Genomic DNA, 211,795 nt, shown 5'->3' with positions numbered 1-211,795 from the left:
ACCGGGGTCCTCCGCCTCGCCCCCGCCCTGCAGGGAAAGGCACTGCTGCCTCCAGATGTGTAGGCAGCCGCTGCCCAAGCACGCGGACCTAGGCACGCGACAATGCTTTGGGGGCGCGTTCGTCTCCTCCGCCTTTTAGATTTGAAGAGCCGTTCGTCCTTAGACGTCCTTCTCGCTCCATCGACAAGCTTATCACAACGCCGACCTTGGAAGAGCGCCACCCGCCCGGACCCGCCAGCCGAGGGAGCCACTGTTGGCCATTTCTGCTCGCCCCGGCGGCCGAGCATAGCTCGGGTACCTCCTAGCGGTTGCCTATTCTGTCTGCTTAAGCATCCCGTCAGACATGAAGTGTGCAAGGACAAAGAGGAAACCCGGCCGCCTGCCAGCCCCGTCAGCTCAGTGATCACGAAACCAAAATCTAAGACCATGGATCCGTTTGCTCAGCCCAGGCTGCGGGATCCGGGACAGCCTACAGTGACTGCACGGGACCTGATATCTTTTTCCAGCATCTTTGTCCCCTGAGAGGTGGAACTTGTGAAGCTGATGTAAAGTTATTTACCAAAAACAAAGTAGAATATCAAACAACCAACGTAGTATATCTGATTCTTCGAATACTACTCTGCTGTCTCAGGCGAATGAGCCACCACCCTTCACCTGCAGGAAATATGCCCTGAAAATCTCTCTCCTACTTAGGTAAATCAGGGAAGACAGGGGAAACAGAAAAATTTCAAAATTACATCTTACCACAGTGGAGTAATAAAGATTCTGTAAAATGAAAATCACCTGAAGTCCTGCAAAGTAACCAGCCAACCTTCTTCTGTTCTGGAAAAGGGGACATGGCGGGGGGCAATTTTCCTATAGTTGCCAGGGCTGTGGATAAATCATCTGCTACCTTTATTCTTATAATTTAAATAAAACGAAAACTATCCCAATTTCTCTTTTCTTCCTCAAGTCCGAGGAATATTTAGGGAGTAAATAACAAATAAATACACCAACAAACACAAATAAGGTATAATACAGTTGTATTAGTTTCTGTGTTGCTTATAACAAAATACCTGAAACTGTGTAATTTATAAAGAAAAGAGGCTTATTTGGCTTACGTTCTGGGGCAGGCCTCAGGCTGCTTCTACTCATAGCAGAAAGCAACAGGCAGCCAGTGGGTATAAGCAGATCACATGGCAAGAGGAAAAGAGAGAGGGGGAAGAGGGAGACAGAGAGAGAGAGAAGGTTCCAGGGTCCTTTAAACAACCAGCTCTTGCAGGAACTAATAAAGGGAGAACTCACTCACTACCCCCACCCCCCAGGGAGAGCATTAATCCATTCATTAGGGATCTGCCCTCATGACTCAAAGGGCTCCCAACACTGCCACATTGTGGATCAGATTTGCACATGAGCTTTGTGGGGGACAACACATCCAAACTCTATCATGCAATTATGAAGGGGCTATGTAAATGTTTCCCTATGTAATATCATAAAGATGCCTCAAAATCATGCCTTATGTCAAAAGACTTCTGTGATGGAATGTGCTGTTTTTCTTTCTTCTGGGAACTAAGAATTCTCTCACTTTTGTGGACTCTTGCCCTTTCCTACAATCCAACCTTATTCTCTGTTTTTCCTTAACACGAACACCAAATCTAATCAGGCCATTCCACTCACCCTTCCAAGTCACACAAAGATCAGTTCTGTGACTGTGTTGTGGTCCACATTCTCCATGCATGGTATGTATATTTTTCTCCCACTGTAGAAATCCAACGCATTATTCAAGGCCAAACCAAGTAAATAGGAATTTCTCATTCAATAATGTGTTCCCATACCACCTAAAACATAGGCTTCACGGTGTAGGAACTCAATAAATATTTGTGGTTTCTGCTCCTCTCCCCTTTGACTTCCTGTTCTGAATTCTCATAGTATTTGCTGGTTCTGACAGATGATTAAACACTTAAATGTGTTGCGTCGTATTGCTAGCATTTTTCATGTTTGACTTTGTCTCGCCAACTAGTCAGGAAGAGTATTTGGACTCATATATCAAATGGAAAGCCTGTGCTTTTGTTCCAAATTCGGACTCCACATGACACGCCTATGTGTCAGGGGAAAAACAGAAACAATATTTTATATTTTCTTCATAGTCTTCCAGCTCAGGCTTGACCACATACATACTCAACAAATAATTGTCGCTTGATTATGTAATGAGGGCCTCAAATTTACTCAGGCTGTTACTGAGGCAGCACTGTTTAAGGAAAAGTATAAATCTGCAAGTTTTAACATTTTAAATGAAATAGTTTCCCTAATATTTAGCCATTTTGTTTATATGAATTTTAGTAGTTGGCTTAGGTATTATTTTATACTTCTGCATCTGTGTATGCTTAGAGGACACAAACAGGGTTTGCTCAGAGACTAAACTACCCTTAAAACTCTACAGATGTTTATTAGAAAAATATAGAGGCAGAAGTCCAGGCAGAATGCACCCTAGCTTTAGTGTCAGACTAACCTGCCTTAAATTCTATCTCTTTCACTTATTTGCTATGTGTTTTGGTCTGTTACATAAACTCTGAGCTCTGGTTTTCCCATATCTAAAATAATAATAATATTCATTTTGTTATTATGGAACACACAACTAAATGATAATCAGCAGCACTGCATGACTCTGATATTTTACCGGGGTCCCCAATCTTCTTTTAGAAGAACAATGTGAGAGAAGAGGGAAAACTATTCTGACATATTTAGTCCTAACTACCAAAGACAATAATGATGGTACAAATTCCTCCTCCATAGATATTGTATTGTCACTAACTCATCTACCATAACCATTCACCAGCTCATAAAAGGTCTCATATGCACTGAAGACTTTTCTCTGGGTGAAAAGCTGTTACCTGTCTTGGCGAGTAAACCCTTGAGCCACTAAACATGATGTGCAAAACTTCCTACAGTAGGTAAACTTGATGCAAGCTTTTGTGACATCAGTTATAGTGGAAGCCAGTATGAGAGAAGGAGCCACTACAGCAGTGAAGTAATGGAGAAGAGGAAAACGAGCACCTCTTCTTGATAAGTAGAGAGAGACTGAGATAAAGATGATCAAAGCGAATGGAACACAAGCAATTTACAAGCTACCTTGGGCGCTAATGTGCGTGAAGACAAACTGTAGTAGTCACATGGAAGTCTCTCATGAAAAGATTAAATAGAATTGTCAATGATTTGAGATTTTTTTTAAAAGTTCAAAAAGTCCATCCTTCAGTCTCTGCTTGGAATGGCAAGACGAAAGCATAAAATCAGGCCTTTTTTACAGCTATTTACAACACCAAAGTAAATAAGTTTGTAGATAGAGAAAGGTTGTGAATATAGTTTATCTGAATAAATACATTTGCTTATCTCCACTCCCTATTGCAACCCCACTGAAAGGGCAGTAAAGGAGTAAAAGAGGAATAAACTCACAAGAATAAGAGGGGATAAAAAGGGATACAAAAGCAGACAAATGATGCAAAAAACGTTCACAAGCAGGAAAGCAATTGAACAAGTGTAACTGATTTATCAGAGTGGAGAAAGCTCTGGACCTTCCAGTGATTGTGTGTGTGTGTGTGTGTGTGTGTGTGTGTGTGTGTGTGTGTGTGTAATTTGTACTACAGAGCTCTCTAAAGGCTCAGAAATTACAAGATCTGGGACCTCTGGAGAGGGACATAATAAATGAAGCAAAAGAAAAGGTTTGTTTGAAAGTCTTTAAAAGGAGCAGTGAAGCCTCTGCATCTTATCCCTGAGCCTGGCTTCGAACAGGAGGTTAACGCTCCAGAGAGACTGACCAGCACAAAGGGAAAGACCTACAGATTCTGATACTGCAGGAGATTTCTAATCCAACAGCCATACCACTGCCTAACATCCTGTAGTGAAGTACACCACTGGAGAAATTCTACTCACACAAGCAGAGCTCCTTGGCCTCTTTTTAAGCCCTCATTATTTTTGGTGTTGTTGTTGTTGTTGTTGTTGTTGTTGTTGTCTTTTTCGTGACCGGCACTCAGCCAGTGAGTGCACCGGCCATTCCTAGATAGGATCCGAACCCGCGGCGGGAACCGCGCTCCCAGCGCTGCACTCTCCCGAGTGCACCACAGGCTCAGCCCCCTCATTCTTAATATGAGTAGAGAGCCAAGGATCCCCAGACATTTGAAGAGAGTCTCCAACATGAAAGCAGAGACAAAACACACACACACACACACACACACACACACACACACACACACACACACACACACACACACACACACTTAAATCAACCTTAGGGGAAAATGATACTGTAGGAAACCTAAGACATCTTTAATAAAAAGTATAATTAATATTCTTAGATGGGTTGACAGACAATCCATAAATCAAGACAAGAGAAATGTTTAGGTGACCAAAAAATAAAATTCTTTAAAATCAAAAATATGCTAACAAAAATATAATACAACTCATAGAACGGTTGAAATACAAGAGTGAAGAAATATCGCAGAAAGTAGGTCAAATAGATTTTTTTAAAGGGTAAAAAAAGATTATAAATTATAGACTCAAAAATAAACATCAAGATCTTAGGGGAAAAGAATAGAAGAAAAATTTCAGGGACTTACTAAAAAAATTTCTAAAATTAGAGAGTTCATTAAGGCCTCAATATATTGAATAAAAAAGACCCAAACTAAGGTATATAACAGTGAAATTTTAGAAAACAGAAAAGGAAATATCATGAAAGATTAAAAAAGAAAAATACACACATGAAGGATTGGAAATTATAATGGGATTAGACTTATTAAAAGCAACATTGGAAACTAGAAGAAAATGGAGTTAGGACATCAAAATTCTTAGGGACAATTTTTTCCAACTTGGAATTCTATGCTTAAATGTGTCAAATGTGAATATAGAATACATTTCCAAATGCAAAGGCTGATAAGCTTTACCCTTATGAACTCTGTCCCTGGAAGATATTGAAGATACTCTATTATAATAAGAATGAGAAAGCTAAGGATCTAGAAATCCAGAGCTCTCACGCAAAAGAAATAAAGCAAATTCATAGGGAAACAACTGTGCTTCAGATCAAAAGAGCAACCAATAACTTCCAGGTTCAGCTCATACAAGTAAAGAGTTTGAAAACTGTAACTCCTGTCTTTGCAAGGAAGCTGAATAAACCGAAAATCAACAACTTTTCTTTGACCTATCAAAGAACTGAAGTCACAAGTCAAACTACCTCCCGCAATAAGGAGAAAAAGACAAATCCAGAGTCAGACCTGAGATCTGGTTATTTGGAGCAGAAGATGCTGGAACCATAAACTGTTAGCAACACTTAAATGGTCATTTAGAAATGGTAAAACAGAATTGCTGAAGACTGAGTGTGGACTACCATGAGTGTGAGAAACTCCTGAGGGTCACAGTCAGGTGGACCTTCTCACTTTCATGAGTTTTACCTCCAAGAATCCCAACAGGTTCTCAGGGTAGAAAAACAAAAATGATCATCTTGGGGCTCTGGTAGGGGTAACGGAAGAATAACCATTGTAACATAAATGCAGAAGATTCTTTATAACAAAGTCCTACTCTCTGGGGAAAAAGACCTTACCATATCCAGGAGAAGGGCATTTCTCCCCCTCCAACACTGTCTAAGCTTCCTGTCTCATCTAAGCTTGGAAAATAAAGCTAAAAAACACTTGTAAACTACCTCGTCCAGGGACACAGGGCCACTAAAATGTAATCATAAGATTATATAACACTTTCCCTTTCCCACACCTTACCACTACACCAATAGGGTTCCAGTATAATATCAGGATTATAACTGAAAGAGCTATAAGACATAGATTCTCTCTGAGGTGAAGTGTTCAGGGAAGCTCAAAGTCAAAAGGAGAGACAAAAATAAAAACCTTAGAGAAATTTGAAGCCTTTGACACTTACAGGTATAGCAAACATTAAACACAGCCTAATTCCTAATAAAATTAATATAACTTCATACTACAGACCTATTTACCTTTGTTCTTACTACCAATACATTATGTCTGGCTTTCAACAAAAAATTACAAGACATATTACAAGGGGAAAAAAATCCTGAAGAGAAAAAGCAAACACCAGAACCAGACACAGCATAGAACATGTGATACAGGTGTTGAAATTATCAGATAGAAAATTTAAAATCACTACGACTAAGATGTTAAAGGCTTTGATGGAAAAAGTAGACAACATAAAAGAAAACAAGGCTGTGTAAGGAGGGAGGTAGAAACTCTAAGAAAGAATCAAATAGAATGTTAGATATCAAAAACACTGTAACAGAAATGAAGAACGCTTTGATGGGCTCATTAGTGACTAAATATGGCTGGGGAGATGCCTTAGTTTGAACTTTCTCCCAAAATTTGATCCCCACTAACTGCTGAGGGTGGGAAATCCTATTACGGTAATTGAAAGGTGGGGCCTTAAAGAGGTGATTAGGACCACACCATAGTGAATGGATTAATAAGGGTGGTAGGGCATGATTCTGAGGGTTTTAAAAGGAGAGTGCATGAGGAACTATCTCTTTCTCTGCTACACTATTTCTGCCATATGAGACCCCTGGGTCACTGTTGCCACCACCAAGACCCTCACCAGATGTGCTCCCTGGACTTTGGACTTCCCAGCCTCAGAAACTGTAAGCAATAAACTTCATTTTTTACAAATCACCCAATTCCATGTATTTTGTTATAAGCAACAGAAATGGACAAAGACGGGAAAGAATCAGTAAACCTGACAGGTCAATAGAAATTTGTCAAGCTAAACTGTGAGACTATTTTAAAAGATGTAATATAAATGTACTTGTAATACCATAAAAAAAAAGAGAGGAAGAGAAAGAAATAGAAGAAATGTCTAAAGTGATAGTAACTGAGAATTTTCCAAAAATAATGACAGACACCAGACTACAGATCCAGAAGCTCAGAGAACACCAAGCAAGATAAATAGCAAAAAAAAACTACGCATGAGTATACTGTATTCAAACTGCAGAAAACCAAAGATGAGAGAAAAATCTTGAAAGAAGCTGGGGGAGGAGGTGGGGAACACATTGTACATAGAGAAAAAATGTTAAAAATTACAAATGAAAAACATTTCTCATCAGAAACTATACAAGCAAGCAGGTAATGGAGTGAAATATTTAAAATGTTGAGAGAAAAAAATCACCAACCTAGGATTCCATATTGAGTAAAATCATCCTTCCAAATTGAAGGCTAAAGACTTTCTCAGGAAAAAAAAAAAAAACTGAGGTAATTCATCACCAGCAGTTTGGCCCTGAAAAAAATGTTAAAAGAAGTTCTTCAGAGAGAAGGAAATGGTATAGGTTAGAAATTCAGAGCTATATAAAGAAAGTAAAAGCATCAGAGGACTAAATGAAGGTAAAAAATATATATTTTATTTTTCTTATACTTAATTAATCTAATAGATAATTGTTTAAAGTAATAATAACAAATATAGGGTGATCATAGCATACAGATAATTGAAATGAATGTAGCAATATGATAAGGATCAAGAGAGAGAAATTGGAAGTACTCTGTTATAATATACTGCTTGCACTACACGTGAAGCAGTATATTGTCTGTTGAAGACAGACTTAGGCTAGTTAAAAATGTATTTTGCAATCTTTACAATCTCATATCATATGACTGATATGCTAAGAGAGAAGATAAAATGGAGCCATACAGCATGCTCAGTTAAAACCAAGGGGGGCTGAAAAAACAGGGAGAGGAAAAAGAGCAACCACTCTATTTTGGAGCAGAGGGCCTGAGAAGGAATCCTACCAGACAAAAACAGAACTGAAAGACCACCTGGTATGTTATAGTGTGTTAAGAATGCACACTTGTGTTAGGTGCTGAAATACTATGTAAAAAACTAAGCCCACATAAAAACAAGGCAATCATTAACTCCACATAAAACAAAAAGTTATGCAAATTTAATACATTCAATTCATAATCTTACTAACACAAATAATAAATACTAATTTAACAAAAAATGTGATACAATAATATTGGGTAAGGATGGGATAATATGGGGGTATAAGACAACAAAATCCTTATCTTCCTTAGAAAGAATACAATAGATAACATTTTTTAAATATCAGGAAAAGGCAACATAAGAATATTATTTAGAATTATGAAGTAAACTGCCTAAAGAGATAACTAAATGAGCTGAAAGTTATTGCCTTCGTGGAATAGGGAATTGAGGATGGAGCAGTTAGTACTATTTGTTTGTTTGTGTATTTGTCTATTTATTTACTATTCTAAGCCTAGTAGCCTGGTACCTGACTTTTAAAAATATGTGTTTTTATTCATTTTGTAAAACAAAAAATAAATCTTGGGAAAAAAAAGAAAGCAAGTGGGAGACGAGCCATGGGATATTCAGGGAGATCATTAAGAGTCTGGGATGCTTGCTATAAAGTAAAAAAAAAAGAAAAGAAAAAGAGGGCCAATTAGAAAAACATTTAGGAGGGCTGGCCAGTCAGCTCACCTCGGTTAGAGTGCAATGCTGTAACACCAAGGTCAAGGATTGGGATTCCCATATTCTCCAGTCATGTCCCCACCCTGCCACGTCACTGCCCTGCCAAAAAAAGAAAAAGAAAAAAAGGAAGGAAGGAATTAATTTAGGAGACAAAGTGGATGAGAGTTGAAGACGAATTTGAAAACAGACATGAGGGAGATGTGGGTGTTGAGGGCAACTTATAAGTTTCCGGCTAAATAATGAGATGCTATTTTTAAAGACAGCAAACACTAGAAGAGGAGCAAGCTGAAGTCTGAGGACTTGAGTTTGGTCTTGGATTTGAGGTACCTCTAAGATATCTAAGTAGAAATATCATCTAGGCAGGGAGATAGGACAGAAGCTCTAGGCATGATATATATTTCAAAATCATGAACCTATAGCTAGTGACACAGATTAAATTGTTTAATGGAGGAAAACATAAAGAAGAGTGCCTAAGACTGAGCTACGAATACCCAACATACAGGTGGCCAGATAGAAGATAATAAGTGTGTAAAGTGTTAGGAAAAGCTTGGCCCAAAAGGTGGAATGAAAACCAAGAGAGTATGGTGTCCCAGAAGGCAAAGGAGTAAAATATTGAATGGAGAAAAATATGAGCAATGGTATATATTAAAAAAGAATATATTTCTTTTCATGTGATTTGTATTTTTTAGGTGATCCAAGGGCACAGCCTGGTTGTAATATCAAAGGAATTTTGTATGTTGATATTTAACGGGAAAGAAAATGGCCATTTTGGGGTACACCAATAGTTCTGGGACTTCAAAAATGCTATTTCAGATGCATTTAAAATAAGGAGGAGGAAGAGGTGGAGAAGAGGGGCTAACACTGAGACACTAAGTTTGACATTTAACATGTATTAACTTGTTTAATCATCACAACAGCCTTATAGGGCACTACATATTATTATTCTCATTTTTCAAGGGGGAAATCTTTGGCATGAAGAAATTAAACAACTCACATGATTTAATTGTTTTTCAAGGTCTGCCTAAAAATACACTGGGGAAAAAAATTGAGTGGATGGTTTCTCATGGAGTGTCCCTACACAACAGGACTGAAGGGGTATGGACTATTATTCTTCTTGCATATATTCAGAAATTATTTAATAAAAGTGCATTAATCTTTTTACACTGAAAAGAATATATTATTGATTAACTTTATGTATGGTAAGAATCGGCCTGGACTTTGAGAAAATCCTAGGTCCCTAGGTTATGGGTAGAAAGAATGAAGCTCTGTTGAATTTTTACTATCTAATCAGAACTAAGTTCTGCCAATTCTTTCTCTGTTGTGTCTTCAGAATACAATCTTTCATCTTTAGTCCACTTGCTATACCCCAATTCTGCTCCTGGTTTTCTTTTATCCCTTAGCATTCTCTTTGCCTGGAGCTCTTCCACTCATCCCTCCTGTGTACCACTGACATATCTGTCTTTCTGAGACACTTTTAATTGCACCCTCCTGCACTTAAACAAGGACACCCAGTTGCCTACATATATGTCTAAAATCCATGGGCTAGTGGGCAGATGCATCACAACCTCAGCAGCCCTCATCCTCAGCCTTATATCCCCATATACACAATTGCCTCCATCCATATCACTGTGTACAGTGTGTCCCCAAGATTACTTATGCTTGCTTCATTCACATGAGCCCCTTCATTTGAATTCTGTCCTACTTTTTCTGCCTATCCAGATCTCACTCGTCTTCAAAATTCCACCTTTTTCATGAATGTTTATTTTTCCCCACAACACTCAAGGTCCTGGTCATCCCTGCCTTGTGATTTTATGTAAATGTCTATAAACCTTTTTCAGCAGTGCATCAAAAACTACTACACCATGGTTTGAATTTTCATTTTGTTTTCTTGCCAGCATATTGGATTTAAACAATTTGACTTCCCATATTTTAAACTACTTGAGAGCAGACACCAATCAAATACAAATAAAAGGCCACCTTTTAAGTCAGGCCACTATGGAAAGTATAAAGATGCAGCTATGAACAAGACAGACACAGTCTCTGTTCACACTGTGCTCACAGGAGTAGTGTTCATCCTTTTTAGCACTAACCACTCTTCAGTGTGTTAATGGAGATAAAGCTGCATTCAGTGATTACACTTACCCATAATTCCCACTAGTATATCATAAAACAGACTTTATATGTTACACAAAGTGCCCATGAAACATGAAAAAAAAATTTATCAACTCAAGTCTATATTCCCAAGTTCAAGGTCTAAAGCAAAGAAATTGCCTCCTTCTCCATAACCAAATATCTTTTCTCCAGTCAGTAAAAATACCCAGAAGCAAACTTGTATTGAATCCTGTTTCAGTGGCCTACAGTAGTTTTATCAAGGGGCCATACTCAAATAATTTCTTTGTGTACTTTGTAAGATAATTTATTTTATTCTACACAATGGAGACTAAATGCCCACTCCCTCTGGCATAATATATTCATTTTTTTCTAAATGTCAATATATACACTATGCCAGATTCCTTTCATAATGGATCACAAAGTCATCTAATCTTTCTGGGTCACATATTTACTGTCTTCTAAAATCAAAGTGTTGTGCTTGATAATCTTTAAGTTCTCTCCAGTTATAGAATGCTATGATTATACTTATATACACACCATCTAAAGGTAGAATCAGAGTGGTAAATTAATAAGGATGAGAAACATTTTTCCACCCAACATTTCATAACTTGAAATGCTGCTCAGTTTATGTACCTATGTAGCTATTTCAGGAAGCTGGACAAGAACCGCCTCTACATCCCAGTCCCCTTCTGAGCCACCAACTGATTGGCATCTTCATAGTCCATTTTAATTCATCCTTGGAATTTCTACAGGGATTTCTATAATTGCACTACCAACAAAAAAAGAAAAGAAAAGAAAAGTGTTGCCTGACTGTACATCAAGGCCTTGGCAAGGCTGAGCTCTTGCTGTTCTGTGCATACACTGCTTTCATTCTGCAAATTTAACCTTGCTTCTTCAGCCAAGGTTTTATGACCCACTAATAGGATGGGGGCAAACTTCTAGGCTGCATCGCATCCTCAGTTTGGGGAATGTATTAGTCTATTTCTGTTGCTTATAACAAAATACCTGGAACTGGGTAATTTGAAAGAAAATGAAATTTACTGCTTACAGTTTCAGAGGATGGAAAGTCCAAAGACCAGGCTGGCAACACATCTGGTGAAAGCCTTGGTGGTGACAGTACCACAGGGGTCTCACATTGAAAAATGGTGGAAGTAGAAAGAGACTAATCTCTCATGTGCTCTTCTTTAAAGCCCTCAGAACCATGCCCATGACCTCCATTTTTAATCCATTCACTACAACCTGGTCCTACAGTCTAATTACCTCTTCAAGACCCACCTTTCAATTACCGTAATAGGATTTCCCACCCTCAACAGTTACAGTGGGGATTTAAGCTTCATTGAGGTTGGGGAGGGCATCCAATCTACAGCAGGGACTTCGACAGTAAACCAGGAAGCTCACTTTGCTTTAACAAGGAGAAAAACCTATTATTCAAACCATTAAACACTAAGAGCTGGCAGTTTTCGGGGCTCGTGTTGGTCCTAAGGGCAAGGAAGCAATGGATATAACACAGCCCAGAGCCACAGCAAGTGAGGTGTTCCTATGTATACCATTTCCACATACCACTGAGCTCTACTGAGCTTTTCCTTACTTATTGGAATGAATCTGATATTACCCATGATGTTAAGGTATTTTGTATCTCAGAACTATTCAAAATCCCTGGTAGGAGCAATCACCAGTAAAGCCCAGTGAAAGAGCATTAAGGGCCATAACTTGTCTTGGCATCAGTTATCTTCAAATTCAATACTCTTCCAGCAGTCACTGCTTGAGGTAGAGAGAATAGCATTAAAGACTTCTGCAAGAGTCTTTATATTTTGATAAACAAATGTATTTTGAATGGAACAGCTGAGGAAATACACTGCAGAGCATCAAAAGAGTGATGAGGTCCTTGCGAAACACGGAAGATGGGAATAGCAACAAAAAGAGCAAGCAGGGCATCCAGCCACTACCCCCCTGCAGGGACTGGCTCAGAGTCAGGTGGAGAGAAGGTAAGCCAGAAAAGCTGTTTCCACTGCCACCACAAATGCCAGCGATCTCTGCCACAAGAGAGCCCTCCAGTCTTTTTGGGATCCAGGACAAGCTGGATAGTATCTGGGAGTTAGTGCAGCTGCACAGTCTCATTATGGAAGCCCAGGGAGAGGAAAACTCCTCCTGCACTGAGAAGCTGCAGCACAGTACCATCTTGGAGCTGAACCCACACTGAGTGCCCCTGCCCCTGACCCAGTGAGAATGACTTCATTTTCTGCATTCTACCATGTTCACATGGGTGCCAATGGGACCACAACACTGGCTGCCTGGAGCCCAGCACAGACAGAAAGACTGAGATCCCAGTATCTGAACCCATATAGCAACCTCCCACCCCAGGCTAGCAGTCAGATGCTGGGTGGAAAAGCCACCAATTAACAGAGGTTCACCACATTCATGTGCACTCACCCTACAGAGCCCATGGACCCACTGATCTCACAGGTACCTGCATTGGCTCACAAGAAAAGTGGGAGCTCCACTCCCCCTGCAACTCTGTACACATGCATACATGGCAGGACTATGACCCCAGTTGCCTGAATTCTAAGCCACACATAGGGGCTGAGACCCTAGTGTCTGAGCCCATGTGACATCCCCTCCTACCCTGAGGGATGAGGCAGACTGGTGAGGCAGGGAATCCCCCAATAGGCAGTGATTTTTGACATCTGTGTGCACCTGCCCTGTACAACCTGTGGACCCACTGAGCCCACAAGTGCCTACATTGGACAACAGCCAGCCAGGCAATGCCCCCTCCTTTCCTGTGGCCCTCCACAGAGACTTTGGGGCCTGTTGCTTCCTTGCAGATTTGCTACAGGTTCAACAGCTGATCCAGTGGCCACCTGCAGAACTACCAGCAATGCAGCACCAGTGTAGACCTACTTCCTGACCAACAGCAAGACTGAGTAGCAGCTTTTCCTCCCCACAGCATGCCTATAGAGAGCCATTGGATTCTACGGCATTTGTGCAGGGTTGCTCCAGGCTCAACAGCTGATATGTGGCAATCTACAGAGCTTCCAGAACTGGTTGCACCTGTGTACACCTGTTCACTGACCAACAGAGGATGGAGCAGGGCTTTGACCCTCCAAAGTAGGCTTCTACAGAGCTGCCAGGCATACAGCCACAATAACTTTGCCCAGTGTTACCCACCATAAAAAACTACCAAGGGCCCCACCACCTAGGCCATAAAAGCACCCAAAGACAACTCCAAGATTGAATACATTTGGAGGAGTCACATAAAGACTGAAGTACCACACTCATCAGAAGCCAAAACTAAAATGCCCAACATGACTGTCAATATAGAACATTTCTGCAGAAAAGAGTTGCCTCCTTTAGAAACTACTCCTAAAATTAAAAGAAGCAACTACACCACCAGATGCCCAGACATCAAGGAAGAGACACAATAAGCATGAAAAAACAGGAAATGTGACACCCTCTCAAAAATAAAATAATGCTCCAATACCAGACCCCAAACAACAGGAAACCAGTAATTTCCTGAAGAGGAATTCCAAATGGTAATGTAAAAAAAAACTCTATGCAAGAAAATGATGATGCAAGAAAAAGTAGATAAAAATCATAATAAGTCAGAAAAACAATCCAGGAAATGAATGAGAAACTCAACAAAGACACAAAAATCATTTAAAAGAACCAAGCAGACATCCTGGAATTGAAGAATTCACTCAATGAAATAAAAAATATAAACGAGAGCTTAAGGAACAAGCTAGAATAAACAGAAGAAAGAATTTCTCAAATTGAAGACAGGCTTTTGGAATTAATACAGTTGTACCAAACAAAAGAAAAGAAAAAAAGAATTTTAAAGAAGGACAAAAGCCTATGAGACATATTGGACAACCTTAAGCTTACAAACATCTGTATTATGGGTGTACCAGAAGGGGAAGAGAAAGAAAAAGGTATCAAAAATCTATTTGATGAAATAATAGCTGAAAAGTTCCCAAGTATTGGCAGAGATATGGTCTCCCAAATCCAAGAGGCTCAAATATCCCCAAACAGATTCACCCCTCAAACATATTCTATTCAAAAAAAAAGCTCAAAGATTCCCCAACAGATTCTTTCCTGAGACACATTATAGTCAAATTGTCAAAAGTCAAAGACAAAGAAAGAATTCTAAAAACAGCAAGAGAAAAGCATCATATCATCTATAAGGGAAGCCCCAATGGACTAACAGCAAACTTCTGAACAGAATTTTACTGGCCAGGAGAAAGTGGGATGATATATTCAAAGTGCTAAAATAAAAAATCTGCCAGCCAATAAATACTTTACCCAGCATAGCTATACTTCAGAAATGAAGAAGAAATATTGTACTTCCCAGAGAAACAAAAACTGTGAGAGTTCACCACTACATGACCAGCCCAACAAGAAATCCTTAAGAGAGTTCTACATCTGGAATCAAAAGAGAGATAACTATTTTTCTTGTGTGTGTTTGTGGTGGCTGGCCAGTGCAGGGATCCAAACACATGATCTTGATGTTATAAGGCTGCACTCCAACCAACTGAGCTAAGTGGCCAGCCCCAAAAGAGTGACCACTATCATCATCAATATACAAGAAAGGATAAAACTCACCGAAAGCAAATATGCAAATAAAAGGGGAAGGAAACTGTATCTTTTCATCACACACACACACACAAAAAAAAAACCCCAGCAAAGACAAACCAAAAAAAGGGATAAAAAGAACAAAAGAAATAAAAAAGAATCATAAAAAATTAGCAAAATGGCAAGAGTAAAGCAATGCCTTTCAATAACAACCCTGAATGACAACAATTAAGTTTCCCACTTAAAATGAGTAGGCTGGCTGAATGGATTAAAGAAGTAGACCCAACTATATGCTGCCTCAAGAAATTCACTTCACAAGTAAAGACACACATAGACTAATAATGAAGGGATGGAAAAATATATTCCATGCAAATGGAAACAAAAAATGAGAAGGAGTTGCTATATTTATATTAGATAAAGTTGACTTTAAACTGAGAACTATAAAAAGAGGCAAGTAAGATATTATAACATGATCAATGCAGCAAGAAGATATAACCACCATAAATATATATGCACTCAACATAGGAGTACCCAGATATCTAAAGCAAGTGTTTTTGGATCTAAAGGAAGAGATAGACCCCCAGCACAATAATAGTTGGGGACTTCAACACCCCTCTCAGTATGGCACAGATCATCTAGACAAAAAATTAGCAAAGAAATATTGGATTTAAACTGCACTTAATATCAAATGGACTTGACAGACATTTACAGAATATTTCATGCAACAACTGCAGAATATACATTCTTCTCATTAGCACATGGATTATTTCAAGATAACCATATATTAGGATACAAATCAAGTCTCAAAAAATTTAAAAAGATCAAAATCATATCAAGTATGTTTTCAGACCACCATGGAATAAAACTAGAAATCAATAACAAGCAAAACTTTGGAAACTATACAAATACATGGAAATTAAACAACATGCTCCCGAATTACCAATGGGTGAAAGAAGAAATAAAGCAGGAAATCAAAAAATTCTTCAAAACAAATGAAAATACAAGTACAACATACCAAAACCTATGGAATATGGAATACTGCAAAAGCAGTACTAAGAGGGAAGATTATTCCGATAAGTGCTTACATCAAAAAAGTTGAGTGGTGGCTGGTTAGCTCAGTTAATTAGAGCATGGCATTATAACACCAATGTCAAAAGTTTGGATCTCCATACTGGCCAGTTGCCAAAAAAAAACTAAAAAACTACAAAAACTAAAAAAAGTTGAAAGATCCCAAATAAACAGCCTAACACTATACATCAAAGAACTAGAAGAGCAAGAACAATACAAACTCAAAATTAGTAAATGGAAAGAAATAACAAAGATCAGAGCAGAATTAAATGAAATAGAGGCCAAAAAAATACAGAAGATCAACGAAACAAAAAGTTGGTTTTTAAAAAGATAATAAAAACTAACAAATCATTATCTAGACTAACCACGAAAAGAGAGAAAACTCAAATATCAAAAATCAGAAATGAAAAAGTAGACATTACAACCAATATCACAGAAATAAAAAGAATCATTAGAGACAATTATGAACAACTATATGCCAACAAATTTGAAAATCTGGAGGAAATGGATACACTTCTGAACACATACAACCTACCAAGACTGAACCAAGAAGAAATTGAAAACCTGAGCAGACCTATAACGAGCAGTGAGATTGAAGCAGTAATCAGCATTTTCCCACAAAGAAAACCCCAGGACCAAATGGCTTCACTCACTGCTGAATTCTACCAAACTTTCAAAGAAGATTTAATACCAATTCTTTTCATACTCTTCAAAAACCTTGAAGTACAGGGTACTCTCCTGAGCTCATTCTATGAGGCCAGCATCACCCTGTTACCAAAACCAGACAAAGGTAGATCAACAAAGAAAATTACAGGAGAATATCCTTGATGAATTTAGACACAAAAATTCTCAACAAAGTACTAGTAAACAGAATCCAACAATACATCAAAAAGATTATAAACCATGATCAAGTGGGATTCATCCCAGAGACACAGGGACACAAGGATGGTTCAACATACACAAGTCAATAAATGTGATATATCACATCAACAAAATCAAGGACAACAACCATATGATTATCTCAATAGATGTAGAAAAAGCATTTAACAAAGTTCAACATCCCTTCATGATAAAGACTCTCAGCAAGTTAGGTATAGATGGAAAATATGTCAAAATAGTAAAAGCTATATATGACAAACCCACCAACAATATCACCCTGAACAGGGAAAGCTTTCAGCTTTTCCCTTAAGAACAGAAACAAGACAAAGATGCCCACTTTCACCACTCCTATTTAATATAGTACTTGGAGATCTAGCCAGAGCAACTAGACAAGAGAAAGTAATAAAGGGCATCCAAATTAGAAAAGAAGTCAAATACCTATATGAGTCTGTTTGCAGACATCATGATTTTACATATAGAAAAAACTAAAGACTCCACCAAAAAGCACTTAGAGCTGATAAACAAGTTCAGTAAAGTTGCAGGGTATGAAATCAATATACAAAAGTCAGTAGCATTTCTATACACTGACAATGAACTAGCAGAAGAAGAAATCAAGAAAGCAATACCATTTATAATAGCTACCAAAAAATAAAATACCTAGGAATAAATTTAACCAAGGGGGTGAAAGATCTCTACAATGAAAATTACAAAACACTAATGAAAAAAATTAAAGAGAACACCTAATGATAGACATCTCATGCTCATGGATTGGCACAAGTAACATTATGAAAATGTCCATCCTACCTGTTTTAGTCCATTTTTGTGTTGCTATAACAGAATACCTGAAACTGTGTAATTTATAAAGATCAGAAGTTTATTTGGCTTACAATTCTAGGACAGCTGCATTGGGCATGGACCTCAGGTTCTTTCTACTCATGGTGGAAAATGGCAGGCCAGCTTGTGGGTACAAGCAGATCACATGGTGAGAGGAAGCAACACAGGGAGGGGAGGTGCTGGGGTCCTTTAAACAACCAGCTTTCATGGGAACTAATAGAGTGAGAACTCACTCACTATCCCCCACCCCCAGCAAGGTGTTCATCTATTCATGAGGGATCTGCCCCCATAATCCAAAAGGCTCTCAACACTGCCTCATTAAGGATCAGATTTCCACCTGAGCTTTGGGGGGACAACACATCTGCCTTGGGTTGAATGTCCCCTCAAAGCTTAATCCACACTGTGACTGTTAAGAGGATAGAAAATCTTATTATGATAATGGAAAGGTAGAGCCTTGAATAGTTGATTAGATTCTGAGGACCATGCCTAGTGAATGGATTAAAAATGGTGGTCATGGGCACGATTCTGATGGCTTTAAAAGGAGAGTGCAGGAGGAGCTATCTCTCTCTGGGCTTCCACCATCTTGCAATATGAGACTAATGGATCACTGTCGCCACCACCAAGGCTTTCATCAGATGTGTTCCTGGACTTTAGACTTCCCAGCTTCAGAAACTGTAAGCAATAAATTTTATTTGCTTTATAAAATACCCAGCTCCATGTATTTTGTCATAAGCAACAGAAATTAATACAACATCCAGACTATAACTACCCAAAGCTATCTACATATTTGATGCAATCCCCATCAAAATACCAATGACATTCTTTACAGAAATAGAAAAAACAATCCTAGCATTCATATGAAATAACAAAAGACCATTAATATCCAAAGCAATCCTGAGCAAAAAAGAGTAAAGTGGGAGGCATTACAGTACCTGATTTCAAATTATACTACAAAGCTCTAGTAACCAAAACAGCATGGTACTGACATAAAAACAGACACTTGGGCCAATGGAACAAAATAGAAAATCCAGAATTAAACACACATATTTACTGATATTTGACAAAGGCACTAAAATTATACACTGGGGAAGAACATCCTCTTCAATAAGTAGTGCTTGGAAAACTGGATATCCATGTGTAGAAGAATAAAACTATACTCCTATCTCTCACCATATATCAAAATCAACTGAATATGGATTAAAGACTAAAATGTAAAACCTGAAACTATAAAATTTTTAGAAGAAAACACAGGGAAAGTGCTGCAGGATATAGGACTAGGCAAAGATTTTATGAGTAAGACCTCAAAACTCAGGCAGCAAAAGCAAAAATAAACAAATGGGATTATATTACACTAAAAAGCTTCTGCACAGCAAAGGAAATAATCAACAGAGCAGGAAGACAACCTACTGAATGGGAGAAAAGAATTATAAACTACGCATTCAACAAAGGGCTAATATACAGAATATACAAGGAACTCAACTCAATAATTTTTTTTTAAAAAACCCAAATAACACAATTTAAAAAATGGGCAAGGAAACTGCATAGACATTTCTCAAATGAAGACATACAAATGGTCAACAGGTATATGAAAAAATGCTCAGCATCACTAATCATCAGGGAAATGCAGATGAGAAACAGCAGGGCAGCTGGTGGGTACAAGCAAATCACACGGCAAGAAGAAGCAAGAGAAAGAGGGAGGAGAGGTGCTGGTCTCCTTTTAACAACCAGCTCTCACAGGAACTAATAAAGTGAGAACTCACTCACTACGACTCCAAGAGATGGCATTAAGCTCTTCATGAGGGATTGGCCCCCACAACTAAAACACCTAATACTGCCACATTGGGGATCATATTTCAAAATGGACTTTGGAAGACATATCCAAACTTTATCACCTACCTCTCCCCACTTCTTGGTAACCATCAGTTCATTCTCTATTTCTATATATTTGAACTTTTTTTAAAAAAAGATTCCTCATGTAAGTGAGACCATGCAATGTCTTTCTTTCTGTGTCTGGCTTATTTAACTTAGCATAATATTCTCCAGGTCCATCCATGATTTGGCAAATGGTAGTATCTTCTTTTTAAAGGCTGAATAGTATTCCATTGTGTGTGTGTGTGTGTGTGTGTGTGTGTGTGTGTGTGTGTATCATATTTTCTTTATCCATTTGCACATCAATGAATACTTAGGTTGTTTCCATATCTTGGTTATTGTGAATAACGCTGCAATGAACATGAGAGTGAAGATATCTTTTTGAGATAGTGATTTCATCTCCTTTGGGTATATGCCCAAAAGAGGAATTGCTGGTTCATATGGTAGCTCTATTTTTAATTTCTTTAGGAAGCTCCATACTGTTTTTCATAATGGCAGTACCAATCTACATTTCCACTGACTCTACTATATTTTTAAACCAAGTATACAGTCATGTATGGGTGATGCCAGAGCAAGTTTTTGCAATTGGGGTTCTCGTTTTTGTTTTACTTTTCACTTTTCAAACACTGTTCTTAACCTCTTAATCCTAACCCTAATACTTAACATCACAACATCACTATACCCTTAAAACTCGCTTTGGGTCTGATATTTTCCTTTCACTCTATAGTAGGTATTACACTACACTGGTCACCAGTAACCACTAATTCATCACCCCAAGGCTATTCAAATTAGACATAGCATATAGTCTTGGATCTCCCAGTAGAATTTAAGTCAATCATATTTTTTTCCCACCTTAACAGGGGGAGTAAATTCAGATAGTGCTCTAACATATTCTTCTTCTACTTCCCATCAGCAGCATTGGATTTAAATTTATCCAAGCTGGGATAAATAGAGTGAATTTGACAAGACCCTTTAGGCAGTGATCACCTATGCTAAAATAATTTTACTTCCTCCCAGTTAGTAATAATGTGAAACCTAGCAATGTGCAAACTTGACACATTTTTCTTTTTTCTCCAAATACTTACTTCAGCTTTATAGGGTCTGACTTTCTTTCTCCCCTTAACCGCATCAGTGATTTAATTTTCACTAAAGCAATTTGTCATAACCAGGGGATTTTATTTCTGGTAATTTCTTTCATTTTTTTCTCTCCTTCTTGATACATTTTGTCAATTCCTCAACATCAAAGCTCTATCATCCAAATTACATCAGTAATATTTGTCCCTAAAAATCTGACACACATCTTTTACTACTTCAAACCTAGGGTGAATAGGCAACTACCCTGGCTTCAAAATCTTGTCATATTTTCATATTGGCCAAGATGGAATAAGTCTTCTATAGCCTGATTACAACTCAGAGCAAGATACAAATAGCAACCCCCTGAGAGCTCTAAAACCTAAACATTAGAAGGCAGATTGGAAAGAGAAATCAAAATTTAAGAATGACTGATATGGCAGTGAAATTTCTAATTTTTTTTTCTCCTTTATTTCCTACTTTGACCCAATGGTGACCACTGCATAGCAGGCATAAATAACAAAAACACCCAAAGAAACCCTCTTTTCCTTGCCAGAGGACCAGAAAAAAGGCCCTTACTTATATCTTCTGTTTCTTTGCTGAGACTTCTACTTTTTTCACTTGTTTCAAGCATTTTCGTAATTGCTTATTGAAGCTCTTTTATGATGGCTGCTTTAAATTTCTTGTCTGGTAATTCCAACATCTCAATCATCTCAGTAGTGGCACTGGTTAATTGTCTTCTCATTCAAGTTAAGATATACCTGATTCTAACTTCTCCAAAAAATTGAAACAAAAGCCACTCTCCCAATCTCATTCTATGAGGCCAGCATCTCCCTAATACCAAAACCAGATGAAGATACAATTAAAAAAGAAAATTACAGGCCAACATCCTTGATGATCATTGATGCAAAAATCCTCAACAAAATATTAGCAACCAGAATACAGCAACACATCAAAAAAATTGTATACCATTACCAAGTGAGATTCATCCCAGGGATGCAAGGATGGTTCAACATATGCAAGTCAATAAATGTGATAAACACATCAACAAAATCAAGGACAAAAACCATACAATTATCTCAATAGATGCAGAAAAAGCATTTGAAAAAATTCAACATCCCTTCATGATTGATAAAGACTCTCTGCAAATTAGGTATAAAAGAAAATGATATCAATAAAATAAAAGCCATTTATGACAAGTAAGTCACCAATATCATCCTGAAGCTTTCATCTTTTCCCATAAGAACAGGAAAAACACTCTCACCACAAGGATGTCCACTCTCACAACTCCTATTTAACACCATATTGGAAGTACTAGCCAGAGCAATCAGGCAGAGAAAGAAATAAATGGCATCCATATTGGAAAGGATGAAGCCAAACTGTCCTTGTCTGTCGGGTCCGCTGCCGGCCGACACGAACAGCCCTAGCCTTGTCGCTTTCGGTGGGTGAGCGAATGGCACGGGATTCCCCTTTCCCTCCTGTCCCCTTTGGAAGGAGATGGGGGAAGAGAGCCATGAAGAGAGGTGAGCACAGCCACCAGCCCCCAAAACAGCCCAGTTAAAGGACACTCAGACACGGCGGGCGTTCTGTCGAGCAGTTCTGTTTACTACCACACAAGCACTTGCTTTTAAAGGCAAATGGGGAAGGGAGGTTTTTTACATAATCTTATCAGCCTAAAGGTCAAGAGAGCATGCATCCTGTCTCAATGCCTAGCTATTGCAACCTCGAGCACGGAAGCGCGTATTTGGCCAATAAGGGCTAAGGCAAGGTTCCCGCAGACACCCCCACCCTACTTCCTCCCGGTGCTGTCTTAGGCTGCCACATTAATACGCCCTTGTGGGCCCATAATGGCGCCGCTTGTAATGTCACTTAAGGTGGCGTTAGTTTTTAAGGCCCGACATCTCCCCCTTTTTGTTTTAATAAGACAGCTGGGGGTGGCTAACCTTCCCAGCCTCGCCTCCATTCCCTCTGGTGGCTGTGCCTGTCTTAGGTTGTTTCCCTCTGGAAATCTTACCCGTCATTGACTATCCAGCCAAGCAGGGGTGGGGCGGAGCCTTAGAGATTGGCGTTGATTTTTTAAAGGACCCAAGGGCTGTCAGGGCTTTCATTATGGGCCACCTTCTCTACCACCTGGGTGAGCATTACGAGATAAGTGGTGTTGCGCCTTATAAGGGATACAACCTGGTGAATGGCATAAGGCCCCAAGATGAGGGGGCCCTCCAGGGAGGACAGCAGAGCCACGGGGAACTTGAAAGCCAGCTTTGGAACCAATTACTATTGGCTTTTCGCTCTTTTTTTTTTTTTTTTTTTTTTGCTGTTCTAATCCTTCTCTAAGCTTATATAGGGAATCCTTGACCACTCCAGAGTGGTGGGCATAGAAGCAGCACTCTTCTTTGAGGGCAGCGCATAATCCTCCTTGCTGTAAGAACAACAGGTCTAGTCCACGTCGATTCTGTAAAACAGCTTCAAAAAGTGATGTTAGTGATTTTTTTTTTAAATGTGATACAGACACCTCCAAGCGGCTTGTATGACCTCCCAGGTTTGGTTGGATGGCTCCTGGGGACCTTCCCTGGTGGCAGAGGCCCTTGTCCTTGTTGACCTGAGGATGGCGGCCACTTGGAGCATCCACAAAGGTTCATAATGCAGTCTGAAACATACAAACAACAAACTCCTCATGGTCCTCAGTACCCTGGGTGTCTGGCAAGAACTTAAGATTTTTGGCTGGGACCCATATAGGGGTTGACTCACTGAGGGGGAAGACACAACCAAACCCTCGACCCATAGTTAGCAACGGGTCAGGGTCCCTCCACTGGCCTGTTAAGGGGTCTTTCCACCACACTTGGACTTCCAGGCATGGTGGTTGAGCTGACCAGTGTTTCTGGAAGGCAGACAGGGGTTCATTTTTGGAAAACTTTAGGATGTTTAAAGTTAGGAGTGCCTGTCCCAACTGCTGATGAGGGCTGGTGACTCCCCCTTTTTGTTTTAATAATTGATTTTTTAGGCATTGGTGATGCCATTCAACAATGGCTTGTCCTTGGGGGTTATAGGGAATTCCTGTAGTATGTTTAATGTTCCATTGTATTAAGAATTCTTGTAAGGCTTTGCTAGAAAAACAAGGCCCATTATCTGTTTTAATTTGTGCTGGCAGCCCTAAGGTGGCAAAACACTGCAGCAGGTGAGTTTTTGCATGCTTGGCAGCTTCACCTGCGTGTGCTGTGGCCCAAAACGTGTGTGAATAGGTGTCAACAGACACAAAAACATATTTGAGTTTCCCAAAAGGCGGGAAGTGAGTTACATCAGTTTGTCACAGCACATTAGGCTTGAGTCCCCTAGGATTGACCCCTGGTGGTTGTATGGGGGGTACTTGCAGATAAGGAAGGCATGACTTGCAGGTGTGTACAATCCTTTTTAGCTGTGAAATAGGTATATTTGGAAAGCTGGCATGTAGACCTCGCCAGTTTACATGAGTTAAAGTGTGCAGTTGGCTGGCACTATCTATTGTATATATTTTAGGGCCCTGAGAGGCAAGAGTGTCTGCTTGGGCATTTCCAGTGGCTAGAAATCCTGGCATCCCTTGATGACCCCGAAGGTGTTGAACAAAAATAGGGTTATTGTGGCCTTGTAAGGTGCTCCTTACTTGTATCATAAGGGAGGAGATGGGATTACAATCTAAGCGAATGTGGGCTCCCGGAAGCCCAGGGAGAAGATTAGCCGCATATAAGCTGTCTGTAAAAAGGTTAATGGGGTCTGGCACCTTTTGCAGGGGTTTCCGCTTGAGCTTGTAGAGTGGAAGTTAAGGCCCTGGTTTGTCGTTGGTAGCTTCCAATGTCTCTACTGGCAATGACCCACTTTTCCATAGAACGATCTTTGAGCCCGGCACAGGCAAGCTTGTGGTCGGCAGTCATGCCATCCCACACTAGCATTTTTACAAACTGGTCCTGGAGAGGACCTGGGGGAAACTTTCTCTGTATGCTCTGTTGCATCCAAACTATGAAAGAGGGCAGGTCCTCGGAGGGTTGCTGGGTGACCCCGGCCATTGTGAGCTCACTGGGCCCTTCAGCCAACTTTTTCCATGCAGCTAACACTGTTGCCCTAACCTGGTCCTGGTAGGGGGCTGGGATAGCAGCCTGTTGGATTCCAGTACTAAATTGATCTGCTGTTCCAGACAGCATGCCGAAGCTAATGGGGATGGGTGGGTTGGCTGCTTGATTTATCTCTGCCTGCACATGGCACTCTTCCTTAAAGAAGGCACAGAACTTGATAAACAAGTTTGCGGGGAGGACAGCCTTACAGAGCATTTTCCAATCTTGGGTCATGCAGGGTTGGTGCGTTAAGCCCTGGAGGACGGTTTCTGCCCGTGGGGAATTGGGCCCATCCTCTGCCACAATCTTTTTCAGGTCATGAGCTTCCCAAGGGTACCAAGCAGCCAGCCTATTTCCACTGGGGGCAACGTTGACTGGATAGGCCTGAGGGGCCACTTCCCCCCACGGGCTGCGGACGGCTGGGGGTTCCCAGCGAGCCATGAAAGGAAAAGCCTGCGGCTCTGCCGGGGATGTTTTTAAAGGTGGGCTAGCCTCCTCCACTTCTTCAGGTGCCGCTTTCCCTCCTTTGGCTAAACTTTGCTCAGGGCCTTGCATTGGCAGCTTTGTTTCCTTTTTTCTCTCCTCATCGAACTGCGCCCAATCCCTTTTTGCCCCTTCCTGATGGTCGGGACAGAAGCAAAGCTTTAGGGCAGAGATGGTTGGGTAGAACCCTAAGGGGGTGTCTAGCCCATGACTAATCTCGTTCTTTCTGGCCAGGGTCTGAACCCGGTCCCAAGTCTCATACGAGAACAAGTTGGACGAAGGTGCCCAAAGGGCTACCTGCACCACATGACGCCAGGCATTGGTGGCCGTGGAGTCAGATATTTCAAGGCCTCTGCTTTTTAACATGTACTTTAGAGCCTTGCAGGCTGTCTCATCACTCTTTCTACACACACACCTCCCATGTTGCCCCATGGGGAAGGGACAAAGGGAGCAACAGGGCAGAGAAGTGCAGAGACTTCCCCCTGTTATGGTACTCACCCTGACACGCAGGCGGATTACTTCAGGCAACTACCGCAGTTGCAGGGGGCCACTCCACTGGTTGATCACCCTTCCTCGACCTTCTTTCAGGACCAAGCAGCTGGGGGCCTTATTCGCTCACCTTTCACCCACGAGTTTTAAAAACTCCTCACACAGGGCACCACTCTGTCGGGTCCGCCGCCGGCCGACCCAAACAGCCCTAGCCTCATTGCTTTTGGGTGGGCGAGCAAATGGCCCGAGATTCCCCTTTCCCTCCTGTCCCCCTTTGGAAGGAGATTGGGAAGAGTCCTGTGAAGAGAGGTGAGCACAACTGCCGGCCCCAAACCAGCCCGGGTAAAGGACACTCAGACTCGGCAGGGGTTCTGTCAAGCAGTTCCGTTTATTATCACACAAGCACTTGCTTTTAAAGGCAAATGGGGAAGGCAGGTTTTTTACATAATCTTATCAGCCTAAAGGTCAAGAGAGCATGCATCCTGTCTCAATGCCTAGCTATTGTAACCTCAAGTGCAGAAGCTCTTATTTGGCCAATAAGGGCTAGGGCAAGGTTCCTACAGACACCCCCACCCTACTTCCTCCCAGTGCTGTCTTAGGCTCCCACATTAATACGCCCTTGTGGGCCCATAATGGCGCCACTTGTAATGCCACTTAAGGTGGCATTAGTTTTTAAGCCCAACACTTGTCTGCAGATGATATGATCTTATATATAGAAAAACCTATGGACTCTACCAAAAAACTCGTAGAGCTGATTGACAATTTCAGTAATGTTGCAGGATACAAAACCAACACCCCCAGATCAGTAGCATTTAAATACTCCAGTAACAAGCTAACAGAAAAAGAAATCAAGAAAGAAAGCCCATTTACAATAGTCATCAAAAAAATAAAATACCTGGGAATCAATTTAATCAAGGAGATGAAAGATCTCTACAATGAGAACTACAAAACACTACTGAAAGAAATTAAAGAGGACACAAAAAGGTGGAAAGACATACCGTGCTCTTGGATGGGAAGAATTAACATTGTACAAATGTCCAGTCTATCCAAAGCAAGCTACAGATTTGATGCAATCCCCACCAAAATACCAATGACATTCTTCACAGAAATGGAAGAGGCAATCCTAACATTCATATGGAACAACAAAAGACCCCAAATAGCCAAAGCAATCCTGAGTAAAAAATAAAATAAAATAAATCCAGAGGCATAGCACTACCTGACATTAAATTATATTACAAAGCTATTGTAACCAAAACAGCATGGTAATGACATAAAAACAGACACTTGGACCAATAGAACAGAAGAGAAAACCTGGAATCAACCCACATACTTACAGCCAACTTATCTTTGACAAAGGTAACAAGAGTACACATTGGAGAAAAAACTGCCTCTTTGATAAATAGTGCTGGGAAAATTGGATATCCATATGCAGAAGAATGAAACTGGACCTGTCCCTCTCACCTTATACCAAAATCAACTTAAAATGGATTAAAGACTAAAATATAAGACTCAAAGCCATAAAACTACTAAAGGAAAAGATAGGGGAAACACTCCAGCAAGTAGGACTGAGCAAAGACTTTATGAATAAGACCTCAAAAGCACAAGCAAAAAAAGAAAAAATAAACAAATGGGATTATATCAAACTAAAAATCATCTGCACAGCAAAGGAAACAATCAACAGAGGGAAAGACAGCCTACAGAATGGGAGAAAATATTTGCAAACTATACATCCAACAAGGGATTAATATCCAGAATATACAAAAAAACTCAAACAACTATAAGGTAAAAAAACAAAACAAAAAAAAAAAAACACAAATAATCCAACTAAAAAATGGGCAAAGGAGAGGAATAGACATTTTTCAAGGGAAGGCATAAAATGGGCAACAAGTTATGAAAAAATGCTCAGCATCACTAGTCATCAGAGAAATGCAAATCAAACCACGCTGAGATATCATCTCACCCCAGTTAGACTGGACATTATTAAAAAGACAGAGAATAACAAACTCTGGCAAGAATGCAGGGAAAAGGGAACTCTTCTACGCTGTTGGTGGGACTGTAAATTAGCACAGCTATTATGGAAAACAGTATGAAAGTTCCTCATACAACTACAGGTAGAACTGCCATATGATCCAGCAATCCCACTACTGGGTACATATCCAGAGCAATAGAAATATCATGTCGAAGTAAAACCCGCACTCCCATGTTCATTGCAGCTCTATTTACAATAGCCAAAATATGGAACCAACCTAAGTGTTTATCAATGGATAACTGAATAAGGAAAATGTCGTATGTATACACAATGGAATACTACTCAGCCATAAAAAAGAATGAAATTCTGCCATTTGCAGCAACATAGATGAGTCTGGAGAAAATTATGTTAAGTGAAATAAGCCAGATGAGGAAAGAGAATTACCACACATTCTCACTCATAACTGGGTGCTAAGAAAGAAGGAAGGGAGAGAGGGAGGGAGGGATGGAGGGAGGAAAGAGAAAAGACCACAACAGTACATTGAACTCTCAGAAGGAGAGAACAAACCTAAAGATACTAAAGATAGGGGAGAGGAAGTGAAGGGGTCTGTGGAGAGAGAGGTCACGTAAAGGGCATAAAGAAAAATCATGATTTTTAATAATGAATATGCTAATAATAAATAACAAAAAGAAAATAAACAAGAAAAAAAGCTTCCTGCTTCTTATGACCAATGATTTTGATTGCCTTCTGGACATTTTTAATGTAGCTATGAGATTCTAGATCTTTTTAAACCTTATGCTTTAGCAGGCCTTTTCTAACACCATGCCAGGATGGGAGAGGGGAGACATTCTCATGACTTCCAGGTGGGCCTGGAAGTTCAAGTTCCCGAGTGGTCTGTACTGACACCATGGGGGTGGGTAGGGGCTCATCACAGCCAGAGAGGGTGGATGTCTAGCTTCCTTACTTAGTCTTTGCTGAAAGGGATGTGGCCACGGCTTATTCTAGGTTGCAATAACAGGGTTAGGGTGGTCAGTGTCTAAAATATTTTATTCTCTCAAGACTATCACTTTCCTGATTCTTTAGCTAGAAGCTAGAGAGAGTAAATTTTTCCTGGGTTTTTTGCTTGCTTTTTTGTTTGTTTTTGGCATATGCCCATTGTTGTTTCTAGATTGCCTCCTTCTTCTGCACTCAGTCCAGGGTACATAAATAAAAAGCAACAAGAGAAAAAAATAAAAACTAAACTAAAACAGTAAAATCTACCAGGTTTTCTTCAAGTTCCAGATCCATAGCCTGTCTGTCTTCTTTTTACCTTCCAAAGTCTTCTATGTTTCTTTCATATATAATGTTCAAGATTTTTAGCTCTGTTTAGTGGGAGAGCTAGGGAGAAGTTTGTCTACTCCATCTTGTCTTACAACCAGAGGAACTCTCTTTTTAAAGACAGAATAATCAATTTTCTCCAGAGAATTTTAATGGGACTCAGTGTTCAATAACAATATTCAAAATGTTCAGCATCCAATCTAAAATTACTCAAAATACCAAAATCTAGGAAAATGTGCCCAATTATTGAGGGGAAAGACAACGAAGAGATGAGAACCCAGAGACGCCTCAGATATCAGAATTACAGAAGAACGCATTAAAGCAGCCTTTATAACTCTGCTCTGTGAGATAAAGGTGAAAACTCTTGAAATAAATGAAAAGACAGAGGTTCTCAGCTGAGAATAGAAACAATAAAAACAAGTCAAATAAAAACTTTAGAACTGAAAATTTTAATAATGGGAATAAAAATATCAGCGGACGGGCTCAATAGCAGAATGAGATGAAAGAGAGAAGAATGAATTAAAAGACAGGTTAAGGAACTATCCAATCTGAAGAAAAGAGAGAAAAACAGATTGAAAATAAATTAACAGAGACTTACAACCATATTAACTATTAAATGACAATGTTATGTGGTCTAATATTCATATCATTGGTATCACAGAGTAAAAGAAGAAGTAATTAGTAAAGAAAAAAATACATGAAGAAATAATACTAAAAACTCCCCAAATTTGAAGAAAAGCAGAAATCTATGAATTTAAGTATCTCAGCAGACCACACACAGATAAAGTCAAAGAAAACTAAATCTCTATATCCTACATCATACTTAATGATGAAAAAAATGAATGCTTTGTCCCCGATAATGAGCAGCTATAAAAAAATCCTATGTGCTACATTATATTTACTGATAAAAGATTGAGAAGACATGCCATGGAGATGGCAGAATAGATGTTCCCCAGCATCATTCTCCTCCACAACCAATTAATTTACAACTAACAAAAAGCTAAGACTGCCAACCTGGAACTGATGGAACTCAGGAGAAGAAAGGGAGAGAGCCATGGAGTTCATGAAGGTGGGAGAAGCCACAGCAAGAAAGAGAAGGAACCGCTCTCATTGTTTCAAGGCCTGGCTACTTCAGAGCCAGCCCAAGGAGCACACAAAGCAGGAGCCAGCAAAAGCTGCAGCTGAGCCCTTTGGGTGAAGTTATTTGAAGTCTTCAGGGGCTTAGAGAGACTTAGAGTGCACCAGATCAGCTCCCAGGCCAGTGAGACCACAGACAGGGTTCCTGCAGACTCACATAGGAGCAAGGAGCCACAGCCGATTGAAGAAAGGAGCCACCCAGAGGCTGGTGAATCATTGCATTGCAAGGGACCCACACACAGCCTGCCCCACCAGAAGCATTTGGAGTGCAAGGGGTGAGGGAGACTGGCCTACTGGGGGAACTTTGGGGTGCAGCATGGACAGCCAATCTGCCTTCCAATCAGCACAGGCCCACTCAGTGGAGATTGCTCAGGGTGATAGACTTGCAGGGAGTACAGTTTGTTGGAAAGATTCAGTCCCAGGCCAGACTTTCCATACAGCCCAGCTGTATCTAACTTCACACTGGAAGTGAGTAAAAGGCCAACAATTAAAATTTGATCTGTACAAAAAGACTCCCCCAGAGCATCAGCAGCAAAGAAACAATTTAACTCAACCACAGGGCTCAAGTGCTGGTTCCCACAGGAAATTCCCCCAATTTTGGAATTAACCAAAAGACCAATTAGTTCCAGTGCAGAGTTTAAGAGGGGGTGGTAGCTAATAATCCAGCACAGAGCTGGAAACACACAAACATACACACACCAGAGACAAAGCTCTGGTATTAACCACTAAAAGTCTACCACCACCAAAGAACATCTATAAAACCTAGAAGAGATAGCAATCTCTTCAAATATCCAGGCATCAGCAAAAAGGCACAGAGACAGAGAAAGAACAGAGAAATATGACACCATCAAATGAAACAAATCACCAGCAATGGATTCAGAGGAACAGTAAATTTAAAAATATCTGACAGTGAATTCAGAATAACTCTCTTGAGGGTATTCAGGGAGTCACAAGAAAATACAGATAGAAAATTAAATGGTATCTGGAAAACAATCTAGGAGCAGAATGAGAAACCTGACAAAAGGTTGAATCTATTTTTAAAAAAACCCTGAATGGAAATTCTAGAAATAAAGAATACATTATTTGAACTGAGAAACTTGATAGAAAGCTCCAACAGCAGACTAAATCAAACTGAGTTAAGAATCAGTGAGCTTGAAGATAAAATATATGAAATGATCAAACCAGAGGAGCAAAAAGAAAAAAGAATAAGAAAAATGAAACAGAAATACGGCAAATATGGGACTCCCTCAAGCAAAATAACCTCCATATAATTGGCATACCTGAAGGAGAGGAAAAAGGAAGAGCTGTAGAAAGCATACTCAAGGAAATAATGGCAGAAAATTTCCCAAGTATGGAGAAAGATGACAGCATCCAGGTATAGGAAGCTCAGAAATTGTCAATCAAATTCAATCCAAGGAGGAATACCCCAAGGCACATCATAATCAAATTATCAAAAACTAAAGACAAAGAAAGAATACTGAAAGCAGAAAGAGAAAATAAACACATAACATTCAACAGAGCCCCAATACTTCTCTCAGCAGATTTCTCAGTAGAAACCCTACAGGCCTGAAGAGAATGGGTTGATATATTCAGGGTACTGAAGGAAAAGGACTGTCAGCCAAGAATTCTCTATCCAGCAAAACTAAACTTCAAATATGAAGGAGAAGTAAAGTCTTTCCCAGACAAAGAAAAGCTAAGGGAATTCATCAACACTAGACTCGTCTTATAAGAAATGCTAAAGAGAGTTCTTCAGTCTGAAAGAAGGTGATGCTAAGGAACAGCAAGAAAACATTTTAAGGTACATAACTCATTAGTAAAGTAAGTTCATGGACAACCTCAGAATACTCCAATATTTAAGGGTGGTGATAAACTACTTTCATACTTAAGATGAAGACTAAAAGACAAACTTCACAAAACAACAACAAATACAAAAACCATACAGGAGATAGGCAATATTAAAAGATATAACTTGAAACAACAAAATGTCAAAAAGGTGGGGGGGGATGACCCCAAAGAGTAGAGGAGGCTTTGGTTCTTTCCTTTTTCTTAGCTATCAAAGTTAAGTTGTTATTAGTCTAAAATAATCTATTAAAACTATAACATGTTTTCATAAACCTCAGGGTAACCTAACACAAAAACTTATAAAAGACATACTAAAAATAAAGAGTGAAAAAGCAAAATACACTGCTAGAAAACACAGAAATAGAAAAAATGATCTTAAAATTTGTATGGAACCACAAAAGACCTGTATAGTAAAGCAATCTTGAACAAAAAGAACAAAGTTGGAGGCATCATACATACTGACTTCAAGATACACTCTAAAGGAATAGTAAGCAAAACAGCATTGAACTGGGATAAAAATAGACAGATAGACCAATGCAACAGAATAGAGAGCCCAGAAATAAACCCATATACTTATAACCAACTGATTTTTGACAAAGGTGCCAAGAATATACAGTGGAGAAATGACAGCCTCTTCCATAAATAGTTCTGGGAAAACTGGATATCCACATGCAGAAGATTGAAACTAGACCCCTATCTCTCACCATACTCAAAAATCAACTCAAAATGGATTAAAGACCTATATTTGAGACCCAAAACTATGAAACTACTAGAAGAAGACATAGGGGAAATGCTACACTAAATGAGGGCGGGAAGAGTTTTTTTGAATGAGACTACAAAAGCATAGGCAACTAAAGCAAAAATACACAAATGGGAGCACATCAAACTGAAAAGCTTCTGCACAGCAAGGGACACTATCAACAAAGTGGAGAGACAGCCTACAGAATGGGAGAAAGTGTTTGCAAACTACACATCAGACAAAGGGTTAGTATCCAGATTATACAAGGCACTCAAACAACTCAACAGCAGAAAAACCAAATAGCCCAATTAAAAATGTGCAAAGGGCATGAACAGATATTTCTCAAAAGAAGACATGCAAATGGCCAACAAGCACATGAAAAAAATGCTCAAAATCACTAATCCTCAGGGAAAAGCAAATTAAAACCACAAGGAGATATCCTTTCACCCCAGTTAGAGTGTCTATTGTCAACAAGACATAAAATAACAAATGCTGGCAAGGATGCAGAGAAAAGGGAACCCTCTTATGTTGGTGGGAATGTAAATTGGTACAGCCATTGTGAAAAACAGTATGGAGTTTCCTCAGAGAACTGAAACTAGATCTACCTTATGACCCAGCTATTCCACTATTGGGTATATACACAAAGGAAATGAAATCAATATATCAAAAAGACACCTGTGTGCCCATTTTCACAGCAACGCTACTCACAATAGCTGAGAGAATCAATCTAAATGTCCATCAACAGATGAATGGAAAAACAAAACTGTGGTATACATACACAATGGAATACTATTCAGCTATAAAACGAAATAATATTCTATCATTTGCAGCAACATGGATGGAACTGAAAACCAATTAAGTGAAGTAAGTCAGGCACAGAAAGACAAACACCATATTGTCTCACTCATATATATATGAGTGTGTGTGTGTGTGTGTGTGTGTGTGTGTGTGTGTGTGTGTGTGTGTGTGTATATACTTTTATATATATATATAAAGTAGTTCTCATAGAAGTAGAGAGTAGAATAATAGTTACTAGAGGCCAGTAGGGGAGAGGGGTAGAGAGAAGAAGTTCTGGACTAATGGGTACAAAACTGTGCTATCTACTCTAAGTGAATCAGTGTGCACCATATGTATGTATTGAAACAACAAACTGCACCCCACCAAAATAAATATAAATAAAATTGAAAAAAATAAAAAAAGATTGAAGGCTTTCCCCTAAGATCGATAATGAGGCAAGGATGCTTGCTTGCACCTCTCCTATTCAATATCATATTGAAAGTCATAGCCAGTGCAATAAAGCAACAAAAAATAAATGGCCTATGGATTGAAAAGGAACAAATAAAATTATCTCTATTTATAGGTGACATGACTATCTACATAGAAAATCTCAAGGAATCTATTAAGAAGCTCCTAGAACTAATAAACAAGTTTAGCCAGGTTGAAAGATACAGGTTAATATACAAAAATTAATTGAATTTTTATATACTAGCAATAAACAACTAGAAATCAAAATTTGGGGTGGGGGGCAGGAAATACCATTTAAAGATAACACCAAATAACACTACATATGAATGAAGTACATATTAATTTAACAAGATATGTGCAGGCTAAGTATGCTAAAAAGTATTAAACACTGATGAAAGAAGTCAAAAAGACCTAAACAAATGGAGATATATGCTATGTCCATAGATTGTATTAACTAATATTGTTGAGCAGCTAACTCTCCCAAAATTGATCTATAGATTTAAGGCAATTTCAAACAGAATCCCAGCAAGATTTTGTACAGATATTGGCAAACTCATTCTAAAAATTATATGGAAAGTCAAAGGAAAGAGACTAGCCAAAGCAATTTTGAAAAAGAACAAAGTTAGAGATTTCACATTCCATAATTTCAGAAAATATAAAGCTACAGCAGTAAAAAACTGTCAGGTATTTATGAAAGGGTAGAAACATAATAATGAAGCAAAATAGGGAGCCCATAAATAGACTTACAAAAATATAGGCAATAATTTTTTTACAAATAGACAATGGAAATTTAATGAAGAAAAAATAGTCTTTTCAACCAGTGGTGCTGAAACATTCAGCATTCAAGTGGGAAAAAAAAAAAAGAACCTCAACCCAAACCTCACACATGATACAAAAATTAACTCAAATGGATTGTAGACCTAGACGTAAAACACAAAGTGTAAAACTTTGAGAAGAAAACATAGGAGAAAATTTTTGTGACTTTGAGTTATGCAAAGATTTTTCAAATATGACACCAAAAGCACAAGCCATTAAAAAAATAAAGTTGATGAAATGGATTTTATCAAACTTAAAATACTTTGGTTGGTCTTTGCAAGACACTGTTAAGAGAATGAAATAAAAAGCCACAGACTGGGGGAAAAGCATTTGCCAATCACATTACTGATAAAAGACTTGTATAAGAATAAAGAAGTCTCAAAACTCAGCAATGAAAAAATTAAACACTCAGTAAAATAAAATGAAATAAAGGCAAGAGAGTCAACAGCCACTTTAGCAAAATAGATATGCTCATGGGAAATAAGCACATAAATAGATGCACTTCATTATCAATAATCATGAATAATTATTTAAAACTACAGTGAGAGATCACTAAATGCTTATTAGAATAGCTACATAAATTGCCTAATTTAATTTAAGTAAAAAGCCATTAACAATACCAAATGCTGGTGAGGATGCAAAGCAACTAAGATTCTCATACATGACGGATGGGAATACAAAATGATACAGCCACTTGGGACAACCGTTTGGCAGTTTCTTATATAGCTAAACGTTACTTACTGTGTGACTCAGCAATCCCATTCCCAGTTATTTATCCAAGATAAATTAAAATTTTCTTTTCACACAAAATCCTTACATGGATGTTTATAGCAACTTAACTTATGATTAAAAACTGGAAACAACCCAAATGTACATTAACTGGTGAATGATCAACAAACTCTGGTACATCCGTAAAGGAATATGATTCAGCAATTGAAAAACAAAAAACAATGAACAATTGATACAGAGCAAGAATGAATCTCAAATGCATCATGAAAAGTGAAAGAAGCCATATATTCAGTAGGCTCTGTACTGTATGATTCCAGATATGTGACATTGTGAGAAAGGCAGAACTACAGGGACAAAGAACAGATCAGTGGTTGCCAGGAGTTGTGACTGGGGAGGGATTGATGACAAAGGAATATCATAAGAAACCTTTCTTGGGTTACAAAACTGTTATGTACCTTGACTTGGTGGTGGAGATTATATGACTCTATGCTGTACATCTAAAAGTGTAAATTTTACTATATGTAAAATTCAGATATGATAATTGACATAAATTTTAAAGTAAGTTAAAATCTAGTCTTAGATCCTCTCTCCATGTAGTTTTTTATCACCCCCACATGCTTTTGCCTTATATTTAGCCAGAATTCTATTACTATATTATAAGTGGAGAAAAGACTTTTGTGGACAATCAGTAGTCTCCACCATAGAAACTTTAATTCTGCGTGGGATTATTCACTAGTGCAAACCTTTTCTATATAGGTCTGTAAAGAGAAATGATGAGAAGATTAAAAATTTGTTAGTGGAAGAATAAAAATGTTGTAGCAATTCTCTCCTCCTTATAGAAGCTTAGCAAACCATTGCAGATTGACTGAGAAACTATTAAGAGGTGAGAAAACCAACCCAAGGGAATAGATGGAGAGGAAAGTACAAGCCAGGATAAAAGAGAATACAGTATAAAAAGGGAGGAGAGATAGAGTTAGATAAGGAGACAAGATAAAGGGGGAATAGAATACAGTAGAAGAAATAGGGAGTGTATAAGATTTTCACATCTTTCTTATGCAGAATGTTTCCCATGGCTGTAGCTATAAACTAAAAATGAAGTCGACTGAATACTAAGTGTTACTTCTTTTTGATAAGTTGAATTAACTTTCTCATGTGATGAAACAAATTACTAACAGTCTGAAAATAATTGCAAAACAAATGTCAATTATCCCTTAGTGCTGGCATATAAAATATCACTATCTCAGAAAATTAAATTGTCTAAATGTTCTTTCCTGAGTCTCTTCTGCCAGTTTTCATATACTTTAAATGAAGGAAAACTGCTTTCTCTATAGATGGTAAGTTGAAAACAACACTGAAATCAACTCATAAGCCAGATGAAAATTACCATAATGTTATCAATAAACTATGTGGTGCCTTAACATTTAAAACATTTATTTTCATACCGTAAGAAATAACCTCTTTCATTAAAATAAAACACCAAACCCTTCAAATCAAATTGTATTTATTAAAATACCAATGAAAATACATAGACCAGCAAGAGCACTATAAACTAAAGCTATGAGAAGAAAATATGCCAAATTCTGAGGATTTGCACTAAATGCATCATCTATTGGTGTGAATTGAGAATAGTCTTGAACTATGCACTATGTTTTCCAAGCTGTAAACCAAAACATGGGAGAATTTTCTGTCTGGCATTCCTGTTGAACACACTTAGAACAAACATCTTGGTTTTTGCCTTCCCATCCTCTAATGCCCCTTCTGATCCTAGCACAGTGTTTCTGTTGCTTATGAAATACTACGGAACTGAGTGATTTATAAAGAAAATGAAATTTATTGCTTATAGCTTGTGAGGCTGGGAAGTCCAAAGCCTAGGGAACATGGCTGGTGAAGTCCTTGGTGGTGGCAACAATGACAGCAGGGTATCACATTGCAAGAATGGTGGAGCAAAGAGAGCAGAGAGAGCCAGAGAATGACTCGACTCCGTCATTCATTGTCCTTTTAAAGCCCTCCAAAACATGCCCCTGACCACCATTTTTAATCCATTCACTACTGCATGGTCCTACACTCTAATCACCTCTTCAAGGCACCACCTTTCAATTACCATAATAGGATTTCCCACCCTCTTTACAGTCACAGTGGGGGCTAAGTTTCTAATACATAAAAGCTGGGGGACACAATTCAAGCTTCAGTGAGTTTCGGGGGGACATAATTCAATCCACTACACACAGTGAGAACCAGCTCTCCTTTAGTACCTGTCCATCTGTCCGTGTAGCTCATGTGAAGCTGACTCCACCCAGTTCGGGATTAGGCGTGTGAACTAAGTACAGATAATCACAGTCCTTTGGCTCCCTTACTATACTGATGGACTCAGGAATTAGCACCTGTGCCAACCCAGGCCAATCAGAGCAAATAAAATTCTATTTTAGAATTTTTCTTGAAATTGTTAGGAAAGTGAAGATCTTTTTCTACTGAACTTGAACTAGAAATATATATATCTAAAGATATTGGCATCTGTCTTACTACCACCTGGAGAGAGTTGAAATCAGAACGAGATAGAGAGAGACTGAGTCCTCATGGAATCGTGTAAATCTCTGGGTCTATTTCTATAAATCTATCTTTAGATTTTGCAGTTATTTGTGTGAATAAGTTTACTGTTTTTTATTAGAGCATTTGAGTTAGGCTTCTGCCATATCTAATAGAAAGCATCCAGCTAATAAAACCCATAAACTACCCTTTCTCTATATTTATGATTAAAGTTCCTACCAACAAACAAAAACAGAGCAGTAAAAAATGACGGGCCAGTAGACGTGATAGTTAACTGCAGAAATTATTAGGGAAAGAGACAAGAAAAACATGAGAACAGTGCATGCAAGGTGTGTAGTCTATTGCTCATAACTGAAAGCTACACATGTCTTCCTATCTTAGCCAGATCTGATAGTCTAAGCAAGGAATATCTCATTTAGTACAGCAAAACTATTAAATAATTAAGACCCATTAATTACTATAATACAGCTAGTGGCCATGCACATTAGCCTGAGCTTTAGGAATAAATCTAAGAGAACAGGACAATAGTAACCTAAAAGTAGATAGTGAGAGGGTACAAATAAATTCTACCCACCTATGTATTGACTAGCACATAGGCTTGGACCTAATTTTCCCTATTTAGTTAGGAATATACAGAAAAATATACATATGTGCTTGTGTATATATACTATATATATATATATATACATACATGTGTGTATACATACATAAGTGTGTGCATATGTGTGTAGTCATGCACCGCATAACAACATTCTGTTGAACAAGAGACCACATATATGATGGTGGTCAGAGCATTAGCCTATACCATATAGGTGTATATAGATGTACACAGGCTATTCCACCTAGGTTTGGATAAGTACACTCTGTGCTTGCACAATTAATGACACATTTCTCAGAACATAGCCCCTTCATTAAGCAATACATGACTGTATAAAATACATATTATAATTCCTATGAAAAGATACGTCAGCCTTAAAACAAGAAAACATTATCCTGAAAAAAAAAAAACATAACTGTGAAAATATTTTCTATAAGAAAAATGTAAAAATTTAGTAGACATCTACTAAACACCCTGATAAACTTGAAAGCATGCAGCCTCTCTGACACAGGAGCTGGGATCCTGCACCTTTCTCTTGGTCCTGGGGTCTCAGGAGGCAGGACTACACGTAGCCTCTGCCAGGAGTCCCTCAGGGAGCAGGGCCGCGCACACAACCCTGCCAATAGAGTGCAGCAAGGTGAGTTGCTCAAGGCTGCCGCCTGGGGAGGTAGTCAACCAGAGACCAGACACAAAGTTCTGGGGCTTAGCACATGCACTAAGCAACTGTAAGCTGCTCCCAAACCTCCCCGTCTCCTAGGTAACTCAATAGGAAGTCTGTGGTTTGCGGTTAAGCTTTGCGAATTTTTGCTGACCCAGTCTTTTTGCATTTCTGCTGACAGTCTAAATTCTGGAGAGCAAGAGTGCCTCCATCTTTAACAGGTGTTCTTCATTTTCCTCCAGGATCCATAAGAAAAAGTGAAGAAAGAAAAGTAACATTAGCTAGATGAAATAGCACAAAGATATAAGAAAACTGAAAAACCAGTAACAGAGTTAATGTCCACAGTGTACAGAAATAAACCATCTCATCTCAGTAGATGGTAGACCGGTGTCCACACATTACCTCACCCATTCTAATAAAAGCTTAAGCAGGCACACCTTGTTTTATTGCACTTTGCTTTATTGCACTTTGCAGGTATTGCATTTTTTACAAATTGAAGGTTTGTTGCAAAAAGATTACTACTCACTGAAGGCTGAGATGATCGTTAACATTTTTCAGCAATAAAGTATTTTTAATTAAGGCATGTACTTTTTTTTAAGACATAATGCTGTTGCATACTTAATAGACTTCAGTATAGTGTGAACACAACTTTTATATGCACTGAGAAACCAAAAACTTCATGTGACTCATTTTATTGCCGGATTTGCTTTTTGGCGGTGGTCTGACACTGAACCTCTAATATCTCTGAGGTATGGCTCTAGTAAACTAGATGGAGAAATAGGAAACAAGTCACTCACCAGGGATGAGGAAGGTTTGGGGTGCTGGATGTTTGAGAAGGCGAGGGCAACGTGTACCAGTCACCTAGAGGGGTAGGGAGTGAATGAGCTGGGGAAGCATGACATCACTGGGAAGGGCATCAGCACTCACTTGAAAAGAACAGGTAAGGAATTTAAAAGTTGTGAAATTTTCCCACCATTTGTGTTATATTTACATGCAAATAAGACCTTGAATGAAATTTGTGTACAGCTCAGTTCAGTAATGACTTTAAGACTGTCTGTCCTAAAATGCAGTCTTTCTCTACTTAAAACTCAAGCCATACCTTTAGGCTCTAATATTATGGAATATTTATTTGAATCTTTGATCCCTAAAAGTACACTCTCTTCGCCTTACTGATGTGACCATTTAACGTAAAAAAGTTTATATGTGCAATTCTTTGGGATCTCTCCTAAAAATCAGAGGCCCTATCTATCCCAAACAGCCAGAGAACAACATATCTGGGAGTCTGCGTACGGTCTGTTTTCCACTATGCCTGGTGCCATTCTGGCCTCCCCAGTGGCCTTCAGGTTTGTGTTGAGAAACAGGACCTCTGAAGCCCCCACTGCGACATCAAGGCAAGAGAAGCTTTTTTTTTTAAAGTTTCTACTTGAGTCTGATTCTCCATACAGCAGCATACATTTGGATTATGACATATGTATATCAGTGCTTTTCAACCAAGGAGATTTTGTTCTCCAGATCTGGCAATGCTCAGAGACATGTTGGGCTGTGGTAACTGGGGGAAGGGTGCTACTGGCATCTAGTGGGTAGAGGCCAGGAATGCTGCGAAGAATGTACAGGACAGTCTCCCACAACAAAGAATTACCCTATCCAAAATATCAGTCATGCCAAGATTGGGAAACCCTGATCTATATCTATTTCAATATCTCTATCCTTTTCTGTACCTATTTTTTATTTTGTGTGTGTGTAAACAAATATTCATACTTTATTTGTGATAGACAATAGCTGAAAATAACTCAGATGTCCTTCGGTGAGTGAATGAATAAATCATACTAAACCCATAGAGTTCAATAATATTCAGCAGTAAAAAGGAATGAGTCATCGATATGCACATAAACTTGGATCAATCTCAAAGATATGCTGAGTGAGAGATGCCAGTCTCAAAAGTTAAATACTATATGATTCCATTTATCTGGCATTCTCAGAAAAGGCATAGCAATAATAACAGAAAATTAGATCAGGGGTTGCCAGGGGTTATGGGTGGGTTGAGGGTTTGACTACAAAGGGATAGCATCAGGGAGTTCTTTTAGAGTGATGAAACTGTGGTATGTCTTGTTTGTGGCGGTCGTTACTTAAATCTAGACATGTGTTAAAATTTATAAAACTCCTGTACCTATTTTTTAAATCAAGTACTTGTTTGGGGTTTCTGGTAGTTTTGTAGTTTAGGATATTTGGGGTTTTCTGATAAGCATGGTTGGTTCTGGATAAGAGACCACCAGATTGATTAGCAGACTTGTTGGAAGTCTTGAATGATGCCTTCAGGAATATTGACTATTTAGAGTCAGTTTCTGTCTCAAGCCACAGAGCCCTGGTTTATGCAGCCACGTAAAGCCTGACGAGGAACAGACTGTCTAGCTGGGAATAGAAACTTCCACAGTTCTGAGGGTTGCACTATTGGCCTCCACAATGGGAATAATATTATTCCAGTGGCAAATAGTAGTAAAACTGGGAGATAAAAAGGAAACTAGCTTTAAGCACGGAGTACCAGCACAGGGCTGGCTGGTTAGCTCAGTTGGTTAGAGTACAGCCTTATAATCCCAAGGTCATAGGAGATGACCAGCCAGCTGAGAGAGAAAGAGAGAAAGAGAGGAAGAGAGGAAGGAAGGAAAGAAAAGAAAAGAAAGAAAAAAAGAAGGAAAGAAAACCCAGCATAATTATACTTTCAAGTAGTTGGATAATTGGTAATTCTTTACCAGGCATAATAATAGTATGTTGGTAAATGGAATTTACGCTTAAATGTATCTTTAGACTCAGGTAATGTTATTCATCTCTGAGAAGCCCTGAAAGTACAAAACTTAGGTTCACCCCGATAAATAGACAGATAATGTATAATATAAAATAAATGAGAAAATTATTTCTTTTAAAATGAGAAAGTATTAATGATAAAAACTCTTCTCCGACAAAAGAGTTCAAACAGGGATCGAGCGTGAAGCTGAAAAATTCTCTAATTTGCAGGTGCCCAATGCTTTCTATAAGAGCAAAAAAATAAGCTAAATTTTGAGCCACCATAGTAATACTTTAAAAAATGGTTTTGGTATGAGTATAATTTTAAAACTTGTAATTGTGTTGTTTTATGTGCATTTTTAAAAGACTTTATAACACTTAAGAAAATTGGCCATGTTAGACATAAAAACATGAAGATTGCAATTTATGGTTCCATATTTGGAAGTTTTAATTGGTTATATTCATATGTTTTGATTTATAGTTGTATAAAGGATTTGTGAATGCTTGGAAAAATCTGGATTAAGGATTAAACAGACATTAATTGACATACAAATAAAAGTGAGGATTCCTCTACACACATTAAAAAGACTGTCATAAAGCTACATTTTACAAAATATCACTTGGTGTCTGCCCCTGCTTTGGGTCTCTCTGATTATAATGTCATAAGAAAAGAGAAAACCCACAGGGAGAAAGTACTGGTCAGAGAACACTAAATGACCCCATTATAAAACCCTTTTTTCTCCTCATCGTAGCATAGAGTCCATGCTTGAGAACCAGACTTCCTGGGTTCAATTTCTTGGCTTCACCACTTAATGATGGTATGACCTTGGGCAAATTATTTACTTTATTTCCATTCTTTGACTCAGTTTATTCATTTATAAATGGGAATAACAGTAGAACCTGCCCTGTAATGTTGCTACGAGGATTGAATGAAACAACATTTTTAAAAACTTAGCATAATGCATGTAAGATATGTGGCACCATGACATTACTCTGAACACTGAAACCATTCCCCCTATTTTCTAGGATAGGCATAGTTTCTTTTTTAGCATGTTAGAAACCTAATTTTGGAAATCAGAGGGGAACCTAGCCAAAAAGTTTCAAAATTTATCTTTAACTTTAGCAAACTGTGAAAGAAACATCAAGTTACTTTTAGTAATATGTTCTTTTAACTCATTTTACCAATACCAAAAATTTATAGGGTTTGAAATAAAATATAAAATATATCTTTGAGTTCTATTTAATACTCAAACAGATCAGAGTGAGATAAAATTTAGGTGAAAGAGACATGTGGACTTTCATAATAGTTGCATGATATAGTTCCATGATATAATAGTTTCATGATAGTTACAAAAATACAAAGATGTAAAGATGGTTGACATTTGCTGAGATACTTACTGTACACCACTCACTCTTCTGGGTATTTGGCATATGTCACTCAATTGGTCCTCAGAGCATCTTTGCAAGTGGACATTGCTGTGATGTCCATTTTTGTGAAAGAAGAAACTAACACATTGAGAAATTGAGTAGCTTACCAAGGTCTGAACGGGTGATAAGTGACTCATGAAAATAAATGGTGGTGACTCATTAAGGCAAAAAGCTTGATACCTGTGACTCTGGGAATACAACTTATTTTTTTAAAAGTACTTTTATTACAGTAATAATAACCTGCTTGTTAAAACAATGAATCTAATAATATGCTCTTTATGTTAATAATCACAGGTAACTCTTAGCACTTACAATGCACCATGAGCTGCTGTGAATGTTAAGAGAGCCAATATATGTAAAGCAACTCTATGAAATGAATTGTAGTTATTAAACCTAATTTGTAGCTGAGGAAACCAAGGCACAAGAAAGAAGTCACGTCACACCAGGCAATCTGCCTCTTACCATGAAAATATAGTTTATCCATTTAAAAATATTAAATTATAGATATATAGTATATTTGAAAGTAATGAAAAAGGCTAATTATGAGAAAAATAGTTTAGTACCAATGCTGGCTTATAAATTCTTATTTTTAACTAACTCTTCTTAAATGTATACTAAAATCTTTCTCCTTAGTGACCATCTTGGCTTGAGTCACTGAGATTTATACAAACAAATTAGATTCAAGGAACAATCTATGTTTAAAGACATAGCATTAGATATGTTTCTCTATTTGAACTAGATATTAAATAGATTAATGGAACATTAATTGCCAGAGTGTAGAAAACATCATTTCTTTTTAAAACATCTGCTTTCACATTATTTAGGTCAAATAAAATCAAATATTATTTGGATTGAATGTCTTTGAGATACTTATAAGCTTCACTATTTGCAGGGAGATCTATTTTACTAAATTAAAAAATGACACCAAGACAAAACAACTAAATTGTTAAATAACTTACTTTTCCATTAGAGACATACATCTGTTTAGGTATGAATGTTCTTTATAAACAATGTAGAAGTAATCTCGCATCACACCCAGATTTCACCAACTTTTCAAGCAATGGGGAAGAAATAATATGATTTAGGTTAGTTTGAGACTGTAGCTGGAGGCCACAGCTTCTATGGCTTCTGAATCATTCAGGAAAGAAGTTGATGTTTGTTTGCTCCTTTTCTACATTCATTTATAAAAGGAGAGAGGAATGTTAGATGGGTGATATTAATACAAGAAAATAATGTATGATCAGTGTTGGTCAATGTGCATCACAAGCTCAGATGACAGGAGCCTGGAAGAGTAACAGAAGAAACAACTACTCTACCAGATGACCAGACATCAACATAGAGATACTAGAAATATGAAAACCCAAGAAAATATGATGCCAGCAAAAAAATACAATAATTCTCAAATACAAGACCCTACAGTGAAAGAAGCACTTATGAAATGACTGAAGAATTCTCAGCAACAATCTTAAGGAAAATCACTGAGATATGAGAAGACTCAGTTAAGACAACACAATGAATGAAAAAAAAAATCCAGAATGTGAAGAAGGAAATTTACAAAGAGATTAATGCATTAAAAAAGAATGTAGCAGGAGTCATGGATTCACTTAACAAAATAAAAAACACAACCAATAGATTAAGCAGAAGGCTGGAACAAGCAGAAAGAATATCTGATCTTGAAAACAGTCTTCAAAATAACCCAGGTGGACAAAAAAGGAAAAAAGAGTTTTAAAAATGAAGAAAACCTTAAGAGAGCTTGCAGAAAACCATAAGCACACAAACATTCATATCATGGGTATTCTAGAAGGGGAGGAGAAAGGAAAAGGCATGGAAAACCTATTCAATGAAATAATAATGACAAAGTTCCCAGGTATAGGGAGAGACATGGACTTTCAGATCCAGGATGCTCAAAGATCCCCAAACAGATTCAACCCAAAAAGATCCTCTACAAGACATATTATGGTCAAACTGGCAAAACTGAAAGACAAAGAGAGAATCTTAAAAGAAGAGAGAAAAGAGACTAACAGCAGACTTCTCAACAGAAATTCTACAGGCCAGCAGAAAATGGAATGTTTTATTCAAAATACTAAAAGAAAAAACCTGCCAGCCAAGAATACTATATGCAGCAAGGCTATCTTCAGAAATGAGGGAAAAGTAGTGTATTTTCCAGACAAACAAAAACTCTGTGAGTTCACTATCATACAACTAGCCCTACAAGAAATTCTCAAGAAGTTCTGCATCCGGAATCTGAAAAACGACAGTCACTACCATGAATACACAAGAAAGAATGCAACCCACTGGTAAAACAAAAATGCAAATGCGAAAGAGAAAGAAACTAAATCTTACCATCACAAAAAGCCATAGTGACAATGTAGTAATGCTCCTACTTTATTTCTGACTTTAGTAGTTTTGGTCTCCTCTCTTTTTTCTTGGTCAGTCTAGATAAAGGTTTGCAAATTTTGTTGATCTTTTTAAAAAATCAACTTTTGATTTTGTTGATTTGAGAATAGAGACATTGTATTTTAATTCCCTATTTCACATATTTCTGTTGTAATCTTCATTATTTACTACTTGTATTTGTTTTTGATTTAGTTTGCTATAACTTTTCTATTTTCTTAAGGTGGAATTTTACATACTGATTTGAGATTTTTCTAATTTTTAATATAGGTGTTTACAAATATAAATTTTCCTCTAAGTACTGCATGAGAACTGCATCCTATACATTTTGATATGTCTCACTTTGATGTTTATCTTAAAGTGCCCTCTAATTTCCCTGTGATTTTTCTTTTTACCCATTGTTCACTTAGAAGAGTGTTTTTTAATTTCCACATATTTGTGAGTTTTCTAAATTTCCTTCTGTTATTGTGGTCGGAGAACATATTTTCTATGATCATAGTCTTTCCAAAAAAAAAAAAAAAAGGAAGAAAAATTTAAACGAACTCCCAAAAAAAATTCATGGAAAGATTTCCATTGTCTTTGAATTCTATTTCTTCCACTAATTTTTGTAGTGCCCTTGTGTTTATATTCTATTTTATTGATTTTTTAAAATTAATTTATATTGCTAATTAATATATATTAAATAGATATTTAATTTGTGTTCTGTATTTCTTTTTATTAAGTGGACTTATTGATTTGCTTAGAAGTTAATTTGCCTTTGAAAAGTTTATTCATCTTCCTCTGTTGAAATTAATTTGATATTTGCATGCTTTGGGAAAGCTATTTCAAATAATTGTAAAGATTATAAAATGAAATATGTAAACTTTAATAAGTTCTACATCTCCAGTTTTTGTGAAAATTTAAAGCCCTACTTTCTATGGAGCATTTTGTTATTCATCTGTTATTCAGTTTATGTATTTATTTGAACAAAGAAGTGTGTGTATCCTTAAAAAAATACTAAATAAATATGTGTAGTTCTTTGTGTGTATTATACCTCAATAAAGCTGTTTTTAAAAGATTGTATAACATAACCAAGTGGTATTTACCTGAGAAATGCAAGGTGGCTTAACATATGAAAATCAGTCAATGTATAACACCCTATTAATGGAATAAAAGACAAAAGCATGTGATCATCTCAATTATTGACAAAATTCAATACCCTTTTAAAATAAAAGTACTCAATAAGTGAGGAATAAAAGGGAACATTCTCAACCTGATAAAGTCCATCTAAAAAAAAATCATGCAGCTAATATCATAATTAATGGTGAAAGACTGAATGTCTTCCCCATAAGATCATGAACAAGAAAAGAATGTTCACTTTCACCACTTCTATTCAATGTTCTACTGAAGGTTCTAGAGAAAAATTTTATTTATTAAAATAAAAGTTTTAATATATTAGAAAATACAACAATTTAAAATGCATATGCTTCTATTTGCATAACTACAAAATACGAAAAACAAAATTTTACATAGATATAAGGGAAAGTTAATACATCCACAATAAAAATGTAAATATTTTTAGTACATCTTCCACAGTACCTAATAGAATGAAAATTTTTTGAAAGGCTATAAAATATTTGAATGGCACACCCTATAAATTACAAATTGCATTTTTTCACAATACACATGATTTACAAAAATTGATCATGACTTGGCCCCAAAACGACACTCAGAAAATGTCAAAGGTTTAAGTCATGCAGATGATATAATTAACGGGGAAGCCAGTAACAAAAATATAAATAGAAAAAAATGCCATATTTGGAAATAAAGAAATATGCCTCTAACTGAACTATGGTCCAATCAACAAATCATAATGGAAATAGATCATAAGAAAACAAAACTTTCTACTGAAAATAAAGATGAAGGACTACATATTAATATATTAAAAGGTGAAGAAAGGGAGTGAAAAATCACTTGAAAATATTTTTTAAAAGGCATGAAAAGAAGATATTAGGTAGAGGAAATTGTGAATATTTTCAGAAAAAATAGAAGTAAACATAAAATAACAAGAACAGAATTTTTAGAGAGCAAAGCAGAGTGGATAAAATTTCCTACCTAATCTCAATTTTTAAAATTCAATAAAGTAGAAATACATGAACATTCTCTTAACACAAATACCAAACACCGATTTCAAACCAGTAGTCTGACTGACATTCTATCAGAACAGAAACAGCAGAAAAAATGAAAACAAAATAAAAGAGAATAGGTTTGGATTGAAGGAAGAGAGATCCATTTTCTTAGGAAGACAGATAGAGGGCAAACTAGAGAGACATGAAAGAGAATACAAGATTTTAAAGACCAGAATAGACATACATGGAATGGAAAAAGAGATCATCCAGGTATTGGCAAAGAGAGAGATGTGTAAGTTGTAGAGCAGAAAGGATGATTGGAACCCAAATCAGTCTGACAAATGAAGAGAGGTGAGTCTCAGACAGCCATGCCATGTCCCAGGCCTTGTTTTCTACAGGAGCCAAGATTAAGCAGCCTTCCTCAAAGGTGCAGAGAGCCACCATGAGATCAACTGGGGAATCTCCCTTGGAGATTAGGAAAGGTATGCAAAGTTGCTAAAGAAAACCCGGACAGATCTGAGAAGGGGAAAACCAAGAAGAATGGAAAAAATACTCAGAGAATTATTGGATGAGTTTCAACGTAACACAAAGTTTATTGTAAGTGGACAATGTAAGCATTAGCCCTGCCTAGTGGGGACATGCCAAAAAATGTATGGAATTGGGACTCTAATGGAAGACAGTCAAGATGGGGCATGATAAGAGGGAGCCAGGCAGGACAGCAGTGGGTCAAGTGTAGGCTTGCGTTAGATGTTTGTTGCATGGAAACTACCTCCTGTGTCAGATTAGCCAATTAAAAAGGTGAAGATGAATGAGGTTTGCTTCAACAATTGATGCCCTTAGTAAATTCATAACTTAATGACTCAACTCTCCTACAATGGAAGACCCCCCCAAAACAAATTCTAGAAGAGTACATGAGAAAACCAACATATGGGCCAAGAAAAAAGAGGGATTAAAAACAAAAATGCCCTCAATTCTGGATTTTTCTACAGTAGAGACGTCAAGGGTGGGGATTTTAAAAGCAGTTTAAATGTGAGAGATCTACCTGAGCCTTTCTGAAAAGAGTAGTAGAGGAAACGCAGAAGGAAAAGAAGCACTCAAGACATATCCCACAACAGGGAAAATAAAGATGTAGGAGTAGGAAATGCTACTCAAGGCTTGAAACAGTCAAAGGCTGAGGGCAGTGTGTCTTGAGGTGCACACGGCAGAAGCGTCCATCCACCTTGTGCCCCAGAGGCACAGGCTTGAGATTCAACAAGGAGACCTTCGGTTCAGGAAACTGCCAAGGCCCATTCTCCAGTCAGAACAAAAGTGAAGACTAAGTGAACATCCTCCAGAGGAAGCAGGTTTCACAGGCACTTCCTCAGCAAGAGAAAGTCACAGCGGCCTCTGCATGGCATGAACTGAACTTGTTGGCTCAATAGAGGATGGGAGCTGCTGCCATGATGACCACATGCAAAAGGTAAATCGAAATGAAGAGGTTTTCAATATTCTTGTTGAGGCAAACAGAGAGACCCACAAAAGACCAGGTGACTGGGACTACCACCTGTGAAAAGTCTGAATTCTTCAGGGAGATGATAGTGGACACAGGGAGATTTTTTTCCCCCTCATATGGAAATACCAAGTACCATAATCCTCTAGTGGACTGACATTCACAGCTCATGAAATCCAACAGCTAGCTCGGACAGACCAGCTTTCTGGTGAGTCTGAAATCATGGTTTTCCCTTCCCTCTCTACTTCCCTCACTCTGTTACCACGAAGTTCCCATCTTTGCAGTCTACCAAGTACTAAGTTCTGGGAACATAATTTTGCTTGGTATAGATCTTCTCCAGGAGTTCAGGATTTTTTTTTTTTTTTTAATTTTGTGGTGGGGTGGGGGTGAGTGATAAAATTGTGATTATCTTGTGTGTTCTATCATGTAAAGGTGAAGCATGTTAAATTCACTTTTGGAAAGCCCTAAAGAACCACACTCATATCTGTTAAAGGCAGTACTTGCTGAAGCTTTTAAAGCAGTGGTTCTCAGCCTTAGCTAGCATTAAAATCAACTCAGAGCTTTTTAAAAATGCCAGTTCCATAACCCAGTGATTATTAAAGTCTGGTCCCCAAACCATGACCTGCAACATCACCTGGGAACTTGTTAGAAATGCAAATTAGATGGTGGGGCCCAGAACTCTATTTTAATAAACCTTCCAGGGAATCCTAATTCACACTAAGTTTAAGTGCCACTGCCCTTGTTTATGTCAACAAATGAAATCAGAATCTCTGGAGGTGAAGTCTAGACATCAGATTAAGAACCACTGTGCTAAAGAAACTCAGATTTTACCCAGGCGTTTGAGTGAGATTCCTGGCTGAGACTGAGCAGAAAAGAGATTGAGAAATTCAAATTTGGGAAGTTTAACTTAAAAGATTTGGACTATAATTTCTTTGGACTTTCAAAAATCAAGAAAATTTTATTACAACTTTAATTTATTTGGATTTATAACTCACAAAAGGAAAACAATTTGTCTTCAGATTTTAAATCCTTTGGACTTTAGCTAATTTGCAATAATTCTTTTAAAAAATTTGTTAAGATGAAAATTGCCCAACATACACAAAAGTAGAGAGAATAGTATAACTGACCTGCATATCCCCCAGATTAAACAATGATCAACATTTTTCCAAATTGGTTTCAACCACTTTTTTTCCTTTTTCCTTTTTTTGGGGGGGGGTAGGGGGGAATGGCCATAGTATTTTTGAGAAAATCCAGGTATCATTTCATTTAAAACCATAGATTCTTTTACTACCATATGTTTCACTAAAAAATTGGCACATTTTCTTACATAACTGCATAACCACAATCCTATTTTCATTCCTAACAAAACTGATAATAATTCTTTGGTGACATCCAATACCCTGTTTGTAATAACATTTCCTCAATTGTCTTAAAAATATCTTTTGCAGATTCATTTACAGGAACCAAACAAGGTTCACACATGGGACTTATTGTTACATTACTTTTCTTAAGTCTTCCTTAATTTAAAACAACCACCCCTCCCTTCTATGTTATTGGCTTGAGGATGAAATAAGCTGGTCCTTTTGTAGAATGCCCTACATTCTGGATTTGTCTGATAGCTTCCCCTTGTGCTGTTTAACTGTTCCCTCCTTCGCCCATTAAATTTCAAGTTACATCTGCAACCTTACTTCACTTCTGGTTGAAGCCTTCTTGCAAGAATGCTTCACATGTTCTTCTGTGTACTTCATGATGTCTGGTTGTTTAACTGTTGTTGATACTAAGACTAACAAGTTAGATGGTGACTGTCTGATCCTTCTGTTATAATCATCAAATTTTCTCTTATTTTGAATTCCATTAATAATTGCTGTCTGACTCAATTATTATTCTAAAAGTTGCAAAATGGTACTTTTATAATGCTATCACCCTGCCTATATTTTTATATGGAATTCTTCTGTAAAACCAATTGCTTTCATTAACTAAGACTCTTTGGTTATCTTGAAATACAGTATGTATAGAAAAAGATGAATGAATGCTTACCTTTTTCCATCTTGCGTAATATCTATCAAAATTTTTAAGGACATAATCTTCTACTAAGCAATTATGCCACTACGAATTTTTCCTACACATATACAAAGGTGAAACATATATGTATAAACATCTTTACTGCAGCATTTTTTCTTGTGATAGCAAAAAACACAATTCTGAAAGTAACCAAAATGTTTCATAATAGGAGACTATTTAAATAAGTTATAGAGTACTTGTGCAAAAGAATATTAGTTGTCATTAGAAAAGATAAGAGAAAACTAAGAGAAAGGAACTTTCTTGACCTAATAGAAGCTATTTACTGAAAGGCCACAGCAAAAATCTGATTTGATAAATAAACTTTAGATACATTCTTTTTAAAATTGGGACTAAGACACTATCTACTATCCTATCTATTCTTTAAATTATTAGAAGTCCTAGCCAATATAATGAGACAAGAAAAAGAAATAGTAGGTATAAGAATTAAAAGGAAAGAGACAACATAACCAATATTGGTACAAGAGAATCTTATTAGAATAAGAGAGACCAGCAAGTTTTCTCAGTATAAGATCAACATATAAAAATCAATAATCCTTTACAGCAGAAACAACGAACTAGAAAATGTAGTAAGAAATACAATACCCTTAACAATAACAATAACACTGTAAACTGTCTAGGGATTAACCTAACAAAGAATATAAAGAATTTTATAGACAACACTTTTAAAACTCTATTAAGTACTTAAAATAAAACTTAATATATAAAGAGATAACCATGTTCATGATTGTAAAACATAAGATTGTAAAGATATTTTTCCCCATACACATACACACACAAAGAAAATAATCTGTAAATTCTCTATGGACAATGACAAAGACATTCTCAAATTTAGATGAAGGAATAAATATGCAAAGATAACTGACAATTTTGAAGATGAAAAGTGAATAGAATATAATTGATACAGTAGCCTACACAGCAACCATTTTCCCATTCTTTCTCATTAGCAGAGCTCTCATTTTGCTCACCTTCTTCCATGTGACTGAAGGAATCATTCCAGGTCTTTCCCAGGGTACATCTTAATTGGTCTTGGGCAATCATTGTAGCCTCACTGTCTGTGCCAGTAATTGGATTATACGTGGACATTGGGTGTGATCTGGCCAGTGACATGTGAGCGGATGCCTACTGGAGGCCGTCTGGGAAAGACTTCTTCACTCTTAAAGAGACACACACACACAAAAAAAGACAGACCCTCCTCTAAATATTGTGCCTCAGCCTGTCTGAATATAATCCCTGCTACTTCTGCACCCACCTTGTGACAGGAGGAGAAAGCCACATGCCAATGACAGCTGAGCAGAAAGTTGGAAAGAATGGGGTATTTGAAGATATTGTTCCACCTTTAAATTAAACTGCTCTGGGCTTGCTTATGTCAGAAATTCTTGTTCATAACATAATAAATGTCCCTCCTTATATTAAAAATGGGGTGATATTATATGTCCTGATATGGAAAGATGTTGAAACATATTTTAAGCAGGAAAAAACCAAAATAGTATATATAATGATTCCATTTGTGTAAAAAAACCCATATGTATTATTTATACTTGTAATATGGATAGAAATTGTATCCAAGAAAACAAAAGAACCTATTAACAATGTTTACTTCTGTGGTATGATATCAAACTGTTGCTTTGTAATACTTTTCTAATGTCTGAATGTTTTTATCTTGAGCATGTATTACTTCTTAAAAAGAGAAGGAAAAGGAGAAAATGGTGATTTGTCCACCCAGGGAAGAGAGAAAAGAGAGAACAGAGTACTGAGTAAAGGAAAGAGCTGTGAACAAAGAACCAGGAAACAAAGGTACTAGCAAATAACAGTGAAGTCTGAAGTCAGCATGAGATGATGACATATGTCTGTGCTAGGCTGATACTGTTGCTGACTAAAGCTTCGGTTTCAGTTACAGCTAAATTCTGGCTGTTGCCTTGTGTTCTGGGACAATGAGTGGGGAAGGAGAACAAAGTCCAGGGGGCAGGGACTCTACACATATCTGCTCCCAGCTGGCCGAGGAAGCCTTTGTGTTCAAAATCTTGGCTCATTTTATGAAATGCCCATCTGCATTGTTTGCCATGAGATGGTTTGGATCTCATGATCCAAAACAAGAAGCAAGTTTTACAGTCATTAATTATACCAGATGGTGGTGGAGGAATCAATAGACAATATAAATCTGCCTGGAAAACAAACATCAACAAATCAGTTCAGTCACACATTGTATACACGTATTGAAATATCACTCTGTACTCCATAAATATGTACAATTATTATGTATCAATTTAAAAATTTTTTTAAAATCAGTTCAGGAAATAGTATCTGTCCATATCATTATAGACACTTACTAGTTTTGCTACAGCAGGTATTAGTTGTCAAAGTTGTTTGGGTAGTTATAAATGAAATCACCCAGAAATCCAAATAGGAAAATCCTATTTTTATAAAATATAAAATCCCAGAATGATAGGTTCTGGGAGGTAAAGAATAAATTAAGCCTCTTTACTTGAATGGAGATATAACTCAGTGTGATGTAGTCAGAGTGCACCCCTCACAGAACCCCATGAAAGTACAACATTGATTAAAAACACACTTGTTATGATGACAGAGACTTAGAATCTGTGACAGGGCTGCTCTTGAGTACAAAATGGTGCTAATGTACCAGTAATGAGGTCATAGTTGTGAGACACCCTGAATATTTTTGGCCAATTTCTCAGAACTGCTACCTAATCACACTTTTCAGGTATAGATGTTTAAATTTAAAAATAAACACTGGATCTTATGAAATTGAAGGTTTGATACTTGAATTCTAATCATAATTTTTGAGAGAAAAAAGTTACCTTAGAAAAAATGAATACTTACTTTAGTCGAAAACTTCAGCTCTTGAATGCTCACCAGCTGTAAATAGAGAAGGTAGAATTGCAGTTAGATTTCTGGGATGAGCAAGGAAGGTTCTTCTCAGGTGAGTCCATGTGTCATGTAGGACAGGCTAACTACTATAGAAACCCAAGATCTCAGTGGCATGATCGAATAGAGGTTTATCTCTGCCCAATCCCTCATGGGTCCTGAAAATCACTTCAAGTTTTAGCTAGCTATGTCAGTGCATTGACCATTCTTAACCAGGGCCATTCTCAGGGTTATGCTTGCTGTGAGCAACCTTGAAAGAGGAGGTAATGTCTTCCTCTGAGACAAAGTGCAGGCTTGCTTCTGCTTACTATAAAAGCAACGATTTACCCAAGCTCAGTGTTTTTCTCCTCTAATGCAACCTACTGCACATGTAGACATCCCTCATGAGCCCAGTCTTACCCTAATGGGACTTGAAGTACAAGAAGAACAGACACAAAAATAATGTGAAGCTCAGGCTACTGCTCTTGTCGTAAATAATAAAGTTCTTTGTCTCTAACCCAAGAGTCTTGTTTCTTCTGCCAGTATCTACGAAAAAGTAACAGCCTAACTTTTTAGCTGTGAGTAAGGTAAAATCCAAGACACAATTCTTAACTGGGGAAGGTTGGGACTCTGCTCCACACAATCATTCAGGGACCCAGGCATATTTCATCTAGTGGCTTTTCCTGACAAAGAGTCCTCTGCTGGATCTTCAGCATCTGGCTGGCAGGTGAGGGAAGGACCAACATAATCTGTTTAGGAGGTTCTGGGGCCAGGCCTAGAAGTAGCATTCATCACTGCCATTTACATTCCACCAGCTAGAGTGTAGTCCTAGGAGCACACCTAACTGCTGGGGAGGCTGAGAAACATAATTTAACTGTGTGCCCAAAAGAAAAAGGAAACAGGACTTGCAGAAGATACAGAAGTGTCCTTGCCATAGTTCATGATGCTAAAATGATCATGGAAAATATAAAGTTATTTTTGAAACTAGAATTTATTCAGCAGGAATTAATGATTGGAATTTTGTTTTTTGTGGAGAAATGAACATTTCCAAAATACTCTCAGATGGGGAAAAGTGTAAGAAGAAAGGTGTAGCAATCCTTATTTTTCTAGAAAATAAAAAAGGCCTTCTCATCTTCGTCTGAGGCCCTTATCCCCGTAATGGCTAGAAGCAGAAGGGGAATTAAATTTGCCAATTAAAGGTAACTTAGGATCTTTTACTGTTTTTAACAGTCTATCTGGGTATAGCTTCATTTATTTCAGGCAATTGCTTAGTCACTCAGAGTGTCTCCTTTCTCAGAGGGAGATGGTGTCTGGGTGTTCTACTGAGGAGAAAGGGAACCTGGGGTCTGGGGTTCTGGAGGTGGGTCCTGTGCTATGCTCCTGGCCCTCCCTGACCTCTGTGAGGCTTTTTCTTGTCCTTCCTGGGCAGTAGGCATCTTTCTGGCATCTGCCACAGAAGCTTACAGGAGGTGGAACTAGTAGCCTTTCCTCTTGCCTGATCAGATCCTTGCACTGGTGCCTCTTGATGACTAAACTTGGCCTTGGTTGAGTGGAAGAGGAGCCAACTCTGACCTTCGCCTCTGTCAAGAGCATCCACAACATCATGTTTTTTAGGCATCATGATGTTCTTCTTTTCCAAGGGGACTTGAAACTCTAGCCTGAGCCCAGGGAAATGATGAGAAAGTCCCATTTCTCCTGTATAACTGAACCAGATCTGGTTTTGTTGTCGTGGGTTTTTTTTAAATTGTGGTGAAATACCCATAACATAAAATTAAACATGTTAACCCTTTTTTAAATGTAACTTGTGTTAGCTATATTCACAATGTTGTGGAATCAATTTCCAGAACTTTTTCATCATGCACAACTGAAACTCTATACCCATTAAGCAACTCCCCTTTTCTCCCTCTTCTCAGCCCCTGGAAATCCTCCATTCTACTTTCCGTTTCTATGAATCTGACTGTTTTATCATCAGTACCAAGCTCTAACCAACTGAGTTAACCAGCCAGCCTGAATTTGACTATTTTAGATACCTCATATAAATGGAATCATGCAGTATTTGTCTTTTTGGGATTGGCTTATTTCATGTAGCCTATGTCCTCAAAGTTTATCCATGTAGTACCACGTGTCAGGATTTCCTTTCTCCTCGAAGTTGAGTAATATTCCATTGTATTGTACATACCATACGCTATTTATCTTTCTTCCACAGATGGACATTTGGGCTGCTTTCACCTCTTGGCTATTGTGAATAATGCTGCTGTGAACATAAGTGGCAAATATCTCTTTGAGATTCTACTTTCAAATCTGTCGGATATATACCCAGAAGTGGAATTGCTGGATCATATGGTAATTCTACTTTTAAGTTTTTGAGGGACCACCATACTGTTTTCCACAGCTGCTGCACCATTTTACATGCCCACCAACAGTGCACAAAGATTCCAATTTCCCCACATCCTTACCAACGCTTTTTCTTTTTTGATAGTAGCCATCCTAATCAGTATGAGGTGCTATCTTACATTTTCCTAATGATCAGTGATCTTGAGCAACTTTTTGCATGCTTGTTGGCCATTCACATATCTTCTTTGAAAAAAATCTCTAGCCAAGTCTTTTGTCCATTTTTAAAATCAGGTTATTTGGTTTTTGGTTACGTAAGAGTTTTTTTATATATTCCAGATTAACTCCTTATTAGATTTACGGTTTGTAAATATTCTTTCGCACTCTGCAGGTTGCCTTTTTACTTTCTTGATTGTGTTCTTTGCAGATCTGATTGTTTTTAATGCCTTACTCCCAGGGTTTGGCCTGAAGTGGGGAAGAAAGAAGTCACAGATCTGACCACATCCTCTTTTTCTTTCTTCTCCACTTATCCCCCAAGATCTCTTGTTCTTCCCTAGCAAACAGCAGCTTCCCTGTGTCACAGTCTGTATTTCTGCCTCTTCCTGTGATCCCTAGTAAAATTTGAAGTGCAGACCTTTGATCATTTAGGAGTTTGGAGACAAACCTTGTCGCTCAAGAGCCCACTTTTGACAAGAGCCCTAAATGCATTTATGCAGTAAATAGCTTGTTCAGTGCTTCCTGAAGCACTGAAACCCGTTGGTTCCTTAGGTGGAAAGTCTTAGGACATCATGATTTAATGGGAAGGAAAATACACCACTTTACTATTTCAAATGCGTATCGGTTCCACTCTGCCCTGAAGGAAAACTGCTAAACATACTCATATCGATGTTTCCTTCTCATACATGTTCTTTGAATACTACTTGTAAGAAATATTACCTTGTATTTTCGGGGGATGGTATAACTTTCCTTTCTAGGACAATATGAACACCTTGGAATTGCATTCAAATTCAATATTACACGATCAACCATCAGTAATTATTTCTCTGGCCCCTTTTCCCAGATGAAAGTGGGGTAGTATTCATTGTCTTAGAGCCACACAGAGAACTTCAACAGGCATATATATATATTTAAATCCCTTGTCTTACTGAAATCTTAACTTGCTTTTACCAGTAGTATAATTAAAACCGTAAGTTTTCTTGTTTACCAGTAGAATTTTCCAATAGGATTTCTGAATAAGCCTGCTCTTTGCACTAGAAGACCGGCTCTTTGGATCAGAAAAATTAAAAACAGTCTCAAGTAGAAAATTAGGAGATATAATAGTAGAGGTTTGCTATTCTAAACATTCTACATGAAGAATTTCTCTATGTCAGAATTTGCTAGTGTAGTTACGCCGTGTACCTGACTCGTTAAAGTGTGTCTATAGGATTCAGATCCCAGTCCTGGGTGAGTTTGGAAGAGCAGGATTGTGTCAGCCACGACAGGGGCCCACCCTAGGGGTGGGAGGCCAGAGCTGAGTCCTTTACACTGCTAGCCCAATATCAGCTTAAACATCTGAAGCAACATTCTGAATACATCTCTGTCAGGTGGAAGTTTCCACAAACCCTGAGAAATATTTTGTATTCACACAGCATGAAGAAATTTTCTGGGAATCACCTGAAATCAATGTTCCAATACTTTGAGTTGCATTTTTTAAATGGAATAAGCTGGTCTGTGAGTTCTAAGTTTCTTGTCACAGGAAGTATTCACAGAAGCTGTTGAGGCTTATTACTGAAACATGAAAATAGATTCCTTGTTCGTTGACATTTTATAAGTTTTACAGTCCTGTGGAATCGCAATCCAAAAAAGCAAAAACAGCTAAAGAAATCCCGTGGAACTTGGGAAGAAAAGTCATGTTACTCAAAAAAAAAAAGTTTTGCTTTTAACAGTGGAAATATATTCAATCATCAGGAAGTTCTCTTATTGTTTCACTTATATAATTTTTCCACTTCCTCATTGGCATAACCTCGACAAGACAAATATAAAAGCACCTCAACTTCCACAAGGAGTATCAGCAAGACATTATTCTGTATTTAGCCAGTAAAAGGTAGTCAGAAGATATTTTCCCCCACATCTGCTGAGCATTTACAATAATTTCTATTTTAAAAAAAAAACATTTTGAAACATATTGATTCTAGTAATTTCTATGTTAGCAGCTTCTAATTATCTAAAGTAGAATAGAAGGCTAGTGTGCATCTTTCTTTTGAAAGAATTATGTGTTCGAAATGCCATTGACTCAGGGGAATTTCAGTTGCCCTTGAAACCCTCCAACCCTCTTGCACGTCCCCCTCCAGCTCCTTGGCCAGCCACCGCCCTCTCATATCCCTGCAGCAGCATCATTAATATCCTGCTCTGTTGTTATTTAAGTATACAGTAGTGTCCAAAAAACAAAATCAGATCAAGTTAGGAAAAATTTAAAAGTGTATTGTTCTACAATAAGAGAAAGCACAGATCCAGAAAACTTTAAACTGAAAATGGTATAAAGGCCCCCTTCCACACATAATTATAGAGTAGCTTATAAAGCATAGATGAGAATGGATTTTGACCTTTTTTGGGATTGGCTGTTATACATTAACATTCTTTTTTCAAGCAAGCAAGACTGCTTTGTCTATAGCTGATTGGTTTAATCTCATTAAATCATACTGACAAGGATGAAAGCTTATGTTTGTGCTTCATGTATGATTAGATGTAGTGTTTCAGGGAAATCAGGCTGACTTGAGTTTTTACCTGGTTATGGATGATTGGCCTTGAGATATATCTAAACTGTGGTCTCCATTTTTCTTTAACAGTACCTCCCTTTTGGTCATTCTCTCAGTTGAACTGAGTGTGACCAACTATTTAGAATTACTTTCAGTCTCCACATGTTGTTTTCTTACCATAGATATCTGTAGATTACAAATTAGAACCTCAGTAGGTTCTTATGATGACTCTTGTTCTTGTAGTTTTTGTAGTTCAATCCTCATGGAGATGATCTGTTGAGTTAGTGGCTGCTGACAAATATTTAAAACTCTTGGGAGATTCCACAGCCCCCTCTGCTCAGAAACAGGCAAGAGAGCATGCCCAGGGCCCTAGGCAAGGCATTATGGACAACAGCCTCCTCCACCCAGAAGCAGGCCAGAGACCACACCTAGGAAGGATCCGAGGACCACCACCCCCTTTGCCTAAAAGCAGGCAAGAAAGCGCAACCAAGTTCCTAAGCAAGGAGTTGACAGCAGTACCCCCTGCCCAAAAGTGGGCAAAAGAGCATGCCAAAAACATTACTTTTGTGCAGGTGGCCAACTACAGCTATGGCCACAGCCATGGCTGATGCAAAAACTGCTTGACACCACAGCAGCAATCGTAGCCACCATGCAGGTGGCCCACCAGACAACTGCATTGACACAAAGAGAGTCACCAGCAGAGACTGGAAAAAGAAGGAGATGTCTCTCTCCTCAAAGCCACTGCAGAGTAACAAAAGAAGCAACTGCTCTACCAGATGGCCAGACATCAACATAGAGATACTAGAAATATGAAAACCCAAGAAGATGCTACACCACAAAAAGAACACAGTAATTCTCAAATACCAGACCCTATAAAGCAGGAAACCCTTGAAATGACTGAAAAGGAATTCCAAGCAACAATCTTAAGGAAACTCACTGAGATATGAGAAGACTCAGACAACACAATGAAATGAGAAAAAAAATCCAAGGTGTTAAGGAGGAAACTTACAAAGAGATCAATACCTTAAAAAAGAGTGTAGCAGAACTCACAGAACTCAAAAAAAAAAAAAAAAAATACAACCAATAGCTGAAGCAGCAGGCTAGAACAAGCAGACAAAAGAATTTCTTATCTTGAAGATAGTCTTTTCAAAATAACTCAAACAGACCAAAAAAAAAAAAAAAGGAAAAAGGAAAAAAGAATTTTAAAAAATGAAGAAAATCTAAGAGAGCTCACAGACGATGTAAAGCACACAAACATTCAAATCACTGGTGCTCCAGGAGAGGAGGAGAACGGAAAAGGCATGGAAAACCTATTCAATAAAATAATAATGGAAAAGTTCCCAGGTATAGAGAGAGACATAGACTTTCAGATTCAAGAGGCTCGAAGATCCCCAAACAGACTCAACCCAAAAACATCCTCTCCATGACACATTATAGTCAAACTGACAAAACTCAAAGACAGAGAATCTTAAAAGAAGCAAGAAAAGTGTCAAGTCCCTAATAAGGAAGCCCCTATCAGACTAACAGCAGACTTCTCAATAGAAACTGCAGGCCAGAAGAAAACGGGACGATATATTCAAAATAATAAAAGAAAAAACCTGCCAGCCAAGAATACTATACCTAACATGGCTATACTTCAGAAACAAGGGAAAAATAGTGTATTTTCCAGACAGACAAAAATTGCGCGAGTTCACCACCACACGACTAGCTCTACAAGAAATCCTCAAAGGAGTCCTGCATTTGGAATCTGAAAAATGATAATTACTACCACGAATACACAAGAAAGAATGCAACCCACTGGTAGAATAAAAATGCAAATGAGAAAGAGGAAAAAAAACTACATCTTACCATCACAAAAAACCATAATGACAATGTAATAATGCCCCTGTTTTATTTCTGATTTTAGTAATTTTGGTCTTTCTCTTTTTTCTTGGTCAGTCTAGATAAAGGTTTGCAAATTTGGTGATCTTTTTAAAGAATCAACTTTTGGTTTTCTCTATTGTTTTTTAATCCCCTATTTCATATATTTCTGTCGTAATCTTTTGTTATTTCCCACTTATATTTGCTTTTGGGTTAGTTTGCTCTGCTTTTTCTATTTACTTAAGGTAGACGCTTACATTACTGTTTTGAGACTTTTCTAATTTTTAATACAGGTGTTTACAAGTATAAATTTTCCTCTAAGCACTGCATGAGCCCTGCATCCTATAAATTTTGATATGTTGCTCTTTGAGCTTTATCTCAAAGTACTAATTTTCATGTGATTTTTCTTTTTACCCAGTGTTTACTTAGGAGAGTGCTGTTTAATTTCCCCACACTTGCGAGTTTTCTATATTTCCTTCTGTTATTATGGTCAGAGAACATATTTTCTATGCTATTAGTCTTTTAAAATAAGTAAATAAATAAATAAATAAATATTTTAAAAAGAAAAGAAAATACCAGACACCTGGAGAGCAGGAAAAACTTTTAAAAAGTAAATAAAACTTTTGGGAGAAATAAACACAGAAAGAATATTATGAATATGACTAATAGCAGTATAATACCAAATGTTTGAAAATTACCCTAAAACCAACGTCCTCAATTGCCAAGATCTAACCAGTGAAAAGATCAATTAATTGTGGTTCCCCAGTCCAGTGGAATGCCTGTATCTGATCTTTTAGATCTCTAAGATTTGGGGCAACAATTCCTGACTTACTGATGTGGAAACAGCATTTTTTAAAATAGGGGGGTTGCAATCTAATAGATTTTCCTAATTTGCAATTCAAGTATCTCTGGTGATGTCTTTGGGTATTCCAGTGAACTTTCTACATGGCCCACACAGGAACAGGCACGAAGATTTCTGCATATGAGCTGTTGTGATTTCTCTGAAGTTTATATCAAGTCATCCAGCTTCAGCTGGATGCAGAGCTGCAAACTAGAAACAACCTTAGTATATTGGTGTAATCTAAAAGTTATCAAAAACCTGTATCTATCAGAATCTTTTCCGTGAATCTCTTGCAATTTTGTAATGCAGCTGTTTTCAAAGGCTTTTAGGAAAGCATCAGAGAAAAACGATAACTGTCTGTGAATGACCAAAGATGCAAAATGACCACGGGTAAAGATCTGATGAGAAAAAAATAAATAAAACGACAGCAAAGATCTGATGAGAGTTTATTTAAAAGAAATAGACAAGGAAATGTAGTTATTTCTGTAACATACAACATTTTAAGGTAATTACTGAAATTATAACTGGTTACATAGACAGTAAGAACACTGACAAATTTTTTAAAACTTTATACAATTTCTGGAACACATATATCATATAAATATAACCTAAAGAAGGTTTGTCATCACTTCCTATTTGACAATGTCTATTATGACAGTGCAGGTTTAGCTGCTCTCAGAAGTCTTTTTTCAAATCATTGTAAAAATACAACTTAAAAGAAAGAAGTATCATGATTTTTAGAAACCAGGGTTAGATGGATTCTATGTACAGTCTGTCAAGATCTTTACAGAAATCTTTTTACAGAAAAACGTAAGTACCACTCATTGCAGATTGATCTTAATATGGCAATTATGAATAGCACAAATTTTTCAGAGTATTGTATACTAAAAAAAAAATGGTAATAGTAGTAACTAACATTTATATAGCACTTGATAAATAGCAGGCACTGTTGTAAGCACTTCATATACATAGAATATTACTATAATCACCCCCATATTACAAATGATGAAACAGCCAGAGAGATATTGTGATGGTTAGTTTTACATGTCAACTTAGCTAGGCTATAATATCCAGTTACTCAATCAAATGCTAATCTAGGTGTTGCTGTGAAGATATTTTGTAGATATGCTTAATATCTGTAATCGATTGACTTTAAATAAAGAAGATTCCTCTCCATAATGCGGGTCTCATCCAATCAGTCAAGATTTCCCAGAGAAAGAAGAAATTCTGCCTATGGGTTGCATTATCTGGTCTGCCAGCCTGTCCTACAGATTTTGAACTTCCCCAGCCAGACTACACAATCACATAAGCCAATTCCTTCAAATAAATCTTTGTGTGTATGTGTGTATACAAAATTCCTACCAATCTGTTTCTCTGGTAGAACCCTGATTGATAGAGACATTAAGTAGCTTAATAACTTGTTTGAGGGCACAGTGCTGGTAGTGGTAGAGCAAGTAAACTGGCCAGGGCAGTCTGAGCCTTGAACCAATGCCCTTATCCTACCACACCACACTACTCCTCCTATGAATTCCAGTCATTAGCTGTCTAGTTGAAATTTTAGGACTTGGCCCTATGGGAAAAAACAAAGAGAAAGAAAAACAAAACACACGTAAACGAAAATAAATACAATATCCAAAAGTTCGTTGTGTATAGGGATACGCAGAGTAAAGAGAAAAGCATTAGTCCCACAGAAGAGATTTTGAATTATGTTAGGGAATAAAAATGAAGAATGTGTATTTGCTTAGAAGAGTAGGAGGAAAGCATTCCAAGTGGCGTGCACGACAGGTAAGAAGCTCAAAGCAAATCATGTAGAATTTGGCTATGGCAAACTGCTGGAATGAAAGTTAGTGTGCAAAGAGCATGCAATCTGTATTAGTTATCAATTGCTGCAGAACAAACTAGAATCAACTGAAACTTTCTCATGTCTGGCAGCAATGCTGGCTGTCGGCTGAGAACTTAGTTGGGGCTGACGGCCTCTTTATGTGGTCTCTTCGCAGTTTGAGCATCTTCAAAACATGGCGGCTAGATTCCAAAGGTGCAGGGAGAGAGGGAGAGATTGTGTCACCTTTTATGACCTAGCCTCAGGAGTTGGGCAACGTCTCTTCTCTTCTTTCTCTCTTCTTTCTATTCTATTTCCAATTTCACGTGGAAGAGAGCTACTCCACCTCTTGGCAGGGAAAGAGGTTCTGGAAAACCACGTAGGGCTGAAAATGTTGCACTGTTAATTTTGAAAAATACAATCTGCCACAAAATAACTCATGGCAGATTAGTCCCATGTGAACTGGGCCAATATCTCTTTTAAATCTTCACTGGCAAAAACTTGGTGGGGGAGGAAGAAAGGTGTATCACCCTCTTATTTCCTTGTAGTCCCTTCCTTCGACATTCTTCAAAGTGATCTGGGATTTGAAACCAAACCATTTGATTTCACACCTCAACCTCAGAGATAGGTAAAACACACACAGATGGCTTCTGTCGATGCTCTGTCCTGTCTGAGCGAGTGAGCACGGCCAATGGATGCTGGAACTAGAGTGAGGATGAGGTGGGCAAGTTTATTTTCATCCGACCTAGAAAATGACTTCTATGCACAGCAGCAGCATAAGCAGAATCTGAATGCACGTGTTTATTATTCTTCCTGTTGATGGCACATTGGCCCAAGGTTTCCACTCTGGTGCCATGAAGGAAAATGCTATCACCACCTTCACATACGTGAGGCTTGAAGAGACAACAGAATTTGCAGTCTGAGGTTGTAGGGCTTTTTGCTCTGATTCAGGGCAGTCGTCTATGACTCACAAAGTTTCCCCTAGACATAGCTTCTTTATCTTACACTAATTGAACCTTGGCTAGCTGAGTCATTCCACTTTGCATGTGTGCACTTTGTGGCCTTGCTTCTGGAAGGACTGTGTTCAAATACTCACTTGCAGTCTGACTTCTCTGACCGGAGCCACTGGCTTTTTCATGTCTTTTCTGACAGCAATAAGCACATTTTCCCAATCTATTGCTGTACTCATCTATTCCTCCAATACTAGTACCAAGCCACAGTGAGTGACTCGTTTATTTTATCAATTACTTCTGACGACTTCTAGTGTCTTCTGGTAATCTAATATCAAGAATATGGGAGTTTCAGAAAACTAGAGATCAAAGGAAACAAAGCATGAAAAGGCATGTTGAGAACCATAAAACACCAATACTAAAATAATTACATACATATATATCCATACAAACATATTATATATACATAAAATTTTTCAATCTTTTGTAGACTTGTGAAAATACTTATTAAACACTTACTATGTGAGGGATACAATGAGGACCGAGAGACACTTATCTCTATCTTCCACTAGTTGAAACAAAGGAAGCCAGGGACGTTGGGGGAGGGTGACAGGGGACAATTCATGTAGAATCTTGGATTTTAATTTCATTCTAAATGTATGAGAAGTCAACACAGGGAGGTGGGGTTAATGGAGGGGCTTGATCTGGAGAGCTCTATGATCTAGATGTCTTTGCACAATTGTATCTGTTTTGTTATTGATTTGCTTTAACTTTTTCTACATTTGTTTGGTATATGATAATATTTCAAGACTTTCCAGGGTTTTTGAAAATTTAAAACTCAGACAGCTTTTGGAATACCCTTTCCTAACTGTAACAAAGGACAAATTTAATAGAAGACTGCTATGGGTGACCTCTTGAGAGCCGCCTCCAGACAAATAATTACACACACTATCCTTTGGGAAGCTTCCTATGTAGATGAGGGCACCTGGCAAAAGCATCTGACATAATCCTCTGGGATGCATTCCCTGCAACTAACAAGTGTTGTCTTTCATGTTCTTAATCGGGAGATACACCTCTTATCACCTCTATTTCAGGCCTAGCATCTGTACAGAATCATAAGCAATAAAAACTTGCATTTTAATAATTGATTCAGTAAATAAATCTCTTGCCTATCTTCCATTTTACTTGTATATCATTCATCAAATAATGAATTGTCAAATTCTTTGTTAGTCTTTGTTAGTCAAATTTCCCAAATTTGTTATTTTTCTTATTTTTTTAAGCTCTGCCAAAAAAAAAAATGCCTTTATTATTAAAAGAAAAAAAAAACATAAATACAGTTGGCCAGAAGCAAAGTGTTTTTTGAAATGCTCATTACATAAATTAGCATACCTGGGACTTAAAATGTGACAAGCAATTAGTTTTCCATAATCTAGGAAAGAGCTAGTTTACAATGAATGATGTACCTGGAAGAGAGTGTCTATTAGAACCTCAGGGGCTTTACAGGTTCAAAGGAGAAAATATATTCTATATATAATTGCATGGCATTTTCAGTGGCTGTAGAAATACCAGTAACTAAGTACCTTTGATTATAATATTAACAAAAAATTTGTCAGGGTATTTAGCAATTTTTAGTATATGTAAGACATCCAGAACTGGTGGGATAGGATAAATATTCCTGAAGTGGTCTTTACACATTGAAATGGATTCCTTTCTAATCTTCCTTTGATTTTGACCTATAAATACAAATTCAAATTATGCTGGAAAGAGAGGATTCTTGCACCAGTGTGAATCCTTAGCACTATGCCAAGTGTATGAACGATTTCAGGGAAATTTAAAACAGCTTCTATCTGTGTCCAAAATGGATCATTTCCTGAGGCAGCAAAGTACAATAAGTTATTGTACTCCAGGATGTTTAATAAATAAATAAATAAACATAAAAAATAAAAAACAAAGAATGTACTGATTTTTAGTTAATAATGTACTCCATTGTTCTTACTCAGTTCTCTGTGGAGAATCTCATAATCTAGGGAAAGAAACAGGCAGGAAGCAATTTATTCCAATAGACTCAGATACTTGAGGTAACAGAAGAACGCATGGTAAACAAAGTAGAAATGGATCCCAAGTTTCCTTATTCTAGTTTCAGTCTTTTCACTGATATGCAGGAGGTTAATGTATCCAATATAGGGCCTCCTGAAACATAGTAGACCTATAGTAAGTTTAAAGCCACAGAGAGTAATTGGTATAGGTAGCCATGTTGGGCAGGGCCTATGGGCATTTTTAGCTGGATGGCGTGCATATATATGGATTAACTGGTGGATCATGGAGTTGCTCCCCAAATTTTTAGGCATTGACTTGAGGTTTATAAAGGAGCAATTTGTACTTAGAAAGTCACAATTCAGCCACATCTGGACATATAGGACCCTGGGGGCTCAGTACAGACAGATCTTAGTTGTACTGTACTGTACTGTACACCATAGCTACAGCCAGAGGCCTGGCCTCTTGTTGGATCTTCCAAGTGTTTTCTCACCCTGGTAAAGAGTCCAGAGGTCATTCCTTCCCCACAGCCTGGGAACTGGGCCATACAGAGGCTCAGAATACATTTTTTTCTTATTTGTAAATCACTCATTAATTAGTTTTTCTCTCTCTGATGATAGTGCTCTGTGCATTGTATACTTACCAGCTACAGCCAGGAAGAAAGAAAGGGGCCAGCTAAATATGGCAAGAATCCCCACATTTCACATCACTTGTATCTTCTGAGCTGGGCTCTTGTACCTTACCTGAAAAAATAGCTGGGTGGGATTCTTGCTGTTTGACCTAGAACCTTGAACCCTTGAAAACCAGGGTGGACAGAGTGTTTTTTTTCTTATAGTTCACTAAAATTATATGTCCTTACATTTATTCAACTCCAGCCAATTACAAAGCACCTACAGTTTTTTTCTTTAGCAAAAAGGGATCTTAGAAGACTTCTAGACCAACATCTTGATTTTGTAATGAAAAAAATGAGGCTCAAGGAATAAACAGGCCTACTCAAGGACACATAAAGTTGGCTATAGTCATTTATTCAAGTATGCAAAAATTAACTATTTGGCCGACCCCCAGGCACTGAGGCAGTAGCACTGACCTGGCACCTGCCTCCACGGGATCCAGACCAAGCAAGTCCATGCCCCCAAGAGGCCCATTCCAATGTCCCCCAGGCCCCAAGGCAGCAACAGGCAGCTGAGCATCAGCAAAACTCCCCGCCACTGCTGCAGACACCAGGGTGGAATTAGTGGACCATGAAAGCCTCTGCCACAATGACTAAAGACCAATGGACAGATACTAGAAAATGAAAAACCCAGAAAGTATGACACCACCAAAGGAATATAATAACTCTCAAGTTCTAGATCCTATAGAACAGGAAGTCCTTAAAATGACTGATAAGGAATTTTGAGCAACAATTCTAAGGAAACTAAATGAGATACAAGAAGACTCAGGTAGACAATACAATAAAATGGAAAAAAAGTATTCAGGACCTGAGAGAGGAAATGCACAAAGAAATCAGTGCCCTGAAAAAGAATGTAGCAGAGCTTGTGGAGCTGAAGCATTCATTCAACAAAATAAAATTAAAAAAAAAAAAAAACCAACAAAGGAGAGCTTAACTAGCAGGCTAGAACAAGAATAAGAGAAAATTTCTGACCCTGAACATGACCGGTTTGAAATAACACAGGTGGACAAAGAAAAAAGAAATTAAAAATGGAAGAAAATCTGAGAGATAACAGACAACCTTAAGTGCTCAAATATTCAAATCATGGGCATTCCAGAAGGGGAGGAAAAAGCAGATGGCATTAAAAACCTATTCAATGAAATAATAGCAGAAAACTTCCCAGGTATAAGGAGAGATACAGTTCTTCAGATTCAGGAGGCTCAAAGATCCCCAAATATATTTAACCCAAAAAGGTCCTCTCCAAGACATGTTATAGTCAAACTGGCAAAACTCGAAGACAAAGAGAGAATCTTAAAAGCTGTAAGAGAGGTGTCAAGTAACCTATAAGGGAGCCCCTGTCAGACTAACATCAGTCTTTTCATTGAAAACCCTAAAAACCAGAAGCGAATGAGATGATACATACAAAATACTAAAAGGCAAAAATTGCCAGCCAAGAATACTTTACCCAGCAAGGCTATCCTCCCAAAATGGAGGACAAATAGTATGTTTCCCAGAGAAACAAAAACTCTGGGAGTTCACTACCACACAACCATCCTTACAAGAAATTCTCAAGGGGGCACTATGCCTGATACCTGAAAAACAACCATCACTACCATGAATACTCAAGAAAGAACAAAACCCACCATTAAAATAAAAAATGCCAACAATAAAGAGAAAAAAAGTTTATCTACCATCCCAAGAAAGGAACAAACACAGAAGACAAACAGTAAATCAGAAAGAAAGGAACAAAAGATATTTAAAGCATCCAAAGAAAAATCAATAAAATGCTAGGAATAAATCAACACCTTTCAATAATAACTCTTAATGTAAAAGGATCAAATTACCTACTCAAAAGACACAGACTGATGGATTGGATTAAAAAGATGGACCCAACAATGCTGCCTTCAAGAGACTCACCTCACCTGTAAAGACATATATAAACCAAGAGTGAAAGGATATAAAAAGGTATACCACGCAAACAGAAATGAAAAATGAGCTGGAGTAGCTATTCTTACATCAGATAAAATAGACTTCAAACCAAAAAACATAAAAAATGATAAAAAAGGACATGATGTACTGATAAAAGGATCTGTCCAACAAGAAGACACAACAATCATAAATACATATGACCCCAACATTGGAGCAGCCAGATTTATAAAGCAGATACTATCAGACCTAAAGAAGAGACAGACACTAATACTTAACTAATTCCTAATAGTAGGGGACCTGAACACCACACTCTCAACATGGGACAGATCATCGAAGCAAAAAATCAACAGAGAAAAACACAAGATCTAAACAACACTTCAGACCAATTGGACTTGGCAGATATCTACAGAATATTTCATCCAGCAACCTCAGAATATTCATTCTTCTTATCAACATGTGCAACACTCTACAGGATAGACCACATATTAGGTCACAAATCAAGCCTCAACAAACTCAAAAAAACTGGAACTAGAAAAACAAGAATAATCCAAACCCAAAGCTAGTAGATGGAAAGAAATAATTATGAACAAACAGAATTAAATGAAATAGAAACCCAAAAAAAGATACAAAAGATCAATGAAACAAAAAGTTTAAGAAGAAAAATAAAATTGGCAAGCCATTGGAAAGTCTAACTAAAAAAAAAAGAAGAGAGCAGACCCAAATAACAAAAATTAGAAATTAAAAATTAGAAACTAAAATTAGAAATTATAACTGATACCTCAGAAATACAAAGAATCATTAGAGACTACTATAAACAACTATACACCAACAAATTTGAAAATATGGAGGAAATAGATAAATTTCTGGACACACACAAACTACCAAGACTGAGCCAAGAAGACACAGAAAATCTGAATAGACCAATAACAATCAAAGAGATTGAAGCTGTTATCAGCAGTCTCCCAACAAAGAAAAGCCCAGGACTGGATGGCTTCACTGCACAATTCTACCAAACCTTCAAAGAATAATTAATACTAATTCTTTACAAACTATTCCAAAAAATTGAAACAGAGGCGATTCTCTCAAACTCATTCTATGAGGCAAACATCACCCTGATACCAAAACCAGACAAAGGTACAAAAAAAAAAAAAAAAAATTACAAACCAAATTGTTGATGAATATAGATGCAAAAGTCCTCAATAAAATACTACCTAATAGAATACAGCAGCATATACACAAAATTATACACCATGATCAAGTGGGATTCATCCCAGGGATGCAAGGTTGGTTCAACAAATGCAAATCAGTAAATGTGATACACCACATCAACAAAATCAAATACAAAAATCATATGATCATCTCTATAGATGCTGAAAAAGCATTTCACAAAATTCAACATTCATTCATAATAAAGACTCTCTATAAATTGGGTATAGAAGGAAAGTGTCTCAACACAATTAAAGCTATATATGACAAACCCACTGCCAATATCATCCTGAATGGGAAAAACGTGAAAGACTTTCCCTTAAGAATACGAACAAGACGAGGACGTCCACTCTCACCACTCCTATTCAACATAGTGTTGGAAGTACTAGCCTGAGCTATCAGGGAAGAAAAGGAAATAAAGGGCATCCAGATTGGAAAAGATGAAGTCAAACTGCCCCTGTTTGCAGGTGATATGATCCTATATATACAGAAGCACCAAAAGACTCTACAAAAAATCTCTTAGAGTTGATAAATGATTTCAGCAAAGTTTCAGGATACAAAATCAACATGCAAAAATCAGTAGCATTTCCATACTCCAATAATGAACTAGCAGAAAAAGAAATCAAGAAAGCTAGCCGACTTAAAATAGTCACCAAAAAAATAAAATACCTAGGGATAAATTTAACCAAAGATGTGAAAAATCTCTATGACTAGAGCTACAAACCACTGTTGAAATAATTTAAAGAGGACAGCTTGGGAGCGCAGCGGTGCTCCCGCCGCGGGTTCGGATCCTATATAGGGATGGCCGGTGCGCTCACTGGCTGAGCGCGGTGCGGGCGACACCAAGCCAAGGGTTGTGATTCCCTTACCGGTCATGAAAAAAAGACAAAAAAAAAAAAAAAAAAAAAAAGAATTTAAAGAGGACAGAAGAAGCTGGGAAGATATCCCATCTTGGGTTGGAACATTGTGAAAATATCCATACTACCCAAAGTGAACTACAGATTCAATGCAATCCCAATGAAAATTCCAATGACATTTTTCTAAAAAATGGAAAAAACAATCCTAACATTCATATGGAATAACAAAAGATGACAAGTAGCCAAAGCAATCCTGAGCAAAAAAATAAAGCTGGACACATAACACTAACTGGCTTTAAACTATACTACAAAGCTATAGTAACAAAAACAGCATGGTACTGGCATAAAACAGACATATGGACCTATGGAACAGAATAGAGAATCCTGAATCCAGAAATCAGTCCATACACCTACAGCTATCTGATCTTCAACAAAGGCACCAAGACTATACACTGGGAAGAGACTGCCTCTTTGGTAAATGGTCTGGGGAAAATTGGACATTCATATGTAGTAGAAAGAAACAAGACACATACCTCTTACCATATATCAAAATCAACTCAAAATGGATTAAAGAGTTAAACATACATCCTGAAACAATAAAACTTCTCAAGGAAAACACAAGGGTAACACTTCAGGAAGTAGGATTGGGTACAGACTTCATTAATATGACTCCAAAAGCACAAGCAACCAAAGGAAAAATAAACAAGTGGGATTATATTAAATTTAAAACTTCTGTACAGCAAAAGAAACAAATAGAGCAAAAAGACAACCAACAGAGTGGGAGAAAATATTTGCAAAATATACATCTGACAAAGGATTAATATCCAGAATATACAAGGAATTCAAACAACTTAACAGTCAAAAAACAAGTAACCCAATTAAAAAGTGAGCAAAGGAGATGAATAGGCATTTCTCAAAGGAAGATATACGAATGGCCAATAGACATATGAAAAAATGCTCAAGATCACTCAGCATTTGGGAAATGCAAATCAAAACCACACTGAGATACCATCTCACTCCTTTTAGGATAGCTAATATCCAAAAGACTGAGAAAAGGGCCGACCCCCGCGGCGCACTCGGGAGAGTGCGGCGCTGGGAGTGCAGCGATGCTCCTGCCACTGGTTTGGATCATATATAGGGATGGCCGGTGTGCTCACTAGCTGAGCGCAGTGTGGGTGTCACCAAGGGTTGCAATCCCCTTGCCGGTCACGAAAAAAGACAAAAACAAACAAACAAACCAAAAGACTGAGAATGATAAATGCTGGCGAGGGTGCAGAGAAAAAAGAACCCTCATACACTCTTGGTGGGACTGAAAAATGGTGCAGCCTTTATGGAAAATGGTATGGAGGTTCCTCAGACAATTGCAGATAGATCTACCATATGACCCAGTGATTCCACTGCTGGTATATACTCAGAGGAATGGAAATCATCATGTCCAAGGGATACCTGGACTCCTATGTTTATTGCAGCACTATTTACAATAACCAAGAGTTGGAACAAGCCTAAATGCCCAGCATCAGATGAGTGGATAAGGAAAATGTGGTATATCTACACAATGGAATATTACTCTGCTATGAAAAAAAAAATGAAACACTACCATTCACAGCAACGTGGATGGACTTAGAGAAAATTATATTAAGTGAAATAAGCCAGGCACAGAAAGGGAAATACCACATGTTCTCACTTATTTGTGGGAGCTAATAAAAACAAATATATAAATATACAAACAAATAAATGGGGGGAGAACAAAAACAAGACACAGCAATCACAACAATTCCTTGAACTTGTTAAGACAGGTGAACAGATATAATGTTGATGGGGGAAGATAGTGGAGAGGGATGGGGAAAAGGAGGAATTGCTAAAGGGACATGAAAATCAACTATATTGTATATTGATAAAATAAAGAAAGAAAAAAATTAATTATTCACTTATTTTTATTTTATGTATTGTTTTAAATTGTACATATTTGTGGAATACAGTGTATTGTGTCAATATATGCATACATTATACAATGATTTCAAAAATTGACTGAGTACCTATAATCCCATTTTTTTTTTTGTCTTTTTCGTGACTGGCACTCAGCCAGTGAGTGCACCGGCCATTCCCATATAGGATCTGAACCCGCGGCGGGAGCGTCTCTGCGCTCCCAGCACCGCACTCTCCTGAGTGCACCACAGGCTCGGCCCTATAATCCCATTTTTGCTATTTGAAGATGTGCAATTCTTCATCTCTGAAATCAGGGTCTTACAGTTGCTGTTTGCTGGGTGTTGCCTGCCCATGAGCATCATGACTTAAAGAATGCATGTCACCATCTAGGAAGAAAAGCCCAAAGACAATAATGGAGTAATCTTTCAAGAAATGTGGCTTCACTAACACTCTTGATGGCACAGACAATGATATTGTGTGTAAACTAGCATAATTTGGCAACTTTTCATTGAAAATTAATACTGAAGAGTTAGACTCTGAGTGAGAAGTTGTTTCAGGAATAACCAGCTTATTTTGCTTATGTTTTTACTTTTAGAATGTAGAGTAAGATATATGATAAATCTGCGGTCTTCCTAAATAAACCTAAAAAAGAGCCCTTCAATAAATTAAAATAAAAAGTCTAAAGTGACAAGGAGGCATTGTCCTATAGCTTAATTGATGGCATTTTTAATTTCTTACATACCTAAAATGATGCTGCACCTCACAATTGACTTTAACATAGATTCAAGTAGATATGGCATATTTCTGACTCTTTTCTAGATGCTGGATATTCAGCAATAAAAAAAGAGGAATAAAATCCCCGAAGTTTAAATTCTAGGAGGATATTCACAAGAAACAAAAAGAAAAGTACCAAGTAGTGAGTGATAAGTGCTATGTAGAGAAATATATTTGGTAACGTGAAAGAGTGTCTGGGTGGCTTCTTCGAATTACCAAGGTCCTCACCTTGTGAAGAAAGTGACTTTAAACTGAAGAAGTAATGAAATTAGATGAGTGGAAGAGCCAGAAATATAAGAATCACCTGAATAAGTGCTGACTCTTGCCAACAAACCTCAGTACCTTGATGGTACAATTATTATGCTAAAGCCTATTTACAGTTTCTTACTTCAGTTGTGGTAGAATTCTCACTCAAATGAAGGTAGACTTTAGGGGAAACTACTCCTTCATCTGGTCATCTTAAGTGGAAATATAACTGTATTGGATTTGTGGCATTTTATTCAACAAAATACATCCACCTTCTGATGCAAATTGAAATGAATCTTGAAAATTCCCATGAAATGCAAAAAACAAACAAAAAACCAGAAATACCTAAAGTCAACTTTATTACTCTTTAAAACTTTTGCCAAAGCTTTAAATAATCATACAAAACTAATATTAGAATTAAAGAGTTTATCAGTTAGGGGTTTGGGCCAAGGACAATTGACCTCACATCATCGGTATTTTATTCTTCCCCTGACTTATTGCTGTTTAAATAGCAGATATTTAAAACCAGGATGTTTACAAAGTGATTAATTAGAAAGTTCTTGGCGTGTGACCTTAGTTTTAAAATATCAGGTTGAGATTCTAAAAATAAGCCTACAAAAAAAATGACATAATTTTAAAAGATCCTAAAACATTGAGAACAAAGAATAACAAAATGTTAAAACACACACGCACATACACATGCACACAAGGTAATGCATAGGTGGGATTAAAAATAAAATAGCAGAATCTTGAAATGGTAACATGCCATTGGAGACACATTAAGGCAATTAACTGATTTTTAGCTTAAACAATTTACACTTAAAAGTTTATCTTAGACCACAAATAATAGCATTCTATTTTTTTTTTAAAGAAAAGCTCTCATTTGTTTTATATGTAATAAATATCCACTGTGCCCTTATTATGTGCCAGTCTCTATATGGAGACTGGTAGAACTCTTCTTAATGAGCCAAGATCAGCTGAAGCAATACATAAAAGCAACTGTCAACAGGTTGCGCATAACTAAATACCTAAAATCTGAGGGGTGAAATGGTGCCTATGTCCATTCCACTGCATACCAAAGAAAATTGGTCTCTTGTTGGGACCCATTAAGTGGAGATCCCTTAGATTTGTGCCTTTGGAATATGATAAGAATAAATATGAAAGGCCTTTCGGGAAAATGCCCAAGGGGACAAAGCAATTAATATACCGAACATGGTTGCTTCACACCTCCTTCCATCCACTGCAATTGATGCTTCCGCGTCTATTTCCATCATTACAGCCACGTCAGTAAATGCAGAGTTTGTGCCAACTTGTGGAGGAAACCTTATAGACCAATATGTATTTCTTATATCTAGACTGAGTGCCAATATTAAGTACTTTATATAAAAATGGAGGATTATGACACTGACCAATTTAAATCCTGAGGAGGTCCATCATATATAACTGAGTGTGGCCAGGCAAAAATAGAAAGTTTTTCCTTAATTTCAGACAATAAGAAAGAGGGAGGAATGATATCTGTAAATAGACAGTTTCTTTTAAAAGCCTAGCAAATACCACCCAAGACAGACAAGAATAATTTCACTAGGCTACTCCACTATTAAAACATATGTGTGTATTTGTATCTTGTGGGGTATAGAATAGTTAACCTTCTTCCTTATGCTAAAAGGAATCCATCCTGTTCTCTCAACCTGATCTCTAGCACTTTCTTTGAAAACCTTATCTGTGAGGATAAAATATTGTGTGTGACTGACTGCAATACAAAAGGAGGAGAAATATACTTCTAACCACTATAGATGCTGGGCTATTATTCATTCTAAGCTTCATCTATCATCTTCTCTAGAGATCTAATCAGCTTCCTTACACAATCTCAAATAAATAATTTCCTGTCAAGAAAACATTACTGCTAGGAATACAAGTTTTCCAATTAACCATTTATACTTGAACCTACTTCAAAAACCATCACAATGAAAGCACTATAGAGGAGAATCTTCAAATATACAATATCTGTTTTTGCTGTGGCAGTACACTTTTTACTAATTGATATAACTAAATTCCACAGGTAAGTCCGTACAGCATAATAAAATGATTCTATTGTTTAGAAGAAATAAGCCAACCTGTATTTACTATTCTGAATTATTTTCCAGACACATTATCAAACTCAATAAGTGGATGTAGATTTAAGTCAGTATTTTGGAAATGTTTCTCAATTGATATTAATTATTTTACAATTATTAATTGATTGCCCCAAAATTGTACAATTTTACAGTCCATAAAATGTTTTCAAACACATTGTATTCTTTTTATTTTGGAACTCACAAAGATTTTGTGAATTGGAATGCAGATTATTTCCCATTTTCAAATGAGAAAACTGGTATTTAAATGGCCTTTGCCAAAGCCAAATTGTAATTCATAAGCCAGTTCTCTGACCTCTAGTCCAATATTATTTTTGCTATTCTAACCTCCTGATATCTGTAAAGTTCATTCATTCATTCATCCTGAGGTGTCTGGTGCTCTGCTAGGAACTGTGGAATGGTTCTGAAGAAAAATATTGCGAACCTAGAAAGATATAATCAACTAAACTATACCAGAGTGAAGGTAAAATAAAGATTTTTTACATACACACAAAACCTGAGTAAACTAACTTCTAATACATATACTTGAAATGCAAGAAGGCAAATGAACCCAGAAGAAAGGAATGGTATGTAAAAACTACTAAGCAGACATCAGAAAAATACATTGGTAATCTAAATAAGTGTTTGCAATGTTAAAACAATCACAACCTGTATATGTTTAAAAATGTTAGAATTAAAAGTCATAGAGGGCTGGCTGATTAGCTCAATTGGCAAGGGTTCAGATCCCCAAACTGGCCAGCCACCAATAAAGAAAAAGAAAGAAAGAAAGAAAAGAAGGAAGGAAGGAAGGAAGGGAAGGGAAGGGAAGGGAAGGGAAGGGAAGGGAAGGGAAGGGAAGGGAAGGGAAGGGAAGGGAAGGGAAGGGAAGGGAAGGGAAGGGAAGGGAAGGGAAGGGAAGGGAAGGGAAGGGAAGGGAAGGGAAGGGAAGGGAAGGGAAGGGAAGGGAAGGGAAGGGAAGGGAAGGGAAGGGAAGGGAAGGGAAGGGAAGGGAAGGGAAGGGAAGGGAAGGGAAGGGAAGGGAAGGGAAGGGAAGGGAAGGGAAGGGAAGGGAAGGGAAGGGAAGGGAAGGGAAGGGAAGGGAAGGGAAGGGAAGGGAAGGGAAGGGAAGGGAAGGGAAGGGAAGGGAAGGGAAGGGAAGGGAAGGGAAGGGAAGGGAAGGGAAGGGAAGGGAAGGGAAGGGAAGGGAAGGGAAGGGAAGGGAAGGGAAGGGAAGGGAAGGGAAGGGAAGGGAAGGGAAGGGAAGGGAAGAAGAAGAAGAAAGAAAGAAAGAAAGAAAGAAAGAAAGAAAGAAAGAAAGAAAGAAAGAAAGAAAGAAAGAAAGAAAGAAAGAAAGAAAGAAAGAAAGAAAAGAAAAGAAATGTCATAGACAATAACATTAAGTCCCTTCTTATTTGGGAGAAGGATAGAGACAGTCTAAGTTTAAACTTGTTAGAGACATAAAATATTAAAAATAAATGGAAGACATAGCTCAAAGAGTCTAAGGTTGCAGTTATGTAGGAATAAGGCTAGAGATCTAATGTACAACATGAGGACTTAGTTAATACTGTATTGTATATGGTAATTTGCCAAGAGAGTAGGTTTTAGATACTCTCACCATAAACACAAAAAAGGTAACTATGTGAGATGATGTGTATGTTAATTTGCTTGACTGTAGTAACCACTTCACTATGTATATGCATATCAAGATAAGTATATGAAAACATCATGTTGTGCACCTTAAATATCTCTATATAGATATACATATATGTAGATATATTTTAAATTGAATAATGGCCCCCAGAGATATCTATGTCCTAATCTCCAGAACCTGTGAATGTTACTTTATGTGACAAAAGGGCTTTTCAGGTGTGATTAAGTTAAAGATCTTGAGATGGGAAGATTATCCTGGATTATCCAGGTGGATCCTAAATGTGATGATGAGTGTCACAATGAGAGGGAAGGAGAGGGAGACTAGATGACAGCAGAGACAGGCAATGGGATGAAGTACCTGAAGCAAGATGCTAAGCTTCTAGCTTTGAAGATGGAGAAAGGAAACATGAACTGAGGCATACAAGGAATACAGATCTAAAAACTGCAAAAGGAAAAAGACCCACACCCCCTAGAGCATCGGGAAGGAGCACAGCCGTGCTGACACCTGATCTCAAGCCAGTGATACTACTTTCAGATTTCTGGCCTCCAGAACTATAAGAGAATAAATGTGTGTTGGTTTAAATGGCCAAGTTCATGGTTGTTACAGCAGCCACAGAAAACTAATACAACATATTTAAAATGTGGGGGCAATCACTAAAACAATAGATGTAGAATACATGACATGTTTTCAGGAAGTACGTATGCCTCCACTTCTCATGTTTCTAGGTGGGACTTTTATTAAAATAATACCCCTAGGCTCACAGGCCACCCCTTCACACACTTCTCCAACGAAGACCAAGTGGCTTCTCTAATGGTGATTTGGGAGAGGCAGCTAAACCCAGCCCCTTCTAATCTCCTTCCTCTCTTTGGGATCTGCTTGTTAGCAGAGAATATATATCCTGTTCTGCTCTGCTCCTCCCTGAGGAATCCTGTGGTTACTCAACACTGCTAGTGACTAGGTAAGTCTGTCTAACTCAGGGATAATAGGCTTAAAGTCACATTCTCCAAAACCTTTATTAGCAATAAAGATGGCATTTGATCTCCATCTGCCTTACTCCCTTGTCTGTCTCTCAGTTGCTTTCAAAACACACAGGGGTAAAAGCAGGGTATTCAATATCAGTTTCTTGAAACCTCAATTTCCAAACTGATAAAAGAAAAAAAAAAGTGAAAGAAGTTGATCAACAGAAAACAGAGAAAGAAAAAAAAAGATGATAAGAAATTGTGGACAACGTAAAAGATTCAACCAAAAAAAAAAAAAAAAAACCCAAAAAAGTCAAAGAAACCACAGAGAATTTAAATTAATGGGTTAGGGGAAAAAATGTACCAGGCAAAAATTAACCCAAAGAAAACTGGTGTGTCAATGTTCATATCATTCAAAATAGAAATGTGATATTTTAAAAGTGCACTAATGGGAACACATTTCACATTAATGACAGACACATTTACATTGGTAAAAGACATAAACAACAAAGAGGTATCAAAATCATAAAGTTACATGCATTCAAAATCATAAAGTTACATGCATCCAAAATCATAGCCTCAAAATATAAAAAAGTAAAACTGTCAGAATTATAAAGACAAATTGACAACCGCATAATTACAGTGAAAAAATGTAATACTATGTATCAGTTGCTATTGCTCTATAAAAAAAAACATAACCCTGAAACTCACTGGCTTAAAATAATCATCATTTATTATTGTTCATACATCTACTCATCAGCTAAGTAATTCAAGCATAGGATGGGCAGAGCTGGGATGAATGATCTCAGTTCCACAAAGTTCCTCGTCTCTAGCAGACTAGCCAGGGCTTGTTGGTGTGGCATGGCAGAGGTCCCAGAAGAGACAGCAGAAGCACACAGTGCATCTGTGATCCAGGCTCAGGGTTGGCACATCATTACTTCTATGTGTTCTATTGATCAATACAAGGCAGAAGGCCAGCCCAATCTCAAGATGGGGAAATAGATGTCACCTCTTATGGGAGAAGCTGCAAAGTCACCTCACTAAACACATGATTACATAGAGGCATTTAATTGGGGCCATTGAAGGGGATCAGAATATGCCACCCCAAAATATTCCACTTTGGCATAAAGAATATTTGAGTTAGAGACAAATGAGAATCAACAGATGCAGAAAGAAACTTTCTCTGAGCTTTCCTTATATGACAAAAACAGCAATCTCTCAGAAATCAGAACTCCCATAAATCCTCTCTCTTGGGTGGGGGAGTGTTATGACCATGAATAAGATGGAAAGTCAACACCAAGATGGGCCTGCGAACAAACCTTATTAAAATAACCCTTTCTTCCATTACTTTCCCCATATATTTCCTACTCATGTTCCCACAATTTACCTTCCCTAACCCAAGTCCCTTTTTCCTTTGTCTTGTTACATCTTCACAATTTATCATTCCTTGTTAAGAAGATACATAAGCTCTCAGTCCTGTCTACTTCTTTTATGTCTTTACTTTTCTATGAAAGTCTCTATAATCAGATTTCCCAGACCATGGTACAAGTAGTTCACTCTAGACTACTGGTGGTGGGCAGGGCAGAGAAAGGTGGAAAAAAATGGAGAGAGGAGGAGAAAGGTTTAAAGGAGAATAGTCCCAAAGGTTCAGCATCTTCATGGAGCTGGTCAACCCAGATGCTTCATTCTGAGCCCAGTGAAAGACATGTGGGCTTTTCCATTCATCTATTTTATGGACTCCTTAACTGAGGTCGATCACCCTGGACTTGAAAAGAACTCTTCTTTTAACTCTCAACCTCCAAGGCCCTCCTGAAGGAGTCTGAGCCTGGATCATCCCTCACTTCAGCCCTGTGGCTGGGACTCAATTGGCAAGGTTTGTTATTGCAAAATGTGCAATAACAAACCTCTGTTAACAAACTTCTGTTAATTTCTGTTCATTTCTTTTGTCAGTCTAATTTGCAAGGCCCCAGCCACTGAACCTGAGAAGGTAAAGAAAGTTTTTTTCCTCCCCTACACTATCAATGTAATCCATATTATAGGAGAATTTGTAACTTTAGATACACTTATTAGAAACTAAGAAAGACTGACAATAAATAAGCTAAGCATTAGCCCCTGGAAGCTAGAATCAAAAACACTGATATAGCCTAAAGGAAGAAGAATGAAAATGAAAATAAAATAAAATAAGGTTGACTGAAATCATTCAGGGAATATTCTCCAATCACAATGTAACTATGCTAGCTTATTTGAAGTATGAAATACTATAATATTATTTTAAGGTAGACTGTGATAAATTTAAAGTATCTATTGAAAAGCCTAGAGCAACCATTAAAACTTTCTAAACAAGTTTAGAAAATAAATTAAACAATTTCAAAAGAATGGACAAATTCCTTGAAAGACACAAACTACCAAAGCTTATATAAAAAGAAAAAGATAGGAGGGCAGCCCCCACCAACAGACAGCTGCAGTGCAGGGAACCAAGGAGCCCAGGGCACCCCTGCCAACAGCCAGCAGCAACATGGGGGTCTCAAAAGCCCAGGGCAGCCCCCACTGATAGCTGGTGAGTGTGGGGACCTCTGGAGTCAAGGGCGGCCCCCTCTGACAGACAGCATCAGCACATGGTACCATTGCACAGGTGGCCTGCTGCTGCCGCAGATGCCACTGCCATGTGGGTGGTCCACCACAGCCACCATGAGAGCCACCGCCATCACAAGAACAGCCTGCCACCACTGCCACTGCAAGGGTGGCCCACCACCACAGTAGCAGCCACTGAACCACAGGAGCCTCCACTACCGTGCATTGGCACAAGTAAGGTCACCAGTGGAGCCTGAGCAAAGAGGTGAGCAAGTGAAGACCTGTGATCCAGTGGCCCAACCTATAGGGGGAATTATGCTGCAGTACCATGGTAGTGAACCTGGGAGAGGGAGCTACATGTACAGCCCATGCATTGGCCTGGATCCAAGGAGAGACACATATGAAATCCCTGGAGAGTGCAGAATCCCAGGATAGCCAAAGAGAGTAAGGAAGACAATTCTGAAAAAAACACCAACCCATTCCACAATCAGGGAAAGCAAGGACCCAAGAACAGTCTCTGCCTGTAGGAAAGAGTAAAGGGAAATTCCACCCAGAGTCATCCATTCAAACTGAGGAGCTCCAATATACCCCAGTGCACCCATTAAGGTCACAGAACTAGCTGGGGTGCCCACAAGATGACCGAGGGTCATTCACCCCAGTCAAACAATGACAGGGCACCCAGGTGATTCTCCCAAGAACTCAAGAGCTCACCCAATCCTCAATGACCCAACACAGTTTCACTAACCTCAGCAAGGAATCACTAAGTGCCCAAATGCCTAAGTCATGGATACACTCACATGAAACTCTGACACTGAAAATGGCCAAAGTATCAACACAGAGACTACAGTACTACATCTAACTCAACCAATATTAAAACACCCTACTTAATGGTCAACATAAAACATATCTATAGGAGGAAGTCTCTCTCTTCAAGCCCACTCCAGAGTAATGGAAGAAGCAACTGATATACCACATGATCAGATCAATGGAGAAGTACTAGAAATACAAAAAAAATGTAGAGATACTAGAAATATGAAAAAATAAGAAAATATGGCACCACCAAAGGAATACAATGATTCTCAAGTATCAGACCCCATAAAGCAGGAAACCCTTTCTAAGACTGAAAAGGGGGCCAAGCCCGTGGCACACTCAGGAGAGTGTGGTGCTGGGAGCACAGCGACGCTCCCACCGCGGGTTCGGATCCTATATAGGAATGGCCGGTGCACTCACTGGCTGAGTGCTGGTCACGAAAAAGACAAAAGAAAAAAAGGGGAAAAAAAAGGCTGAAAAGGAATTCTGAGCAAAATTTTAAGGAAACACAATGAGATACAAGAAGACTCAGACAACACCACAAAATGAGAAAAACTATCTGGGATATGAAGGAGGGAATTTGCAAAAAGATTAATACCTTAAAAAAGGATGTAGCAGAACTCCTGGAACTGAAGAATTCATTCAACAACAACAACAACAAAAAAGAACACAACTGAGATCTTAAGCAGATGAAAGAATTTCAGATCTTGATGATAGCATTTTAGAAATAACCCAGGCAGACAATAAGAAAAAAAAAGGAAAAAAGAATTTTAAAAACCCTTATCAGACTAGCTGCAGACTTCACAACAGAAACTCTACAGACCAGAAGAAAATGAGATGATATAGTCAAAATACTAAAAGAAAGAAACTGACAGCCTAGAATACTATACCCAGCAAGGCTATCCTTCAGAAGTGAGGGAGCAATAGTGTATTGTCCTGACAAACAAAGCCTGCAGCAGTTCAGCACCACACAACCAGCCCTGCAAGAAATCCTCAAAGGAGTCCTGCATCTGGAATCCAAAAAACGATAATCACTACCATGAATACACAAGAAAGAACAAAACCCACTGGTAGAACAAAAATGCAAGTGAGAAAGAGAAAGAAACTAAATCTCACCACATCAAAAAACCAACAGACATCAAAGACAAACAATAACAGGGGAAGAAAGGAACAAAAGACATTTAAAACATCCAAACAAAATTTTGATAAAATACCAGGAGTAAGACAATACCTTTCAATAACAACCCTAATTGTAAATGGATTAAACTCCCCACTCAAAAGACACAGACTGACTGATTGGATTAACAAGCTAGACTCAACTATGTGCTGTCTTCAAAAGACTCACTTCACCTGTAAAGACACACACAGACTGATAGTGAGGGGGTGAAAAAGATATACCATGCAAATGGAAACCAAAAATGAGCAGGAGTAGCTATTCTTATATCAAATAAAATGGACTTTAAACCATAAAAAAGAGACAAAGAAGGACACTATATAATGATAAAGGATATATCCAACAAGAAGAAATAACAAACATAACTATATCTGCACCCAACATTGGAGCACTGAGATATATAAAGTAAACACTATCAGGCCTAGAGAAAGAGATAGAACTCCAGTACAATAATACTTGGGGACATTAACACCCCTCTGTCAGCACTGGGCAGATGATCTTGGCAACAAACCAACAAAGAAACATGGGATTTAAACTACCCTTTAGACCAACTGGACCTGACATATCTACAGAACATTTCATCCAACAACTACTAAATACTGATTCTTCTTTTTTTTTTTTTTTTTTAATACCGATTCTTCTAATCAGCTCTTGGAACATTCTCCAGGACAGACCATATGTTAGGTCACAAATAAAGCCTCAACAAATTTTTAAAAATTGGAATCATTTCTAGTATTTCTTCAGACCACAACAGACTGAAACTAGAAATCAATAGCAAGCAAAACTCAGGAAATTATACAAACAGATAGAAATTAAACAACATGCTCCTGAATGACCTATGGATCCAAAAAGAAATTAAATAGGAAATCAAAAAATGTCTTAAAACTAATGAAAATAAAGACACATCATACCAAAGCCTGTGGGATACTGCAAAAGCAGTACTAAGAGGGTAGTTTATTACAATAAATACTTACATCAAAAGAATAGGAAGATTACAAATAAACAACCTACTGTTAAATCTTGAAGAACTAGAAAAACAAAAACAATCCAATCCCAAATCTAGTAGATGGAAAGAAATAATTAAGATCAGAGCAGAACTAAATGAAATAGAGAACCAAAAAAATGATATAAAAGATCAATGAAACAAAAAGTTGGTTTTCTGAGAAGATAAACAAAATAGACAAGCTATTAGCTAGGCTAACTAAAACAAGAAGAGAGAGGATCCAAATAACAAAAATCAGAAAAGAAAAAGGAGACATGACAACCAACAGAAATACAAAGAATCATTACAGACTATTATAAACAGCTATATGCCAAAAAACTTGAAAATCTGGAGGAAATGAATAAATTTCTGGATGCATACAAACCACAAAGAATGAACCAAGAATAAATAGAAAACCTGAACAGACCAATAACAAGCAACAAGATTGAGGGAGTAATCAGCAGTCTCCCAACAACAAAAAGCCCAGGACCATACAGCTTTACTGCTGAATTCTACCATACCTTTAATAAGGACTAATACCAATTCTCTTTGAAGTATTCAAAAATATTGAAACAGAGGCCATTCTCCCAAACTCATTCTATGAGCAAGTATCACCCTGATACCAAAACCAGACAAAGATACAGTAAAAAAAGAAAACTAAGGCCAATATCTCCGATGAACATAGACACAAAAATCCTCAAGAAAATATTAGCAATCAGAATACAGCAACATCAAAAAAATTATACACCATGATCTAGTGGGATTCACCCCAGGGATGCAAGGATGGTTCAACATATCAACGTCAATAAATGTGATACACCACATTGACAAAATCAAGGGCAAATACCATATGATTATCTCAATAGATGCAGACAAAGCATTTCACAAAATTCAACATCCCTTCTTGTTAAAGACTCTAAGCAAATTAGATGTAGAAGGAAAGTTATCTCAACACAACAAAAGCCATACATGCCAAACCCACCATCAATATCATCCTGAATGATATTGAAAAGCTTTCAGCTTTTCCTTTAAGAACAGGAACAAGACAAGGATGCCCACTCTCACCACTCCTATCTAACATAGTATTGGAAGTGTTAGCCAGAGCAATCAGGCAAGAGAAAGAAATAATGGGCATGCAGATTGGGAGAGACAAAGTCAAACTGTCCCTGTTTGCAGATGACATGATCCTATATTTGGAAAAACCTAAATACTCTACAAAAAAACTTAGAACTGATAAATGATTTCAGTCAAGTTCCAGAATACAAAATCAACACAAAAAAATCAGCAGCATTTTTACACTCCAACAAAAAATTATATAATGTAGTTCTTGTTCTCTACAGCAAGAACTACACATCACAGCTGAGAGAAATTTAAGAAGACACAAAAAGACAGAAAGACATTTCATGCTCTTGGATTGGAAGAATTAACATTCTGAAAATGTCCATACTACCCAAAACTATCTACAGTTTCAATGCAACCTCATAAAAATACCAGTGACATTCCTTATAGAAATAGAAAAAACAATCCTAACACTCACATGAAACAACAAAAGACCCAAAATAGCTGAAGCAATCCTGAAAAAATAAAATAAAAAAAGTCAGAGGCATTACAGTACCTGACTTCAAATTATACTACAAAGCTATACTAACCCAAACAGCATGGTACTGGCATAAAAACAGATAGGCAAATGAAATAGAATAGAGAACCCAGAAATCAACCCACATACGTACAGCCAACTGATCTTTGACAAAGGCACCAAGAACATACATTAGGGGAAAGACTACCTCTTCAATAAATGGTGTTGGGGAAATTGGACATGCATATGTAGAAGAAGAAAACTAGACTTGTACCTTCCACCATATACCAAAATGAACTCAAAATGGATTAACGCTTTAAATCCTGAAGTCATAAAACTCCTAAAAGAAATCAGAGGGGAAACACTTCAAGAAGCAGGACTGGGCAAAAAAGACTTTATGAATAAGACCCCAAAAGAACAGGCAACAAAAGAAGAAACAAACAAATGGGATTATATCACATGGAAAATCTTCTGCACAACAAAAGAAACAATTAACAGAGGGAAAATACAATCTACAAAACGGGAAAAAATATTTGCAAACTGTTCATCTGACAAGGGATTAATATACAGAATATGCAAGGAACTCAAAAAACTTAACAATAAAAAAAACAAGTAAACGTATTAAAAAATGGGCAAAGGAGCTGAACAGGCATTTCTCAAAGGAAGACATACAAATGTCCAATAGATGCATGAAAATGTGCTCAACATCAGTAACATCAGGGAAATGCAAATCAAAACCACATTGAAATACTATCTCACCCCAATTAGACTGCCTATTATCAGAGAGAGAATAACAAATACTTGTGAGGATGTGGAGAAAGAGGAACCCTCCTACACTGTTGGTGGGACTGTGAATTAGTACAGCCACTATGGAAAACAGTATGGGGATGGCTCCATGGCTCACTAGGGAGAGTGCTGCGCTGGTAGCACAGAGGCCACGGGTTCGGATCCTATATAGGGATGGCCGGTGCGCTCGCTGGCTGAGCGTGGTGCGGACAACACCGTGCCAAGGGTTGCAGTCCCCTTACTGGTCAGAAAAAAAAAAAAAAGAAAAGAAAAGAAAGCAGTATGGAGGTTCCTCAAATAACTGCAGATAGAACTACCATATAAAATTATATTAAATGAAACAAGTCAGGCACAGAAAGAGAAATACCACGTTCTCACTTATTTGTGGGAGCTATAAATAAATAAATAAATAAATATACAAACAAATGATTGGGTGGGGGAGAAGACACAACAATCACAAAAATTCCTTGAACTTGTTAAGACAAGTGAACAGATATGATGTAGATGGGGGGAGGGGGGGGAAAGAGGAATGGGTAAAGGGACACAAAAGTCAACCACATTGTATATTGAGAAGTTAAAATTTAAAAAAGAAATAAAAAAGGAAAGAAAGTTGTTCTAAAAAAAAAAGAACTACCATATGATCCAGCAATCCCAGTACTAGGTACATGCCCAAAGGAATAGAGATCATCATGTCAAAGGGATACCTGCACTCCCATGTTTATCACAGCTCTATTTACAATACTCAGGAGTTGGAACCAACCTAAGTATCTATTAACAGATGACTAGATGAGGAAAATGTGGTATATATACACAATGGAAAACTACTCTGCTATAAAAAGGAATGATATCATGCCATTCGCAGCAACATGGATGAACTTATAGAAAATTATGTTAAGTGAAATAAACCAGGTACAGAAAGAGAAATACTGCATGTCTTCATTCATAAGTGGGAGCTAACTTAAAAAAAAATAAACAAGTAAATAAATAAAAGAAAGAAAGATGCAACAATCACAATAATTCATTGAACTTTCAAAAGGAGAGAAGAGAATTGAGGCCACCAGAAGAGGGAAAGGGGGAGGAAGGTTTACTGAGACATTGGTAAAGGGCCACAAAAAATGACTACATTGTATAATGTTGAATATTATAATTATCCTGATTTGAGCATCAATTATCGCACACTGTTAATGATATCCAATGCTCTACCCCACAGATGTGGACAATCAATTTTGTTTCAATTTAAAAAAAGAAAAAGATAATCTGAATAGCCCTATATCTATTAGTAAAGTTACTTCATAGTTAAAGATCTTCCAAGAAAGAAAACCCTTGACTCGATGGCTTTACTGGCAAATTCTATCACAAATTTATGGATCAAAGACCATCAATTGTAGACAAACTCTTCCATAAAGTAGAAGAAGAGGAAACATTTGGTTTATCATTTTAAAATCAATACGTATAATTCGCCTTATCAACAAACTAAAGAAGACATCCATATGATCATCTCAATAGATGTAGAATAAGCATCTGAGAAAATTCAATGAGCATCTTGGAAAACCTCACGGATAACATCATACTAAACGGTGAAAGACCAAATGCCTTTCCCCTAAGATCTGGAACAGGCTAGGATGTCCACTCTTATCACTGTACATTGTACTTAATAATTTAATAAAGTAATTTTTAATAAGGCCAATTTACTCAGGAACAAGAAAAAAATAAAAACTATCCAGATTGGAAAGAAAGAAATAAAACTGCCCCCATTCGCAATCATGACAATGATTGTCTACATAGAAAACTCCACTGATTCTACAAAAAAAGTTACTAAAATTAATAAATGGTACAGGACACAAGATCAATATAAAAATCAATTTTTTTATAGGCAAAAAATAAATAACTACTGAAAATTAAAATTAAAACAAAAACTACTATTTACAAGAGAACCAAAAAAATCTGAAATACTCAGGAATAAAGCCAAAAAAAACCTGTAAAAGATTTGTGTACTTAAAAACTACAAAACATCAGGCTCACCCTATGGCTCACTCGGGAGAGTGCGGCGCTGGGAGCACCGAGGCCATGGGTTCGGATCCTATATAGGGATGACCAGTGCACTCACTGGCTGAGCGCAGTGTTGGTGACACCAAGACAAGGGTTGTGATCCCCTTACCGGTCGCAAAAAAATACCCTACAAAACATTGATGAGAGAAATCAAATGAAACCTAAATAAACAGAGAAATACCATGTTCATGAATTGGAATATTGAATATTATTAAGCTGTCAATATTCTCTACACTGGTCTATAGACTCAACACAATCTCAATCAAAAATACCAGCAGGTTTTTAAAAATAAAAATTTAAAAGAGTATTCTAAAATTTATATGGGAAAAAAAAGACAAAGGAACTAGAACAGCCTAAAAAATTCTTTTGAAAATCATGAACAAAACTGGAGGACTCACATTCCTTGATTTCCAGACATTATAAATTTATAGGAATCAAAACAGTTAAGTATTGAAAAAGGGATAAACATGTAAATCAATAGAATATAGGACAGAGTCTACAAACAGATCCATATATATGTGGCCAATCAATTTTCAACAAAGATGTCATGCTGATTCAGTGGTGAAAAGTTAGTCTTTTCAACAAATTGTGTTGGAGCATAAAAAATAAACAAGTGAATAAAAAACCAACCAACCAACCTTGACCATAACTCATACCATATGCAAAATGCAACATGAAACGATCATACACCTAAATGTAAAAGCAAAAACTCTAAAACTTGTAGATAATCTTTATGATCCTGAACTAGGCAAAAATTTCTTAGGCAGAACACAAAAAGCACAAACCACAGAAGAAAAAAATGAATCAGACTTCACCAAAATTAAAAACTTCTGTTTCTCAAAAGATAATGTTAATAGAACACAAAGACTAGCCACAGAATGAAAGAAAATGTTTGCGAAATACATCTTATTTTTTTAAAAACTGGTATCCAGAATATTTAAGGAACTCTCACAATTCAATTTAAAACGCAAAATGGGCAAAAGATTTGAACAGACATTTCACCAAAGAAGAAATATGAATAGCAAATGAGCACATGAAAGATGCTCATGACATCATTAGTCATTAGAAAAATTCACATTTAAACCACAATAGTTCAAAACAAACAAATTGATAATACCAAGTGCTGGTGAAGGATGCAAAACAATGAGAACCCTTATACATTGTTAGTGAGAATGCAAAATGGTACAACTACTGTGGAAAACAGTTTGGTAATTTCCTATCAAGTTAAACATACACTTACCATATGACACAGCAATCCCTCCCTTAGGTATTGATCCAGGAGAGACAAAAACTTCTCACACAAAGACCTGTGCAGGAACGTTTATAGGATTTTAATGATCTCCAAATACTGGAAACAACCCAGTGGGCATCAATAAATTGTGGTGAGTCCATAAAATGGAGCACTACTAAGGAAAAAAAGGCAAATGAACTAATACATGCATCAACATAGATGAATCTCAAATGTACATGCAAGTGAAAGAAGCTGGACTCAAAAGCCTGCCTTCTCTATGATTCCATTTATATAACGTTCTTGAAAAGGTAAAACTGTGGGAACATAAAACAGATCAGTAATTGCCCAGGGCTGGGACTTGGTGGAGGGGGTTAATTACAAAGGGGCATGAAGGAATATTTTTGGTGATAGCAATGTTCTGTATCTGGCCTGTAGTGATGTTTACACAACTTGAAGTGTTTTTCAAAATTCATAGAATTGTACATGCAAAAAAAGGTAAAAATTTTTGTATGTAAACTATACCTCAATATACCCCAATAAATTTTGACTGCGTGGTATGGAAGCATTTGTTAAAACAGAAGTTAAAAGACACAAAATTGAATACTTAAAGGGTAATGAATTTTACCATATGACCTTTTTAAAAATGAAATTATGCCCTAAAAATTAAATTTAATGTCGAGTACCAGCAAGCCTTCTAGCTGTTACCAGAAAGTGATCTTGACATTGCTAAGCTCTTTAGAAGGGTACGTGTGAATCCCTTGACACGGCTCCCTTTGGAGAGTGAGCGTGAGGACCCCTGAAAGCACTTGAGGACATGGCTATGAAGGGGCAGACTCCAGAACCAGTTCTAAAGGGAGCCCGAGGTTTCCTGGCTCTTTGGCAGGCAGCTGTGAAGGAGAACTGAGCGGGTTGAGCACTAGGAAGTGAACCTGGGCGGTCTTCCTTGGATGAAGTAAGCATGGAGGAAATAAGATTGTTGCCTAAGGAACCCTTGACACGTGTGTACGAGTCTTGGCTAGTATGGCAGCACTGTCGCAGGAGAGCATCGTGTCCGTTTCACTGTGTGGAACCTATTCCAACAGCGACACCTTGTGTTAGTGATAAGCAAGTGCAACCGTGTAGCGCGGAGGTTCCCATATTCTTCACAGCTTGGGTGTGGAAGCAGAATGTAATCCTTTGGTGACTGCATTGAGTCCCTGGAGTTCTTGGACAATTGCAGAAGTGGAGAGAAGCTCAAAGACAGGAGATCCTGTACTTCTGCTAATTAGTTGGGTGGATGTACAAAAAACTTTGGAAAAATGAAAGAGATATAATTGTACGTGTACTATGAGTGTGTGAAGCATTTCATATCAAAGGTTACCACAAATACCACAACTATATGGTAATTATACACTTTTTATATCTCCATAGTTTTTTTATTGTATTTTATTTTATTTTGTCAATATATAACGTGGTTGATTATTGTGGCCCATTACCGAAACCTTCCTCCCTCCCCCACTCCCCCACTCCCCTACTCCCCCAACAACCTCATATCCATTCGCTTGTTGTATCAACTTCAAGGAATTGAAATTGTTGCGTCTTCATCCCTCTCCCCACCCAGGTTATTTGTGTATTTATTTATTTATTTTTAGCTCCCACAAATAAGTGAGAACATGTGGTATTTCTCTTTCTGTGCCTGACTTGTTTCAATTAATATAATTCTCTCTAGGTCCATCCATGTCATTGCAAATGGCAATATTTCATTCTTTTTTATAGCAGAGTAGTATTCCATTGTCTAGATATACCACATTTTCCACATCCACTCACCCAATGATGGACATTTGGGTTGGTTCCAACTCTTAGCTATTGTAAATAGTGCTGTGATGAACATTGGGGAACAGGTATACCTTCTCCTTGATGATTTCCTTTCCTCTGGGTATATTCCCAGCAGTGGCATAGCTGGGTCATATGGTAGATCTATCTGCAATTGTTTGAGGAAACTCCATACCATTTTCCATAAAGGCTGCACCATTTTTCAGTCCCACCAACAATGTATGAGAGTTCCTTTTTCTCCACAACCTCGCCAGCATTTATCATTCACAGTCTTTTGGATATTAGCCATCCTAACTGGGGTGAGATGGTATCTCAGTGTGGTTTTGATTTGCATTTCCCAAATACTGAGTGATATTGAGCATTTTTTCATATATCTGCTGGCCACTCATATATCTTCCTTTGAGAAATGCCTACTTAGCTCTTTTGTCCATTTTTTAATGGGGTTACTTGTTTTTTTCTTGTAAAGTTGTTTTAGTTCCTTCTATGTTCTTTATATTAATCCTTTGTCAGATGTATATTTTGCAAATATTTTCTCCAATTCTTTTGGTTGTCTTTTTGCTCTGTTAATTGTTTTGCTGTGCAGAAGCTTTTTAGTTTGATATAATCCCATTTGTTTATTTTTCCTTTGGCTGCCTGTGCTTTTGAGGTCATATTCATGAACTCTGTGCCCAGTCCTACTTCCTGAGTGTTTCTCCTATGTTTTCTTTAAGAAGTTTTATTGTTTCAGGATGTGTATCTAATTCTTTAATCCATTTTGAGTTTATTTTAGCATATGGTGAGAGGTATGGGTCTAGTTTCATTCTCCTGCATATGGATATCCAGTTATCCCAGCACCATTTGCTGAAGAGGCAGTCTCTTCCCCAGTGAATAGACTTGGTGACTTTGTCAGAGATCAGATGGCTATAGGTGTTTGGGTTGATTTCTGGATTCTCTATTCTATTCCATTTATCAGTGTGCCTGTTTTTATGCCAGTACCATGCTGTTTTGGTTATTATACCTTTGTAGTATAGTTTAAAGTCAGGTAGTGTTATGCCTCCAGCTTTATTTTTTTGGCTCAGAATTGCTTTGGCTAGGTGTGGTCTTCTGATATTCCATATAAATGTCTGGATAGTTTTTTCCATTTCTGAGAAAAATTATCATTGGAATTTTGATGGGGATTGCATTGAATTTGTATATTACTTTGGGTAGTATGGACATTTTCACAATGTTGATTCTTACAATCCAAGAGTATGGGATATCTTTCCATCTTCTTGTGTCCTCTTTAATTTCTCTCAGCAGTGGTTTGTAGTTCTCGTTATAGGGATTTTTCACCTCCTTGGTTAACTCAATTCCTAAGTATTTTATTTTTTTGGTGGCTATTGTAAAAGGGCAAGCTTTCTTGATTTCTCTTTCTGCATGTTCACTATTGGAGAATAGAAATGCTACTGATTTTTGTGTGCTGATTTTTTATCCTGCAACTTTGCTGAAATCATTTATCAACTCCAAGAGTTTTTTTTGTAGAGGCTTTAGGCTGTTTGATATATAGGATCATGTCATCTGCAAACAGAGACAGTTTGACTTCACATTTTCCAAGCTGAATGCCCTTTATTTCCTTCTCTTCTCTGGTTGCTCTGGCTACTACTTCCAACACTATGTTGAATAGGAGTGATGAGAGTGAGCATTCTTGTCTAGTTCCTGTTCTTAAAGGAAAAGCTTTCAGCTTTTCCCCATTCAAGATGATACTGGCAGTGGCCTTATCATATATGGCTTTAATTATGTTGAGATACTTTCCATCTATACTTAACTTGCAGAGAGTCTTTATCATGAATGAGTGCTGAACTTTATCAAATGCTTTTTCAGCATCTATAGAGATGATCATATGGTCCTCGTGTTTGATTTTATTGATATGGTGTATCACATTTATTGATTTGCATATGTTGAACCAAACTTGCATTCCTGGGATGAATCCCACTTGATCGTGATGTATAATTTTGCATATGTGTTGCTGTATTCTGTTAGCTAGTATTTTATTAAGGATTTTTGCATCTATATTCATCAAGGATATCGGCCTGTAGTTTTCTTTTTTGGTTATATCTTTACCTGGATTTGGTATCAGGGTGATGTTTACTTCTTAGAATGAGTTTGGGAGAATTGCCTCTGTTTCAATCCTCTGGAATAGTTTGAAGAGAATTGGTGTCAATTCCTCTTTGAATGTTTGGTAGAATTCTGCTGTGAACCCACCGGGTCCTGGGCTTTTTCTTTGTTGGGAGCCTTCTGATAACAGCTTCAATCTCTTTAATTGTTATTGGTCTGTTCAGATTTTCTACATCATCTTGGCTCAGTTTTGGTAGCTTGTGTGTGTCCAGAAATTTATCCATTTCCTCCAGATTTTCAAATTTGTTGGCATATAGTTGTTTGTAGTAGTCTCAAATGATTCCTTGTATTTCAAAGGTATTGGTTGTAATATTACCTTTTTCATTTCTAATTTTTTTTTTATTTGGATCATCTCATCTTTTTTTAGTTAGTCATGCTAATGGTTTTCAGTTTTATTTATCTTTTCATAAAACCAACTTTTTGATTTGTTAATCTTTTGTGTTGTTTTTTTGGGTTTCAATTTCACTAAGTTCTGCTCTGATCTTAATGATTTCTTTCCATCTGCTAACTTTGGGTTTGGATTGTTTTTGTTTTTCTAATTCTTTAAGGTGGAGTGTTAGGTTGTTCACTTGCCATATTTCCATTCTTCTGAAGTAAGCATTTAATGAGGTAAATTTCCCTTTTAGTACTGCTTTTGCAGTATCCCACTGGTTTTGGTATGATGTATCATTATTTTCATTAGTTTCAATAAATTTTTTGATTTCCCGTTTGATTTCTGCTTGGACCCATATGTCATTAAGTAGAATGCTGTTTAATTTCCATGTGTTTGTATAGTTTCCAGAATTTCATTTGTTATTGATTTCTAATTTTAATCCATTGTGGTCTGAAAAAATACAAGAGGTAATTCCAACTTTTTTGGAATTTGTTGAGACTTGATTTGTGATCTACCATGTGATCTATCCTAGAGAATGATCCATGTGCTGATGAGAAGAATGAATATTCTGAGGTTGTTGGGTGGAATGTTCTGTAGATATCTGCCAAGTCCAATTGGTCTAGAATGTTGTTTAGATCTTGTGTTTCTCTGCTGATTCTTTGCCTAGATGATCTGTCTAATATTGACAGTGGGGTGTTCAGGTCCCCTGCTATTATGGTATTAGTGTCTATTTCCTTCTTTAGGTCTAATAGAGTTTGCTTTATAAATCTGGCTGCTCTGACATTGGATGTGTATATATTTATGATTGTTATGTCTTCTTGATGGATCAATACTTTTATCGTTATGTAGTGGCCCTCATTATCTTTTTTTATGGTTTTTAGTTTAAAGTCTATTTTATCAGATATAAGAATAGCTACTCCAGCTCATTTTTCATTTCTGTTTGCATGGTAAATCTTTTTCCATCCTTTCACTCTCAGTCTATGTGAGTCTTTATAGGTGAGGTGGGTCTATTGAAGGCAGCATATAGTTGGGTCCTCCTTGTTAATCCAGTAAGCCAATCTGTGTCTTTTGATTGGGGAATTTAATCTTTTTACATTAAGAGTTGTTATTGAAAAGTCTTGATTTACTCCTAAGATTTTATTGATTTTTGTTTGGATGTCTTAAGTGTCTTTTGTTCCTTTCTTCCTGATTTATTGTTTGTTTTCTTTATCTGTTGGTTCCTTGGGTTGTAGATAAAAAAAATTTTCTTTTCATTGTTGGTATTTTTCTTTTATTAATGGGTTTTGATTTTTCTTGAGTTCTTATTGCAGTGGCAGTTATTTTTCGGGTACCAAACCCAGTACTCCCTTGAGAATTTCTTGTAAGTGTGGTCATGTGGTAGTTAACTGCTACAGTTTTTGTTCATCTGAGAAATATGCTATTTGCCCTTCATTTCGGAAGGATAGCCTTGTGGGGTAGAGTATTCTTGGCTTGCAATCTCTGTCTTTTAGTATTTTGAATATATCATCCCATTCCTTTCTGGCTTTTAGGGTTTGTGGTGAAAAGTCTGATGTTAGTCTGATTGGGGCTCCCTTACAGGTGATTTGATGCTTCTCTTTTGCAGCTTTTAAGATTCTGTCTTTGTCTTTGACTTTTGCCAATTTGACTATAACATGTCTTGGTGAAGACCTTTTTGGGTTGAATACGTTTGGAGATCGTTGAGCTTCCTGGATCTGAAGATCTGTGTCTTTTCCTATACCTGGGAAGTTCTCTGCCATTGTTTTGTTGAATATGTTTTCAAAGCAATTGCCTTTTTCCTCCCCTTCTGGAATACCCATTACTTGGATATTTGAGTGCTTAATGTTGTCTGATATCTCTCTTAGATTTTCTTCAATGCTTTTAATTTTATTTTATTTTTTTGTCTGCCTGTGTTATTTTACACAGCCCATCTTCAAGTTCAGAAGTTCTTTCTTCTGCTTCTGCAAGCCTGCTGGTTAAACTCTCTGTTGTGTTTTTTATTTTGTTGAATCAATTCTTCAGCTCAGCCAGCTCTGCTACATTCTTTTTCAGGGCATTGATTTTCTTGTACATTTCTTCTTTCAGGTCTTGTATACTTTTCCTCATTTCATTGTGTTGTCTAGCTGAGTTTTCTTGTATCTCATTTAGTTTCCTTAGAATTATCACTCAAAATTCCTTGTCAGACATTTCAAGGGCTTCTATAGGATCTAGAGCTTGAGAGTTATTACCCTTTGGTGGTGTACTTTCTTGATTTTTCATATTTCTGGTATCTTTCCTTTGATGTTTAGTCATTGTGGGAAGGGATTTCATGGTCCACTGGTTCAACACTATTGTCTGGCTGGTATTCTCCTGGGGCTGCCAATTTGGCACAGCTGCCTCAGTGTCTGCTTGATTGCCCACTGGTGCCTTGGGCATGTGTTCGCCACAGGTCTTGGATTTCTCCAGGGGGCAACTCTCTGGTCAGCATGCACTCGGCTGGGCTGGGGGTGTGGTCCAGCAGCAGCAAGGCCTACCTGCTTGGTCATGCGCAGGTGCCGTGGGGCGTGTGGTCTCCGTGGGACTCGGGCCTCTCTGGGGGGGGCACCTCTCTGGTCAGCGTGCACTCAGCCAGGCTCCATAGTTTAACTTTTAAAAGAATTTATGTTAGCTTTTTATTTCTACCATAACAAATTAACACAACCTTAGCAGCTTAAACAACAAAAACTTATTACATTACTGTTCAGAAGGCCAGAACTGACATGAGTCACCAGGCTGAAATCAAGCCACCAGTAGGACTGTGTTCTAGAGACCGTAGGGGAGAATCTGCTTCCTTGCTTATTCAAATTCTTGGCAGAATTCAGTTCCTTGTGGTGTAAAACTGAGACACCCATTTCCTTTCTGGCTGAGGGCCGTTCCCAGCATCTAGAGGAAACTCACATTTCCTGGTTTGCAGCCCTCTTCTTCCTTATTCAAAATCAGTAATGGCAGGTCAAGTGCGCCTCACATAGAATCTCTCTGGCCTCCTCTTCTACAGCTCTTTTCCACTTCTAATGATTCATGTGACCAGATTCTAGGACCCTCCCAGATAAACCAGGATAATCTCCCCATCTCAAGGTCCTTAACCTTAAATCTGCAAAATCCTGTTCTACTGTCATGTAATATATTCACAGGAAATTAGGACATGAACATCTTTGGAAGTTGGTTATTCTGCCTACCATAGATATTTTGAGAGTTTTTAAAAATATTTAGTAATAGTCTTTTTCTTTTTTTACTCCAGTGAACAAATGTTTATTTAAAAGAATATGTACAAACATAACACTCTTACTTTCAAAGAGCAGAGGAACCTTTCTTATATTTCTATTTTTTATATTTAAAAATGTAGTCTGTGTTGGAAAGCATGTGAAGAAAAGGGAACACTTGCACACTGTCAATGGGAGTGTAAACCAGTACAGCCATTATGGAAAATGGTCTGGAGGTTCCTCAAAAAATTAAAAATACAACTATCATATGATCCACCAATCTCACTACTAGTTATATATCCAAGGATATGAAATCAGCATGTCAAAGAGATAGCTGCACTCCCATGTTCATTGCAGCGCTATTCACAATAGCCAAGATATGAAATCAACCTAAGAGTCCACCAATGGATTAATAGATGAAGAAAATGTAGTGCATATACAAAATGGGATACCATCCAGACTTTAAAAAAAGGAAATCCAGTCACTTGTGACATCCATGAAACTGGAGGACATTATTAAGTGAAATAAACCAGGCACAGAAAGTCAGAACTGTAAAAATTGATCTCATAGAAGGGGAGAGCAGAATGGTAGTTAGCAGGGGCAGGGTGCTGGAGAGACACTGGTCAAAGGGTACAAAATTTCAATTATACAGGAGGAATAAGTTCAAGAGGTCTACAATATTGTACAACATGATGAATAGAGTTAATAACAATGTATTGAATTCTTGAAAATTGCTGAGAGTAGATTTTAAGTGGTCTCAACAAAAAATGATAAGTATGTGAGGTATGCTAATTAGCTCGTTAGTCATCCCACAATATATACATATTTCAAAACATGTTGCACAATAAATATATATACAATTTTTTGTCCAGAAAAATTTTTCACAAAAATTAATAATTTTAAAAAATACATATAGTCTTTAAAATGCTTTGGCTTTTCTACCAGGAAACAAGCCAAACTTTTTAGGATAGCATTTCATCATTCATAACATCTTCAGCCTGGCTCATTTGGCCAGAGGTCAATGAAGCAGTTTCAATAAACCTCCTGAAGTAGTATGAAAATTTTCATGTGTGTGCTTATTTTTCTGGGGAAAAGTTTCAGAGCTTAGCTCGGATTCTAAAAGTACCCTGTAAAAGATGCTTCCCTGGGAGGAAAATAAAAATCCCACCAGAGTGTTTGTAAATAAATATGTTGCTTTTACACAATACACATTTTCATGTTTCCCCATCTTTATGCATCTGGTTCTGTGAAACTAGGTGTGATGTAGTGGAAAGAGTATGACTTTGGATCCCCCAGGTTTCTGCTCAAGCTAAAACTAGTGAAGTAGTCATGACACTTATGGAAATAATAGTGTAAGATAGCAAGTTTGGTAGAGAGCCACTGAGATTAGAGCAATTTAGGATGTGTTAAATCTGATGAACGCTCAAGATAGCCCAAAAAGTCAAGGGGAGAAGGGAGATAATTTCACCTAAGGGGACCTAAAAAGGAAAAAAAAAAAAAAAAAAAAAAAGGAAAGATAGTCAAATAGTCCATAATAAAATGAAAAGTCTAGTTATGGTATACACTGCCACAAACTGCATGGATAGACAGCAAAATAAAAGAAAAATCTGTCACACACAGGGCCGATCAAGAAAAAGTCAACCCCATATAACAGAAATTGCAAATTTCACAGAAAAGTGCAAACTCAGATGAAAAAGCTCTATTCATGCTAGCCAAAAATGTTGTCCATGCATAGATGCACTGCAAAAGCATTATGTTGTCAAGTTGACAAGCACAAGATCCCATTTCCATGGAAGGGGAAGTAGATTGGCTGCAAAGGAAAAGAAGAAAACTTCCTTAGTAATAGAAATATTCTCTATCTTGGTTACATGACTAAATCTATTTGTCAAAATTCAAACTGTACATTTAGATGGATTTTACTGAATGTAAATTATACCTATCAGCTTTTAAAAAATATGTAAAGGTACATACTAGGTTATTAACATGAATTGGGGGAGACGTGATGGGGAAGGGAAAGCTGGCAAAAAGTTTTTTAAAAAACTGCTCTATTTAAATACTGTGTATTTGATCCCATTTATGCATTTATGAAACATTCTATGCATATGACTTTAAAAAAGAAGGAAAAAACCCCCCACTTTTGCCAACTATCCAGTACTGCAATACTGCAATCCAATACTTATATTATTGGCATATTCAAATTTGGGGGCAGAGCAGGAAATGGGAAGGCAGATTGTGATGGATCATGGAAGAGCAGAAGGTGGAGGAAGTGAGACAGTGACTTTAGCTAATTCAACATAGAGGTATTGCTTAAATTGTGGTGTTTACATTTGGAGCAGTGATGAAGGATGAAGGAGACATGAAGCATGTTGTAAATGGCCTCAGTGTTTACAAAAGAATAAGCTCCAGCACATCCACTTCAGATGATCATTTTTCTGGGGGAATCCACACAAAGTGAACAGCAGCAGCTCTTGAGGTATAGGGTAACATTAGCCTTTCTGGAAGGAGTTAATCTTAGCATGAGCTTCAAAGGTAACCCACATGAACAAACAGGCCCACAGGAGCACAGGCAGCAAGGCTGAGTGGCTAGAAACTCCAGCTTTGACAAATCAACTTGGGTCTCTGTTGAATATACAATTATTTATACTAAAAAGGAGATAATACCACCCAGCTTGTTTTATGGATTAAGTATTAGCATTAACATACATGTGCAGGACATGGCCCCAAACCAGCACTTACTACTGTGCAAGGAGTGGGTTAAAGTATAATGCCCTTGAAATTGAGAAGGTTATTTGAGACCAAAGAAGGAAGTGGCTAGGTCCATTCAGTAATGAGATATTAATGGGGGTGACTTACATATAGGAAAGCCACACACAGTGAAGAATCAGATGTCTACAGAAGATTAGAGCTCTAGCTCTCTGGGGTTAAACAACATTTATGTAGCAAAAGCCCCTGTTACTAAAAATATATTCAAGGAAACATCTTAAGAAAAATAAGTTAACATCATTCACCAGGGGTCTCGTGATTCATGAGGCAGAGGGGTCTTGTGATGTTAGCACTGAGACCACTGACACCACTAACACCACCTGCTGTAATAAATCATTCATTCCCCCAAACCTACATTCCTTTTACAGCTTGCCCTAACATTGATATATAATTGGTCAGTGAAACAAACAAATGAGGTTAAGCAGGAGTCAGCATGGTGGGCAGTGCATAAAATCTCAATGGTTTTGCTTACAAACAGCTATATTATTATTCCTCTGCCTAGAAACAACTCTGGGACATACTAGGCAATCACAAAATAGCTGCTGAATAGAGAAATGGATGGATGAACAAATGGATGAATAAAACTATGAACAAAATCAATTTCAGTGAACTATTTTCCTTGATTGAGCTCAAATACCATCTCCTACAGGAAACTACCTTCATTCCAAGTAACACACATCTTCTCACTTAGTAGTGTAAGTTTTAAAGTCAGACTGCCTGTGCTTGAATCTTGGCTCCATTATTTATTGTGTTTTGGGGAAACACACAAACTATCCACTCAGCTTCCTCAATGACAAAATGGTACTTAACAACAGGGTTTCTATGAAGATTTAAAAGGTTAATAAAAATTTTATTTGACTGCCTGGTACACAGTAAGCGTTAATAAATATTAGAGGTTATTAAAATACTACAGGCATACTTCACAAATTATTTACTTGGGTAGTCACTGACTGTAAGCTCTATGAGAGCAAGAAATTATGTTTTGTTCACTGCATAAAACTGCCCTGCCATCTAGTAGGCATTCAATAAATAATTTTTGAATGAATACCTGCCTAGCCCAAAACAATGAAAGTGCCACCATACACATACACACATCTCCAAAACTGAAACCAAGGCCTTGCACATAGTAGGTGCTCAACAGATGTTCATTAACTGAAGGAATGGAGATGATCAGATGGAAAGTGATTCAGAAAACAGACAGTACTATATCAAGGATGCAAAAAGACACTTAGGAATATTGAAGTTTATCTTTATAAATATTTTATTTAAAAAATAAAATTATAAACAAAATGCAAAATAATATTGACACCTGTGATAACAAGAAAATGACTCAATCTTTAGGGCAGTTTGCTGTCCTGGGAGAACAAAATCATGATTTTTATAAAGACATTTTATGATGCAAAGTAGGAATGTAATATTGAAGGTTCATTTACAGTGGCCATTTGGCATTGACAGAGAAAGTATTTCTATGTATTCAACATTTTGCAGCATATTTATTTACATTCAAGTTATATTTCCAAATTCCATGCCAAATACAGTCTAACTCACCATCAAAAATCCCCAAGACTTTACTAAAATTCTGTTTATTTGGAAGGAGTGCAATATAATTTTATCAGAAAATAACTTATGTTCCTACAAGATCAACTGTATTTTTATTACTTCAACAAAATTCATTGAAGTTTTCTTCTCAGTTGAAATGGAGCCTCTTCTAAACATTAAATACTAACTCCAGTGTGGCAAGTTATAAAATTATATAAGAATTTCCCCACTTCTTAGAGATATTATTAAAATTTTCAGTGAAAGAACACCAGCTTTGATAAAGTAATTTTTCTTTTACAGTAAAGTAGTTGGGATGAATTACGAATACAAGTTGCAGACTTTTAGCTTCTTTTCAAAAGATGGCTGAAATACTTTCCTGTTTCAGCTGTTACCAAATTTCTCACCAAAATAAAACACATTAAGAAATGCAGAGTTTTCTGAAACCTTTTCTCTATTTTCGCCACACACTTCTCCAATCAGACTGCTTATTCACTAACAATTTGTGAATTTCTTCCTTAGTTTTTCAAATTACTTTAAGGTAGCTATCCTATCTAGTTACCCGATCCTAGTTTCCTGACTATCCTCCCTTCTCATTTTTTAAATTATGATTTTATTAAAATCAACATAAATTACAAATAGCTCCCATCTTTGCTACAGTTCTCTTAGAAATTTATCCTAGCATACTGAAGGGTCAAGATTCCACGGGCCTGTCTGTCTACACCAGGCAAAGAAAACATCAAGATTAGAAAATTCTCATGCTTCCAAGAGATTCCAGGCAAATCAAATCTGCTCATAATGTGCTAATTCTTTCTTAATTATCTCAAATTAAGTTCAATATTCTTAAATCTACTAAGATAATTTATAACAATACAATGGAGACAGATGAATTTCACTTAGTTGAGCTCTTCCTAATTTTCTTCATGTTGTAACTTCTCCCGTGCATGACGGCTGGCAAGTGGCAGTGGGCTGCTGAGTTGACACCACTTCTAAGTCAGATTCACGAACAAAAACCACTGCGTCACCACTTACATTTATAAGACACTGTGCCTAGGAAAAACAAAAAGGATAGGTTTGGTTGCACTCAACGAAATGCTCATACTTTTCTGTTACACAAGGGACAATGTTGTATAGCCAAAAAGTACAGGGTTAAAAATCATTAGGAAAAAAGACGAACAGCCCAATAGAAAAATGAGAAAAGAATAAGAGAGCAATTCACAGGAAAGAAAACCCAAAAAGCCCATGGATATATAAAAAGAATTCAAGCATACCATTAATCAGAGATATACAAGTTAAAATGACAATGAGATACTATTTCATACATACTGGCAGAAAAATATGTAAAAGTCAAATATTACCAAGTGCCAACAAAGATGTGGGGCGATAGCAACACACTTAATGCTGCTGGAGGAAGTGCAACCACCTTGGAAAGCAATTTGGCAATAACTCATAAAACTGAAAAAGATCACACTCTGTGATCCACCAATTACATATTTATATATATTTCTTCAGGCAACATATGTATATATTGAACATGTGTACAACAAAGATTAATATGTGACTTTTCACTGCAGCATGTTGGTAACAGCAAAATACTTGAAATAATCTAAATGCCCATATAAAGAGGGAAATAAAAATAAATTGTGGAAACAAATAAGAAATTGTGGAATATTCATGCCTGAAATAACACAGAGAAGTGAAAATAAATGACATAAACTCTACCAATATGGATAAATCTCATAAATGTCATGATGAATTAACAAAAAGCATCCGTAAAATGATATACACAATATGAAACCACTTATACAATTATATAAAGCTAAAGAATGTAAAAAAAAAAATCCTGGATGGAAATTTTAACATTATCTATGAAAATTACAAAGGTATACGCCTTGATCTACCATTCTATTTTAACAAATTTTTCCTAAAGATATACTCACACTTGCACTAACTTCTTACAGTGTTCTTGTAGCATTGTATGTATTAGCATAACATACTACTGCTGAACAATCTAAATGTCCATCAGTAGGAAACTAGTTAAATTCTGGTTAATCCATACCATGGAGCAGTATGTGGTTTTAACAATGAGGATAATCTTTATACCCTGAAATGGAACAATGACTAACAAAAATTAAGTAAAAGAGCAAGATATGGAATGACACATATAGTAATGCTATCATTTATGTAAAAAGAGGAGAATAAAAAATATATATTTGCTTGTCTGTGTCTCAAATCTCTCTGGCATGTTGCATATTCCGGAGTGTTACCTCTTTAAAAGTTACATATTTAGAAAAACACTAATATCTTTGGTTGCACATGGGGAAAAAAAATGACTGGCTGGGACAGACAGAAGAGATTTTTTGTATATCCTCTTTTAATGCCTTTTTTGAATTTTGAATCATATACTACCTATTCAAAAAATACATGAAAAACATTTTAAATACAAAATAAGACTATTTATTTACATATATAATTTTTTAAATATTAGGGCATTTATAGAAGTGACAACAAAATTAGGATGGTTTACTCAGTGGAAAGAGGAAAGAGGTCCACAGAGGCTTCAACTATATTTTTAAGATTTTATCTCTTAAGCTCAGTGTTGGGTGTAAGGGTGTTAAGAAATTCTTTGTTTTTTGTGTATAGGCAAAATCTCACAATATAATAAAAGTGAAAGAAAAACTAAACTACATAAAGTATGGCACCCGATATGATGTGTGTATATAAGTGGAGATCAGTACTTCACAATTATTATCTGGGCATAGAGGGAGAAGGTCACTGGTGGGAAAACACAAAGCATTTGGAACCAAAGAAATCTGGGGTGTAATTCTAGAAGTTCTCTAAGTCTCAGTTTTCTCACTTAAAAAAATAGTTAATAATATCAACACCTTACAAAGAGCTGAAAAAGAGAAAAAGCATAGTTCACTTAAAAAACTAAACAATTCAATATACTTCAAGGATAGGGTACATATATATATTGAAAGGTGAACAAAGAATTTGAAGAGGGCTGGCTGGTTAGCTCGGTTGGTTAGAGCACAGTTTTGTATCACCAAGGTCAAGGGTTTGGATTGCCAAACTGGCCAGCCACCAAAAAAAAAAAAAAGAGTCTGAAGAGGTAGAAAGAAGCCAACTTATGGACCACCTTACATGACCTATTAAAAGAAGCATGAGTTTTATTGCGTAAGAAGACATTAGATTCCACCACATCCACACAGGTGCCTGAAGTACCATTACACCAGTTGCATGAAGCCTAGGCCTGACGGAATGACCAAGACGTGACATGCAAACCCAGGTGGCACCTCCCCCACAGGGGAACATGCAGACAGCACAGTGAAAAAGCAGCTGAACAAACAGCCAACCTGCTATGCCTGTGCAAACCTATGCCAATCCTGACAATAAGCATAGTGGCAACCCTGCCTCCCACAGACACTGCTGCACAGCCAACTGGCTGGCCACATCTGCATCCAACCTGACAGCCAACCCAACAGTGACCCCTGCACACTCCTGAGCCTGCCACATGCCCTGCCGGCCCACCACACCCAAATGTGCCAACCCAAAAAACAGCTTGGCACCCCCATCCCAGGAAAGCCATACCACCACCATCACAAACTCCTGCAGTACAGGAACCTGAGGCAACAGCAGACATCATGATGAGGATTACAGCTGAAGAAACTTCAGAGACAGCACACTACTGGGTCTACCCAGTACCAAAGCCAACATACCCCACCCACCTAACATCCTAGGACCAATGTACAGGAAAAAGTCTACCCCAACTAAATCTACTCCACAGATTTGAGACAAGTGGCTTTCCACTAGATGGGCAAATATCAATGTAAGGACATAAACATGAAAAAGCAAGGAAACATGACACCCCCTAGGAACACAGTAAGTGTCCAGTAACAGACCCCAAAGAAAAGAATATTTACAAAATGCCTGAGAAGAATAATAATCTTTTAAAAACTCAGCAATAAACAATAGAATAAAAACAATTCAATGAAATTAGAAAACGATACACAATCTGTGTGAGAAATTCAACAAAGAGATACAAAAAAGAATCAAACAGAAATTTTAGAGCTAAAAAATTCAATGAATGAAACAAATAATACAATCAACAGTTCAACAACAGACTAGATCAAGCAAAAGAGAATTTCTGAACTTGAAGGCAGGTGTTTTGAAATAATCCAGTCAGATATATAAAAAAAAATTTCAATGAAGAAAGCCTACAGGACTTTGGGATACCATTAAGCAAACAAATATTTGCATTATGAGAGTTCCAGAAGGAGAAGAAATAAGAAAGACATACAAAACCTATTTACTAAAAAAACAGCTCAACACTCCCCAAATAGGGCTTCCAGTCAAGATGGCAGAATTCTGACAGTCCCCAGTGTCACTCTCTCCCACTAACCAACCAATTTACAACTATAAAAAAGCAACAACAGCCAAGCTGGGGCCACTAGAGCTCAGGGGAAGAGAAGGAGATACCTACAGAGTTTATGAAGGTGGGAGAAGCCATGATGAAAGAAAGAAAAAACTGCTCTGACCATTTCATGCCATGGCTGCTTTAAGGCTGGAGCTACTGAGTGTGTAGAGCAGGAGCTGGCAAAGGCCACAGCTGTGCCCTTTGGATGAAGTTGCTTGGAGGCAGCAGGGAAGAAGAGGGCCTTGGTGGCCCCTGGGCCAAGTGGACCCACATAGGAGTGAGGAGTCACAACAACTGAAAAAAAGGAGCCACTCAGAGGCTGGTGAGTCATCACAAGGGACTGGTGCATGGCCCATATCATGGGAAGTGTTTGCAGCATGGGTGGTGGGGGAGATGGGCTCACCAGGGGAACACTGGAGAACAGCAAGGACAGCTGATTGGCACCCCAATCAGCGAAAGACCACTCAGAGGAGCCTGGTTAGGAATATAGAACTGCATGGAGTGCAGTTTGATGAAAAGACTCAGGCCCAGATCAGAGTTTCTACACAACCCAGGTTCACTGAGTCTCTGAAGAGTTGGACGTACCTATGAACTCAACCATTAAAACCTGAGCTGCACAAAAGGCCTTCCCTAGGGAATCATCAGCAAAGCAGCAATTTGGCTAAACCACACAACTCATGTACTGGTCCCCACAAGAGGTTCCCCCAATTTAGAAATAAGCACAAGACAAAAAATTAGTTCCAGCCCCGGCAAATCACCAGCACCTCAGGGTCTGGGGACCAGACCCACCCTCCCCACAACCAGGCACACTGCCAGTGCCTCAGGGCCTGCCCAGGGTCCTGAGGCATGGAGCAAAGACTGGAACCCCCCCAACAACCAGGTACACGGCCAGCACCAAGAAGCATACCAATAATATCACCTCCATGTGGGTGGCCCACCACAGCCACCACAATAGCTACGGCTGCCGTGAAAGCAGCTAGATGCCACAACTACCACACAGTTGGTCCACCAGCCACTGGAGTGCACTGACACAAGGAGGGTCACCAGCAGAGACGAAAGAAAAGGATATCTCTCCCCACAAAGCCCATTCCAGAGTGACAGAAGAAGCATCTGCTCTAGGATAATAGTAGGGGAACTGAACATACCTCTCAGCATTGGACAGAACATCTAGGCAACAAATCAACAGAGTAACCATTTGTCTTTCAGAAGTAGAGAAGAAATCTAGGGTTATCAGAGGTGGGGGGAAGGAAGAGGGGGATAGGGAGAAACTGGACAAGGGGCATAAAAAATAAGTATGATTTGTAACAATATATATGCTAGTAATATTGATTTTATCAACATATTTCAATGTTGAACCCCCAAAATATGTATAATCAAATTATGATTCAATAAAAATTTTAAAAAACAAAAAACAAAAAAACTCCCCAAATGATTTAACCTAATGAGGTTCTCTCAGAGGCACATTATAGTCAAACTGTCAAAAGTAAAAGACGAAACAAGAATTCTATAAACAGCAGGAGAATGGCATCAAGTCATGTTAGTCCCCTTAGACTAACAGCAGATTTCTCAGCAGAAACTATACAGACCAGGAGAGAATGAATGATATATTCAAAATGCTAAAAGAAAAATACTGCCAGCCAAAGCTATCCTTCAGAAATGAAGGAGAAATAAAGTCTTCAGCAGACAAGAAAAACCAGGGAATTTATTAACACTAGACTGACCTTAAAAGAAATACTTAAGAAAGTTCTACATTTGGAAGCAAAAGGACAATAAATACCATCATTAAAAAATGCAAAAGTGTAAAACTCATCTGTAATGGAGATACACAAATGAGAAGAGAAAGGAATCAAACCTTATCACTACAGAAAACCACAAAACCACAAAGATAATAATGAGAGGAAGAAAAGAACAAAGGATATACAAAACAACCAGAATATAATAACAGTAGTAAGACCTCACCTATCGATAATAACCTTTAATGTAAATGAATTAAATCTTCCCAATTAAAAGATATAGACTGGCTGAATGAGTAAAAAAACCAAGACCCAACTATATGCTGCCTGCAAGAAACTCACTTCACCTGTAAAGACACATACAGACTGAAAGCAATAGGATGAAAAAAAGACATTGCATGCAAACAGATCCAAAAATGAGCAGGAATAGCTTTACCTATATTGGATAAAATAAAACTTAAGTCAAAAACTATAACAAGACACAAAGAGATAATTATATAATGATAAAGGGATCAATTCAACAAGATGATATAACAATTGTAAATATATAAGAGGTCTTCCAAAAGTTCATGCAAAGATTTGCATCACTTTTTAATTTCATTTTTCCATGAACTTTCTGAATTATCCTCATATACACACCCAATACCAGAACACCCAAATATACTAAACTACTGTTAGATCTAAAGGGAGAGATAGACCCCAATATAGGAATAGATGAAGACTTCACCACCCAACTATCAGCACTGGACAGATCATCTAGACAAAAAAATCAGCAAAGAAACATGGGACTTGTACCACACTATAGACCAAATGGACTTGACAGACATTTATAGAACATTTCATCCAACAGCTGCTGAATATACATTCATCTCATCAGCACATAGAACATTCTACAGGTCAGACCATATGTTAGACCACAAAACAAGGCTCAACAAATTTTTTTTTAATTAAAATAATGTCAAGGATCTGTTCTGATCATAATGGAATAAAGCTAGACATCAATAAGAAGAGGAATTTTAAAAACTGTACAAACACACCAAAATTAAATATGATCCTCAATGACCAACAGGTCAACAATGAAATCAAGAAAAAAAAAAATTTTAATTTCTTGAAAAAAAGTGAAAATAACTACACAACATACCAATCTATGGGATACATCAAAAACGGTACTAAGAAGTTTATAGCAATAAACACCTACTTCCAAAAAATAAAAAGATTTCAAATAAATGAACTAATAATGCACCTAAAGTAACTAGAAAAGGAACAAGAACAAACCAAACCCAAAATTAGTAGAACAAAAGAAATAAAAAAGGTCAGAGCAGAAATAGAGACAAAACATACAAAATATAAACAAATTTGGTTTTCTGAAAAGATAAACAAAATTAAAAAACCATCAGCTAGACTAAATAAAAAAAAAAGAGAAAAGACCCAAAAAATAAAATCAGAAACAAACAAAAAAGACTTAAAACAGATACCCAAAATACAAAGGATCATTAGAGACTAGTATGAACAACTATATGCTACCAAAACAAACTAAAAAAACTAGAGAAAATGAATAAATTCCTGAACACATACAACCTATCAACATTGAACCAGGAAGGAATAGACAACCTGGACAAACCAATAACAACTAACGAGACTGAATCAGTATTAAAGTCTCCCCTCTGACATCCATCATTTCTTTGTGGTGAGAACGTTCAAACTACTCTCTTCTTGCTTTGAAATATATAATATTACTATTAGCTATAGTCATCCTATTGTATAATGAAATACTAGAACTTATTCCTCCTATCTAACTGTAACTTTGTAATCCTTTGACCAACCTCTTCCCATCCTCCCCTCCCCACTACCCTTTCCCAGTCTCTGGTAACCACTTTTCTACTGTCTACTTCTATGAGATAAACTTTTTTTTATTTCACAAATGGGTGAGATAATGAGGTAACTGTCTTTCTGTGCGTGGCTTATTCTACTTAATGTAATGTCCTCCAGGCTCATCCGTGTTGCTGCAAATAATAGGGTTTCATTCTTTTTTACAGGTGAATAGTATTACATAGTGATACTATTTTCTTTATCCATTCATCTGATGATGGACACATAGGATGATTCCATATCTTGCCTATTATGAATAGTGCTGCAATGAACATGGGTATGCAGATATCTCTTCGACATACTGATTTCATTTCCTTTGGAAATACATACAGTAGGGGGGTTGCTGGATCACATGGTAGTCCTATTTTAATTTTTTGAGGACCCTCCATACTGTTTTCCATAGTTGCTGTACTAATTTACATTCCCACCTATAATGTGCAAGGGTTCCCTTTTATCTACACTTTCACCAACACTTGTTATCTTTTGTCTTTTTTGATAATAGCCATCCTAACAGGAGTGATGTGATATCTCATTCGGTTTTGACTTGCATTTCCCTGATGATTAGTGATTTTGAGCATTTTTTCATTACTTGTTGGCCTTTAGTATGACTTCTTTTGAAAAATGTTGATTCAGATCTTTTGCCCATTTTTTAGAAGATTTTGAACGTTCTCACCACAAAGAAATGACTAATGCTGAGGTGACAGATATACCAAAACCCCAATTTGATTATTACACATTGTATACATGTATTAAAACATCACTATATCTCATAAAGATGTACAATTATTATGTGTCAATTAAAAATAAATGGAAAAAAAAACCCCATGAGGACTGAGACTTAGTCGATAGATTTTTACAATGAGGTTACTGATCACAGAAGTTTCAGTGGAGGAAAAAGCCAGACTGGAGTGGGCTAAATGAAGTACGGATACATGCTACTACTACATGAAAGAGTATCAAAAACCGTATGCTAAGTAAAAGAAACCAGACATAAAAGGCCACATATTACATGACTGCATTTATATGTAATAACCAGAAAAGGCAAATCCACACAGAAAGGAAGTAGTAGATTAGTGCTTGTCTAAGTCTGGAGGGAGCAGGGGGAAATGAGAAATGACAACTAATGAGTATGGGGTTTGTTTTAGGGATGATGAAAATGTTCTAGAATTTGATAGTGTGATGGTTGTACAATCTTGTGACTACACTAAAACCACTGAATTACATGCTTCAAAATGATGAATTTTATAGTATGTGAATTATATCACAATTTAAAAAGATAATGGAGGAAGGGGAGTCTCCCAACAAAGAAAAGCCCAGGACTAGATGTTTTCACTGCTGAATTCTACCAGACTTTTAAAGAACAACTAATTCCAATTCTTCTCAAACTATTCCAAAAAACTGAAAGTGAGGGAATTCTTCTAAACTCATTCTACAAGGTTAGCATTACCTTGATACCAAAACCAGACAAGGACACAACAAAAAGAGAAAACTACAGACCAATATTCCTGATGAACATAGATGCAAAAAAGCTGAACAAAATATTAGCAAACCAAATCCAACCGCACATCAAAAGGATCACTGACCATGATCAAGTGGGATTCGTCTCAGTGATGCTAGAATGGTTCAACATATGCAAATTGATAAATGTGATATACCACATCAACAGAATGAAGAGATGTGGAAGCAGCATTTGATGAAATCCCTTCATGTTAAAAACTCTCAAGAAATTAGACATAGAAGGAATATACCTCAACACAATAAAGGTCATGTATGACAAACCCACAGCCAACACCATACCAAATGAGGAAAAATTGAAAACTTTTCCTTTCTAAGATCCAGAACAAGACAAAGATGCCCACTCACACCACTCTTACTCAACATAGTATTGGAAAAGTCCTAACCAGAGCATTAGGCAAAAAAGAAAAAAAAAAAAAAAAAAAAGAAAGAAAGAAAGGGCATCCAAACTGGAAAGGAAGAAATCAAATTGTCCCTGCTTCCAGACAAGGTCTTATGTATAGAAAACCCTAAAAGCTCCATCAGAAATCTCTTAGAACTGAAAACCAAATTCAGTAAAGTTGCAGATACAAAATCAACATACAAAAAGCAGGAGTATTTTTGTACACTAACAACAAAGAAAAAGAAACCCAGAAAGCAACTCCATTTGCAATAGCTACAAAAAATAAAATACCTAGGAATAAATGTAGTCGAGGAGGTGAAAGATCTCTACAATTAAAACTATAAAACACTTTTATTTCCTGATAAAAGAAATTAAAGAGGACACAAAAAACTGGAAAGACATCCCATGTTCAGGAATTGGAAGAACTAATATTGTGAGAATGTCTATACCACCAAAGCAATCTATAGATTCAATGTAATCCCTATCAAAATACCAATGACATTCTTCACAGAAATAGAAAAAAATAATCCTAAAATTCACATGGAGCCAAAAAAGACCCTGAATAGCCAAAGAAATCTTGAGTTGGAAAAATCACACCACCTCACTTTAAAACATTCTACAAAGTTACAGTAATCAAAACATCATAGTACTGGCATAAAAACGGACACACAGATCAATGGAACAGAATTGAGAATCCAGAAATAAACCCACATACTTACAGTCAACTCATTTTCAACAAAAGCACCAAAAACATACATTATGGGAAGGACAGTAACTTCAATAAATGGTGCTGAGAAAACTGGATATCCACATGCAGAATGAAATGAGACTCCTAACTTTTACCATACATAAAAATTAACTCAAAATGAATTAAAGACAAGTGCAAAACCCAAAACTATGAAACTACTAGAAGAAAACATAGAAGAAATGCTGCAGGATGTTGGTCTGGGCAAAGATTTTATGGATAAGACCTCAATAGCACAGGCAGCGAAAGCAAAAATAGACAAATGAGATTATATCAATCTAAAAGGCTTCTGCACAGCAAAAGAAATAACAGAGTGGAGACCACCCACAGAATGGGAGAAAATATTTGCAAACCATATATCTGATAAATGGTTAATATCCAGAATATACAAGGAACCCAAGAAACTCAATAGCAAAAACACAATCTAATTAAAAAATAAGCAAATGACCTAAAGACATTTCTCAAAAGAAGACATACAAATGACCAACAAGTATATGAAAAAGTGCTCATCACTAAGCATTGGGAAATGCAAATCAAAACTGCAATGAGATATCATTTCACCCCAGTTAGAATGGCTATTATCAAAAAGATAAAAAATAATATATGTTGGCAAAGATGCATACAAAAAAGGAAATTCTTACACACTGTTGGTGGGAATGTAAATTAATACAGCCATTATGGAAAACCGTATGGAGGTTCCTCAAGAAATTAAAAATAAAACTACCACATCATCCACCAATCCCACTACTGGGTATATATATATATCCAAGGGAAATATATGTCGAAGAGATATTTGCATATCCATATTTGTTGCAGCAATAGTCACGATAGCCAACGTACGGAATCAATGTAAATGTCCATCACCAGATGAATGGAGAAAGAAAATGTGGTATAAGGGTACTTCAAAATGTTCATGGAAGGATTCATATTATCTTTTAATTCTATTTTTTCCATGTACAAACGTTTTGAAGTATCCTTGTATATGTACATAATGGAAAACTATTCGGCCATTAAATAGAATGAAATCCTTTCATTCACAGCAACATAGATGAGCACCAAGAATGTTATGTTAAGTGAAATAAGTCAGGCACAGAAAGATAAACACCACATGTTCTTACTCATACGTGGAAGCTAAAAATGTTGATATCATAGAAGTAGAGAGTAGAATAATAGTTACTAAGAGGATGGGACAGGTTATGGTGAAGTGGGAAGAGGTATAGGTTGGTTAATGGACACAAAATCACAGCTGTATAAGAAGAACAAGTTCTACTGTCCTACAAGCACTGCAGACAGTATATAGTTAACTATAGTTAACAATAATTTATTGTATATTTTCAAATAACTAGAAGAGAGAATGTTTAATGTTCCCAACACAAAGAAATCATAAATGTTTTAGGAGATGGATATGCTAATTACCCTGATTTGATCATTACACACTGCATACATTATATTGAAATATCACACTGCACCCCATAAATATGTACAATTATTACATGTCAATTAAAAATTTTAAGAAATTTAAAATAAAAAAGTCATTAAAGGCTTTTAAACATTTAAAAGATAACAGTAACAACTTTTTATGGTACTTACTATCTACCAGGCACTAAGCACATTACATACATTAATTCATGACTTCCCCAATTTTTATCCCAATGTTACAGAGGAGAAAACTGAGACACAAAGATAAGTTGTTTTGGGTGAGTTGATTTTGAGGCACTTAGAATGCTAATTAAGTTAGTGAATAAATCATATAAATCCAACACCAGGAAAAGCCCCACACTACAATCTCAATCTCAAATACAAAATAATTAAGCAAAAAAGGACTTTTTAATCAGGACTGGAAAAACCTAATTGTACTAAATAAAATTATTACAAAGAAATGTCCAGTTCAGGGGCTGGCCCGTGGCTCACTTGGGAGAGTGTGGTGCTGACACCACCAAGTCAAGGGTTAAGATCCCCTTACCAGTCTTTAAAATAAATAAATAAATAAGTAAAACAAGTGTCCAGTTCAACAAGGTTAATTTCAAGATCTGATTCTTTATGACCAGATTACATCAAATCGTTTACAGCAAATAATCCTGATAAGGATATACTTTCTCTGGTTTCCATTCTGCACCCATTTTCAAATGATCTGTACTGAGGTAATTTTCAGCCTCTCCTGGTTTTCCTCCCATCGCTGACTGTTCCTTTCTGGTTCTTTCTTTTCCTGCATTTTTGTCCACTCCACACAATCTCCATGGCTCCAAATCTTATCAATAAACTGGTCCCCAATTCAGAACTTCAATCTAGAAATCTCACTGAGCTCCAGATACACCCCATATATATCTATCAGAAATCATCCCAGGATGTATCATAGGTTCCCTTCCCTTTCTAACTAACCTTAGCCATTGAAAAAATTGACCAGAAAGTTATCTTCTAGTTTTGTGACATCACTATTTTTTTTCAGTATCTATTAATGAGTATACTATACGCTGAGTATCAAAAATGTATAAACTATCAAGAAAACTTAAAAGGGTTTAATAAATGAAGTACGCTTCTGAAGCAAATGGTTAAACCTCATGATTTCAAAGCTAAAACCATTTTGAATTTCCATGATGTTTTTTCAAATTGCTTACATATTTATGACAACATCTCAATGTCACTATAAGATAATTTTATAAATGAAAAAACAAGGGTACTAAGAATTAAAATGATTTGCCTTTGGTCATAATTATCTAGATATAAAACTAGGAGCAAAATATCTACATACATATTTATATACATGTATCTATTCTTACTCCTGCTTAAATGATGAGTGTAATTAGCCTATTTTAGAGCTTTCTAAGCTGTGTATTTGCCAAGATATCAATCCTTTCTACTCTCAGGGCAGTCCCCTGGGCCAGAAACCGAGGGACAATTTCCACCAGCCACAAGCAGCTTCACGCATTTACCATAGTGTGTCATACAAACAATATTTTTGATGCGCACCAAGAGGAGCAGGTTGGGAAGCACTGCCCTTATGGTATCTCATATTATTAATATAGTTATTTAATTTTAAGTGATTTTTATCTTAACTTAAAACTGATAAAAGAAATTTATTCTAAAATTTAACCTAACAACACCCTTTTAATCCCCACTCATAGAATTATATTAATTATTAGAAATAAACAAGCAGTCTGGTCCCATCATGATATACTCTTCACCAGCATGCTAGTTAAAACTGAGCAGTATCATATTCTAAACTTTTTTTTTTTTTTTTTTTTTTTTTTTTTTTTTTTTTATTTTATTTTATTTTATTTTATTTTATTTTTAATTTTATTTTGTCGATATACATTGTAGCTGATTAATGCTCCCCATCACCAAAACCTCCCTCCCTTCTCCCTCCCCCCTCCCCCCCAACAATGTCCTTTCTGTTTGCTTGTTGTATCAACTTCAAATAATTGTTGTTGTTATATCTTCTTCCCCCCCCCCCCGGTTTGTGTGTGTGTGTGTGTATGTGTGTGTGTGTGAATTTATATATTAATTTTTAGCTCCCTCCAATAAGTGAGAACATGTGGTATTTCTCTTTCTGTGCCTGACTTGTTTCACTTAATATAATTCTCTCAAGGTCCATCCATGTTGTTGCAAATGGCAGTATTTCATTCGTTTTTATAGCTGAGTAGTATTCCATTGTGTAGATGTACCACATTTTCCGTATCCACTCATCTGATGATGGGCATTTGGGCTGGTTCCAACTCTTGGCTATTGTAAAGAGTGCTGCGATGAACATTGGGGAACAGGTATACCTTCGACTTGATGATTTCCATTCCTCTGGGTATATTCCCAGCAGTGGGATGGCTGGGTCGTATGGTAGATCTATTTGCAATTGTTTAAGGAACCTCCATACCATTTTCCATAGAGGCTGCACCATTTTGCAGTCCCACCAACAATGTATGAGAGTTCCTTTTTCTCCGCAGCCTCGCCAACATTTATCGTTCATAGTCTTTTGGATTTTAGCCATCCTAACTGGGGTTAGATGGTATCTCAATGTGGTTTTTATTTGCATTTCCCGGATGCTGAGTGATGTTGAGCATCTTTTCATATGTCTGTTGGCCATTTGGATATCTTCCTTAGAGAAATGCCTACTTAGCTCTTTTGCCCATTTTTTAATTGGGTTGCTTGTTTTCTTCTTGTAAAGTTGTTTGAGTTCCTTATATATTCTGGATATTAATCCTTTGTCAGATGTATATTTTGCAAATATTTTCTCCCACTCTGTTGGTTGTCTTTTAACTCTTTTAATTGTTTCTTTTGCTGTGCAGAAGCTTTTTAGTTTGATATAATCCCATTTGTTTATTTTTCCTTTGGTTGCCCGTGCTTTTGGGGTCGTTTTCATGAAGTCTGTGCCCAGTCCTATTTCCTGAAGTGTTTCCCCTATGTTTTCTTTAAGAAGTTTTATTGTCTCAGGGTGTATATTTAAATCCTTAATCCATTTTGAGTTGATTTTAGTATACGGTGAGAGGTATGGATCTAGTTTCATTCTCCTGCATATCGATATCCAGTTTTCCCAGCACCCCTTGCTGAAGAGGCAGTCCCTTCCCCAGTGAATAGGCTTGGTGCCTTTGTCAAAGATCAGATGGCAGTAAGTGTGTGGGTTGATTTCTGGATTCTCTATTCTATTCCATTGGTCAGTGTGTCTGTTTTTATGCCAGTACCATACTGTTTTGGTTATTATAGCTTTGTAGTATAGCTTAAAGTCAGGTAGTGTTATGCCTCCAGCTTTATTTTTTTTGCTGAGCATTGCTTTGGCTATTCGTGGTCTTTTATTGTTCCATATAAATGTCTGAATAGTTTTTTCCATTTCTGAGAAAAATGTCTTTGGAATTTTGACGGGGATTGCATTGAATTTGTATATCACTTTGGGTAGTATGGACATTTTCACTATGTTGATTCTTCCAATCCAAGAGCATGGAATATCTTTCCATCTTCTTGTATCCTCTCTAATTTCTCTCAGCAGTGGTTTGTAGTTCTCATTATAGAGATTTTTCACCTCCTTGGTTAACTCAATTCCTAAGTATTTTATTTTTTTGGTGGCTATTGTAAATGGGCAGGCTTTCTTGATTTCTCCTTCTGCATGTTCACTATTGGAGAAAATAAATGCTACTGATTTTTGTGTGTTGATTTTGTATCCTGCTACTGTGCTGAAATCATTTATCAATTCCAACAGTTTTTTTGTAGAGGTTTTAGGCTGTTCGATATATAGGATCATGTCATCTGCAAACAGGGACAGTTTGACTTCATCTTTTCCAATCTGGATGCCCTTTATTTCCTTCTCTTCTCTGATTGCTCTGGCTAGTACTTCCAACACTATGTTGAATAGGAGTGGTGAGAGTGGGCATCCTTGTCTAGTGCCTGTTCTTAAAGGAAAAGCTTTCAGCTTTTCCCCATTCAGGATGATATTGGCAGTGGGTTTGGCATATATGGCTTTAATTATGTTGAGATACTTTCCCTCTATACCTAACTTATAGAGGGTCTTTGTCATGAATGAGTGCTGAACTTTATCAAATGCTTTTTCAGCGTCTATAGAGATGATCATATGGTCCTTGTGTTTGAGTTTATTAATATGGTGTATCACATTTATTGATTTGCGTATGTTGAACCAACCTTGCATCCCTGGGATGAATCCCACTTGATCGTGATGAATAATTTTTCGTATGTGTTGCTGTATTCTGTTTGCTAGTATTTTAGTGAGGATTTTTGCATCTATATTCATCAAGGATATCGGCCTGTAGTTTTCTTTTTTGGTTATATCTTTACCTGGTTTTGGTATCAGGATGATGTTTGCTTCATAGAATGAGTTTGGGAGATTTGCGTCCGTTTCAATCTTTTGGAATAGTTTGTAAAGAATCGGTGTCAATTCCTCTTTGAATGTTTGGTAAAATTCTGCTGTGAATCCATCTGGTCCTGGGCTTTTCTTTGTTGGGAGCCTTTTGATAACAGCTTCAATCTCCTTTATTGTTATTGGTCTGTTCAAATTTTCTACGTCTTCACGGTTCAGTTTTGGGAGCTTGTGTGTGTCCAGAAATTTATCCATTTCCTCCAGATTTTCAAATTTGTTGGCGTATAGTTGTTTATAGTAGTCTCGAATGATTCCTTGTATTTCAGATGAATCAGTTGTAATATCGCCTTTTTCATTTCTAATTTTTGTTATTTGAGTCTTCTCTCTTCTTTTTTTTGTTAGCCAAGCTAATGGTTTGTCAATTTTATTTATCTTTTCAAAAAACCAACTTTTTGATTCGTTGATCTTTTGAATTGTTTTTTGGTTTTCAATTTCATTCAGTTCTGCTCTGATCTTAATGATTTCTTTCCGTCTGCTAACTTTAGGATTGGATTGTTCTTGTTTTTCTAGTTCTTTAAGGTGAAGTGTTAGGTTGTTCACTTGCCATCTTTCCATTCTTCTGAAGTGAGCATTTAATGCAATAAATTTTCCCCTCAATACTGCTTTTGCAGTATCCCACAGGTTTTGGTATGATGTATCATTGTTTTCATTAGTTTCAATAAACTTTTTGATTTCCTGCTTGATTTCTTCTTGGACCCATATGTCATTAAGTAGAATGCTGTTTAATTTCCATGTGTTTGTATAGTTTCCAGAGTTTTGTTTGTTATTAATTTCTAGTTTTAATCCATTGTGGTCTGAGAAGATACATGGGATAATTGCAATTTTTTTGAATTTATTGAGACTTGATTTGTGACCTAATATGTGATCTATCCTGGAGAATGATCCATGTGCTGATGAGAAGAATGAATATTCTGAGGTTGTTGGGTGGAATGTTCTGTAGATATCTGCCAATTCCAATTGGTCTAGAGTCTTGTTTAGATCTTGTGTTTCTCTACTGATTCTTTGCCTAGATGATCTGTCTAATATTGACAGTGGAGTGTTCAGGTCCCCTGCTATTATGGTATTAGTGTCTATTTCCTTCTTTAGGTCTAATAGAGTTTGTTTTATAAATCTGGCTGCTCCAACATTGGGTGCGTACATATTTATGATTGTTATGTCTTCTTGATGGATCAGTCCTTTTATCATTAAGTAGTGTCCCTCATTGTCTCTTTTTATGGTTTTTAGTTTAAAGTCTATTTTGTCAGATATAAGAATAGCCACTCCAGCTCGTTTTTCTTTTCTGTTTGCATGGTAAATCTTTTTCCATCCTTTCACTCTTAGTCTGTGTGAATCTTTATGGGTGAGGTGGGTCTCTTGTAGGCAGCATATAGTTGGGTCCTGCTTTTTGATCCAGTCAGCCAGTCTGTGTCTTTTAATTGGGGAATTTAAGCCTTTAACATTAAGAGTTGTTATTGAAAGGTGTTGATTTATTCCTAGCATTTTATTGGTTGTTTGGTTGTCTTAGGTGTCTTTTGTTCCTTGCTTTCTGATTTACTGTTTGGTTTCTTTGTTTGTTGGTTCCTTAGGTTGTAGATAGTGTTTTTGTTAGCTTGTTTTCTCTTCATGAATGCCATTTTTATTGTGCTAGCGGGTTTTGATTTTTCTTGGGTTTTTATGGCAGTGGTAGTTATTTTTCAGGAACCAAACCCAGTACTCCCTTGAGGATTTCTTGTAAGGGTGGTCTTGTGGTAGTGAACTCCCGCAGTTTTTGTTTGTCTGAGAAATATACTATTTGCCCCTCATTTCGGAAGGATAGCCTTGCAGGGTAGAGTATTCTTGGCTGGCAATCTTTGTCTTTTAGTATTTTGAAAATATCATCCCATTCCTTTCTAGCTTTTAGGGTTTGTGATGAAAAGTCTGATGTTAACCTGATTGGGGCTCCCTTATAGGTGATTTGACGCTTCTCTCTTGCAGCTTTTAAGATTCTCTCTTTGTCTCTGAGTTTTGCCAATTTGACTATGACATGTCTTGGAGAAGGCCTTTTTGGGTTGAATACGTTTGGAGATCGTTGAGCTTCCTGGATCTGAAGATCAGTGATTTTTCCTATACCTGGGAAGTTTTCTGCCACTATTTTGTTGAATATGTTTTCAATGGAATCTCCATTTTCCTCCCCTTCTGGAATACCCATGACTCGGATATTTGAGCGCTTGAGGTTGTCTGATATCTCTCTCAGATTTTCTTCCATGTCCTTGATTCTTTTCTCTTTCTTTTTGTCTGCTTGTGTTATTTCAAACAGCCCATCTTCAAGTTCAGAGGTTCTCTCTTCAACTTCGACAAGCCTGCTGGTTAAACTCTCCGTTGTGTTTTTTATTTCGCTGAATAATTTCTTCAGTTCAGCAAGTTCTGCTACATTTTTTTTCAGGAAATTGATTTCCTTGTATATTTCCTCTTTCAGATCCTGTATACTTTTCCTCATTTCATCATGATGTCTAGCTGAGTTTTCTTGTATCTCATTCAGTTTCCTTAGAATTATCACTCGAAATTCCTTGTCAGTTATTTCAAGGGCTTCTTGTTCTATAGGATCTAGAGTATGAGATTTATTAACTTTTGGTGGTGTACTTTCTTGATTTTTTGTATTTCTGGTGTCTTTTTTTTGGTGTTTATTCATTGTGGCAGGGGGTTTCACAGTCCACCGGTTTAAGACTAATGACTAACTAAGATGTTGCTGTGGTTGCCAATTTGGTATGGCTCCCGCCGTGACTGCTCAGTTTGCCTCTAGTGTCTTGTGTGTGTGGTTGCCTCGGGTCTTGGGCTTCTCCGGGGAGCCACCTTTCTGGTCAGCTTGTACTCTGCTGGGCTGGTGGATCACGTACCACAGGGTGTGTGATCTCTGTTGAGCTTTCACTTTCTGTACAGGACTTCTCCCCGTTCCGTGTGCTCTGGCCCAGGCTGTTAGATCGTGCAGTGGCGACCCCACCGGGTGTGTGGTTCCTGTCGAGTCTCCGCCTCCCTGGCCGCACGTCTCCCCCCTCTGTGCACACTGTGCTGGGCTGGGGCGTGTGTTCTGCACCCCTCGTCTATCAGCTGGGCCTTCAAGACCCTGCTCAGCACCGCCTCGCCCAGGAAGTCTACCAGGTTTCTGCTAGGCACAGACGACCGGTCTCTCTAGGTGCCTTTGTAGCACTGTGTAGATCTTTTTCGGGTCTTGTTCACCTTTGTATCCCCCCGGTATAAACCGAGTCTAGTGCCCGCCTGCAGCCTGCTCTCCGGCAGGTTCAAGCGGACCTGGGAACTCTCCTACCACACTATTCCCAACCAGAAATTCGTTAGGCTTTTTTCCAAACTGGTGGTCGCAGAGATGGTATCTGCCTCCCAGTAACAGGAAGTTTACCGGGGCGGAGTCCAGGGTGTGGTGGAGTGACAGTCGGCCCGCCCGTACTTCCTAGCCCTCATATTCTAAACTTAAGGATGTCTTTAGCTCTTCTCAGTTAGCCATCACTATATTCCAAACACCCCAAAGAAGATGGTGGAAACAGTAATTCGGGAGCAGAAATTCCAAAAGCAGTTAATAACAACAACTGTCTCTTGGGATGTGAAAATAGCATCTGAACTATGTATGACCATGGTTAAAAATAAATACATTAAACTATATTTTAAGTGTCTAGATCAAAGAGCTCTGAACAGCAATTCTCTTCTGGAGGGAGTTTGGGGTGAAAGGTCATGAGAGAAAACTGACTGGTTCCTCCAGTCAGAGATTGTTAACTGCATCTCACCTGGTTTTTATTTGGATTCTCCATGAAGACACACTGCTTCATTATGTAGGAGACAACAGCATTCCCTCCTAATGCAGCAACATGAGCTCTCACAATAGCAAACACTTCAGCAATGAAAGCATGGAGAAAACCACTAACTCCTCCTTCCTAAATAAAAATGCACGAGAAAAATCAATCTATATGTATGTATATAATAGGAATTATACAAACTCTCAAAAAATATATATTAAAACATCCTAAATTATCTTGATATAACAGATGATAATTTAAATTGCCCTCATAATGGGCAGTTATTACATGAATGAATAAACAAACTGAACACATGTCTAGACAGGGATTTACTATCCTTACTTTACAGATGATGAAACTGAAACCCAGAGAATTAGTAATTTGCCCATGACCAGCTATTATTACATAGGTAGTAAGTAAATGGCAGAGCAAGAATTCATATCGCACCTCCACCTTCAGCATCTCTATCAAATCCTGTTCATCATCATTCAAATACATTGATAGTAAACAGAAACAACTAAACTTCCCTATTACCCATATCCACTCCGAACCATATTCGTCACAACTGCCTTTTCTTCAGTTTCTCAAATGTACAGGAACTTTTCCTGTCTCGGGGCACTGCACATGTTGTCCCTGAAGGCTTCTCACTCAGTTTTCCAACACAACAACTATTACTCAGTCCTTCAGGTCCTAGTTTACATGTAGCTTCTTCAGAGATACCTTCCCTGTCAAATGTTAAGTTCCCATTTTATATTCTCTGACAGCCTCTGTCCAATTTCTTTATACTACTTAGTATCTCTAGTAAATACATTAGTTACACAATTATCTTTTTAATGTCTACCATGCTCCACTTCTATCAAACTGTAAACTCCACCAGGTCAGGGACTGCATCTGTTTTGCAGGCACCTATACGATGGTACTTCAAAAAGTTCATGGAAGAATAGAATTAAAAGATAATATGAATCTTTCCATGAACTCTGTGAAGTACCCTCATATGCTAACACCTACTTACATAGGTACACATAATATTCCATACATATTTGCTAGGGAATAAAATCCAATAGTTCAGAGAACTTTTTCCATGTTCAAAAACAAGCAAAACAGAAAACAAAGGCTAGTCAATAGCTTTAAAATGTTTTCAACCTAAGTTTTCCACAAATACTACTAGATGTTATTGAGTCTAGGAGGAAATTTCCAACTTTAAACTGGAAGTAAAGGGAAAAACTGAATGCACAGTTAGAAAACCATGTTATCAGATAACAACTCTGTGAAAAGCCAGAAGATCCTACATCAGTCTTGTAAAGCTCTCTTTTTGTAATTAAGGAATTAAGGGAGTTGTTTCAGCCGGCCTCTGAGTCAATCATAATTTAGTACAATTTTTCTTTTATTTTTATCAGTTTCTTCCTGCCTATAAAATCAAGAAATTCTGATGAAAGAGTAGCTACAGAGGATTAATTTTTAAAACATTAATTGACTGTAAGAAAATAACTCATCAGGCAATTAATATAACACTTGGAATATTGTGCCCTACAGTTAATATTACAAGTCTCTGTTGAAGAAAAATCTACCAGAATGCAATATTTTGGAGTGGAGTATGGCAGTTTAAGCAGTAGAGAAGGCTTGGAAAATAAAATTTTATGATTCAAAATAGTGCAATATCCATGTGCTACTAAGATCAACTAGAACAGGTTAATTCATAATATATGTCAGCTTCTCACATCTAACCTTCTTTGTCAAACTTAAGTGGACTTAGAAGTGTCACCTATTTTAATTCTCTATTAAAAGACTTGGGGAATATCTTGATTAAGATAGTTTATTCTCCCTCTCAACTTAATTAGAATATGATTTTTTAAAATTACTTTTTAAAGATAAACTAACTTATCTTTAAAAAGCATCCATCTAATTAATTAAATAACCTGTCACAAGCCATTCATTCACAGAAGAACATATTATGCTAACTCTATGCCAGGCATTGTACTAGGTGAAGGATGATGAGCGTAATATTAAAGATAATATGCAAACTGTTATTTCTAATGAAGTATAGGAATATTACTGGTGAAAGAATGGGGAAAAAGGTATGACTGAGTCATCTCTATAATGAACACACTTTAAAAATACAAGCTGCTGCTGAAGTAAAATTTAAAGAGATTATTAGATTTCATTACTCAGTAATTAAAAAATTTCCCTATTCACAATATTAATTTGCTTACCAGCTCTATTGCATAATATCAGACACAACATAAAAATAATTTTCTTTTTTCTTGAGTTTAAATTCCTGTGTTACAAAAAATATAATAGGCTGACTCTGATACTGAACTTCAACCACATTAAGTAAAACATTACAACTACTGTAATTTAAAAAACAAATTAACATTTAATGATACCTAGTGTGAGGTGAGAATTTGAAGAAATGGCATTTTCATACACTGTTGGAGAGGGTGAAAAATGAGCAGCCTCATTTCTTTTTCAGAGGGAAGAAACAAAAGATCTAAATTTTGTATCTATAATACAGCCCCCTGCTATTTCTAAATGTGATCCCTTAAAAATAGCTATTTGACTATATCTCAAGCAAATAACTACTAAGAAAACTAAGCCATACTTTCAGGGCTGTTTTAAACCTCTAGCCAAACATAGATAATTTTATTTTTTTTATTTACTATGTGACAAGGACCTAGAATTTCTAACAATAAATGGGTTTACACCTAACACAACTCATGTGATAACACTAGCTGCTATATGAAATTTGGTAATTCTAATTTAGAATCAATCCAGATAGGTTATTAAATTATAAATAAATACACAAAAACACATATATGTCATTTTGGCACAAAATAACTGAAATTTGTTTGGTTTTGTTACTAAATCTTCAATCAGAGAAAATTCAAAAAAAATAATAAACCAACTTCTCTAAAATTACCTCACGAAGAGAAGTGGTTTCCCGGATGAAAAACATATTAATTATCCCAAGATATTTGGTAATTTTTGCTCCAGGAATGAAAGAAAGAGGTGTCATCTTAACAACCCCAACTGTGGAATTTGCACAAGGGGGAGCAGAACGACTTCGGAAATTTCCTTCAGCCATTGGACTTGCTTTTTCAACTGTCACAGCTAAAATTGGAGAAAGAAGAGAAAACATTAAGAACAAACACTGGTGACTCGATTATTCTCTAAGGTTTCCAAATAAGTGGTGACAACATTCAGCTGTCTGTGAGGCGAAGCCATGTCATGAAAGAAAAGAAATTATCATGCACTGCATGCAATTAAAAAAGAGAGAGAAAGAAAAACAAATGAGAAAATGCTGGAATGGAATTCTTTGGGAAGAAAAATGGCATTCCTGCAAAAGAAAATGTTGATGCAGTGTAGCTACATACACAATGATCAGTTATAAAGTGAAGAAAAAGAAAAAGCGGCAGAGCATTAAAATTATCTGCTGTAGAAACAAATTATTACAAGGAGAGTGTGAAAGTTGTTATATTTCCCAGTATGGTTTCTTCCATCTTTTTCACATGACTTCATCATTGTCAACTTGTAGATAAACCTTATGTTAACTAGTTGTAATATACTGCTTTTCCAAACCATTTTGATTAAACAAACTCATAATTTTAAAAACTTATCAAATGACCTTGGCAGTCTAAAAGTTGATTATTTATAAAGTAACAAAGAATAACAGCTACCACTTATTAAATGACTGCTATAAGCCAGACATATGTATTATAGTTATAATCCTTATAACAACCCAGCATCATACATATCATCGTCCCCATTTTACACATGAGGAAATTGAGGCTCAGAGAAGTTTAATAACTTGCCCAAGGCTACACAATTGTTAAAACGGCACTTCTAAGATTCAAAATCAGATCTGGCTGGTTCCATATCCTACGTTCTTTCCTCTAAAATGGAGTTCCTTCCCTTTTAATGTACTACCTATATAAAATCTTTCACTCAAATATATTTACCTCAAGGTCTACAAAAACACAAAGTATGTATAAAGAATATATAAGTAATGATCCTGATTCTCTCAGTAAGATAAGAGTTAACCATTTTCCCTCCAAAAATTCCTCATTATTTTAGCCTTCTGGATACCAAATCAAGTAAACTGACAGATGCCATATGCTAAATAGCATCTTGGGTCCTGGAAGGGTATCTCTGCAATAAGAGAACTGGTAATGTCCTTCCATCTAAAAGGATATATCTATTTATATACTTTTTAAAAATACCTTCACAAAAAGTTAAATTTTAAAAACACAATTCTATAGTTAAAATTAACAAATCTAAAGGCCCTTCAACTAACTTTTCCTAAATGACCATTAGACTCTGCAGCTTTCACACTCCAATTCGTGATTGATTGGCAATGTTATAACTGAGTAGTAAGGTCTAGCCTTCACCACTGGGAAATCAGGGATATGCTTCTCAGATCATCATAATGTGGTAGAAACATCCGCCTACTTGTCTTAATTGATCCGCGCCTTATGGTCTGAGCTTTCAGTTTAATGAGCTCTATCCAGCTGCTGCATCTGTCTGCAAAGGAACTGTAATCAACTGACGTTGCTGAAAACACAGACAGAAAACAAAAGAAAAAACAAAGAAAAAATATGGATGACGTCTCTTACTCGTCAAAACACTCCTTCCGATGACGTAATTTACCGATAACTTAGAAAAAGAAGGTACTTTTCAAGTCAGATAAAGAGAGATAGTAAAGAGTCAAGCTTTAGACACTGATTTGTCCAAAACCAAGTTCTCAGTGAGCTGGCTGAGCATTTTTGGTTAGGGAGAGCATAAGTGGAGTCCAACATAAACATCAACGAAAGGACCACATACTGTGCTTTAACTAACTTTATTTATTCTTTTTAATTTACAATATTTTAGTTGTTTCTATTTTAGGACTTTAATTTACAATCTAAACTTTGTAAATAATTCCCTTACCGATTTTTACCATAAAATCAAAAATAAAAATAAGAATCAAATGTTGACAAATACATGAAAAAAAAATCACTAGTTGATTTATCTTCTATTAAAATATCTTCTTTCCATCATCAGTAACAGGAAAGTCAAAGGAGCATTTTTGCCAATATTCTGTTTCCTTGTCTGATTTTTGGCAGCAAAGCCTCTGGTAATATATGGGAAGGGGCAGATGTGAGCCTAACAAGTTCCCCTTTTAAAAAAGAATAACTTTTACTACCGCTAAGCTAAAAAAAAAAAAAGTTAAAGAGCTAGCATTTTATTTTTAGAAACTGGGACACTATTAAAATTCTGAAAAATTAAATATTAGTTTAATTATTATAAGAAAAACGCATTCTAACTAAAATAAAGCCATAGTTTGGTGTCTATTCCATTGTCCAGTGCATTTCGTCAATATCTGTACTTTTATGCACCACCAAACTAGAATTTCACACCCTTGGTGACTATTTGCTTAATCAGACAAACTCACCTCTCTGTGCAGCTGGTATACCTGAGTTAGAACTTGCACTCTCCAGGTGTTCTAATAAGACAATACGAACAACATTAGCTTGGATGCTACGTACAAGCCTGCATCTCTTCTTTGTTGTTTGTTAATACAAGCCACAGGAATAGGAGGAAATTTTTATGGCTTCATTACAAAAGCAAACCAAATAGAAACACTTAGGTTTAAAATGCAGTTTCTATTGATATATGAAAACTAGCTCAGTTAATAAATACCATGCCAAGAAAGGCTACATGCTTACTATAATACAAAAAGTTTCAGAAACTGTGTAGTCACAAGAAAATATAAACACAGTAACAAAATGTTAGTAGGATGAAAGTAGGATGTGAGAAGACCAAGCAAAGTGTTGGACGCAGTATTTTAAATGAAACATGGAAGAAAAATGTTTGTGGGCAGGAGGAGCCAGCAAGATTAAAAATGAAAGACAAGGTAATGACCTATGCTTCACATATAAAACAAGCTGCTTCAGAGCTATAAGCCGCCTCACCACCACCCTCTTTATTCAATGACTTCAGTACAGACAGCTCCCTCTGGTGGTATCCAGACTATGTGGAACTAAAAACTGACTGATCTCCACAGAAATAACTAGGAATCCCAAACTAAAATAATTCCCTTTCCAGTAATCTCATGAAAGCAGCATCCAGAATGTTCCCTGATATTTTATATGTTTATTACAGATATTTAAAGTATTATGCAAATTTAAACAGCACCATAAGAAAAACCCTTCATAATCTATTTTTAATGTTCATGCTGTAGTCACACTAGCATATTTAAATTTTTGTTTCAAAGAATTTTATAGCTGAAAGAACAGTGCCGCCAATTTGTAAATAACTCATGAAAAACACAGAATAATTTGGGTCAGCCAGTTTTTTTTTTAAAAAACTATAAACTAAGTATACAAGGGTACTTCAAAAAGTTCATGGAAGGATTCATACTATCTTTCCATACTATTTTTCCATAAACTTTTTAAAGTACCCTTGTATATTTTGATCTCTACTTAATGTGCTGATATTTTGGGAATATTCCTAAATTAATAAAAGTTAAACTTTTCAAAAATACGATTTGTACAGAAAGTTTCTGCTAATTGGGTGTAATGGAAGTATCCCCTGATCCCTTACCATTTTCATAAAGTGAGTGACCACTAGCTGATACTGGAGAGTGTACAGTAGTTGACATTCCTCTCAGAGCACAGAGCTGATGAATAAAAGGGATCACTACATGGGGTCCACAAGATGCCTGTGAGTGCACCAAGATATGCACATGCCCTGACCATCATGCCTGCAGACAGTAGATCTAGACAGAAAGAGTCCTCCTGATTTAGAATCTTGAGGAGCTTTGGAAATTCGAGAGGAGATGGAACCTATAGGAAGAAGGCCAGAACAGGCTTGACATTCAGAGGCTTACCAGGTCTTTAGGGACAGCTCAGCACAAAAACAAACTCAATGCAGAAACTGGAAAAGCAATTGGCCTATCCCAGGCTTATGTATCCCAAAAGGGTCCCAGGGCTCTCATATGTCTTGTGCGGTACACATTTGGTGGATGTAGAATTACAGAAAGTATAGTTGGCATTAGGAATTTTGTGAGATTTTTTTAAATGCAGGTCTGGGGAGGAATAGCTTAAAAAAATTGAAAATTACTAAAATTAAATTTTCTTCTAATCTCGATATTGTCTGGGTAATATGGAATTCCTTAGTAGCAACTGTGTATGATTTCATGGCAAATACACACAGAAAGAGCTTAATTAAACACGTAGTATCTGTTCCCATCTCTAAGCTATCGGCGCAAAAATACAAGGTAAAAAATGATCTGTAAAATATTTGTGTTCTTAAAAAAGGATGACTAGAGAAGAGAAGGAAATAAAGGGCATCCAGATTGGAAAAGATGAAGTCAAACTGTCCCTGTTTGCAGATGACATGATCCTATATATCGAACAGCCTAAAACCTCTACAAAAAAACTGTTGGAATTGATCAATGATTTCAGCACAGTAGCAGGATATAAAATCAACACACAAAAATCAGTAGCATTTCTTTTCTCCAATAGTGAACATGCAGAAGGAGAAATCAAGAAAGCCTGCCCATTTACAATAGCCACCCAAAAAATAAAATACTTAGGAATTGAGTTAACCAAGGAGGTGAAAAATCTCTATAATGAGAACTACAAACCACTGCTGAGAGAAATTAGAGAGGATACAAGAAGATGGAAAGATATTCCATGCTCTTGGATTGGAAGAATCAACATAGTGAAAATGTCCATACTACCCAAAGTGATATACAAATTCAATGCAATCCCCATCAAAATTCCAAAGACATTTTTCTCAGAAATGGAAAAAACTATTCAGACATTTATATGGAACAATAAAAGACCACGAATAGCCAAAGCAATGCTCAGCAAAAAAAATAAAGCTGGAGGCATAACACTACCTGACTTTAAGCTATACTACAAAGCTATAATAACCAAAACAGTATGGTACTGGCATAAAAACAGACACACTGACCAATGGAATAGAATAGAGAATCCAGAAATCAAACCACACACTTACTGCCATCTGATCTTTGACAAAGGCACCAAGCCTATTCACTGGGGAAGGGACTGCCTCTTCAGCAAGTGGTGCTGGGATAACTGGATATCGATATGCAGGAGAATGAAACTAGATCCATACCTCTCACCGTATACTAAAATCAACTCAAAATGGATTAAGGATTTAAATATACACCCTGAGACAATAAAACTTCTTAAAGAAAACATAGGGGAAACACTTCAGGAAATAGGACTGGGCACAGACTTCATGAATACGACCCCAAAAGCACAGGCAACCAAAGGAAAAATAAACAAATGGGATTATATCAAACTAAAAAGCTTCTGCACAGCAAAAGAAACAATTAACAGAGTTAAAAGACAACCAACAGAGTGGGAGAAAATATTTGCAAAATATACATCTGACAAAGGATTAATATCCAGAATATATAAGGAACTCAAACAACTTTACAAGAAGAAAACAAGCAACCCAATTAAAAAATGGGCAAAAGAGCTAAGTAGGCATTTCTCTAAGGAAGATATCCAAATGGCTAACAGACATATGAAAAAATGCTCAACATCACTCAGCATCCGGGAAATGCAAATCAAAACCACATTGAGATACCATCTAACCCCAGTTAGGATGGCAAAAATCCAAAAGACTATGAACGATAAATGCTGGCGAGGCTGCGGAGAAAAAGGAACTCTCATACATTGTTGGTGGGACTGCAAAATGGTGCAGCCTCTATGGAAAATGGTATGGAGGTTCCTTAAACAATTGCAAATAGATCTACCATACGACCCAGCCATCCCACTGTTGGGAATATACCCAGAGGAATGGAAATCATCAAGTCGAAGGTATACCTGTTCCCCAATGTTCATCGCAGCACTCTTTACAATAGCCAAGAGTTGGAACCAGCCCAAATGCCCATCATCAGATGAGTGGATACGGAAAATGTGGTACATCTACACAATGGAATACTACTCAGCTATAAAAACGAATGAAATACTGCCATTTGCAACAACATGGATGGACCTTGAGAGAATTATATTAAGTGAAACAAGTCAGGCACAGAAAGAGAAATACCACATGTTCTCACTTATTGGAGGGAGCTAAAAATTAATATATAAATTCACACACACACATACACACACACACACACACACAAACGGGGGGGGGAAGAAGATATAACAACCACAATTATTTGAAGTTGATGCGACAAGCAAACAGAAGGGACATTGTTGGGGGGGAGGGGGGAGGGAGAAGGGAGGGTGGTTTTGGTGAAGGGGAGCATTAATCAGCTACAATGTATATCGACAAAATAAAGTTAAAAAAAATAAAAATAAAAAAAATAATAAAGGTCAAAGATGAAAAAAATAAAAAAATAAATAAAAAATTAAAAAAAAAAAAAAAAAAAAGGATGACTAGAATATCTTTGCCAAGACAAACAATAAGCTCTTAAGAATAGTTGCCTCTTGGGAAGAAAAATGAAGGGAGAAGGAGTCTTTTTTTTGGACTGTAACATTTTTATAGTACATATTCAAATTTCTCATTATGTGCATTTATTCATTCCCCCCACCCCCAAATTATAAAGGGTAGGGAAGAGGGGAAAAAGGAGGGAAAATGTTTATTCCCTGCTCTCAAATATGAATGCATTTGAATTAAAATCTGAAAAAACAAAGTTTATAAGTTGGAGATAGTCTTCAGGGAAAGGTTAAGGGAAAATTTTTTGATCTCTCTTAAAGAGAGCAGGTGCATCTTTTAACACATGATCTTATTTTTTCTCTCAGAGAAAAGGCCCGAGATGAGATGGTCCTGGAAGCAGGTGAACACTGGCACCTCAGAATGGTTTGAATATTCACATATCCAATGTCTTCAGACTCTCAGTTCCTCTGCTCCTTCTGATTACAGTTTGGCTTCTCAAGTAAGAGTCTTTTCAAAATGGAAGGTACTGCAGATGTAAGCAGCCTGGCTCACAGGCAAACTGGTAATTCTGGCTAAAACCTAAAGAACATGCAATCTCTGGGTCAATAATAAATAAAAGACACCAGACTTCATTATTCACATGCAGAAATCTCATTAAAAGTCTTTCAAGCTTTGTTAAGGAGTTAATGCTCAGTCGTGTGCCATTTGTATCCCAATGTGGAAGAGTTTGAAACAAACACTTCTTATGTTAGATCCCCATTCTGGATGCAAAGAGAGTCTCAATCACGCCACACGGCAGTCCCTTCTCTTATGAATTCCTTCCCATTTAATAAAAGAAAAAGATTATTTTGCTTTTCTAAATAAGTCACCTTAAGTGACTGTTATCCCCAAATAAATGACCCTAGAAATTTAGGGAAGCAAATAGGACTACGTTTTTATTTTCTCTTAGTGCATGCTACCAGTATATCACAAGTGGCGTGGGGAGGGAAACTAAGCCAAGTGAAAAGTAGTTTAGTGGGAACTAGCATATTGATGACAAAAAAAGAAAAAAAGTGGCAAGGATTCTTCTTTCCTCAATTATACATTCTCCAATGCTTCTAAAGTTTGAGATTTCTCCATTCTCCTAAATAATTTGATATAACAAATGACAAAAGTATTGGTTAGCTGTTGCTGTGGCTTGAATGTTTGTCCCCTTTAAAACTAAAGCTGAAATTTAATTGTCATTGTAATGGTATTAAGAGGAGGGGCCTTTCAGAGGTGATAGGCCATGAGGGCTCCACCCTCATGGGTAGGATTGGTGCCATTATAAAAGGGTGAGTTTGACCCCCTCTTGGTCTTTTTGCCCTTCTACCATGTGATAACATAGCAAGAAGGCCTTTGCCAGATGCCAATACCTTGATATTGGACTTCCCAAGTCTCCAGAACTGTGAAGCAGTAAGTTTCTGTTTTTTATAAATTACCCAGTCTCAGCTATTATTATAGCAGCAAAAAAACGGACCAAAGCCAGCTGTAAAAAAATTCAACACTGACCACTAACTCTTTTTGACTAACTATTCACTTTACATTATTAGAATTTACAGATCATCTTTGCTCTGAATAATTAAAAAATATCTGAGACAATCTTATCTGGACATCTTTAAAAATAACTAAATCTGAAAACATTCCTATAAATTCTGAAAAGATTCTCTGGCAGATTAAAACACATGCAATCTGGAGTCATTAAAATTTATGCTTTATTTTTCTATTTAAACATTCTCAGTTTTAGGTTATTTTATGATCAAAAATTGGGTTTTATGTTCCTTTAGGCATTTCCATCAATCAGTAACGCATTGATTAGCCATGCCCTATAAATATAAAATCTGGCTTAATGACTAAGACAAAGGATATGTCTAAACATTCAGTATAAACTTTATTCATAATGGTATTCAAATACTGATGGTTTAATAATGAAACTTGATTATACTTATAAATTATTAAAGCATAAAGAAAGATAGAAATAGCTTGGATTTGGATAGCTCACAAGAGAAAAATTCAACTGCAACACATAGGTGTTACATACATTGATGACAAAGACAATTAACTTCTTTACTTGGGTCATTTAAGTTCTGCACCTAGAGGTGCAGAACATCCTAAACCATGTATCGTTCTTCTTCAGTCCCCTTCTTTCATTTTCCTGTTTCTGTTTCCAGATATCCACTCCTTTTCTTATGCTAATCCTTTGCATCTTCCCTTCCAAATAACCCGTTTTCTGTCAGTAACCCAATTCAATTTTTATTTGCTTTTCACTCTTTCTTCCTCTAATTCCAGATTTCACTGTCTTCAAGCTGCCTTGAAGAAGCTAGAGAGGTAAAGATTTTTATCCCTATGTCTTCATAATCTCTTTCTTTCCTTCCTTCCTTCTTTCCCTTTTCTTGGATGAGTTTCTCACACATTTCCCTCCCTTTACTTTCTATTTTCCTTATTCTCTTCCCCTCAGCAACCTTCTCCTTTCAGGACCATCCACTGATTGTTTTGGCCATCCAATAACATGAAGAGCTTCAGCAGTTTTTTTTATTGTTACCACCATTTGCTCATACTGACAAAATATATTTAAAAAAAAACAGAAACAACAGACATGCAATGGATTGTTAATATATAAAGATATTTTTAGTTAGTATAAAGAATTATATACAATTGTAAGAATTCAGAACCATTAGTTGGCAGGAAAAGCTAACTTTTGTAGTTTTTATAGATTTATACTTCTAGTTGCTAGTTTAAAATAATGTTAGGCAAGTCATTTTTAAAATTAAATTTGGGGCTGGCTAGTTAGCTCAGTTGGTTAGAGCATAGCCTCATAACACCAAGGTCATGGGTTTGGATCCCCATACCGGCCAGCTGCCAAAAAATGAATAAATAAATAAGATCAAATCAAATCAAATGTGGCTTAACAGAAAGAAAAGGTAACTTTTATAAAAATAAAAATATAGATTAAGTAAAAATAAAAGATGAAGAACTCCCGATGTGGATATGCAATTATGGAGAACAATGCATTGTGGGTATAAATCAACTTGTTTTCTTTTATATTGAAAGCCAGACTTTAACCTATGCTTGCCACATTAGTCAGCAGTTAACGTAATGAAGAAGAGTACTCCTGCCAGCCTATACAGCTTATACACTGAACATGAGGAAATCACCCCAGCATGAAGCAAAATGAAAGCAGAAAACGAGGTAGGGCTAAAAAAATGTTCTCCTATACAGTTTCATTTAACAGCATATAAAAACTAAAATTGACGTAATTAACCCTTTTAAAAGCTTAAAATTATCAGTAATGCAATGAAAGCTATTGTCCTATTATAAATTAGATTTATTAAATATCTGAAATATATTTAAAGTGGTATATGATTCACACACTTGTCTAATCTAACTTCATAAGCCCTACAATACAGTAACTAATATCTCAAGATGTAGGTCTTCAGACATTTATCTAAAGTAATATGTTAACCTTTTACAAAAATTACATACATAAAATTCTTGAGATCATTTGCAGTCTATAAGAAAAATCTTATTCATCTTTTACTTTTCACCCAGATTACTTTCACCCACACTCCTCGTTTTTACTAGATTTGCTCTCTTTTTCTCTACACAAATCATTTTAAAAGTCTCTTGAAAACCAATTCAGAGAAAAACTGAGGTGTGGATCTTAATAATGAGAGAAAAAAACATTATGAAAGTGGTATAAAAAATTTGCTATAGCCATCTTTTTTCTTATAACACAGCTTCATATGAACATAAATAATTTATGCTGATGCCACATCATCTAAATTCCTCATAGTATTCATCAAAGAATTTTGATGACCTTCCCAAGATAATATCCTTTAAGAAATTATTGAAGCTATTTAATAGCTCAGCATCTTTTAATATTTCAAATTAAAAAAATCATGATAACTACCAAGGTAACACCAAATCAACCATAAATTTAGACACATATCAAACTATTTTGTTACCTTGAAGAACAAAACCTAATATAATAAAGGATGGAAAGAAAAAATTGAACATGGACGGACAATTCAGGCCCAGGCTCACTCTACACAGCGAATTAGGATACATGTAATTGTAAGATCATTTCTTCCCACGACATTCACCCATTTTGATAACACAAAAATATAATGAAAGGTTTATCTACAAGTGAAAAGTTGGAAATTTTAATATACTATGCTTAGCTCTTGAAACTACTCTCCCTGTCAACCTATAAGAAAATGAAAAGTTTTAACAAATCATCCTATCTGTGATAAGAACGTGAAATATAAACTAGAATTCAAAGCTGTTGGAACTAAAAAAAGAAAAAACTATCAGCTTAGCTAACCAACTTAATAAAACTATAAAAACTATGCATTTATTTACTGGTATTAATAGTTGACTTTTAAGTCTCTGTGGTTACATACAAGAAAGCACACACACGTTTTGAGCATTTATTCCTAACACTCTTATCTTTCTCTCTCCTGCCTGTTTCCTCTAAAATGCTACCCTTAAATTTTTCCAGACATTTCTAATCTCTATTCAAAGCCTTCTGTCATGTAAAAACACTCACTCACTCCACTCATGTTATAAGACTCTATTACTACATTCTTCAGACCTTTTCAAAACCCATCTTACCCACAAAACTTCCAAATTACTTTGAGATAACTTAAATATATATTTTGCCCATGTCCTCCTGAAAAGTCTTGAGGAAGAATAGACAATAAATGAGCATGTAACATAAACCACGATTTACAAAACTACAAAACTATTTACAAAACAGTAGAGATACACTTTTAAGTGTTTACTGATGATTTTAAAGTGTAACATTCAAGAAGAAGTACATAGGTCTTGCCCTTAAGCACACAGTGTAAAAAGTTTTACATATATTAGTATTAGATGTGATGATACTGATAATGATGATGATGATGATGATAAAGGTGGCATGATCTGACTCAGTAGTTTTCAAACCTTTTGAAACCCTTTCTTCAAATACAATCGTATATAGAAGACCAATACATAAAAGCACACTGAATTGAAACAGATTCAGTTCAGAGGTAGGGAATCCAGAGACCTAGCCTCTCACTCCCCACCCTTTTCTACTCTCTCCTACCCTGCATCCTGGAAGGCCATGAGGCACCTGTGGAAAAACCCCTATGGTTTGGAGTAGAGCAGAGTTTAAAAATTATTGATTTAGTTGATTACAAGCTATTTGTAAACATTTCATTTAACTTAATTACAGAACCTCAGTGTGACCTCAGTCACTAATTTAGATTTGATCTACTTTTTAAATTATATGAATATGTTAATTGAAGAATCATAAACTACAGAAACCCAAGGAATCACAGAATTTTAAAGGTTAGAAAGAATCTTAACCTTTCACATTTTATATATGAGGAACTGAGGCTTAGAGAGGTTTAGTAATTGGCCCAAGTTCTCACACCTTATCAGTGTGAGAAGAGAACCCAGGTCTGTTACTTTTTTTACTCCACCTGATGGCCCCTTTCCATGCTCCCTAAAATTAGCCACAATATTTTAGGTCTTGTTCAAATATGATTTATTCTACTCAAATTCTTCTTTCCTTGTTCTTTAGTTCATAAAGTATCATTTTTCACAAAAATATACTAATGGCCACATAAGCACTAGTTATAATTTATAATTACCTTTGAAAAACTGAAAGCTACTGCAGAAGCTGTAAGTTATCAGTGTAAATAAGGCAAACTAGCAGCTTAAATCTAATCTTCCTCAGAGTTCAGTAGGTAATAACACTGTAAATCAAGCTAATAGGGACCTACAAATCTATTCCTACAGATTATATATTGATATTCCTATGTATATATTCTTATAGGTTAGCAATTGATAAAATCTTTTTTGGTTGATTAGGTTTTGGGGGTTTTTAGGCCCCCGTTGCAAGGTAAGGATAAATGAAATGGTCCCTAAAAGTGATTTGGAACTAACCCTGCATAAATTACAAGTTTCTGTATAATGTAGGTGTTTTAAAAGAAAACACTTGCTGTCTAGTGAGTTCAAGAAAGATTCTCTTGAGAGTTCTGCTTTCTGTTCTGGAAGCCATATTTAATTCATAAATCTGAACTCAGATCACCTTTGAATTTGGTTTTTCCTCTCTGTTTTTTCAAGGAAGTTAAGGTATGTTAAAATTCTCTATGGAGTTCTAAATTAGAATTTTAGGAGATGACAAAAGGGAAAGAGGACCATAGTCACCGTGTTAGAAAGTTCAGTATCTGAAAGGAGCTTTTCTTTTCATCTTCAAACTATGAGACAAGATCTACTTATCTACACAGATAGGCCCTGCACTGATTTAGTAAAGATTCTATATAAAACTATTCTGTATTATACATAATTTGGTACCAGATAAAATAATTAACAAGTAGGAATCATGAAATAATTTCACTTATACTACAAAATAGTAAAATTAGAACAGCTGGTTTGATTTTAAACAACAAACATCATTTCTCAGAATAAAAAATTTAGGAAAAAAAACTACATTCATCAAATATGTAATACTACAAAATAAGGTAAGTGATTTTGAAAATTTTCATAATAAAAGCTACACTGAAATCAGAAAAGAAATGGAAAAAATACCTTTCACTTTTCTCTGAAGATTGTACAGATCAAAAATAGATATACTGCTATTAAATTAAGGGGCAACCATTTTGCACTGGAAAAAACTGGCAGTATCTTACAAGTACATAACAATGTTGTTCAATTAAAGGCAAGGCACACAAAAGATAGGAAGCTCATCTCTTTTTTACTTGTACTATTTCCACTCAAAACCTCTCTACATATCTTCTGAAGAAAACAAGCGTTCTGCTATCCATAAAAATACAAACATTTTTGTAAAGGCTTGATTGTTGCTGGAAATATAATTTACCAAATATAATATAAATACCAAATATACTATGTGTAAATAGTTATGCTGGGAAGTCCAAATATCTGAAAATAAAACTTTAATACATCTGAGGTATGAGAATGGAATATCAAATGAAAAATTACCTTAAAAATTTATAGTAAAGTTACTTGAGAAATTAAAATAAGAGGAACATTACTTTCTCCCATTTATGAACATGAAGAAACATACGGTGAGGGGATGAAGAACAAATCTTCATCTCGAGATTAAGTAAGATTCCCTATAATGAAGAAGCAAGTGAAAGAAACTAGAAACTATGATTTGTGTTTGCATTTCCCTTACTTAACCAACCTTTAGATGGTGGAAAAGGATGAGAAGGAAGTGAATCTGAACAGAGTTCCAGTGGAAACTGCAGAAGTTCTTCATTATCTGTAGAGGCTTGAGAGGCAAGAAAAACACCAGTAATTTAGTAATAATCTATTATTAACTTTTTAAAAATTAATAATCTATAACATACACACATATAATATAGTCATGTGTCACTTAATGACAGAGATACGTTCTAAGAAATGTGTCGTTAGGCAATTTTGTTGTTGTGCAAACATCAGAGTGTACTTACACAAATCTAGGTGGGATAGCCTACTACACACCGAGGCTATATAGTATCACTGTTACAATCTTATGTGACCACCGTTGTATATGTGGTCCATCACTGACCAAAATGTCATTATATGGCACATGACTGTATTTGAGCATGTGTGTGTGTGTGTGTATATATATATATATATATGTATGTATTTTTCCCCACCTCCACCCCAATTTTTTCTGGTTATTTACTCCTTGGTTTCTCCCATGGGGACCCTTCATCTGCATGATGTTAAGAGTGGTGCTACCTTCCCTGGTTTTGAGACTTTAGAAGATTAATACCTGTAAATCATTTACCACAGTGCCTTGCAAATAATAAGCGCTCAATAGTAATTATCATTATCGCAAACTTTGTACCTACTGGTTTCTATGATACTCAAACCAGTTAATATCTATTTATTTGATAAACATCTGAATACATACTGTTTAGTACACCTGTCTATCTGACATTAAGTCAATGCTCAAATTTTACCAATGTCATACATGTGGAATATCATCAACTTTAAAAAGTTTAAACTAATCATGAACATTTTATTTAGCCAATAAATCATTTAAACTTTGGAAAGTACTATATCCCCCCTCCTTTTTTTTTCAGAACACATAAATAGTTTCTAATAATTTGGGTTTCTTTGAAATATACTAAGAATGGTACTTCCCAAATTGTACTGGATTAAGGACACCTCTGAGAATCTGTTGAATACTATGATACTTTTCCTGAGAAAAATATGTAGGCAACAATTTTGCTTACTGCATCAATAATTCTCAGATGCCTTGAAGACTTCACCAGAGATCTTAGGATAGGGACCCCTAAATTACTGCAGAATTAATATAATCTAAGTCTAAAAAGCAGCATTCCCTAATGTAAATACCAGTCAACCATCTACTAGTCAAGTGTGAAAAACATCAAATCAGCCATCTGCTTATCCATACAGTTATTTGATAAAGATGAACAGAAAAAGTGGTAAATACCTTGTCAAGAAACAAGTCATTTATTTAATGTACCTGTCCCCTATATTTTATCACTGAGTTATAATGCAGAAAAACACAAACTATACTTCCTATCCATCAAAGGCTTACCTCTTTGCAATGACTTTTCAACATGTGTTTTTGTGGTTTGTAAAGCCTGATTTTTGTCAAAAGTTATTGCAACAGCTGTGACTGTAACCTAGAATAACAGAAACAATATAATTAGCAAAATAACCATTGTGAAATTAAGGTTTTTACAAATCTTTTCAGTACCATGGAACAACCTATACCAACTGGCTAATTTGCCTCTCCTGGTTAAGATCCTCAACCAGAATTATATATAAACTCAGGTGTTCAAACCACAAATATGCCCAACATGTATACCTAAATCTACATATTTCAGAAAGAGCTCAAGAACATTCTCTAAAAGACAGGAAGGTAGATGAAATCCTACCTGATGAGTACACATCCTATTGTACATATGCTGGAATACACATGATTCAACCTTCAGATAACCAGAGTTCAGAAAAATGAAATACATGTGGTCTGATTCATACTAATATATGTTTTAAAATATTCTGAGGTAAAACACTGTGTTCTTAAGTTATTTAATTATGGCAAAATTATACTACCCAAAATGATCAGATAAAAGCTAGAAATCTTCTTTGATAAAAGGCTGAATCTTAGTTACCTGAATTAATTCATCTTCAGGCAGAGATACCGTAAAATTTACGTGGCAAAGGCAGCAGGGGATCATAGATCGTAGTTTAAAATACAGGCTCTACACACAGAAAATATTAGTAATGTCACTTTTTTTAATTTAAAAATTTATAAAAGCTTGTTTTCTTAATGCACATTATATTATGGCAAATGAAAAGTTAAAAAGATTAAAACAAAACTAGTCCACTTCTGTTTTGTCTATTCTTACATTAAGAATACATTTTTTATTATTTAAGCAGATAATAAGATTTAATCCTATTTGTCAGTAAGACATAGAAAATAATATAAGAAATAGTTTTAAATTTACACATATACACTGGATTTTTATGAAATTTAAAGCTATTAACTAACTTAAACTATAGCTTATTACAGTATGCTTTATCAAGAGGGAGAAGACGTCAGCATCTCACCTGATGACAGAGGTAAAATTGATAGGTAAATAAAAGTAATTCAGCCCACACCACAACTGTGTAAGGTATTACAGACAATTCAGACAATACACTTTTTAAAATTTTACGACACTTAGGAGATTTAAATAAAATTTAGTCAGTCTGAAGGTTCCTACCTTGAGCAAATTTTCACAGAGATCATTAAAGTTCTTATTGAGAGCTTGATTAGTGAGGTTCAGGCTGCTTAATCTGATTACTCTTACTGAAGTGAACATCTAAGTGTAGGGTGATATAACAACATGTCATTGTTATTTTTAACTAAATACTGTTAAGAGCTGATAAAATTGCCAAATAATTGAACAATAACAACTAATGTGGTCTCAAATAGGATAGCATTTTAATTGCAATAAGGAGGTAAAAAAATAGATATTTTAAATGGAACATACTAAAATAACTTATGTGGAATTTGCTTAAAATTGAGAATAAAAGGTTTACCTGTATTTCAGATGTCCAATTATTTATACCAGGCATAATTTCTGTATTACAACTATAAAATCCTGTCAAAATAAATTATAATTAAAATATATGATAATATTTCATCTATTTTTGTGTTGAAGAATAACATTTTTCATTTATTACATGAAGTCTGAACTATAAAACCCTTCATCCTTTTTCCCTTTTCTTTTGTTTTTTTTTCTTTTTTGCTGGCTGGTACAGGGATTGAATCTCAAACGCCTCATTCTTTTTCCTAAACTCCATACCTTCAGGAAACTTTAAACCATCCTAATAAATTATCATCATTTTTTTTCATATACAAGCATAAATAAAAGGTTAAAAATCAGTTCCACCTCAGTTCTAATGTATTTTAAAATTATATATTTTCCGCCATTGAGCAGCAAAGCACATGACAGCATGTGATGCTGTGATAAGGTGTTTAAAATAAGGTTAGTACTATCACAATTACAAACTAAATTATTGTATGTAAAACTAGGTTCATCTCCAGTTAATTTTTCTCTGTTCACCTGAAGGAGGAGGGACGTCAGTGAGCAGAGAATGCACATCTTCCATGGCATCTGTGTCATCGATCTGAAAATTAAAAGATTAAAACTATTATAGAAGTAATAAATGTATAATTAATTCAAATTTTTGAAAATGAGTTTTAACTTTTACCAAATAAAAAAGATAAGAGTCAAGAAAAAGTAGAGCCATTTTTCCCTAAGTTAAAATGTAAAATGTGAAAAAAAATTCTAATATCAGTAAATTTCTCCGTGGTAATAATTACGAATAATTCTAAGTGTATTATTTTACATATTAAAATACACTGAGTTCAAAAGAAAAAAAAATCTAGCCTCTTCTCAAGCCTTTACGAGAGCATGTTTCAAAAGACTTGCAAAGATACCATGAGCAATCTTTATCCCAATCTGTTTAAATTAATAAAGGTTAATTTAAAAAAAAATCTTTTGACTAAATACAGAACTGCTTTACAATGGATTTAGGTAGAGATAAACTTAAACACATATCTGCAATAAGTCTAAATCTATTTTTGTTACATCACAATATTCCACTGTGAATAGTAAATAGGGAAAACATGCAGCTGGACATACAGTGACATTCATCTGTACAGCGGGTATCTAAGTCCTGACTCGCAGTCCCTCTAAGCTTTCCCTCACATCCCCCTTTGGACTTCAAGACCCACTTTCACTTTCATTCCACCTTAGCTACCCACAATCATAGCCACACCTCAACCCACTATTCCCAAAAGCATTCCACACCCAGGATCTTAAGCATTCTCCAGCTACAATCCCCTCTTTGTCCCTTCTCTTCTGAATCTGCCCCTTTCCCTCAGTCCTCTGCCCACATTTGAAACACTTCTGTTCTTACATGCCTCCCCACTTATCCAGGATCCTGGGTTCAGACCTATCAATAATGATCTAGATCAAACGTCAGGTAATACTTTGCATCACCTGGAGAGTTTGTTTGATAAATTGCTCGGCCCCACTTTGGAATTCCCATTTACTAAGTCTGAGATAGGGGCCCAAGAATTTGCATTTCTCACAAGTTCCCAGGTAGTGCTGATGCTTCAAGTAGTCACAGCAAATTTTGAGTAGCACTGCTCTGTATAGTACCCTGGAACCTTTTACATCTTCTTGACCTAACATATTCTTCTACTTAGCTCCATTTTCTCCCATTCTCAGACTGTAGAGAAATGTAAGAAAAAGGAAAAAACAAAGAAACAAACGAAAAACCCAACCATACAATTTGGGTTTTCTACAAATTAACACTCTCACCTCAGTTATGCCTTGTGCATTTCTCATGGTTGATATCTTCATCACAGTGACTGGCACTGTTCCAGACTCTTCAAACCTCCAATCCCATCCAAACACAATTCTACCACTCTGCTTCACTGAGTTCAAACCATCTGATTTCTTCTCTCTCAGCTTGCACTCTACTACATTTCTCAGCATCCTGATTTATTTTCTTTCCTTCTATATCAAAGGAAGATCTTTTATCTCTTTCAAAGCTAACCTTTCTACAGGTGAGGGGAGGGGACACAAATCTGTGACAGAGGAGGCTCCATAAGCCTTTCGTGCCACATTTATTCACTAGAAAAATTACTAAAACATTGAGTATCTTATTATAAAGAAAGAGCAATGATAACTTCTGAATTCACCAAGAAAACACTATACTCAGAATTCCCAGTGATTATATTATTATATATTACATGCAAAAATGTTATAATCATAGTAACAAAATATAAAGCAGATAATAATTATAGTAAGCTAAGGAATAACACTTTAATTTCTTATTTAAAGTCATTCAAGTTTACAAAAATAACTCCACAGGGTTAATACTATTTTAATATTATTTGAACCAATACATTAATTGTTTCAGAAACATCTGCATTATTCTATCAGTCTTCTGGGGCTGAACAAAATATGTATTACCAAATTCTGATATTTTCAAGTTTGTTATAATTTCTATTAATTTTTTTTTTATATTCGTAGCAGTTGTAATGACATAAAAGTATCTCATCAATTTAGGATGTGACTGTAAAATGCATCTCTTATCTTCCAAAATCTTTAAGAAATTAGCCTCTTGCAATATTACCTCCAAAACAAAAGCATCTTTTTTCCCATGTGAAAGGTCTAATTCTGTAACTTCATCAGAGCTTTCTGACTGAGATCTTAAAAGTCTTGAGCGTTGTCTAGGTTCTGGGATGGGTGATCCTATAATTTCTTCAGAGATCTCCTAAAAGAAATATTTGCTTTAAATCATGAGACTCTCTTTTTCAGTTTTGTTTTACATTTTTATACTAATAGACAACTACCTGTGGAGATAAAAGTCTGTAAAATTTATTCAATGAAATCTGTACTTAAGTATAATCTTTATGACTAATTTTTTATAGAGGACATGGTATTTCCTTTTACCCATAATAGCAATCTTATTGGTAGACTAATCCAGAAACATATACATAACTGTCAACAGACAGAACAAGACAAAATTGACATCTGATATACAGAGAGGATAATACAATGAGTATAGAATTGGCAGAACCTTACATTATTGTATCAATCATCTGATACAATGTCCAGTTCAAAAACCCAGCACTCCTGGCTATGCATATTTTCTATGCAACACTTAAAAGTCCTAATAGGTCATAAAGATTTAAAGATTTAAGTCCCCAGATAGGATTCTAATCTTTAATATCTTTTCTTGTCCAGTGGTAATTTTTCAAAGCTCCACATATAAAATGTGGAGTATGATAAATGTATGCCTATATGTATATGAATAAATACACTATGCATGTGGGGACTTCTGGTCAAGATGGTGGAATAGACAGTCCCCAGCATCACTCTCTCCCACAAATCAACCAATTTACAACTATAAAAAAGCAATGACAACTAAGCTAGGGCTGCTAGAGCTCAGGGGAAGAGCTCATAGGAGAGACCTATGGAGGTATGAAAGTGGGAGAAACCACGATAAGAGTAAGAAAAAACCACTCCGACCATTTCGAATCTCGGCCGTTTCCAGGCTGGAGCTGCTGAGCGCATGGAGCTGGCAAAAGCCACAGCTGCGCCCTTTGGATGGAGTTGCTTGGAGGTGGCAGGAGAGAAGAGGACCTTGTTGGCCCCCAGGCCAGCAAGACCACTAACAGGGTTCCTGTGGTCCCACATAGGAGCAAGGAGCCAGAAAAACTGAAAAAAAGGAGCCACTCAGAGGCTGGTGAGTCATTGTAAGCAACCGGCACATGGTCTGTCCCATGGGATGTGTTTGGAGCACAGGCAGTGTGGGAGATGAGCCCACTGGGGGAACACTGGGGCACAGCAATGAGAGCTGATCTGCTCCCCAATCAGCACAAGACCACTCAGAGGAGACTGGTCAGGAGTGTAGAACTGAATGGGGTGCAGTTTGGTGAAAAGACTGAAGCCCAGACCAGAATTTCTAACAATCCAGGTGTACCAGATCTCACAAGAGCTGGAAGTACCTATAAAGTCAACCATTAAAACCTGAGCTGCACAAAAAGCCTTCCCTAGGAAATCAGCAGCAAAGCAGCAATTTAGCTCAACCACAGAGCTCAAGTACTGTTCCCCACAGGAAGTCCCCCCATTTTAGAAGTAAGCAAAGGACAACAAATTAGTTAAAGTGCAGTTTAGGTGGTGGCAACAGCAAATAATACAACACAGAACTGAAAGAAAAAACAAAGTACCCACAACCAAAGTTTGACATTAACTAGTAAAGATCTCATTTCACCAAAGAACACCTGTAACACTTAGAAGAACTGGAAGTCCCCTGGGCTACCAAGCCAGAAAGGGTGGAGGGCCAGGGGCCTCAGCCATGCCCCGCAACAACCGCAGCCAGTCCAGGGTGGGTGCTGAGGGCTTCAGCCATACCTCCCCAACACACACAACCAGCCCTGCGATGACCACTGAGACACAGCAAGAAGGTCCCTGGGTTCCCAAGCTGGGGTGGTGGGGGGTAAGGGTTTTTGCCATACCCCCCTGACATCTGCACCCAGCCCGGCAATGACCAAGCCACCACTTGAAGCCCCCGGTCTCTCCTGTGGGAATGAGGAGGGTGCCACAGGCCTCAATCCCTCCCTCCTCCTTTCTCCTTCTTCCATCACATTTCCTTCCCCTTTCCCCTCTCCCCTTCCCTCCCAACTGTTCCACAACATCATACAATGTAAAAAATATATATATTAATAAAATTATAAATAAATAAATATACTATGCATGTAATTGCTGTGCAGCTTATTAAGCTAAACAAACTTTGGTCATCACAATAATGATCTGTTTAAGGTCAGTGTATGGTGTAAGCCCATATGGGTTACTGAACTTTTCCCTATTATATAGCTAAAGATCTTTGATAACTAGAGGTTCTAAATACCTGTTGGCCACAAGGAGTACCGGAAGAATGTGAATACGTGAGCACAAATGCAAAAAGCAGAGCCTATTGTTGGTGTAACAGTTATCTTTTTAAAAAATATGGAAATTACAAGTAAAAGTCTTTTAAAAATATAGTTTTAAGTGACCACTGCTAGTGCATACCTTATATAAAAGATTACCACTGCACAATTTCATAACATAGCAAGATCTATGGAGTATTTTCACATCCACTTATCTTATTTGCACTCCAAATTAACTTGCTCTACATATATTTAACAGGGTGCATAATATAATGACTACAAAATATGAAAGAGCTGCAATTCAAAGCAAAGTAGTTTTGCCTAGATTTGAAAACTAGTAAGTGTGGAACCTGTCTAGGTCAGTTCTTTTGTTCTTCTTATGTTCTCTTATGTTCTTCCCACTAGACATAACACTTCTTTTTATGATGTTATCGTAGTTTCAAATTCGGCAATGCCTCTGTTCAGTATATCGTGGACCTAATAAATGTAACTGTCTGGTATTTAATATATTTTAGATTCATAATGAGGTTTTATAACTAGTACTGTTATTCAAAAAGATTTGCATCTTGTTTTGATATCTTTGATTATCTCCACACAGTTCAATTAAGTGGTACTACACTTCTGCACATTAGAACATTTTTCAGTGTACTGAGAAAAAAACCAAACAGGATTCACTTCAGCTAGGGCTATCTTCCTTATATAAGGAAAACACTGATCCACATTTTCAGAGTGGGCATATATTGCTTTATAAAACTGAAAACACAAAACCCCAATGTGTGTAGTGGCCTTTATCAAACAAATTCTGAGATGTTATTCAAAAGAGGTAATGTAGTAGGTATTTGAAATAAGGAAAGACATATTAGAAGACTCATAAATCGATGAGTCCTTTTGTGGAAATTCAGTCATCCGCAACACACGAAATCCATATATGCTAAAATTTTTTAAATCATAATAAATTTACTCCTTCTTCCAAAATGTAAACTGTGTGATACATAGTAGCAGCTCAATAAGTATTGAATGAATAAAGTAATTAATTCATTCTTATTTAAATACATCCCTGCCTTAAAGGAACTTACGTTTTAGTAAACGAAGACAGACATGTAAAAACTAAGCATAATAACATTTAACAGGAACTATGACTGAAATACATACAGGTACAAGAGGAACACAATGAAGGAAAAGTCACTTTTTCCTGTGGGAGGTCAGGACAAATTTACAGATGTGATAAACACTATTAAGTAAAAGAATTCCGCTCATATCATTAGAACTGATAAATGAAGTATAACATGTAGCTTTACAAATCATTCTCCCCACTGGCATAAACATGTTGAAATATCAAAACAAACTGTGAGATGTTCAAATATCAAAATATAATAATAAAAGAAAATGTACTACAAACAAGTGGTCGGTAAAGTGATATACAGAGAGCTTTGATAAAATTCCTTTCTCAAGTATTAATATATTAACACACCAACATTTTTATTCCATTTAAAGAAGCCTAAGTCGGTGCTGTTCAATAGAAATATAAGGCAAGCCACATAGGTAATAATGAAAAGAAACAGATGAAATCAACTTTAATAAAATATTTCATCTAACTCATTATCTAAAATACTAAATTTTCAACAATAGTCATGAAGGCTACAAATAGTCATGAGAGCTGGCTGGTTAGCTCATTTGGTTAGAGTGTGGTGTTGATAACACCAAGATCAAGGGTTTAGATCCCCATATCAACCAGCTGCCAAAAATTTGTAGAAAAAAAAATTCATGAGATATTTTATATTCTTTTCATACTAAGTCTTCAAAATCCAGTGTATGTTTACCCTATAGCACGCCTCGATTCAGACTAGCCACACATCAAGTGCTTAACAGCCACATGTGGCCAGTGGCTACCACAATGAGCAATGCAGCTCCATGTCAAAGCCTTAAAATTCCTCCCTGCTTAACAACTTTGCTAGAATAATATGATAAAAGCCATAGGTCTGATGCAAGAATTCAGATGCACTGTTCCAGAAGACCAGGCAAAATTAGATTTTATATATATATATATATATAAAAATAAAAACAACAATAATGTTATTCAAACACTTTCCTTTTGTGAAAGTATTTCACTATCAGAGACTCATAAAAACAAATGTTTTCATTCTTTTTTTTTTTTTTTAATGATGACCGGTAAGGGGATACTAACCCTTGACTTGGTGTTGTCAGCACCACACTCATCCAGTGAGCCAACCAGCCATCCCTATATGGGATCCAAACCCGTGGCCTTGGTAGCATCAGCACCACACTCTCCCGAGTGAGCCACGGGCCGGCCCCAAATGGTTTCATTCTAACTTCAACAAATCTTTCCTTCAACTCTGACTATGGCTATAAGGCATCCAAAGAGGAGGAAGCATTTTGTGATACCCACGGCAAACTTGGTAAGAAGCCTGACTATGGAGATGACTGGTAGAAAAAAATGTAAGAAAGAAGCTCTAACTGAAAAACTGTACTCTTCCACAGATGTAGACATCTACATTTTCTTTCTTCTTACTAAAAAAGAGCACTTTAAACAACACATTTCATCATACTTACTGGAGGATTGATTTCATATAACTCTTTGTTCTTAGCAATTGTGTCATTTATCTTCTTTTGCATATGAGAGATATGCTGTTCATATGAGCCATCATTAGGAGTCTTCCCAGCAATCTGAATACCACCAGGAGTTGGTAAAGCTGCTAAATATACACCTGTGGCAGACTTGTACAAATAATGGAAAAAGAATTAGAAAAAATATCTACAGAATAATGGTCCTTAAGTCGTCATACTTAGGAATGTGGTCTTTGCCCTGCAGGAAAAAGATAATAAGCATCAGTGTATGCAGGGGACATCTGCAGAAGGGCATGCAAAAACATAACTGGTAACAGGGGTTGGTTTCTTCTGGAGAGGACCCTGGGTAAGTGGGAGATAGTTATGAAAGGAGGATTTACTTTTCACTGCATACCCAATTGTATTTTTACATTTTTATCTTACAATTTAAAAAAATACAATTTCAATCTTTAAAAAGTTTAGCAAAATTAAATTAAAAGTTGCTAAAAAATTTTTCATGAATTAGTAGACATCTACCTTTAACAGTGACAAAAGTAAAAGGGAAACTTTTCTAAGGCAAATGAAGAAACTGAAGTTCAGAAAGGATAGGGAACTTAGTCAAGACCACAGTTGTTAAATGTGGAGAAGAGATCTGAATCTAAGTGTTTCTTACTCCAAAAGCCAAGAACTTTTCACTATATCACCTCATCTCCATAATTACCTAGAAAAAAGTTTTTTTACTTGATACAGATTTGTTTTAAATCTTTAATTGATATACTATTAATATCTGAATCTGTAACAGTAACACATATCATTAGAACTGGAAAACTATTATGAGAAATACAAAAAAAGATAAAACTTATAGCTGTGTGCATTTATGTTTAAATATTTTAATATAAGCAAAGCAAAAAATATATACAAGTGTAAACATCAAATTGTTAACATCAAAGGGGTGGAATGAAAAAGAGAGAAGACAATTCTTTTAACTTCAGATATCTGTGTATTTTGAATCGTTATTATTTTTTAAATTCATTTAAAAATTTTGTAAAAGTCCATCCTAAAAACTATATGATACTCTATAATGAAGTCTGCACAACAAATGAAAGTGATGCTCAGGAGTGCTCTCTCTTGGTTTGCTCATTAGTGTTTGTCACTGCACCCATGACCCAATCTCTGATGCTCAGCTATGGAACGCCTCCCTCCCCCAGCCATATGAAGGCTTAGCATACCATCTTCAACACTTTCTTAGCTCCATTCATTAACAAGGCAACAGCCAAGCGGGCCGGCCCGTGGCTCACTCGGGAGAGTGTGGTGCTGATAACAAGGCAACAGCCATGAATGGTTGAGAACACAGACTCTGGAACCAGATAGGCCTTGGTTGGAAATCCAGTTCCAACACATGTAACCATATCACTTTGGAGTCTTGACCTATCACAGCATCCAATTTCTCCTCTTGTAAAGTAAAGATAATATTACATTCCTGCTGAAGTAGCACAGTGACACCTAGTAGGCACTCATCAGAGATTAGCTATCACAGAAGTGGTGACTCCTGAGACCTTGAGATTTAAGAGTACAAATTATAACATAGCACAAAGTCCAAAACATTCAACAGTTGTAATTAGTATCACTAGTGATCAGGAAGGAAAAGATCAGTATGAATCAGAAAAGCCATAGGAGGGTACTTCAAAAAGTTCCTGAGAAAACAGAATTAAAAGATAATATGAATCTTTCCATAAACTTTTTGAAGTACCCTCATATTTAAGGCAGGCCTTGAATTAACAGTGTTAGGAACTACTTTCTTGGGGCTCAACCACTAGAAACACTTGGTATAGTTAGCAAAATGTTTTTTAAGCCTTTGAATTTGAATCCAGCTCTCAGTCCCCAAAGGAACTCACCAATCACTATAGTCTTGTATTCAGCCCAAATTATACATTTATGTTATGCCCTTGCTAAGCATGCAAATTTTTAGACCACTTAATTAAAATGAACACTTCTCCCCCAAGTTAATCTAAGTGTCAAATACTTTAAACCAGATTACTTTCATTAATTATTACAAATTTCTCATTAAAAAATTGTTATTCCTAATCAGCTTACCATCATCACAATTATCCCCTACATACAGAAATTTACATATTTGCTCCTGTAGAAAGAACAGATATAGCAGGAAACAATATTGCATTATACCTTCAAAAGTATACTGAGAAAAAGAATTCAAGTTCCATAAATTTCTATAAATTTATGGAACTTGAATTCAATTTAAAATAAAATTTCTATGCATGTCTCAAAAAGATGGCAAGAGAATTCCAATTTGAAAACCGCCAGTGACACAGACAAAAATCCTGGCTAGCAAAGTGCCTAGAATATGAGATTTCCATAAACACTGTTGATCAGATTCCATATGATCAGTATATATTTTTATAGGCACCTAGTTCTCTGGGTACTATGCTACTTACAGAGGTAGCACCGACTTGTCCCCCTGACATCTTTCCAGTCAGAACTCATTTTCTAACAAGCCAAGGTGAACATGAAACGAGATAGAGCTTTTCCTTGTCTCATGTTTTATCAACACTTAAGATTAACAAATGTATTTTATAACACATTCTGCTGTTGGCCGCAGGTGTACATTTACGATGAAGCTTCATTGTCTAACAGTAGGCAGTGTCTCACATGTTTTGCTTTATTTTCTCCATTAAAACTAAAGATTTTTTTATAACGTGATTCTGCCTCCCAAGGGACATTAAGCAATGTCTGGACACATTTTTCATTGTCACAACCAGAGGGATACTACTAGCATCTAGTGGGAAGAGGCCAGAAATGCTGCTAAACATCCAAAAATGAACAAAAGAGCCCCCTGCGACAAAAAATTATCTTGCACCAAATGTCAACAGTGTCAAGATTGAGAAACCCTGTTTTATCAACATACAAGCAATACTAAAGCCCAGAGCAATGGTGGCCAATTTACTAAACAAGCTAAAAATGATAATTTTTAGAAATATAACTATTGATGCTGTGGTCGCAATCCCTTTAGAATATGCGAAAGCCTATCACCACATTTTTCAATTCTTAAAATGCCCCTAACCCTTAAAGGTCTTGATTATCAGTTTCTTTAGATAATTTTTTTTAAAAGACTCTTTGAACCACATAAAACAGAATCTATTACAACTACAGAAATCACAAAGCCAAAACATCTAAACTTACCGCTAAGCCCATCAACATATTTTCACCAACAGTGATCTGAATTCTTAGTCCAAACAAAGCATTCATTCCTTTGAGTTTTAATTTATTCATTAGCTGAGTATGTACTTCATATTCCATAAATGGCAATAGATTACTGATAGCTGTAGCATTTGCTTCTGCCTGTGCTTTCTTTTTTAAGCGACATAATCTGTTAAGGAAAATAACTTAGTCAGTGGACTGTATTCATGGTACCGTGCAAAGAAAAGTCCAATTTATAAAATTTTCTAAAAGTTAATAAAACATTTAGTTGTTTCAAATGGGCTTATCAATAATCTTTTCTGCCAGTTTTTGTCATTGTATTAACTTTTACCAAAAGTCATATTTCAGTAATTGAAAACAAAATCTCTAGAAATGAAATAAATACTGACCAAAATCACTAGAGAACATAATTTAAAATCTTAGGTTTCATAACTGCATGTGATCATATGACAGAAAGATAGTACAGGAAAAAAGTTAATTTACTCATTAAAAGAATACAAAAGTTACTTGAGCATCTACTATGTGCCAGATAGGCCACTTTCAAAGGAACAAAATAGTAAGACTAATGGATTATTTCTCAATGGTAGCAATGAAAGCCAGAGAGCACTGGTGAAAGGACATCTTCAATGTGCTGAAAGAAAATAACTGCCAGCTCAAAATATCTTTTAAAGATAAAAATAAAATAAACACAGTTTTCAGACAAAGGAAAACAAATAGTTCACCACCAGTAGACCCATCAAAAGAAATACTAAAACATATACCCCAGGCAAAAGAAAACAAATCACAAATGGAAGGTCGATGCAAGAGTAAAAAAATTAAATGTATTAGAAATATATTTTAGAAGAAAAATCAACATGACTTTGAGTTTGATATGGGGAAGGTGGGAAAGAGGACAGTGTCAAAAATACCAAATTTGGCAAGAAGTACTGGATAGAGAAATGTACCATTTATTAAAATAGAAAAGGCTAATAAGTAATGGAAAAATTTGGCAGCTCACCTTAGAACAAGTATGAGATGCCTATGATACATCAAAATGGAGTGTGAAGTAAACAGGTATGAGTCCAAAGCTCTAAAGAAAGTTCTAAACTAGAGTTATAAATTTGGAAGTCACATATATATAAACAGTAGATATAGATCTATATGAGTTAATGAGTTCAACTCAGGAGAAGCTTTGAGAAGATGGTCTAAACCCATGGCTCTCAAGGATCAAGAAATGAGGAGGATTCAACAAGGAGACTGAAGACTATACATAAAGGTAGGAAAAAACAGAAGGTGTGGCAGTGTGAAGACAAAGGAATTTCAAGAAGGAGAAAATGATCAGCTTTGTTACTACTGCTGAGATGTCTATTAAGATGAGGACAGAAATACCCAGTGGACTTTGTAGGCTGGCAGTTGTTGGTGACCTAGACAGTTATAGCTGTTTCCTGTAGGCCTGCCACAATTTAGGATTTCCTACTCCAGTGCATTTTAAAAGAAACTTTCAACAGCTAACTGAAGTAGTAAAAGGAACACTACATAACTCTGTTTAAGAAAAAAAAAAGTCAATTTCCAAAATGTTACATATTTAATATCATTAAAGCAGTCTATTTCAATGTTTAAAAACTATTTTTGCATATAAATTCATTTGAGTTTTATAGAGAGAGTATTTTTCCTCCCAATTTTATGTGTGATTAAAATACAATGTTCCAATAGAATTGCCCAGGATCAAACAGGTAGGAAACAGTACAGCACAAATAGATTTATGACTCATACTGTATACAAGAGTACTTCAAAAAGTTTGTGGAAAAGTTAAATTAAAAGATAAACAAACCTTTCCATGAATTTAGGGATACCAAATACCACTCACAAACATACCTTGCTTGAATAAGACAACCTTTTCCAATAACTGTTGCATCTGTTGGGAGGTCTATAGTCGTAAAGAGAACATCAGGAACTTTTTGTTTCCTGCAGTTATAGCAATACGTGAGATGAGCTGGAAATGGCATATTCAGTTCATCATACGGTATATGGCAAAATCCACAGCACGCAGGCAAGTTTTCATCGAGCCTATATAAATACATTAAGAAAAAAAAAATAAGGTATTCTTAAAAAACCTATATGGTAGCACTGAAACAATTCACTGGCACAGTTTTTTCAGTAGAACATTCCAACTGTTTAATACACTTCAAAATGCCCCACCTTCACTTTCCTATTTATGATGACCTTTAAGGCTCTGTAATACATAATGGTCAATATCCACTTTCATGCTGACAAAAGAAACTGATGAAGGTACAGAGCTAGAATACCTCTCTTTGTTATACAGAGACTTGCAAATTTATACTAAATTTGAGCAGATACAAATTTTTTTTATATTTTTCCTTAATATATACTTAATATATGAGTACTGGGGAAGAGAGCAAACACACATAACTATGGCATAAGGAGAAATTAAAATTAAAGTTTATATTATTCAGTTAAACTCTGGTACCAAACTCAATAGTTTTGGATTTCATTTATTTATTTATATATACACACATATATGTTTAAATATACACATATATGTTTAAATATATATGTATAATATATAGACATATAATGTATAAAATATAATGTGTAGGGGCCAACCCCGTGGCGCACTTGGGGGAGTGCGGCGCTGGGAGCGCAGCAGTGCTCCCGCTGCGGGTTCGGATCCTATATGAGGATGGCCGGTGTGCTCACTGGCTAAGCACAGTGCGGCCGGTCACAAAAATGACAAAAAAAAAATATATATATATATATATAATGTGTATAATATATATATATATGTTTTATATATATGTATATTTGATGGTTTCATCTGTTTATAGAGAACATTTTCAACATTTATGAAAGCTAATAGTTTAAAAGTTTAAAGGAGGGCTGGCCGGTTAGTTCAGCTGACTAGAGAGCAGTGTTATAACACCAAGGTCAAAGGTTCGGATCCCTGTACCAGCGAGATGCCAAAAACAAATAAATAAATAAAGTTTAAAGGACCAATAACTTAATAAGCCAAAAAAGTAAGCTTATTTCACCCAATGTTTTCACTTTCTTTTACACATACATTATCATTATATTTCACCTTCCATCAAGATTCTATATATAATTTTGGTACAATATTGTTGTTTGATTATTTTGTAAACTAAGAACTTTATTTATGAAAATTGTTTCATGACCTCTTCCTGTTTTTGGAGGTGAGACAAAGGGTAAAAAGAGGAAAAGAAAAATCAAATATATTGTGACAAAGCCAAAAAAATGTATACTTAAAATTCTTCAACTGGTGAAGTTATACATGTCAATTATCAAGATACTAAAAACAAGGGCTGCTGGTTAGCTCAGTTGGTTAGAGAGTGGTGCTGCAACACCAAGGTGCAGGGTTCATTTACTGTGCTGACCAGCTGCCCAAAACACAACAACAAAATGATGACACTAAAAACAATAATGTGCGCAATACAGTGCAGAGGTCAGTATTTCTCTGTTACTGAAGGCTAGTTAAAAATCAGTGAAGTACTTGGTCCTAATTCCTACAGTATATACCATGGCAAGCCACCCTCAAAGAGAAGAAGTATCCCAGCTCTGGGAAAAAAATAAAGTCAACCTCTCCCTTCTCTGCCCTTCTGAAAAATAAACCAGGCTGCAATGACAACCTCTGTTCCAAACAGCCCTCCACAGTGCCATCCTGCAGAAATCTAGGGTTCAGTACAGCTGCTGTGCCGGATGCAGATAAAATACAGACCTCTTCACTGGAAAAGAAAAAATACAATCAAGTTAATATTTTCAGGCAGTGTAACTTCAGAAAATGCTAAATATCAAAATGATTATAACAGTGACAATTTAAATTTGAGTTAGACTCTACTATTAAATAATATCACAGGATTACCTCCTAAATCTAGGATAGAAAATAGAAATAATACAACTTTATTAGAATGGAGAGGGCAAGAATTCTTTATAAATTAAAAACTGGAATAAGATAAAGTATAATGTTAATGACAATAGCTTCCTTTCAAATATAGCAAGGCTGAAAGACCGGAATGTTTCAAAATATAAGCAGTAACAAACTACACTGTTGAATCCAGCATTAATCCACTAAGTTGTATTTAAATATCCTTTAAAGGCATATGAAGTTTTATTAAAATCATTCTAAAAGCAATTATAAAGGTATCTGAAATAATATCCAAGATAGACTAAATGAAGCTTAAACTACATCATTATATGTAAATAGAAAACTGATTTTCAAAAGAATTCTTTGAAATTCTTTATTACATATCACTCAATTTGAGAGCTAAAAATTAAACAATCAACATAATTACTGAATGAATCATCCAAAGCAAATGAGAAAAATAGCAACCTAGAGACAAAATGCTAGAAGCACGATATAAATGGAAAGAAGCCTAATAGGACAAAAGAAAAATAGTCACTTGAACTAAAAGTGAGTAGAGGAAGACCAGGCTTAAAAGGTAAGTGGGCACTGAGCATGTTAGAAAGAATAACACGGAGTCAGAAGGAATAAACTGGAGGTTTCTGAATCAAGAGCAGAAGTGCATTTCAAAGAGTTTGACCCAGTAACAGTAAGTAAGATGGGTTGGAACAGAAAAAATTAGTAAAGATGAGATTTAAATTCAAAAATTTTTTGAGGTCTAGATGGAAAAAAAGGAGGTTCTGTCAGATGAATTCAGACTTTTAAGTAAATTAATTGGACTTATTTGTACACTCTTGAATCCATGACCTGTCTTCAGCCACAGTGAATCTACATCTGCAGCCTTCTTCATATGCTATTCTTTTAGCTTTGAACATTCTCTTACATGCCTTTTCATTTATATAATTCATATTCTTCCCCCAAGATTCAAGCATCAGTTACTTCATTGACACTTTCTTCCAATACTACTTCTGGGATCCCAAAGAATCCTGGGATATGTCAATCATGTATTTTATTTGTCACCACTCTCCAGGAGAACATAAGTCTGATGGTCAGAACTATGTCTTTTAAAACCATATCCCTAGGACCTGAAAGTGCATGACACTACATCCATAAAAGAGGCAAGACTATCTACTAGGAAATAAGGCAGGATAAACATGACAGAAGTTAACAAGAGTAGAACAGCTACTATGAGAATAGAACAATTCAAGAATATAATATATGGTCTGCAAAAGAAAAGAAAGGTCCCACAGAAGATTAAATAGCATGGCTCTGTAATGCCCATATTTACTACAGTTTAAAGATTTTTCCCTAACGATAATGATCACCACAAGAGGAGAGAATCTGGTAGTAAGAATTATCCAAGAACAGAACATGGAAAAATAAGATAGCAGAAGGTCAAACAGTTTCTAGATGATATCAGTTATAAACTTCTGAAGGGGCTGACAGTAGGGTTCAAGGATGACAAAACAGCAAATAAAGCCAGAATGAAGTAAAGAACCTGTAAACACTTGGTTAAGGTAAGAGTCAAAACAAACTAGGTGTAAATGAGCAAATGAAGATTGGCAGAAAAACATTAAATAGTAATCTGAGAATAAAGTTTTATAGTTTCCAATTTTTAAAGTAGAACAGTTTTGAGTGACAATGAGGGAAGAGAGGACTTAAGAATGAGACATTATAATGCCAGTCTGCTAGAAGAGAGATAATCATGTATAACTGGAGGAGACAGCAGAGAAGTAATTAAGAAAGGCAGACAAATGTTTTGGAGGTAGATAAATCTGAACAGTAGAGTGGCAAGAACTTTAAAGAAGGAGGGCTTGTTCAAATGAAAAGTAGGGGAAAAAAAAAAAAAAAAGAATTGAGAACCAAAAGTATGGAAGCCCCTTCCTAACTTGGCAGAGTTTGAAGAAAGATTTGTTAGCAGGAGACAGTTACATACAGTTAGGAAAAGAAGGCAGAATGAGTTTACAGACAAACTTTAAAGACACATGAAAATCATTTACCACATATAAAGGCTTTCAAAGGCCTTATTAAAAAGAGTTAGCAGAGTCAGAAACTGGAATAAAATAGACCTAGAGCTAACACTTGCCATTTGCCAGCCAGTACCATATTCTCATTTAATCCCCAAAAAACTTTATTTGATAGGGGGTATTATTTCCATTTTAATAACTATAATACAAATTGAGGCTTGTGGGAGATGAGTTAGTTTCTCAAAGTTATACGGTGATTAAGTGGCGAAGACGGCATATGAACCTTGATCTGATGTACTCCAAAGCTCATACTCCTGAGCACTTCACTACTCTTCTTTTCTTTATATTTGCATAAAGCTTTTCCCCTTTCAGATGACAATCAAAATTACGGTGTCTAAAAAAATCAAGCTGCTATTATTTACCAGATGCTAGTTGATTCACTGTAGCCCACTACCGCATGACAGCCTAATGCTTTAGCATGTGATTTTATTTCTTGTCTGATTTCTGCCCACCATGCATCTCGAGTTTCTGGTTCATCTGAAAAATAAATTTAAATCAGTTCACTACTCAATAGCACATTGTCTATATAAAAAAGAAATGTTTAAAATAAACATACTATGGTAGTTAAAGAAGTATTGTTCTGTAACAGATTTTTAAACTTCACATCTTTAAAATGCTACTTCTTAAAAAGCATAACATCTTAAACTTGGTTGCTGGAAAACAAACCACCTAACCCCTTTGCTTTATTACTTTAAGGTAAGGGATAGCTATACAAATGTATGTTTAGACACAACTTAAAATGTAGACCCAGACTTTCCAGATTCTTTCCAGATTAACTGAGAGGGTATACCATGTCTCACCTCACTGAGTGAACACCTTATGTGTTATATCCATAAATTTAATTTAAATTCTTATTTCATTCCCTGGTACCTACGTTTTTATAACATTCTGGGTTCTATCCAAGGCAAAGATTTGTCAAGGTTAAAAGTAAGAAAGTCATCTGTGCCATTCTTCTACAGAGATATGGGTACTAAAGTAAAGTGACAGGAAATAAAGAGACTAGCCAACCCCACCCCACCCCCAAATCAAATACACTTAAAAGATTGAAACAAATAATTTGGTTAATGTATATAAGTACATATTTTAGATAGAACATCATGAACTCCATGTATGGCTCTGTAATTTTTAAAAAAGATGGCTTAGAATCACAGAATTGTGTTTCATTACCATGGGAAGTCAAATATCGCTTGTAATGGAACATTATAAATGGAAGTATGTCACACATACTTCCTAATCACTTGCATTTAGCTACAAACTATGGGTGACAGCAGCTGCAAATTACAGAAACTTTTTATGTGCAAAGATGTTAAAATCAGAAACAGTCTATAATCAGCATATCCTGATTTATTTCTTTTTGTAGCCAATTCCTACTTGGAAACAAGCTGAGATAGAAAAAAAAAATGAACTCTAAAAGGATGATAAGCTCTTATTGTATGTTTTCTACATAAAAAGGCACTGTTAAAACTGAAAACCAAACAATCCAAACACTTTTCTATTTTTGAATTACAGTACATATCCAATTTTTAAAATAAGTAGAATTATACTCACTAGTAAAATAGTGAAGACATCAAAGTAAGGAAAGGTTAAGAGGCTTGTTATAACTCACATTCCTATGATGTGATTTTGTTTCCTCCACAGGGAGGAGATCAGCAAAAGGGGGAAATGAGGAGATAAAAGCCAGAACTACAAATGATGCCAGCCAGTTCTTGAATTAAAGTTTTGGATCCAAGACAGAGCTATCCTAAAACTTTCTTTCAGAAGAAAAGAAAGCATGAAGACTTCAGAAAACTGAGGGAAAGGTCAAAGTACAAGATAAAAACAAAGAAGGAAGAGAAATAGAAAAGACCATAATATGGTGTTAGCAATCAATATTCTGAATTAAGAAATGTGTGAAACAATTAGGTGGCCCTATTTTGCACATACACTACTGAGTTAAAGAATTTCTTCATATTCCTAACTAAAAATGTATACATTAACAGCACAGATACACGTTCAATTCTATTCTCTCATTTTCTTCTGCGACATACATGCTTGTGGAGCAATTTGAATATCCTTTTAACATTATCCTTTCCTAAAACGAAACTTGTATCATAAGACAAAGTTTTATTCACGTAGTTGCTCTAATCTATCAAGGTATTTATGAATCTAAGAAAACATACCACAAATAATAATAAAAAATATGGCAGTTTAAAAAATAATTATTTTCCTGAAAAACTCTGTGAAATAAAAAGTCAACCGTTTCTTAAAATCACTAGTGGAACCTGCTATTTAATTTTTAAAGCACTTTGGAAGTTTAAAATATTATTTTCTAAAGCAAATAATTGTATACTATTTTTTTTATAGGAATAGATTTTCTCACATTAGGTTTGCTTACATCTATACCACAAGTAATGCATGGTAGCTTTTCTGTTTTAAAAATAACTGTTACAGGAAACAATTCATAACATTGTTGTAAAAAATGGAGGAAGCTCCTTATTTTAAGTTCAAAATATATTTGTCTAGAAATGGCCGGCATGTCTAAATGGAAAAGTATGTAATAAGTCCTATGAGTTACATGTAACCACATAGAATACAAAGTTTATTTACATCAAACTTACCTTGGCATAACACATAAAATAATCAGATCATTAAACCAAATACTATGAAAAAATTAGTGGCTGATTTAAAAAACAAACAAACAAAAAACAAAATGCTGAACGCAGCGCACGTGGAGCATTCATATTCTTCTGACAAATTCACAAGCAGCCTTTATTTTGACACATGAGCCACACAATTGCACATGGGGATGCCAATATTGTATTTAATAAAGTATTTACAAGTTTAATAAAAAGCTAAAGAGTTACATAACATGGGAGCTGAGGAAGCAAATGGCATATGTCCACACTCCAGAGAATTTCTTAATTTGGTTTTTGGCTGAAGCAAAAGCTCAAAGAACGAAGGGTTTGCAAAGCAGATTCAGCATACAGGAGCCAGAAACAGTGGATATTTTGGCGCATGCTTGGATCAGGTGACAGTACAGACTGAAAACTATGGCAGCTCACTGAAATGGTTACAGAAAGTAATGGCCCTAGATTCTAGGTGAAAGCAAGGCAAGCATACAGTAGGGAGCACTTAATAACAAACTAGTACTATATTAACAATAATTATCTACAACTGTAGCAAGAAGCCAAAGGATGAATTTTTTAGCTATTAAATGAAAGGGTTACTTAATTAAAGTAGAATTAAGATTAATCAATTTATGTAATATTAAAGAAAAGTTAAATTTATCTTCAAAGCTATATTATACTCATGCCAGAGATGAGCCAGAGAATCTTCAAATAGTAATTACGATTCAGATTGGCTTATTACCAATACAAATTCAGAAATATCATATTTAATCCCTGTAATAGAATTTTTAAAGTTTAAAAGCTGCTAACTACATTCTTATAGGAAACACACTAGTGAATTTGAATTATTTTATTCACCCTACAGAAATACAAAATTTAGGATCTACCATATTTATATAAAAGGCAAAACAGTCTGTTTTAAAAATGTATGGCAACTATACATGCCATACAGTGAACTGGATACAATTCAGTTATTTGAAGGATATACAGCTGAGATGTGAGGTCACATTTAATAAACACTGCAAAGATGTTAAGAAAAAAATCTCTTCACTTTAAATACCATGCTCCTCCCAGTAATCTATAGGACTTTTGTAATTATACAAAGATATCATTTTAGGAGAAATTAAAATTTAATTATTATACAGATTATATTTCATACTATTTTATGTTTTTTTCTGCAGGTCAAAACCCTTCCTAGATAATATCACAAATCTTTTAATATATGATTTCAATTGTAAGCATGAACTGAGCTCTAAATTGATACCTTACTGATGCCTCTTTTAGGGGTAATGTTGGCACACTTGGGTTGACATCAGAATTCATTCATTTTTGCTGTTATTTTTCTAGAGCATGGCTACAGCTTGATATCTTGCCATCTTTTTAGCATTTTATCTTGTTTCTGAAGTACAGGTGAAACTGGTAAAGATTCCTCTTTGTGTGTGTGTGGCTGGCTAGTAAGGGGATCCGAACCCATGACCTTGGTGTTATAAGGCTGTGCTCTAACCAACTGAGCTAATCGGGCAGACCAAGATTCCTAAAATGACAGTTTACATCTCAGAAAGTAAAGAAATGAACAACTCAACAAAATATGCTTTTATTAAACTCAATCCCTTTGAGATTTTAGGCAATCACATGCTTGCAACTCAGAAACACTGACTACCTGAAGTGTTAAATTCAGGTCTAATTTTACATTGCTCTGGGAGAGAATAACTTTGCCCTCGAGAAACTTTTAATTTGGTTGAAAGAAAAAAGAAAATGAACAGTTCTTCAACTTAATTTTTAAATGAACAAAAGGAAATAAAGTGTCAGGTAGGATCAAATGAAGGTTTTAGTACAATGATTATCTTGTTGATGGACAGCATGAAAAGCTATATTCCCAAATACCTGAAAGTAATATTCCAACTGATAACTTCTTGAAGAAGATAAATTTCCCCTAATGAAAAAGAAATTAGAGAGTTCAGGTTCAAGGGAGCATACAGCCTCAAACTGGGTGGGGATCAGAAACAGAGTAGGAAGAAGACTTTCATTATAGAAGAAGTAATGTGCAAACATCAAGACATAGTAATTTGGGATGTTAGGATGACAGCTGGGATGTAATCCATGTTGGACCAAACTGGCGTCTTTACTATCGGTTAAAAAAAAAAGTAGGATATGTAATCTACTCCTTCATTAGGAAATTTCACTCTTTGTATATATAAAATGTAACTGGATATTCATTACTCCAAAACTAATAGTAATATAGAAAACCTCACATATCATACATTCTATATTTATGCTTTCTTGAACTCTACCTACTTCCTGAAAACCCTATGAAAATACTGAAAACCAAAAGTTGCTTAACTATTTTAAGCTTAGTTTGCACATCTGCTCATGAGTACCTCTCAGATAAAGTGAAAGGATAAGTGATGAGATCATCAGCAGAATTCAAGTTTCAAGAGAGCCTACCATCTATCTCCATTTAACTAATACACACACACACACACACACAAACACACAAACACACAAACACACACACCAAAACAGTATAAGAACTAGCCTAGACTAGGTGTATAAACAGGATGCCTGCCTGGCTTAACGATGATGTTCCCAAGTACCCAACACAGTGCTCAACACGTGGAAGGCACTCCATAAACATTCACTAAATAAAAGGTTTTTATGTAAAACTTAAAAAAAATTAATTTGGATCAACAGACTGATATGTACACTCTATAAATATTTCTTTGCCTATCTGATTCACAGTTTGCTAACATTAAATATTTTATAAAGTAATAGTTATTTGTCTAGGTTTTAATTATTAAATTTTGCTCCCAAAATAAGATTTTCTAAATCACTTATAAACCTGTTAGCTAAAAAAAAGAGTAACATTTTCTAATTTCATACCACTAATCTAAAGCCTGCCTTATCACCAGTAAAAGCTTGCTATAAGACTGATAAAATCTTAATATGTCCTGATATCTACAATCTACCTAAAACACTATTTAAAAAAACTTTTCAAAATATTCTCAATAACAAAAAAAAAAAGTTATCTAGTTTTAAATAACTTAGTTTTACTAACTTAGGTCTTAAAGTATTAACTCAAAAATACTGTCTAAGTTTGGAAGCTATCTCAAACTAATATATGACTACATTTTCAATCCACATTATACAACTACTTTACATTTCCTTTTGCTACTTCCTAAAAAAATATCTGAGCTGACATGCATCCTACACAGAGAAAGAATAGCAAAATTTCCCCAACTACACAGAAATCATCACTGATTTTAAAAGTATATGTATGAGCTAATACTTTTAGTGGTAACTCAGGTGAAAAAACAAAATGATGATATGTATGTGAGAAACAATAACCTAGGACTATTAAAATATACTACTTTTTAAATATCTTCTACAACTCAACTTTCAAATAAACTTGAGTTTCCAAAGGATAGGATTCAGTTGCTCACTGAAATTTTACATTTGTGGGTATGAGATAATCTCTTTCTCAGCTAAAAGCTGACAAGAACCTGCTTTACTTACCACTTTCCACTAGTTACTAAGTCCTACTGATTTTTACATTCTAAATGTTTCATTAAGAGCGCAGCCAGATTGCTCAAGTTCAAATCATGGATCAGCCACCTTCTAACTATTCACCTTGAGAAAACTGCTGTTTCATTTTGCTCACCCGCAAAACAGGATTAGTGCCCGCCTCAGTGATCTGTTTTGAGGATTGAATGACCTACTCTTATAAGGCACTTAGATGAGTGTCTGGCACATAGTAAGTGCTTAATAAATGTTAGCTCTCCTATTACCACAAACCCTAGGTCACTTATCTTGGCCAGGACTACTGCACAGTCTACTAACTGGTCTCCCTGTCTCTAGTCTTGTTGCCTTTAAATCCACTATCCATCCTGTAGTCAATGATGTAAGGTGAATGTGACCATGGGCTACCCTGTCTTATTCCTCTGCACTCCTGTTCCTGACATGTCACATACAAGAGTTGTAAATGCTGAATCCTCCTTCCAAGCAGCAAGATTCACCTTTCTTTTCTCAAAGTCTATTATCAGGCCAGAAACATAAGAAGAAAGACAAGAGGGCCAGCCCTTGGCTCACTTGGGAGAGTGTGGTGCTGACAACACCAAGTCAAGGGTTAAGATCCCCTTACCGGTCGACTTTAAAAAAAAAAAAAAGAAAAGACAAAAGAAAAAAAAGAAGAAGAAAGAAAAGAAAAGGTACTTTTTAAAAATAAATTCTCAAATATTGAGTTCCCTTCCTCTTGCCCTAAAAAAATAATTTCTGTCATAGTAGTTAACACAAACTAAGACCGCAAAGCAGAAGAAAAGAAGACAGAGGAAGGAAAAAACCCCTAAACTAACCAAGTAACCAGGAAATACAGTAGGAGGGAACAACTGTAGCATTAATAAAAATGATATCAATAATTATTTTTCTTACTAACGTGGTCAATTCTTGATTTTCTATGGTAATATAGGACAGCAATGGCTAAATATTCCCAAATTACAGATAAGAATACATACAATGATTTTAATACATTTTGTACTCAGTGGCAAACAACCTAGTAAGTATGAAGTAACTATGTAAACACCATCAATCCAGTACTGGCTAGGGATAGTGTATGGAAAATGCTGGAAGTTTCAGAACCACACTCAAAGTATGTATTAACATGGGTCTAAATATATTTTCTGAATATAAATCTGTGTGATTCTTCTACATGTCATCCAAATTCAAGCTCAAGAATTACCACCTCTACAAGATTCTCTGACACACACAGTTAATCATGCCTTCCTCTTTAACTTTGCATCTTGTTATCACACCATACCACACAGTAAATCATCATTTAATGTTTTTCTATCCTCCAAGAATAAGAGTTTCACCAAGGCAGGGGGACTGGAAATCTTTGCACCCTAATACCCAGCAAACTGCATGGCACAAAATAAATTCTAATACATGCTTGCATGATACATCCTATTTTATAAACCATTATTGTTTGATATAATATGTTTTCCTATATCTTTCCATATTTTAATGTTTCTGAAACAAGGAGTCTAATAACTAGTAAGTATATTTAATATGGTAGTGTTTTATTTTCTTTTCTCTTGGAAGGCTATTATTAAATTGATGATGCATCACATAATAGTTTCAGAGAATCTAGAAAATATAGTATGAAGAAACAATCCTAGCATTAACAAAAACAGTAACAATTATTATTTTTTAGTATAATTTTGTTACTAACATGGAGCAAAAACAATTCTTGCTTTTCCATAGTAATATAAACAGCAATGGCTAAATATCCCCAAATTACAAAGAAGAACACATAAATAATTTTAATACATTTACCAAATATATCACATTTGTTCTGAATTATTGTTAATTTTCTTGAACTAATATCAAAATCAGCTTCACTTCTGAAGATGTTCTAGCTGTTACCAGAAACATTCTAACCAAAAGCAGATTACTATGAGACCATTAAAATGAAAATGTCATCCTTTATGTTCTTTTAGTATTCTATAACTTACATCCACCTTTTTTCTTCATATACTTCCTACCTGACATTATTTTAAATGATGGCAAGATATACTGCTTCCTCAACCATGTTCCTCTTTGCCAGTTCTATATCTCTGCTTACATGAGACAATGTCCTTACTATGTCTGTAAGATTTAATTTTTTCTTTTTCCACTTTCCAAGACTGTTCTCTCATCTGACCAACACATCTCGCCCGAAACATCTTTGCCCTGAGAAGATTTCAGTTCCTTAAATTATTAATGATCAATCTGCTCTCAATGTCCTTTATCTACACAGCCTTTTTCTCTTCTCATTATGCTGACCTGCCCATGTTTTGAAAATATATTCTTACTTTTATGAAATAAATCCAGCAGGGTATTTTAAAATTTCTTACTAAAAATCAACTATAAAATACTACTTGATAATTTTAATTCTAATCAATGACTGCAAGGTGGCAAAAATCTGGATAGGAAATACAGGTAATTTCCCTAAAGATTTACCAACTGATATCAGTCTACATTTGCAGCGGTTGGACCAGATTGTTTCTCAGACTTTAGTTAAATCTGCATGATGAACATTAGTTACTTCACAGTCGAACATCCATTACTTATATCGAAACTTACATCTTGGGGGAAAAAAAATAAACTTACATCCTGGACTCCTAAGAGCAAAAATAGTTTACAATATTGAAAAGATTATGGGATATTATCTGAAATGCTGAACCCCTTGATGTTTTGCTTTTCTGTAAGACATACTTTCTGACACAAAGAACTAACAAATTTCTTTAGGCAAAATATCAACTTCTGACACTAAATAAAAATGGTTCTATCATTTAATTTAATTCTAAAAAACAGGTAATATAAAAATTTAGAAATTTGTAAAGAGAATATGCTTTTACAAAAAGAAAAATTAATTGGCTTTGACTCTAAACCACATCATCAGCTGTAAAGTTCTCTATTTTAGTCCGGTTTCTTTAAAAGCTACAAACTATATCCATATGTAAAATTACTTAAAAAGAAAAATTGTATTCTCATGTGGAAAGGGAAAGAGGAAACCTTATGAAAGCTGTTAATCTCCCAAAAAGCTGCTCTTAGTTACCAAATTTTGGAACGCCTCAAGAATTACAAATAAAAATGCTATCAGTTATACTTTTATAGTATTTTATAGAACACTAAATATATTCTATTCAAATCTAAACATGCAGTTTAAATATACTTTAATATTTATCAAACTAGTCATTAAATACTTATAGTATATTTAACAAATATTTGCTTAATGGTAAAGTTAATGCCTGTGTCATACCTGACATAAAAAAATTTGTCCATAATGAAATAAATATAAATAAATTATCATTCTCAAAGTTAATCACCTAAGAAAAGTCGATCATAATTTAAGACACCTCTACGACTTTGATTAATTCGTTTTAGTTAACACATTTTTATATTTGCATTTCCATGATAATTACAAGAGTTATTACATATGTATTGCAGAATATGTCTGTATAGCTGAATTGACATTAAACCTATTTAATCAAGAGCATTTCTAAAAACTTCACTGAGCTGCCATAATTTTTGTCAGCATATGTAGTACTGAATGACCATTAAAATACCTGAATTGAAACTATTCCAGTCTAGCAGTTTGTAAGATCTTGTGTTACCCATAATTCCGACAAAGGCTGAGTTCAAAACAGCAAATTAGTAGATCAGTTTTAGGTGCAGAATAGTAGGAATAAAACAAAAAACACTACAACAAGAACACAATTGACAACACCACTCGACAGGAACTGGAAAGACACAGACAGCAGAGTTAATAAGAAGTAGAATAAGGAAGAAGGAGCATGCTACAGTAATCTAACATTAAGTAGTCTAATTATTAAAGTTAATTACTTTGATTTTTAAAACCACCCCATTCTTTCCCTTGTTATATGTTCCTGTTTGCTTAATATTTAAGAAAAGAGGAAGTTCTAAAAAGGAAAAAAAAAACTGAAATAATATTCTATGGAGTTAGCAGGTGGTAGTGGTTTTAAAATAAGATTTTTTTTCTTTCTATACTGAGTGAAATAAAAATGGCCCACATTCACAAGTCAAAAATAGCTATAAAATTCATTTGAGAATGCAGACACATCATTTTTAACATTAGCACATACATCTTAATCCATCATTTGTTTCTCAGCAGAGTAACTCAGTATGACAAAACTAATACATCATCATTATGATAGATGGTTATCTAGAGTTTCATTTTAACATTCAGCTTTTTTCAACAAATTAAAGTTTCTTCATAGATAATTACTTAAGAGGCCTGGATATTAATAAATGTTCTTAAGAAAACGTTTCTTTTTAGTGCATAATATGTTCCTTTTTAGTACATAATCCAAAGGATATAATATTATAAATCAAAATAATATTGGAACCATTAGAACATAAAATTGATATGTTCTTAACTGAAAATAAAACAAAATGAAAACATAACTCATATAACATTAATGTATATTGTATATGCCCATAACCTTTTGGGAAATAATCCATTAATAACTGAAAATTTCCACATGTGAATTGAAAAAATATTATGAAAGTAGAGGAAAGGAAGAGAATGGGTGAACTGGTAATTACAATACATAAAACACATTCTGTAATACGGATTTCTGTTTTCTTTCCTGGGCCTGGATTCTTACATTTCTTATTCAAGAATGAACTGGCAGGTATGATCAACCCCCAAAAAGCACTGATATTTTAAATATAGCTCTCTACTTAAACTTACGTAAGTAACTTTCTTTTGTTCTCCCAGACTCTACAGCTTACTCAGAGCACATGGAAGCAACAAAAAAAAATTTAAATGTTTTTGGTAAACAGAAGACATCACCAACAACTGAATTTATTCCTGAAGTCATTTTTGGAGCTATCAAATCAGTGGGTATCATCTATTAAAATATTTGAGTCAATGATCCATAAAAACATAGTTAACTAGCCTTGGGTCACACAGTTAATGTCAGCTATCTTAACTCGCTATTTCCCTGCACTTTCCAAATAATTCAGTTCCTAAACACAAAGATGTAGAACTTGGCATAATCTAAAATTAAACTGGGATCAGTTTGAATTTTCATTTAAGTACAGCAGAATATGTAAATAATAAAGACAAGACCTTAAATTGACCAGAAAAATAAGAAACGGAGAAAAAATAAGCCAGAGAAGAAAAAGAGAAGACTGCTGCTTAAAAGATGTATTTTCTCAGCTTTAGAGTTAAATAATCCTGGCTAGCATTGCTTAAAGAATTCCATTCTGCTTCTCTGTAATGAACTCAAATGGTATCAAACCACAGGAAATTGATTAATTTTTTTTTTTAATTTTAAAGAACAGTAATGCTCTGTATCCTCAAAATCACTATCTGCAACATTTTCCATCCAATAATTACAAAGCACTTTACTCTTTACAGCTGTTAATACAAGCCTCACAAAGAGGTTATTGAAAGTGACAATTTAAAATTTCAAAAATATATATGTATATATGCCAAATAAGAATACTAATATAATTTCAGGTTTAAGTATATCGTCAAAATAATAATTGACTTAAGCACATGACTGAGCATCTAGTCAATGAGAGATGCAAAAAAACATTCCATACAGGAAGTTCGTACCATTTATCACGCTTATTTTAGATTTAGAAAAATCACCATGGTATTTCTAACCCAAGGGTCTGAAATTACTAAGACTTTGATGCCTTTCTTTTGTAATTATGGCTCCATGTTTTAAGAAATGAGCTACTATTCTCACTTGTTTGCTTATATGGAACAAATAGCTAGCTACATGAAAGAAACCAATGAACCAGATGTTAGTTTTTTTTTATTAATAGGTACTCTACACAACTTTTATAATTACATTTTAAAAGAAAAGCTTTTTTTTTTTTTTTTTTTTTTTTAGGAATAAGGAAATTAAATAATCCATAAAGAGCTATTGCTAGTGTAAAGAAATTAACAACTTAAATTAATGGCCATAATGGTCAAATTGTAAAATTATTTTATCTTCCTAGGTCAAAGAAAATAACTGACTCAAGTTATCTGATAAGTTCCTCAAAGCTATACCTTGGCCAAAAATAAATCAAGGTCTGTTTGTTTTGTATAGAAAACTAAAATAAACTTCTACTTAGTTTGATTATTTTTATTAAGATTACTGCAAACATTTTAAAGTAACATGTGCCAGTTTATACTTTAATTTCATTTTTCTTTTCAGGCAGGTTTGGCTTAAAAAACATTATAAAAATCAATTTTAATAATACGATTTAAATAAGGAAAATGTTGAATACAAACTTTTAAAGAACATACCAGGATTGTGGATACGGTCCAAAAGCTTCACAGAACGTGCACTAACAACACCCCCAACATGGACAAGAAATCCAGGAGGAAATGCCGTCAAGGTAAAAAATGGAAATTCCTAGTAGAAAGAATGGGAGGAAAATACAACTGACCATGTGTTAAATATAAAAAGTCTGCTTGTCAAAAAGCTTGTCATAAGAAAACATATTCTATCCCTTGAAATAAAAGGCTACCCATTATATGTTACGCATGCTTTGGAATTAAGTTTCTTCACATGTTTAGAGTTCTGAAAACATTTTCCCATTTATACAAAGCTATACAGAATCCAAAGACCATTTTTATTAATTCTCAATGAGAATAAATGTTCTTAGAGTTCTACACAATCTGAGATGTTTGGAACACACTCTTCCTTTCTCTCAATCCCCTACTCTGATACAACTTCACAACAAGATGAAGGGATTGCCCTACCCCTTTACCTCATGTCTATTTCTCAATGGTGTAGACAACCTCTCACATACATAACCAGTACAAGTTGTTGGTAAAGATTCCAAAGGCCTCAGGCAAGAGATCCAAAAGAAAGTGGGACTAAGGGAGGAATAGTAAGAGGATGAGCATGTGGGTTAAGAGAAAGGAGAAGGGTGAATGTCAAGCAGAGGCAGGTAGAGAATCATTGTGAGGGATCATTTATTCTCCTTACTCTATCAACACCAGGGAGCAGGAGCAAATGCAAGAAATATAAATGTATATTAAGGAAAGGGGACAGGTAGGTAGATAAGAGCTAGGGAGGTAGTCAAATTCCACTAGTTTTTCCAAGCTTTAGTCTCCTCTTCTCTCTTAAGGACATAAAGCTCATCAACTTAGAGACAAGGAGAAGCGTGGAAAACAGAAATGATATAGTAGAAAAAGGAAATTCATTGAAATAGCACCCAGGAAGAAAGGGGAGTTCTCTGTGGCTGCCCAAACATAGAGGCCCCTCATATTATATAAAGCGGATGCAAGGGAAACTTGATATCTGACCTGTCTGGCTATAAGATTAATGTAGCTCACTTAACCAGAAGTCACTTACCAGTAGCCTCAGCTATTTTGAACACAACTGAGAGCTGGAAAATAGGCAAAACAGGACTCTCAGCAGTCAAAAGAACTGTTATAGTTCCAAATACTAAAGTTCATGCACTTTATTCATACAAGATCCCCACTGATCATATCCGAACTATGATACATAGTAGTTATAAACATATATTTTAGGAACATAGAATTCTAAAATTTATCATTACCTTACTTTCTAGGCCATAGCACATTAAATGCAACAAAGAAAAGCTGGGAGAGAAAGAAACACAGAATACTACTGGAAGCAGGCACATGAAAAGCAGCAAGATTACTGACTGGCTGCTTAAAGCATGGAGAATACAAACTCACAAAAGCATAATTCACAAAACTTAGCATCTTGTAGCATTCAGCACAAAGGCAAACAGTCCAGCATACCTCAGTAACCCATGAAGGTAGAGTATAAAAAACATATGTGTGTGTGTGTTCATGTGTATGTATGTATATTTACACACACACATATTTAGAAGTAAATTCAGTTAGAATTTAGAAGTAATCTTTAAATTAACAAGGTCAAAAAAAATCTAGGCTATGTAAGAAAAGAGCAAAAACCCGGTCTATGAAAGTGATTAGGTTTGGTCCAACTGACAGGTAGAGGGAAAGGAGAAGAGGATGGATGAGAGAGAAATATGTCACTTAAGTGCACTATAAAATGCTTAGTCAAAAAGTGTCCATATTTCCATCTGAATTTTCTTTAATATAAGTTTTAAATGAGACATTTATAGGTGAGCTTATGTTACTAAAAATGTGAGTATTGTTCCTAGTAAGTTAGGTCTTTTAAGATTTTTTTTCAACTTTAGGAAGACGTAAATTTCAAAATTTCCTCAAAATTTCTTAGGCATATGATGGTCATATAGAATAAAAAAGTACTTTATATTTAACCTTTATATTTAAATATGTTAAGTATCTAGACAAGAGACACTGAAAATAAAATTTTTGTAAGCTATGAAAAATGAAAAATGAAAACTTCCTTCTAAAACTAAGAAATAAATTAGGTAAATTCACATATTAGGAAACATCTGCATATACATTTGATTTTAGATAGGTATGAAAAACCGAGCCTAAATGATTTCTCTATTCAGGATTCTTTACTCTTTGACCAAGATTTCAGGAGACTGAATAAAGGAACAAGAGGGAAAGTATCCCACCAAAGCTGGTCAGAGCAGAAAAACATAAGGCAGTGGCTGCCCAAAGAAGCAAAGGCCCACCCTGTGGCCTTCACTGTCTTATGTGTCTCAGTTCACCTAATCGACAGTTCACTTTAAAACACAAAATTTAACCTACAGTAACTAAAAATGTCACTGTTATTTAACCAAAACTCCATCTTCAGACAATTCTCTAATTAGAACTAGTACTGATATCTACAGAAGACTGTTAAATACTACCATCTCCACCACCGTCACCAGCAACTACTGTTGAGTACTTACATGTGCCAGACCCTGTGGAAAGTATTTTAAAACTATGCTTTATTATCTTTCCCATATCCTGAGAGGGAGGTACTATTATCTCCACGTTTTCGATCAAAAACTGAGGTCAAGAAGGCCTTTTATTCGTAGACTCTTTCTGAGCAACGACCTTATCATCTGGTTTCCTTGTCATTTCTGGTTAAAATACTGAGGTAAGGACTTGATTTTAATGTACAGTCTTGTTTATTACACCTAATGAATTTATAGGTTTTCTTCCATTGCACAACTTCCTTAAGATCAACCCAAACATAACCTGCTTTCAATGCCTAGTGTGAATTTCAGCAACTGTAGAAGAAATTTTCTCCAGAATATTCTTATATTTAAAGTATATTTCCCTGTGTTACCAACATGGACATTACATGTTGATGCTTTGACATAAGCCAAAGTCAGGCAGCTTAAAAATATTTAACAGCGTGTGCTCAAAGACAAACTAGTTGAAAAATCATCAGGCACAATGGGAGTATTCTTTTAAAAATAGATTTAAATAGAATTTTTCTTAGAAGATATTTAAATAGTTTTTTAAAAAAAATCAAATACTCTTTTTATTATCCCCGTAGACCAGAGTAAACTTTCTAGACATAAAATTCCATGCTAGGGCCTGGCCAGTTAGCTCAGGTGTTTAGTGTGTGGTGCTGATAACAACAAGGTCCAGCATTCAAGCCCTGTTCCTGGCCAGCTGCCAAGAAAAAACCTCCATGCTAGACTTCCACTATGATTTATTGTTCAATTTTACCGCCACTTCTAAAAAGATCATAATTCACCAAGAGTTTGCCTCTCAAAGTGTGTTCCTCATTACTAGATATCTTAAAAGGAAAGTTCTAACTACTTGATATTTTAAAAGGAAGGTTCTATGGTGAAATATATTTGGGAAATACTGGGTTAAACTAAGTTAACTAGGTTTCTTTACTAAAGAAAAATATAGATCCCAGAATCTAAAAGATAACTTCATTTTTCTTCCAGGTGAAAGAAGAGACTCACTGAAAAATAAATCTATTTGCTTTATGTCAAATAATTCATAGGTGGAACCTAAATCTAAATAAAAGTTTTCTCTCTATTTCTCATAAAAATCTGGCACCCATTGCCAAGATGTTGTCAATTTATTTTTTAATGCTTTTGTGAGAGGAAAGAACATTTCATTTCTGAGAACTGCTCCTTGAATAACCCATTAAATTAAAAAGGTCAGGCAAATAAACTTTCTCTTTCCTCAAGAAAAATAAAGCCATACAATTTATTAAGGGTGGTTTAGCAAAAGACAGATATGAATATTTTAAAAAATATATTTAAAAAATGATATAAGTAGATGTCAGTGGCATGACCTAGTTTTCAAGTTGGCAGTATTAATGCATATCTGATCACATATGGGAGAATTCCTCACACTACGTACAAATTTTTCCCAAAGCAGAAGCCATACAAATGGCAGCCATAGGTGAATGGGAAAGTTAAAAGTGATAATGCTTTTGCTATTTAATATGTACACAGGGTAGAGAAGTAGCCTTATAAACTAAGCAACTACTACTGAAAGGTTAGATAATGTTCAGGTACTGCCAACTCAGGACTATAGTTTTTTACACCTTTGCTGTTAATTCCATGAAGATTATCTAGTAATGTATGTCCAATGTGTTAATGTGTCCAAAATTTTAAGAATGTTTAAAAGCATATTTGAAAACATAAATTTTATCAAATTTAACCCAAAACAATTTTCATTGATTAATATTTTTTTTCCTTAAAGCAAAATGGTTTTAAAGGTTGTTAGTACATACAGTAATGTCAAAGGTACCTCATACAGGCAAAATCCCATTATATCAAATCTCAAGGCAATACAAGTTTTTCTGTTGATACGAATTCTGGAATGATAATTAGATTATAAGAAATTATATTCCTAGAGTGAAGGACTCTGCAAAGAATGGAGAGGGGACAAGATAAGAGCATTTTTGGCCTAAAAAATGGTAAGGGGACACACACACCTTCATTCTGACCTTCTTCTCTTCCATGTTTTTAGCCTTTGCTACAGTTTGGTTTTAAAAGATGATTTATATGTTTAGGTGGGCCTGTTTTTGGTGGCAGAAGTTGGTATGCCTGCAAAGTATGAGAGTAGGTGAAAGGTAACTACTGCTTGATAGGGTAATAAAACAAAGAATTGGGTGCAGCTAAAATCTCTTCACTCCGCTCAGTTCAGCTCTCTCCCCAACCTTGTCTAAAAGGTTAACACTCCATACACAAACACTTTCAAAATAAGGAAATAAAGTCTAGAAAAATAAAGCGGTGCATTATTTGTAATAAGATCTGAAAAACACTGCTCTTGAGAGCCAACCTCTAGAAGAGAAATAGCTGTTTCATAAAATGCATCCTTTTACAGATATTTACTGTTACATCTATTTTCCCCCAAATGCTGTTACAAAATGGAATATATAAAAGAAAATTCTAGGAAAGCTTATAGTTTCCAAATCAGACATAATGAAAGCTATGGAACTATGTCTTAAAATAACTGATGTGACATATAAAATCATGCACTGTATTAGTAGAAAAAAGAACATGAGCCTCACAGGGCTATTAAACTTTAAAAAAAAACTTGGCATTATGAAAAGAAAAAAGCTGGCAACATTTGTTAAAAGCTTAAATAAAACTTAAAAGACCAAGATTAAAAATAGAAAAGCTTCCAATACAAGAAATAGGCTCTCACACATGTTCAGAAACATACCCGCCTTCTACAGAACCTATGAGGTGATCCTCCCTTAGCAATGAAGTTTATTAAAAAGAGAGAGAGAGAGAGAGAGAGAGAGAGAGAAATCATCCAAAAACTGTAAATGTAACTAAGTATTAAACTTATAATAATTAAAATAGATGTATTATACTGAATTATTTATATTATTCATTATTTATATTAATCTGTAAAATTATAGAATCTGTGCATTTCTTATCCCTAAGAGATTGGCCAGCGATAAAAATAAACTCATCAAATAAACATATTAATATACTAAAGAATTATTTTTAATATAAACAAATGCTACTGAAATATTTTTTCTGCAAAAATGTCTATCATTTCCTTTTTTTATATTATAATTTTAATGGAAAATTAGAAACGACTTCAGCATTCAGTGGACAGTTCCAAAAAGAATACTCTAATAAAAGACTGGAGGACAAAACAAAAATAGCTATAGAATTATTCCAAATCAAAATTATTCACAAATTACTTTGATATTTTAAAGACATTTTAGACTTCAAAACTGCATTATAAATGTACAGTATGACCAAAAAACAGTTTATGAAAGTACATAATTACATGGGAACATAAGATAAAAAAAAGTCGTATTAACATAAGAATAAAGAATATCCAGTGAATCTTACCCTCTGTTCCAACGCTGACTGTGTCTGCTGTCTTAAAAGAGCTTTAAATGGCCCCCCTTCTTTTCCAGCACTACCACTTCCCATTCCTACAGAACATCAGCAAATACGTAACCAAAAAGAGAAAGAAAAAAAGCAACTATAGAAACAAAGTTTAATTGCATTCTTCTTTATAAATATCATGATTCAAAATATGATAAAATGACCCAAACATTTAAAGTATCTGGGATGACAACTAATGCATATATTTTACTCTGTTTTATCCAAAAGTTTTCTTTAGAAGCAAGATGTCAAAGTCCTACTGACACAGCTAGTTTTAGATTTCATTTGTTCTAAATATTATAAGAAAAATTATGTTAAGGTGATAAATCTTTGCATAATATTCCATTTTTAAAAGTTGAGTCTTCTAACAAAAAATAACAATTGCTTACTATGCTAACAATTTAAGAATACTAAAATAAGAGAAATATTAAATGTCAGATTAAAAGTAGAGAAGAAAAGCACTAATTGTGCTTACTTAAAATATTCCAAAATTCTCTAAGAACATGAAATTTAGGCGATTTTGAAAAATAGTCAAATCTATTTTCTAATAACTTCCCATTTCTAAACATATGACAAAACAGGATTAATTTCATAGTCATCAATGCTCATTCACAAAAATCAACATAAATTAAAAAAAACAAAAACCTAAAAATCACATACATGTAATAGACACATCACAGATGTACACAGTTATGGATGAAAGAATTATATTTCCCAGACTCCTAGATGTATTTTTTAAGGCTTAAAATTAAATTTCTTTCCCTTCCTCATTTTATTGTTTTGATAATACCAATATATCAAGTATGGTCAAAGAATTATAGAAAGCAGGGGACAGGTGAGAAGCCAGGGCTCTAAAGACTAGAGTTTATCCCACCCTTTCAAAATTGAAGATGCATACAGTCATACTTACTACAATGACTTAAAATGGAACTAATTTACTTTTACATTTTTAGCTGTTCTTGGATAAGGAAACAAAGGTTAGCATGTGTATACTCCCATTTTGTTCTTTAAAACAAAAAAGAAATTTAGTTTTTTTTATAGCAACCTGAACATTATTTTTAGAGACTATACAATACTAAACACAGAAATGAAATTAAGATCTTTATATAAGGCATACTAAAAGCCATAAAATAAAATGTAAATTTGTAGTGATAAGTGAAATATCACAAAATATAGAAGAATAATTTGATAATTAATGCAATGGACAGAAAAAAATAGATAATGAAATAATATCACCGAAATGAGATTTAAACTGATTCAAATAGAAAATTTATTAACGTAACCACATGGTTTAGCAAAATGATGATGGTACAGTTCCCATGTAAATGGAGTTGGTATGAAGGGAAAGTAAAGCATCTAAAACAGAAACCCTGGTAATATGAACCTAGTAATTATTAGAAATATCCAGATCTATGTCCACAGACATATAATTTTTTAATATATATAATTTAGCAGAATATTCATACTTATCCATCAAGTAATACTCAGTTACATCCTTATGACAATTCTGATCATTTAACTCTGTTTACCAGTAAGAAAAGTAATAGAAGTACATCCTGTATAAAATATCCAATAATTCTTTATAGAATATAATTTTTTTTTCAAAGATGGTATAAAATAAAGGGATTCAAAAGCTGACATAATTTGATCCTACCAGAAGCAGCCAGGAACAGCTCTTCACTGAAAGAAACACTTTTCCTCAGAACTGGGCTGACAAGGCTAGAATGATGAGGGGTAAGGCTAGATTCCGAGAGGAGGAGACAGGACTTTTTAAGATGAAGGGAACCACAAGAGAGAGAGGGGGAGCTGGGACACAGGTAAATCCTAGGTCCCTGTGGGTAAGATGCTGTGGAGGAAAGTAGCAGAGAAAAGATGCAGATTCAGAAGATGATCAGAAAATGCAGGATAAGGAAAGCAATGATGAAGCAAAACATAACAGTAAAAATGAACTTTAAATGTATAGACAAATTACACTAAGAATATAAAAAGTCACTAGCGAGACTGTCTATCCAACATAATGTAAATAGGCATAGTCTAAAAGGTTAACAAAACCTTCAAAAACTTTACATTCATTAAAATTTTTGAAATCACTACCTTAGGATTTTATGCCATTCTAATAATTAACTGACTTCTTCAAAATAGTTAAATTACCTGCCCTTTTTTTTGCTTAGAATTTGTAAGGTTAAAACGTACCACATTTTCAAACATTTAAAGCCAAAAATTTGCTGCCAAAAAAATATAAACACTAATTTAAAGTAGAAAAGTACAGGTGCTGGCTGGTTAGCTCAGCTGATTACAGCATCACCTTGTAACACCAAGGTCAAGGGTCTGGTCCCCGTATTTGTCAGCCACCAAAAAAATAAAAAAGGAAGTGGTAAAGTACAGTACCTGAAAAGTTATTAGACAGCATTTATGGATATTTTAATTGAGTACCCATAAAAAACAATCAATACTACATAATGTATACTGTTGTCATTAATAATTTTAAATAAATACTAACTTCTTTCTATCCTTTGTGATGTATATTAATAATTTTCCATCTGCTCTAAAATTTTTAATACTTAGATCTAATCATACTACTGTTTGCATTTACAGAGATTTGAGAACCCTAGGGTTAAATATTCTCTGGATCACAAAAACTATATATGGTTAAAAGCCTGACTAAAAAAGTAACAATTAGCTTAAATCAAAAGTAAAATCAGGGGTTGACCAGTGGCTCACTTGGGAGAGCCTGGTGTTGATAACACCAAGATCAAGGGTTCAGATCCCCATATTGGCCAGCAAAAAAAATTAAACGACAAAAAAAAAAGAAGTCAAATCAATATTCTAACACTAGCAATCTAAAATTCCAATCCTATTAGTTGAGTACTTGGGAAAAAACATAAAAATAAAGCTTTGTAAAATGTCAAAAATTTCAATCTACAGAAACAAATATAAAATTTTTTAAAAGAAAAGACCTACCAGAAAAACACACAACAGCTTTAACTACAAGAAAACAACTTTCTTAGTCTAAGCTTTATTAATTTTATTCTATTTTTGGCTTCATAGTTCACATTATAATCAGCTTATCTCTTCCCAGTATTTCTCAAGACACTAGTTTTGCATACAGGTAAATTAGAAGGCAGATAATCATAAAATACATACTAAGTTACAGTTTTAGAAATTTTAGAACAATAATAATTTGCCATTTTAAGTCTCCATAAGAAATAGGAACGTTCATCAGGACTATTCGAGGATAATTAGGGACTCATGATAAGGCCAAGGGGCTAAAAATCGCTAATAATCTAAAAATAAGCTATTGAGGTAATGAATAATTACAGGCAAAACAAAATAATTTATTTACAGGCAGCTTACAAACATAAAAATACATAAGATTACCTCCTTTGTAAATAAATTCTTAAAAACTAAAAATTTGGAAATAGAAGATAAAATACAAAGAAGTTTTCATAGATAATACAATTGATTGCCTACTAGCAAGCTAAGGGAAAAAAGTCTGGTTCAGTTAATTTATTACTTGACAATCTTCTTTAGGCTTGGCCTTTTTGATGAATTAAAGAAAAAGAAAGACCAGGGAAATACTTTCAAAACTTTATCTGTGGTGTGCTGAAGGAAAATAATAAGGAGAATTGAAAAGTGGCCTGGAATACACAGTAGACCAAAGCCTCAAAAAACAAACAAAAAAATTTTTCTTTTTGGCATCCAAACCCTTGACTTTGGTGTTATGACACTATCCTCTAACCAACTCAAAAATTTTCCTAATAAAATTTATTCTTCAAATACTGTCTTAAGTCATTCTTGTTTGGATTGTCCTGAATTTTAAGGCCAGAGACTCTTATTCTTCATTTAAAAAAATTTTTTTTTCATTACAATTGAAATGGCTCAATTTTTATGGCATAAATATGGTTAATATGGCACATTCCAAAGCATCCATTACTATCAAATACTACATTATTTTTGTATGTTATTCACAATTATGTGTATGTAAAAATAGAGCTATTATCTTCAAAGAAATAGATGTTCATAATTATCTTCTTTATATCTTGTAACTACATTTATAAAAATAGAAATTAAATATACATGCTTTTAAAAAATGCCCTTTCTAAATGAAGTAGCACTGGTTTGGAATTAGATTTCTTTCACTGTTTTCATAAAAGATGGGATCATGTTATAAATATCTTTTCTAGAACAAAAATAAGGTAATTAAAGATGATAAGTTAAAAACAAAGCAATTTAATCAATCTGATGGGAAAATAGCCAAACAAAAATACTATTTATAAAAATTGCAATCCATTCACTTTTTAAATTTTTTATTTAAATTTTCTTAAGAATAATAATTCAATGATCTAAGTTAATTCTCTCGTAAGGAGTAAGAAACTAATTTGATTTTTTAATCAACTTTTTATCATACAACATATTCATAAAAACTCACAGAGATTTATTCATCAAAATACAAATAGGTGAGGGGAAAAAATTATAAACTTAACAAACTGAGAAATATTCAAGAATAAGTAAAGCAAAAATGTTATTTTCTAACTTAGAGAGTAAGGCCTAACAAAATCAAACATTTTTAAATAACAAGTTAAGAAACAAATACATGTACTCTAACATAACCATTTCAGTTGTTCTTAAGATTTTTTTTCATAATAAAATCTTAGAATTAAATTCAGAAATAGGCAGAAACAATTCAGAAATGTTTATACTGCATGAGGAATTTGACTACAAGCTATTAGTCTAACTTTCTTTTCAAATGCATTAAGATGTCATTCCTATAAATTTGAGCATGAAATGAAAAATGCCTACCCGCAAAAATAAATCTTGAACTTGATATCTACACTATGATCAAATCAACGAAACATTGATCTCCAAACAAGATAAATTCAGAACTAACCAAAATTTTCATATTTTAATTACAGTTACTGAAAATGATCAGTATTCACATATTCTTTCAACTTAAATGCCAAAAACAGGAGGAAAGATTTGTATGAAAAGCTAGTAAGGAACAGAAACAAATTTTAAAAAAAGAAAAAATCAAAAGGTGGGTGGAAGTGCCTTACCAGTTTTGGGTGTCAAACTCAAATCTGTGTCAGAAGAAGAGGACTGTCGACTGTAGGACTTGGAAGGTGAAAAGGAATAAGTTTGGTTTTTCAGAGGGGTTGAGGGTCCTGATGAGTGAGTATTGGGATTGGGATCTTCATTGAAGGGAATCCTGCCAGAAGAAGGTGGAGAAATATTAAGTAATCATGTGCCAAAGGGCTTGACAGTTGGCAGCATGATCCAAACACCAGGAAAGTATTGGGGCAGGGCCAGCAGTCATTTCTTAAGTGTGGAGCTGGGAGTGAGGCCAAAGACAACCAATTCCTGTTTAACCATTCATCATTCTCCAGATAAATATCATCTGCACTGAAACAGTCAATGCCAAGAGAAAAAGCAAAAAAGCATGAAATGACAGACTAAGGAAGTAAAAAATATTAAAAGGAGAAATAAAAAGAATAAATATATGACAAAATGTTTTCAAAAAACAATGCTTTAACTTAACAAAAGAAAAAGTGATGACTACAAATGGTGTGTGTAAATATTCATAATTGCTTTTATATTTGCACACAGAGATATCTTCAAAAGAAAAAAAATGTTTCCTTATCCTATAGCATCAAGAGTGCCACAGCTAAAAACACAGGAGAGAGGAAAATAAATATAGCTACACAAAAACATTTCACTTAATGTAGAATAGTTGCTTACCTGTTTTCCAATAGCTCTCTTCCACAGAGTTAAACAGACCCTACTGTAACAGGTTTTGTACATAAAGAAAATAAGCAAATCAGAATCTTTGGCAGCTATTTTGTTTAGAATTTAATCATCAATTTTATTTCTAAACAAATGCAGAAATAATTGCAAAAATACATACTGGAGGATTCTCCTCAAAATTTACAGTACACATATACAAGAGAGGGTTCTTAGAGGATCTGTGGAAGAGACTTTGGAAGCTGAAGGAACACTTTCACTTCCATATAGTTAGAGCCTCTGTGGTGGCTACATACAGAAGTTCTTCACTGCAGCTAGACTTCGAGTAGGAAAAGGAGGAAGCAAAGATGTATGGTACCTGCCTACGCTACCTGCCTGCCTGCCTCTGCAGCCACTCTGCCCGTGGCCTGCCTCTCCCCAGCTCTGGAGTCTGAGCAGTCTCGTACCAGTATAGATGAGAGTGGGAACAGACACAGAGAAGTTCTGAGTAAGTCGTGAGCCAGTAGCAGTATGAATTGGGCTGTTGTGAGTCGAGCGGCATCCATGGCTTGGAGGATGGACCAGCGGAGACCTGAGGGAATTTGTGGTCAAAGTGGAAGAAAAGAAAACAATACATACAACAGATTGCAATGTTAAAATAATTTCAAAGGAGCTTTAGTTAGGGGAAGGAACTTATTTTTTTAATCCCTAGCATGCAAAAAATAAGTTAAATTAAAAAAGAATAGCTAAATATTAATTTGTTAGGATACAGTTACAGTTTTAAAGGATCAGGTTAATAAATTAAGACCGTGAGTAAGAAAAATAGCAAGCAGAATAGTCATGGACTTAAATATGAAAAAGACTAAGATTTGGATTTTAAGTTGCTTTAACACTATTTGTTGTTATTCTGATCACAATAAATTTACTGTGCAGTATTTACAGGGTGGGGACACCCATAAAAATGAAAAGTCAAATACGGAGTTCTCATATTACCTTTGAAACTGAATATGAAGTAATTACTAATATAATTAATTATATTTTTCTGTAAGGAAAATTGAACTAACTACTGTTTCTGTCTAAAATCTCAAGATAGGGGTACTTAAGAATATAAAAAAATGACAGCATAAAGAGAAATGAGTGAACTGAATGGATATAAGCAGATATACTCAATTGAAGTATTTCAATACACCAAATATATTGCCTAAAACTATGTTACAATGGAAACAAAATAAAGGGAACACTGCTTTTAAAAACACATTATTAAAGCAATGTGAATGATTTTATCTAGTTCTCATACAGAATATACTATACAAACTACCATTCTGAATAGAAATTTTTTGAGACATCAACTCATCCTGCAATAATCACAACTGTGTATGTGCATAGATATACTTAGACACACAAATGTATATCATATATAACATTTAAAATTTCCAAGAAGAAAAATTTGGCTAAAAGAGTTACATTGAATGCAGTAAAAGGTATATTACATAAATAAGAATCCTGGACTTCATATTAACAATTATTTCACTGTACAATGCCTTTGCTTATGCACACTGGGGGAAAAGAATCATAATGTGAGAATGCTCTGAAAAACTAACATATCCCTATTTTTTTAGAATTCAAATTAAAGGCAGGCCAAGACTCCAACTTTTCCTGACCTTTTTTTTCTTTTCCACTGCTGTACTATTATTCCCACCAATCACGATATGTCAAGGTTCGAACGTGAGCTATCGCTAATTGGACCTAATGGTTTTTCCTAGGGTCTACAGACTACTTTATGGAAATATTACTGATTTTACAATAGGACAAGTGTTTTTGCTTTTGTTGCTAATAAAAATTAAAATTGCATTTGCTATAACTGATAAAAATCAAACATCTCATTGTGATCTATTTTTATACAAACTGTGTGAGGTTTTGTTTTTGTTTTCTATTTCTCTGAAGTAAGAAAGTCTAAGAAGTCGGAGACCTAAAATTCTTAAGAAGTCTAAGAATCACTGCTGTACACAGGAGAAATTACAGCTAAAGTCTTAGCAAGCACTTTTTTTTTTAAGTAGAGAAGTGATAAGTCATATTTAGAAGCACTTGCTATCACCAAGAGAATTCAGCTAGTAAACGCCAAAGGGATTTTATATTGTGTATTACACTTAACATCTAAAAGGAAAATATAAACTTATGAAGAAGAACATATCATTAATTTAGGTAAAATAAAAGGAATAAAATTAAATGAACAATGTAAAATGCCCAAATTATGACATCAAATTAAAATTCAAATACACTGGAGCATCGCCATAATGTATTCCTGAAGTTCTAATTCTATCAGTCTCCTTGCATGAAAGGTTGCCTCACAGTAACACCCTTGTGGTATTCTAATATCAAATTCATTTAGACATGAATATAATCTAAACTACCTTTTATCAAATTTATGTGATAATCAAATAACAGAACAGTTACAATCAGTTGAATCATAAAACAGGTTTTGAAATAACACCCCAATTGATTCATTACCGAAAATATCATGAAGCTAGCTGAAATAAAGCAGTCTGAGCACTAAAGGTTTTTGTTTTTGTTTTTGTTTTTAAATAATATGACTTAGGTAGCAAGATGCCTTTCAGAAAATCCTAATGATATAACTTCAATTCTTCATGGTGTGAATGTTTGAAAATTTAAGGCAAGTGGCTACAACAAAATCAGAAAAGGAAAAAATTTACACAATCCCAGAAGGTTTCCATGGAACTCTTCCTGAATGCATACAAAACATATACCCCTGCTATCCATATCTCATTCTAAGACACTAACAGGTAATATAGCTTGCTTGCTTTCCACTAAATAACTTACTGAAATTTGCATTTTACTTAAGTATGCTACAGAGAAAGGAAAAAAAAAGATCTGAATCCCTCAAAAAGTTATAGCTACAATCTGTCACTACCTGTAGCAGCTAGCAGTTCATATATTTCTAGGAGATATTTTAAATGGAATACCTGAATAAAGCAAATTTATTCTTCAATGTATTTAAAACAATTATTTCATTTGTCGGTGTGTTTCTAAATAAAACTAGGCCATATGCAATACTATGCTCTCTCTTGTGAATAAAATTTAACCCAAATGACCAAAGGCCAGCAGGAAGGAAATAGCTAAACAAAAAGAATAAGCTTATATAAAGAGGAAAATCTCATTCTAAAAGGGATTATTTAAAAAAAATTTTTTTTTAAAGATTGTGCTTGCTAAACTGGGAAACATTTTAGGTTTTTTGACTACAGAATTCTGAATTCCTGATGATCTAGAACAGGGGTCAGCAAACTACAGACTGCAAGCCAAATCCATTCTGCCATCTGTTCTGTAAATAAGTAAATTTTATTGGAATATAGCCACACTTTTGTTTGCACACTGTCTATGGCTGCTTTCATGCTACAATGGCAGTTAAGTAGTAGCATGAGCAAAAACTAAGTTATTTACCTGTATCATGTGCTCATTTACTAGATCAGTGGTCCTCAATGGAAGTACTATTGGCATTTAAGATAGAACAAGTCTTCGTTGTGAAATGTTGTCCATTGCTGCCTATGACAGTCAACATTTGTAGTCCCCAACAGGACCTACCACCCCTTTCCCAATCATCATGACAGAAAAACCTTGTTCCAAACATTCTGTGTTGACAGTACCATCACCAACATGTTGAGAATATCTACCTTTGACACAAATCAATGACACATAGGCCAAATCCAGCCAACAGAGGTGTTTTGCTGAATCACACACAGTTTTTAAAAAATGTCTGAGTCTAAATTCCTTTAGATCAGGGATCAGCAAAACCTTTTTTTTTGTTTGTTTTTTTAAATAAATAAAGACAGAGACTATATGGCCAGTGCCTGAAATATTTACTGTCTGGCCTTTTATAGAAAAAGTCTGCCAACCTCAACTTTACATGGACCCCAGTATTCCCTATTTAATTACACCCAATTATTTATATAAACTGCCTGGCTTCCATAGACACTTAAGCGTTTGAGACTCCTTTACAAGTCAGTCTTTCCTGCTTTATACACTGTGTTGCCAATAATAAGCATAATTGGATTGTCAGGTAGGTTTTAAGCATTCCTCAAGCAAACAAGTAAAATTCCACCCACTGTACAAATATTCATTTTCTTCTTTAGAAATATAGTATCTAAATATCTGGAATAAGTCTCATTTTTACATTATTTGTCATATTAAGATGGTATAAATAAAATATTAGAAATATCTAAATACTTTTAAGTTTTAGATTTTGGCAGTCACCTCTGATAAGAAGAATCATAGTAGGAAAAAATGTATGTTGAATAACCCTACTAAAATGTTTCGTATCAAATGAAAATGTGTAAGTAAAAGATAAAAATCTCCATAAAAATTTCATGAATTCATACTTACTCCTTCATTTCTTTGGATGGGGAATTACATGCAGGAAGGAATGCTGCTGGGCTACTTAATTTATCCAGAGTACACGCTGTTCCTATGGCTCGTACCACTAACCCAGACTCGCCCTCCAGATCAAAACACTGTAAGTACCCAACAACTGCATTTCCTCTCATTTCGAGTACTTTCAAGCCAATCTTCCTCTGCAGTTCACCTACAAAAAAAGGAAGAAAACTCATTCTTGCTTCATATCTCTCCATTATAATACTATGCAGCTGGATATAGTAGTGATAGAAAACAAGTCAAAAAAAAAAAATCATAGATTTTTAGACCTTGAAAGGAATCTAAGAGATTATCTGTTCTACCCTCCTACTTTTCAGGGAAGTAAGATATTATTAGATGTATTTTACAGACGTGGCAAGTAATGTTCACTCATTCATGCATTCATTTACCAAACAGTTTTTAGTTCTATACCAAATGTGCAGGCATTCTTCCTTTCTTCTAAGTGCTAGAGATACAGGGGTGAACCAGAAAGATAAAGCTCCAAATATAGAGTTTACATACTGGTGGGCTAAACAGATAAAAAAAAATAAGTAAACAAATATAAATATTACATATATAAAGAGTATGTATATGTAAGTATAAATATAACATACAGAAATAGAAAATAATCTCACTATAATATACTATAATTATCATATGTAGTATATATTTTATATATTATATATAATACTGAACAACCATATAGAATAAATACAAATATAATATTTATTAAATATATATTTATATTTGTTAGTACAATATATATGCATATACATATATTCACGCACATACATATATAAATATAAATTTTAGGTGGTAAATGAGTTCTCCAAAGAAAAATAAAGAGAGGAAACAGGTACGAGCGGCAGAGAAAGTGAAAGGAAGGGTACAGGGAGCTACAATAACATCTCAGAGAAGGACTGTGAAGAGACAGCATTTGAACAGCAAGTATTAGAGAGAAAGGTAGGTAAATGCTTGAGCTCAGACTACAAATAAATGCTAGGGGGAGGAAAACTAGAATACAGCTTCCTGCTCAGGGCTCCTTCCTGAAACTCCTTGCCCGGGACTCTTTCTACTATACCACCTCATGAACACAATTTCCTTTTACTACCTAGCTGGAAGAAACTACAAGCTTCTGATTCAGACTCCCATGTGTTAAAAGAGGACAATGAATGGGTCAGGCATCAGTCACTTAAAATTCATAGCCTTCAGTATAAAATTTCAAGTAGAATGTCAAAGGGAAGTGAAAAATTTAAGAGTATTAAGTTAATCAGTCGTAAAATTGCTTTTTTTTTTTTTTTTTTTTTAAATACCTGACATTAGAGAAATTAGTCTTTGTCTGGCCTCATTTGATGCCCTGGGTGTGCGAATTCGATCAATCCACTGATATTCTGGGTCTTCATTGACTACAAGTTCTTCAACAAATCCATGAATTATCACAGCTCTATAGCACTTTGGAATAGATGTTGCTGTTAAAATAAATTGTCGATTATGCTTCGGTTTATCAGAGAGTAAAATTCAATTTTTTAAAAAATGTACATATTTTAAGTTCTTACCTTATGGATACACTCGTATAATACAAGAACATCTTTTACTGTAATAATCTCAATGTAATTATAATACTACTACTTCTAACTAAACAGTCTTCTAAGATCATCTCATTTTCTTTCATGAGGCCTCTCACCTTTTCTTATGAAAGCATAATAAATATAAATTATATTTTTATAATTGGGAAAACAGCTATAAATAGACTACCTTAAATAGAATTCAATACAAAGTGTAAAAAATCAAAAATAAAGTCAGCTAGCTAATTACTATTATAGGAATAGGTAGACAGCAGATAATGAATAAAAAATATTTAATATTCAAAAGCCTTTACAAAAGTTCTGTACACCACATACTGCAGCCTCAAAAATCAAACCATTATCTTTCTGACATAACCAGAGGAGTCATACAGCCCTATAGCTTCCAGTAATCCATGGACATATGGGCATTGTTTCAGTAGTCACTGAAAAACTTAACAGACTCATTTAATTTGTAGTCATTTAAGATTCATTTAAATCCAAATGTCATTCGATTTAAACAACATCTGGTCATTTTCAAAAAGGGGAGAACATAAGAACATCTACACTGAACTAGTCTCTTAACATACACAGTGGTATATTGAAGCTAACTCAACTACTTAGGGGTTTTCTTTTTATTTTTTTTTAACTGAAACATACTTGATTATACATATTTATGCGGTACAAAGTTGACTATCAGTATTAGTGTACAATGTGTGATGACTGAATCAATATTATTGGCATGTTCGCCATTACAATTGTAATTTTGTGTCCCTTATCCAATTACTCCTTAACACCCCCTCCCCTCCCCCTTTCCCACCTCTAGTAACTATTGGTCTGTTCTCTCCTTCTGAAAGTTCGACATTTTAGTGTAGGTGGCTGGCAAGCCAGCCTTCCTTCCCTCCTTCCTTCCTTCCACTGTGGTCTGAAAACATACTTGACATGATTTCAGTCTTTTTAAATTTGTTGAGACTTAATTTGTGGCCTAAAAAGTAGTCTATCCTGGAGATTGACTCATGTGCTGATGAGAAGAATGTATATTCTGTCATTGTTGGATGAAATGTTCTGTATACACCTGTCAAGTCCATTTGGTCTAAGGTGCTGTTTAAATCCAGTATTTCTCTGTTGATTCTTTGTCTAGATGATCTGTCCAATCCTGACAGTGGTATGTTAAAGTCCCCAACTATTACTGTGTTGGGGTCTGTCTCTACCCTTAGATCCAATAATAGCTGCTTTATATATCTGGGTGCTCCAATGTTGGGTATATAAATATTTATGATTGTTATATCTTCTTGCTACATTGATCCTTTTATCATTATATAGTGTCTTTGTCTCTTTTTATAGTTCTTGGTTTGAAACCTATTTTATCTGATATAAATATGACAACTCCTGCTCATTTTTGGTTTCCATTTGTGTGGGATGTCTTTTTCCATCCCTTCACTATTGGTCTACGCATGTCTCTATTGGTGAAGTGAGTTTCTTGCAGGCAGCATATCGTTTGGTCTAGTTTTATAACCCATTTAGCTAGTCTATATCTTTTAAGTGGGGAATTTGGTCCATTTACAGTCAAGGGTGTTATTGAAAGGTACTGCCTTATTCCTGCCATTTTACTCATTTCTCTATGGTTGCTTTATATATCTTTTCTTCCTTTCCCTTTTACTATTTATCTTTGCTGTTGGGTGTTTTTTTGGAGTGATAAAATACATTTTGTTTTTCTTTCTCATTTGCATATCTGCTCTACTAGTGATTTTTATTTTTTCTTGTGTATTTGTGGTGACATATATCTCTCTTTTGATTCCAGATGTAGGATCCCCTTGAGGATTTGTTGAAAGGCCAATCTTGTGGTGGTGAATTCCCATAGTATCTGGTTGTCTGGGAAAGATACTATTTCTCCATTTCTGAAGGAAAGCTTTGCTGGACATAGTATTCTTGGTTAGCAGTCTTTTTCTTTTAGCACTTCATATGTCATCCCACTCTCTCCTGGCCTGTAGGGTTTCTGTTGAGAAGTTTGCTGATAGCCTAATGGGGATTCCCTTATAGGTAATTTGATGCTTTTCTCTTGCTGTTTTTAGAATTCTTTGTCTTTGACTTTTGATAGTGTGTCTATAATGCGTCTCATGGAGGTCTTTTATGGGCTGCATTTGTTCAGGGATATTTCAGCTACTTGGATCAGTAAGACCATGTCTCTCCCAATACTGGGGAAGTTGTCAGCTATTATTTCATTAAATAGGCTTTCAAGGCCTTTTCATTTCTCTCCCCCTACCTATACACCTATAATATGGATGTTTGTACGCTTAAGGTTATCAGAAAGATTTTGCAGGTTTTCTTCATTTTTTTTAAAATTCTTTTTTCTTTTTTTTTTGGTCCAACTGTGTTAATTCAAAAAGTCTGTCTTCTAGTTCTGAGATTCTTTCTTCAGCTTGTTCTAGCCTGCTGTTTATGCTCTCAGTTGCATTTTTTATTTCTTTGAATGAATTCTCCATTTCCAGAATTTCTGGCTTGATTTTTATTGTTTATATCTCTTTGTTGAATTTTTCATACATGTCCTCGAATTTCTTTTGGACTTTGTTGTGATTTCTATTTTTTTGTCCATCATTTTGAGTTTCCTTAGTACTGACCTTTGGGATTCCCCCTCAGCAATTCATCGATTTCCTATTGTTTGGGGTCTGGTATTGGAGAAGTGTAGTCTTGTTTTGGGGAAGTCAAGCTTTCCTGTTTTTCCACACTTCTCATATCTCTGCATTGACATCTAAGCATCCAGTGGCATGGACACTTCTTTTAATTCAAGGAGTAGTTTTTGAAGGGGGAGACCCTTTCCTGTAGAAATAGTCTATATTTACAGTTGGGCTGGGCATTTTAAGTTTGAATCTGGGTGAGTGCAGTAGTGTGGCCTTCCTGTGAGGACTTCAACTATATTCAATCTTAGAGTTGTCTGTGGGTGCATTATGGCCTAGGCAGTGAGATTCTTGGCAGTTTCTTGTTGGGGTGGGCTTCTTGCTGGGGTGGGTAATCCATTGTTGTTGAGTAAGCAGACTGTTGGCAGCAGGTCCTGGTAGTTCTATAGAGGGTCACTGGCCCTGTTGCTGAGCTTGGAGCAAGTCTGTATCAATGGTGCAGGACCCCGTGGCTTTCTAGAGGCTTTCCATAAGGAGAAAAAGGTACTACCTAATCAGCTGTTGGTTTGGGATTAGGTGTACACAGCTGTCACAGAGCCTGGCAGCTCTGTAGGCGGCCGCTTTATAAGCTGTTGAGCCTTATGCAAGTGAGGTGAGGCTCACTGAGGCCAGCAGTTCCACAGAGGTGTCAGAGCCCCTATCTTGTCTGCTGTAGATCTGAGAGCAGATATACACTGAAGCAACAGGTCCTGGGAGCTCAGCAGAGGAGCACTAGCTCAGCTATTGAGCCTGGAGCAAGGCTGTATGAATGATGCAGGACCCAGCAGCTCTAAGGAGGTGTGCTGTAGGAAGTAAAAGCTACTACCCAATCAGCTATTGAGCCTGATGCAAGCCTGCTAGGGTGTAGCCAAGGTCAGCAGTACTACAGAGGCTTGTCTTGGGGAGAGGGAGCTGCATGTGTTCATATTTTGGGGTCTCAGTCTTTCTGTCTGTCTTAGGATCCAGGCAGCCTGTACCTTGGTCCACCAGAGCTCAAGTGAACATGGTAGAATGCAGGCAGGGCCTCCAGACAAAAGAATTCAGCCTTGCTGGGTCCAGCGCAAGGATCTAAGTTCCAGATAGCTGAGATGGAAGTGCTGCCGGTGCCCTTGGGAGTGTGTAGAGGGTCGTGAACAGAGGCGGGGCTCCGATGAGCTAGCTGTGGGCTGTGTGGGCACTTGTGGGTTCAGCCACCATGGGCCGTGCAAGGTGGGCCGTGCACATGGGGAACAACTGTACTTTAGTGGATTTTCTGCTCCACAAGTCTGTCTGCTCACCTGGCAGGGAGGAGTAGTACTGCGTGGGTTCAGATGCCTGGGTCTTGGTCTTTCTGTCTGTCCTAGGCTCCAAGCGGCCTGTGCCTTGGTCCTTTTGGCACCCAAGTGAGTGCTGTAGAATGCAGACAGTGCCTCCAGACAAAGGCAGTTTGGCTCCCACATGGTGCTGCATCTCCACCACTCAGAGCAGGAGGAGTTAATCTCTTTGGGCTTTCACTATAAGACTGCAGCCACACTAGTTCCCAGCTACTCTCCAACTGCACCTGGGTCCTGAAAAGCTTGGAGGGGACTCCCTTGAAGCAGGAATTACTGGCATTTATGGTGGCAGTGGGAATAGCTGGGGTCTTTTCCAGCTTACCTTCTCACTACCTAGTTCCAGGCCAGTCCCTGCAATGGAGCTGAGGCAGGATGTCCTGCTCTGCTCTCTATGCTGCCTTTCTCTTTTTCTGTACTTCACAAGGATCACCTCACTCTTCCAATGCTCTGCACCATGTTTCCTCAGGTTCGAGTCAAAATATATTTGTGTGTTGTTTTGGTCTTTTTTTTATGGGGAAGGAACTAGCACCGGACCTCTCTAGTCAGCAACCTTGAGAAGCTCCAGTATTCTTTAGTTATCTTAGGAGTTTTCATTCCTACTAATACAAGCTGGCTATGAGTCATTCAGATCTGCCCAATTCAGACCCCTATATTTCATTGAGTTCTTGGGGCTCCACAACTGTAGAATCTTTTGTAATCTGGCATAGCACCACAGTGCTTGGCTATAGTGTTCTGCTCCTATCTTTTAGTGTCCTATACAATCCAATAAAATATCACTGGATTTTTCTAACAAAAATTTCCATAAGCTTGCAAAAATTAGGTACCATTTACTTTTAAATCAGATAAATAGTCCTAGGGCTATAGTAATTGTTCATGGAAAACTAACAGTTTTCTCTTTGGCATATAATACCTTTTCTATTAGCTTTCTGAAATGTTCATCTGATTTCCCATATTTAACAGATGTTAAATTTCCTGTTAAATGAGTAATAAAATGTATATACTTACTGCAAAAGAATTTCACTCCACATGATGACTGCCTGAATCGATTTAAATCATTGAAGAGGTCTACTTTGACAACTACATTGATTTCCCCACGGATACCTATAAAGTCAAAAGGAAAATCAAATTTCTACCTTAAAAAAAATAATGTACAATTAAATAGTGAAGCAAATACATGCAAATTAATGATTTTAAAATAATGTATCAATCATAATAGTAATGCTAACTTAGTCTCCTAATTATTTTCATTCTCACTAGTTTTCTTATTATATTTTCTGATGCAGAACATGAATGCATTAGGGAATGAATAATTTTCAATTTACCACAAATCACCACTAATTTTAACCAAGACTAACTGAAAAAGAGCACCATTTAAACTGATGATGATGATGATGATGATAACAGTTGCTGAGAACTGATATACAATGTACTAAATGTTTTATATACAGCATCTCACAGTGCTTACTTACATCAACCCAGTAAAATAATTTTTGCAGTAGTATCATCCCAATTTTACAGAGGAAGAAATTAATATTTAATTAATAAAAGTTAAACAATTTATGTAGTGTCAACAGCTACTAAGTGGCAGAGCAGGGATTAAAAATCAGATCTTTATGATCCCAGAGTACATATTCTAAACAATTTATGGAAGGATCTGATTTAATATAAAAGTTTTATTCATTTCAATTAATAGGTTAAAACAAGCTAACTAAACATTTACTAGATATTTTCACTCGACTGTCTGACTTCATGTCAAATTCATATTCATACTTATGGTGGAAGACTTTCTAAGAAAAGTGACTTACCTATTGAAAAAATAAGAGAAGATAATGTTCCTAACAAAGAGCCCATAAGCATACTAAACCAACTATAAACAATGTTTAATATAAAATATTTGAAAAATTCATTCATTCATAAGCTATTGGCCTTTAATCCAGGCCCAAATTAATCCTTCAGCATCTATTTTTTTTTTCCTACTGGTAATATAACATTTGACTGGATTTTATTTCCTGATTACAAAGATAATATGTACACATTGTAGGAAATATAGAAAAAGGCAAAAAAGGACAAAGTAGAAAAATATAATTATAATCCAGAAATGAAACAAACCAGGGATAAACATTTTATTACATATTCTGCCAATTTCTCTAATGATATCACACATACACAGTTATTTTGTTTCTAAACAAATCTGAGATCACCACAAAACACTATAGTGTTTTATAAACTGAACTTTGCAATTCATAATATATCATAAACATTTCCTATGACATTGTTTTCTGAAAATATGTTTTTTTGTTCTGAGAGTATAATTCAGATTCTATATATGCCCTAATTTATTTCAGTAAATCCTGTTTTTCAATTTTTTTTTTTACCATTTTAAACATTAGTAAGTAATAGGAAATAATGTCACAATAAACATATGTAAATCTCAGAAAACATCTTATTTTCTGAGAATAAACTACTCTCAGTGTAATTGCCACATCAAAAATTTAAAAAAAAAAAAAAATGCAGAAAGATGCTAGGCTGGAGAGAGAAGTGCCAGTTCTGAATGCGTCCGTTCACCATTCTAAAAAGACATTATACATTTTGGCTAGCAGTTCTCAAATTTTTTGGTCACAGGACCCTTTTACAATCTTAAAAATGATTAAGAAACTCAAAGAGTTTTTGTTAATGTGGATCATACCTACCAATATTTACCATATTAAAAATTAAAGTTGAGAATTAAAAAAAGTTTTACTGACTACTTCATTTAAAGTTATAATAATAAACTCATGTATGTTAAAATAAGCAACTTTTTAATAAAAATAACTATATTTTCAAAAACAAAAAAATTAGTAATAAGAGTAGCACTGTGTTACATTTTTGCAAATCTCTATAATATCTAGTAAATGAAACACAGATTCTCATTTCTGCTCTGCAATCAATGTGTGGTAACAGCATGTATCATAAAACCTCGAGAAAACTCTATTGTACACTTGTGAGAAAGTGAGAATAAAAATAGTGAATGATTAAAAACAGTTCCCAACTCACAGACCCTGTGAAAGGATCTCAAGGACCCTACATGTTCCCAGACCATACTCTGAAAACCCTGCTTCAGGCAACAAAAACTTGGGAGAATTTTTAAGCAAAACATTTCCATATTATCAGTTTAAAAATGTGTTTTAAAAACACAGAGTACCAATACTAGATGATTTTTAAATAATGCACTTACTTTCCATATTGCACAACTTGAACAGGCATTATTTCAAATTCTGTTCAGAAAAGTAACAATTCTACCAACAACAGTTTACTACTTACTACTTGTCTATTTTTAAAAAGGCATCTTTTAAAGATATATATTTTTAAAACCACCAAATATAGCACAAAAGTCTTGAAGAGGAAATAAAAAATATTAAGATTGTGATTTATTTTCTTAAAATATTACTCCTTACCATGTATGGTGTCATAAATTGGAAACCATCCTGAGATGACTGTTGCAGCTTCACTGTACAGTAAAGGATCAATATCAATATACACTTTACCAATGGCATCATTTGCACTATAAGTATCATGGTCAAGAACTGTGATCTGTAGAGGTTCATCCTGTAAGTCTTCATCATCCACCTAAAAGTACACCTTAAAATTAAATCTTATAGTTTTAAAATCTTAATTACCACAAATGTATACACATGCCAATCAAAACAAAAATGACTTATTTCTGGAAAAAAAAGAAATCTTACAGCTTTACCTCTAAGCACAAAGGTAGAGGGATTAACACACACACAAGTTATAAATCCTTTTTATACACAAGAGGACATCTTTCTGAAGAAAAGAGTATAGTTTGCATCCAAGCACAATGGTAGGATGAATAATACAAAAAGACTTAACTCTGTTTTTAATATATCATCCTATGTGTTATTACTCTGCCTATGATATATAGCAAAAATGCTTCAGGAATGTCATAATAGAGCCATATATTATCTGCAGACAGAAAGGATGCTAATGAGAACAATGACACCATAATTTCCTAGGACGATTTCAGAGAATAAAACTGCAAGCAAAGCTAACACTGTGTAAAAAAAAACAAAAAACAATTTAAGTTCATGAATTAAGTTTATGAGATCAATGTCTATCCTCTCTTCTTATTCAGTCATTATCAAGTATTTATCACATGCCAAGCAGACACATTCACTATTTTGGCTGCCACCCTCAATATGCCATCCTCTAATGTGTCAGCACCCCTCATCAAATACAGTATCAAGTGAAACACATAAATAGTAATAAGACTCGTAGAGAATACAAAAAGATTATTATTTCTTATAATTAGAATATTATACTTGTTAAACGCAATGTATGAATGTTTGCTTTTACATCAGACATACCGTACTGTTAATTAAGATTGCATCTGTGGTTGACTAAAATCTCTGCATCATCCTTACATGCTTTAGTCAAGTGATATCTCTGCAATCCCTAAACTGTGGCTAATTTTTTAAACTTAAATATGACACACTATGCCTTTCCCTATCCCCTAATTTCATGTTGATTTTAGGTTAGTAATCCAGCTTCTGACGATTGTTTTAAGAATTAAAGTACATTAAGGTATTATTGTTGACACCACTGGTATAATAATGTGGTTTGAGGTTTTGTTTTTTTTAAAAGAGTCCTTCTCTATAAGAGATACATAATTAGGAATTTATTGATGAAATTATATAACATCTTAAATTTGCCTTAAAATATTTCCAGGGCGGGGGGGGGGGGTGGAGCAGGGGAAGAGGGGAAACAGAACAAGAACAGCAGAATGTAGAAGTGGGTGACCAACAGGGAGTTCAATATACTAATCTCTCTACTTTTGTGCATGTTTAAATATTTCCATAACAAAATATTAAATTAAAATGATCATTTTGAATCCCAATCCATTCTGAATCATCTGTCACTCAATGGCATCCTCTCTACGACTACTGTGTTATCTGTATATTTAGTAAAAGGGAGTCATAAACCAAGCCATTGACCATTCCTCCAAAGAAATCCCCCCAATTTCTAACTCCACTAATAACACTCTCTGTGAACACTTTTTTAACCATGTATACATTCACCTGTGAGTACTATCATCTTTTCTCATGGTACATTAAGGTATCCCTTCCCTGATATTAAAGGACTCTATATCAACTGATTAGAAATAGCTCGTCGTATGTATAGATAGCTAATAATTTGAATAATCTGAATAGAGTAATTCAGGAATTAATTATAATGAAGTAATTAAGGATAATTAATGGATTAAATTGAGCCAATTTCAAATTATGAAATATTATAAATTAAGACTTTATCAGAAATGCTTTAAATGTTTAAATTTTTTAGCTGCAAAGCAATATGCCTTCCCTTGCAACTGATGAGATATAAGCATAAATCATTCCATTAAGCTTGGTAGGGTGGGGAAAACTTAAAGAGAGCTTGCTTGATTGAAAATTATGTTACCTCACTGTTACCCTCCTGTACTTCCCTTCACTACAGCTCCTTCTGCCAGTGTAGAACACTAATGGGATCACTGGAACTCCAGCTGCTAACCTGGAGCCTAAAGTGACCTGGGTCACTTTAAAGAGAAGCCACAGGCCACATACGGATGATGGAGAAAAAAGGTCCCTGGGTCCCAAATGATTGCATGGAGCCACATACTACCCTTATACTGCCTGGCTCAACGTTTCTTTCATATGTGAGAAAAACAGATATTTTGCTTAAGACATTTATTTGAGTGTTCACAACATATGTGACTGAATACAATTCATAACTATCAACAGGGTTAACAAAGAACTATATAACCAATGTTGACTATAAACACAGAATTAATATTCAGAATATATAAAGAACTTCTACAACTCTTTGGACCCTCTTTCCAGCCAGCTGCCAAAAAATTAAAAATTAAAAAAAAAAAAAAAAAAACTACAGATCAACAACAAAAAAATAAATAACCCAAATGAAAAATAAACAAAAACAAAATGCGGTATATACGTCCAATGGAGTATTATTCAGCCAAAAAAATGAATAAAATTTTGATACATGTTACAACATGGATGAACCTTGTAAATAGTATGCTAAGTGAAAGGAGACTGAGAAAAAATAACAACTATTGTATGATTCTACTTATATGAAATACCTAGCATAAGCACATTCAAAGGGACATTAAGTAGATTCCAGGTTACCAGATCTGAGGAGAGAAGGGAAAGGGGAGTTACTGCTCAGTGGACACAGAGTTTCTGTTTAGGGTAAGAAAAAAGTTTTGAAAATATTGGTGATTGTTGCGCAGCACTGTGAATGTAATTAATGCTGATTGCACACTTAAAAATAGCTAAAATGGCAATATTTATGAGATACATATTTTTATCACAATTAAAAATTTTTTTAAAAATCTGTACGTTGTTCTTAAGTGATTTTTGATATATGATAAAATCCAGAGACTACTACAATAATAATAATACATTTGAGGACTTCAATTTTTTTAATCTGTGTTATCATATACATGTATGCTTTATGTATTTTCTTAACTGTAATGTAATTTTTTAAAAACTCAATATTCCTATGAGCTGGCCGGTTAGCTTAGTTGGTTAGAGAAACTTGCTGATGACACCAAGGTCCAGTGTTCAATCCCTGTACTGGCTAGCCACCAAAAAAAAAAAAAAAAAAAAAAAACCCGTCAATATTCCTAGTTACACAGAAAAGGAAATATTTTCATGGTGTAGGGAAACTACTACCTAAAATAAAAGGTACTCCTACCATTCCCGGGGAAAGAGTCACCTCAAAAAAAATACACTCAAAAATGCTGACATTTAAACACTTACCTCAAATTTAAACCATTCGGAGTTCCACTGAGGGTTGAGTGACTTGAGGTACACATCTGTTTTAAATGTGGTATTACCAAATTTTACCTAAAAACAAATAAGAAACTATTCAAATATAAATATCAAAAATGTGAATAACAGTAAAGTTTAACATCAGCCACACAATGGGAAAATGATTCATCACAGAGGGGGAAAAAAAGACAACTATCCCGAGACAAAAGGGAAGACGATATGGATGGGTCCAGGAAAGCTTTTAGAACAAGGGATTACCCACTGTTCTGCTTGACCAGCTCCACAGAGAAATTAAAAATATAGATCATTATGTCAGCTTGGGGAAGGAGTCAGTATGGAGACCAATACAAGCTCAGATAAAAGAGGAAGGTCTTAAGAAAAAATAAAAATAAAATCAGAAGGTAAAAAAAGCCAGCTGACTGTCCTCTTATCATCTCAGCAAGGGAATCCAGAACTATAGCCCATTATTACAAGAACTTAATAATGTTTGCCTGTATTTTCTAATTTCCACATATTTGTTATTTTGTTAATCCCTTATCTGTGCACACAACAGTGATCAGCAATAAACTATTATTCTTTAAGGCTTTATGTTCCTATCTTCAGGGACAAGGAAAGAGGCTGGATGAGGAGACTATTTTATCTCATGTCCAAGCACTAAATCACAAAGATCTAAAAATAAGTAAGTAAGAAGGCACTGAAGAAGGAAGAAAACAAACTAAATCCTCAGTATTTGCTTCCAATAGAGAATGGAGACTGCGACACCTGAGACTGAACTTCAGAAGTGGCCAGAAAGCTTCAGAGCAAAACAGCTAGGCAACTACTTCCTCACTTGCTTCACCTTTCCTAAATCTGACCTCTTCCAACTCTTTCCCTAATTCTATCTGTTGTCATCATCAAGTATCTTTCCTAACCTCAAATACACTAATAGTCATCTCCATTATCACAATACCCAGCTCAGTTTTATACCCTGCAGGTACTTAGTAACTGCTGGTTCAATCAGATAAGAATTATAATACTTGCTGATATTATTGTTTAGTCAGTCCAGGAAATTTTCTAAAAGCAAAATATCCAAAACTGAGGGCCGGCCCTTGGCTCACGTGGGAGAATGTGGTGCTGATAACACCAAGGCCACGGGTTTGGATACCTATATAGGGATGGCCAGTTAGCTCACTTGGGAGAGCGTGGTGCTGACAACACCACATCAAGGGTGGTTAGTCATCTTTAAAAAAAAAAAAAATCCAAAACTGTAATTATTTTTCTCTTCTGCATATTTTTCTAGTTATTTTACTCATCAATTTGAATTATCAAGCATGGTACCAACCATTTCATATCTAAGGTAAGGGCTAGAAAAGGTTAAAAACAATAATTTCTTTCATGGTAAAAAATATCATAAAGTCAAAGATAATTAAGAAACTGAGGGGCCGAGCCCGTGGCGCACTCGGTAGAGTGCTGCGCTGGGAGCGTGACGACGCTCCCGCCGCGGGTTCGGATCCTACATAGGAATGACCGGTGCACTCACTGGCTGAGTGCCGGTCACGAAAAAGACAAAAATAAATAAATAAATAAATAAATGTCTAAAAAAAAAAAAAAAAAGAAACTGAGAAAAAGTATTTGCCAAATATGGTGCAAAGAGCTCATTTCCCCAATTGCTAACGAGTTCCTACAAAACAATAAGACAAAGATGAACAACCCAATAGAAAAATGGGCAAAGGACATGAACAGACAAGTCACAGAAATGGAAATACATGTCTTTTTTTTCTGTGACTGGCCAGCCAGTACAGGGATCAAACCCCAGACTTTGATGTTATCAGCACCATGGTCTAACCAACTGAGCTAACTGGACAGCCACAGATGTCTTTTAAATACATCAAAAAATGATCAACCTCACTTATACTAAGAGAAATGCAAACTAAAACACCATTTTTACTTAGGTTGGCAAAGATCACAGCCATGAAAACACAGTGTTGGAGAGGCACTCTCATACTCTGTGGGCAGGAATATAAATCAGAACAACCTTTATAGACAGCAATTTGACAACATACATCAAAATTTTAAATGCCTATACCCTTTTTAAGCCAGCAATTCTATTTCTTGGAATTTATCACACAGAGGTGTGCAATGCCATATATAAGCAGCATTATAGCAGCAAAAGATTGGAAACAACCTAAATATATATCAGTTTAGAACTGGTTAACTTAACTATGGTAAAGCAACACAATGCGATGCTAAACAGAAGAATGAAGCAGCTCTCTATGCACTCACTGATAAGGAACAATGCCCAAGATCTTTCTACTGGAGAACAGTGTATATGGTATCCTTTGGTGAGGAAAAAAATGATAAATGTTACAATGCATATAATATATGCCTCTATAAGCACAGATTACTTCTAGAGGATATGTAAGAAATAATAACAGTGGCCACTAGAAAAAGCAGAACAGTTTGGCTAAAAGACAGCAAGAGAGACTAACTCATTTTGAGTCTTTTAAATTTTTAACCATGCATATATAATACATATTTTTTAAATGCATTATTTTAAAATCAAAAACACCAAAAAATAAAATTCAATTGGGAATAACTTTATTTTGATTCAAATTATAGAATTCTGGATCCACTTGTACAAATTTAACCTAGAAGTACTTTCACATAAGCCCCCTTCCCAAGAAAATACAAAAACCTAAATAGTTACTCAACAGGAAAGTGAGTGAATAAATCTTATGCATCCCTACTAAAGAATGGAGTTGATAATATGTATAGTACTAATATGGGAAAATATCAAGGGCACAATATCTGAAAAACAAGGAGAATATATAAAGTATGATTACATTTGTTTCAAAAAATATGACGTGTATAAAAAAAATACATTTTTTGGGCTGACCCCATGGCGCACTCGGGAGAGCAGCAGTGCTCCCGCTGCGGGTTCGGATCCTATATAAGGATGGCCGGTGCGCTCACTGGCTGAGCGTGATGCGGCCGGTCACAAAAAGACAAAAAAAAAAATAATAATACATTTTTAAAGGAGGGGGGAAAAAGTAAGTGAACACAAGCCAAAGAACTGGGCAGCAATTATCTCTGAAGAAGGGACTGATAGGACATAGGAAATACTGCACAGTGTAATAAGGAAGAAGGCACTTTCGAGTTGCACTTCTGAGTATTCTAATCTTTTTTAAGGAAGTAATGATGTATTACTTGTATATTTTTTTAAAAAATCACATTAAACAAATGAAACTTAATGAGGGAAAAGAAACTTGGGAAAGAGAGAGGTTCTTGCTTAGGTATTAATTTTCATTACATTTCAATACTCAAAGCATAAAGAAAATAATTTTGTTTAATTTATCTAAAACTGCTTTATTTAAAGTAAAATGTTAGGATTCATGAAACCATTCAAAACAAGTCAAAAGCCAAACATACTTAAGGGTTTTGCTAGAACAGTATATCATTTTTTAAGTTATGAGTTCAAAGTCCTTTTCAGTTTTGTTCCTCTGTAGCAGTTGTGCTGTACTTTGCCTCCTTTTTTTTTTTTTTTTTTTTTTTTGGTCAACCATCTATTCTAGATATAGTAAAGATCCCCAAATCGCTTTAAACAAACAATAAACAAGATTTTAGAAAAAAGGCTGAAGTGTGTATTTTGCCAACATCGTGATTGGCAAATCCTTCTAGTAAAGGAGAATCACAGTTCATTCAGTCTTATTTAATTCAAAGGAGATTTAATTACCCAGCAATTAAATGAATGCCTTACGATTTTGTTAAAGAACATCAGGGATTTTAATGGAGATTCCTCTAATAAAGCAAAGTATTCTCTTTCCCCACTCATTAGTTAAATTATCTTGAGAAAGTTATTTAACTTGTAATTTAAATCTGCTTCCTTCTCTGAAAAGCAGGGGTGTTGCTAGCATTACATGAGATAATACATGTAGAGACCCAGCAAAATGTCTGGTACGTAGAAAATACTCATTAAATATTAATTTCTTTTCCTTTCCTTGTTCTCTCAAAGGCTCCTGAATAAACACAAAATGACAACGCAGTTTAGCCAGACAGCTTGTAACATACATGTTAACACTGAGATATATTTCCATTAATACTTCCCTTGGACAGAACCCCATCTTACTCATTCTAGAGATTCCTGCAAGAATAATCATCCATACATACTGCTTGGTCTTCACTGGCTCCCTAAACTCCTCACATCACATATAACAGAAATTCTTTCCACCAACGCAACCAAATCCAGTACCTGATCAAATAACTTGGTTAAATCAGAAAATCATTAAAAATAATACAAACCATAAACATTTAAGATAAAACATATTAACAAACATTCATTCCTCTATCTTTTAATGTAAGGCTAAGGCTTCCTTGAGTAAAGGTCCACTGGTTAGAGTTTGACATCTGTTTTGCATAAAGCACACACATAATGTATTGTTTGTGATTTCTGGTTTGGATTTATGTGGTGGCAGAATTTAAAATCACTGGTAGAAATACATGAACACAGAATCCTATATTTTTTTACAATCTTTACCTAGTTCAAGAAGAATTTTTAGTGACTGTTTCCATAAGTCTTTTTATTTTACTTTATTAATATTATTTTTTTACATTCTATGATGTTGTTGCGAAGCCGTTGGGAGGGAGGCGGAGAGGGGAGAGGGGAAGGAAATGGGATAAAAGAAGGAGGAAGGAGGAGGGGTGGCACTGAGGCTTGCAGCCCCCCCCCATTCCCACAGGGGAGGGAGGGGGCTTCCAGCAGTGGCTTGGTCATTGCTGGGCTGGGTACAGATGTCAAGAGGGTGTGGCAAAAGCCCTTGCCTCCTACCACCCCAGCTCGGGAGAGCTGGGGTGCTTCCTGTGGTGGCATGGTGGTTGTCCCTGGGCTGTGGGGTTGTGTGTAGCCACTTTCCATAAGTCTTTACATAGCATTATTAACTTCATTTTCACACTTATTTCACCGATTTATATAAGATTTAAATAAATTATAATAACAAATACAGTCAACATAAACAGATTTGGGAATAAACACAACTGCCTATTGGTATAGTATATCAATCAACTGATGTGAGACTCCAAGCACACTGGACAGTCGTCTAACAATATGGGGGTATGTGAGAATATGCCTTATGGAAGGAATGCAGAGCACTGGGTACTACAAAGAGTCAGTTAATGGAAGTTGGTAAAGAGAGCTTCTGCTATATAGACTTCTCCCCTAATTTTCAGACTACTCTATAATCTATATCCTCCTTACCTACCCAGATTTATTTCCTGCTTATATTCAACAAGAACCCTCCCTTCAATTATATATGCTCTATCTCTCCTTTTGCTTTTGCCAAGTTTATCCTATTCCCCTGCAAAATGCCTTTTTGTCTCCACCTGTGGAAATTTTACCATCCTCCAGGCCCAGTGGAAAGATTTCTCTTGACTAGCCTAGGCTTCATTATTTCCCTCTCCTATGAGCTTCTATTACTTAAAATTTACATCACGTAATTTATCCCTTTATCATATTGTAATCTTTCATTATCCCTTTTCCTGCATTAATTTTTCCCTTCTGCCAGATTATTCCTCTTAGCACTCAAATATGTTCTAGTATCTTCTAACTTATTTTTTAGAAAGTACTAAAAGCTACATACTCCTCAAATACCACACTATTTTTTCTCTCCCCTTCATAATCATATTTCTTGAAACAACTGCCTACTCATCCTTCTTCTCCTTCCTCACTTCCCATGTACTTTAATTCTCTCTAACTCAGTACAGTATGGGCTTCCATCCTCATCATGCCTCTTGTCAGGATCACTAACAACCTTCATATTGTCCAATCCAGCCCTTTATCTGTCCTCTTATTTGACTTCTCAATGACATTTGACAATTGAGGGCTTCCTCTTTCTAGAAACTTTCTCTCTTGCCTTCTAAGACATTACTTTCCCAATTTTTCTACTACCCCACTGGCTGACAATCTCAGTTTCCTTCTCCTAATCCTCCTCTAATAGACCTCTAAATGTCAAATTTTTTCAAGGAACCACCCCCACTTCTCTCTTTCCCTAAGTCAGAGGTTTGCAAAAGGGACAGAACCAACTCCTACAGGAACTTTAGAAATTTCTAGCAGTGTTTTGGTGGGAGAAACAGTACTAGTATTTAGTGAAGAAGGGCCAGAGATGCTAGATGTCCTGCAATGCAAGAAAGAGTCGCAAACAATGAAGATTTGTCTCATGTCACAACTTTCAAATGTCCTACTAGATAGACACATGGGTAAGAAACCTACCTAGAACACAACTCAGTTTTACAGATAAAAGTACTGTGCTAGGGTTTCAATATACATAATTGTCAAGAACTACAAAAAGAGGCAACTCTGCTTTTCCCCATGAATTGACTATTTTGTAAAATCAGATAATCAATGGCAATGAAGATCTACCCGAGATGCCAAAACTACACAAACTCTCACTTTGTGTGAGGAACAGTCATACTCTTATGATTTTATATATAGGTGAGGCACTCTCTATCCTGTGTCCCAGCTTTGTTTTCTCCACACTGAGCACTTCTCACTATCTAGCACACTATATCTTTTATTTAATTATCTTCTTTATGAACTCTCTCTTTTCTACTAAAATAAATGTAAGTCCCATGACTAAAGAAATTTTTGTTTTATTCATTGCTATATCCCCAGAATCCTATACAGTGTCTGATACATACAAAGGCTCAATAAATGTTCATTGACTTAATCTGATTACTTCATGTTTTCTACTATGGTCATTAACAAATACTACCATATTAAAATAGTAACAAAAAAATACTCTTATTTCTCTGTCATATTACAGTTAAAGCGTTTTATTGATTTTTTTTTTTTTGCAAGTATAGATAGGTTATATTAACTATGTATACCATGCCAGGATAATAAAGGGTAGATTTCAAATACATTCTATATAAAAAGGATACTTAGTCTCAAAGGGTTGAGAAACACTAGCTGTGTGAGCTCATTTTAAACTCAGACCTCTCCTTTCAATACCATAACTGCAAATCCAATTGCCTCCTTGACAAGTGCAATTAAAGATCCTAAAGCATCTCAAACCTAACCTGTCCAAATGGAAATTGATTCTCCTCAATCTCTATCATCTCTGTGGAGTCTCAGAAAATTATCACAATGACTCCAGAAAGCTAGGAGTCATCTTTTAATCTCCGTTTTCCTGACCCACAACTCCAATCTACCAACAAATCCTGCAAAGTCTAAATTCTAAGTATATCTGGAATTCATCCACTTCTCTACATTACCAAAGGCATCACCTTGACCCACATCACCTGTTATTTGAACTACTGCAGAATTTCCTAACCAGTTGCCTGCTTCTTCTCTTTCACCTTCAACCCATTCTCCACATAGCAACAAAAGTGCTCATCTTAACAACTGCTTCCTATTGAATTTAGAATAAAATTCAAACTACTAATCATGGCCTGTAAGGCCTTGCACGACTGGCTACTTGACTAACTCTCCAACTTTATCTTACACCACTGTATGCCAGCCACACATCTTCCTTCACTTCCTAAAACACACCAAATCTCCTCAGGGTCTTCCCTCTACTGAGACTCTCTTCTCCTCCAGCTTCTCTTCTGTACCCCCTCCCCCCCCAACACACACACACACACACACACACACACTTTTTCTCTCTCTCCTCTCTCTCTCTCCTCTCTCTCTCTCCCTCCCTCCCTCCCTGAGCAGCTTGTCTCCTCATCCAGCCTGTTTGCTTGACTGACACTTTCTCAGAGGCCTCCCCTGATTACTGCACCTAAAGTAGATGTTCCCTGTTACTCTCTTTCTGTTGTTCTCTTTCATGGCACTCATCACAATTCATAATTATGTATTTAATCATTTATCTACTTTTTAAATGTCTGTCTCTCCCACCAAAATATAAGCTTCATAAAAGCAGGAACCAAGTCTGTCTTGTTCACCATCATATGCATCAACTATTGCATACATCAGCTAGACCAGTGATGGGGCCTGGCAAATAGCAGACACTCCATAACTACTCAAATTTATTAAAGGAATTAATGAGTCACCCTTGAATCCACCTCCTCTCTCACCAGCAAAATCCACTTAGTTATCAAGGCCTTACAATTTTAACTTAAGAAATGTCCCTCAAATCTTTCTCTTCTAATCCATTCCCATTCCCACATATTGCCTGAATTATGTTCCCACCTTCTTAACTGAGCTCCCTGCTTCACCTCTCATCTGTCCATTCCACCAATAACATACAGGTCAGGTCACCCTATAAAGAAACAACCTAATACACACATCATCTTATTTAATTCTGCTTGCAAAGCTCCCCTGGCTTACGCCTGCTGATAGAATAAAGGAAAAACAGTACAAAAAATGGGAATTGATTCCAAACTACCTTTCCAGCCTTATCCCCCACAACCTCCACTACCCACATATTCCCTCCCTTTCACTGTAGACACATCTCAAACTAAGATGGTTCCCTGAACATACCATATATCCCATTCTGTGCCACTGCCTCTGCCTGGTAAAATCCTGGGTGTCCTTCGTGGCCCAGCTCAAATACCACTTTCTTAGGAAGCCGCTCTAAACCTTCAGAGACAGAATTAAGTTTTTATATCCAAATACAACATTCATCACCTTGTCTTGTTGGAGAGGCTGTACTATAATAATGGTTAAGACTGTCAGGCTATGGAGGTTTACAAGCTAAATAACCCTAGGCAAATTATTTACCAGTCCCTAGGCCTTAGTTACCTCATCTGTAATATCTGATAATAACAATACTCCTATAGCAGGACTGTTGTGAGGACAAAGAATTAAAAATTACTTAGCACAGATCTGACAATAATGATACTCAATACCTGTTAGCTACTAGTAGTTAATATAAGCTGTGTGGGTCAATCTAGGAGCTACCTCAAAACAAAGCAGTCAAGTGCTGTATAACGACTTTTTGGTCAAGGGACCACATATATGATGGTGGCCTCATAAGATTATAGGTGTGTACTAGGCTTTACCATCCAGGTTTGTGTGTACACTCTATGATGTTCACACAACAAAGGCCTTCTTAGAACGTATCTTCATTGTTAAACCAATGAACGTACTAAGCTTTGGTTGTCTGTGTCTCCCCATTACATAACATCTGGCTAAGAGCACACTCAATTTTCTCAAATGAAGTTGCAATTAAGAATTACTATGACAATGTTGGTGGGTGGCAGTGAACTGCAGTTATTAGGTTACAGAATCTTTAGGGAACATGAAAAATATTTTATATGGAGATGAAATCAAGCTATATATTATCATGTATCTATCAACACTAAACATAAATAGCCCAAATGATTACTGCTCTAATGCTCTGGCTCATCAGGTCAATTTTTATTACAATTTTTACTTGGCTTCTTTCAGACTCTAGGTTATTACTTTACGGGGCCCTAGGCCTGTGCTAATTTGCATGACTTTTAAAGTAATCATTAGATTTTAAAAGCAATTTTGCAATTTAAATCAATGGCACTTAACAGACTTCCTACCTCAAGGCACTAAATTACCCTGAAACAACTCATCAGACCCAACCGGTCTATACAAGAAGGGAAAGTGTTACAGCCGTGTTTTAGAACTTACATTGGTGATTCATAAAATGTTAGGCTAAAGAATGGATCTCCTCGCACTGTAGGTCCCAAATGCCCACAAAGGACTGTATATACATTCTTAACGTCCATCACGCTGGCGTGAAGAGCCTCCCTTCCCCTAAAGAAGGACATGCGTGCGCGTTTCGGGAGCCGCGCGGCCACGCTCGGGGATCCCCTGACTGGCAGGTGGCCTGTTACGCGTCCTGACATCGGGGTCACCCCAGCATGCAGAGCAGTAAGAGCCTCCCCGCGAGGCGGAGCGCGCCGCGGACGCCTGCGAGCTGTGCACCCATCACACGGGCTGAGGGCTCGGCGGTCATCCCTCGCGGCAGGACTGGACAAACACGGCAGACGAGACAACAGTCGAAAGGGGAATGGGCGGAGGGGCTGGAGGCCAGGTGGGTACATCCTTCACAGGGCTTGGCGCTCCCTGTGTTTTGAGGGGCGGAACCTTGCACCAACCTCCACGAAGGCATCAGTCAGGTCACTAGCACGATCCATCACTGGCAAATGGCGCCCGGCCACGATTTTCACCTTCAGCTTCCCAGGCATCGTCTCGGCTTCAGCCCGCCCTTGGGCTCCTGCAGAAACAAACAAGCGAGTCTGCGCCGAGCGCCCGGCCGGGCGGGGGCGGGACGGGGGCGCGCCGGGGGGCGGCACGCGCCGGCGGGGTCGCGCGGGATAACTGACAGCGGAGGGAGGGCGGGGGCGCGCACGGGGGCCGGGCCGTCGTGCCGGGACCTGCCACTCACTCTCTTAAGAGAAAGGTAGCCGTCCCACGCGGGCGCTGAGGCCTCATTCCGGAGAGGCAGCCGGAGGAGGGGTCCCAGTGGGTTCTTCTGCCCAGGCCCCACAGTGCTGGAAAGAGAAGCAAAGCCCAGTCCGCATTCCGTTGAGCCTCTGCGTCCCTACATGTGTTTCTCCTCCCCCGCCCCCCAAAATGGCGGCTCTGAGGGCGCGGAGGAAACATCGATCATTCGGCACTCTCTCCACTTGCCGCGGGGAGAAGTTAAATTCGCCGAGGAAAGATGGAGGGGGCGGGGCTGATTTTTGAGGAATCCGGAGGGCAGGGAAATAGGTCGAGTCCTGCATCATCCACCGAGCCGGGGCTGTGGGTGGTTGCTGCTGCTCCGCTGCAGGAAAGCGCTCCATCCTCCAGGGGCGAGGCGCAGGTGCCGCTCGGTGACGTAGCCGCGGGCCTTTTGAGCGTCATGTGTCGTCATTCGGAAGGGCTGTGACAGGAGTAACAGCAGCGGAAACTGCTAAAGGAGCGTTTTCAGTCTGCCTTTACTAAGTCGTTAGTGGTTGGTAAGACCAATTAAGCTGGCTTCTATCTGGAAAGGGTACTGGTGCACGTGGTAGTTTTTGTTTTCTATGAAATAGAGTGAGAAATATCAGGGACATTTCGGATAGCGGGAAAAGTATTATTTCGTGAAACTTTTTGATTCAGTCATAGGCACTTGTACTGTGTCACAGATGTTACTGTGGGCGGGGTTGGGGTACGTGACACTGAAAAAAGTTTGCCTTGCACTCAGGATCGTCTCAGTGTGCCTATTATCTACAAGCCTTAGATAAGACCTACGGTGCTGGCAGAAGTTCAGGACCTTCTACCATGGGAAAATATTGTCATCTACAAGAAATAAACACGAAGAGCATTAAACATCTTGAAGAATCTACCCAATTATATATGCACAAATGTGCTAAAGTAAGGTATTTTCTATAGGCTCAACATTAGGGAAATTGAGACACACACGGGACATAACACAAATCACTCCATACCAAATATCAAAACCAACATTTACAGTATACTCAGTATCAAATACCAAGTCAGAGTTAACAATGCTGGTGGAAAGATTATACCACTGGATTCATCAGTAGTGGAAAATTTCTAAATGAAGATATCAGTATGGTTTTTTTCACTTCAGATATACTTAACAGGGGTAGATTACTCCAAGCAGTAGTGACCCAAAATTATCTTTTCAAGGCAAAAATTTCTTCTACAGAAGAAATATCGTTCATGTAAGTGAGAAGTTAAACTCTTCCAAAGAGAAAAGGAAACTACTCAAAATGAAAATCTAGAAGATAAACCTCTGACTTTTTGGATTAGAGAAACCTTTATCTACTCAAACTACAACAAAAGGATAGAGGCAGCAGTTCCCATGCAAATTTCCTTAGATCCACCTGCAGCTTTTTCTGGAGTCTGACTCTACCCTTATAATGACTTTGCCAAATTCTGAAGGTCAGCTACACTCTGCAATCAGTGTTTTTAGTTGTTTTGGTGGTAGGGTTGAAAAACCTTTTTCTGTGAAATCAAAGTATTACCATAATACCAGTTTTTGGCTTTTTTTAAATACGAAACTTATAAAGAGAAAATATTAGAGAAACAAACTGAAAGAGAAACTGAAGTTTAGCAACAATCTTAATTGAAAATATTGCATT

At 36.1% G+C, this 211,795-nt stretch overlaps 1 protein-coding gene across 5 annotated transcripts; it reads right to left on the bottom strand.

Moving 5' to 3' along the window:
• Window positions 1–102,308: 102,308 nt before the first annotated feature.
• On the bottom strand, window positions 102,309–210,277 carry C2CD5 (C2 calcium dependent domain containing 5). Of its 5 annotated transcripts, XM_063076262.1 has the most exons (29): window positions 210,109–210,277; window positions 209,819–209,937; window positions 199,760–199,846; window positions 196,382–196,553; window positions 193,953–194,048; window positions 188,732–188,887; window positions 187,392–187,590; window positions 182,333–182,484; window positions 178,933–179,124; window positions 177,240–177,325; window positions 176,593–176,625; window positions 171,334–171,442; window positions 159,282–159,396; window positions 156,621–156,716; window positions 154,834–155,025; window positions 152,962–153,148; window positions 149,770–149,934; window positions 144,900–145,040; window positions 142,814–142,877; window positions 142,287–142,348; window positions 141,968–142,066; window positions 141,374–141,463; window positions 140,794–140,881; window positions 139,423–139,509; window positions 128,236–128,286; window positions 127,254–127,355; window positions 125,725–125,915; window positions 122,799–122,945; window positions 102,309–103,581 (listed from the first exon to the last, which is right to left on the bottom strand). In XM_063076262.1, exons 2-29 carry the CDS (start codon window positions 209,906–209,908, stop codon window positions 103,453–103,455), a joined length of 3,378 nt encoding a protein of 1,125 aa, XP_062932332.1. In that variant the 5' UTR covers window positions 209,909–209,937; window positions 210,109–210,277; the 3' UTR covers window positions 102,309–103,452. The 5 variants fall into 5 exon arrangements, with proteins under 5 accessions (XP_062932332.1, XP_062932328.1, XP_062932330.1 ...); XM_063076258.1 differs by lacking the exon at window positions 128,236–128,286; XM_063076260.1 differs by lacking the exons at window positions 127,254–127,355; window positions 128,236–128,286.
• Between the last annotated feature and the right edge of the window lie 1,518 nt (window positions 210,278–211,795).

This window comes from Cynocephalus volans, chromosome 12, assembly GCF_027409185.1.
Source record: "Cynocephalus volans isolate mCynVol1 chromosome 12, mCynVol1.pri, whole genome shotgun sequence".
Taxonomy (NCBI): Eukaryota; Metazoa; Chordata; class Mammalia; order Dermoptera; family Cynocephalidae; genus Cynocephalus; species Cynocephalus volans.
Note: the sequence above shows the minus strand (reverse complement) of the source record. Positions and strands in the feature narration are given on the sequence as shown.

Bases quoted from the DNA above. Each gene is read 5' to 3' on its own strand.
- C2CD5 (XM_063076262.1), bottom strand. From the start codon at position 209,908: ATGCCTGGGAAGCTGAAGGTGAAAATCGTGGCCGGGCGCCATTTGCCA. The intron at 156,717-159,281 runs GTAAATAATAGC...TTTCTTTTCCAG, and splicing joins AGTGAATCAACTAGCATCTG to TGAAGAGGTCTGTATTTTAT. The intron at 141,464-141,967 runs GTAGGAACCTTC...TTCTGTGTGTAG, and splicing joins TCTGTGAAAATTTGCTCAAG to AGCCTGTATTTTAAACTACG.